A 216218-nucleotide genomic window follows, 5' to 3' on the forward strand; every position below is an offset into this window, starting at 1 on the left:
TCTAGCATGCAGAGATACTGGGTTCCATTTGTAATACCAAAATAAAAATAAATAGGGGAAAAAAAAAACAAAAACCAGAATATGGTACAAAGGTAAGAGCATGCTGACCAAGAAAAGGACAGTCTGCCCTGCACCTCTCCCCAGGAGACCTGGTCCACGTGGAGAAGGGCCTCAAGGACACACTTCCTCACTCTGTCCCGCTCCCCATCCTTATTTCCAACACTTGGGGCTCTGAACCACTATTATCTGTTTTGTACTTACCTGGAGCTTAGCCCGAGTCATTTTATAGTAGAATTCATCTGGATTTTTCTCAAGAGCCTTCTTCCGGAGAGCTCTGAGGAAGTCTTGCTTTTTATGATAGTCACTTAAAAAAAAAAAAAAAAAAAAAAAAGGAGAGATTCATTACAAAAGAAGGAAAAAAAGAAAAACTATCTCCACAGATAAACTACATGCATTTAAAAGTTCATAACCTGGCCGGGCTGTGGTGGCGCATGCCTTAGATCCCAGCACTCAGGGAGGCACTGACAGGCAGATCTCTCTGAGTTCGAGGCCAGCCTGGTCTACCAAGTGAGTTCCACGAAGTTATAGAGAAACCCTGTCTCAAAAAAAAAGTTCATAACCTGGAGGCACGTCTGCTACCTCAACATTTAGGGGGCTGAGGCAGAAGAATCACAAATTCAAAATCAATCTAACTTGAAGTGAGAGCTTCTTTCAAAAAAACAAACAAAATCCCTCAAAGCAAATAAACCAATGAGAACCACAAAAACCAATGTTTAAGAAACCAGAATGTTCCATGGTCCACTGTCACCCATCAGGCTCCCTGTAAGACTCACAATCTTGAGTCCTCTGTTCCAATCATACCTAAAAGGAACTGTCTCCTTTACACATCTTAGTGCCACTTCAACCAGTACAAAAGGACACCAAGGAAAGCACAACTTGAAACTCCTTAGGAAGGCTGTAGTCCGAGCTTCAGCACCAAAGTCTCGCCATGACTTAGACACCGTTCGCTGCCATCCATACGGCAGAGCAGAAGAGGAATGACTTCTGCAGCCGTGCCATGTGGTTCTGGATCCAGACTCCACTACTTCTGGTTAAGTAACCCTGGGGAAGATGGATAACCATTCTAATCCTAATTTTACATATCAAATGAGTCTAACAGTAACCTACCCCAAAGGTTGTTGAAAAAAAAAATACACACACACACAAACTCTATATCCTAGAACACTGCCTGACCCAATCACAGCACTCAGGGCTGGGGCTATAGCTCACTGGTAGAGAGCTTTCTTTCCAATGCATTAGACCCTAGGTTCAAATCCCATTTTCCACAACACCACAAAAAGAAACCAATCACAGCACTCAGTTCTTAGAATTAGCTTCGAAAGCTCTAGTATGGCCAGCATGATGGCACTTGCCTTTAATCTAGGCACTCAGATCTCTGAGTTCTAGGCACATAGTGAATTTCAGGACAACCAGAGCTACACAGTGGACCCTGTCTCAAAACAAAACAACAACAACAAAAAAAAAAGAAAAATAGCAAAAAGCTCTGGTACTAGCCAGAGCCAGGCACCATATGTAGAACTGAAACACAGCACTCAAGAAGCACAGGGAAGAGACCTTGAGTTTGAGGCCAGCCTAGACTACACAGGGAGACTGTCACAAAAATAAAATGAATGAATAAGCAAATGAGAGAAAGAGAGAGAAGGAAAGCTAGCCAGCTTCCAGAGGTCCCAGGTCCAATTCCCAGAACAGACATGGCAGCTAACAACTGTCTATAACTCCAGTTCCAAAGGGATCTGATGCCCTCTTCTGGACTCCACAGGCACATATCAGGAGGCAGAGACAGGTAGAGAGCCGTAAATTTGAGGTTAGCCTGGTCTACACAGTGAGTTTCAGGCCAGCCAGGGCTATATAGTGAGACTTTATCTCCAAAAATAAAATAAAATAATTTTTTTTTTTTAAATTAAAATCTAGGACCTACAGAAATCCATTTAATCATCACCTCCTGCCACACCAAGAGTATAAGAACCTCAACTGACTTGTATGATAACAAGCAATTAAAAGCATTTTGCAAATGAAGTGCTAAAGAAAAGAATAGACATAATTGTTTTATAAAATGTTTTCAGAGTTCATCATCACCCACTCTCAGGCTCATGAATCCATCTTTTACATCTCTTCATTCCACACCACATATCATGATGATGTAAGAGACTCAACAAACGGAATTTTAGATTGTATCTTTCACTTCAAGGGAGCAAAAAGATTCAGCATTTGGTTCAAACACCAAGGCGGCGGCAAAGCAACGCCCCTATGAAAAAAAACACCTGGAAGGGCATACTAAAAAAACTTACAGTGCAAGTGCTTTTAAGTAAGTAATGCTGTATCTGAACAAAGGAAAGCTTGAGGGTCACAGGAAAATATCTAACAGGCTGCCAGAGCTTTGGGTATTTTATCAATGGCAGGAAATCATTCCCGTTAGACACTTGGGCACTTCAGCTGTAGTATGGCGATGTTGTAAGCTTTCTTGGCAGTACCTCTACCAGAAATACTGGACTCACTTTGCACGAAGTTTGTAGTCTTTCTTCTTCTCCAGCAACCCCAGCCGTTTTCGAAAGCCAGGCTAGAAGACAAAGGAAAGGAGGCACTTAGTTCTCTTGGGGAATGCATGCTCAGAGCTACATGACACCTGACAGGGACAAGACTGGAGGAGGCAGTAAATCTGTGTCCTTGGAGCCAGCCACTATCCTGTTCCTCCCTCCTGCCCCTCACTAAGCCCTGCCCTGGGATGAGAGGGCTCGTCCAGCAGCCAGACAGGTCACAAGCACCACCATAACAGGTTTCTTGGCCTATTAAGGACAGAGAGAGGCAACAATGACTCGGCACTAAGCAAGCAGCTGCCAGTTGTACTAAAATTACTACCAACTTAATCCAAGGGCTTATAAAATACTATGAAGGGAAAACATGGTCACAGGAGGCAACTGTGGTGAGGGAGCTAAATTTAGAGTTTCAGACAGGTTCAATCCATGCTTTACCTCTTAACAATCTGTGACCTTGGGCAAATAAATCACTTCACTTCTCTGAGCTGCCATTTCCTAATATAAAATAAAGACAGTAAGACTTGGTAAGACGGTACTTGCCTGCAATCCTGACACTTGGGAGGCTGAGACAGGAGAATTGCAAAGGCTACATAGCAAGACCAGAAACAATTAAAAAGGAAGGAAGGGAGGGAGGGAGGGAGGGAGGGAGGGAGGGAGGGAGGGAGGGAGGGAGGAAGGAAGGAAGGAAGGAAGGAAGGAAGGAAGGAAGGAAGGAAGGAAGGAAGGAAGGAAGGAAGGAAGGAAGGAAGGAAGGAAGGAAGGAAGGAAGGGAAAACAGTAGAGACAAAACCAAGTACAATGAGAAAGGTTTTTTTGGTTTTTTGTTTTGTTTTGTTTATTATGTACACAGTGTTGTTTGCATGTATCCCTGAATGCCAGAAGAGGGAGCCAGATCTCATTACAGATGGCTGTGAGCCACCATGTGGGTGCTGGGAATTGAACTCAGGACCTCTGGAAGAACAGCCAGTGCTCTTAACCTGAGCCATCTCTCCAGGCCCATAATGAGAAAGTATTATCTCTGATATTCACTTCTATAGCATTTGAGGTTCAGTGACCACATCTTTTTTTTTTTAAGATTTATTTATTTATTATGTATACAGAAGAGGGTATCAGATCTCATTACAGATGGTTGTGAGCCACCATGTGGGTGCTGGGAATTGAACTCAGGACCTCTGGAAGAGCAGTCGGTGCTCTTAACCTCTGAGCCATCTCTCCAGCCCCCAGTGACCACATCTTGATATATCCTTCTATATGCGACCATTACTTTGAGTGCTTAATGTCAGGTTAAACTGGTACATGTCTATAATGCAAACCTTGAAAAATGGAAACATGATCAGGAGTTCAAGGACAGTCTAAGCTACATGAGAACTTGTGTACATTATGTGTGTGTCTATGTTAGATGCTTTTCTGACTTTTTGCTATGGAGAATAGCTTTTGAGACAGGGTCAATTCATAATCATTCTGCCTATTTGAACTCCTGATCATCCTGCCTGCACCTGCAGAGTGCTGGAATTAGAGGTATATGCCACCATGCCTGGCTTTTATTAAGTGCTGAGGATTAAACCCAGAACCTTTAGCTGCTAGGCAGTAAGTATTCTACCAACTGAGCTACACCCCCAGCTCTACGGACATCTTAACATCTCACAATGTATGTACCTACTCTGTCCCAAAGCAACGTGTTATGCTTGTTACATACTCCTAGTTCATCTTTATGACCATTACAAAGAAGTAAAGCATATTCCAGAAGGGAAATGACATTTAGAGAATGTATTTAAGAATGCAGAACCAAGGCAAGCTTGTTTGCCTAGCATACAAAAATCCCTAGGTTTAATCTATAACACTACATAAACCAGGTGTGGTGGCATACACCTGTAACCCTTGCACAAAGACCATAGGCAGAGTGATCACAAGTTCAAGGTCATCCTCAGCTGCATATACATGAGATATTTACTCTCCAGGAATGTGGCCAGTCTATGCTATTTCAGAATCCACTATCCTCTCTGCTCGGAATGTTTGTTTGGCTTCAGTTTTAGAAGCAGGTTATCATGCAGCTCTGGTTGACTTCAAACTCATGACTTCCTGCCTCAGCCTCCCAAAAGCTTTGATGATAGATATGTTCCCACCATGTGCTTGACTTTTACTTATTTATTTACTTATTTTTGAGACAGGGTCCCATTCTATAGCCCAGGTTGGCCTGGAACTCACTATGTTACTCAAGGTAGGGTTTGTAATCCTCCTGGCCTTAGCCTGCCAAGTGCCAAGATAATAGATTTGCCAGTCTACCCACCCCTCTGAATAACCTTGACTTCTGAGGCTGCACATTTATGTCTCTACTGAACTTGGGATAATAATTTGGATGGGATTCCTACAGTCACCTTTATCATCTCTTAATCTTTCAAGGGATAACATGACCCAATGAGTAAAATAACAACCCAAGGATGGCAAGATGGTTCAGAAGACAAATGCCTGCCACTGCACCTAAGTTTGATTCCCTAGGGCTAACGTGACGGAAGGAGAGAACTGACCTCCCACAAGTTGTCCTCTGAGCTCCATAACGACTCCCTGGCATGGTTGCCCAACACTCATACACCCACACCCATACCCATACAAACCAATAAGTAATTGTAATTTTTTTAAAAAAACGTTAAACTGTGTGTGGTGGCACAAGCCCTCAGAGTACCCTCAGACAAGAGGCAGGGATCTCTTTGAGTTAAGGCCAGCCTAGTCTACACAGAGTTCTAGGCCAGCCAAGGCTGTGAAACACTGTCTCAAAACAGACTTTCCTAATTATTTTAAAAATTATTTTTATGAGCAGTGGTGGTATACTCCTTTAATCCCAGAAGATTAACTGGGAGGCAGAGTTTCAGGATAGCCTGATCTACAAAACCAGTTCCAGGACAGCCAGGTCTACCTAAGAGAAACCCTGTCTCAAGAGAGAGAGATGTTTAGTCAAAAAATGGGCCTGGCAAATGGATGGAACTAGAAAATATCATCCTGAGTGAGGTAACCCAAACCCAGAAGGACAAACAGGGTATGTACTCACTCATAAGTGGATACTAGATATAAAGCAAAAAAAACAATCAGATTGCAACCCACAGAACCAGGGAGGCTACCTAGCAGGGGGGACCCTAGGATGACTGTGGCTTAGAATAAGTTTTGGTTTTACTCAATCACTGGGCAAGCCTCAATGAAACATTTCACTATTAGGATAAGAATTTGTACTGTATCAAGCTGATAATAGAAAAAAATAAATAAATAAAAATGAGGGGAGAAAAAAAAAAAAAAAACAGGCCTGAGCAATGGCTCATTGGTTAAGAGCACCAGCTGTTCTTCCAGAGGACCTGGGTTCAATTCCTAGCATCCACATGGCAGCTCACAACTGTCTGTGACTCTAGTTCCAGGGGATCTGACACCCTAAAACATACATGCAGGTAAAACACCAATACACATAAAATAAAAAAAAATTTTTTTTAATGTTTAGACTTGTTTTATGTCTGTGTTTCATCTGCACATATGTATGTGTACAACATGCATGCCTGGTGCCCTCAGAGGTCAGACCAAAACATCAAGTCCCCTAAAACTGAAGTTATAGATGGCTGTAAGCTACCAAGTGAGTGCTGGGAACCAAACCTGGGTCCTCTGCAAGAGCAGTACGTGCTCTTACCCGCTGAGCCATCTCTCCAGCGCCCATGATAGCTTTTATTTTTAATACAGCAAAGGGAGATGAACGAACATGGGTATTACAGAGGAAAAGAGACATTACATGTGAAGCAGTTTACACATTTACCTCCTCCACACAATCATCAAGAGCTCCCACTGCATCAGGACAAAGAAAAATACAAGGTCCCAAATTCAGACGTGATTCGGGCATCGCCTTGAAATCCCTTTCTTCTATGGTAACCCAAGTCAACTATTTGCAACTGTGACTTTAGATGTGAAATTCGATCTCTTTAAGCACCAGGTTCCTAATTTGTAAAATGAAATAGCATCTACCTATTAAGGACACTGTGGGATTAGGAGACATTTCTTTTATAGCATGCAGAGCTATTTCTAGGATGCTCAAAAAGTGACCATTTTAAGCAAGATGTACTGTAATCCCAGTCTCAAGGACGATGAAGCAGAAGGATCACAAATTGAATCTGAGGTAAGTCTATGCTAAATAGGGAGATCTTATTTAAAAAAAAAAAAACAAAAAAAAACAAAAACAAAAACTCACATTTGATAGCTTTGCCTTCAAAAGCAAACCGACTTCCAAGTCCAAAACGTTTCAACACAATGTTCTATATACCTCAACCATCCCCAAACATGTTGCACACTTGACATTTTAAATGTCTTTTATTATTATTATTTTGTTGTGTGTGTATGACTGCTTTACTTTCAGACATGTCTGTGTACCACTAGTGCGCCTGGTGCCCAAGGAGGCCAAAAGGGAGCCTCAAATGCCCTTGAACTGGAGTTACAGATGGTTGTGAGCTGACATGTTCGTGCCAGGAACTGAACCTGGATCCTCTAAAAAAGCAGCAAGTGCTCTTAACCACTGAGCCATCTCTCCAGCCCCCACATCTGGTATTTTTAATGTGCCACCTCTTACAAAGTTGACTCTATATTCTTTTTTTTTAAGTTTTATTTTTTTTCAAGATTTATTTTTATGTGCATTGGTGTTTTGCCTGCATGTATATTTCTATGAGGGTGCCAGATCCCCTGGAACTGGAATTACAGACAGCTATGAGCTGCCGTGTGGGTGCTGGGGATTGAACCTGGGTGGTCAAGAAGAGCAGCCAGTGCTCTTAACCGCTGAGCCATCTCCCCAGCCCTATCTCTATATTCTTGAAACATCTAAGATGATTTCCGGCTTTGCCATATGACAGTTCTAGCTACATCTCTCCGGGCAAAGTACCTGACCCATCTGAGCCTTCACTTCCTCGAGGAAATGTGAGGAAATAATAACCTGCTTCCAAACAGCTGCTCTGAGCTAAACAGCAGTGAGAGTCATACATTTACACTCCACCAAGTTCTGGCTACTGTTAGTTTTAGATAGGTCTGGATATAGTCTTAAAAACAAGATGTTAAAATACACTACTGTGGGGTTGGTAATATGAGTCGGTGGGTAAAGGCATTTGTCGCCAAGTCCAATGACTTGAGTTTGAACGTGGAGACGACTGCTCTAAGTTGTTCTCTGACCTCCACAAAGCTGTAGCACCAGTACACACACAGTTAAGTAAAATAATTTTTAATGCATGTATGACAGTGCTTCCACTGAGCATATACCCTAACAAGTGCTATTAAGCAGCAAGAGTCAACTGTGCTTAAGAAGACTCAGTACTATCTCTTCTCATCCTTTCAGCCATGATGAACTACATAAGGATTTTAAAACATAAAAAAGAGCCAGGCGGTGGTGGCGCACACCTTTAATCCCAGCACTCAGGAGGCAGAGCCAGGTGGATCTCTGTGAGTTCGAGGCCAGCCTGGTCTCCAAAGTGAGTTCCAGGAAAGGCACAAAGCTACAAAGAGAAACCCTGTCTCGAAAAATCAAAAAAAAAAAAAAAAAAACCATAAAAAAGAGAGAGGGGGAGGCTTTAGTTCTACAGCACCAGTCAGCTGCACAGTTTCAGAGATCCTGTCCTTCCCCTTGCTTCAGCATCTGTACAACCGCTATCTCTAGAGGCCTTGTTTTGTTTATATGGGGGTTCTGTTTGTTGTTACTGTGGTTTAATTTTGTGTGTATACATGATATATGTGTATGTGGAGATACATGCCACTGCATATATAGAGGTCAGAGGACAACTTCTTAAGAGTCCATTCTTAGCCGGGTGGTGGTGGTGGTGGTGGTGGTGGTGGTGGTGGTGGTGGTGGTGGTGGTGGTACGAGCCTTTAATCCCAGCACTCGGGAGGTAGAGGCAGGCGCAGATCTCAGTGAGTTCGAGGCCAGCCTGGTCTACAGAGAAAGTTCCAGGACAGGCTCCAAAGCTACAGAGAAACTCTGTCTCAAAAAAACAAAACAAAACAAAACAAAACCAAAGAGTCCATTCTCAAAAAAGAAGCCTAGAAGTTGAAAGAGCAAAAATTAGTACATGAGAGGGTTTGGAGGGCAGAAAGGGAAGGGAGAAATGCTGTGATTAAGTTATATTCTCAAAAATACAAAGTTTCAAAAAAAAGGAGTCCATTCTTCCCTTCTACCTTTATGGAGTTCTGAGGCTCTTTCTCGGGTCACTAGGCTCGTGCAGCATTTACTGGCTGGGCCATTTTACCAGCCAGTAAAATGTTTTGTTTTGTTGAGATTCTGTTTCACATAGCCCAGAGTGTCCTAAAACTTAATGGATTATCCTAAATTCTTGATCCTCTTGCCAAAAAAAAAAAAAGGAAGAAAGAAAAAAATATTTGAAGTGTTAAAGAGATAGCTTAACAGTTAAAAACACATTCTTCTCTTCCAGAAGATCCAAGCTAATTTCCCAGCACCCATATCAGGCATGTTGCAACTACCTGTAACCCCAGCTCCAGGAGGAGCTCCCACGGGCATATGCACTCATGTGCACACACCCATCCACAGACGCACATATACACACATAAGTTAACTTTTTGATTAAAAAAAATTTAAAGCTGGGAGGTAGTGGTGCACATCTTTGAATCCTAGTACTTGGCAGAGGCAGGTGGATCTCTGTGAGTTCAAGGTCAGCCTGGTCTACAGGGCAAGTTCCAGGATAGCCAGAGCTGTTACACAGAGAAACCCTGTCTCAAAAACCATAAATAAATGAATGAATGAAGTATAACTGTGTGTGTCTATGTGTATGAGCATGTGAGTGCAGAGCCTGTGGAAGCCAGGAGGGAGTGTGGGATTTCCTGGAGCTGGAGTTACAGGTATTTGTGAGTCTACCAGGTGGGTGCTGGGATTTGAACTCTGATACAGCAGCCAAGTGCTCTTAATGGCTAAGCTCTCTCTCCAGGTGTTAAAGGCTTGTTTGAACCAGTGATTTCTGAGAATAATAAAGTGGATAATGTGAGTCTGGATGTATCTTTATTTCTATCACATACCCCCACAGCCACACATTCTCCTTAGAAACTCCACAATTATTTATCCTAAGTAAAATTTAATGGGGGACTCCCTCCCTCCCTCCTTCCTTTCTTCCTACCGAGGACTAAATCTTGCTAGGCAAACAGTTCACCACTGTGCTGTTTATGAATGTTTAGAATTTTTTCTGGATTTTTATTTTGAGACAGATCTAAGCTGCCCAGCCAGGCCCTGAATTTGTGATCCTTCTGTCTTGGCCTCCTGAGTAGCTGCAATTACAGACCTGGGCTGTCAGGTCCCCATAGAGTTTATAAATGGTCAAGTCACTCTCCGGAAGGGAGAAGCAAAGTACCACGATTTCAGGGTGAGGCATGTGACAGATCTACATGAACCACAAATCCCACGCCAAAAGTTGGAGCCACTTTAGGAACACCGATCCTCGGTCACAACTCCCGCATGCGTCGGATGCGGGGCGCCTACTGCTGCTGGTCACGGGGCGCGTCTGACACTCCCCGCCTCACTCGATTACCCACCGAACCGCCTACCGTAGAGAATGACCATCCCCTAACCGGGTCCCCAGGTGTCCCCGACAAGGCACGCTGGGGTCGGGCCCCACGTGTCGAGTGTTTACAGAAGGCAGATGCGCCGGGCAGTATCCCGACGCTGGGATAGCAAGGGGGCAGGGGCCCCCGGCCGTCGTTCATGGGGCCTGCGCGGGCCTACCTGGCTCCGTTCTCGATGTTCCCGCTGCCGGGACTTGGCTGCCTTGCGAAAAGCCGCCGCCATGCCTCCTGGGGTCTAGAAAGCGCTCGGCAAACTCCACGGCCGATACCACAGCACCGGAGCAGCAGCGTACGCCAAGACCACCGGAAGCAGGCCCAGCCGCTTGAGGCTTGCACACTGGGCAGCCTATCAGAAGCCTACTTTAACGGAAATACAGCCCCGCTCAAGCAACCCGGACAGGAGGCTTCTGGGAGATGTAGTTTTCTAGACAGGGTCTCGTGATTTCCTCCCCAGTTCTCTTTTCCGCCCGAGAGTGTCCACAGGTCCAGAGACCTAGACTTCACTCGTGCCCGCAAGTTGGCATCTGGGAACACGTGGCTGGCACTGCCCTCTGGCTGAGCTCAGTTTGCCTGTGCGCATGCGCAGTCACCTGCGACTTGGCTGGGGTTAAAATCCTAAATAGAGCAGGGCATGGTGGCTCACGCCTTTAATCCCAGCACTCTGGAGGCAAAAGTTGGCGAGTTTTTGTGAGTTCAAGGCTCGCCTGGTCTTACATAGTGATTGCTAGGCCAGCTAAGACTGCATGGTGAAATGAAACCCCGTCTCAAAAAAAAAAAAACGGGTGATGGTAGCACAGGCCTTTAATCCCAGCACTCAGGAGGCAGAGGCAGGTGGATCTCTGTGAGTTCCAGGCCAGCCTAAAGAACTAGGTCTAAAGAACTAGTTCCAGGACAGCCAATGCTGCACAAAGAAAACCTGTCTCAAAAAAAAAAAAAAAAAAGAAAAAGATAAAGAAAAAAGAAGAAAGAAAAAGAAAAGACGCAAACAAAAACTAGAAATAGTATGAGTTTTACAATAAAAGAACACTTTAAAACTTCCTTTGGCTCTACCACTGACTACTAGCTGTATGACTTTGAGCAGGTTTCTTGACTTTAACAAGCATCATTTTTCTCACCCATAAAGCGAAGATAATAATAGCACGCTGGTCTTGCTCATAGTTGTGTCAAGGGCACTGAGTTGCAGAATTGTATCTATAAGCATCGCAGAGAAGAATCGTCTAATAGCAATAAAGTTCTGAGTCCTTCACAACCATCAAAGAAATGGCTAGCTGGCTGACTTAGTGTAAGGTAGTATAATGCGATGGATAGAGCCGTGAACTGTGGTGGGAGTGTTCTGATCCCACCCCTGCTCTTAACCAAGGAAAGGTAGTTGTGCTGAGGTTTGGTATCTGCATCTAGTTGTAAAATAATAAAATAATATTATACCCACAGGATTGTGAGACTTAAGTGACATAATATATTTAAAATGCTTAGTGCTTTGTTTACTTGTTAGCAGGTTCACAATAAGATTGTTTTGTCTCTGTTTTCTGGTTTTACTAGGTTTGGCTTAGTCTGATTTGGTTTGGTGTTTTTGAGGCAGGGTCTGGCTGCCCTGAAACCCACTTAGACCAAGCCGGTCTCGGACTCACAGTGATTCTCTTGCATCTGCAGTGCTTGGGTTACATGTATGCACCAACATGCCGAGCTATCAGTGTTATTTTTAAATCACTAAAGCTACCTCTAAGTAGCCCATTAGAGAGAGTCAGACCCAGCACAGCAAGAAGCGGCATTTGGGGTTGTTTGCTCTGCCTCTCTCCTTCTCTCCCCCTCTCTCTCATTCTTATTTTCTTTATCTGTTGGCATTTGGATTCTTTTCCACTATGTGAGGCTAATCTTCAACGAATCTTTTTTTGTTTTGTTTTGTTTTGTTTTGTTTGTTTTTTGAGACAAGATCTCACTATGTAGCTCTGGCTGTCACAGAACTCACTAGGTAGACCAGGATGGCCTCAAACTCCCAGAGATCCTCCTGCCGAGTGCTGGGATTAAAAGCATTGCACCCTTATGCAGGCTTTTTAACTGCATCCATTTTACATGACACTGACCACCTCTCCAAGCTGAAGAACGCCCTGGAAACCCTCTTCAGAGAGTCCGGGGGCAAGTGAACTATGACAAAGGTCACAGTATGAAAAGTTTTTTCCTGTCTCTACACACTTGATCTTTGCCCAGTTAGGTCGACATGCATTAGGAAAATTCCATTTTGCTTGTCGTCCTGGAAAAACAAGCTACTTCATGATCTGGGACCACCTTTCCAGCCTCATCTCAAGAAGCTGAGCTATCTCAGACAATGACCAGATGGCTGCTGTATCCACTCCTGCCTTGTCCCCTGAAGAAGCACTAGTGACCAGCAGCAACTGGGGAAGCCATTGCTGTACCCTGGAGGTGGGGGACTCTAGAGTTAGTCCCAGATTGGCATTGCACAACGACCACCTTTTAGTTTGGCATTTAGAGCCACATTATCAAAATCTTTGTAAAGGGAGAGCAATAACTGGTTCACATGGGGTTTTTTAAAGACTAGAAAAGAGACTCTATCTACCATACACATGGCTCCTACACACAGCAGTTAATCATGTTCTCTCTCGGCTTGCCTGCCTGTTCTCTGTCAAAGCCTCTCATTTTAGCCTCTATGACACATAGAGGTTGACCAGGATGGCCTCAAACTCCCAGAGATCCTCCTGCCGAGGTGCTGGAATTAAAAGCATCCATTTTACATGACACTGACTTGCGAGCACAAAGCAAGTTTCTCGATTTGAGAGTGTTTGTTAAGCTTGTGGCCTGCTCTGGACACTGCAGTGTCAAGAGTGAGCAATATACCCAAGGAAGAAAGGGTATTTTCTTAGTTGAAGGAAGGAGATCTTGTGGTTAGAGGCACTGGAGTGATTCAGCACCCAGAGGAAGTCATGAACGGCTCGGCAGAAGTGACCAGAGCCTTCTTTTGAAAGGTCTTGCAAGGCAAGAAGACAAGATGGGTCTCTGTGAGCTTGAGATAGGAAAGTGTGTGTAGGCATGCCCTGGGTGGGGAAGGAACAAATATCCCACTTAACCTTAGCCGGTGGCCAAGCACTCTGCTTCCAGCTCTGGCTCAGATGCACCTGTTTCCCAAGAAGGGGGAGAGGACAGATGGGTGACAGGGACAGAGAGTCCATGAGGCTGATCCCTGAACTCCCTGGGGCACGTCTTCCTGGGCCAATGGAAAGAAAGTGAGAGGGAAATATGAGCCACTGGAAATGAGGAGGAGAAAGGACACAGCCCCCTATCCTGGGTAGTGTCTCCCTCCCCTCCCTCCTCCCCTCGCCCCCCCCCCCCCGCCCCCGAGGCTGGCCAGAGCCAAAGATTTCCTAACTTTCCCTGACCTTTAGACTCCAAGTCCTAACAGCAAAACCTTAATACTTGACCTTGAAAAGGGAGGAGAGGAGGGTTCTCCACCTACTGAAGACTTACCGCATGGTCTCATCACTCCTCAACAATGGTATCTTCGAGAAAGAGACTGCCTGTCAGAGGTTCACTGACTGCCCAGGTGACGGTTAGGATCAGTTTGGGCATGAAAAGCGTTGACATTTGACAGTCTGGGTTTCAATCCTGACTTTGCCATTCTTGGTAGTTACTTGATGTATTTGTGTTCCCCTTCACCTTCCTCTACCTCTCCCCTCTTTCTCCACCGGGTCTTACTACGGAGCTGAGGCTGGCTGTATAGACCGGACTGGCCTCGAACTCACAGACAGCTGCCTGTCTCTGCTTCTTGAGTGCTAGGATTAAAGGGGTACGCCACCACAGGCCCAGCCTCCATTACCCCATCTTTGTTTTGTTGTTGCTGCTGCTACAGGTTAACGGATTTTAATGGAACAAATAAGTATATAATAAAATTTCATTTCAAGAATATGGAGTCCTTTATGAATTTGCATGCCATCCCTGCACAAGGACCATGATAATCTCTGTATCATTCCAATTTTAGTATCTGTGCTGCCAAAATGAGCACCATTTTCTCACCTTTGAGAAGAGGATTAGACGGTATATCTAGGACTGGTGAGACAGCTCAGCAGGAGTGGGGGTGGGGTGGGGGGGAGCACTTGCTGTGTGAATCTGGTGGCCTGAGTTCAATCCCCTAAACCTACACTGGCAGGGTCTAACCGACCGTAGGGCCAGCAAGATGACTCAGTCAGGAAAAGTACTTGCCACCAAGCCTGACTATTCCCAGGAACCACAAGATAAGAAGAAAGAACTCCTTCCCACAAGTTGTCCCTCACTTCCTACATGCATGTTCATGTCCATGTACACACACACACACACCAAATTTTTTTAAAGATTTATTTATTTATTATGTATACAGAAGAGGGAGCCAGATCTCATTACAGATGGTTGTGAGCCACCATGTGAATGCTGGGAATTGAACTCAGGACCTCTGGAAGAACAGTTGGTGCTCTTAACCTCTGAGCCATCTCTCCAGCCTCCCCAATTTTTTTTTTGTTTGTTTTTTTGTTTTTCGAGACAGGGTTTCTCTGTGTAGCTTTTGCACCTTTCCTGGAACTCACTCTGTAGACCAGGCTGGCCTCAAACTCACAGAGATCCACCTGCTTCTGCCTCCCAAGTGCTGGGATTAAAGGCATGTGCCACCACCACCCGGCCCCAATTTTTCATAACTTATTTATTTTACTTATTTTTTGTTTTGTTTATTTATTTACTTTGTTTTTTGTTTTCCGAGACAGAGTTTCTATGTGTAACAGCCCTGGCTGCCCTGGAACTCACTCTGTAGACTAGGCTGGCCTCAAACTCAGAGATCCCACTGTCTCTGTCTCAGAGCGCTGGGATTAAAGGCGTGTGCCACCGCTGCTGCCGCCACCACCACACCGCTACTTAATTTTATTTATATGTATATATTTGTGTTTGCATGAGTGAACGTCACCAGTGCTGGTGTCTGAGGAGGCCAGAAGGGGTCGTCAGATTCCCAGGAGTTACAAGCTGCTATGACAGCACATAGATGCTGGGAACTGAGCTCAGGTCCTCTGGAAGAGCAGTGTACTAGCTGATTGACGACCGATGTGGATGAGCCCAGCTCAGTGTGGGCAGTGCCACCCCTGGACTAGTGGTATTAGGTGCTATAAGAAGCCAAGCTGAACTGGGCGGTGGTGGCACTCGCTTTTAATCCCAGCACTTGGGAAGCAGAGCCAGGCAGATCTGTGAGTTCGAGGTCAGCCTGGTCTACAATGCGAGATCCAGGACAGGCACCAAAAACTACCCAGAGAAATTCTGTCTCAAAAAAAAAAAAAAAAAGAGAGAGAGAGAAACAGGCCAATAGGCAGCACATTCCTCCATGGTTTCTGCTTCAGTTTTTACCTCCAGTTTCCTGCCCTGACTTCCATGGGTGATGCTGTAATGTGGAAGTGCAAGCTGAAATTAACCCTTTCCTTCCCAACTCGCTTTTGGTCATGGTGTTGGAAAGCTAACAGCAAGCAAACTTAGCCACTAAGCCATCTAAGAGAACTGACTCCAGAGGGTTATCCTTTGACCTCCACGTAGCACTAGCACACACATGTAAGCCCACATAGGCAAACACATATATATGCACACCACACACATATATGTACTATATGCATATATATGTTTATATGGATAATTACATGCATTCATATATTACATGCATGCATGTTTAGGGAACAGTGCAAAGCGGAGCTCACAGAGTCTTGGCTCTTGATAAAGCCCTTCAGTAGCACTTCAAGCCACAAGGAAAGAACAAAGATTCTAAGATAAAGCACCTTGACTGCGTATTCCTAACTCTCCCTGTTCTGCCTGCACACCAGAAGAGGGCACCAGATCTCATTACAGATAGTTGTGAGCCACCATGTGGTTGCTGGGAATTGAACTCGGGATCTCTAGGAGGAGCAGCCAGTGCTCTTAACCTCTGAGCCATCTCAGAGCCAGCCCAACGCTCCCCTTTCTGAAGGCTCCTGTCCTAGTTAGGGTTTCCATTGCCAGCACCTTGGGGAGGAAGGGGTTTATTTGACTTACACTTCTATCATAGTCCATCACTGAAGGAAGTCAGGACAGAAATTCAAACAAGGCAGGAACCTGGAGGCAGGATCTGATGCAGAGGCCACAGAAGGGTGCTGCTTACTGGTTTGCTCAACCTGCTTTTTTTTTTTTTCTTTTTCTTTTTTTTTTTTTTTTTTTTTTTACTTATTTAGAGCTTTATTGGGGGAGGAGGAGCCGACGGGAGGAAGGAGTGGAGAGGAGAGGGGACCCAACCTGCTTTCTTATAGAACCCAGGACTACCAGCCCAGGGATAGCACCACCCACAATGGGCTAGGTCCTCCCCCATAAAATGTCCAAGCTAGCATGGTGGTGCAGGCCTTTAATCCCAGAGGCAGAGGCAGGTGGATCTCTGTGAGCTTGAGGTCAGCCTGGTCTATAAAGCGAGTTCCAGGACAGCCAGAGCTGTTACACAGAGAAACCCTGTCTTGAAAAAACTAAACCAAGAAGAAGATGAAGGAGAAGGAGAAGAAGAAAAGAAGGAAGAAAGGAAGGAAGGAAAAAAATACCCTACAGCTTTCCTACAGCCTGATCTTACGGAGGCATTTTTCTCATTTGAGGTTACCTCCTTTCAGATGACTCTAGCTTGTGTCAAGTTGAAACTAGCCAGCATAACTCCCATTATTGCCATCACCTCATCCCAGAACAGACCCCCTCTTGCTATTTACTCTAACAAGGAATAGTCTTGCTGTATCCCTCCAGAGGAAGGGCCCACCCTCAGACTGTTCATTCACCTAGTGGACTCCTGATAACAGGTGCTTGGCAGGGACGCGGCAGGGGGATCCAAACTGAAGCGGTGTGTGTATGTCATTCACTCATCAGTTATTTATTGCCTGCCAAGCACTGGAGTAGATACCGAGAATACAGTAGTCAACAAAAATGACCCAACCTCTGCCCTCCATGCGCTTGCAATTTAAGAATCAACAACATAATAAGCAACCATTTAATTTTGAAAGGCAACCTGGCCCGGAGGCTGTCTTAGGACCTAGGAACCAGACACATGCTACAGAAGGGGAGGGTCCTCACCAGCCTTGGAGGGGGTGGTCGGGGTCTTAATCTCTGCAGTGCAAACTTGGCTGGATGCAGCCTTGGATCAGGGGAGCCTCTCTGGGCATCCGAATCACCATGGATACAAAGGTTATTTCCAGCTTCAGTTTGTTGTCCCTTGTTTTGCAAACAGCACAACCGAGCCTCCCCCCCCCCAGCACCCCCACCTCTGCCCTCTAGATCTAGGCTATTTATTCCTAGTGACAAGCCTGAGGATCCCAGGGGGGGTGGCCTCAAGGACCTGGATGGGCCTTGTGTCCCTGGCAGGCTCTAGTCCGCCCTTCCCGGCACAGGATAGAAGCTGGAGGGTCAGAAACTGCAGAAGTCCCCTTCCCTCTCCTTCACCACCCCTGCCTGCAGCAACAGAATCACTCACATTCTTCACACCCCTCCCAAGAAACCCAAAGCTCATGGGGCCAAGGATCGGGGTCTCCCTGAGCCTGAAAGGTCAAAACTATTCCTGGGGCACTGGAGAAACCTCAGTGCCAGGGTACAGCTGAGGGTGGGGGGGTTGCTGCCTGGGCTTTCGCCACTCAGTTATAGAATAAAGCCCTTTGAAATTGAGGAGGATAAAGGCTCTTTCTCTTTAGCCCAAGTTTCTAGAAAATACCTTGATCTCCGCTGGTAAGGCTATGCCAGCAGACTCAAACCACCCCCTCCCGCAGGCTGGATTACGGCCTCCTTCACAAGCTAAGGTTTAGAGTAACATCTAGGGATGAGCTAGGAAGAGAAGATGAGGGGGTTTGGTCCCCAGATGGACCCTGGTCCTGCACCCCTGGCCTGGGATCGCTTCCAGCAGTTCCCCTGAGTCCGAAGGGGCATGGGGGCCGGGGGCGGGCCAGGCTGCAGGGGACGAGTAAGGCGGGGCCGAGAAGGTCGGAGCGCCAGGTTCGGCTGGGCCGGGCTCGCGGCAGGCAGGAGGGGGGCGGGGTCTGGCCCCCGCGGGCGGGTTGGGGGCCCGGGGGCGGGGTCCGGGCGGGGCGGGCCGGCGCACTTCCTCGGAGGCTTAGGGCCGCGCGCCCACTCGCCCACACAGTCTGTCGCGGCGGCAGGCTACCTCTCCGCGGCTCCCTCGGTCCGCTCGGCCTGGCCCGCAGGTAGGAGCCGCCGGGCGATCGGCTCCCGGCCCCACCCACGCCCGCGCGCACCCGGCTCCCGCGCCCTCTTCGAGGTGAGCGTCCCCCGCCCCGTCTTCCAGCCCCAGTGCCTGCGCTGCGCTCGGCCGGGGTCGCTGCCGGGGGCCCCTGCCACTGTCCCCTGCTGGGACACCCCCAAGCACCCCGAGCTCCGGACCACGCGCGCAAGCACGGACCTTACGGCTCCGCGCCCCGGTGCCGGGAGGGAACCGCCAGAGTTGCAGGGGGAGGGGACCAAGTTTGAACTAGAAAAGCTGGAGAGATCAGGAGGGTTGGAGAAACTGAGTCTCTTAGGAAGCCTGGTAGAACAGACAAGGACGCGCGCGCCAGGAGGCTACAGGAACCATTCAAACTAGTGCAGAGAATGGACCGACAAAGTTCTCGAGGCACTGCGGGGACCCGGGCTCTGTAGAGCGTTTTAAGAAGCCACTGTATGACCCCAGGGAACTCATTGCTAGCGCCCTTCCCAGGGCCTTGGAGGGCCCTGAGGCTGAAGCTTGTTAGACTGGTGCTAAATCTGCCTCCCTGAGGCCTAAGGAGACTTTGAGAGTCTGAGACGCTGAGAGACCAAGACTTGGCTGCAGAGGAATAGATATCCCCAGAGTGGGGGTCCCCCTGGGACACAGCTCCAGAGATACAGGACACCCCCACCCAAACACAAAGACAGCAGCCCAAGGCTGCTGAGAAGTGCGGAGTGGAAGCTAGAGTTCGCGGAAGAAGAGACTCCTAGGTGCACTCACTGACAGCTAGCTGCCTCAGGCCTGAAAAGGTGGAGGCAGAGCTTGGGGGAAATTGACTCTCCGCCAACCCATCCCCCAGGAGGCCAAGGACCTGAGGCTGTGAAGCTGAGCTCAAGAAAGAGCCCCATGTACACACACACAGCCACTAAGACAGCGCCAATTTATTTTTAAACTCAAATCTTGGACGCTCTGCTGCAGCCCTGGGGGACTCGGGGGTGAATGAAATGTTCCTCTCCTGCCCTCCGAGCAGCTGCTGGATCTGCTCCCTACCCCCCTTTTCCCTAAACTGCTTTGACTTCCAGGCCCTGTGGGGAGGAGGGGCGGAGAGTTTGGGGGTGGGGGGACTAGTTTCTCCCCTTTGTCGAGGGAGAAGGGTCTGCTCTGATTCCAACTCACAGCTGCAGGGTCTGGCCAGGGTCCTCCTGGACTGCGGGGGGGGGGGGGGGGGGGGCGCAGTGCAAAAGGGTTGAGCCCTTGGCATGGGTGATTGGAAAGACCTCTGGTGTCTTCCAATGGCAGGGTTGGCAGCTGAGGTGGAGGAGGGCCAGCTCTAGTGATCTCCTGTCCGTGTGTGTCCCTTGTGTACACACACACACACACACACACACACACACACACGCATCACCCTTAAAGGCTGCCTGCCCCCTCCACCATTACCAGAGCATTTCTAGGCAGAGTTACTCACTGGAGGGTAGGACACTTCTGCTATCCTGGGCAGCCCTGGCCATGCCCCGAGCCTGCCCTTGGTGTCTTGTGCTGAGCTCTAAAGAGAGATAGATATTCCGTCCTGCCTGCCTCTCGTGAGCTGCGATGCGGTGGTGGTATGTGTATTTTGTGAATGACAAGGTGTCATACAAGTGTGTACACCATCTAAGATCTTTAGGGTTTCTCTCCCCAGCTACTGTGGGCCCCAATGATCCCCTCAGCGAGAGCAGAGGCTCAGCCTTCACTGAGACTCTCTTAAGTCACGTCCCAGGCCAACCCCTGCCTCAGGTCTTCCTGAGACCCACTGTCTGTCTCCAGTAGGAGTGAGGGCCTTGTAGTAAAAAATACACCTGGCTACCATTTACCTGGGACTTACCATCTGCCAGATGCTTTACAGGGATTAGCATCACATTTATGCCTGACAGCAGTCCCGGAAGAGGGAGGTGATGTTATCTCATTTAACTAGATGGACTCAGGGCAGGAAAAGTATGTACCCAAGGTCACAGGATCCCAAGTCAGGTTTATGTTTCATGACTCAAGCAGGCGTCTATACACTGAACACCACACAGAAAGGAGTTAGTTCCGCCACTCAGCTCCAGGAAGTTCACTGGTGTGCGTGTGCGTGTGTGTGTGTGCATGTGTGTGTGTGTGTGTGTGTGTGTGGTGTAGAGATGTGTGCGTTGATGGGGAAAGCAGATGAGGGTCATCTGGGAGATCGGCTGTCCCCGCTGAACCCTGCCTGCCACCAGCCAGGAAGGAGTAGAGACTGGCTCCCTGCTCATCCTTCTAGTCCTCCAGCCTTGTGAGGGAATGGAGAGAGACTGAGGAGAAACAGGGATAGGGAGAGACAGGTGGGCCTTGGTGGTGTCCTTCGCTTTGTCCTCCTTAGAACCATAGATTAAGGGATTGGGGGATTCTGGGAAGGAAGCAGAAGGCACGCCCATACCCTATTTGGGGTGCCTCATCTCAGCACGGTGACTGGCTCTGAGGGGGTGGATCCAGGGCTAGCCTGGGCCTGGGAAGGTAGCTGCTGCTGCTGCTGCTGCTGTGGCTGGCCAAACCCAGAAGGAAGGAAAGGACCTAGGGCACTTCCCAGTGAGCACATGGCCACAGGCCACCTGTGTGGCCGTCTGATGTCCAGTGGCTAGCAGCCCAGGCAATCCTCAGATGCTGGGCCAGAGGAAACCAGGGTCTGAATGACAGGGAGGGCCGTGAGGAGGAGGGGGCTCTCTCCACCCTTCAGCATAACCTCTACCCTGAGGACTCTCCAGCTTTGGTGGCCTTGTGTCCTGCTTTGGGTGTGAACCCGGGTGTTCTCCCACTCTGTGGAAGGGAAAGTTCAAATTCATAAGCCCCAAAGAGGCAGGCCCTCCAGGTTTGAGACATCTGTTGCTGCCTGAAGTCTGCCCTCTAAGGCAGACCAAGGTGTTCTGTGAGAATGTCCTGCTGTGCTTGCCGAGGAAGGCTGTTCCTTCATCTTAAGCCAGTGCAGCTATGGAGAAGGGGGTTGGAAAGTTCCTTTGTGCGCCCCTTTAACTTCCTGCAGTCTCCTTTGCAACAATGACACCATCCCCTTCCTGTGGGTCCGAGGGGATCTTCTTCTTCACTACCCAGCCCTTTGAGAGCATGCCTCACAGTGGAGGAGGGTGGAGCTGGGGAACTCTGACTTCAGCGCCCGGAGACTGGCATTGGCCAGCAGAAAAGACAGGGAACCCCACTTCCCTGCCCCCCTATTCTTCTTGCTCCTGTTCCAGAGGCAGCTGTGTGGGTGACCTCATCCCACAAACATGCTTTGTTCCTGAGAAAATGGAAAGTGTCTGAGGTTTGGTGGGGGGCTGGGTGTCTGCAGCAAAGCTCTCTGGGCCCCCCCTTCTCTTACCCTCCATCAGGAAGGAGCCTGACTGGGGCTCCAGGGGCTCCTGTTTTCTCACCTTTCACGTCTGTCTCTGGCCTTACACCCTGGGGAATCAGGAAAGGTAGGCAGAGGCCGTCTGTCCAGATGCAGGGGAGGTACATATGCAGAGCTACCAGTAGAGACACCTGACCGAGGTGGTAGGGGGCACACAGTCCCCTCTCTGTCTCCACTTCCCTGCTGCCCCCCAGGCATGCCGGGTTTCCCCTTTTTTCTCCCTCTAGCTGGTAAAAAGCTGACATCTGGCCCTCTGCGCTGCCACAGCTGCAGCAGATGTTGCAGCCAAGACTGCCCAGGCTGGTGTGACGGGACTCAGCAGAGGTGGCAGGGGATGAGGCCAGGGTCCAGCTGGGAAGTCCGACCATGTCCAGCTTGCAGGATTTCCTTCCTGCCTGAACCTAGGCTGAGCAACCTAGTGCTTGCTTGGCTGATTCTCCTGGGAGGGGAGGCCCAACTCCACACACCGCCATTCATCAGTCAAGCATCTCTCTCGCATTCCACTATTTCCTGCATCGGTGGAGAGTTGTGTGGGGCGGGCGAGCACACAGAACAGCCCCATTCTACCCGTAGCTCCCCAGATCAGAACTCTAGATAAATGTCCCTGTAGCTAAACTCCTATGGTCCCATCCCAGGAGTCGGAAGGTGAGAGTTCTGTCTATATACAGTAGGGTTGGTGGCCCCCTGTCCTGGCCTTTGGCACCCTAGGGACAGTACAGAGAGTGGAAGCAAACCTCAGGCTGGGGCAGGAAATGAGTCACTGACCCAGGAAAAGCCCCCTCCCCCCAGATCAGCCAGGGCCTAGATAAGAAAACAACTTCTGCTTCCTGATTTTTTCTGACCCCTTCCTATCCTCACAGTTAAATATAGAAATAAACACCCAAGATTCACGCATGCACTGAACCTGAGACTGGTGGGTTCCCTGAGCGGGCCTGTTCCCACCTGCTGTGATCTGGCACCTTCCGCGCCTCCTCTCTTCTTTGAATGCAAAGAGCTCTTGTCCAGGGCCATGCTAGGGCCCTTCTAGGTGAACTCCGCCCCATCTTGTGTTCCTGACAGGGCTTACTCAGCATCACCGCCATGAGCGAGGCCTTTGACTGTGCCAAATGCAGTGAGTCCTTGTACGGCCGCAAATACATCCAGACAGACAGTGGCCCCTACTGCGTCCCCTGCTATGACAACACCTTCGCCAACACCTGTGCCGAGTGCCAGCAGCTCATCGGGCATGACTCAAGGGTAAGGACCAGACCAGAAGGGTGAGAGTAAGTGCGGGCGGGTGGGAGGGGCCAAGGACAAATCCCCCCAAGCCCCTGCTTTGTCTCCCCAAAGGAGCTGTTCTATGAGGATCGCCACTTCCACGAGGGCTGCTTCCGCTGCTGCCGCTGCCAACGCTCCCTGGCTGATGAACCCTTCACCTGCCAGGACAGCGAGCTGCTCTGTAACGAGTGCTACTGCACAGCCTTCTCTTCACAGTGCTCCGCCTGTGGGGAGACTGTCATGCCTGGTATGTCCCAGGGCCTCATCCTGGGTTCGGGAACTGCCATCCGAGCAGGGTCTTTGCGTCTGCCCGGCTCATACTCCCATGAGGTTTGGTGTGGGTAGAGGTCTAGACACACTGCATGTTCCTGGAACATGCATGGATCTGTTGTACATGTACGCTCCTGAGAGCTTAATGCACACAGGGATTGGCGCACCCAGCTCTCCACACAGAAGCTTGGCGGGTACCAAAACTGACAAGCTGAAGAAGGCGTAGTGTGTATTAGACCAACAGGCCTAGTGAACACCTAAGGACTTACATGTGTAGCAGTTGATGTACTTGACACACACACAGGCCTTAGCTGCATGTTTGGTACATGTGAGAGCTAAGGATATACTGAGATCCTCAGGGTTGCTGCATTGAAGTTTTGTGTGCAGAGATCGATTGTAGGCTTAAAATGTATGTTGTCCTGCATGCCTAATAGGTATGTGAGGACTTAGCATGTGTGGAGAGTGATAGACCTAGAAGATGCAAAGGCTTAGCCTGTACTGAACCTGTCATTCCTAGGGCATTGGGCTTTGTGTAGGCAGAGTTGCCTGGTTAATGGGATCTTGCCTGAATGTTAAACTGGTATTTCTGGACAGGTAGTGGTGGCACACGCCTTTTATCTCAGCACTCGGGAGGCAGAGGCAGGTGGATCTCTGTGAGTTCAAGGCCAGCCTGGTCTACAGAGCGAGATCCAGGACAGTCAGAGCTACACAGAGAAACCCTGTCTGGGGGGCAGGGGAACGACAAAAAAAAAACAGAAAAACAAAAAAATAACCAAACAAAAAACCCTGTTATTTCTGATATATAATGACTTATTTAGCATATACTGAAACAACCTGTATTTTACACAGAGGCTTGATTATGTTAAGACAGTCCTGTGTGAGGCATGGAAGGTTTAACATGTGTGCTGAGCATGTGCTGAACTGTCACGTCCAGTTTGGGGGAAGAGGTTGGCATATGTAACATGTATGGCGGGAGTCTTACCTCATGTGCATGGATACAGCTCTATTGGGTTGTAGAAGCAGTGGAGACAGCTTGGGGAGTGGAATTGACAGAGTGACCCTCAGGAACTTGGGACAAAGACTCTAAGTGGGATTCCTGTTTCCCACAGGGTCCCGGAAGCTGGAGTATGGAGGCCAGACATGGCATGAGCATTGCTTTCTGTGCAGTGGGTGCGAGCAGCCTCTAGGTTCCCGCTCCTTCGTGCCCGACAAGGGCGCTCACTACTGCGTGCCTTGCTATGAGAACAAGTTTGCTCCTCGGTGTGCCCGCTGCAGCAAGGTGGGGGCTGGGCCTCTGAATTTAGGGTAAGACCTGTTGTGGGTGGGGATACTCACTCCCCTCCCTGCTGATGGGTGATGCCCCCACAGACGCTGACCCAGGGTGGAGTAACCTATCGAGATCAACCCTGGCACCGAGAGTGCCTGGTCTGCACTGGGTGCCAGACGCCCCTTGCGGGGCAGCAGTTCACGTCTCGGGATGATGATCCCTACTGCGTGGCCTGTTTCGGGGAACTCTTTGCACCCAAGTGCAGCAGCTGCAAGCGCCCCATCACGGGGGGGAGCGGTGGCGAGACTGCAGGTAAGAGCATGGCTGTGATAACTGGGTGACGCTGAGGGGCAGCGGTGCCACCAGATCTGCAGCACTAACCTCCACCTCTCCTCCAGGACTCGGTGGAGGCAAGTACGTGTCCTTCGAAGACCGGCACTGGCACCACGGCTGCTTCTCCTGTGCCCGCTGCTCCACCTCCCTGGTGGGCCAGGGCTTCGTACCAGACGGAGACCAAGTTCTGTGCCAGGGCTGCAGCCAAGCAGGGCCCTGAGCCAAGGCTCCTGACTCTCCCCTTTCCCAAACTAAGGGTTCGGGACTATGGCTCCTTTTCTGAACCACTTCTGGGACCCAGCCCCTCCTTAGAATGGGCTTCCACCTGCCCCTGCACAGTGTGGAACACCCATGACTTAAACTCTCTCTCCAAGTCTGGACTGCAGAAGTGGGTCCCTCCCCTCTATACTTTTTTGGGTTCCCAGATCTAGCTCCTTCCCCCAGATCAAGGCCCTAGACACCCCAGCCCCCCAAACCTGGACCTAGGCCTCCTTAAATCTAGACTTCTTGGGTAGATTTTTAGGTTTCCTATGGGTGCCTGAGAAGTCCTCAAAGATAGATTGTACCCCAGTTTGACCTCATCCCCATCCCACCCCTGTCTCTGGGCTGAACCTGTCTGGATCGCAGATTAGGGGCTCCCTGGTTAGAGGGTCATAAGGTACAGGGTGCTGTCCCCCCTATGAGTACCATTTTATTCTTGCTCCATGTTGCCCAGAGGTAGGAAGCAGGAGTGGCTCACCCTACTCCCGGATTCTGCAATAAAACAGTGTGAGGGAGCACAGGCCCCGTGTATTTGTCAGGAGGGTGAAAGAAGGTTCCTTGGCTGAGTCAGGCTTTTGTAAACCTAGTGGGCGGGCCGCGGGGTGGGGATTCTCACCCCAGGAAGAGGATCCCCTTTGGCAGCCACACTAGTCCCTCTCTAGCTTGGCCGGCCTCCCCACTGCTGGTGGAGGGCTTTCTCCCCTGGGAGGGAGAGAGGGAGGGGTTGGGAGAAGCGCCAAACAGAGCCGGATGGCAGTGGGTTTCTTGGTCTGGTACCCATCTTCCCCCACCCCAACAACCCTGCCCCAACTCGACATACAAGCACGTAGTTCTGATCCCCAGTTGGGCCCAGACCCTCAACCCCCTTCCCCCTCTACCCAAGGATTAGTGGGGCCGGCTCAGGATCTGCTCACGGCCGGCCGCACGTTTTTTTGCCAAAAAAGGCAAGGATGCAGCTGCACGCGCCGGGGAACATCTGGATCCGATTCCCAGCATGAATGGGTCATGGCCCCGCCTCTCGTGATTCACTGGCGGGGGCGGGAGTGAGCCTGAGGGGCTGTCCCCCGAAGTGGGGCGATGGGGTGGAGCACTCTCCTGCTGGATGCCCGAGTCTGGGGTTGGCCCCCGGCCGCTGTCTCCGCGGTCGGACTGTGGCGGCAGGTACGCGCCCCGGTGGCTACCGCGGCCTCTGGAGGCGGGAGGGCGGGGCGGAGGGGGCTGCCAAGAGGAAACAGTGAGAGTGTAGTATCTCAAGAAATACTCCCTAACCCTGGGCTGCCCTTACTGCGGTTTCTCGGAGGTGCAGACTCCCGGGTCATCTGCCTGATAGTCACTTGGAAGATCAAGATTAGTGCTTTATACTGGCAGCGGCTGGGCTTTACTGGGTGAGGAGGTTCGCAGTGCATAGCCCAGGCTGAGTCTGCCTCAGCCATCAGAGAGGTCGGATGGCAAGTGTGAGCCAATCTGCAGTAGTTGGCCTTTTTTTTTTTTTTTTTTTTTCCTTTGATGCAAGAGTTTCTCTGTGCAGCTCTGCAGACCAGGCTCGCCTTCTGCTCCAGAGTGTTGGAATTAAAGGAGTGTGCCACCACCGCCCGGTTTGTAGTTGGCCTTTTTTATTATATTTTGTAACTTTTAAAAATTTGCTGGCCGTGGCACAGTGTAGAGGTCAGAGGACAACTAACTTATGGGAGTCAGTTCTCTCCACCACGTGGGGCCCTGGTGAAGGAACTTAAGGTTCAGATGGCTTGAAGACCAGCACCTTTCAGTGGAATCATGGCAGCATCCCCCGAGCCATATTGGCAGCCCACATTTTCAACAAACTTTTATGAATGCCCAACGTATGTGCTTATAACAGTTGTAGGTTTACTTTTTTTTTTTTTCCATTCTCTCTCCCACCAATCACTGTCTTACACACTTGCCTTCTCGGCTTCCTGCACTCCCAATTCTTGCTACAAGTTCAATAAACACTTGTTGAGGCAGAGCAGGCTAGTCGCAGGAAACAGCTGGGGAAAGGCCCAGCGGCCTCAAAACATAGGCTGGTTTGGGGAAGCACAAGTGATTCATTATGGAGCTACCAAAATGGCAGGCGGAGCTGGGGTGGTCAAAAGTCAGGTGCCAACTTAAACAGACCTCCCCCTGCTGGTGAGCAGCACTTGGAAATGTTGAAGTGGGGGCATTCAAGGGTCAGTGTGAGAAAGATCATTCTGGCTGTGTCTGAATAATGGATTAGCGGAGTAAAATGAGCAGGCTGCTCAGAACGCCGGTGCTGTGGGCCAGGAGCGATCATGAGATGTGTAGCAGCGGGAAGGGAAAGGTGGGGCCTGGTGACTGGTTTGGAGGCGTGGCTTCCTTAGGGTCCCTGCTCATCCCTGAGCAAGAGAGTCAGCTGTAAACGGTTTCATTTATCTCAGTATGAACACTTTTCAGAGTCAACATCTCAAGCTTAATTTATTTTGAAACTAACATAGTAACTACCTGCTTGGCACATGCCTATAATCCCAGTACTTGGGAGGTAGAGGCAGGAGTTCAGAATAACCTTTGGCTACGTAGTGAATTTGTGGCTAGCCAAGACAATAAACAAACAAACAAATAAAAATGCATGTGTATTAAAGAAAAAGGAAGAGAGATGCTGTATCTTGAGTATAAATAAAGAAATTTTTCAAGGGTTTGGGGGATTTATTTTTTAATGATAAAGCACCTTCTTATAAAGCATAAGGCCCTAGGTTCCACAGGAATACACGTATGTATGTACACACAGAAGTCAGAATAGGGCATTGGGTGTCCTCTTTCTCTACCTGTTCCTTTGAGGCAGTGTCTCTCCCTCAGTCTAGAGTTATGTTTTCTTAGGTAACCTAGAATCTAGCAAGCCCCAGTCATCCTCCTGTTTTTGCTGCTTTTGGAGCTGTGGTTTCAGGACTGTGCTGGGATGCCTCAGTTATTAAGTAGGTAATAGGAACTCCAGTAGTTTGGTTTTTTGGCTTTTCGAGACAAGGTTTCTCTGTGGAGTTCTGGCTGTCCTGGAACTAGCTCTGTAGACCAGGCTAGCCTTGAGCTCAGAGATCTACCTGCCTCTGCGAGCAGGTTTATTTTTATTTCATATGTATAGGTACAAATACACATGTACACAACATGCATGCAGTGCTCATAGAAGCCAGAAGAGGGCATCGATCCTCAAACTGGAGTCTTACAGTTATTAGCTGCCATAAGGGTGCTGGGAATAGGATGTAGGTCCCCTAGAAGAGCAACTAATACTCTTAAGTGCTGATGGATCTCTCCAGCCCCCCAGATTTTTTTTTAAAGATTTATTTATTTATTATGTATACAGCATGTATGACTGCAGGCCAGAAGAGGGCACCAGGTCTGATTACAGATGGTTGTGAGCAACCATGTGGTTGCTGGGAATTGAACTCAGGACCTCTGGAAGAGCAGTCAGTGCTCTTAACCTCTGAGCCATCTCTCCAGCCCCCCCCCCCACCCAGATATTTTTAAACAGGAGATTTATTGAGGTAATTCAGACACCATTCACTTTAAGTGCTACAGCTCATTTCAATTTTAGCAAAGTTGGTAGAGTTGTACAACTATTGCCGCCCCCAAAAGGATTCCTTCTGTCCATTCTAAGTCACTTCTTATCCCAAGCAACCACTCTCTCGTCTTCCCTTAGTCTCCATGAATTTGCCAATCCCAGCATTTCATCTGAGCACTCTTTCTGGCTTTTTTGTTGTTTTTGCTTTGTTTCTGGTTTTCCAAGACAGGGTTTCCCTGTGTAGCCCTGGCTGTCCTGGAACTTGCTCTGTAGACCAGGCTGGCTGTGATCTGTCTGGTATTTGTTTATTGTTTTGAGATACTCTCTCACCACATCGTGCAGGCTGAGCTTGCTCCCTTCCTGCCTCAGTCTCCTAAGTGCTAGGATCACAAGTATGAGCTGCTCTGCATGGCTCCAACCCTGTAGCAGGAATCTTAAAAGTTCTTATTAATAAAATCAAACCCGAGGCCAGCTATTGGGGTCAATGCTGGTAGATCAGGGAGACAGAACAAGCCACAGCTATCTCACCTTGCCAATTCCTCAGCTGGTCCTGTTTCCTCAGACTGGAAGCTTCTGTGTCCTCATCCCAATGGCTCTCAGCTGAACTGCTGCTTAAAAGCCTGAATGCTTAACCAGCCACATGCTTAACCAGCCAAATGCTTCTAGTTTCTGGTCCTCACGCCTTATATACCTTTCTACTTTCTACCATCACTCCCTAGGATTAAAGGCTTGCTTTCTAAGATTAAAGGCATGTGTCACCATGCCTGGCTGTTTCCAACGTGGCCTTGAACTCAGAGATCCCAGGTGGATTTCTTCCTCTGGAATGCTAGGATTAAAGGCGTGTGCTATCACTGCCTAACTAGTGGCTTTTCTGTTCTCTGACCCCAGATAAGTTTATTAAGGCACACAATATTTTGGGGAACACAATACCACCACACAACTCTGTTCCTAGTGCATGCTAGACAAACTCTTTATACTGACTCACATCTCAAGTCTTGATGTGTTTGTGTTTGTTTCCTGAGACAGGGTTTCTCTATGTAGCCCTGACTGTCCTGGAACTCACTTTGTGGACCAGGCTGGCCTAGAACTCACAGAGATCTGCCTGTTTCTGCCTCCAGAGTGTTGTTAATCTTTTCCACTTATTCCTCTTCCTCCTGCTTTTAAGAAAGGCAGCCTAGACCTCATTTCTAAGCCATTATTGTGGCCAGGTGTTGTGGCTCATACCTGTAATCCCAACACATGGGAGGTAGAGGAATTAAGGACACAGAGAATCAGCCGGCCTGTGCTGAATAGCAAGCATTTCATTGCTTGACTAGACCACATTTCACTCAAAGAGTCCCCTGCTGATAAACAAAGGCTGTTTCCACATTAGAGTTTTGTTAAGAACAAAACCACTGCCATTCTCACCATACTGACAGACAATAAAGTCCAAAACATCACCAGAGGTCACACCCCGAAAGCTAGAAATTCCAGTTCCTCTTTCCTTTCTGTATCCTTCAACTTCTCGGTCCATACTAGTGTGTCCTTGCCGGCTAGGCTGACCACAGCAAGTCCAAGCAGCCAGTTGCCTCTCACCCTCAGCCTCCGGGATTTTTTATTTACTTATTTATCGGTTTTTCGAGACAGGGCTTCTCTGTGTAGTTTTGGTGCCTGTCCTGGATCTCGCCCTGTAGACCAGGCTGGCCTCGAACTCACAGAGATCCACCTGGCTCTGCCTCCCGAGTGCTGGGAGTAAAGATGTGCGCCACCACTGCCCAGGATTTTTGCCTCCAGAATTTTTGCTGGCATCCTAGAGGGATCTTCAGGAGCTGAGCATCGCTTCCCCACACCCCCGGCCAGCAGGGAGCAGTGTTGCCGGGAGCCGCGACGCGCTCGCCTTGTGGTGGTGTTCAATTTTTTTGAGTTCCCCCGATGCACTTCCGGGACTCAAGGAACTTTGGTGCAGCCGGATACAGCACGTTGAGACGGAGACGCAGGCGCGCAAGGCGGCAGGGGCTGCTTCCGGCCGTGTTGGTGGTCTGAATTGAAGCGCCGCGGCTAGGGGAACATGGAAACAATTCTGGAGCAGCAACGGCGCTATCATGAGGAGAAGGAACGGCTCATGGATGTCATGGCCAAAGAGATGCTCACTAAGAAGTCCACGGTGAGTGGGCCGTGGTCGGGGCCGCCCCAGGAGGAGGGCCTCGGTCCCGTGCCGAGCCCCTGAGCGCTTTCTTCGGCCTCAGACCCTCCCCGCGCCCCATCTTCGCCTTCCTCCTAGGCTGCCTCGGCGCTCTGGCCTCGGTAAACATCCTCCGAGGGCCCAGCAGCCCCTCTGCTCTAGCCCCTGAAACCTAAACCGATAAGCTCGTCCTTCGGGTGGCCTTTCCAGCCCCAGAACTCAAACTAACAGCGTCTGTTTGCCCTTCTCCAGCTGCGGGACCAGATCAATTCCGATCACCGCACTCGGGCCATGCAAGATGTGAGTGCCCCGCTGTCTTCTTCCCTTTAGCTCGGGCTGGGCGGGAAAAGTGCTGGCAGGGGAAGGTGCGGAGGCTCAGCCTAAGTTCTGCCCGTGGGTAAGTCCTGAACCGTCTCGGGTTCTGAAGACATATATGTCCTACCTCTGCCTCCAAGTGCTGGCATTAAATGTGTATGCCACCACTCCCCGCTCAGGCTGTCACTTAAAAGTAGAGGGATTTTCAAGACCTTCTATCTCCTGCAGTTTCCCTGGGCTTTGCCAAGAAAGCCTTTGTTGTTTCCTTAGGCCTGTTGTACAGATTGCTTCCTTCTGATGGATTTGTGTTTGCCTTTCAGAGGTACATGGAGGTCAGTGGGAACCTGAGGGATTTATATGATGATAAAGATGGGTAAGTGACAGTCACATCCCCCCCGCCCCCTGCAGTTAGAGCTTCTGACTCCTCATGGTGAGAGGATTGGCTTTGTGCTTTATCCTCTTTGGATTTGTCATTATTTTGCAGACTGCGAAAGGAGGAACTCAATGCTATTTCAGGACCCAACGAGTTTGCTGAATTCTATAATAGACTCAAGCAGATAAAGGAATTTCATCGGAAGCACCCAAATGAGGTATGGCCTCCCAAAGTATTTTCCCCAAACCTATCCCAGAATAAGGAAAGATGCAAGGAAAGTGGCCGTATGCCCTTCACTTATCTCTCTAAAAAAGAACTTGCCACTGAACTGCAATGAACATAGTTAGCTGACATCCTTCCTGACGTCTCTCAGCCAGTGGGGAACACAATGAAGGCATGAGGGCCTGCTTTTTTCTGCCCAGTGAGAGATGGGTAATTTTTGCTCCAGAGTTCTTTATTGGTTTGACCCAAATTTTGTCTGCATCATAGTCTGGACTCTCCCTCCCTACCCAAACTTATTTTCTCCTTCTTATCTTTCACAAAAATTTCTCCTACCCAATACATTGTGCTTTTAATTCTACCTTACAATCTTCTACCAGCACAATGGTACACTGCTCACTTCCAGAGTTAAGGAACACCTTCAGGATTCATGTCCAACTTCCTCATCAAATATCTTCTCTAGACTACCTCCTCCAATGTAGTCCTTCCTTAGGAGGCGATGTTTTGTGACAGTGAGTATCTCCCCTAGCAAAGCAAGTTCAGAATAGTAGTAAGGTCCTCTGAACACTCAGGGCAACTCAGGTATCAGAAATCTAGCTCTGTACATGCCTGAGACACTGACAGACCCGCCCGCACCTTCTTCCCTCAGATCTGTGTGCCAATGTCAGTGGAATTTGAGGAGCTCCTGAAGGCTCGAGAGAACCCAAGCGAAGAGGCACAAAGTAAGTATGGTTTAATGTTTTTCTGGGAAATACGAAGCCATTCTGTGCTATACAGATAGCTAGCTAGATAGCTAAAGCTTTTGTTTTGTTTTGTGTTGTCTGTATGGGTGTTGTGCCTGCATGATATTTATACCCCATGAATACACCTGAGGGGGCAGGAGAGGAAGTTGTATCCACTAGGACTGGAGGTACAGATGGTTTTGAGCTACCATGTAGGTCCTGGGAATCAAACCTGGGTCCTCTGCAGGAGCAGCCAGTGCTCTTAATTGCTGACCCATCTTTCTAGCCCCTGAAACCTGTCTCTTAAAAGAAATAAAGACTGGTTGTGTTTGTATATATGTTTAATTCCAGCTTTTAGAAGGTAGAGGCAAAGAGTTCTCTTGAGTTCAAGGCCAGACTGATCTACAAAGCAAGTTCCAGGCGAGTCAAGACTCATGAGACCCCATCTCAAACAAATAATAAATAAATAAATAAATAAATAAATAAATAAATGTCTTATATGCCTGTTACAATTTAAATCAAAAAAGATAAAGATGAGTATCTTTGGGGTTTTTTGTTATTTTTCTTTCTTTTTTTTTTTTTTAACTTTCTTTTTTCTTAACCTTTGAGTCTTCTGTCTAGCCCTTTCTCTTTTTCTTTATTTGTTTGTTTTTTGAGACAGGGTTTCTCCTTGTAGTCCTGGCTATCCTAGAACCCACTATAGATCAGATCAGCCTCTAACTCAAAGATTCTCCTGCCTCTGTCCTCCCTAGTGCTGGAATTACACGAGTGCCCACCATTGCCTAGCATTTTTATTTGTTTGTCTGAGTGTGTGTGTGTGTGTGTGTGTGTGTGTGTGTGTGTGTGTGTGTGTGGTTGAGACAGGGTCTTTCTACATAGTGATAGCTGTTTTGGAACTCACTCTGTAGACCAGGCTGGTCTTGCTCCCACGTCTAGCTGACCTTGAACTCATGATCCACCTGCCTTAACCTTCTGAGTGCTAATATTACAGCAAAGCATTGGGTGATGTGGAGCTTAGATTTGTGCACAGAGATTAGCTCAGTTGGTAGAATATTGCTGACTATCCCTGAGAATCTGAGCTGTGTAAATCAGCATGGTGACACATGCCTATAATCCTAGCACTTAGGTGGAGGAAGGCAGATCAGGAGTCTGAGGCCAGTTTAGGCTTATAAGAAACCCTATTTTAACCCCTGCCCCAGAATACCTGAGAAATTGATAACTGGGTTTTCAGATTGGTATCTGGGCTATATTGACATCCTCATGATCTAAGCTCAAAATTAAAGCCTAGATCTGTTCATTTGATGAGAGTAAGGAGGATATTGGAGTGAAGGGCTGACTTATGGAACTTCAAGCAGGTAGTGCATTTGAAAGATCAACTTCAGGGATGGAGAGATGGCTCAGAGGTTAAGAGCACTGGCTGCTCTTCCAAAGGACCCAGATTCAACTCCCAGCAACTACATGGTGGCTCACAACCATCTATAATGAGATCCAGTGCCCTCTTTTGACATGCAGGCATCTATGTAGGCAGAACACTGTATACATAATAAATGAATAAAGTCTTAAAAAAAAAAAAAAAAAAAAAGAGGGCTGGAGAGATGGCTCATAGGTTAAGAGCACTGGCTGTTCTTCCAGAAGTCCTGAGTTCAATTCCCAGCAACCACATGGTGGCTCACAACCATCTATAATAAGATCTGATGCCCTCTTCTGTCATCCAAACATATGCCCAGACTGTATACACAATAAATAAATTTAAATTTTTTTTTTTTTTTTAAAGAGCAAGTTTAGGAAAGTGGTCTTATATCAAAATCATTGACATGTGTGATTTCTTCAGACTTGGTGGAGTTCACAGATGAAGAGGGATATGGTCGCTACCTTGATCTCCATGACTGCTACCTTAAGTACATTAACCTGAAGGCGTCTGAGGTAAGACCTGGAGAGAGGAGAAAGATTTTCATTCTAGGAATTAAGTCAAGATATCTAAGTAAAGCACATACAGTGTCCCCCATGTAACTTGTATTGATAATGAAATGACACATGCCTACAGTTACAGCAAGCCCTCTATTTTCTTTATTAATAATTTTCATTTATTCATGCATAGAAATACTTTTTTGTTTGTTTGTTTGTTTTTGTTTTTTGAGACAGGGTTTGTCTGTGTAGTTTTGGTGCCTGTCCTGGCTCTCACTCTGTAGACCAGACTGGCCTTGAACTCACAGATTTGCCTGGCTCTGCCTCCCGGTTGCTGGGATTAAAGGCGTGTGCACCACCACTGCCTAGCTTAGGAATACTTTGTAAAAAAGAAACTATCTGAGAGAGGGACTCTAGTCCTGGGTGTCCTCCTCTATTGCTCGCCACACTTTTGGTTTTGTTTTTCAAGACAGAGTTTCTCTGTGTATCCCTGGTTGTCCTGGAACTCACTCTGTAGACGAGGATGGCCTTGAACTCTGAGATCCACCTGCCTCTGCCTCCCAAGTGTGGGGACTAAAGGCGTGTGCCACCATGCCCAGCAAGTTTTTAAACCCATAAATACTTTGAATGCTCTCGTGTTAGGTGCACAGTATGAGGCATGTGAGAGATACAACACTGTCTCTGTCAGGAAGGAAAGGACTAGTTAATGTCTTTTGGTGAGGCAAGTGTTTATTTATTGTTTGTTCGGTGATGAGGCTTAAATTGGCAGTTTCAAAAAGGTCACAAGGAAGTTTAATGGTAGGTCCATAGGTGGGGCATGGTGGTGTCCCTTTAACTCCAGCACTCAGGAGTCAGAGGCAGAAGGATCTCTGTGAGACCTTGTCTTTATGGGGAAATGTCTCCAAGTTCAGCCACTAACCTGTAGGCTCTGCCAGCAGGATACCTTGTTTTCTTCTGCACCTCCATGTTTGGTTCAAAGATCTTTAGTAAGTGGTGGCATGAATTAACACAGGACACCTTTCAGGACCTTACTTTAGAATGGCAAAATGTTTAGACAGGAGCCTGGCCCACCCTAAACATCCACCATGTGTGTTGTTTGGATTTGGGTTTGTTAACTTGATCTTGTAGAGTTAATGTCATGTCCAGCAATCTTCTACTCACTTCACTGGAATCAACAGTCTTAGGGATTGAGAGACAGGAAAGAAAACACTAAGCAAAGCCTTGATACTTGGTTAGAGAACACTCAATTTGACCTTTTAAAAACAAAATATTTCGTGTGTATGCACATGTGTACAGTGGCCTTCAAGTATGGAAGTCACAGGATAACTTGAGGGAGTTAGTTCTTTTCTTCCATTGTGGGTCCCTGAAGTAGAACTCAGGTCTTTATTACACTTGGAACGAGCACCTTTCTCCTCTGAGCCATCTCTCCGGCCCTTGACCTTACTTTTTGAAGATTAACTGACTTGTCATCCCGACCTTTCATTTCTGTTTTCAGAAGCTGGATTACATCACATACCTGTCCATCTTTGACCAGTTATTTGACATTCCTAAAGAAAGAAAGAACGCAGAGTATAAGAGGTAGGCATTCACAGTTTCCAGGCCTTTTCTGGAATTTAGTAGAGTTTCATGGGAAGGTTTGAGGTCAAAATTCTGGCTTTTGTTGCCTCAATGCTATACATGAATGATTTCTTGGTTTATTGGAAGATACCAACTGTTAGGTTTTAAAATATTTGTGATGCTGGCATAATGCTGTGTGCCATTAATTCTAGCACTCCAGGAGGCAGAAGCAGGTGGATCACTGTGAATTTGTGGCCAGCCTGGTCTACATAGTGAGTTCTAAGCCAACCAGGGATGCATAGTGAGACCCTGTCTCGAGAAATAAAAAAAAAAAAAAAAAAAAAAGTGTGATATTCTGATTGTAGACAAAGGTATCTATCTTAGTTAGAGTTTCCATTGCTGTGAAGAAACACCATGACCACAGTAACTCTTATAAAGGAAAACGTTTAATTGGGTGGCCTTCAGTTCAGAGGTTCAGTGCATTGTCATCATGGTGGGACATAGTGGTGCTTAGTCAGACATGGTGCTGGAAAAATAGCTGACAGTCCTACATAGTGATCCAGAGGCAGCAGGAAGTGAACTGAAACACTGGGTGTGGCTTGAACATATATGAGACTTTCAAGACCACCTCCACAGTGACACAGTTCCTCCACATCTATTAATTGTGCTACTCCCTGTGAGCTTATGGAAGCCAATTGCATTCAAACCACCACAGTATCTATGGGAACATCTGTGATCTCATCCATACCTTCCTTAATTTTGTGTAATATAGAAAGACCTCTGAGGTTTTTGGAGTTTAATGGGGAAAATTTTCAGCACTGGCTATGTGCTTAGATCTGGTATTAAATGGAAAGTAATATTAATTAATCACATTTCGCCTTAGTTGTTCCCAAGCTTGCTATTTCTAATATTCTGTTTATCTGAGTTCTTTTATCTGTGAGTTAATTAAGAATGAGTATTTGATGTCATATCTTAAGGATAAAAGGAGGTAGGAAAGGTCATGATGTGAAAAAAAATTAAGCTCATTTAAAAATTTTTTTTTAAAAAAGTGAGCTGGACAGTAGTGGCACATGCCTTTAATCCCAGCACTTGGGAGGCAGAGGTAGGCAGATCTCATAGGCCAGCCTGGTTGAGTTCCAGGAAAGCCAGGGCTACACAGAGAAAGCCTGTCTTGACAAACCAAGAAAAAGAAAAAAATGATGTATAGTTTGCAGGGCATAGCAGTATGTCACAGATAGAAGCTGTGATTGCTTTCTCTGTTGCATGTTCTGCAGATACCTGGAAATGCTGCTGGAGTACCTCCAGGATTACACAGATAGAGTGAAGCCCCTTCAGGATCAGAATGAGCTCTTTGGGAAGATTCAGACTGACTTTGAGAAGAAGTGGGATAATGGTACCTTTCCTGGATGGCCGGTGAGCTTCAGTGGGGTTCATGCCAGGGAAAGAAACTTATGTAGTGAGTCTTTTTCTGTCTTTCGAGCCAGCTCCCAAATAATGACATAGAAACTTCTTATTAATTATGAAAACTCGGCCTATAGCTTAGGATTGTTCCCAATTAGACTTATAACTTAAACTAACCCATTTATATTAATCTATGTTCTAGCATGTGGTGTGACCTCTCTTCCATTTTGCACCTCCTGTTTCCTCTCCATGTCTCATGCACACCTAGATTCCTCTTCATCTTCCTTTCTCTTCCCAGAAATCCCACCTATACCTCCTGCATAGCTATTGGTCATTCAGCTTTTTATTTCACCAATCACAGTAATATACCTTCACACAGTGTGCGAATATCCCACAACATTTCCCCCTTTTTGTCTAAATAAAAAAGAAAAGTTTTATCTCTAACATAAAACTATATACAGTAAGAATAATTATCGACTAAGAATTACATTCACGCCAGGCGGTGGTGGCGCACGCCTTTAATCCCAACACTCGGGAGGCAGAGGCAGGCAGATCTCTGTGAGTTCTAGGCCAGCCTGGTCTCCAAAGCGAGTTCCAGGAAAGTCGCAAAGCTACACAGAGAAACCCTGTCTTGAAAAACAAAAAAACAAAAAAAAAAAAAAAGAATTACATTCACAATGTTTAGTCCATTGTATTTGGCAAATTTGGAGAAAGTACTATATTATCTATCCTATCTATCTGAGTGAATCCAAACTTTTATACCTAAACCATTTTCTATCGTAACTTGTATTACGATCCTAAAAATATCTTTTTAGACCTAAAAACATGTTAGATAAATAACTTAGGCTTTTATGTTCCTTAACCTTATATGTAAGTATTTTTTTCTGAATTTGGTAACAAGAAAAGCTGTATACTATCTAGTCTTCAAATCCTATCAGAGACCCAAGAAGGATATAATATTACCTGAGTATGCAGGAAATAGTTGTTGGTTTTAGTTTGAAAGAAGATTTAATAATCTGCCTTTTATCCTGTCATTTCTTTGTCTCCCATTCTTTTCAGAATGAGATCTCTGAATCTAATTACCTTTGCTCAACTTTTTCCTGATCATTACCAATAACAACTTGTAACCAGCCCCCCAAAACAATGACAAACATCCATTATACATTGAATGACCACAAACCATCCATTCCACATCTTGGGAATGTGTGTGTCGTGTTCTCTAGCCTGCTTTCTGTTGTCTGGGGGCAGTGGCATCTTTAAGGGCTCATGAGAAAATTGGGATAATGGTCAAGTCCTGGGAGAGATAGCTATATTCTTTGTTTAGCCTCTGTTGATGGGAAAGAGTAGAGCTTATATGAAGTCTTAGCTGGATAGTCTGTGAAGCTGGACATCTCAGCAGCTTTGAAGTTCTGGATTCAGAATTTTAAAGAAACAGCAACAGAGGCATTTTGAGAGGCTGGATCACCTGGGCTACTTGTCTTCATTACTTTTTGGCTCTTTTTTTCTTTCTGAAAACACAAACTCTTAAAGGTAACATATATCTGTATTAACATAAATATGAAATGTGGAGTGTGCACAAGTCAGTTAAAGATGATTTCTTGTTTTATGTTTGAGCAGGTAAAAGGCATCTGTCGATTTTATAAGTTTTTTTGGACTATATAACCAAACCTCTATCCATGCCATATTAAAGAATGGCATGTAATAATAAATCATAAGGACTCTGTAGCCAACAAGATTTATCACATCTCATCCAGTCTCAGCTGTTTCCATATTAGAGGGATCAGCATACACATCACATGTCCTGTAGTATTTTTTGGTTTCTTTTTTCATGTCTGTAGCCAAGATTTTCAAGAGCTCTCAATTTTGAAGAGAACCATAACTTTTTGTCTTCTGTGGAAACAAAGGCATAACCTTTTCCCAACAGAATATATTTTTTTTACTTCCATTCTAAAGTGAAGACATTCTTAAAATACATAGGTTGGTTTACTTTAGCAGTTTTCATAATTCAGTGTCTCTTAACAGCTGTTGTTTTTTTGTATATTAGCATTTGAAAAATTTAAAGTCAGCAAAACACCATACAGGATCCAGACTCCCTGTGTATTTTCCATCTTTACGTGGCTTATTCTTTTTATATTACTTCATTCTTTCTTTAAAGATTTTACTTTTTCCCCCCCAGAGCTGAGGACCGAACCCAGGGCCTTGTGCTTGCTAGGCAAGTGCTCTACCACTGAGCTAAATCTCCAGCCCTTTATTATTTTTAAACTTTTTTGTTTTGTTTTTTGTTCTTTCTTTCTTTCTTTTCTTTTCTTTTTTCTTTTCTTTTTTTTTTTTTTTTTGGTTTTTTGAGACAGGGTTTCTCTGTGTAACTTTGGTGCCTATCCTGAATCTCATTCTGTAGACCAGCCTGGCCTCAAACTCCCAGAGATCTGCCTGGCGCTGCCTCCCAAGTGCTGAGATTAAAGGTGTGTGCCACCACTGCCTGGCTTAAACTTTTTTTTTTTTTATAAATGACTGTCTATACTTCTTTTCTTTCTTTGGTGTCTAAGCACATTTTTAAACAAACTGTACCTTTTTAGAAGTTTGTTTGTGTCTGGACCTGGCTTTACTAAGCGCCTGCAGTGTTCATTCACTCATTCACCACGTGGGACAAATTTTAAACTGCCATGTCAGCCACCTTGCAGCTCAGCGCAGGTGCTGGCAGCTGGCTCTAGCCCGCAGGCAGCAGCTTGGTAGCTGAGCCTCTGTGTGCTGAGCATTGACCCACCTGAGAGACTCCAGGACTAGAAAGCCAAGTCTGGCTTTTTGTCCAGAACTTTTCTTAGCTTTCTCAGGCCCTATGTTTGGATATTCTAGCCCTACATTGGGCGTCATTTTCTGTCCTGCCAGCCAGCTCCCAAATAAAGATACAGAGAATTCTTAATTAATTATCAAAGATCGGCTTATAGCTTAGGCTTGTTCCTAACTAGCTCTTATAACTCAAATTAACCCATTTATATTAATCTACGTTCTATCATGTGACATTACCTCTCCCATCTTATACCTCCTGTTTCCTCTCCCTATCTACTGCACACCTAGATTCTTCCCTTCCTTTCTCTCCCTGAAAATCCCACCTATACCTCCTGCCTAGCTATTGGTTGTTCAACTTTTAATTACACCAATCACAGCAATACACCTTCACACAGTGTACAAATATCCCACAAGAACTTATTGTTTCAGTCTTGAGTCCCTGCTTCAGGACATTGGATGCCAGTCCCTCAAGATCAGCTCTACCCTGAGACAAGACTTTCTTTGTACACTTTGAACAAAATTTGTCAGGACCATTGTCTGGGCCCAGGGGTTTTTTATTTGATATTTGTTTATTTGGTTTTTTTCCCCCAAAGACAGGGATTCTCTGTGTAGCATTGGAACCTGTCCTGGAACTCACTTTTTAAGTTAGGCTGGCCTCAAACTCACAGAGATCTGCCTTCTTCAGTCTTCCCAGTGCTGGGATTAAAGGCATGGGTCACCACTGCCCAGCTTGAGCCCAGATTTTTTTTTTTAAATAATAATTTATTTAAATTTATTTTATGTGCCTTGATGTAAAGGTGTCAGATCCCCTGGAACTGTAATTACAGACAGTTGTGAGCTGCCATGTGGGTGCTGGAAATTGAACCCAGGTCCTCTGAAGGAATAGCCAGTGCTCTTAACTGCTGAACCATCTCTCCAGCCCTGAGCCCAGGATTTTTAACAACCATATTGGACTGCTCTGTGGCTCCTGCTGACCAAATCTGATCAATTTGTATGATTAGAATATGTGTGTGTGTGTGTGTGTGTGTGTGTGTGTGTGTGTGTGTGTGTGTGTGTTTACTTCTATTGATAAACTTGAACTTTCAGGAAGAAAAGTAGCCATTTGATTTTTTTTGCTTCATTTCTGTATGAATTGACCATTATTTGTAAATGTGATTAAAGAAAGGGACCAGCCAGTCCTGGGAATTTAGATGGCTTCCTTACTTCATTCATCTTATTAACCTGGATCTTAAACTTCCTGTTCCTGCCAGAAAGAGACAAGCAGTGCCCTGACCCATGCTGGAGCCCATCTTGACCTCTCTGCATTCTCCTCCTGGGAGGTATGTTTCGGGACAATTGACAATACTGGCCTTGCTTGGCCATCTTTTTGTTGTTGATAAATTTATTGTGTAGGAGTAGTTATGTGTACCCACACATGTGCCACAGCAGGCATGTGGAGATGATGAGTGGTAGGAGTTGGCTCTCTCCTTCCACTGTGTGACTCCTGGGCCTCACTCAGATCGTCACTTGACAGCAAGCATTCTTTTCTTGTTGAGCCGTCTCACCAGCCCTGGCCATTCTTTGGAGGAACCACTTGCTCTCCTCTATTCAGTGTCTTAGACTTGCAATCATACCATTTCCTGAGGACAGGCATGTACAGTGAAAGGAAAGACCAGAAGGAGGAAACCTTTTAACTTCTCTAAAAACTAAATTTCAGACAAGTGTGATATGATGATGCTACAGTATCTTGAGAGTTAGAGGGTTGCTGAAGCAGGAGAATTGCTGTGAGTGTGAAGCTAGCGTTAGATAAGACCCTGTCTCAAAACACAAAGGCAGTAATTCTAAAACATAACAGGGAGCTGGAGACAGCTCAGTTGGTGGAGTATGCGGTCAGTATGTGTGAGGTCCTGAGTTCAGTTCCCTGAGTTCTCTGCAAAAATACTGGTAGGGACGATGCTACCATAGAGAGCCAGGGGTGCTGCCCTCCCAGTGTGGCTGCGTCAAGACATGGCAGTAGGTGGTCTATAGAGACCGAAAGCTAGGTTGACTGTAGAATGTAGTCTTGCCTGGGGAAAAAACTAATCATGTTATTTTGTAACTGATTTATGTTTTGTAGGAGTTAGCATCCCTGGGTCTGGACAGGTTGAAATCTGCACTGTTAGCTTTAGGCCTGAAATGTGGCGGGTAAGAACCTGGTTTTTCTATCAAACTTCCTAGTTATTGTGTGTTTACTGTGTGGCTCCGATTTTGTTGTTTTCTGTTGCTCCACACTGCAAAAATCATCTTGTGCATCACACTTTTAACCTCAGCGCTCAGGAGGCAGAGGCAGGCAGGCTCTGAGTCTCATACCAGCCTGCTGTGCATAAGTTCACCCTAAAATCCAGTGTACCTCCTGCCTCCCTAGGACCCTAGAAGAGCGAGCTCAGAGGCTATTCAGCACCAAAGGAAAGTCCCTGGAGTCACTCGACACCTCTCTGTTTGCCAAAAATCCCAAGTCAAAGGGTACAAAAAGGTGAGTAGCTGGGGCGCGCCTCTGTCCTGACTCAACTCTTTCCCATAGAGGCAGCTTCCTGTCTTTCCTTCTGCTTTGCTCTTTCCCTCTAGGACAGGGTCTCCTGTAACTCAGGTTGGCTGCAAACTTGCTAAGTTTCTGGGCATGACCTTAAACTGCCTCTTTGGCCTTGATTTTGATTTTTCAAGACAGGTTTCTCTGTGTAGCTCTGGCTGTCCTGAAACTCGTTTTGTAGACCAGGCTGGCCTTGAACTCAGAGAGATCCGCCTGCTTCTGCCTCCCAATCACTGCTGTTAAAAGCATGCGCCACCATGGCCTAGCTTTTACTTTACCTTTGCTAAAGACAATTGGCCATATACCTACACAGGGTATTGGGTTTTTTAATGTTTTTATTTATTTATTTATTTATTCTAAATTGTCATGAGAAGCCTGAAAAGTAGTTGTTACTCTGATTTTTTTTTTTTTTTCGGGGACTTGGGAAAGTTGCAAAATGTGCCCTTTCTTGCAGTTGCTAAGCAGCAGAGTTAGGACTTTGTGTCGTGTACTTGCTTGCAGGGCTTCCTGTCGACTGTGTTCCATTGTGAGTTACAGTGGTCTGGCTTGAAATGGTCTTAACTGCTTTATAGGCACGGTCAAGAAGAAACTCCCAGGTTGTAAGCAGAGAGGTTATTCTGCATGGTGTTGCTCATGCACCTGAGAGATTCTAGTGCATCACAGAGTCGGTGTTCCTGACAGGAGTAAAGCTTTAGGGACAAAAGAACCCTTAACTGATACAGCTTGTTTCTTTTTCTCAGAGACACTGAGAGGAACAAAGATATTGCTTTCCTGGAAGCTCAGATCTATGAATATGTGGAGATTCTTGGGGTGAGTAACATAGTCTTCTAGGAGCTGTGGTACTGCTCAGTGTGGGAATTGGATAGGAAGGACTTTTTTTTTCAAGTTCAAATAAGGAGGAAGCTGGGCAGTAAATTCATCTCAAAATGTGGTTCTCTTGAAGTCCCTGGCCTTTCAATAGGTTCCTGTTCTGTTGTTAGGTGATATTCCCAAGGCTGCCCAATTCCCACAAGGCCAAACATAGACAACAGACCCCTCTTTCAGCCGGATCAAGAATAATGCAGCTCTTTGCTGAGGTTCAGCATAGACCAGGGTGCGACCCAAGAAGCAGGCACTCGAAAGGCAAGACAAAGGCGACTCAGGCAGCCCTTGGGGTGTGATTTATTGTGATGCAGCGTTTTGCCAGTGTTGAGATTGTGAAGCCTAGCAAGGCTAGAGGAGGGCTGGTACCAGGGTAGCTGTGATCATTCTCCTTGCATCACCTCTCCAGGAGTGCTAGGGTGAGCAGGAGGTGGAAAAGGGGTGACTCGCCCAAGATAACTCGTTCCCACATCTGCCCTTTGCCATGGATATGATTCTGCTTTATTTTTAGCCCCCACCCACACAGCTGGGGAAGTAGTCCCCCATTGCTTCTCTCACTCTGGGTCATGGGACGTTTGTCATCACTTCGCCATTTATTTATGGCTGCTGTTTTTTAAGCATGATACTGAATTTTTTCATATGAAGTGAATATGTTATGGTCCTTCAATAACTCACATTGGGGTCAAGAGAAACGAGTAACTGGGGGAAACAGAACCAAAGAGGGAAACTCATTGTGAGTCGAAAGTGGCCATCTCGGGCAGGGCGGTCACCACAGTAGACAGACTGGCTCGGGAACTTTTCACCAGCAGTGTGACGGTCTGCAGCCTCCGATGAGAATCAAGGCATGCACACTAAAACTTTGGACTTTCCTTTAGGACCAGGTGTGACCTGCGAGATGGTTCTGAGGAGAAGGCAAGACAAAAGTCTCCCCTTTTGTCTATTCACTTTTAAAACTTACTCCGTGTGTGTGTGTGTGTGTGTGTGTGTGTGTGTGTGTGTGTGTGTGTGTGCGCGCGCGCGCGCGCGCGCGCGTACAGTCTCACATGTGGAGGTCAAAAACAAATACTTCAGGCTCCAGGCTAGTATGCCCGGTCTCCACCTCCCGAGGTGCTGTAGAGTGCTGAGATTGCAGATGTGGCTTTTTACATGGGTTCTGAGACTTGAACTCTGGTCATCAGGCTACCTGGCAAGTACTTTTGTTTTGTTTTGTTTTGTTTTGTTTTGTTTTGTTTTGTTTTGTTTTGTTTTGTTTTGTTGAGACAAGGTTTCTCTGTGTAGTTTTGGTACCTGTCCTGGATCTCGCTCTGTAGGCCAGGCTGGCCTTAAACTCACAAAAATCCACTTGGCTCTGCCTCCTGATGGTAGGATTAAAGGCATGTGCCACCACTGCCCGTCTTGGCAAGTACTTTTTAACCAGCTGAGCCATCTTGCCAACTTTACCTTTGGCAGTAAGGTGTCAGCAAGAGTTAGAGGAAATGTCCCTTTGTGTCCTGCACTAATCTCTGACTTCGCTCTTTGTTTATCCCACCTTAGGAACAGCGACAGCTCACTCATGAAAATGTGCAGCGCAAGCAAGCCAGGACAGGAGAAGAGCGAGAGGAGGAGGAGGAAGAGCAGATCAGCGAGAGCGAAAGCGAAGACGAAGAGAATGAGATCATTTACAACCCCAAAAACCTGCCTCTGGGCTGGGACGGCAAAGTAAGCCTCCAGGGACCTCTCCTGCTCCCACTGTGGAAGCGCACAAGAGCTTAGTGATCTAATGTTGTCTAATGCTTGGTGTCTTTTAGCCCATCCCCTACTGGCTGTATAAGCTCCATGGCCTGAACATCAACTATAACTGTGAGATTTGTGGAAACTACACCTACCGAGGGCCAAAGGCCTTCCAGCGGCACTTCGCTGTAAGACGTTCAGAGCTTTTCTCTTGGGAACTGAGCAGGAACAACCCTTTAGAGAAGAGGATGGTAGCAGCCTGTGGGGGCCTCTAGTGTCCAGAGCTGAACGGAATCAGAGAGGCCCATGCTTGTGGCTGTGGGCCATCCTAGCCTGTCCCTCGAGTCATGCTACCGCTCTGCTGTGGAGCTTCGTTTTGGCTTTCTTTCCCATTCTCATTGTTGTACTTTTCTCGTGCTTTTCTGTAGTATCTTGGGCCATCTCTGGCTTTTTGGTCTTCTCTACATTGCTATTAAAAGGGGCTGGGCAGGTTTTGTTGTTGTTGTGTTTTAGATTTTAAATGGGCCTTTGCCTCTTTGCAGAAAAAAATAAATAAATTGAGGCCCTGATATTTACCAGCCTGTTCTTGACACAGATTGTGTCCTGACTGCTACCTCATTAAGTGGGCTCACCCTTGTTGCATCTGTCCTCCATTTTTAGAGGACATTTTACACAGTGGAAAAGTGAATTACATGCGCTCCCCTTTCAGACATGTTACTAGCTGCCCCTGGGTCTTTTCCTCTGGGCCCCTGATGGGTTGTAATTTTTTTCCTAGTACCACCTCAGATGATTGGGGCTGGTGTCCAGGATAAAGCCTATGGTGGCTCTCTGTCTAAGAGCTAAAGTTGTGATTTCATCATCTTCTGTCTGCTCAGCAGTTTGGTCCTGGACCTCCAGAGGCACCAGCCTGTCCTCAGGGCCCTGCAGGTGGGAGGGTTGCTGGGTCGTAGCAGCTCCTCCATTGCACGGAGTACTGAATCTGGGTTGTACTTTCCTGACACCACGGACTCTAGAGTCTGAGGTCTGGGAGCCCGAGACAGTGCAGCCCTGATGCCACTGTCAGCCTGTGTCGGTCACAGGCAGCTGCCTTCTGCTGGGGTAGAAGAAGTGGGTGCTGTCCCAGCTGTCCCTGCTTCACGTTGTCCCTTTGCTTCTCTTCAGGAATGGCGTCATGCTCATGGCATGAGGTGCTTGGGCATCCCAAACACTGCCCACTTTGCAAATGTGACACAGATTGAAGATGCCGTCTCCTGTGAGTAAGCTCTCTGACTCTTCCCTGGCCAGACCAAGTGGCCCCTCCTACAGCTGTCCCTGTACCCTGCTGTCTCCAGGCCCAAGGGCAGAGGTTGTGGCTGTAGAAAGCTAAGGCACACATATAATTACTGCATTTTTTTAGGGGAGTGAGCTGCTCGGCACTACTGATTATATCTCCCTTGAAATGAATCCTATGCTGAGGTTAGAACAGGGCTTTCAGCCTGAGTGTGAACTTTCCTTTGTGAAGATCTGAGTGTAGGTTCTGTGTTTATGCTTCTGAGTTGATTTTAATGTGTTAGGAACCACTGATCCAGAAGAAGGAAACAGAAATGGCTTGGTAAGCTTACTTCTGAGGCAGATACAACAGAACGCAGCAGCAAAGCACTTATTGGAGGAAAAGCCAGCGGAATATATGTCGGGTGCCTCACTTGCCTAGTGGTCTCTGCTGCTAAGACCTTACTGGCAGAGTCCTTTGCTTTCTCATTCATCTCTTCTCTGCTGTGTCTCACTTCATGCTAGCTAGACAGTTGGGTTTTTTTATTGTTGGGTTTGGTTTGGTTTGGTAGACGGGGTATCACCATGTATCCCTGGCTGTCTTGGAACTCATTCTGTAGATCAGGCTAGCCTCAAACTCAGACATCTGCCTGCCTCTGCCTCCTGATTGCTGTGAGTAATGATGTATTACCACACCCAGCTTCAGGGGGTTATATATGGGTGCATGCATGTATATGAAGGCTATAGGTTCCTTGATCACTCTCTACCTTATTTTTATTATTCTTTTAAATTAAAAAAAAAATGTGTATGTGTTTATGTGCTTGTGCTTGCTTATGTGACTTTTTGTGCACTGTGTATGTGCAGGATCCAACGGAGCAGAAGAGGGCATCAGACAGTTGTGAGCTGCCATGTGGGTGTTGGGAATTGAACTCAGGTCCTTTGGAGGAGCAGCCAGTGCTCTTAACCACTGGGCCATTTCTCTAGCCATCCACCTTAGTTATTTTGTTTGATTGATTGTTTTTTTGAAATAAGCCCTGTTCTCAAATTTGCAGCCCATAGATTGAGCTAGGCTAGCTGGCCAGTGAGCTCCAGAGAGCTGCCCTGCCCTTCGGCATTAGGGCTTTGGACCCTGAGCCGCCACACCTGGCTCTCACAGGGGCACTGAAGATCTAAACTTGGGTCTTCGTGTTTGCATGGTAGGCTTTACCTTCGGAGCCATCTCCCCAGCTCTTGGTTTTGTTTTGGGGATGGGATCTGACTCTAGCTCAGACTGCCCTGAGACTTACTTGGAAGTGGTGGTAATCCTCCTGCCTCAACCTCCTATGTGCCAGGATTACAGGCATGAGCTACCATACCTAGCCCAATTAACTTCCTGTTTTATTTTTTCCCTTTTGCTTTGTTGGTAGGAAATTGAGGCATAATTCATAGAATGAATCATAATTCTACAGTTTGAATGCTTATAAAAAATTTTTCTGAGCCCAGTGTTAGTAGTGGTATGTATCTTTAATCCCAGCACTTGGGAGGCAGAGACAGAGGCCAGCCTAGTCTACAGAGCAATTTTCAGGACATCAGGGCTATACAGAGAGACCCTGACTTGATAAACAAAACAAACAAAAAATTTCTTTTCTTACATTTATTTACCATGTACCTATGTTTGTATGTGCTCACGGGTGTGCATGGCACTGCATGTGCAGATCTCCTTTCACCATGTGTTCTAGGGATCAGACTCAGGTCATCACTCATGGGCAGTTATTCATGTTTGAAGATGTAAACATGCATGCACACCACATAATCAAGCAAAAAAAAATGTGGCAGCAGATGTTGACTGATTGTTAAGGCAGTCGGTGTGGGTAGTAATGTGGGTTATAGTTTGGTTTGCTTTCTGTTTCGTGGTAAACATGACTGAAACAACTTGGGAAGGAAAGGGCTTATTTGGCTTACACGTCCACATCACAGCCCGTCTCTGAGGGAAGTCAGGGTAGGAACTCGAGACGGGAACCAGAGCAGAGGCCATGGAGGAACACTGCTTACTTGTTTTCCATGGCTTTTGCTCAGCCTGCTTTCTTCAAACTTACAGGACCACCTACCTGCCCAGGGGTGGCAGCACCCAGTGAGCTGAGCCATCCCTTGTCAGTCATTAATGAAGAAAATGCGCTATAAACAATATGACAGGGGCCTTTTCTTACTTGATGTTCCCACCTTCCAGATAACTGTAGCTTGTCAAGTTGTCAGGTTTTGTCAGGTTGACATAAACCAGGACAGGGGCCGGATGTGGTGATGCACTCCTTTAATCCCAGCACTCAGGAGGTAGACGCAGGATCTCTGAGTTCCAGGCCAGCCTGGTCTAGAGAGTGAGCTTGAGAACAGCCAGGAGCACAGAGACACAATGTCAAAAAAAAAATAGAGGGCCGGGCAGTGGTGGCGCACACCTTTAATCCCAGCACTTGGGAGGCAGAGGCAGGTGGATCTCTGTGAGTTCGAGGCCAGCCTGGACTACCAAGTGAGTTCCAGGAAAAGGTGCAAAGCTACACAGAGAAACCCTGTCTCACAAAACAAAAAAAAAAAAAATAGAGAAAGCCTAACCAGGATATGTATTAAGTCCTCTCTGCCATGATCATTGTTATTTTATTCCATAATTCCTATAGACTACATTAACTTCTTCTTTTGAAAGTATTTCTTTTCTTTTTATTGTTAAAATTGTTTTTTGAGGCAGGGTTGCTCATTTAGCACAGACTGGCCTCAATCTCACTATGTAGCCAAGGCTAGCCTTAAACTGCCTGATCCTCCTCCTTCCTCTGTCTCCCAAATGTTAAGATTACAAATGTGTGCCTACATGCCTGGTTTTTCATTCTCTGTTCTAAATTTAAAGTCCTGATTCACCTTTTACAGCAAAGTGAGATGGTGGTAAACTTCACAATAAAAGTTTGGCTGGGCGGTGTTGGCGCACGCCTTTAATCCCAGCACTCGGGAGGCAGAGGCAGGTGGATCTCTGTGAGTTTGAGGCCAGCTTGGTCTACAGAGTGAGATCCAGGACAGGCTCCAAAGCTACAGAGAGAAACCCTGTCTCTGGGGGCGGGGGGCGGGGGTGGTGGTGGTGGGGAGTTTGATATATAGGTAGCTCTAAATCAGAATTCCATCTGGAGGCAGCTAGTCATTGGGGGAGGGGCTGCTGGGAGCAGGGCAGTACGAGTGATGTGACCCTGCACCCAGTGGACTGTGAGTCCTCATGGCTGCTTTTCTCTCATCCTGCAGTGTGGGCCAAGCTGAAACTGCAGAAGGCTTCAGAACGATGGCAGCCTGACACGGAGGTGGGTGAAAATGTGGAGTGTTAGGTGTGGCGTCAGGTGACAGCCCCCTCACCCTGCAGAGGGGAGGGAGAGGAGGCTTACTGCAGGAGCGGGTGTGACGGGACAGTGTCTCAAGTGACTACACAAGCCTGTGTCGGAGTCTTTGTCAGAGGCAGTTGTGTTCTTCCACTGAGGGTGACGTGAACAAGAGCGCCCGGTCTCTCGTGCTGCCCTGGGGATTTCTAGAGTATGAAGTCCCTCACCTGTTAGGTGGCTCACGAAAGCATCTAGTCAGAGGAAGTCCTCTCTGTAGTGGGGAAGTGTCCTTGTTGGTCTTGACAGGTCTCAGAAAAGTGCTTTGAAGGTGTGGTGTTAACATCTGGTCCTGTGGAGACTGGCGGTAGTCTCCTTCAGTCTGTGTTGGTATTTCAGCATCAAGAGCCTTTCCATCTGTAATGTAGACCTTAAGCATTAAGCCTGTTTGGCCTCCCTGTCAACTCCTGCAGTGGCCAGTGAGCAGAAACCAGGCTCCTTGAGAATCATTTCACACTGCTGTGTTTGGTCAGCCTTTCCCTACCAGGCTTCCTTGCCTCAAACACAGGGTTTGACTATGTAGGGTTAAGGGTGGGCCACAACTGGAGAGTGGCTCTGGTTCCCGTGTGGAACTCTGGATGAGAAAGCTGTGTTAGGGGAATGTTGGTGTCTAGGTAGCAGGGTTTGCTGTGGAACTCACTGTGTAGCTAACAGAGCCCTTCCTTCCTTCCTTCCTTCCTTCCTTCCCAGGAGGAATATGAAGATTCCAGTGGCAATGTTGTGAACAAGAAGACGTACGAGGATCTGAAAAGACAAGGACTGCTCTAGTGGTTGGCCGTGCCCAGGCTTCCCTGAGATCTGCTTTTTCTATTTTTCCCGACCAAATGCTCTTAAAGACTTTTTGCTATGTAGTCTTGAGTCTAGTGTGCATCTTGTAGAAACAAGACATGCTGGCAGATGGCAGACTTGAGATGTGTTTATCTTTGTTTATATTAAAAAGATCTGGGAAAAGAAAACCAGCCCTTGATCTGGATGTGTTATTTCTGAAACCCAGGTTTATGATGTAATCCTTTTGTTCATACTTCTGCCTCGTTCTCACCAACTTCAGGGGAGCCTTAGGTTTAGGAGACAGTTCTTTTTTTGTTTGTTTGTTTTGTTTTTGTTTTTGGAGACAGGGTTTCTCTATGTAGCTTTGCGCCTTTCCTGGAACTCACTTGGTAGCCCAAGCTGGCCTCGAACTCACAGAGATCCGCCTGGCCCTGCCTCCCTAGTGCTGGGATGAAAGGCGTGCGCCACCACCGCCTGGCCAGGAGACAGTTCTTACTGCCTGTTGTATCACATGAGGTAATTCTGTGTGTGTATGTGTCTCCTCTATAGCCCAGGCTGGCCTTGAACTCCCACCAGTCTCCTGCCTCAGCCTCGCTGTGCTGAGAATATATGTCTTTGCCAGCACACCAGGCATGTGTCAAGACGTTGAGACCTTTCTCCTTATCATCTGCCCCTTCATTACCACTCCCCCGAGGAGCATCATGCCAGGATAAACTCTGCCATCAGTTGAGTCAACCATCAGAGTACGGATGGGAGAAGACTGCAGGGTGAGCTAGGCCCGAGGGCCGAGAGTGGCCTCAAGGCTTGCCTGTTTGACCTAAAGAAGTTAGCTGTGGTTGGCCTTGGGGGCAGTAACCTGTAATTCCAGCCCCAGGAGACAGGCAGGTGTGTGAGTCCAAAGCCAGCCAGGGTGACAGAGTGAGACACTGCCTAAAAAACAATGAGCTGGAGCCAGGCATAGTAGCACAGGTCTGTACCTGGAGCTTCCAGGCAGCTCAGGCAAGAGGATGGCAGCCGGAAGAAGGAACTGCTCTGGCTTCTGAATCTGGTGCTCCCAATTTCAGAAAGGACTAGGAAGTTCTACCTGTGAGCACAGTCATTGAAGGCTGAAGAGAATTCCCCAGAGGCCTGAGCAGGTTTGTTTTTCAGGCATTACTTGTGAAGAACCCCAGCTCGTTGCAGGATATTTGTTTGCATTGACACTCTGAGACTGCCAATAGCAACTGGCTGACCTGAGTTAGCCATAGAGGGTTTGGAGGACCCAGGATACATATAGAGAGACACGGGAAGTAGTAGGGAAAGTTGTGGAAAGATTCACAGGCCCTTTGGATCAGGGGAAGGAGAGAAAAGAGGGGCTCACTGTTCACTTCTCTGTGGCTTCTCTGATCAGTCGGGTTTTTACCCCAATATCTGACTTCCGAGTTATATTTAATAATAGAACAGTATAAGTAAACTTCATCTGGCATCCAGCACATGGCACTAGATCCTGTGGAGGGAAAGCTGCGGACACTGCTCAGGCGGCTCCACCCCACCCCCACCCCTGGGGGGGGTTCTCCTGTGTTTCCCATGTCCACTTTGGCTCCGTCCCTATCCCCACAGGTTTCAGGCATTCCCCAGGCCCCCTCCCTGGTCCACCACCACGCGCCAGCTGGGCCACCTGCTCGGGCTTCTGCTGCTACCACCACCATACACCTCAGCCCAGCCCATGCAGCCAAGTGGCAACCTGCTGTGACCCCAGCATCCACCATGCTAGCCTGGCTGCCTGGGCACCATGCCACTGCACCAAGTACCACAGCTGCAGGTCCCCCCACCCAAAAAAAAATATGCAGCTCTGCTGTTAGTCACTGCTGTGGACAAACTCAAAAGTCATCAGATTTGGTGAGACACCTGGGAATTCTTAAGGAAGGAATTAGGTTTTATGCAAAAAAAAAAAATCTTTCCCACGTCAAGAATGGGGAATACTACAATGCAGGGAGTTAGGACTCTGTATGGTTGGTTACACAATAGATGGTTTGAAATTGGAAAAAATAAAGTAACCAACATAGCCAGGATTGACATAATGTTGATTATAAGTATTACCAGTTTGGTAATTCATGTTTTATCCTTAAAATAGTGGTTTGATATCTGTGCCAAATATGAAAAACTGATAAGATACAATCCCTAGAAAAACCTACCAATGAAACTGAGAAGAGTCTTCACACAGAGACAGAAATTTAGATCAGAACCTACCACACCATGACATGTTGAAACTAAAGAGGAGCAGCCCAAGGTTATCAGAAAGCCAACCTTAGTTTATCCAGTTACCATACAAGAATGATCACCAGTTATGACCACCATGGAAATACCCATACAAATTAAGACTGATAATGCTCCAGCATATGTCTCTAGTAAAACAAGTTTTTTGCACATTACAACATAAAGCATATTACAGATATACCACACAATCTTAAAGGACAAGCAGTTATAGAAAGACCTAAGCACACTTTAAAAGATATGCTTAATAAACAGAAAGGGGTAATAAAGACCTCCAGAGATAGATTACACAAGACTTTAACTTTAATGTTTCTAAATGCTAATTTAGAAAGGAATGGCAGCTGCAGAGAGACATTGGATAGTAGAAAAAAATGCTGAATAAAATCAGCGTATATACTTTCAAGATGTGTTGACCTTAGAATAGAAACCAGGATATGTGTTACGTTGGGGAGGAGGTTTTGCTTTTGTTTCCATGGGAGAAAAAAAGCTATGGAAACCATCAAAATTGATAAAGATTAGATTCAAACAAGAGAGATTAAATCAATCTCTTGATTAGGAGAGGCAATAGTTCATCAAACAGTGTGGCCATTCAATCTAAACTAACTTATAAGATTAACAAATGCTTTTCATTAGATCAGATATAACTTGCCAAAAAAGGGAACTTCCCAAAGTTAGGGTTGGGGCAGGGTTTTGTTTTTGTCTTTCCAGGAGAATGAGGGCATCCAGCTAAGGAATCTGAAGACCACTGGACAAATGAGACATCTGAAGAAAAAGAACAAATCATCCAGAGAAAATGTCCCAAGAAAAAGAGTAAATTGGCCTGTTAGTATATCACATTTCCAACAGGATAGAACTTCATAAATGCAAATGTTTGTTTCTGCTGTTCTCTACACACATATAAAGCAAATGGTCTTTTTGTAGCCCCAGTTCAATTAAAAATTAAAGCTGGCTTTGGAGTTGGAGTGTGGCTATCTCCTTCTCTAAACCCAAGCATGCCTTTTTTTTTTTTTTTTCTTCGAGACAGGGTTTCCCTGTGTAGCTTTGCGCCTTTTCTGAAACTCACTTGGTAGCCCAGGCTGGCCTGGAACTCACAGAAATTTGCCTGGCTCTGCTTCCCAAAATTAAGGGACTATTCTATTGCCACTAATCTCATAATCCTTTGGTTTTGACTCTTTCAGACTTTTCTTAAGGTATAAATGTTATCTCAAAATGTATAAGATTATTATATATATTTAAACTTTCTGTTGTGATATTAATGGTCATTTAGAGTACTAACTAATTCTAGAAATAGCTAGAATTCATACAGCTTCCTATATATGATTTCAGGCTTGAATCTGAAGCAGGTAGCTAGGAACTAAGTTTGTGTACCCCAGATGTACTTAACAAATTGTGGTCCATTAACCTTTTGGAGCTCTCATGCTTATGACATTTAAAATGTTTAAGTTGCCGGGCGGTGGTGGCGCACGCCTTTAATCCCAGCACTCGGGAGGCAGAGCCAGGCGGATCTCTGTGAGTTCGAGGCCAGCCTGGGCTACCAAGTGAGCTCCAGGAAAGGCGCAAAGCTACGCAGAGAAACCCTGTCTCGAAAAACCAAAAAAAAAAAAAAAAAAAAAAAAAAAAAAAATGTTTAAGTTTTCTGCAGTAAACCATGACAATGACCTTTGAGGTCTCCAAGAAGATGATGGGACCCTGCAATGACAAGTCCACTTAGACTGCAATAATGCCATTAAGCTGACAAACACCACCCAAAAGTCAGCTTCAGACTACAAATTGCTCAGGACAACTTCAAAATTGTTAGCTAAGATGGTCTATCCTCATAGACTACTACAGCCAGGACTTCAAATAAGCCCTGCACTTTCCCATCACACCAAGACGAGACAACAGCTAGCTCTCCCAGGACTTGACCATTACCTCAGTTTTCTCAGGGTCTCCTAAAGATGCCATCACCCCCAGACAACAGGAAGTAATTTTAAGAACATGACACCCATATTCCCAAGAGATGGGATGGGTGGTTTTTGTCCTGTCAATGGCTTATGGATGTTTATCATCATTTAGGGGGATTGCTTGCAAGTTGTTATTGGTCATGGTCAGGGAGAAAACTAAGCAAAAAAGACTAGATTCAGGGATCTTGTTCTGAAAAGGGAAAAAGGGAATATAGGAATGATAGGGGGGAAAAGGGTAGATTATTGAATCTGCTTTTAAACAACAAACAAAAGCAACTACTAGTCTCAAATATTTTACATTGGTATGAATTATTTTTTTGGTTTTTCGAGACAGAGTTTCTCTGTGTAGCTTTGGAGCCTGTCCTGGAACTCACTCTGTAGCCCAGGGTAGCCTGGAACTCACAGAGATCCACCTGCCTCTGCCTCCCAAGTGCTAAGGTATTTTTTTTTAAAGATTTATTTATTATGTATACAGCATGTATGACTACAGGCCAGAAGAGGGCGCTAGATCCCATTACAGATGGTTGTGAGCCACCATGTGGTTGCTGGGAATTGAACTCAGGACCTCTGGAAGAGCAGTCAGTGCTCTTAACCTCTGAACCATCTCTCCAGCCCAGGTATTTTTGTATATTGATACAAACTTAAGGTTATTTTTGTCACACTTTATATATGTTTTTACTTTTGTTTAAAGTATTGTACCTATGTGGCTCATTTAAAAATGCAATGTAAAGTTGTAGTCCCTAAAAGTTATTACAAACTATTTAGGATAATTAAGAAATACAAGTTAGTAGTCATCTATAACAATCAAACTTATAGTTATGTTAAGTATGTTTTCAGAGACACATTTTAAATAGATAGATGGTCTTCAAACACTTCAAAGACCTATAGAATATAACATTTAAAATGTTTTAATAACACAAGACTTTTCAAGACAGACACATCTGCTCCTGGCAGCACCAATTCACTTCAAAAAAAGGATGATGGGCATCGAAGAACCTCTTTGCTTTCATTGTGGCAAAGTTAGTCACTGGGCAAGAAACTGTCTTTGCCTCAACTGCTGACAGTATGGTGTCCAAATTGGACAAGCAGGACACAAAAGAAGGTGACTGCCAAACTTTGCCAAAACAAGGTAGGACAATCCTTCAAAATTCCTGCTTCACAAAAAAGTCTGTCAGATATTCTAGGCCTGTAAGCCAAAGATGGATGCCCCAATGTTGCAGATAAACCTTGGAATGACTGTCCAGATAACCAACTGTCGCTGTCATTTCTATAGTTTTGGAAGTTGTTTGCTCTGTACTTCCTGTTTACTTGGGTAATATTATATTCTTCTCGGGTCTCTGATGGGTTTGAAAACTAGATAGTTATAGTTACAGTTTTCCTTGTTACCAAATTCAGAAAAGAAACTCACAAAAGAGATGTAAAGTGTATAAGGTTGAGAGACATAAAAACTGTCTATCTTAGAAAATGTTTTAAGGCCTAAAAAGATATTTTTAGGATGGTAATACAAGTTATGATAGAAAGCGGTTTAGGTATAAAACTTTGGACTCATCTAGATAGGCTAGATAATAGAGTATTTTCTCCAAAGTTGCCAAATACAAATGGACTGGATATTGTAAATGTAATTTTTTTAAAAATTTATTTATTATATGTACAGTATTCTATCTGCATGTATGCCTGCATGCCAGAAGAGGGCACCAGATCTCATTAGATGGTTGTGAGTCACCATGTAGTTGCTGGGAATTGAACTCAGGACCTCTCTGAGTTCAATTGACCTCTGAGCTATCTCTCCAGCCCATAAATTTAATTCTTTCCTGACAATTGTTCTTATTGTATATAGGTTTACTGTGCTAGAGTTGAAACCTTTCTTTTTTATTTAGACAAAAAGGAGAGAATGTTGTGGGATGTTTGTTTGCACTGACACTCCAAGACTGATAGTAAAGTTTAATCTTGAATCAGGGAGCGGAGTCAGCAACTGGGTGATCAGAATTAGTGATGGAGGTTTTGGCTGACCCATGATATATATAGAGAGACACAGGGAGTAGGGAGGGATTTAGAAAGGTTTGTGGGCCCTTTGGATTGGGGAGATGGAGAGAGAGAAAAGGTCACTGGTTGCTTTTTTGCCACTTCTCTGATCAATCAGGTTTTTACCCTGATATCTGACTCCCAAGTTTTATTTAGTAATGGAACAATATAAACAAATGCTTCACAAGCTGTGGCTGGCCATCTTCCTCCATATACCTGTGTCCTGACATGCCCATGGTCACAAAGGTCTCACCACCCCTACTGAGCATTACATTACTCTGGTCAACCCATTCCTTGTGCGACATGTCGTGCCTTGGTTCTGCCAGTTCTTAAAGGCCAGATGAGCCGCCTCCCCGGGGCTTGTGCAGCAGTGGGTTCGGAGCCTATAGTCACATCTAATTGAGTCAATTAGGAACTGATTACTGAAAACTAGGCCAAGGTGAAAGGAGACATTGCCAAGTGGGGAGAGAGTGAAGCAAAGCTTTGGAATGGAACATGGAGGAAGCCCTCTGGCTGAAACAGTATCCATACTGGGCTGTCAAGGAATGCTCCACTGCTCTCTAGCTGTCACATCCCTCAGAGTAGGTACCTGAGACTCCAGCATTCGTTATGGTATGGAGGGGAGGTGGTGTCAGAGCCTGAAGAGTCCCATTAACTGTGCCAAAAAAGACCTTGCCAGGAACCTGGGCTCACCTGTTGCAGCAAAGTCTACTTTTACTTTTCATTGTTTATATTTCACACATTCAATTTTTTTTGGACAGGATTTCTCTGTATAACATCCCTAGCTGTCCTGGAACTTGCTCTGTAGACCAGGCTGGCCTCATAGAGATCTGCCTGCCTCTGCCTCCTGAGTGTTGGGATTAAAGGGGTGCACCGTCAGGCCTAGTACATTCAATTATTATTTTTTACTAAAATGTAACTATTGTATGACCCAGCTATACACTCCTGAGTAGATACCCAGAGGACTCTTAAGTCAGCACACCACAGAGGTTACTTGTACATCCATGTTTTTTGCTAAGATAGGGAATCAATCTGGATGTCTGGTAAAAGACAATAGAGAGAATGTATTCTGAATGCACAGTGGAATTTTATTCAGCTGTAAAAGAACAAAATGACATTCAGTGGCCAATAAGATGGTTCAGGAGTTAAAGGCAAGCTTGAGCTGGGTGTAGTGGCGCACGCCTTTAATCCCAGCACTTGGAGGCAGAGGCAGGTAGATCTCTGAATTTGAGGTCAGTGTGTCCAAATAGAGAATCCAGGACAGCCAGAGCTACACAGTGAGACCCTATCTCCCCACCCCACCCTCCACCCCCGCAAAAAAAGCTAGACTCAAAGTTTGCATGTTTTTTCTCATGCAGAATATAGATTTAAATATGTGTGTGCATATATATATATTTAAATATATATATTCATACATACATATATATATATATATGGAAGTAGGGGATTGTGAGGGAGGAAGAAGTATGAAAGTAAAAGGGATTTTTGAAGGCAAAGAAGGGCAGGAATGGAGGAGACTAGTGGAGAAGGACAGAGTGTGAGCATTGGTTTAGAGTGCTTGTTGCTCTTGCAGAGGACCTGGGTTCAAATCCCAGCACCTACACGGTGGCTCACAACCATCCATAACTCCAGTTCTAGGACATCCAAAGCTGCCTTCTGGTACAGAGTGAGTTCTAGGACAGCCAGGGCTACACAGAGAAACCCTATTTAAAAAAAAAATGTATGTAGTTGGCATTTTCTTTGGGCCTGCTCCCAAATAAAGACACAGAGACTTATTAATTATGAATGTTTAGCCTTCACTTAGGCTTGTCCCACCAGCTCTTTTAACTTAATTTAACCTGTTTCTAATAATCTATGTTTTGCCTCAGGGTTTTTTACCTTTCTTTCATTCAGTATGTCCTATTTTCCTGCTTCCTCTGGGTCTGTCTGTCTGACCCCTGGTGTCTCCCTCATGTCCCTTTTTCTTTCTTCCCCCAGCCTAAATTCCTCTTCCTCCTTACTCTCCCTTCCCAGAATTCCCACCCATACTTCCTCCCTCGATATTGACCATTCAGCTTTGTTTGTTTGTTTTTGTTTTTTGAGACAGTTTCTCTGTAGCTTTGGAGCCTGTCCTGGAACTCGCTCTCTAGACCAGGCTGGCCTCAAACTCACTGAGCTCCTTCTGCCTCTGCCTCCCAAGTGCTGCGATTAAAGGTGTGCGCCATCACTGCCCAGCCGGCCACTCAGCTTTTTATTAGACCAATCAAGTGCCTTAGACAGGCAAGGTAAACAGCCACATATCTTTAGCTATTTAAACAAATGCAACACATCTTTGCATAGTTAAACATTTTGCAACAAGTATATATGTATGAAACTCTGTTAACCAAAATTCTTTCTGGGTAGCCTTGACTGTCCTACAACTCACTCTGTAGACCTGGCTGGCCTGGAACTCAAAGAGATCTTTCTGCCTCTGCCTCTGCCTCCCCAGTTCTGGGATTAAAGGCATGTGCCATCACCAGCCCAGCTTCCAAAATTCTTTTTAAAAATTAGTGTCGTCTGTGTGCCAGGCACAATTAGATTTGCAGAGCTTGAATTACATGGAGGTGGGATAGAAAGAGCAGAAGCCCCAGGTAAGGAAGCTCAGATGCAATCTCCACAGAGAGGTGGGGAATAACCTGTATGGCTGATTCTTTTTACCCCAGGAGACACACAGCTGTTAGCTAAGGCCAGGCAGAAACAGCAGGAGTCCTGGGAGGTGTCCCCCTGAAGTCTGGACTTAATGGAATCTGCTGTAGAAATAGAGAATTTCAACTGAGCTCCTTGATCAAGTTGGGCCTTCTGCATGCTAGGTGATCGCTCTACCTTTAAGCTGCATCTCTAACCTAGACAGATTTCTTAAGATTCCCCCCCCCCCCCCCCGTTTCTCTTCATTTTTCTTGTACTTGCTGTGATAACTAACTCTTCCTCATCCCTTAGATGCCATCATCAGTGTATGAGCTCTGAGAGGATCCTGACTAACCTTTATGCTCTCTTCTGAGAGTCCTCCCCAGCTGTTGGGTTTCCAGTGGAGTCGAATAAGACACCTTCCCATTCCAGTAGGACCCTGGGATACTGGTCCTCCGATCTTTCAGCGTTCACCCCAGTACCTGGCTCCAGGTTTGTTTTTATTATTAAGGCCTTTTAAGGTTCGTGCTACACACCTTCCCATTCCAGTGGGACCCTGGGATACTGCCAGATCTGCCAGAACTGCCAGCTGACTTTATTTTCTCCCGACTGCAGTGTAGACATCCGCTGCACTTCCTGATTTTGCATGTGGCTTCTGTGGGTCCCCAGGGACGGCCACATCAGACAGATTCCCTAAACTGACAAATGGTTGGAGGGAAGGAAGGGCCCCGGGCAGCTTCCAGTGGCCGCATTTGAGCCTCTCCGACTCATGCTTAGATACTCAATGCCCTCTGCATCTTCAGGTGCAGGTAGGTCTTCCGCTGGGATGGGACAGGCACAGGGAATGCTAAGAATATCCCCTCCATCCATGGAAAAATGCACAGGTTGGTAGGAAGCTCTATGGACACTCCAGGGGATTACCAGGTTGTCACTGACCATGTCTGATTCTCCTAGGAATCCACCCACACTCCTGAGCTGTCCCTCCAGCCATGCCTGTTCAAACCAGAGAGGCAGGAAAGGACTTTATCTGGAATTCTGGGTCCTTCTATTCAAAATCCAGACTTTAAATCCTTACAGTATGGGACCATCTTCTGGGCTTTTCTTTTCACAGGAACCAAAGGCCCTGGGTAGAACACTGGACCCTTGACCCCTTTAGTCTTTGAAGTCTGATGTCTCCTTGGAGAGATACTTACCACATAATAACTCTCATTTTTTTTAAAGATTTATTTATTTATTTTGTATATAGCATGTATGACAGCAGGCCAGAAGAGGACACCAGATCTCATTACAGATGGTTGTGAGCCACCATGTGGTTGCTGGGAATTGAACTCAGGACCTCTGGAAGAGCAGTCAGTGCTCTTAACCTCTGAGCCATCTCTCCAGCCCCCAATAACTCTCATTTTTTGAGACAGGGTCTCATGTAACTAAGGCTGGCCTTGAACCCCTAACCCTTCTGACTCTACCTCCGAAGTGCTGAAATTACAAATGTGCGTCACCACTCTCGGCTACAAACTGTTCATCGAGTGGCAGAAGAAAAGAACGGTGTGTGTGTGTGTAGGGGTGCTGCGGGGTGAGGGGTGACCGTGAAGAGAGGAACCACCACTAACCACGCTTCCTCTTAGCACTGTTTACATCCCAAGCATGGCCTCATCCATGCAGTAAGCAGAGGGGCCTCAGTGAGGCTCTATGCCATCATCCTGGAAGATGTCCGCAGCAGACAGATCTGAGTGCTTGACAGAGGCAGTAACCATGACTGGGGAATAGAACCCTTGTTGGTTCTGGGAGTGGCGGGCACTAGGCTATGCCCAGCTTTGCAGGCTTGGGCTTAATAAGAATAGTGTTCCCATACCTGTCTCGAGCAGTTTTCTATCCTACAAGAAGATGCCAAGCGCCCGTTTAACAGACCCTTCCAGGTCAGATCCCACAGAGGCCGGGATCCCTGAACTGAGGATCAGAGATAGCTCTGCCCTTGGCTCACTGGGATCTGTCTACCTTAGTGAGGGGGAAGAGTCTCCATCTCCAAAACTCTCGAATCTTGGGATAGAGCCTTCTGAGCCCCTTTGTGACCCAGAGTTCCCCTGGCCTGTGCTCTATTCCCCAACTCTGCCATCCTTCCCACAGCTTCGGGTGTTGGAGGTAAATGAGGCCAGATCAGAGGCACCCGACATGTACTTCATGTCCCTGCACCTGCTCCAATGCTGTCTCTCCCAGGCTTAAGATGTTGCTGTTGCCATGCCAACATATATTCTCCAAGGGATTGATGCTAGAATGCCGGTCCTTTTATGCTTGTTTCATACTGTCCCTCTGACAGTATGACTTCCAAGGAGGAAAGAGACTTCCTGGGACCTCTTATTCCCTGTAGGTAGTCTTGCCTGCCCCCCAGCCTCAGTCCATTTGTCTATGTAATGCAATTACAGGAATCTTTGCAGCCTCCCCTGGGCTGCTCAGGGCTGGTCCTCCACTCTTCCATTCAAGATGTCTGTGGCCAGTGGTTGCCACAGGGCTACTTTGCTCAAAGGTGTGTGTCCTCAGCTCTGAGATCCTATCCTTTCCTGGACCAATCCTAGCCTCGGGCTTGTTGCTGATCCAGATATTCCTGCTTCTCTGTTCCTGCACACCTCTTCCATTTAACACCCCCCCCACAACCTTTCCTTGACCTGTGACCTTTGATCTGGTGACTTCCTGCTGTGTCATCCTCTTCTCTTCCTCCAGGCAGTTCTGCTGCTGGTCTTCTGGGAGCCTAGACTCTGACAAGAGGTCAGCTGACCTCTGCTCCTCCAGTCCAGATACGCAGCATGTGTAGGACACAGGCCTTTCCCGACTGATGCCCTCCACTTGAAATGGGGCCACAGCACTCAAACCCATCTGCCATAGCTTCCCCTGCTTTGGAGCCATGTCCTCCCAGGGGGTGACGTTTTCCCACCGAGCAGCAGAAGGCCAGTCTGGGGACAACACTGCAAGGTAGGAGGCAGGGCATGATGGGACCCAGAAGGGACACCACTCTAAGATGAAGGAGAGGAGGGGGCCCTTGGAAGGGCTGGGGACAGAGATTCAGAAGTGGGAGGGAGAAGAGTCCCTTTTATGATGCTGGGAGGAGCTGAGAGAGGGCCTAAGACTGGCAATAGCCACACGCTCCTGCGTGTGCCTGCCCTTTCTCACTCAGCTGGTTCAACTTAATGCTTCCCACTACACGGCCCGGTGCAGCTCCAGTGGCAGGGTGAGAGAGGAAATGGGTCCCAGCTCTTCCCTGCTGTCGACGGACTCGGTGTCCAGTCCTGGCCCCTGCAATACTGCAGTGTTAGAGTGCAGGGTCACCCTGCCTAGTGCTCAATACGTCTTCAGTCTCTGGGGGGAGCCCCACCCTTGACACCCTGCAGCTCCTGCCCCCAACTCTGACTTCCATTGCCACTGACCCACCCTGCCCTTTGATAGATCTTCAAATCTCAGCTCAGTTTTCACCAGTCCCCTAATCTCCATCAACGTCCTGGCCTTTAAATCCTTCTGGCTGGCCCCTGCCTTTGAGGTCTTCATCAGCTCCCCCAAAGCTGGGTTTCTTACTCTCTCCCAGGCTGCCTTTGCTAACATGTTCCTCCCTTAGCCCAGCCCAGTCCTCTTCCCTCTCGCCTGCAAGCTCCAAAGGGACGTGGAGAGACCACCTGTCCTTTCCAGGGTGGTAGCTGAGAGAGGTGCTGGGTTGTGAGCTGCCTGTACATCCTGGAGGGGCGAGGTAGGGCTACGGCTTTGCAAAGGTGCTCGCCTCCCACCCTAGGGTGTCACAACACTTCCCCAGGCAGAGTGCTCTGTTTATACAAACGGGGCCTCTGAGTATCCCAGAGGACAAGCAGCTCCTCATGCCACCCGAGCGATCACCACCGCGTCCACTCCCCAGAGAGACTGAGTATCTTGCACTCAGCTGACTGCTGGAGTGGAGGAGGTCATGGCACAGGCACAGCCAGGCTCCCACCTCACCTCTCTGTCCAGCATTAGCCCTTCAAACCTCTCATCATTTTCTTCCAGGAAAAAACCTGTACCTCCATTTCCTGCCAAGGGGATGCCTGCTTCAAAGAGCAGGACACTCCAGCCATGCGTCCCAAGAGCTTGAACTTCTGTGAGGTGGGTCTTCAATGCTTCCAGAATGAAGTAACTGTCTTCTCACAGAACTGTAGGCCTGGAGTAGCTCAACAGTGGAGTCTAAAGGGAGCTATATTTGTGGAGAGCCAGCCTGTCTGGAGTTGAGCAAGCTTGACCCTCTCGGCTTTACATAACGCAGGGCATCAGGTGGAATTTTCCAAGGCTCTAGAATGGGGCCCCTTGTTTCTGACCTACTGGTTTTCTGGGAACTGACCACCTGACCTCATGGGGAAGCTCAGCTCAGTTCTAGTTTCATTGAGGCGTCTTGCCTTCATGAGCTGGGGGAAGGGCAAGGGTAACATGAATGGTTATTTTGTCTCCCCCAGCCCCCGGAACTGAGGACTGAACCCAGGGTCAAGCACCCTACCACTGGGCTAAATCCCCAACCCCTAACGTGAATGGTCCTGTCTGTTCTTGTGGCTCAAATGGTCCAGCTCAGGCTGCAGCCAGGCTTACATGGTGGATGCACCCAGGTGTGAGGAAGCAGAGACTGGGCCCTGCTACCTGGAGTGCTGTCAGCCTAGGCCTCAGGCAGCTGCCTCCAGCTGGATGGGACTTTTCACTTCAACAAGGCCACTCCAGGAGTCACCAGGAGCCCCCTGCCCTGATTGTTGCTACATGGCTGCTCCTCCACATTCTCTGCTCCTGTCCCCAGTGCACAATTTGAGTTCAGCAGAATCAGAGAGCAGCGTTTGAGAAGACTATGTGGGCCCTGCAAGCCTCCACATCTCCCTGTTCCAAATCCTGGAACTGTATCTTTAGTGAGCAAGACTTGTCAAGCACCTAATATTGCCCTCTGGCTTTCATATGCATGCACATACAAGTGCCTGTGCACTCCTTTTTTAAAAATTTATTTTTATTTTATGTGCACTGGTGTTTTGCCTGCATGTATGTCTGTGTGAGGATGCCAGTCCAGGCTCTTTGCTTCCCACTCACAGGCCTGAACATGGGCCCTCCAAGGTGGCAGGTCCTTATCCCTGATCCCAAAGAGAAGCCTGAGCTTTACTGGAGAGGGATACACCTACATGACCCACATACCATGGGAAGACCCCCAAATCCTGCAGGGAGAGTTCCTTCATCTAAGAAACTGCTTAGCCCCATCTCATTTCCCCAGACCCTCCAACCATCAGCATTAAGGGGGTTCCCTGTTTTCCTTTATCAACCTTCACCCCCTTGATCTCTGACCAGTTCCCTTTCCCCCATGTGACTTTGAAACTGTAGTCCAATAAACTTGAACTCCAGTTGTTCTGTGGACATTTCTAGGAAGAGACAACCAGGAAGATATACCCGTTTCTGGAAGGGGGTTTGCACATTCGGGTTGAACTGGTTATCAGAATGCAATTCAGAACAAAAAGGAGAGTGGTAAGTTAGAAGTGGGGGTCAGCAAGATGGTTTAGTAGACAAGAGCGTGTGCTAAGCCTGAGGACCTGAATTTGATCCTTCACATGGTGGAAAGAACCAACTCTCAGCCAGGTGGTGGTGGCGCACGCCTTTAATCCCAGCACTTGGGAGGCAAAGGGCAGGTGGATCTCTGTGAGTTCGAGGCCAGCCTGGGCTACCAAGTGAGTCCCAGGAAAGGCGCAAAGCTACACAGAGAAACCTTGTCTCAAAAAACCAAAAAAAAAAAAAAAAAGAACCACCTCTCACAAGTTGTTCTCTGACCTCCACAAACAACACACATGGTGCGGTGTGTGTGTGTGTGTGTGTGTGTGTGTGTGTGTGTGTGTGTGTGTATACAGACAGTAAATATGTGTAAAAAATAAAAAAATTATTTTTAAAAATTACAACGGACACCCATTGTAATACCAGAAACCTGAAACAGGAGAATTAAGAGTTTGAGGCAAACTCTAGACCAGCCTGGACTAAATAGTGAGGCCCTGTCTCAAAACAACAGCGGCGAAAAGTCACAGTGGCCATTCCTTCTCCAGCACTAGCCCACCTGCTGCTGTTCCTTTCCTATGGGGCAAAGTCGAAATGCAATGTATTCAGTAAGCTAATTTATTGAGTAATTCATTCAGTGCGTATGTTCTGGGCTGGAGAGGTGGCTCAGTGGTAGAGTATTTAATGCCTGGTTCCCAGGTTCCACCCTCAGTACTGCTCAAAATAAATAAATGAAATTCTCAGAGCTGCTATGCCAGAGCAGCAAGGGCAAGACTCAGCCTGGTCCTCAGGGAACATCCAGCTTACTGAAATAGCCAACAGTTGAGACAAAACCATTCTAGAATCTTCCATCTGAGCTAGTTTCTTTTGTCCTCTGTCTTGAGCTATAATTTTTGTTTGTTTGTTTGTTTGTTTGTTTGTTGGCTGTTTTATCTTTTGAGACAGGGTTTCTCTATGTAGCTCTGGCTGTCCTGGAACTTGCTCTGTAGACCAGGCTGGCCTCGAACTCAGAGATCCATTTGCCTCTGCCTCCTGAGTGCTGGAATTAAAGGTGTGCACCACCACTGCCTAGCATTGAGCTATATTCTTAACCTAAATGAGAACAATGAAGCCCAGAGGAGAATGGTCCCGTAGAAGCCAATAGAATGTGGGAAAGGGGCCTGAGAACAAAACCTTGCTAGGGCTATCTAAAGACCTGGGTGACGGGCAGGTATGAGATGGCTCTGTAGTTAAGGGCACTTACTGCTCTTCCGGAGGACCAGGTACAATTCCCTACACACACATCAGGTGGCTCACAACCTCCTGTAACCAGCTCTGAGGATCTGAAGATCTCTGGACTCCTTGGGCGCCTGCACACACACACACACACACACACACACACACACACACACACACACGGTGTACACAAACTCGTGCAAGCACACACACATACACATAAATTAAAAAATAACTGAACAAATCTTAAAAAAAAAATAATAAAGAGCCAAGAGGGCTACATCCTCCTTCACCCTAGGAATAGTGTCCTCCACATCGCCCGGTGATAGTCATCACCGCCACACACTTCATGTTCTGTCGGTGGACAGAAGAGCTAGATGGGCCTGAAGGACACTTGGCAGTCCCCAGCTGGGAAATGACACAGGAGTTGTACTCAGACTTTCCTCTGAGCCCCCTGCACTTGTTGGCCGCAGACTCTGTTAAACAGCTTCACTTCTGTGTCTGCTTGTTTCTCCGTCTGGAGACAGGAAAAGGTGGTGTTTCATAATCTTATCCCATTAAGCCAAGGCAGGGTAGTTATTTGGAAGAGTTTCGGGAGAGTATTAAAACACGTGAAGAGCTGAGGATGGAATTAACTCGAAAATAAAAGCTAAAACATTCTTTCCGTTAGGGTAACGTGACCATCTTCCTTCCGCCTAGGGCAGAAGCCCAGGCCCTTTGATTTGGTGGGCTGAGAAAGGCGTTCCTCAGACAGCCTTTCCAGAACTGGGACACTAGAGTATGCTAAGACGCCAGACTCGAGATTCTAGAGCCTCATAGGGGCGGGGAGACCTACCCACTTGCCCATGATTGACTTGGGCATGCTGGGACTTGCAGGCTGGCTTACCATCTTGTGACGCCAGGGCCGCTGGGAAATGTAGTCCTTGGCCTGGTCCGGGACATCGGTGTCCCGTGGGCCCAGCGGTGACAGCTCGGGAGGTAGGCAGCAATGACAAGGGTCCGAAATAGGTGTAGAGTTGGAGGGGGCTTGCAAACTGGCTGCTGGGGCTCCTATCCTGTGGGTGCCAGAATGGACACCCCCGGCCTGCAGCTGATGCAACGGGGCCTGCCGGGTGGGGCGGGGGCAAGGAGCAATGGGACACTTTTCCATGCTCCAAGGAAAAAAGGAGCGGGACTGGGTTATTTCTCCAGTACAAGACCCTCCTAGCTGAGAATAAGGAGAAGTCTGTCTCCCATCCCTAGGTGGACATGCTACCAATCTTAACCAGGGAAGCGCCAGATGGACCACAACTGCTCCCTGAAGAGGGAGTCAGAGCTATGTTCAGAAGCAAGGGGGGCAGCAATTATACTGGACGCCACTGGGAACATCTGGTTTCCCTCCCGAAGGGAGATCCAGCCAGGGGCAAAGGAGCGGAAACCCATTCCCTGGAAACGTAGAGAGGCCCATTGTAGGAAAGAGGGGAGGACCCGGAGGAGAAGCAGGATGATTAGGCCCGCTCTTTTCCCTCTAAAAGACCCCTCCTTCCATCCCCACAGCCCCCTGAAGCAGCTCTATTACAGCATGGGAGGTTCCCACCTGCCCTACACCAGACTTTGACGGCTCATTATGGACCAGTCTGTGGCGATTCAGGAGACGCTGGCTGAGGGGGAATACTGCACCATCATATCCTTCCCAGCTCATGCCCACCTTGGCCTTGGGAAGTGGGATGGAGGGTGTGGAAATTTCTCTCCTCTTTCTCTCTAAGCCATGTGGTAATAGGTAAACCAGTATTTACTAAGAATTCACTTGGCTCTGGTTTCTCTACTAGGTGCTTTAAATATTCAGATATTCTCCCAACAAGCTGCGAAGTTGGGGACTATTATACCCATTTTGCAGATGAGGAAACCTCAGAGAGGTGAAGTAATTGGCCTGAGGTCACACAGTGAGCGGGGAGGGAGAAAGGCCACAGTGGTGGAGTGGGTCGGATGGGGAGGCTTGTTCTTGGCTTTCAGTTTCCCTTCACTCGGAGCAGCAGGCTGTACAAGGTGTGCTATGTACGGGAGACAGCAGGCAGAGCCGCCTGCTGGGGCTGGTGCGGTACCGGCTGGAAAATGACGCTCAGGAGCATGCGTAAGTGGGGCTCAGACTACCTGTGTGGGTCAAGGGTTGTTCTTCGCTATCCTCCAACTTGACTCTAGTCATCCCGTCTGAGTCTCCTAGAATCATTAACATAATGATAGTATTCTTGGAACACCATGTGCTAAGCCCTTTATAATCAGCAAGATGTGACATGGAAGCTTCTAGAGAATAGGCAGTTAGTTATCACACCCGGCTAGATTTTGAGCTTGTGTGAGTGCCTGAGTTCAGATCCAGACGCTGTGATTCTAAGCAAAATGTTCTTCATAGCTTCATTGATCCTGAGTAAAGATTAGAAGGCTGAACTGGAAATGGGAGCTGGCACCAGTGATCCCAGCACTCAGGAAGCTGAGGCAGGACTGTCACAAGTTCCAGGCCATCCTGAGCTAACAGAGTGAGAGCCTGTCTCAAAAAGAGAGGAGACAGGGCTGAAGAGATTGTTGAGTGGTTAGAATGTGTACTGCTCTTGCAGAGGATCCGAATCTGGTTCCCAGTACCCACACCCACATCCAGTGGATCACAACCCCTATGACTCCAATCCAGCGGATCTGAACCCTCTTCTGGACTCTGTGGGCACTTGCACTTACCAGTGTGCATGCACACACACACACACACACACACACACACACACACAGACAGACACACAGAGACAGAGAGACAGAGACAGAGTTAAAAAATAAAATAAATGTTTAAAGAGAGAGAGCTGGAGATGGGTTCAGTTATTGAAGTGCGTACCACACAAGCATGAGGACTTGAATTTGGATCTCCAGAACCCATACCAAAAGCTGGGGTGTGGGGTGTGAGAGATGGTTAAGTGGTTAAGAACACTTGTTTTTTTTGTGGGTTTTTTTTTTTTTTTTTTTTTTTTTGGTTTTTCGAGACAGGGTTTCTCTGTGTAGTTTTGTGCCTTTCCTGGAACTCACTTGGTAGGCCAGGCTGGCCTCAAAATCAGGGATAGCTCAGCCTTTAAAGGCTAGGCTCACAACCAAAAATATAAGAACACTTGGTTTTTGTAGAGGGCCTAAATTTGGTTCGCAGCACCTACATCGGGCAGCTCACAGCTACCTGTAACTCAAGCTCCAGGGGTTCAGATGCCCTCTTCTGGTCTCCATGGGCATCTGCACACTTGAGGCATGCACACACACACACACACACACACACACACACACACACACACACACACACACCTATTCATAACTGAAAATAAATCTTAAAGAAATTAGGGGAGGTAGAGAGACGGGCGGATCCCTGAAGCTCATTGGCTAGCTAGTCTAGCTGAATCACGAATTTCAGGTTCACTGAGAGACTCTGTCTCAAAAATAAGAATGTAGGGGCTGGAGAGATGGCTTAGAGGTTAAGAGCATGTGTTGCTCTCACAGAGAACCTTGGTTTGATTCCCTAGCACCTACATGGTGACTCACAACCATCAATAACTCCAGTTCCAGAGACTCTGACACCCTCTTCTGACCTCTGCCAACACCAGGCAGGCATGCAGACATATGATAATACATACACACACGGAGGCAAAACACCCATACACATAAAATAAAAAAAATAAATCTAAAAAGCAATTTTAAAAAGTGGAGAGTGATTGAGGAAAGACCTCTGAGGGTCACCCTGTGGACTCCACATGTATATGCATACAAATATGACCACACATGTCTATGTGTGTACACACCCACACTAACAAGCACATATGCCACACACAATAAAAATTTAAAAATGAAAAAAGAGAGCGATTAATGGCTGGGAGTGGCGGTGCAGGATTTAATCCTAGCACTTGGGAGGCAGAGGCTGACAGATCTCTGTGAATTTGAGGCCAGCCTGGTTTACATAATGAGTTCCAAGACAGCCAGAGCTATGTAGAGAGAGCCTGTCTTGAAAAAAAAAAAAAGTGTTCATTCAGTGTTGCCTGGCAACACTGCACAGTCCAGAGCAGAGGGAGGAAATAATACCTGCAAAGGTCTCGTAGCTTGTAAGTGAACCTCAGGGTCTCAGAGCCAGAGGGAGGGGCCTTTAGACAGCTTGGTAGATGGGGAAACTGAAGAACAGGGCGATGAAGGGGCTTTGTAAGGACACGCTATTCCTGTCACTCACGTGCTAGATGGCACCAAATTGGTTTTTCTTCCAACTATGGGGAGTTATGCTTTGATGACCTCATCCATAAATTACAGCTTTCCTGGGCACCGTGGACGGAAAAGGCTTGAGGCATGAGTGTGGCTAGGGCACTGCCAGCCAAGCACTAGGGACCTAGGCTGCCAATAAAAGGACTGGTATTGGCACAAGATGCCCCAAGACCAAGGTCTCAGCACAGAGGAGATGTATTTGCCCCAGAGGGGCAAAGAGCAGGGAATAAGAGACAAAGACAGAAGACAGAGGATGAGGGAGAAGAGGACAGGAACAAGGGAGAGGGGGAAGGGGTATTTGCCCCAGAGGGACAAAGGACTGCCTCTGGGTAGAGAGGAGACAGATGTGGACCATAGGCAAATGGCAGTTTATAAAGGAAAGAAGGAGACCCCATATTAGGATGAAGTGTTTAATTTTGATTGGGCATGTTAGTCAAAATGGGGCTTTTGATTGTTGATAGCTGGACGTTGGTGGTCAGCCTCGGGGGAGGAAGTGGCTAAATAAGAGAATAGACAAAAAGTGGGGAGGGGGCTGGACAGATGGCTCAGCAGTTAAGAGCACTGGCTGCTCATCCGAGAGGTCCTGAGTTCAATTCCCAGCAACCACATGGTGGCTCACAACTATCCGTAATAAGATCTGGTGCCCTCTTCTGGTCTGCAGGCATGCATATAGGCAGAACACTGTATACATACATACAAATAAATAAATAAATAAATAAATCTTGAGAGAGAGAGGAGAGAGAGAGAGAGAGAGAGAGAGAGAGAGAGAGAGAGAGAGAGAGAGCATGGTGGCTAGCTTTCAGAATGTAATCTAAGGGCTTAGCAAGGCAGAGGGGATGAGGGAAGGGCAAGGCCTGCCAGAGCCCCTTCAGCTACAAGCGCGCCAACGTTGCAGGCTTTTCTTTGGACTGCCAGCTCCCGAATAATGACACGGAGACTTCTTATTTTAAGTATGAAAGCTTGGCCTTAGCTTAGGCTTGTTTCCAACTAGTTCTTAAAACTTAAGTTAACCTGTTTATATTAATCTACATTTTATCACGTGGCTTGTTACCTCTCCTCAGGACCATACATCCAACTTCTTTTGCATCTGGCTGGTGAATCTCCCACCTCAGATTCTTTCCCAGGGTTCCTATCTCTACCCGGAGATCCCACCTATCCTCTTCCTGCCTAGCTGTTGACCATTCAGCTCTTTATGAAACCAGCTTAGGCGGGTGAGGAAGAGACACATCTTTACATACACAAAGATTATCCCAGCACTCCAAGTGTACCCTCTTCTGCTTTCTGCCCTCAGCCTCTTCCTGTATACACACCGGAGGATGGCCATCACAGGAGACGATGTATCTCTGGACCAGATAGTGCCACTCTCAAGAGATTTTATGCTGGAAGAAGGTGCTAGTCGGGCTGGGTGGTATGAATTACTCTCCTCTGCCCCCCCCCCCCCCCCCCCCCCCCCCCCGTCATCTCTGTCCTTACTGTAGGGGTGGGTGGGGATGGAGGATGATGTGAGACAGGGATGTGCAGTTGCTAAAGGCATTCTCATTTCCCTTCCTCAGTATCCCCAGATGGTGAACTCTACATCCTTGGTAAGTAGTCTTTTCAATCTGGGTTCCTGTTGGGGCAGAGGGACAGGATCTTAAGACAGAGAGAAAGGCGTGAATGAGAACATCCCTGGGTGGGTGTGTTGCTATGTGCCAGCATTCCTAGCATGTAGAAGGCTGAGGTGGGGGATTGCCTTGCCTGGACCATGAAGTGAGTTCTAGGCCTGCCAGAGCTATAGAACGAGACTGCGTTTCAAAATACAACAAACAAAAGAGAAAACTCTTGGGTTGGAGGGACGGCTTAGTGGAGAAAGATGCCTGCTGCCAAGCCTAACTACCTGAGTTTGAGCCCCGAACCCACACGGTAGAATGAGAGAAGCAGCTCCTGGAAGTTGTACGCTAGCTGTGTCACGTAGGCACACATGTGTACACACAAGCACACACATACACAAATAAAAAAATGTAATAAAAAAAGACTTTCCTGATACCCACACAATTGTAAATAAGACCCCGAAGAATCAGACCCTGCCCCCACTACCAGCTATTTTCCATCCCTCACCCCCTTGTCACGAAGTTAAGTCCTCCAGGTACTTTCCATCACCTCAGACATCACGGGCTGTCACAGCAGAGTTCTCTCTTCCTCCTCCTCCTCTTCTTCATTTTTGTTTTTCAAGACAGGGTTTCTCTGTGTAATAGCTCTGGTTGTCCTGGAATTCATTCTGTAGACCAGGCTGGCCTTGAACTCAGAAATCCACCTGCCTCTGCCTCCCAAGTGCTGGGATTAAAGGTGTGTGCACTACCACTGCCCAGTGAGTTCTCTCTTCTTAAAAAAATTATCACACAGGCAATGGTGGCACATGCCTTTAATCCCAGCACTCAGGAGGCAGAGGTAAGCAGATCTCTGAGTTTGAGGCCAGTCTGGGCTACAGAGTGAGTTCCAGAACAGCCAGGGATACACAGAGAAGCCTTGTATCTTCTGGAAAAAAAAAAACCAAACAAACCAAATTATAGACACTAACACTAAAATGACACAGATATTATCTTAATTGGAAAAAGCTTTTTTAAATGGCCACCATAAAAATGCCTCACTAGCTGGGCGATGGTGGCACAGGCCTTTAATACCAGCACTTGGGAGACAGAGGCAGGGGGATCTTTGTGAGTTCAAGGCCAGCCTGGTCTACAGATCAAGTTCCAGGACAGCCAGGGTTACACAGATAAACTCTCTCTTGAAAAACCAAAGGAAAAAAAATCACACTATCCAGTGTGTGTGTGTGTGTGTGTGTGTGTGTGTTGACCTGAATGGCATGGTGTCCGTGTGAAGGTCAAAGAACAACTTGGTCAGTCTTGGCAGCGAACACCTTTGCCTGCTGAGCCTTCATCTGTAATGGCCCCGGAGTCCCCTCTTCCTGTAAGCTTCACGCCTTTCAGCTTGGCCCTCTCCTACGCTCGATCTTTTCTCTTCACGTGTCATTGTTGCTGCCTGGCACCACTGCGGACCGATGGACAGGCACGCCAGTCCACTTCTGCATGCCCTTATCTCACAGGGCAGGGAGCACACAAGTCCGGAGAGCCTGTCCCTGTCAGTTCCATCTGGTACAGCGGTGGTGCGGCCGAGTGACATCCAGAGCTGACTCTCTCTCTCCACAACGTGGGGAGGATGCTTGTTTGTATGAGGAGGCACACAGGGTTCCTTTACTGTGCCGTCAGCCTAAGGCCGAAGGAGCATTGGGATGCCAGCTTTTCTGATTTGCCATTTTGCAGATGCCACTTTTTTTTTTTTTTTTTTTTTTAATTCCCAGACAAGGTTTCTCTTTGTAGCCCTAGCAGTCATAAAACTCGCTCTGCTGGAAAAACCAAAAAAAAAAAAAAAACAACTCGCTCTGTAGACCAGGCCTTGAACTCACAGAGATCCACCTGCCTCTGCCTCCCAAGTGCTGGAATTGAAGGCGTGCCCCACCACCACTGGGCTGAGATTCCCCTCTTTAAAGCACATTTCAGTACTTAGCTCCTGTACTCAGCTCCTGGTCGCCTCATTTCTTGCCTCCTCTCTACAGGCTCTGATGTGACAGTACAACTGGACACAGCTGAGCTCAGGCTTGTATTCCAACTACCTTTTGGCTCACACACCAGACTGTTCCTCCAGGAAGTTGCCAGAGCCTGTCCAGGTAGGTAAGAGCCAGGTTTCCAGGGAAGGCTGTGGTGGCTGGAGGTACTGACCTACCCTCTCCATAGCTGACTTTCCAAACCCACTGGGTGCATACACCACAATTGCTGCGCCATCTCAAGGCTGCTGGCGTGGGGTCACAGTGTCCAGGGCTGCCAGCCAACTCTTGTATTGCTTTTCCTTTTTGAGACGGGGGTCTTGCTTCCAAGTCCTGGTCCTGCCTCAGCCCCCATCCTGAATGTTATGATTACAGGCGTGTGTCATCACACCTGGCCAGCATGTGTTTTGCTGTTTAGGGTTTCTGAACCTAAGCGTTAACTGGGCTGTGACTCTGAGGATATGGGGCTTCTTCCAAGTTAGCTGGGAGGCCCAAAGTCTCTATATCCAAAGCTACAACCAAGGGGAGTCTGTCAAATGTATTCTGCCCTTAAACCCTGCTCTGTTCCCAAATGCAGCTAAAAAAAAGTCTAGCTTTGGGCCAGCGGAGAGAAGTTAGTGGCCATTTGACAGAATTTGTTTAGATGGGAGGTCAGCCAGGCAAGCGGAAGACAGTTTGTACACAGAGCAGAGGCCCGGTGACAGAATATGCAAATTCATGCTGCCAGGTGCTGGGGCTCAGGGGCTCACCCAGTGCCATTACCATTGGGGAGGAGTTCCTCTAAAGCTACCATCTTGTCTCTGCAGGGGTGTGCGGAGGCTTTGTCTCCTGTTAGAACTGCCTCTGGGGCTTGCCCTGGCTCCAAGCATCTCACTAGATGTGTCCGGAAGGGGACTGGCTTTGGAGGCAAATTGGCTGTGGGGTAAAAGGAAATCAGGTCAAGAATTATGGAGCCTTGAGTGGTTAAGGAGTTTAAGTGTTATTCTATACGCAGGGAAACTTGACCTCTAAATCGTAAAATAATAAAGATAATTCATTTATGAATGTTAGTAGTGGTTGTAGGCAGGGGTAATAATAATAATTCAGGTTGGGGGCTGGAGAGCTAGCTCAGAGGTTAAGAGCATTGGCTGCTCTTCCAGAGGTCCTGAGTTCAATTCCCAGCAACCACATGGTGGCTCACAACCATCTATAATAAAATCTGGTGCCTTCTTCTGACGGGTAGGCAAACATGCAGGACATAATAAATAAATAAATCTTTAAAAAAAATAATTCAGGTTGGACATCCCTAACATGGAAATCCAAACTGGAAATCCCCCAAAATCTGAATTTTTTTGTTTGTTTGCTTTGTTTTTTTGAGACAGGGTTTCTCTGTGTAGCCTTGGCTGTCCTGGACTGCTCTGTAGACCAGGCTAGCCTCGAACTCACAGAGATCTACCTGCCTCTGCCTCCTGAGTACTGGTGTGCACCACTATGACTGGCCCAAACTTTTTTTTTTTTTTTTAAAGAAAGGATCTTATGTAGCCTAGGCTGTCTCAAACCTGCTGTACAGCTGAGGATGACATTGAACCCTGATTCTTCTGCCTCTACCTCTCAGATGCTAAGTGTATAGGCCCAAACTTACTTAGTTTTCTTTAGGTGGGGTCTCACATAGACCAGCTTTGAACACACTGTGTAACCAAGGATGACCTTGAACTCCTGATCCTCATATCTCTACCTCTCGAGTGCTAGGGTTACAGGTGCCTGGGTTCATAGTGCTGGGGATCAAAACCGGCCTTGTGCAGGCTACAGTAGTACTCTCCTGAAATTCAGTTCCATCCATTTCATTGTTACTTTGTTGTTGTTGTTTTTTTCCCAAGAGACAATGTTTCTCTGTGTAACAGCCCTAGCTGTTCTGGAAGTTGTTCCATAGACCAGGCTGGCCTTAAACTCAGAGATCCACCTGCCTCTGCTGGCTGAGTGTTGGGACTAAAGGCATGGGCCACTAAAAATCCAGAATTTTTAGATTGCCAACATTGTACTACAAATGGAAAATACTACATCATGAAATTCTGTTTTTAGCCAAAATTATTAAATATTGAATATAATCACCTCAATCTATGTGTGTAAGGTATACATGAGGTATGCATGAATTTTGCATTTAGACTTTGATTCACTTTCTTTCTTTCTTTCTTTTTTTTGTTTTTCTTTGTTTTTTGAGACAGGGTTTCTCTGTGTAGCTTTGCGCCTTTCCTGGGACTCACTTGGTAGCCCAGGCTGGCCTCGAACTCACAGAGATCCGCCTGGCTCTGCCTCCTGAGTGCTGGGATTAAAGGCGTGCGCCACCACCGCCCGGCCTTGGATTCCCTTTCTAAGGGTATCAGCATGTCCCAAATAGCCCAGCATCTGAATTCTGCTATAGAGGTTTCTTTCTTTCTTTCTTTCTTTCTTTCTTTCTTTCTTTCTTTCTTTCTTTCTTTCTTTCTTTCTTTCTTTTTTAGATTTATTTATTATGTATACAGCAGGTATGACTGCAGGCCAGAAGTGGGAACCAGATCTCATTACAGATGGTTGTGAGCCACCATGTGGTTGCTGGGAATTGAACTCAGGACCTCTGGAAGAGCAGTCAGTGCTCTCAACCTCTGAGCCATCTCTCCAGCCCCAGCATCTGAATTCTGAATCCCTTCTTGTCCCAGGGAAGTGGAGTAAGAGAAAGTCAATCTGTTAAGGCAAAAAGCAGGGCTCTGCAGTTACACAGCCCTTGAGTCTGACCAGTCCTTCACTGTGTGCAAGCTCTAAATCCTCCTTCCTCCAACTCTTCCTCCTTCTCCTCCTTCTTCTCCTCCTTCTCTTCCTCTCCTTCTCCTTCCTTCCCTCCCTCCCTCTATCCTTCCTTCATTCCTCTTTCACTTCCTCTTTGGGGGAGGTTTGAAACAGAGTGGCTCTCTATAGACCAGGTTGGCATCAAAGTCACAGAGATATTCCTGCCTCTGACTCCCCAGTTTTGGGATTAAAAATGTGTGCTACCACTCCAGGCTTGTTTTTGTAGTCTACTGTATCTTTCTCGGGGGGGGGGGGGGGATAAAAAGAAATAACATCTGTGAAAATGGCTAGTACACAGTCCCCTCTCTATACATGTCTAAAGTTTTTTAAGACAGGGTTTCTCTGTGTAACAGCCCTGGCTGTCTTGGAACTCATTCTGTAGACCAGGCTGGCCTTGAACTCAAAGAGATCTTCCTGCTTCCACCTCCCAAGTGCTGGGATTACAGGCATGTGTCACCACCACCTGGCTTAGACTCTTTTCTAAAACAGTTAATCCTTATCATAACCTTACAAGGTTATGATCATATAGTACGGTATTATTATCAGCAAGTCTATTATATAGATGAAGGAACTCAGGCTTGCTTAGTGAGGGCAAGTGCCCTGACTGCCTATATGGCTAGCAAGGTAGTAAACAGTGAGTGCATCCTAGGTGAGACCAGGACTGGCTAGATGTCCCTGGATCCCGAGGCTGTGCTCCAGGGCTTCCTTGGCCTGTGCCTTCCTTTCCATGTAAAGTGTTCAGAGAAAAGCTTCCTGGAGGAGGTGATGTTGACTGCCAGACTGTAAGAAAGAACAAGCATTCCCCCCCCCCCCCCCCCCCCCCCCCCCCCCCCCCCCCCCCCCCGTCAGACAAAAGGAAGGGAAAGAGCAGTGGGACTCGGGGAGGAGCAATTGTGGGACTGAACTTGGACAGGTGTGGAGAGAGCTGAGCCAGGAGAAGCCAGCAAAGGGCAGCTCATGTAGAGTAACAAAGTCCAGAGGAGCTTGGACTCTGCCCTGTAGCTGGTGGAGAGGCCTTAGTTTCCAAACGTTCCCAGTAAGATTTGCAAGCTTGAGAAGCTCCTCTGGCAACAGGTATGGAAGGCAGCAGGAACCTGCAGCAGGGGAAGCAGTAGAAAAACAAGCAGGTATGTGCCACCATGGTTCAGGCATGAAGAAGAGGCTTAGGGCCAGGAGAGGGGGCTCAGCGGTTCAGAGCACTGGCTGCTCTGGCAGAGGCCCTGGGTATGATTCCCACTACCCACAAGGCAGCTTAAACTCCAGTTCTAGGGGACCTGACGCCCTCTTCTGGCTTCCTTGGGTACCAGCATTTGCATAGTACACATGTACAGATGCAGGCAAAACATTTATTCACATAAAATAAATTGATTTTTCAAAATGAGGCTTGGACCAGGGACATGGCCATGGGACTGGGGAAGAAAGAGAGAGAGAGAGAGAGAGTGAGGAAATCATTCAGATGAGATCAAAGGTACCTTGGGGCCATGAGTTTGGGTTGTGTTGACAACTTTATCCCAACTGATTAGAACAGTGCCCGTACTTAGACATGAAATAAATATTTGCTGAGTAGATGAAGAGAGTGTGGTATTATTACCTGTGGTCAGAGTCTGGGCTGCCTGTTTCCAGGTTCTTGGCCTCTTATCCAAAGAATTGAAATGAAAGGCTCACACAGATTTGCAAAAGAAGCAAGCTAACTTCAGCAAAGCAAAGGTGTAGTGGAAGTTACAGAGGAAGACACTGCCAAGACTGACAGGGCTGCCTAGTGAGGATGCTCAAGGGTCCTGGGCTACAGCCTAGTGTACGAAGGAATTTGCTACCAAGGGGTGTAGTTTGGTGGTCCTCTATTTTGATTGGTGGGTTGTCATACATTCATTTTTTTTTACTGTGTGTACCTCTCCCCATAATGCCTCTGATTTTAATCATATGCATTCCCAATTATTCATAGGCATAAGATGGTAAATAGAGAATTTTCTCTAAAAGCTTACTAAAGGACACAATTTTGCCTTACTGTTGATGCACCCAAAGTAAGTTAGGCTGGGTCAGGCCTTCTATTCGTCATACGCAGATCCATTGGGAAGAGGATGGAATAAAAAACTGTCTAAATTTGATTGCTACCAGAGGTGGAGAAACTAACACTGTTGTTCAGAGGTGGGAGTATGTGTAGTCCATACAGGTAGGAGGTTTAGGTGGTTCTGAGGTTGCTAGGTGCATTTTTCATAGAGGTGTGTGTGTGTGTGTGTGTGCATGGTATGTGCAAATGAAGGAATTAGGAAGCCAAATGAATTATTACAAGTGTGTGTGTGTGTGTGTGTGTGTGTGTGTGTGTGTGTGTGTGTGTCTGTGTGTGTGTGTATGAGAGAGACAGACAGTCAGAGACAGACACAGAGAGTGAGAGACTGATTTTTTTTTTTTTTTTTTGAGACAGGGTTTCCCTGTGTAGCTTTGGAACCTGTCCTGGATCTCACTCTGTAGCCGAGGCTGGCCTCAAACTCACAGAGATCCACCTGCCTCTGCCTCCCGAGTGCTGGAATTAAAGGTGTGCGCCTCCACCGACTGATTGATTAAGGATATGTTACTTTAGGCTTGGGTGTCTGCCCTGCAGATCTCTTACTCTCTTACTCGTTTTTTTCCTTGGGGGTCCACACCGTGGCTGGGGTAACCAGCAGGGAAGTTATGTACTAACTCTTGTTTCTCTGACCATTATGACAGTGCTTCCTTAGGAAGGAACCTGGGTGACAGGGACAGACCTTTGGCTGTCCACCAGCCAACACTTGAGCTTTACATATGAAGTGATTAGGGTCCAGGATGAGGCTCCAAGTGAAGGAACCAGGCTGTCCTCATTAATCCTCTCTGGGTAAGGCAGTGTCTTGGCCAAGAAACAATAGGTAAAGAAAGGAATGAGCTCATGTTAACTGAGTACCTACTGTAGGCTAGACATTTTTCTAGCTATCTAGCTAATGCAAAACAAACCATGATTATCTTTTTCCATCTGTGGAGCAATAGTAGTATGGAGTAGATGTCCCGTTTTATTGACGACCCAAATTTTAGGACAAAACCCCCAGGTCTGGTAACCCCAATAGTCTAGTCTTGCCCACTGACCCCAATTTTGCAATTAAAGAGACTAGTAATGGCCAGGTATGGTGGTACACACCTTTAATCCCAGCACTCAGGAGGCAGAAGCAGGTGGACCTCTGTGAGTTCAAGGCCAGCCTGGTTTACATAGCCAGTTCCAGGACAGCTAGAGCTGTATAGTGAGTCCCTGTTTCAGCAAAGTAAAACACATCTTAAAAATGCTTTTTTTAAAAGTCGTGTATAAGCTGACACAGAACATGTAAAAAACTTAATCTGGGACCATTCATGAGCTGAAGTAACAAGGCAGCTTTGGACACTAAAGCCCGCAGAATGCCACAATTTCAGTTCAGACCCCAGCTCGGCCACTTCCTGTATGTGAATGTGGGTGGCTCTTTCACTTCTTCAGGCATTCGTTTTATGGTCTGTTCGAAGGAAAGGGAGAGATAAACTTCCCTTATCTTATAATCTAGGGGTGTTGTGAGCGTCAGTTGAGGCTGGATAGGGGTTGGTACTAAGTACCACTGAAAATAATTTGAAAGCAGTGTCCGGCCATGCCACAGCCCAAGACTCGAGCTGAGGGCTCCTCAGTATGATGTCCTTGCAAACCCAATTCAGTTGGATCTGGCTCATGCAGTTCTACAAGTTGAGCAGGCAGGACAACAAGAAGGGTTTAGCAAGAAGGGTTGATGCCAGGGCTTGGGAGTGAGACCTGGGTTTGAGTCAGAGGCAACAGTTGCTCAGGAACTTCTGGAGAGGAGGGGTGCCAAAAGAGTTAGGAGTATCAGAAGGTTGCCTTGGTATTTCTGTAGACAAGATTTCACTATATTGCCCAGGCTGGCCTGGAATTCACAATCTTCCTGACTCAGCTTCCTAAGTGCTGAGATTACATGAGTGTAGTCTAGGATGGTCCTTAACTTCCGATCCTTCCACTACTATGTTCTGAGTTCTGGGATTACAGATATGTCCCCACCACCACCAGTTTTATGTGGTGCTGGGTATTGAACCCACAAGCAGCTTGGTGCATGCTAGACACGCAGTCTACCCAGCTACATCGCCAGACCCCCAGAGGGCTCCCCGCCCCTAAACAGGGTCTCTCTGTGTAGTTTTGGTGCCTGTCCTGGATCTCACTCTGTAGACCAGGCTGGCCTTGAACTCAGAGATCCGCCTGGCTCTGCCTCCCTAGTGCTGGGATTAAAGGCGTGCGCCACCGGCATCCGGCCAGAGAGCTTGTCTTAATAGCATATTTCATTACATATGATATACAGCTTACTTCTGGGTTATCAGAAGAGGCCAGGAAGTTGCAGGTGGAGGATGGAGGTAGTTAAGTCCCCCAACCCATTTTCTAGTGCAGGCATCCGGTTAAGTCTCCAGAATTTACCACTCACTTTGTGACCTTGCATCTAGCCTTTCTGAACTTAGTTGCCTCCTCTATAAAATTAGGATAATAGTTCCCTACCTAATAAAGTTTGTTGGATAATGACGCAGTGTTGCTTTGGCAGAGCACTTTCGTCTTCACTTCTATTAATTGTATTTGGATTTCAGATCCACGCTGGGCAAAGAGGAAAGCGGGCTTGCAGAGTCTCCACTACACACAGTCTTACAGAAGTGCAGCGGGCTTTTCAAACCCGTGCCTCACTCTGTGCTCCATTGTCCCTGCCACAGGTTTTGACCCTGAGACGCGGGATCCCGAGTTCCGGTGGCTGTCTAGACACAGGTGTGCAGGGGCAGATGTCCAGTCGCCGAAACCGCGCGAGTGGAACTCGGACCCGGGTACCCAGAGCGGGTTCACGCCCATTGGAGGAGGCAGGTATCAGTCTGGGAATGCACGGCGAGGATTGGAGGATGTCTTGCTTCAGGGGCCCTTGCTACATTCTGCTTTGGGGGGCGGAGCCACGGAGGAGTCAGAATTTCTATTGGCGGAGGAGGCGCAGGGGGGCGGGCCTGAGGGAGGACGGAGAGCGCGCGGCGGGCGGCGGGATGAAGCGCTTGAGGAAGCAGACTGGGAAATGTCGGCGGGCGGCGGCTCTCGGGAAGGCGACTGTGCAGGTCGGGCGGTCGCTGCGGAGCGGGGCTGAGGTGTCGGGTCTTCGGGAGGACTGGCGGGTCGGCCGATGGCTGTGTGGGGGCGAAGGTCAAGGTCTTGGCCGCCGGCGAGGCGGGGATGCTGAGGCTCCAGTTCTGCTGGGAAGTTACTCTCCGCCCGGCGTGGGGGCGACAGGCCGGTGATCCGCGGGTCCCCGGGAATCCTGAGGCCGAGGGGTTAGGGAAGTCCCGTTGGTGGCCGGGTGCGTGACCTCCGGGCTGCTTGTTACCTCTCTGGGCGTTTCAGTTTCTCCAGCCGAGGTAGTTCCTCCGTCCCGGCCTCGGGAGGGTGGCGAGTGTCTGTGGGGGTGTGCGCGACTGTGACAGAGCTGTCTCCGAAGGAGATGTGGTCCTTGCTGGCGCTCTCTGTGCTCCTCTGCCGCTGGGACAGAGTGGCCGGTGCACGGAGCTGGAGCGCAGGAGAGCCCTGGCTGCTGTGAGACTGGAGGCCCTCAGGGATGAGGTTACAGGTGAGCCCAGCTAGGCTTTTGCCATTTGTCCCTTGGTGGCTCATGTACGGCACAAAGGCTGATTGTTGAACACGATATTGTCCTTTGCAGAGGCAGAGAGAGGCTCGGGGCTGAGATTTGGGTCAGCCCTGTGATTTGGGGCTCTCTGGTGTTTGTTTTTCCCAAGGTGTTGTCCATGAAGCTGCAGGCTCCTGAGGGCTTTGGCGCAATCCCCAATGCCCATTTCTATCACTCCTGTCGGTCCTTTGCTAGCCATGAAAGTCTGTCAAGTAGCCTTGTCAAGTATGGGCCGGGACGTTTGCAATTACAAGGCTTGGAAAGTATGAAGAGTGGGGCGAGGTGACACGTTGGGCAAGTGTTTGTAAAACGAGAGGAAACTAGGCGGCAGAGGACTTCCTCAGTCCTTCCTTCCTCGAAACCACCACAAGATGCCCACGAAGCCCCTGATGGCACAGATAGTGTGCGTCTTTCTTGGGCTTATCTCAAAGTTCACTTGTGCAGCTGTCGATTCGGTTTCCATGACCTTCTGGTCTGTGGTACTGGGACCGGTGCGTGTTTAAGATTAACATCCTCTTCTGGTCCTTCACAAGAGGCTGCCAGAAACGCAGTTAAGTGGAGAACAGGCCCGGTGGCCGCACAAAGAGGTGGGTCCTGGCTTCTGCCCACATGCCGGAGCTGGGCTATTGGGAGTTCTTTGGGCTTCCAGGAGAGAGATACAGAGCATGAGAAAATCAGGCCAGCCAGCTCTGAAAAGAGTTATCTGCCTCAGGGTGAGAAATGTGCACCGGTGGCAGAAGCATTCATTTCTCTTCACAAAGGGAAAAACCGGCCACGTGATGGAGAGGACTTACTGTCAAGATTTTGCTTTGACTTTTAATTCAGAAGATTCATCCCCATCAGAATACCCGACAGTATGTGAGATTGCGTGAGTAGCTGCTAGGTTGCTGCTGTTGAAATTGGAAAGAATGGTACCCAACCAAGCCTGCATTTATTTCTGTTTGGGCCGTCTCTGATTCCAGAGTTGCTCTGGCCCTGAACAGAGAGTTGCTTCTTTTAAGAGATGGCAGGAACCCTTTGGGCCATCTCGGGATGCACCAGTAGATTCAGCTTCAGTGGAAACAAGTAGTGGATTTTGATTCTTCCCATCTGTAGACCATCAAAATACCCACTTCCCCAAAACCTGGGGAACTAACCCAAGGCGAAAGGCTGCCTCCCGGTGCTGTTTGCAGCCAGGTGTGGTAGCAGATGCCTGGGATCCCAGCTCTTGACAGGTGGAAGCAGGACTAGGAGTTTAGAGTCGTCTTAGGTATACCGGTGAGCTCAAGGCCAGTGGTCAGATGGGCTCCCTGGAATGAGACACCATCCTACTATTAAAACAACAACAAAACCAGCTATACTTTAGGAGCTGACGTTCTGATGGAGAAAGGTCTAGTGTATACAAAGAGCTGGGTGGGCAAAGGGTCAACCTAGCAGCAGGATGGTCCTTGTAGGGTAAACAAGGGCACCTTGGAGGTCTAGGTGTTTGGGGGACAAAGCGGATCTAATTTTCATCCCATCCCTTGGCCTTGTTAGAGGAAGACCTCACTTTAGTGCTCCCCCACTCCAAACTCCTTTCTTTGATTTGTCTCAGCTGAATTCGAGTGCCAAGTTGAGGCTGGGGGGATTGTTCAGTGAGTAAAAGTGCTCACCTTGCAAGTGCAAGGACCTGAGTTCATATCCCTGGGTCCCGTGTAGAGCCAGGTACCATATCGTGGGCATCTGTAATTCCAGGGTTCCTGTAGTGAGATGGGGAGGTGGAGACAGGAGACTTTCTGGGAGCTCCAAGGCCACCGACCCTACTGTATTCATGGATGAAGGAGGGACTTTGTCCCAAACAAGGTGGAAGGTGAGGATTGCATATACACATGCAAACTTACCACGCAGAGATTTAAACAAGAGAGTTCCAGGGCGACTTGGTGGGGCTGTAGCAGGAAAAAGAGATGGAGCTAGTTTCTGATTAGGTCTGTGTCTTCAGCATGTCACAGATGTCTAGGTGCTGGGCTGTGGCATGGAATCACAGTGGCCAATGCTCTTGGTTTCCAGAGCATTATGGTCTTGTTTTGACTTTAGACTGGTCCCTCTTTCTTCAGACAGTAGCTGTTCTGCTTCATTGCTTATTTTATTGCTCTTAACTTTGGGATGCTCTTTCCTTCCTTAATAAGAAGAGTGTGGCTTGGGAGAAATGCCTCGTTATTGCTCTCTGGCAACCAAGGGCCTCTTAATTCATACAGCTCCACTGGGGATACCGTATGGGGCTCAGTACCATCTGAGTCATTTTGTAAAAAGTTCACTAGCATTTCAGTCTGGGTTCGTGGCAGAGACGTGGACTTGTATTCTGGAGGATTCAGAGCTATACATGGGAAAGCTGAAGTCCCGGGGGGTAATTCAACAAGAACAGGAGCTGGGGTCCAGCAAAATGGCACATGAGGTAAAGGCACTTGCCGCCAAGCCTGATGACCTGAGTTTGACCCCTGGAATTTCTACGGTAGAAGGAGAGAACTGACCCCCACGAATTGCCCTCTGCCTGCCACACCTGCACCATGGCACTCATGTGCCCATTCACATCACACACCTGTACCCACACACAAATTCATAACAAATAAAGGAACAGGTGTAATTTTAAAAACCAACAAAGTGGTAATAACCAATTTTGGTGTTTTGAAGCAAGTTCTTTTCTTCTAGCTGATTCAAATGAAGTTAGGCAGCTTTGTAGTAGGGGTGTGTGTGTGTGTGTGTGTGTGTGTGTGTGTGTGTGTGTGTGTTTGGAGGCCATAGTTCACCTCAGTTGTTTCCCAAGAGCCATCCATTCATCTCGTTTTTGGAGACAGGGTCTCTCCTTGATCTGGAGTTCTGATTAGCCTAGGCTGGCTGGTTAAAAAGTCCCAAGAATCCTCCTGTCTCTGCCTCCCCAGTCCTGGGATTACCGGTGAAGCCATCGCGCCTGGCTGCTGGGGGTCAAACTTGGGGGTCCCTATGCTTCTACAGCAGACACCTACTGGCCGAGCTCTCGCTCTAGCTCTGTAACCAAATTCTCACTGAAGTGTGTTATGAATATTTTCCCCTGGACCCAGGAAGCAAAGCACTAAACTCTGCCTGGCCTGTGAAAGGAAGTGACTGCTATTTATATCTCAGGGTAGCGTAAAGGGTAACCTAGATTACCAGAGTCAGAGCCAGAGAGAGTGGTAAGAAAAATAGCCTGTGGGCTGCTTTTCTGTCTCTTTCATCTGGCTTTGTCTGTATTAATAAGTAAAACCTGTGTGACCAATATATCCTTTCATTGTGGAGCAGATGAATTTGCCTTTGTTTATCTTTGAGGTGGAAATACTGCCCGTCGTGTCCGCTGCATAGGAAGTTCTTCAGGCTCCTAAGCAAATTGATTTATTTTGAGTCACTTGTTTCTTTAAACAAAACGGTACTCACCTTTCTTCCTTTTGTTGTTTCTGTCTCCATTTTTCTTCCTTGTCCCATTCAACCTCTTGTTTCTACAACAGGCAACCCTCCTTAATAACTCTTTGCTTAAGAAAATAGTTGGGGGGCTGGAGGGATGGCTCAGTGGTTGGGAGCACTGGCTGCTCTTCCAGAGGACCCGGGTTCAACTCCTAGCACCCACATGGCAGCTCAAGGCTGTCTGTGACTCCAGTTCCACGGGACCCTACACCCATGGCAGAAACACTAATGCACATAAAATAAAAATAAATTAAAAAAAAAAAAGAAAATAGTTGGTTTTGGAACTCTGCAATGTCTTGTCTGGAACAAGAGAGGTGACCCACTCAATTAGGAGTAGATCTTTACAGACATCCTCAGGGCCTGACAGTTCAGGAAGAGGGAAGCATCAATATTTACTAGAGGAAGGACAGTGTTGAGGCAGAGAAACTGATGTGTGTGTGTTGTTGTTGTTGTTGCTTCAAACACACAGTAACAACAACAAAAACACAAAGAAGAAAAATAACTGAGTGGTGGTGGCGCATACCTTTAATCCCAGCACTTAGGAGGCAGAGGCAGGTGGATCTCTGTGAGTTCGCAGCCAGAGTGGTCTACAGAGAGAGTTCCAGGATAGTCAGGGCTGTTACACAGAGAAACCCTGTCTTAAAACAACAACAACAAAAATCCCAATAAGAACAAAAATAGCTGGGCATGGTAGCACATGCCTGTAATCTCAGCACTAGGGAGGCTACATAGATCCTAGCTTGCCAGTATGTGCAAGGTCCTGAATCCTCAGTACTAGAAAAAAGAGTGAAAAATACTTTTCATAATTTGGTAGACTTTACACATGATCCATATATGAACTGAAGCTAGCATATGTAACAGGGAAGAGGCTTTCATTCTTGGTATTTTGATAAGGATTTAAGCAAAGTATGTGTCCCAATGTCCTGGATATTTTAAAAATGAAAAACTGTTGCTTCTTGGTACAACACTAGTAACCTGTCTTAATTGTCCTTTTCTTTCTTTTTCCTTTGTGTGTGTGCGTGCGTGCGTGCGTGCGTGCGTGCGTGCGGTGTGTGCCTGTGTGTATACGTGTGTGTGGGTTTACAGATGCCTTTGTAGGTGGAAGAGGGAGTGAGGTGCCCTCCTCCATCGCTTTCTGCCTCATTCCCTGAGTCAAGAGCTCTCAGTGACCCTGGCGCTTCACTGTTTTCCTCTGGGCTGGTGGCCATTGAGTCCCAGCCGTCTTCTTGTGCCCACAGACCCTTCTTGCCAATGCTGGGCTTACAGCACACACAGCCATGCTCTGTATGTCTTTTTCTGGGGTGTGAGGATCTGAACTCAGGTCCTCACGTTTGTCCCTGGTTTGTCCAGTGAGTGCTCTTACCTACCGAGCCGTTTCCTTCCCAGCCCAGTGACTGCCAATCTTACATCTGTAAACTTGCTTCCTGGAAGGAGGAATGCTTCCTTACTTGGGTCCTTTTGCTTGGGAAACAGATACTGCATATGCCTATCCACAAGAGCTTAGACCCCGGCGGTGTCTTGAGCCTATCCAGGAGTGGTTTCTTCTAGTGAGAACTGTACATCCTTTCTGCCGTAGCCTTCCAAGTCCTGGATTGCAAGTGAGGTAGTGAACTGCTGACTCAGCTAAGTTTCTGTCCACTCCTCTCTCTCCTTCCTTTTTTTTTTGAAACAGAGCTTCCTATAGCCCAGGCTAGCCTTGAGCTCCTGAAGTAGCATAGGCTGGCTTTGAACTCATGGCAAATTTGCCTCGGCTTCCAGCATGCTGGGCTACTATGTCCCGTATCCTGTGGTCACTCTTGATTCTGCTCTCTCACATCTGTTAAGCAAATTTTGTCTTTTTTTTGAGTGCAGCACTGCCTCTGTCTACTCACATGTCAGAATCCCCACAGTGCAAGAGCATTCCTTTTTTTCCCCCTGTTTTTTGAGACAACATTTCTCAGTGTAGCCCTGGCTGTCCTGGAATTCTCTCCACAGACCAGGCTGGCCTACAACTCAGAGATCCGCCTGCCTCTGCCTCCTGAGTGGTGTGCGCCACCGCCCTGTGTTCGTTTGGGTTCATTCTTTTTTTTTTTTTGGTTTTTCGAGACAGGGTTTCTCTGTGTAACTTTGCGCCTTTCCTGGGACTCACCTGGTAGCCCAGGCTGGCCTCGAACTCACAGAGATCCGCCTGCCTCTGCCTCTCGAGTGCTGGGATTATTAAAGGCGTGTGCCACCACCCCCTGACTTTGAGTTCATTCTTACCTAGACAATTGAAGTGCCCCTTATTAGTCTTCCCCTACCTACTTCCTTCCTTCTTTTCTCCCTCCCTCCCTCCCTCCCTCCCTCTCTCTCTCTCTCTTTCTTTCTGTTCTGGGCATCAAGCCTCTAGTACCTTGCTCATGCTAGACAGTTGTTCTCCCACTGAGCCACACCCCCAGCCCCCAAGCCCTTCTACCTGTACTTAAATTTCTCTCTCCTTCCGGGATCTCCTTAAAGCACACTTTGCATCACATCCCACTCTGTGTCTGAGAATATTGCTCCACACCGCAGTGCCTATGGAATAAAGTTCAGGTCCCTTTGTGTGGCATTCAGGTCCTACTCAGCTTCACCACAGCTGGCCTCTCTAGTCTCATCCGCACCATGACTCAACCTTTATTCACCTCAAATGTTGTTTATTGTTTTTTGGTAAAGTCCTGTACTTTTTCACCTCTTCATTGACTTGACATTTTTTTTTTTTTTTGAGACAGGGTCTTCACTATGTAGCTCTGGCTGTCCTTGAAGTTACAGAGATCCACCTGCCTCTTTTACCTCCCAGTGCTTCGATTAAAGGCATGTTTTACCATGACCAGCTAAGCTGCAATTTTTGTTTGTTTGTTTTTCAAGACAGGGTTTCTCTGTGTAGCCTCAGCTGTCCTGGAACTCACTCTGTAGACCAGGCAGGCCTCGAACTCAGAGATCCTCCTGCCTCTGTCTCCCGAGTGCTGGGATTAAAGGTGTGTGCCAACACAACTTGGTGTGAGGTTGCATTTTTGAAAAATTTATGTGCGCGCGCGCGCGCGCGCGCGCGCGCACACACACACACACGCGCGCGCGCACACACACACACACACACACACACACACACACACACACACACACACGTGGGGCAAGTCTGGAGGTCAGAGGACAATTTGGTTCTCTCCTTCCACCATTCAGATCCTGGGATTAGACTCAGATCAGCAGGCCCAGCAACAAGAGCCATCTCTCCAGCCCTGGCTCCGTTTTTATAAACTTGAACTTGCCGGTCTTGGCATTTTGCATCAGTAGGTGCTCAAAAGAAAGGCTCTGTGAGCCAGCCAGGTGTGGCTTGTGCCTGTGATTGTAGCACTCGGGAAGTGGAGGCAGGAAGAAGTCCACCTGGGCTACTGGAGGCCACTTCTCAAAGGGGGAACAATCCGCCTTTGGTTGAGCGGAGGAAAGTGTACAAATTGTAGTCTTCACAGGCAGCATGCGCCCCCGCCTTCTGTGAACCGCTCTGCGCCTCCTTCCCCGCTTCCTGGCTTGTTCTTCCCACTTCTCTTTCAGCTTTATCACCAGACCACAGACAGTTCACAGAAGCCTGCTGAAGAGAGCTGGGAGGCACAGTCAAGCCACCTCTAATAGTCCATCACCACTGACCTGCTCTTGTCAAGGGGTTGTACCGGAGTTTCTCTTTAAAAGCTTGGCTGGTTGTTTTTTGTTCTTCTTTACCTAATTAAATTTGTACAGGGTACAAACCAGGTTTTGAATTCGAGACTCAGGGTGCAAAATGTGGTTTTTAGACTTGAGTCCCGACTCCCCAGGGGGTCCCTGACTTCTTCAACATTTTAATCTTGATTTCCTTGTGTCCATCTCCCAAGTGCTGAGATTACTGGCATGTACCACCAGACCTGGTTTTGTGGTACTTTTTTTTAAGGACACAAGATACTGGTAAATGTTAACAGAGTGGACAAGCCAAATGATTGAAGCATAGTTATTTGACTTAGGACAGCATAGGAGGACTTGCAGGAAGGCTGGGTGCAGACCTGGGCACCTACCCTGCCTGAGGAAAGCTATAAACACCTAAGCCGCTCATGGTGGCAACACCTTTAATCCCAGCACTGGGGGTAGAGGCAGGGGGATCTCTGTGAGTTTGAGACTAGCCTGGTCTACCCTGGAGTTCTAAGACAGCCAGGTGATACATAGATCCTGACTCAAAAAAGACAAAACAAAACCCAAACAAACAAACAAAGCCCATAACTGTTTGGATTGGTGGCCAGGCTCAAAGGTAACAAAGGGTTCTTCCCACTCTTTGTAATGTGAGGTGCCCTACTTATAAAGTCCACTCAAGAACTCTTTGCCTGTGTGCTGGGTACTATGTGAACACTTAGTTTTCCACTGTGTAAGAGTAAGACTCAAAGCCTGGCATGGTGGCAGAAGAATTGGGAGTTCAGGGCCAACCTGCACCTAGAAATAATCACATTAAGTGGAATTATGTCATTCTGAGGCAAACAAATGTTGGGGGCTGGGGCATAGCTCAGTACTTAAAGAGCTTGCCGCATGAGCACAAGTTGGATCTCGGGCACCCACATAGATCTGGGTTGCTGGTATGCCCTTGTAATTCCAGTGCTGGGGAGACAGAGGCAGAGGATCCCGGGGGCTCACTAGCCAATCTGGCCTAATCCACAGGCTCCAGGTCATTGAGAGACCCTATCTCAAAAAGCACACACATGAGCGTCATACACACATGAAGTATTACATGGTTTTTTTCCTCGTTTGTGCTTCCTAGGTTTACATGGAGCTATAAAATCGTATGTGTATAGATGATCTGCAAGTAGCCGTGAAACCATCTAGGGGAAGGGAAGAGGATGAATGGGGAGGGAGGGGGAGGAAGGAGGGGAGTGGGCATTGGGGTGTGTGTGCTCAAAGTGCATCCTATCCTTTCCTGGAGATGGCCTTATGTAACCCAGAATAATATAATAAAATAATTAATCAAAAAATGTCCTCTTATCCTCTAAAGAAGAAGAAAAAAGGGAGGTTCAAGGTTTGTGTGGCGTTCAAAGTCTTAACATTTGGCTCAGAATGTGTCACAGTTCTTATTTGCAGTTGTAATTTATTAAGCAAGTGCCGTGATCTATGGACCCTAATAATATGCTGTAAAAGTTCTAGGAGACAGGTGTGGTGTGCATACCTGTGAGGTGGAGGCTGGAGACTCAGGAGTTCAAGGCCATCCTCAGCTATGTAGTGAGTTCTTGAGTTTGAGGCCAGTCTCCCATCCACCATGAGCCCCCATCTCACACAACAAGAAGAAGAATTTTGGGAGTATGTCAAGTCTTGTTTTTGTTTCTTTTTAATCAACATGACAAAATCTCAGAGGAAAATAACTTCAAGTGGGCCAGGAGATGGCTCAGTGTTAAGAGTACTTGCTGCTCTTGTAGAGGACCTGAGTTCAGTTCCCAGCACTCATGTTGGCAGTTCACAACCAGCCATAACTCCTGTTCCAGGGGACTCAATGCATTCTTCTGGCCACTGAGGATGCTCACACACATGCACCTACACACACACACACACACACACACACACACACACACACACACACACACGGATTTATCTTGGCTCATGGTTTCAGAGATTTCAGTTCACAGTCATCTGTCTCCATTGCTTTTTTTTTTTTTTTTAAAGATGTATGTAACAGATATGGGTGCTTTGCGTGTCTGCCTACACACCAGAAAAGGGCAGCAGATCCTGTTATTGTGAGCTACCATGTGGGCGTTGGGAATTGAACTCAGGACCCCTGGAAGAACAGTCATCGCTCCAGTCCCCTCCCCACTTTTTCTCCCCTCCCTTTGTTCTTTTTCCATAATTCTATTTGCTTTAGACTTCTGGTAAAGCAAAAGCATCTCACTGGAAGAACATGGTCAAAGAAAGCTGCTCACTCCCTGGCATCCAGGGAGCAGCGGAGGGGGTGAATGGAGAGATGGAAAGGGCCTGGGGCAATATGCACCCTATGCCAGAAGAGGGTGTCTGATCTGTTGGAGATAGAGTTGTAGGTGGTTGTGAGCTGCATCTTTACCTTGAGCCTCTACAAGAGCCTGATGTAGGTGAGTAAACTGAGGTCCTCTGCAAGAGCAGCAAGGACTCTTGACCACTGAGCCATCTCCAGCCCGTAAGGCATATAGTCCAATACTTTATTGTGACAGGACATCCGTCAAGCAGTGTGGGGGTTAGTAGTAATGGAGCAGGGGGAAAAGAGCAGAGCCAAACTTCTGCTGTGTACCAGACATTGTGCTCTTTATTTTGAGACAGGGTCTTACTCTGTACCTTTTCTGGTCTGGGGCACACTGTGACTCCAGGGCTGGCTTTGAAGAGTCCTCCTGCCACAGCCTCCTATGTACTGTGGTTACAGGTATGAGGCATCATGGCTGTGCATTTGCTGATCATTCGGCTTCTTTGTAAATATGGTCACTCTAGTACCATTTTGCAAATGAGGAAACAAATTTAGTGCTTGAGGTTTTATATGATGTAATGGAAGGAGCCAGGAAAATATCCAGCTGTTTTTATTTCAAAACCTAAGGTTTTCCCTGAACTCCTGTCTCTAAAAGTGCCGAACAAGGCCCTCTGAACTTACAGAGACACCTATTGAAGACTCTGGGGGTGAGCAGGGCTTCGTGAAAGGGGAGGCAGGAATTGAGGCTGGGTTCTACAGGCGAGGTGGCCAGAAAGTAGGAGAGGCTTCGTGGAGGAAGTAGGAGTCAGGGGGCGTGGGTGGGAACCTGTCCTGGTAGATTGAGATGTCTGGAGGTGAATTAATGAGGGAGAGTAAAGCCAATATGCAAAGGGCTTTGGGTGCCAGTTGAACCAGTTTTGGCCTTAACCTGCAGGCATCGTCTAACCCTGAAAGTTTTGGAACAGAAAGATGAAATCAGAGTTTCATGTGGCCAAGACCAGAGACTCCATTGGGCAAGGAGAAATGGGAGGACCTCTTAGGCTCTGTGGCAGCAAATGAGGAGGTGATAGCCTGGCTGCAGAGCAGCAGCTGTGAGAATGAAGAGACACTTGGCCGACCCCCTCGGGAGGCCCCACAAGAAGGGCGAGAGGATGGCAGGATTGCAGAGCTGAGGTCAGAGCGGCTGCCGACTGCAGGGAGAGCTCAGGGAGAGCGCAGAGAGTGGGACCACAGTTTGACCTGGGACCCACCCAAGTGTAGAGCATCCTGTGGGGACTCTAAAGAGACAGGAGGGCTGAGCCAGATGGCCGCTGCTGACAGTGAACCCTGATGTCTGGCCGCCCCCAGAGGAGGGACCAGGCCCAAATCTGCGCCGCTACCAGCTGTATGTGCTGGTAACTTATATAAAGTGAAATTTATAACTGAGTTTCTCACTTGCTGTAGTCACATTTTAGGTGTTTAGTGTAGTTAATGGCCACACGATTGGACAGGGCATCTATAGTATAAAACACCCTGTCCTCAAAAGTTTTTTTTTTTTTTTGTACCCTGAGACAGGGTCTTACTATATAGCCCTGGCTAGACTGGAGCTCACTATGTAGACCTGGCTGGCCTTAAACTCAAAGATCTAGCCGCCTTTGCTTCCCAAGTCCTAGGATTAAAGGTATATATCAGCATGTTCAATTTGTTTCTGTTTTTTTTTTTTTTTTTTTTAATATTAATTTATGTGTGTGGGGGAGGTCAGTGAGCCTGTAGAGGTCAGAGGACAACATTATGGAGTCAGTTCTCTCCTTCTACCTGTATATGGGTCCCAGGGATTGAACTCAGGTCACCAGGCTTGTATGGTGAGTGCTTTACCCATCTGAGCCATCTGACAAGCCCAGAATAGGGTATTTTGATTCGGGTTTAAGCTTACATGAATTTACTTTCCTATGAAAGCCCAGACTCCACATGAGTGGTAGGCCTGGCATCAAGTGTTTGAAACAGGCCTCGAGGCCTCATCTGTCATCGTCATTTTGTAGTTTTGGGCCTTCTCCAGGCCTCATTTGACGTCTGGAGCACCTGGGCTACTGAGTGAAGGATGGCTTCAAGTTAACCATGGAAAAAGACATAACCGTAGGAGGAAGACGCGGTTGATTTTCTCCAGCCGAGGAAACAGATAGCTTGTTCTAGGTCACACACAGTCAGAGGCAGTTGAACCTAAGTTTCTGACTCTAAAGCCTGTGTCTTTATGTAAGAAGAAAACCACAGATTAGGGCTGGAGATGTGGCGCAATCCCTGGGGCGCTTGCCTCCTGTGCACGAAGCCGGAGGTTTGACCCACAGCCCTGTATCAACTCACTGGCCATAGTGGCACACACCTGTAGCCACAGCTCTCAGTAGGCGAAGGCAAGATGATCAGAAGTTCAAAGTCATTCTCTTCTACGTAGTGGGTTTATGACTAGCCTAGACTACATGAGGCCCACTGCAAAAATAAAACCAAAACAAAATGAGAAAGAAAGCAGAAATAAGCAAAAGAGAAACATCAGCACAGTGAAATGACCATTATTAGATATTTGCTGTGTACCCCTTCCAGATTTTCTTTCTTGTTTTTTTTTTTTTTTTTTTTTGGTTTTCTTTTTTAAATTAATTTAGTAATTATTTTATGTGAATTGGTGTTTTGCCTATATAAGGGTGCTTCTTTTTTTTTTAAGATTTATGTAATTTTTTTTAATGTACATTGGGGTTTTGTCTGCATGTATGTTTGTGTGAGGATGTCAGATCCCCTGAAACTGGGGTTATAGACAGTTGTGAGCTGCCACGTGGGTGCTGGGAATTGAACCTGGGTCCTTTGGAAGAACGGCCAACCACTGAGTCATCTCTTCAGCCCCCAGATTTTCTTTACGTTTATAGATCTTTATTTTCTGATACTTTAAACAATTCCTGGCTGGCTGTGATGATGCACATCTTTAATCCCAGCACTCGCTCAGGAGGTAGAGGCAGGTAGATATGTAAGTTTGAGGCTAGCCTGGTCTATTTGCTGAGCTCCAGACCAGACAGGGCTACATAGAGAAACCCTGTCTCAGAAAACAATAATAACAACAAACCGGAAAAACTCTGAAGCTGCATAATGTATAAAGACAAATTTTAAAAATGGGCTATGAGTTTGAAAGAGAGAAGGAAAAGGTTATGTGGGAAGGTTTGGAGAGAGGAAAGTGATGGGGGAAATGGTATAATTATATTTTTTAGTTAAAATTATTTTTAGAAGACGTTTCTTCTTACAGTTTTGGAGGCTAAAGGTCCAAGTTTGTTCACAGTGTGTGGTAGTGTGTGTAGAAGAGGCCACACCGTGAAGCCAGAAGGATTTAAGGACCAAGGTTTTTTTGTTTTGTTTTTTCCCCCTGAGGTGGGGTTTCTCTGTGCAGCCCTGGCTGTCCTGGAACTCTCTTTGTAGATCAGACTGTCCTTGAACTCACAGAGATCCCCCCAATCCTGCCCCCCCCCAACCCCCAGTGCTGGGATTAAAGGCATGTGCCACCACTGCCTGGAGGGTTGTTCTTTCTGTAAGGACTTGTTATTGAGGTGACTAACTGGTGTCCCACAGGAACAACCTTAATCCCTCTTGAGACTAGCATCACCTCTTGAGACCAGATCACCTCAGAGCCTCAGCTTCTAGAAGTTCCACTACCAGGCCGGGCGGTGGTGGCGCATGCCTTTAATCCCAGCACTCGGGAGGCAGAGGCAGGAGGATCTGTGTGAGTTTGAGGCCAGCCTGGTCTCCAAAGCGAGTTCCAGGAAAGGTGCAAAGCTATGCAGAGAAACCCTGTCTGGAAAAAAACAAAAAAAACAAAAAAAAAAAGAAGAAGTTCCACTACCACTCAGCTTTGCTAAATGAAGGCTAACCTTCCAGAGAAGCCTTGTGGACAAGCTACATCCTAACATAGCGATATGCACATGTTGTGTGCAGATGGGTGTTGGTTATGCCGTGTATGTGAACATGGATTCAGAGTCCTTTCTAGCACATGGTGATACAGCCGGCCACACTCATCACCGTTATCGTCAGTGTTTCCTCAGCGCTTCTAACTCCCCAAAGCTTTGAGGGCTGTAAAGAAGTCTTGTTTGGCTCCAGCTGGATTTGGCAGTGAAACTTCCTTTTACCGATATGAGTCTATTTATAGACTTTATTTACCCAAGTGTTGCTATTCATAAGTTGTACTGCGTCTCAGCTTCTACTGGGATTTTTATCGCAATGGTGTGGGTAATGTCCTATCATCCTAGAGTGCCCCAAATTCTGAGTTCCAATATACGCTGGCCTTGGAGGTTTTGAAGCCAGGTTCTGTGGGTCTGTGTTTGACTATACTGATATTTGGGCTAAGAAGAAGCTCTAAAAGGCAACATTATCTGTTAAGCCTGGCTTGTGTGAGAAGATGTTGATTTTTTCTTTCTTTCCTTTTTTTTTTTTTTAAAGATTTATTTATTTATTATGTATACAGCATGTATGACCAGAAGAGGGCACCAGATCTCACTACAGATGGTTGTGAGCCACCATGTGGTTGCTGAGAATTGAACTCAGGACCTCTGGAAGAGCAGTCGGTGCTCTTAACCTCTAAGCCATTTCTCCAGCCCGATTTTTTTTTTCTTTTAAGATGTGAATTCAGAGTCAGAATTTAAAAAAAAGAAAAAAAAACATTCTATACTTCTCCACACCCAGATCAAGCTGCATGCAGTTGTTAGGACTGACCAATTTAGGCAGGCTGTCAATGGGAAATGACTCGGAGTGTAGGCATGACAGGTAGTCATCAGGAATGCATTCAGAGATCACCCCTGAGAAATGGCCCCAATGAGGAGAAGACTGAGACTGCTTTGTTCAGTATTCATTATCAGCTGCCAAGTATGCAGCAGCACTTGTTGTGGCAAGCCAGGGATGGCAGGAAAAGAATCCCGGGTCCTCTCCCGAGATGCCTGTGGTCCGGCTGGCAAGGCGAGACATCTAAGCCCCCTGAGCCAGGGAGGGCTCTGCTGGGATGCAAGCGCCGCGAGCTGGGTGTGCTGGGATCCCAGACACTGGAAGGCAGGGGCAGCAGGTTTGGTAAGTGTGAGGCCAGCCTGGGCTGTACAGCAAGTCCCTGTCTCAGAAGACATAGGGATGCTGGAGGGGTGCCCCAAGTTCAGTTCCTGGCACCCACAGACAGCTCATTACCACCTATAACTCTGGCTCCTGGGGATTGATGCCCTCTTCTGGGCTCCTCAGGCACCTGTACTCACATGTACATATTCTCATTCTCTCTCTCTCTCTCTCTCTCTCTCTCTCTCTCTCTCTCTCTCTCTCTCTCTCTCTCTCTCACACACACACACACACACACACACACACACACACACACATATTGGGGAAAATTATAAAGGCCACTCCACGTAGTTAAAAGAAAGATTTATTTAGTGGATGACTTACAAATGAAGGAATAAATAGGTTGTGGGGGTCTGGGGAAGGTGTATCGCAATCCAGCGGTGTTCTCTGGAGCTCTGCACAGTCAACCTCCACCGTCCAGGGTCCAGGCACAGAGAGCGCACACAGAGAGAGCGCTTGCCCATCCAGCTCTCGGGTTTCCAGCTCCTCCCCTCGCCCCACCTCGTAGGCGTGACAGTTGCCAGAGTCTCAATGGGGGTTGGAACTTCCAGATCCAAGCTGGAATGGCTACCCACTACACACACACACACACACACACACACACACACACACACACACACACACCTGAAAATAAAATAAATCTTGGGGCTAGAGAGATGGCTCAGCCATTAAGAGTACTGGCTATGGAGGACTTGGCTTCATCTCCCAGCAGCCATGATATCTCCAGTCATTTGTACCACAGTTCTAGGGGACCTGATGCCCCTTTTGGCCTCGGCAGGCACCAGGCATACATACGGTACTGGCAAACACTCATATATATAAAATAATTTTTAAAAATTAAAGGAGGAAATCTTTAAGTTTGGGTGTGGTGGCACATGCCTTTAGTCTCAGCACTTGGGAGGTAGAGGCAGGTAGATCTTTGGGAGTTCAAGGCCGGCCTACTAAACATTGTGCACTTTTGCACAGTCAGGGCTTCATAGAAAGACCCTGCCTTGAAAATAAATAAATAGTGGATAAATAAATAAATAAAATGTACATCTTAAAAAAACCCTCAAAGTTAGGCTGCAGAGGTGGCTTAGCAGATAAAGGCGCTTGTTGCCATGCCTGACGACCTGAGTGCAGTCCCTGAGACCCAAGCGACAGAGGAGATAACCAACTCTCAAAAGTCATCCTCTGACCTGCACACACACACACACACACACACACACACACACACACACATACATATACACACATACACATACATACACACACATACATACACACACATACATACACACACATACATACACACACATACATACATACACACACATGCATACACACACACATACACATACATACACACATACATACACACACATACACATACATACACACACGTACATACACACACATACATACACACATACATACATACACATATACACACATACATACACACACACATACACACACGTACATACACATACGTACACACATGCATACACACACATACACACATGTACATACACACACACACACACACACACACACACACACGGAGGAAGACTGTAAGAACTAATTAACAAGAATGCTGACAAGCCAGCTCAGCAGATACTGTGCAAGTGCAGGAACCTGAATTTTATCCCCAGGACCCACAGAAGGTGGGAGGAAAGAACCATCTCCACAGAGTTGTCCTCTGACTTCCTCCCAGTAATAAAGGGGAAAGAAAAGACCTAAGGGAGGGGTGTGTGGAGGAGGAGAAGTAAGTGGAATAAGAGGGTAGAAGGAGAGGACCAGACGTGGTTTTATGGAGGTGATGGTTCTGAGTTGGGCAGTGGAGCTGAAGGGTGGGTGTGGCTTACCCAATGTGGTGGAATTGGTGGGGGTGTGGCTTACCTGATGTGATGGAATTGGCAGGTGGGTGTGGCTTATCTGATGTTGATGGAATTGGCGGGTGGGTGTGGCTTACCTGATGTGATGGAATTGGCAGGTGGGTGTGGCTTATCTGATGTTGATGGAATTGGCGGGTGGGTGTGGCTTACCTGATGTGATGGAATTGGCAGGTGGGTGTGGCTTATCTGATGTTGATGGAATTGGCGGGTGGGTGTGGCTTACCCGATGTTGATGGAATTGGCGGGTGGGCGTGGCTTACCTGATGTTGATGGAATTGGCGGGTGGGCTTAGATATACACAGGGTCAGGGGTATGGCAAAAAGGTAAATAGTGGATTGAGGTCTTGGAGAGGCAGTCTGGGTTGTTTATAGAGGATTTTGCATGTGCTTAATACGCAGATGTTCAGGTTTTATTTCAAAGATGACCAAGTTGTTGAGGGACTTTACACATAAATGACCTGCTGAGAATGATGCTTTCTTCCGACTGTCGATTCAATGGGTTGGAGGTGGTGAATGCAAGTGTGAGCTTTGCAGAAATCAAGGCTGAAGCTAAGGCATGGCCAGGGGATGAAGAAGAGGGTTAATATAAAAATCTTCAAGGGAGCCTGATGCTGCGCATGCTTTTAATCCTAACACTCCAGAGGCAGAGGCTGGTGGACCTCTGAATTTGGGGTCAGCCCGGTCTACATAGGAAGTTCCAGGACAGCCAGGATTACATAGTAAGCTCCTATTTCTAAATAAATAAGTCAATAAGGATAATATTCCTAGACCTGGTAACTTACCACAAGAAGGAAGGAAAAATCTTGTCACCTTTTGGACTGGGTGACAAAGGATTGGAGGGCTGAGGCTGGGGAGGGGCAGAGGGGAAGTGGGGAAGCTGTGGCCAGAGAGGAAGAGTGGTGTTGTGGAGCGGTAAGTGCAGTTGACAACCAGCGTCCATGCCAGGTCCTGGGGAGAAAAGGTTCCGAGTACTGCTCACGGCTGGAAATCCCCCAAACGGTGCTTTATCGTCAGCATGAGGATGCTCTGTCCCACGGAGAGGCGGTGCAAGGTGGAGCCGTGCAAGGCAGCTTCCACAGCACACTACCCCCACCTCAGGGCAGAGCACACTAAGGGGCCTTGGGGTGCACAGACATCGTAGTCACAGCTCCTTAGGCTGAGAAGCTCCGGTACCCCTGCCTGTAACAGAGCTCCATCCTGACATTTTCCAGCTGGCCATGTGAATGTCCCTATGTTATAGGTCAAGAAAGGAAGACCCAGAGGAGGAAGTGACCTGTCATTTACACAGGAAGTTGGTGGTGGAGCAGGCCTTCCACTTCAGTTCCCTGGTGCTTTCGTTCCTGCTCCCCACCAGCTCAGGGAGCAGCCCGGGGGGAGCCAGCCCTGCCTCCCAACGTGTATCTTTTAGCGGGAGTGGCACCCGGTGTCTGGTATAAAGGAGTGATTACAAATCTTTTGTCGTTTTTATGAGAGCATCTCGGGTAGCATAGACTGACCTTGAACTTCTGCCAGTGTGCACCATCATGCAGTTTCATGAAGTGCTGTGGTGGGACCTGAGTACAAGCCATCGGCCGAGCTATATGACGCCTGATGGTGTGTGAGTAGGATGACTTGATATCAAATGATGGTAGTACTAATAGGGAAACCTTTTTAAGTTGATTTAGGGTGTGTGTGTGGCTGTGGTATATATGTGTGTGCACACACATTTGCATATGGAAGCCAGAGGTCAAGATAGGGTGCCTCTATCAATTGCTATTTTACTTTTATTTCTTTTCACTTATTTATTTAGGTTTTTTGAGATAGGGTCTCACTATGTGGCTCTGGTTATTCTGGAACTCACTCTGTAGTCCAGGCTGGCCTTGAGCTTACAGAGATATGCATGCCTCTGCCTCCAGAGTGCTGGAATTAAAGGTGTGCGCCACCACCGTCCAGCATCCAGCTCTCTTATTTTTAAAATTTTGTTTATTATTAGTGTGTGTGTGCACATGTGTGCACACCCTGGCATGTGTGTGGATGTCAGAATGACTTTGTGGAGTTAGTTCTCTCCTTCCATCTTCACTTGGGAGCAGGGATAGAACTCAGGAACATTTTCCAGCTGCAAGCAGAACCATCTCACTGGCCCCCTCTGCCCCTTCTTTGAAATAGGGTCTCACTAAGCCTGGAGCTCATCAGTTGCACTAACTGGTGGTGATGAACTCTAACTCTAGGAATCCGCCTGTCTTTGTCTCCCATCCACTCCCCATCTCGTGTTAAGGTTTCAGAGGAGTGTACCCCAGTGCCGAACTTGTGTGTGTGCTGGGGTCTGAACTCAGGTCCCTATGCTTGCTTGGCTGTCCTTTACTGACTGAGCCATTCGCCAGTGCCAAGAGGAAAGTCTTTTAGATGTCAGATGTGCTTCCCGAGCTTTCCTGAAGCCCCCGGGACTAAGTGTTGACACAGGGACATGGTGGGAGTGCACGATTTTCGATGAGAACCCAGGTCTGTAAACACCAGGTGACTTGCAGCTCAGGGGAGTTGGCAGTTTCAACAGGAGATGGTGCTGTGTTCCTTGTGATGCGATTCTTCTCGTGGCTGTGGTGGTTTTGTGATTAAGAACAAGTAGGGTGAGTAAGCATCCCCTTATCAAAATGTTGGGGCCTGAAGGGTTGGGGGGGTGGAATTGGGTTTTTTTGTTGTTGTTTTTAGAATTGCTTATACATAATAAGATTTCTCTTGGAGATGCTGCCCATGTGTAAACATGACATTTATACATAGCTCATACATAAACCAAAGGTACATGTTTGTGTGTGAGTGTGTGTACATGCTTGTGTTTGAGTGCAGGTACATGCATGAAATCATGTTTCGTGGTGTGGAATTTTCAATTTGTGAGCATCGGGCTGGGACTCAAAAAAATTGAAACTGATGGGGTGGTGGTGGCGGCGGCGTATGCCTTTAGTCCCAGCACTCGGGACACAGAAGTAGGCAGATCTCTGTGAGTTCAAGGACAGCCTGATCTACAGAGTGAGTTCCAGGATGGCCGGGACTGTTCCACAGAAAAACCCTGTCTCGAAAAACCAACAACAAAAAAATTTTTTTTAAACTGGGCATGGTGGCACAGGCTTGCAATCCCAGGACCTGGGAAGCTGATGATGGGAAATTGCTGGAAGTTTAAGGTCAGCCTGAGCTAAATAGCAAGATTCTGTCCCAAAAGACAAAAAGGGAGGGGGATGAAGGGGAGATGGCTCAGAGGTCAAATGCTTGCTACTCTTGCAGAGGGCAGAGTTTGGTTCTTGGCCTCAGTGTTGGGTGCACATTGGACCCAATGCTCTCTTCTGGCCTTCATGGACACCCACACTCAGGTACACATACTCTAACATAGATCCACATGTAAACATGATTAAAAGTAAGATTAGCCTTTAATCCAAGCATGTGTGTATGTATGAGTGTGTGTGTGTGTGTGTGTGTGTGTGTGTGTGTGTGTGTGTGTGTATTTTGTTCCTGGGGAATTGAACCTAGGGCCTCATATATGCTAGGCAAGGGCCCTACCACCAAGTTATATATCCTCAGCCCTTTTATCTATTTTTTCTTTGTTTTGTTTTGTTTTAAACAGGAACTTATTCTGTAGCTCACGTTAACCTTGAATTCAGGATAATCCTCCCTCTTCATTCTCCAGATGCCGTAATTTTGAGTGTATGCCACCACTCATAGCTAGAACTGCTGGGTAATTTTTGTTGATGTGTTTGGTTTTTGAGACAAGGTCTCTCTATTATGTAGCTCTAGCTGTCCTGGGATTTACTATGTAGACCAGGCTGGCCTGGGATTCACTCTGTAGACCAGGCTGGCCTGGAACTCACTGGTGAGTATTTTTTTGACGTGAAAAGACAGGGCTCAGTGGGTGATGATGCTTACCTCCAAGCCTGACCACCCGAGTTTCATCCGGGACCCGCATGGTAGAAGGAGAAACCAACTCCTTCAAGTTGTTTCTGACCTCCACAAGCATCTGGGTCCCCCCAATAAATAAATATGTGTTTTGACAGTAGGGTGCTACGAACTGAGGAGATTTAGGAGCTTCTAGAGTACAGATAAAGGGATATGCGGAGAGTGGGGGGTTCCCACAGAGTGTCAGTGTGAGCTTCTAACATCTGGATGGCTGAGGAATGAGAGCAATGTGGGTGTCAGGAGGAAGTGAATCCCAGACAGAGGGACCAACAAGAGGAAAGCCCCTGCTATGGCAATGAACTTGACATGTTCTGGGAACAGTGAGGAAGGAAACAGGGCCGGGTCAGAATGTGTGGGGTCCCAGAGGCATCAGAGACTCAGGGCAGGGCCTTCTGCGGGTGGCTTTTATTTTCAGTGTGATGGGAAGCAGTTTGAAAATTGTAAGCAGAGAACTGACGTCATCGAATACTCTTGTGCACTTTAAGGTTTGCTGTGGCTGCCCTGTGGAAAACTAACAATAGGCCTTACGTAAGGAGGCACACACAGGAAGCCGCTGCTGTAGTCTTGAGGAGAGAACTGACATGGTTTCGAAGGCAGAACTCGCTTGGCTTCAGTTGCCAATGAATTGAGTGTACATGTGAGTGTGGAAAAGGCAGAGTCAAGATAAGGCCTTGGGGTGTTTGTTTGCTTGTTTTAGGTCAGTTCTCTCCAAGTAGCTCGCTCTCGCTGCTCTCCTTGAGCAGCAGTGGTCTCCCAAGTGCTGAGCTTATAGGTGTGTCCCACCCTGCTAGTGGGAGCCCTAATTTCTCTTGTTTTCCTGTTTTGTCAAGACACAGTTTTGCTGTAGCCTAGGCTGCTCTCAAACTCGAGGCCGGCCTTCCTCGGGTCCCCCAGTGCTGGGATCACAGGCATGTGCTGCCGAGCCCAGGGAGAGTGAGCTTTATGCCCTGACGGGCTGGTTGAGTGCTGGGGCCGTTTTTAACTGGAATGTGAAGGTGAGACCAGGATGTGAGTGTAGGAACTGGAAATCAGGTGGAAGGTGGAGAGCAGAAATGCAAAGCTAAGAATTTGTTTAGTTGTTGGTTTATTTGCATGCCATGAGGCAAGTTTTATTTTCATTAATCCTACAGTGTTCCGTAGTATCCCAGGGCAAACTGGAGCAGTCTGACTGGGCTCCTGAGACCCACAGGTCAATGGATCATGCAGAGTCCCTGGGTTCACAGTGTACTTTATTATTTGTGGCTTTTCCTCCAGGGTTTTCAGATGATGTAGATGGAGACTCTTAAGGTATTGAGAAAACTTCACTCTGCTTTTCCTGCTCAGTAGTCTCCTTGGTGGGGGGACATTCTCCCACATGTTTTATTTTTCTATTTTAATCTGTCTTTGAGGCAGGGTCTCTTTACATAGCCACAGCTCTGGCTGTCCTGGAACTTACTGTATTGACCTGGCAGGCCTTGAACTCACAGAGATTTGCCTGCCTCTTTTTGTTTGTTTGTTTTTGTTTTCGAGACAGGGTTTCTCTGTGTAGCTATGGTTGTCCTGGAACTCACTCTCTAAACCAGGCTGGCCTGGAACTCAGAGATCCTCCTGCCTCTGCCTCCTGAGTGCTGAGATCAAAGGTGTGTGCCACCACCACCGCCTGCTTGTTGACATGTTCTTTTTGTTCCTAGCACTTGGGAGGCAGAGGCAAGTGGATCTTGATGAGTTTGAGGCCATTTGGAGGACAGTTAGGGGGAGTGAGTTCTCTCTTTCATCACGTGAGTCCTGGGGATTAAACTTGGTGTCAAGCACTCAATACCCACTGAGTCTCCTCACTGGATGATGTGTCTCCATTTTCTTATCGAGCTCTTAGCAAAGCCGACAGTCCCCATGTTCCTAAAGTGGTCCAGGAGCCTCACTCCTCGTTTGCTCTGCTGTGCTCATTTGCATTTATGTGGCAAGAGACCCCTGTGGAGGGGCTGGAGGGAAGGCCCAGAGGTTAAAGCACTGGCTGCTCTTGCAGAGGACCCAGGTTCAGTTCCCAGCACCCACGTGGTGCCTCACAACCATCTGTAACTCTGGTTCCAGGAGATTCTATGCTATCTTCTGACCTCCTTGGGCATCAAGCACACAGGTGGTGCACATACATACATGTAGGCAATAAAACAATCTGAGGGGGGGGGTTAAATCCTGAGACTAGGGCTGGGGAGATGTCTCAGTAGGTAAAAGTGTGCAGAATCTCCAGCACTCACATTGAAAAGAAATAAAAAATGAAACCCTGGGCCAATGTGGTTAGGGTCCGAGGAAGAGAACAGAGAGGGAAGAGATGCCTTGCTTAGGGCATGGGTGTTAGAGGGGGGACCTCCCAAGGACTAGTTCCCAAAGGAAGCAGTGACATCCATCAGGACTTACTTCAAGGAGGTGGAAGTGGACACAGCTGCAGACTGAGCCACAGGCTTGTCCGTTACCGTGAGCAGCGGGTAATGGGAGATTAGAGACAAGGCTGGACCACAGAGGGCTGAAACAAGGCTGGACTGCAGAAGGTTGAAAAGACAAGAGCAGAGGCTGGATAGAGATGAGCCTTCCACAGGGTTTTCATCTCAGCTCCCACTGCTAACTTTTACATTTTAGAACTTTACTTTGTTTTCTTTCCCATGGGGTTTCTCTGTAGTCCAGGCTGTCCTGAAACTCAGAGATCCTCCTGCCTCTGCCTCCTGAGTGCTGCGATCAAAGTATGAGCGACCACGTTTGTCAGAACAGCTTTATTTTTCTTTGAAAACAGTGCGGAGACTTCCTAACCTTACTGACACCAGCCCCCTGTGCCACCATCCTGCACTAGTGACGGCACATTTGTTTGGGGTTCTTGTCTCTTTGTTTGTTTGTTTTGTTTTTCAAGGCAAGGTTTCTTTGTGTAGCTCTGGCTGTCAAGGAACTCCTACAGACCAGTCTGACCTTGAACTTAGAGATCTGTCTGCCTCTGCCTCCCAAGTGCTGGGACTAAAGGTGTGTACTACCACCACCTCAAATTGGCACATTTGTTTACAAGTATTAAACAGGTGTTGATAGATATTATTTGTTTTTGTTTGTTTGTTTGTTTTGTTTTTATTTTTTTTCAAGACAGGGTTTCTCTGTGTAGCTTTGGAGCCTGTCCTGGAACTTGCTTTGTAGACCAGGTTGGCCTTGAACTCACAGAGATCCCTCTGGCTCTGCTTCCCAAGTGCTGGGATTAAAGGCATGTGCTACCACTGCCTGGCATTGACAGTTATTATTAACCAAAGTCCATACTCAGATTTTCTTGGATTTTTACCTCATGACTTTCACTGCCCTTAGTCCCATTCAGGACCCCCTGACATTGAACTGTCATGTGTCCCCTTAGTTTCCTCTGATGTGTGACAGTTTCTCAGTCTTGCTTTGTTTTTGATGACTTTGACAGCTCTTAAGAGCACTCCCTTTCTCCTTAGCCTAGGCCCCTGTCGAGGGAGGGAACAGTCAAGGGTATAGGTGATCAACGTGACTTATCACAGCTGAACCTTGTCCACCTGGCTGAGGAAGTGCCTGGCACATTTCTGCCCACAAAGCTTTGATTCTCCTCCTTTGCATGCTTCATCATTTGGAAGGAAGTCACTCTGCACACCCTGAGGAGGATGGAGTTAGCTTCCTCTCAGAAGCGGGAGCTGCTATGTGAGTTATTTGGAATTCTCCTGGGGAAAGTTATGTCTTCTCGTTTGTTTTATCATCCCAGTGGTTATTTATTATTTATTTACATATTTTTAGCACTCTCCTACTTTCTAGCGCTGTTGGGTATTTCAGGTCCATTTTGTGTATTTCCTTTCTCAGCCCCCAAATAACCAGACTTCTCAGGAGCCTCGTATTGGAAAATAGTGTTAGAAGCTAAGGTCTCACATCAAGTGTGCTTGTATGTTCTTGTTTCTCAGATGACAGCAAAGAAATAGGTGTATGTGGAGTGGGTGGCAGTTTTTTTTCTTTTTGTTTTATTTTTTTAATTTTGTGCATTGGTGTTTTGCCTGCATTTATGTCTGTATAAGAGTGTCAAATCACTTTGAGCTGGATTACAGACAGTTGTAAGCGGCCATGTGGGTGTTGGGAATTGAACCCGGGTCCTCTGGAAGAGCAGCTACCGCTGCTCTTAACCACTGAGCCATCTCTCCAGTCCCTTTTTCTTTTTCTTTGAGAAAGGTTCTCACGTATCCTAGACTCACTGTGTAGTTGAGGGTGAGTTTGAACTTCTGACCCTCTAGCCTCCACTCAGGATTGTTTTAAATTACCATCTGCAGCGTATATGGTGCTGGGGATTGAACCCAGGGCTCCATGCATGCTAGACAAGCACTCTCCTAACTGAGCTACATCACCGACCCCATGGGAATATTCTTTTCTTTATTTAAATGTCAATCATGTGTCTATGTGTGTATGTGTGAGTATATGGCATGTTTGTAGGTGCCCTGGGAGGCCAGCAGCATAGCTGGAATTGGTGTTACAGGTGGTTGTGTGTGCCTAGCATGTGTGTAGAGGTCAGCAATTTGTAGGAATGGCTTCTCTCCTCTTATCATGTGGATTCTAGGGCCTGAACTCCGTTGTCAGGCTGGGCAGCAGGTACCTTTACCCACTGAGCCATCTCACTGGTCCAGGCCCTATATCTTGTTTGTTTTGAGTGAGACAAGGTCCTGATACGTAGATGATCGGCCTTTAACTTGCAATCCTACTACATCAGTGTCCCCAGGCATGTGTCACTATGCCTGGCTGGTCCATTCAGTTGTTTGGGTGGCAGAGTGTCCCAGGTTTTTCATGCTTGCAGAGCAAGTGTTGTGTAGCTGGTCTTTCTTCGGCCCACCATCTCCCGAGTAATGACACAGAGACTTTTTATTAATTATGAAAGCTTGGCCTTAGCTTAGGCTTGTTCCCAACCCGCTCTCAAAACTTAAATTAACCCATGTGTATTAATCCATGTTCTGCTATGTGGCTTGTTACCTCTTCTATATGTCTGACTTCCTCTGAGTCTCACTGGTGAATCCCTACCTCTGATTCTCTGCCCCCGCCCCCCAAGTTCCTCTCTTTTCCCAAAAGTCCCACCTGTCCTCTCCTGTTAGCTATTGGCCATTCAGCTCTTTATTAAACCAATCAGAAGGTACCCTGACAGAGGCACATCTTCATAGTGTACCAAAAGGTTACCTACAACACTGTTGTTACACACTGAGTCACCTGCCCAGTCCCTCCATCTTAGTTTTTTATTTGCTTGTTTGTTTAACACAAGATTTCACTATATTGCCTTGTCAGGCCTGGAACTCTCTAGATAGACTAGGCTGGCCTTGAACTCACCAAGATTCACCTGCCACTGCCTCCTGAATGCTAGGATTAAAGTTGTGCACTACTATGCCCAGCCAATTTTCTTTCTTGTCAAAGATTTATCCTTGTATTTTTAATTGTGCACAGTTGTGTATGTTGAGTATGGACACATACAGGTGAGTGTCCTTGCTCTCTGAGGCCAGAGACATAGGACCTCCTGGAGCTGGAGTTACAGTTACAGCTGGGATTGTGAACCACCTTGGTGGGTGCTGGGAACTCAAGTCTGGTCCTATGCTAGAACAGTATGTACTTTTAACTGCTGAGCCATCTCTTCAACCCCTAATTTTTCTTTTCTTTCTTTATTTTTTTGGTTTGTTTGGTTGGCTTTTTTTGTTTTTTGAGACAGGGTTTCTCTGGGTAGCCCTGGCTGTCCTGGCACTCACTCTGTAGACCAGGCTGGCCTCAAGATCAGAGATCTGCCTGCCTCTGTCTCCCGAGTGCTGGGATTAAAGGTGTGTGCCACTACCACCTGGCTAATTTTTCTTTTTACATTTATCTTGCTGTAACGAGTCCCTTCCAAATATTTCTTCATACCCTATGGTTTTTGAAGCTGTTTGTTAATGATGAGCAGCACTTATCATTTCAGAGCACTTTGACCTTTTCCAGCCATAGATCTCAGATCCTTGTCTTTCTCCTATTTGGAGCTTCAGTCTTACCAGCAAAACACACTAGGATCACAGTCTTCTACCTTTTAATGTGTTGTGTGGTTATTAAATCGTTTGCACACTCGTCAGCCCATTTGATCTCTATAGTAAACCAGCACAGAAGGCAGGACAGGACTGATTACTGAGATCAAGAGAGGTTGGATGGCTGGGTGGTGGTGGTGGCGGCGTGTACCTTTAATCCCAGCACTTGCGAGGCAAAGGCAGGCAGATCTCTGTGAGTTCGAGGCCAGCCTGGTCTACAGAGCGAGTTCCAGGACAGCCAGAGCTATACAGAAACCCTGTCTTGAAAAGCAGACAACAAGAAGAAAACAAAACACATAAAAAAGAGAGGTTAGATGGCTTGTCAGAGTCAGCAGATAATAAAAGACCGTCTGTCGCCCCAGCATTTAGATGTATGAGGCAGGAGGAGTGCCATGAGTGTGAGGACAAGCTTCATTGTAATACCTTGTCTCAAAACAAATAAGCAAGCGTTGTTGGGCACGCCTGTAGACTGCATGTCTGTAGTCCTAGTATTTGGGAGGTAGAAGCAGGAGGATCAGGAGTTCAAAGCCAGCCTTGGCATGTAGTGAGTTTGAGGCCAGCCTGAGATCATAAGATCCCATCTCAAAAAAAAAAACAGGTGGATATTTCTGTCCTGCCAGCCTGCTCCCAAATAAATGCACAGAGACTTATTATTTATGAAAGCGTGGCTGATAGCTTAGGCTTGTTTCTAACTAGCTCTTATAACTTAACCCATTTCTGTTCATCTATGTGTTGCCATGTGACTTGTGGCTTTTACCTCTTTTCTTGTCTATTTCTTCTTGTCCACTGGAACCCTTCTTCCCAGGGTTCTCCCTGGCTGGCTGCCTCACCTGTACCTCCTGCCTAGCTAGTGGGCGGTTAGATTTTTATTAAACCAATCAGAAGGCGCCTTGTTTGTTAAAGACACATCATCACAGTGTAGAAAAGATTATTCCACAACAAACGACAAGAAAAAGGAGTGCTGGGGAGACGCTTCCACCGCTAAATTGCTGTACTGGAGCAAGGACCTGAGTTCAATCCTCAGAACCCATTTAACAGCTGGGTCAGGTGGTGTGCTCTTGTATCCCAGGACTGGGGAGGCAGAGACAAGCGGATCTGTGGCACTTGCTGGCCAGCCAGCCTAGCTCAGTGTGTGTGTGTGTGTGTGTGTGTGTTGGGGGGGTGGGGCTCCAGGCCTGAGAAAAAAAATGTGCCAGTTAAGGAAGACTTGTTGTCTTTTGGCTCCCCCCCCACCCCCCAAACAGTTAAAAAAAAAAAAGAGAGAGAGAGAAACCAAAAAGAAGAAAATGAAGTCCTTGGCAAAATAGATTTCTGAGTTTCGTGTTACTTTTTCTGTAACTTCCATTCCTGGAAAGGGGATGGAGTGACTAGAACAGCTTTATCTTCATCAGCAAAGCCATCAGGGTGAGCTACCTTTCCGTCTCTGTCCATGGCCTGTGCGACTGCACCCGTGGGCCAGCGTGGCCTTTGCAGTTTCCCAGCAGGGTGTAGACTGCCAGTGATTCCGCCGCTACCATCTGAGAAGCTGTGGTCTGTGCACTCAAGCACACGTGTATGCTTTAATTCCTTCTCCTCCTCAGGTGGCTCTAACCCGGACAGCTCGAGACCAAATGGGAGAGGCCTGCTTATGGACCAGAGCTCTGGGGCCAGGTGTCTGGAGAAACCAGAAAACTCCCTCACAAGGTAACACCCCTCCCTTCGTTTGTGTCTCTTACGTGTGAGACTGTATTCACCAGAGAATCACCCCCACTGTGTATAACGTAAGTTGTTCCAAGTAGCTGAAGCCTGAGAAATGTTCCTAATGTGCGTGACCCAGCTCTCTCACTGTGTGCGCCAGGCTGCATCCTCTTACAGGGACTGTTGTTACATCAGAGTCCCGTACTGTACTGTTTTAGAGCTAAGGAGACTCAGGTGATAGGAAATTACGTTAGTGGGTGGAGAGATGCTCAGCAGTTAAGAGCATTGGCTGAGTTTACGGAGAACCCAGGTTTGATTCACAGCAACTGCATGGCTCCAGGGATCTGATGCTCTCTTCTGGGAGTCGTGCTCATCTGTACATAACCTTGTGGAGACACACACATACTTAAAAATAATAAAACAAATCTTAAAAAAAAGAGATGCCAAGTGGTGGTGGCGCACACCTTTAATCCCAGCATTCAGGCAGAGGCAGGTGGATCTCTGTGAGTTTCAGGAGAGCCAGGGCAACACAGAGAAACCCTGTCTGGAAAAACCATTAAAAAAGAGAAGAGGCCGGGCGGTGGTGGTGCACGCCTTTAATCCCAGCACTCGGGAGGCAGAGGCAGGTGGATCTCTGTGAGTTCGAGGCCAGCCTGGTCTACAGAGCGAGATCCAGGGAAGGCACAAAACTACACAGAGAAACCCTGTCTCGAAAAACAAAAAAAACAAAAACAACAACAATAACAACAACAAAAAAAAAAAAGAGAGAGAGAGAGAGAGAAGAAGAAGAAAAAAGAGGAGAGAGAGTTCATAGGTTGGGTAGAGAAGATGGCTCAGGAGATAAAGCCTTGTCTCACTAACTTGAGGACCTGAGTTCAGATTCCTAGAATCTGTGTTAATTTTTTTTTTTTTTTTTTTTAAATACAGCACTCAAACTTGAACTTGTGAGCACTCTAAATCTCCTGTAGAGAGATACTTCGGCAGTTTAGAGCACTTTCTGTGCAATTGTAAGAGCCAGAGTCCAGACCCGAACACCTGAGTAACAAACAAACCACTGTTCAGTGAACACATGTTTGTAATCCAGGTCCCAGGACAGGAGGATGAGGCATGGAAACAGGAGGGGCATTGGGACTCGCTGACTTCCACCCTAGCTTAGCAAACAGGAGCCCCAGATTCAGGGAGAAAGGTTCCAGCCTGCCTGAAGGACCAGACAATGATGGAGGAGGAGATCCAGCGCCCTCTTCTGGCCAGTGTGTGCATACAAACAAATGGATGATTTTAAAAAATTGTAGCCTGCCTGGCAAAGGTGGCACACTCCTTTAACCCCAGCACTAGGGAGGCAGAGGCAGGTGGATATCTGTGAGTTCGAGGCCAGCCTGGTCTACAGAGCGAGATCCAGGCCATTACTCTACACAGCAAAATTCTGTTTTTTAAAAAAAAACAAGCCGGGCGGTGGTGGCGCACGCCTTTAATCCCAGCACTTGGGAGGCAGAGCCAGGCGGATCTCTGTGAGTTCAAGGCCAGCCTGGGCTACCAAGTGAGTTCCAGGAAAGGCGCAAAGCTACACAGAGAAACCCTGTCTCGAAAAACCAAAAAAAAAAAAAAAAAAAACAAGCAAAAATACAAGAAACTGAAGATGTTTGATCCCCCCCCCCCCATATTCTTTTTATACTTTTCTGACTTGGAAAACACGTATTTTTTCTTCACCCCTCTCTCATTATACACATTATATTTAGTGTGTTTTCTAGTGCTTCCCACTGATGATAAGTGGAATCACATGGGCAAGATAAAATACTTACCTTTTGGTCAATATTTTAGTCACACCTTAAGCAACAATGAGCAGTCACCAAATTTGAATGCATTCGGGAATCCATCATTCTCAAACCATTTTGGTATCTATGTTATATATTCTTCTTATTATATTTTTTGAAACAGGGTTTCTCTATGTAGCCCTGGCTATCCTGGAACTCCCTTTGTAGACCAGGCTGGCCTTGAACTCACAGAGATCTGCCTGCCTTTGCCTCTTGAGTGCTGGGATTAAAGGTGAGCGCCACCAAACCTGGCTTTAAAATTTTTTTAAGGATTTATTTTATGTAAATGAGTGTTTTGCCTGTGTGTATGTGTAGCACATGTATCTGATGCCCTCAGGTCAGAAGAGAGCACCAATGTCTGGAACTGGAGTTACGGATGGGTGGGAGCCACCAACCGAACTTGGTTTCTCCTCAAGAGCAACTCTGAACCACTGAGCCCTCTCCCCCGTCATATCCCCACCCTTATTTTTCTTGAGACAGGGTCTCCTTATGTAGCTCTGGCTAGTCTAGAGCTTGATGTATAGATGAGGATGGAACTCCGAGGTCTGCCTGCTCTGGCTTCCTAGCGCTGAGATTAACGTGTATCAACCACCAAGCTGCACACTCTTAATCTAACCTTGACTGATACATAAGCAACAGTGGTGCTACAATACCCATGTGGTGTCTTAGTGACCGAGTGCCGTGACCACAGCAGCTGCTAGAAAAGAAAGCATTTAATTGAGGCTTGCTTACAGGTTCACAGGTTTAGTCCACTATCATCATGGTGGGGAGCATGGAGCTGGAGCAGTAGCTGAGAGTTACATCCTGATCCAGCAGCAGCATGAAGAGAGCCTGGGCCAGCCTGGGCTTTTGAAATCTCAAAGCCCACCTCCAGTGTTAACTTCCTCCAACAGGACCACACCTACTCCAACAAAGCCACATCTCCTAATCCTTCTAATCCTTCTATATAGTGCCATTCCCTGGTATCTAAACATCAAGTATATGAGCCTCTTGGGGCCATTCTTATTCAAACAGCCACACATGTCATTTAGTCAGTGTTGGGAACGTCTTCAAGAGCCTTATCTACTTTAACTTGGACTCCTTTATTCTTCTGTGATAAGGTGCTAATGTGTGAGAATATCTAGCTTTATATTTATTTTCCATACCAGACTTAAAATATGACTAAAATGCTTTTATTTTTCCAGACAGAGTAAATCTAAGCCTGATATTACTGACATGGTTCGCTCCTCCACAATCACGGTATCAGACAAGGCTCACATTTTATCCATGCAGAAGTTTGGGCTGAGAGACACAATTGTGAAATCACATCTCTTGCAGAAGGAAGAGGATTATACCTACATCCAGAACTTCAGGTAGTTAACCAGGTTCTCCACAGTTTATTTCTCTTGTGACAGAGTGTCACAGTGTAGTCCTGGCCGGCCTGGAACTTGTCATGTAGACCAGGGTGGCTTCAAACTCACAGAGGCTGCCTACCTCTGCTTATGGAATGCTGGGATTTAAGGTGTGTGTTAATGGTTTTTCAAGGCAAAATGACCATTCTGCTCTCTAGAATTTAAGCATCTGCCACACATACTGTGGATTTGGAAGCAAATTATTCTGTTTGGTATTTTTCCTTTTCAAAAAGAATCATTGTGTTTACTTTTTTTCCCCTATGTTATCCAGCTTGGAACTTAAAGGATCAAGTCATCCTCCTGCCTCAGCTGTACAAATGCTGGGTTACAGATACGTGCTGCTGTGCCCACTCTAGTTGCTCTTCGTGGGCAGGTGTCTGAACATGCTGTGTGTGCTCTGGGCAGGCTCTGTGGGTGATGGGCTGAAGTGATTGGCACAGCGTGCAGGTGGCTGCAGAGTATTGACAGGGATAAACGAGCACAGAACAAAGAGCAGTATCCCGAGTCTCAGCACCTGCCTGAGGTTTTCTATTCCCATGCTCACTCCTGGCCTTTGAAGAAAATCATTGAAAATGAAATTCGTTGATGTTCAGTAATCCTGTTAGCTGACCTCACTGAACATTAAGTGAATTAAGCTTTCAGAGTTCTGCTGGAGCTTTAAACATCACTGCACTGGGACTGTAAGGTAAAATAACATTGTTTCTAGGCATATGGTGAATACATACCCTCTGACCATTGCCGCCACTTGCTTGCTGAAAGGAATTACTAAGCACTTACCATCTTTTTCCTTTCAGTAGTACCCACAGGGCAGCGTCATTTTGTGGCTTATGACTCCCAATGGCTATTTAAGGGAAGGAGGAATGTTCAGAGCAGGCTGGCCTGCGTGCTTATTTATTTATTTGTTTGTTTATTTATTTATTTGAGATAGTAGCTGTTGTGGCTGTAAACTCAGTCTGCAGCCCAACCTGGTCTCGAACTCACTGCAGTCCTTCCTCACTGTTTCAAGTGCTGGGATTATGAGCATGTGCTACCACACCTGGTTCAGAGGAGATCTATATTGTTTGCAGTTATCACAAAGGCAGGCTGCTAGCCACCCATTGGTGCCATAATTATCAGTCTAGGTTAAATAGGACATTTCTTATGTGTTTTCTTTTCTTTTTTTTTTTTTTTATACTTTATTTTTTTGAGACAGGGTTTCTCTATATATTCTTGGCTGTCCTAGAACTAGCCTTGTAGACCAGGCTGACCTAGAACTCACAGAAATCCACCTGCCTCTGCCTACCGAGTGCTGGGATTAAAGATGTGTGCCACTACCACCCAACCTTTTCTTATGTCTTAAAATACCATTCCACAGAGACTGAACTCCAGACTTACTGTTTCCAGATCACTGATTGAGTCTCTTTGGTGACAGGTTTTTTGTGGGTACTTACAATGTGAATGGACAGTCCCCCAAAGAGTGCCTCCGGCCCTGGCTGAGCCACAGCACCCAGGCCCCAGATGTGTACTGTGTAGGGTGAGTGCTCCTCTTCTCTTGTTACCAGTTCTTTTATATATATATAATTTAGTGTTATGTGCATTGGTGTAAAGGTGTCAGGTCCCCTGAAACGGAGTCACAGACAGTTGTGAGCTGCCATGTGGGTGCTGAGAATTGAACCCCGGGTCCTCTGGAAGAGCAGCCAGTGCTCCTAATCTCCTAACCCCTAAACCATCTCTCCAACCCCTTGTTACCAGTTCTTAAGAATAGAGAGCCACACTGAAGGAATGGGGACATGACTTGAGCTGAGTCTTCATAGCAGCGAAGGAATGGAAACATGAGCTGAGCTCAGGGACAGCTGCTTCTCTGTTTGATGTTCTTCCTGATAAGCAGAGGTCTGGCCACGTACTGTGCTTGGTATTTAAATGCTAGTATTAATTTAGTATAACCTTCTGTTAAAAATTGGTGTGTCATTACTTGACATTCAACGCATTTTTGGTCACAAAGCAAAAAATATTTTTGCCAGAAAAGGAAGGTTCCCTAAAGTCTCATCAGTTAGTTGATTTTGTGTATGTGTGCATGGAGTGTGTGTGCATGCTTGGGTATGGGGACCAGAGGACAATCTGTCATTCCTCAGGGGTGTGTGTGTGTGTAAGACAGACAGACAGACAGATAGACAGGATCTCTCTCTAGTTTGGGGGGTTCATTCGGGTTAGACTGGCTCACCAGAAAGCCCCACGAGTCTGCCTGTTTCTGCCTCTCAGCACTGGATGTGGATCACCATGCTTGGCCTTCATTTTCTTTGTTTTTTGTTTTTATTTTTGAGACAGGGTCTCACTATGTAACTTTGGCTGGCCTAGAAGTTTGCTATGTAGACCAGGTTGGCCTTGAACTCACAAAGATCTGCATGCTTCTGCCTTCCTTTGGAGTATTGATAGTAGTGGTGTGAGCTACCATGCCTGGCCCTCTGTTTGGCTTTTTTAACATGGATTCTGGGGATTCAGGTCCTCGTGCTTGCAGGGCAAACACTTTACTGACCGAGTCTTCATCCTCGCACCTTGTTTTTGAGCTTTGAGAGAGGATTTGACTACGTAGCGCTGGCTGGTTTAGAACTTGCTGTGTGGACCAGGCTGACCTCACACTTGTAGCAACCCTCCTGCCTCTGCTATATAAGTGCTGGCTTTATAGGTGTGCACCATCACACCTGGCTTGGTTTTATTTTGTTTTGCTTTTGCAATGCAGTGGATTGAATCCAGGGCATTAAAATGTGCGAGGCAAGTGCTTTCCTACTGAGCCCCACACTCAGCTCAAGCATTAATGTCTCCACACTCTCCTCTCGTCACAGTCCAGGGTACAGTTAGTGGGAGGGCCAGTTAAAGAAGCCCGAACGATGTATTGGAAAGAGCTAGAACTTGGGGTTTCTATAGACCAAACAAAACAAAACCAAAAAATAGATCTGAATTGGAACTCCAATTTGAAACTTAATCCTTACTGACCTAACGATTCTAGATGTAAAACTGGGGGGCAGGAGGTGCCTCCAGCCAGTTCAGTGGCTAGGTTGTCGAGAGGAAGTGAACTCATGTTCAGAGGAGCACCTGGGAAGTCTGTTTGTTTTTAGCCCCTCCGGAGGGCCCCACAGTTCAGCTGGAAAGCTGGGCCCGGAGCACCCGAGCAGACTTGGGGTGTATTCCTGCATGTGGTCTTTCTCTCTGGTTCACTCTTGCCTCTCCACATAGGTTCCAGGAGCTTGATCTGAGTAAAGAAGCCTTTTTCTTTCATGACACCCCAAAGGAGGAAGAGTGGTTTAAGGCGGTGTCAGAGAGCCTTCACCCAGGTGCCAAATACGCAAAGGTGAGCGAGGAGCCCGGCGGGTGGGCGGGGACTTTGTCACTTTTTGGTGACCCTTCGGCAGAAGCCATTCCTAGGCAGCCTCAGATTCCTCCAGAGGGCCTGTCTGAGTGGAAAGGTGCAGAGTGCCGGCGCCTGTAAGTGGTTTAGGGTTCCATGTAGCATGCTCAGTGAGCGGGACAGACCACCTTGTGTCCTGGCCTGGAGGAGGAGGTATGTTAGTACTTCAGCTAGCTCCCAGGACAGACCACCTTGTGTCCTGGCCTGGAGGAGGAGGAGGAGGTGTGTTAGTACTTCAGCTAACTCCCGGGACAGACCACCTTGTGTCCTGGTCTGGAGGAGGAGGTGTGTTAGTATTTCAGCTAGCTCCCACACCACATTTCCCTCGGGACATTCTGGTTTCCAGCTTCTGTCTGCGGCAGCCGACACTTGAGAATTGGGCTCTGTGTTCCAGGTGAAGCTCATCCGGCTGGTTGGGATTATGTTGCTGTTGTACGTCAAACAGGAGCACGCAGCGTATATCTCAGAAGTGGAAGCCGAGACCGTGGGGACAGGAATCATGGGGAGGATGGTGAGTCCCTGGTAATGTTTTGCACATTGAGGACCTTGACCCCTAAGGTTTTGACTCGGCCTCTCAGGGTGCAGGAACCATACAAACCCACCTGAGATGCTGCTCCTGCAGGACGAGCTGTACCCACAAACAGGGCTGGACTGAGGTTTAGAAATCCAGCCGGTGCATTTCTCCATCCTGGTAGTAGTCAGGGCTGGAGCCCTGTTGACATGCCTATAGTATAGTACGGTACAGAACCTGTTTGGGCCGCCTAGGGAAACAGAGGCCTGTAGGTTTGCAGTTTCCTCTTCTTGAGGCTCCTGGAGTCCTGCCCTTAGATTCCCCGGCAAGAGCCGAGTTGGACATGTGGCTGGCACACCAGTGATACAGAGGCGGACACTGGCCCCAGCTTTCTGTAAACAGCCAGTCACTTTGCTTGGGGGTTTGTGTTCTTATCTGTAAGATATAGACAGTAGCTCCGTAAGGCCCTGCTGAAGACACAAAACAGGTGGAAGTCTGAAGGTTTCAATGGCTGAAGAGGTCCTTTCCCTAGGGTAACAAAGGAGGGGTGGCGATCCGCTTCCAGCTGCACAACACGAGCATCTGCGTTGTGAATTCCCACTTGGCAGCCCACACAGAGGAGTACGAGAGGCGGAACCAAGACTACAAAGACATCTGTTCCCGGATGCAGTTCTCCCAGGTGGACCCGAGCCTCCCCCCTCTCACCATTAGCAAGCACGAGTGAGTCGTCCGAGTTTCTCCCTCCTCAGTTGCCTCGTGTAACTGCTAGGCTCTGGGTCCTTCATTGTGCTGGGGAGGGGAATGCTGGAGGCTGGGTATCTGCCCGCTCTTCATTGTCTCTTGGAAATTCTTGGCTTTCTATCTTACCATCCGGAAGACCCCTAGAACCTTGTCAAGCATCCCTTGTCCCTGGAGAGGCATGGGGTTTATCTAGAAGTCTGTCTTGATTGCGCGCAGGAGCAAAGCAGCCAGAGAGCTTGCGTCCCACGCAGTTTGGAGTACGGTTTTAGGTTCCCACATCCGCTCTCCCAGAGCATGTGCAGTCGAGAGTTGGACCTGTGCTTGTTGCCCGCGCTTGCTCATTCCTTGATTCTGCTTGTCAAAACCATAGTTGCAACTGCACAGAGCATATTGTGCTAGTTTTTGGTCATTCTCTGGATTTCATTTATCTCTAAAACTCGCTGTTTTGTCTGATTTCAAAGCCTTGGAATTTCAGACTTTATGGTCACAACTGAGATTTATGGATCCTCTTTTAGAAAAGGAGGAAGCTGCTGAGGTCCTGTCCGAGGCAGTGGAGCTGTCTCTGGCTTGTTGGTTTTCTGGAAGCTGACTGGATGGCTGTTCTTCTCCAGGGTCCCTTGAAGGGAGCGTGTCTCTTCCTCTGTGAGGCTGCAGCTGGCATGGCCTTTGCCTGCTTTTAGCCTGAGCATGCATTTGTTGGGGGAGGGGGCATGCTGCGAGGCGGATTATTTAGTGACAGGGATGTTGACTTCATGGCATATCTGATGTCATCAGGGAGCAGCAGCAGGTGTAATGAACCGTGTGGCACCGCTCTTCCTGGGAGCGCAGAGTACGCCAGTGATGTGGTGGGCAAATTCAGGCCTTACTGTTGATGTGAGCTTTGTTTCAGACAGTTCTCCCTTGAAAAATGTCAAGAGTGTGTTTGTGGGCTAGAGTGTAACCCGGGTGCCTGGGTGACCGGCAGGATTTATACTTTTTTATTTTTTTCAAACCACTTCCTGCTGTTCAATAGACACTTTATCTTGCTTCTAGACATCCTTTTTTTGTTTTGTTTGTTTGTTTGTTTGTTTGAGTCAGGGTCCACTATAGGGCCAAGCTACTTTTTAACTGACTATGCTCCTGTATTAGCTGGTGAGGACTGGGATTACAGGCATGTGTCGTGACACCAGCAAACAGGCATTGCTTTTAGATCTGTCTCTTCAGCCTTACCTGAATAAAACCGTCAAGAGCTCCAGGCCGTTTGTGGTGAGCGTGGGTCAAGACAATTGATGTGTTAGTAAGTGGGTGAGGAGGAAGATTCCGTCACAGCCAGGTCTCTGTCCCACGCCGGGGCTTCTGTCTGATGCGCCCTGGACAGGAAGGGTTAAAGCCTCTCCTAAACCCTGCGCCTTTGTGCTCTGTCCTCACAGTGTGATCTTGTGGCTGGGGGATCTCAACTACAGAATAGAAGAGCTGGATGTGGAAAAGGTGAAACTGCTCATCGAAGAGAAGGCCTTTCAAACCCTGTATGCGTACGACCAGGTACAGATGGGCACCCTGTCTTCCTCAGGTAGCTGCTCCTCTGCTGTGGGAGCCCAGAGCCCAGTTTCTCCTTCCCCAGCTTGGGCGGCTTCCCTAAGGACCAGTGTTGTCCACTCGTGCCTGCATTCCATCTGCGTTCCTCTCTCTTGCCTCTGTCCTGGAAGCACGTGTGTCCCTTGGAGTAAGAACACGGTCTTTGTCATCCACTCAAGAGACCCGGGAGTTAGGGCCGAAGGGCTTTACGTGACTGTTTTTGTTTCTGCCTTCAGTAAGGAAACTGCTTGGTGTATTTGAGGTGACTTACTAATTCTCTTCAGTAATGAGTCCCCTGCTCCTGCCTCCTCCTCCTCCTCACCAGTTTTCTCCAGGGTGAGCGAACTTTCTAAGCTCTTCTCTTCACTCTGCTGGAGTCAGTGCTGCGGCCTGCGGTTTCCCAACATTCTTTGATGTAGCATGTCTTTCTGAGAGCCACAGCCTCTTCACAGGCTGCGGGAAGCCTGCGCCTGACTTTCTCTGCTGCTCTCCTCAGTGGACTTGAGACTTCTTAGGTGTTCAGAACTGTCCAGGATGCTGAAGCCCTCTTTCTTGTCCGCCTGAGCCCTCCTCTGCTTCTTGACAACCTTGCAATCACTAGGTCTGAATCCTTTGATTCTCCTTCTCTTTCCCAGCACACAATAGTTGAAGGAGAAGAATCTTAACTTTGCAGGCTCTCTTCATGAAATCATTTCTTTATTGACTCATGGAATAGGAATAGTTTTCTCATGAGTCCTTCCCCTTTGAGGTAGGGCTTGGGATGTGGATTGATTTCATGGTCTCCACCAATCCCAGGTTTGACCTTTTATTCTGAGGGCTTTTCTCTCCCACTCTTTTGTGTAGCTGAAAACCCAGGTGGCTGCCAAGAGCGTCTTTGAAGGCTTCACGGAGGGAGAGCTTACCTTCCAGCCCACTTACAAGTACGACACCGGCTCCGACGACTGGGATACCAGGTGGGTCGGTCAGAGCTCACCTCGGGGGTTAAGGAGCTAGAAACCCAGGAGTCCTGGGAAGCACTAGCCCTTGTGGACCCGAAGAGGATAAGGTCCTTGTGACTCTCCAGGTTTCCCACTCTGGCCAAACATTTCCTCTTGGTATCTGCTCTCTAATCCTACTGCCTTTTCATATTATTTCTTTCTGACTTAGGCATTGATCCGTCATGGGTCTTGACACTGAATGGCTTTTCTTTTCTTTTTCTGTTTGTTTGTTAGTTTGTTTTGAGACAAGGTTTCTCTGAATAGCCTCAGCTATCCTGGAACTTACTCTGTTCACCAGGCTGACCTCGAACTCACAAAGATCTGCCTGCCTCTGCCTCCCGAGTGCTGGGATTAAAGGTGTGTGCCACCACTACCCAGCTATCTTTTCCTTTTAAAAAGATGTATTTATTTTTATTTTATGTGTATGAGTGGTTTTGTCTATATATGTGTATGTGTACTGCATGCTGGCCTGTGCCTGCAGAAGCCAGAAGAGGGCACCAGATACCATGGAACTGGAGTTACAACTCCAGCTGGTTGTAAGCCACCATGGGGGTGCTAAGAACCAAACCCAGGTCTTCTACAAGAACCCCAAGTGCTCTTTCTTAACTGCCGAGTCATCTCTGCAGCCCACCAGTTGACTTTGAGCTGTGTTCAAGGTCATATGATGATTCCAGCTAAACTTGTGCTTGGTCTTAGCATACTAGTTAATATTTCTTTATAGTGCTCACTGTATGCCACAGACTCCTGAAAATATTTGATTTGTATATATCATTTTAACCTGTTAAGAACTTGTTGAAGGGGCTGGAGAGATGGCTCAGCAGTTAAGAGTACTGAATGCTCTTCCAGAGGACCTGGGTTCAATTCCCAGCACCCACATGACAGCTCATACCTGTCTATAACTCCAGTTTCAGGGGACCCACACCCATGGCAAAAACACCAATGCACATAAAAAATAAAAAAATATATATGTATTTAAAAAAAAAAAAAAAAGAACCTGTTGAGGTAGATATGGTTTATGAGACTGGGAACTGAGGTAGTCCAACAGCCTCCCAAACCTGCAAGTGGTAGAAACAGGATTTGAACTTGGGCAGCAGAAAGTCACAGCCTGTGCCTTTAACCACTTTATTTTTTGGAGCTGAGGACCGAACCCAGGGCCTCGTGCTTGCTAGGCAAGCGCTCTACCACTGAGCTAAATCCCCAACCCAGTAAAGCAAATCTTTTTTTTTTTTTTCAAGACAGAGTTTATCTGTAGCTTTGTGCCTTTCCTGGAACTCATTTTGTAGCCCAGGCTGGCCTCGAACTCACAGAGATCCGCCTGGCTCTGCCTCCCGAGTGCTGGGATTAAAGGAGTGTGCCACCACTGGCCCAGCGTAACCACTCTCTTTGAAGGACTATAAAGTGCTTGTTCTCCTGTTGCTTTTTCACTTTCTCTCCATCCGCACACGATGCTATAGAGCAGGGACTTAGCTGGAACAGTTTTCTGCTGGCACTTTCATAGTTGCTGTAGACGATACCCACAGGGACACCTTGTTCCTCCATGGGCCTAATCATCCGCCATCCTCGATCCCCTGGCTGCATGGACACAGAGGCTCTGCCTCATTGCTCCTGCCTGAGCCATGGCACACACTAAGCAGTGGGTCCAGCTGTTTCTGTGAGCCCACCGGCATGGACTTTGTATTTCAGTGAGAAGTGTCGTGCTCCTGCCTGGTGTGACCGAGTCCTCTGGAAAGGAAAGAACATCTCTCAGCTGAGTTACCAGAGCCACATGGCCTTGAAGACCAGTGACCACAAGCCTGTCAGCTCAGTGTTTGACATCGGGGTAGGTGGGCAGCTTGTTTTTATACCAGGGTTGCTCTTTGTCCTTCCGACCTCCTGCTCTCAGCCTTGAGTGTGAGGAAGCTCTTTTTAAATTTTGTTTAAGGTCCTGGAGAGATGGCTCAGATACTAAAGGCCTTTGCAGCTCTTCGAGAGGATCCAAATTTAGTTCCTAGCACTCATGTTGAGCTGCTCGGGACCACCTGAGCAGGTGGATCCGGTTCCAGGGGATCCAGTCGCCTCTGCAGGCATTGCATGCATGTGGTACACAGACATACATGCAGGCAAAACACTGTCTTAGTCAGGGTTACTATTGCTGTGATGAAACACCATGACTAAAGCAACTAGAACGGAAAGGGTTTATTTGGCTTATGTTCATCACGGAAGGAAGTCAGGACAGGAACTCAAGCAGGGCAGGAACCTGGAGGCAGGAGCTGATGCAGAGGCCATGGAGGAATGCTGCTTGCTGGCTTGTTCCTCATGGCTTACTCAGCCTGCTTTCTAATAGAACCCAGAACCACCAGCTCAGGTGTCCCCACCCCCAATGGGCTGGCACTCCCCCATCAATCACTAGTTAAGAAAATGTCCTACAGGCTTGCCTGCAACTCCATCTTATGGAGGCATTTTCTTAATTGAGGTTCCTTCCTCTCAGATGACATTAGCTTGTGTCAAGTTGACATAAAACTAGCCAGCACACACCCATATACACAAAATAAAAATAAATACATTTTTTAAAACCTACAGTTAATTTTTTTAGGCGTAAAGTTAGTTACTACTTGCTTTTATATATATATTAAATACGTCCACATACGTGGACTTTCCCTTTTGCATCTTGGACTTTGTTTATGCATTTGCAGCTGAGTGTGTCAGTATTCTGCATACAACACACAGATTCCTCTCCCCCTTTTTTTTCCTTAAAAAGAGCTCACATTATACGCATTCTGAGACCATCTTTTGCCTTCATTGAAAATGTTTTAGGGCTGGGAAATGTAGCTCAGTTGGTATAGAACTTGCCTAGTTTGCATGAGGTGCTGTATTCAATTCCCAGAACTACACAAACCAGATACAGCAACACAGACTTGTAAGCCCAGCACACAGAAGGCGGAGATGGGAAGATCAGGGGTCCAAGGTCATCCTTGGCTACACGGGACAGTCGAGACTGTTCTTCCCCCACTAATACTCCAAAAGAGAGTTTGCGCATGTGCATGCGTACTACAGTGCTCCTGGGAAGGTCAGGGACCTATGGGAGTCCATCATGTGGATTCCAGGTATCAAACTCAGGTCCTTAGGCATGGAGGTAAGCTCTTGTATCTATTGAGCCATCTTGTAGGCCTGCTCCTTATTAGTTTTAAAGGCCAAAAACTTTTCTGTAGCAGAGATGAACCACAATGTATTGATGATTTGTTTGCAAAATATCTTCATTGCATGTGGTGCTGTGGTGACTGTCCTTCATGTGTATTCCTTTTATGTCTGTGTGAGCATTTCTGTAGACTGAAATTCTCTCTCTTTTGTTTTGTTTTTTGAGACAGGGTTTCTCCATGTAACCCTGACCTGGAACTCCCTCTGTAGACCAGGCTAACCTCAAACTCACAGATCCACCTGCCTCTGCCTCCCCAGTGCTGGGATTAAAGGTGTGTGCCACCACTGCCGGCGGCTTAGAATAAAATTCTTAGTGGTGACATTAGTAGTTCAAGGAGAATTATATCTTAGCAGGGTGCTGGTGCATGTAGTTTTGAGCTATTCAGAGAGCTGTGATAGGATTGCTTGAGCCCAGGGGTTTGAGATAAGTTTAGGAAACATAGCAAGATTCTGTGTGTGTGTGTGTGTGTGTGTGTGTGTGTGTGTGTGTGTGTGTGTGTGTGTGTATTTTAAATTTATTAGTTTATGAGAGGGGGTGCAGTAATGTATGTGAAGGGACACAGTAAACAAACTACCTGCAGGACTTCTTCATTATTTTAATGTGAATAAGAGAGAGAAAATAATCCGGAGGCATCTGGAGTAATCCAGAGCAGAGAGAAAGTAGACAGAATGGCCTGGGCTAGGGAAGTGGGAGAGAGAAATGGAGATAGTGAGATCAGAAGGACAGAGAATACAGCACAGAGAGCAAGAGGATAGCCAGAGCTAGATATGGTGGGGAAGAGAGACAGACAGACAGACAGACAGACAGACAGACAAGACGGGGGAATAGTAGAGAACAGTGGGCTACATAGGAAGTAACTGGGGGAGGGAAAGGCCAACAGACTATTGTGGGTTTTGGAACACGTAACCGGTACTTGTGACACTGAGGGGGTCTGGAGGCCAGTGTGGGTTTTGATGTGCTGAGAGGCTCCACAGACAGCCATGTGTCCCTTCTGCCAGAGGTAAGGGAAATGACTCCTTTTGGTAGATGGGAACTGGTTTCACAAGTTCTTGAGGAGTGCTTTTATCTGACCACCAGAAATCCTCTATAGTCCAGCTTTGAGCTCATTTCTAGATGTATGGACTGCCTAAGACCTAACCGTCAGTGCCTACTCATTTATTAGTGTCTACTCCCAACAACTCTTATTATTTAAAAAAAAAAAAAGACTTATTTATTTTTGTGACAGGGGCTCACTACGTAGATCAGGCTGGCCTGATACTCAGAGATTTGGATTAAAAGTATATACCACCATGCCAGGAAAAATTTATTTTTATTTTATGTGTATGCATGTTTTGCCTGCATACATGGATATGCACTGCCTGCATGCTTGATGCTTCCAGAGACCAGGAGAGGGCATGAATCCTCTGGAACTAGAGTTATAGATGGTCGTGAGGCACCATATGGGTGAGGAAAGCCGGGTCCTCTTTAAGAGCAGCCTCTGCTCTTAACTGCTGAGCCATCTCTCCAGCCCCAGTTCTTAACATTTTATGTTTCCACTAACTACATATGAGCTTATTTTCCCGGAACTTTGCCAATATTTTTTCAAATTTTATTTTATTTTTAGTTAATGTATATTGGTGTTTTGTCTGCATGTGTATCTGTGTGAGGGTGTCAGATTCCCTGGAACTGGAGTTATAGACAGGTTTGAGCTGCCATGTGGGTTCTGGGAATTGAACTTGGGTCCTCTGGAAGAGTAGCTGGTGCTGTTAACCACTGAGCCATCTCTCCAGCCCCGCCAATAATTTTTTGAAATTTTCAGGAAGTGACAGAGAAACCCTGTCTTGAAAAACTAATAATAATAATAATAATAATAATAATAATAATAATAATAACCCAATTAATGACAGACTCAGAAGGACCCCCAAGCTATTGTAAGGCCCTCTGATTCCTGATCAGCAGGAGGACACTGAAATGTGAAATGTCCTGGCTGCTCCTCCTGTTGGAAGGTTTCTCTGTGTAGCTTTGGCGCCTTTCCTGGATCTCGCTCTGTAGCCCAGGCTGGCCTCAAACTCACAGAGATCCGCCTGCCTCTGCCTCCCGAGTGCTGGGATTAAAGGCTTGCGCCACCACCGCCCTGCGGGTTATTTGTCAATGAACTAAATCTACATCGCTGTCACTTCCTGAAATGCTAGCAGCTGCTGTTTCCTGATGCCCCAACCTTCAACACCAAGAAAGAAGCGTGGGCAGAAGGCTCCGCACTCAGTCTTTACTGTTTCCCTCCCAGGTGAGGGTTGTGAATGAAGAACTCTACCGAAAGACGCTGGAGGAAATTGTCCGCTCCCTGGATAAGATGGAAAATGCCAACATTCCTTCTGTGTCACTCTCCAAACGGGAGGTAGGAAAGACCCAGACCCATTAGGAATATTAGCATCAGGGTTGGGGAGTTGGCTCAGTTGGTAGGACCTGAATTAAGCCCCAGAACCCATATTGGGATGGTGTAGTCGGAAGGTTTCTCTGGTCCTGCCCAGCCCGCAGTCCCACAGCTGCTTGTAAAATAATTACTCAGAGGCTTCTATTAATTACCATTTGCATGGCATATAGCAGGCTTCTTGCTAGCTAGCTCTTATAACTTAAATTAACCCATTTCTATTAATCTGTGTTTTTGCCACATGTTCCATGGCTTATCGGTCTGCTGGCATATTGTTCCTTGGGCAGCAGGCTAGGGTCTCTCTGCCTCTCCTTTCTCTTCCTGTCTATCTGCTTGGATTTCTGCCTGCCTCTAAGTTGCCTTGCCATAGGCCAACGCAGCTTTATTTATCAACCAATCAGAGCAACACATATTCACAGCATAAAGAAAGATATCCCGCAGCAGGGTGGTGGTGGGCACTGGGCATTGTGTTGGGTGTGGTGGCATGGTCCTTTATTCTCAGAATTTGGGAGGCAGAGGCAGATGGATCTCTGAATTCAGGCTAGTCTGGTCTATAGCAAATTCCAGGAATTCTAGGCCAGCCAGGGCTACCTAGTGAGACTGTCTGAAAAACAAATGGAGTTCAAGGGAAGATACTTAAGCTGGAGATGTCTAGCCCCTTGGCAGAGTGAGCTTGACCTTCAGGTTCAGGGGCCAACTTGAGCATGGTGTTTTGGAAGAACAAAGACGGAAGCTTTGTTCACTTTAGGAAACTTACTTATAAAAACATCTTGGGCTTTGGCTTGCATAGGCCAGTGGTCTTAAGCAGCAACTGTGTCCTCTCAGCTAAATACATTTCATAGAGATGGTTGTTCATTTTCTTCCCGAGACCAGTCGTTTTTCCAGTCGGGTGGGTGGCAGCTGGAGCACAGAACGCTGGCTCTGACTGTCCCTTGTCTGTCCCCAGTTCTGTTTTGAGAATGTGAAGTACATGCAGTTGCAAACCGAGTCCTTCACGATCCATAATGGCCAAGTGCCCTGTCAATTTGAGTTCATCAACAAGCCTGGTGAAGACTCCTACTGTAAGCAGTGGCTGACTGCCAAACCCAGCAAAGGCTTCCTCCTGCCAGGTAACTCGGCTCTTCCTAGGCTCTGCCTTCTATGCCCTGCCTGGCCTTTTCATTTTCCTACATAGGCTTTTTTGCTTCTGAATGCCTTATTCCTAGCCAGAAACTTTTCTTGTTTTGCTTTGTCTTGTTTTGTTTTTGTTTTGAGATAGAGTCTCTCCATTATGTAGCCATGGCTGTCCTGGAACTCACTGTGTGGCCTCACAAGGTGGCCTCACAGAGATCTGCCGGCCTCTGCTGGGTCTAAGCTTTTTTCCCCAAACTCCTGTAGCCGAACTCAGCCATATATAAAACGTAAAGTGCTGAGGAGCGTGTGTTCTGTTTCAAGAACATTTTAGTCACAGAGTTGTGGGATTATGGCAGGTACTGCTACTTTCGGGGCCATCTCCACTGCCTGTCTTATTGTAATCAGTGCCCAGGTATCTGGAGGAAAAAAAATAAGAAGGGTAGGAAAGGACATGACTGTTCCTAGGTATGATGGAGCAGAAAGTTTATTATAAATAAAAGGGAGAGCGTATGTAGAGGTAGTGACATCTGGGAGAATCCAGAGTGGACATGACCAGACTGAGCTGGACCATGTGGGGAGAGGGGGAGGAAAGGGAAGAGAGGGGAACCAGGTACATCAGCCAGGAGGCCAGAGGCACAAAAGAGGTAGGGAACCAGAATGTCTGGATTACATAGGGAAGAGCCTCTGGGGGAAGGGCAGCCCAGCCCCTGGGCTGGAGAGTTCAGGGTAGAGGGTGGGGTATACCAGCTATCCCCTGTAACAGGTAGGGACTGAGGGATGCTGGGAGAATCTGGTGGTCAGGTTCGCTTTGGTATCTTAAATAGGCACCTCAGCCATTTGTCCCAGGGTCTACAACTTAACAGTATCTAGATTAATGGGTAGTAATCTAGAAATGGTAACAAGCCCCCATAATGTAACATCCCCATTCTGCAGCTGGAAGCCAGGGTGGGGGATGGGGTGGGGGGGGTGGGGGTGGGGGGGTGGCGGCTTTAATTCCAGCACTCGGGAGGCAGAGGCAGGCAGATCTCTGTGAGTTCGAGGTCAGCCTGGTCTACAGAGTGAGATCCAGGAAAGGCGCAAAGCTACACAGAGAAACCCTGTCTTGAAAAAACAAAACAAAAAAAAAAATCTGCAGCTAGAGAATTCAGAGTGTTTCCTGGCTAGTTCCCAGGTGATAACCTCCCTGGATCTTCGAAGGGGTACGTGTTTTCATCTTACCTGGTCCAGGGCTGGTCCTGTGATCCATGCCTTCTTCCCAGATTGTTCTCCTAGTTTAGGGTCTGCTACTTGAGTTTCTAGGCATCTGTCTCCGGCTTGCCTGTGTTGTCTGCGCATTTCCAGGCTGGACTGTGCACAGTGTGTGCTTCCATGGTGCGAGCTCACAGGTCCTTGCCGATGGATACCTTCTGTTTCCTTTCCTAGCCTTTCGGCCTTCCTCTCTTCCCTCCTGCCTTTTCCTCTTTCTCTCGATTGCTCCCTCTCTGATGTTGCTTTTAAACTTTTTCTGTAGATTCTCACGTTGAGATTGAATTGGAGCTCTTTGTAAACAAGGCTACCGCCACAAAACTCAACTCCGGCGAAGACAAAATTGAAGACATTCTGGTTTTGCACTTGGTCCGGGGAAAGGATTACTTTTTGTCTGTGTCTGGGAACTACCTGCCCAGCTGTTTCGGGTCTCCCCTTCATACATTGTGCTACATGAGGGAGCCAATCTTAGACCTACCACTGGATACTGTTAGCAAGCTGGTGAGTAACAGACCCTGACGAAACATCCAGTAGTCATCAGCTCAGGGCAGACACTATGTTTCTGTATCCACCTCCCAGGATGTAAGGTTTTTGCAGCCTCCTAGAGCTTGCTTAGTATCAGTGTAACAAGCCCCTCCCACCCCCAAAATGACAGTGAGTTGTCTCTCATGACTCTTGCTTTTTTCTGCTGGTCCAAGGCTCTCATTAGTGCTAATGGAATCAGGCCGCAACTGTGTTGGCCACCATGTTGAAGGTAGCCTCTCTTGCCTGCCTCAGTCTTGGTTGCCCTCTGGCCTCTGCACACAGCCCTCAGCTCTCAGGAAGTGAGCTCAAGCTTCTGCAGGCAGAGGCAAGAACAAGGGAAAAGCTCAGGCCTTCCATGGCATGGCTGGTGAAGCCCAGAGCCCCACTTCTGCCTTGCTGTGTGGTTTGGAGCAAGTTGTGAAGCCAGCCCAGATCCCAGCATAGAAAGACTCCCTCCACCTCCTGCTGTGGAGAGCTGCAGAAGATGGCCACGCTCAGCCCAGGTCCCAGCATAGAGAGACTCCACCTCCTGCTGTGGACAGCTGCAGAAGATGGCCACGCTCTCCAGCCTTGATTTCACTTCTGTGCATGTGTTAGAGCAGCAAGCGGCGGTAACAAAACTCCATAGACGGCGCTTTATGAAGAAAAGAAGTGTTGTATTCACAGTTTGAGAGGCTGGAATATACAGTAAAGATCACCGATGACTTGTTTGATGAGGGCCCTCTTGGTTCCTAGATGGCCGTCTCGGTGTCCTCATATGTCAGGAGCGGGAGACTCTTGGTTTTCTTACTGCACCCCAATCCCATTTGTGACCACACAGCCCTCATGACCAACTACCTCCCAAAGGCCCCACTTCCAGATACCGTCACATTGGTGACTGAGATTCGTTATGGTAATCTGGGTAGGATGGAGGAGACACATGGCATAAACATTCAGTGTCTAGCAAGCAGTGCAGTACAGAAACTTAGCCATGACTGCCATCTGGGGGCTGAGAGATTGCTCAGTTGATGAAGTGCTTTCCATGTCAGTATGAGAACTTGAGTTCAGTTCCCCAGAACCCACATAAAAGGTACATGTCCGCCAGGAGGTGGTGGCACACCCCTTTAATCCCAGCACTCAGGAGGCAGAGGCAGGTGGATCTGTGTGAGTTCGAGGCCAGCTTGGTCTACAGAGTGAGTTCCAGGACAGCCCGGGCTACACAGAGAAACCCTGTCTTGAAAAAAACCAAAAGAAAAAAAAAAAAAGGGACATGTCTGTGATCCCAGCTCTGGGAGATGGAGACAGGTGACCCTGGGAACCCATTGGCTAGGCGTTCTAGACTAATTGGAAAGTTCCAGGTTCAGTGAGAGATCCCTGTCTCAAAGAACAAGTGGAAATCAACTAAAGAAGACACTCAGTGTTGACCTCTGGCCACCACCCCATGTGTTTGTACATCCATCCACACCCACACACAAACCAAACAGACAAATAAATAAATAATGACCATCTGGCAGGTTATCCTAGAATAAGTTTGCTAAGAAGCAACAGGCTCCTGTGGCGACCATCCTAACACAAGGGAACAAGTTTGGCACAGGTTTAGGTAATTTGTGCACTTTTTTCTTAGAACACATATTTTCAGTTAGGGGCTCTATTATTTGACGTAGATGAAAACAAACCCAGTGAAGGAAAGCGATTTGTCACAGGTCACATGGTCAGTGGCAGTGGCCCTGGAGCTTGGGCTCACCAAGTGTGTGCTCTTTCCTCACTGGATCACACAGCCTCTCTGGTTCTAACAGTGGGATGCTGGGAGAACTTGCTTCTGTGAAGTTAGGGCATATCCTACCCCATTCATTGAAACTGCTTGCTCAAAGCACTCTTCCCATCCTTAGAAACCACCTTTTGTCACCCAGGTGTACCACCTGATCTCCTTGTTTATTTTTATTTCTGGCCTCTGGAATGCCTGGTTTAGTGGCCTGGAAGAAGCTTCCCTTTGTAGTTTGCTGTCCCCACATCGTGCATTTTCTTGAAGTTCCACCTAGTCATGACTTGTCATGATTTTTCTTTCTTTGGAGACCTTGATGCCAATGCAGTCTGCAGATGAGAGGAACCAGTTGGAGAACCCCATGGAAATCCCCAAAGAACTCTGGATGATGGTCGATTACTTGTATAGAAATGCTCTCCAGCAGGTAGGTTGGAGTTAAGGCAGTCGGAGAGATCGATAACTTTTGTGTGGAAACCTTTTGTCCCAGGGAATCTGTGGAGAATTGTTCTGCCCCCAGGGAGGGAGTGCATGTTTAGTACTTGACCTTGGCTCCCCACTGGAAGGCAGAGCAGACTTGCCAGCTCTGTGTTTCTTCTTCTGGCCTCTCAGTCTCCCCAGAGACGGACTTCTGAATGCCACCTGGGAGGTCACTTTGATGTCTTTTGCAGGAGCTCTCACCTGCTTCTGGGAATGGGGGGGTGGGGGTGGGACTCCCTTGTTGACATTTCAGGCAGAGGACAGGGGAAACCCCCAGGTTGTGAATTGGGAGGGTTGATTTCTGGAGAGATTGAGTCAGGCTTTCTGGGATTCGTTGGTCAGTTTGATTGACTTGGCTATACATTTTGTGAGGTCCAGGCTCCAAAGCCAGGCGCGGAAGAGGGTCACAGGAGGCTGGTGACTGGAGGAGAATGTGAGGAATTATAGACAATTAAGATACATTTTATTCAGCACCGCACAGGCCACTAGTCAGGCTGACACTGACAGGCACCCGGGCACAGGCCATCACACAGGGCCCCACACAGGCTGGACAGAGGGAGGCACAGAGGCAGGCTGGGAAAGGCAAAGGCTCTTGCCTCTGACCTCAAAGCCATGTTTATAGAAATTTTCATCTTGCAGCAAAATCTATTCATATTCTCCTTTCCTCTCTCCCTGTCTCTTTCCCCTTACTCTTCTCCTCCCCCCTCCCTTCTCCTCCCCCCTCCCCCTCCCTCTCCCCTCTTCCTTGCCCTATACTCTAGTGCTGGGACTATACTAAGGCCTCATGCATATTAGTTAGGCAAGAGCTCTAACAACTGAACTGCATTCCAAGCTGTTTAGTTTTTGAGATAGTAGTTCACTGTATAGCCCAGGCTAATGGCAAACTCACAGCCCCAGACTAGTTTTGAGTTCATGATCCTCTTGCCTCAGCCTTCAGTATGCTGGGACTGGGACTCCATCATGTCTGGCTTTTTTTCATTTTCCCACTCACACTGGTGTTGCTGTATACCAAGTTGTGTTCTGTTTATCCCATTTCTTTATTTAACTCTCACAGCAACTTTTGGAGGACACAGATGCCCTGAAAGGTGAATAACTTACTCCCAAGCTGATTAACACACAACAGTGGGCTTTCTTTTTAAAAACTGGATTTTTAAATATACATATGTCATATGTATATGTATACATTATTATTATTATTATTATTATTATTTTGGCCATGCTATTGTTGGAACCCTGGGCCTTAGCCCTCTACCACTGAGCTCATTCCCTGGCCTCAGAATTCACTTTTATAAGAGGTCTGTCTCCTCTGTAGATCTTTCAAATGTAACTTGTAAGCAATATATGTAATATTTTTTATTATTAATAGTTACATTACGTTGAGTAGCTTTATGAAACAAATGAATCCAAAGTATCTTGAGACTAATGGAATGATGTTTACTGACATATTTTTTTTGCATAAGGTCTGAGGGGTCTTTTTGCCCCCCATCTCTTTGTTGTTGTTGTTGTTTGTTTTGGTTGAGGATCAAAGTAGCTTTCCAGTCTTACACATGGCATGTCTCTCATACATAACACTGCAGGACACATACTCTGTGTGACTTGTCTCTTACCCTGGATCTTGTCTTGTGTGGCGGGGCCTACCCACAGCTTTATAATGCATGCATGCCTAGTGACCTCCGGTGAAGCCATGCCTAACAGGGCCTGAAGATGAATTAGTCACATCAGCCTAAGTCACATTGTCCCCGGGGGTGATTGGGAGTTCTCAGTGCACAGCTGCAGTTTGCACTCTGGTGATATGGGTGGATAAGGCAGGAAATCACTGCCAGTTTTCTGGGGAAATAACTGTTTTGTGGCTTTCTTCCCTCTTGCAGGAAGATCTGTTTCAGCAGCCAGGCCTGAGGCCGGAATTTGAGCATATAAGGGACTGTTTGGACACTGGGATGATTGACAACCTCTGTATCCTTCAGAAGTATGTGTGTGTGTGTGTGAGTGAAAGAGGAACAAGCCTATCTCAAAGCCCGGAGTCTGAAACTGTGACCTCAGCTAACAGGCTCTACCTCATAAGACCCTGCTCAGAGAGGACATTACGGATTTAAGCAGTCAGGGTGGCCGGAACTGAGGAGAGCCTGACTCACCTGACAAACGGCATGGTGCCTTCGAGACTGGGCTGGCATCCTAGCACTGAGGAGAGCCTGACTGAGCAGGCAGCCCTTCTGGCACATACTTGTCCCTGGGCCTTCCCTATCCCTGGGCAGCATCACCTGTTCCTTAACAATGGGCCAAAGGCGCTAACAACCACTCCGTAGCCGAAGCCTTGCTGCTTTTCCTAGAGAGCCTGCCAGAGCCCGTCATCTGCTACAGCGCCTACCATAGCTGCTTGGAGTGCTCTGGCAATTACACAGGCAGCAGACAGGTGAGGGGAAGCACCGAGGAGCATCAGCGTGCATCGTGGCTAGCCCTGGGCAGGTGAAGCTGGCCAGAACAGTCGAACAGCCCCTCCAGTGCAGTGGCTTGGAAAATGAGTATCTTCCCTTCTCCTGCAGTGGCCTGGAAGATTACCATCTTTCTTTCTCAAGCCTGCTCTTCCTCTCATGTCCCTTTTGCTTTTAATAGCATCACCCTTAATTCCAGTGACTCAACCCCGAAACCTGAGTCATTTCTGATTCCTCCCTCTCCTCGCCTCCCACGTGCCCAGTCCCATTGATCTGTCACTTTTCTACTCTCCCATTGTCACTCTGCTTACGTGGTCCTGTGCTCTGTGTTAATGCGCTCCCTCTGTTCTCCATTTTGCATGCTACAGTTAGATCGTGAACTTAATGGTGCCATCCTATTGGACAAAGCCATACTTGCCTCTTTGTTCACTGTTAGTTAATGATCCCCCCCCCCGGGCCCCCCCCCCCCCCGCCCCCGCCTCTGTGAGACAGGGTCTCCTGTGACTCTGTCTGGCCTGGAATTCAGTGTGGTCCAGATTGACCTCATATTCACTATCCTTCTGCCTCAGCTTTCCAAGTGCTGGGCTCTTGGTGTGCATCACCACATCCAACTTATTGGTAGAATAATGTAGAATAGTTGCCAACAGCACAGGTTCCAGAACCTTCGCTCATATCCATTGAGTCTGAGTATCTTCTGGAACCTATCTTTTCCTCTAGCTCCCTGGTTGATTCTGCTGTGCAGATATGTGGGCTATTCACTGGATATTCACTGGATTCCTCCTGGATAACCCTTCCAGGCTTAGGGCCTGTGCAGCCAGGATATGCCTGCCAACATTGATGTTTCCTGTTATCCCTGCTTGTCATCTTGCTTTCTCTTGCCTTCTGTGCCCCCAATACCCCAGCCCTCACTGCTACACGTCTAATATTATCTTCTGTTCAAGACCCAACTAAAATGTATTAATTCCCTTAAGTTGTCTGAGAATATAGAAGTTCTCAGAATTAGAAGTCTGACCTCTAAATTCATGCAGGATTTGACCTTTGTGCGGGTTTGGCACTTATGCCAAGTGGTGAGTGATTCGCGCTGTGTACATTCTTACTCACGTTTGTAAGTCGTGTCCTCAGTTCCTGGAATATAGCAGGCAATTGGTCAAGTAACTGAGTGAGTGAAGCTGCAAACACCACCCCTCCCCTCTTTCAGGTCATTTCTACTCTCCCTACATTCCACAAAAATGTCTTCAACTACTTGATGGCGTTTTTGCAAGAGTTGCTGAAAAATTCAGCAAAAAATCATTTGGATGAAAATATTCTGGGTAAGTAGCCAAGTGTCTAGAGCAAGCCTCTCTACAGAGTCACTGAGCAAGGAGGTGGAATTAAAATGTAATTTCTTTTCTACATTCACTTCCTCTTTTCCTCCCTTTTCCCCACAAGCTCTGAGGAAAGTGTTTGCCTTTACTTTTTTTTTTTAAAAAAAAAACAACAGGGTTCTCTGTGTAGCAGCCCTGACTCTTTGGAACTCATACATGACCCGCCTGCCCCTGCCTCTGCCTCCCGAGGCTTTTTTAAATTTTTAAAAGACAGGGTCAAGTTATGTCTGTTGTCAGAGCTGGCCTCAAACTCACCATGTAGCTCATACTGGCCTTGGACTCAGGATGCTCTTGCCTTGGTCTCCTGAATGCTGCCTATGTGCCACCATACCCTATTCTGGACCAAGTTTATATGCAAATAGTTTGTTTGAGGCTGGAAGTATGACTTAGTGGTAGAACACTTGCCTAGCATGTGCAAGGCCCTGGAGCTCCCTGTTTTGGCTAGACTAGCTGGCTGGCAAGTCCCCAGGATCCACCTCTCTGCACATCCACATCACTGGGGTTACAGGTGTATGTCAGTGTGCCTGGCTTTTACGTGGGTGCTGGGGATCTGCACTCAGGTCTTCTCTGATGTCTGCATGGCAGGCACTTTACTCCCTGGGCCATCTCCCCAGCCCCTGTTTATTTTTTGAGGCAGAGTCCCACTGTATAGCTAAGGCTAGCCTGGAACTGAAGACTGGTGGGAATACAGACAGACATGTACCACCACACCTAGCTGTCTGTTTTTCTCTAAGAAGAAAATACCTGGGCATATTGGTGCACATCTTTAATCCCAAGACTCGGGAGGCAGAGGCAGGTGGATCTCTTGAGTTTGAGGCAGCCAGGGCCTGCCTTTAAAAAAAAAAAAATGTTGCTTTGGGGTAGCTCATCCTCCCTCCTAGCCACCCTAGTGTCCTTGTTGCTAAAGGTTTTCTGTTTCTGTCATGCCCAGCTAGTATATTTGGCAGCTTACTGCTCCGAAACCCAGCTCATCACCAAAAGCTTGACATGGCGGAGAAGAAGAAGGCCCAAGAGTTTATTCACCAGTTCCTCTGCAGCCCAGTCTGAACCTCAGTACTCCTGTTTTACCCAAGGCAGCCACAACCGTCAGCCCCACCTGTTCCAGCTCAAGAGCTGTCCGAACGTGCACTGAGGCCAGCTGGGAGCAAGAACGGCAGCTGTGTGTGTCTTGAGCCTAGAGCAGCCTGCCCGTACCCATGCCATTGGCTGGCACACCCTTGCTGACTTGTGAAGACATGGGGGGAAGCCACAATAATAGAACTGACGTTCAGTATTCAACTTCAGTTATTTAACACAAGTAGATCTCTATAAATTTATATTTAAAAAACTTTTTTTAAGTAACTGTACTTTGCCTTACTCAACCTGCCTCCAGGACATGTATGTATGTATGTCAGTGAGTTTCCTGCATCCCAGACTCATAATTAGATATTTGGACTAACTGAAGTCCTTGAAGGAGACTGAATTGGACAGCAGGAATTTGGTTAGATGTTCTGGATAAACAAGTTTTAGCCATTCCAGATGCTTCCACTGTCCAAACTGAGGACATGTATATACACAGGGCGACCCTGTCCCCATTCTGCTCAGCTCCAAGGCCTCTCAGTCGCCCCTAGAAGCACAGAAGAAAGGAGGCTGTGGTGAAACAAGTGGGATTTTGTAGGCCAGCCTGTCCTCCCAACTGTATATAATGCATCCCCTCTCATATGTGTAATATATTTTAATGATAAATGTATTTTTAACAGTCATGATTGTATGTTTTTTTCCTCTTATTTCTTTAGTTGTGTGTGTGTGTGTGTGTGTTGGTATATTCATGTGTGAATGCTAGTGTCAGGAGAGGCCAGAGATCCTTGTGAACCTGGAATTACAGGCGGCTGTGAGCCACCCAGTGTGGGTTCTGGGAATTGAACTCAGGTCTTCAAGAGCAGTAGGTGGCCTTAACTTTTGAGTCTTCTACCCTCATTCCCCTCTCTCAAAATATGGTAGTTCTTGAGAGCTGGGCCTTTGTGGCTTAAGCACAGAAGCAGCTGGTCAGGGGCCAAAAAGACATGTGTGGCAGTCTGGTGTGTGAGAGTCACTATTCAGTATTACCCAAGCAGAGGGTGGCACAGTAGTTTGGGCCTGAACCCTGATCTAGCATATAAGGGCATTGAACCAACCTAAACAGTCTAGAGAAGTCGCTCTTGAGGAAAATAAGCAGTGGCTTATGCGAGGCTCTAATAGTGATATTTACAGGACTAGAGTACAAGTACGCGCAAAATGGCTTATTTGGATTTGGAATACTGCTACCGGTACCTGGCTTCAAGGGTCTGTAGGAGTGGTAACAGCTGAAGCGGGGACGGGCCAGTAGGTGGCGCTGAGCCTCCCCAGCGCGAGGACCCTCCCTGGGACAGGAAAGTTGGGACTGCCAGCTCCGGCGGGCGGGCGGGGAGAACTGGAAGCGTTTGGAGCACTCTGCTCTGCTTTCGGGTCCCGGGGCCTCAGCCAGGTGAACTACGCTGCGTGACGAGGGCGCAGTGGAGGGAGAGGAGGGATGCTACGGGCCGGCCCGCGCGTCGGGGAAGCGGCAGCTGACTGCGTCCTTCCTTACTGCGCCCTTCCCGCTGCAGCTAAGGGCGCAGCCCGGGCTGAGGGCACCCCGGGTTCATGGCTAATGTTGCGTGCTCTCCCGCGCGGGAGATCGCCGCTCCCTACGGTCAGCTTCTCCGGGCCGCACAGCAGTTCCTGACGCCGATACCCTGCCCACGGCCCGCCCGCCGGCTGGAGGCGCGGTCTCAACCCCTGGACAGCAAGCGCCAATCAGAAACTGCAGCGGGCGCAGGGACCCGCCGGCCTCTCCTTCCTCCGGAAAGCGGAAGCGGAAGTGACGCCAGGGACAGGTGGGGGCAATCATGGTGCCGCTGGGGAGGGGAGAAGCTGCCGCTGCCGCCGTTGCCGGGAGCCGCGGAGGTAAAAGCAGAAGCTGGACTCGGCTGGGGCTGGGACTCCCCGGGGGGCGCGGGACTTGGGCTCCCTGCCGAAGCCGTTCCCGGTAGAGACTTCATGCCACTCACTGGAGGGACCCCACCCCTCCTCCGTTTCCATGGGGATGGGTATCCAGCCCCCCTTCTCTGTTTCCATGGAGACCCGGACCCTGCCCCTCTTCGCCCTGCTCGTAGCCCCCAGCCTGCCTCGGGGTTTTTCTATGTTAGCCCTGGACTGGGGGTGCTTTCCCGGTCAGGTTCCTTCTGCCAGTCTTTCAGGGGTGCGCGGTTCGCACTCCTCGGCCACACTCACACCTCCTGGTCTTGTTTGTTACGGAAAGTTGGTCTCCGCGTTGCCGCCGAAGGTGCCGGGGCAGCCCACCGGGAGCTCTCGGTATTCTTATCTCTCCTCTCAGATACAGAGAAACGTGCATTTCTAGGGTTGCGTAAGCAAAGGTTCGGGCTGGTTCCTCTCAGATTAGATCCCTTGACCTGTGTCTTGTAACTGCCTCGCCTTGTCACTCTGGCTTGTAAAGGCTCACTTGCTAACCCTGAGCAGAAGAGAAAGTGCAGAACCAGGCTGAAAGCCAAGTGATGTGCTGATTATTTTAAATTCTCCTTTTGTGTCTGCCAAGCCCACAATTGTAGAACCTGTGTGTTTTCGGGGGAAGGAAGAATCACCATTCCAGACCATGAAAGCTTCAAATTTGGTAATTTCCTCAACAGCCTGTATCTTCGAAAAAAAGACTTTATCTGCTTGTCTGCCCTTCATTTTGTTGATATTTCCTGAGTTCCTTGTGTCAGTACGCTGTGCTAGGGACAGCTTTTCAGAGCAGAAAGCCTAGTCACGCTGTACAGGCATACTCTCTGGTCCATGTCATGTTTTAGGATATAACTATTTAAAATGATTTGCATTAGCAATGCTTTATTGGGGATTAACCCCGCCACTCCATGTGTTCTGGAAACGACAGAAGGAAGCAATCCTGTTTCTACTGTTTGACAGGATCGTGCTTTACATGTAGTTTCTCTTTCACTCCTTATGAGACAGGAACTATCAGTCCCACTGTAGAAAGACAAGGCACAAACAGGTTGGCCAAGCGGTAAAGGGCAAGACCAGGATTTGTAGGTGATTATGTTCAAAGCATTGTTTCTGCACCATCAACTATGTGAGGCTGTGTACTGCCTCCCGGAGTGATTGAAGGGGAGGGTGTTTGAATGGGAGTGCCTCCCTTAAGGTTTATAGCCATTGTTCCTTGAGGCAGCGACCTGATTGCTCTTTTCTCCTCATCAGATGCATATCCATCTTTAAAGTGTGTGACAATAAATTACTTAGAAGGTTTTGTGAACTGCTAATTTTTGAAAAAAAGAAAAGATACATTGCTTTCCCTTAAGAGTGACTGATTTTGCCAAATTTCAAATATTTCCAAGGAAGGTGATTCTTTTGTTTGTTTGTTTGTTTGTTTGTTTTGGTTTGCTTTTTTTTCCCCTGTTGAGATTCTCTCTGTGCATTCCTGGCTCACCACCATGCCTAGCCTGGATTGCTGTCTTTTTTGTTTGTTTTGAGACAGGGTTTTACCATGTGAGTGTGTGTGGTTGGCCTAGAACTCAATGTGAAGACCATGCTGGCCTTGAACTCACAGAGGTCTGCCTGCCTCTGCCTCCCAAGGTCTGGTGCTAAAGCTTTGGTTTGCTTTGTAGAACAAGGGAGAAGATCCCTGAGGGGGCTAGGAGGTGGTTGAGTCTCGTGCTGTGTATGCTCTAACTCTGGTGTTGTCTGTTGCAGAAAGGCCATTGCTTTTCCATTTCTCACAATTGGGCTGAGCACAACTGAACCATGGGGGAACACAGTCCAGACGACAATATCATCTTCTTTAAGGGAGAGGAAGATGACCTAACCCCGGATGACAAGATGCTCAGGTTTGTGGATGACAACGGACTGGTGCCTTCCTCATCTGGAACTGTTTATGATAGGACCACTGTTCTTATAGAACAGGACCCAGGCACTTTGGAGGACGAAGATGACGATGGACAGTGTGGAGAACACTTGCCTTTTCTCGTGGAAGGTGAAGAGGGCTTCCTGATAGACCAGGAAGCAATGTCCCAGGGTTATGTACAACACATTATCTCACCCGATCAGATTCATTTGACTATAAACCCCGGTTCCACGCCCATGCCAAGAAACATCGAAGGTGCGACCCTTACTCTGCAGTCGGAATGTCCAGAAACAAAGCGGAAAGAAGTAAGTAAAGCAGCTGCTGAGGGCCCAGTGTGGCTGTGGGGCGGCCCTTACGCAGTGGCAGCGGCAGCCGAGGGCCCAGTGTGGCTGTGGGGCGGCCCGTATGCAGCGGCAGCGGCAGCGTGCTGCTGGCAGCTTTAACTGGGGTTAAAGGAGCTCCTGGGCCTAGAGCCTGCGGTAGCCTCGCCTGTCTGCAACGCATCTGCTTCCTGTTTTGTTGTGACTGCTTTCTAGAACTGTTGGATTGTATGGTCCATTGTAATTGAGGAGTACTGCATTGTAATATCTCAGATTTTCCTCTCCAAATCATAAATAAAGTAGAAGTTTCACCAAAGTGAATTCATGTTTATACTGCGAAAGTAACAGCGTGGCTCCTCTGACAGCAGAGTGACTAGATTTGTGTGGAATAACGAGAACTGGCTATAAATGATTTGTTTTGTTTTGTTTTTTGGAGATGCCTGTGGGAGTGTGCTTTATTAATTTAGTGAATATTTAATGGATAGTAACTGGTAGTTTTTATAATTCAGGCAAGAGACCACAAATGAGACCAGGTCATCCAAAAGTTGTCACATTTATATTCAGATAACGAGGATGAAGTAATGCCTTTCAGGCTATCGTGGAAACTGTAACGCATTTTTCAAATTGTAGTGGTGAATTTGAATGAAGTAAATGGTACGGCTTAACTCACTTAGTGAGTGGTGAGCACTATCAGGAACTAGTGCAAGTTCATTTGAAAACACACAACAGGTCACTGCCCGTTCCTGTGCTGAGGGCTCAATGTCAGGTACCGCCAAGCAGAAATGGCTTCATTTCTTGAAATATTTTCCTTTTTGATGTAGTGAGTGTTTGAAATGACATACATAAGTACAAATGACTTATTCGTGACACTTGGCTTTTCCTTTAAGGGTGGAACGCCTGCCTAGCATACATGAGGGCCTGGTCTCTAGTACTGCAAATAAACGAATGAATAAATAAAAATAAATGAATGGGTATCTTAGAGCTGCAAATACCTTAGCGAGACCATCCTTCCCTACCTCCCCGTGGACACAGTCATCTTTGCAGCATCTCTGACATCTGTTCTTTGGTCTGTGCTTGCACACTTCTAGCATAGCTCAGGCCGGTACGTTTGCTGGCCTGCTCTGATTGCTGGGACGGAAGCTTTGGCTTGTATAGGAAGGACTAAAGTCTGTCGTCGTGTAGTGCTGTTCCCAGCCTCCAGTTCTGTATTCCTAATAACTTCTTCCATGGGGCAGCCTGCACATTTTTAAAGGTCCTGTCATGTTCTTTGGTACAAGCTAGCCACCTACACTCAAATATCTTTCTGATGGCATTTTCCCCTAGTCTGTCATCAATCTGGTATCCTTTAATTGAAGGAATTCCAGTTTTCCAAAGTTCTTTTAAAATCCAGAGTTGAGCATAATCTCACAGGAGTGAGTCAGCTGTGCCAGGCGAGTGGCTCTTATCGGTCTCTTCATCTGGACACTGGACTACAGTGACTGTGTCATCTGGGTTTTGTCAGCGACCTCTCACTGTTGGCTTGTACTTGGAAACCTCTAGAATAGTGGTTCTCGACCAGAGGTTGTTTTGCCCCCCAGGAGACGTTGGTCATCACACTGGGGAAGTGCTAACTGGAATCTTGTAGGTAGGGGCTAATGATGCTGTTAGATACTTTATAATGTACAGGACAGCCTTTGGCAACAAATAATTACCCAGATGTGTTCAGGGCTTGGATGGAAGAGCCCTGTTCTGCATTATCATGGGTGCAGCTGTCAAGTTTTGTGCTGGTGAAGGTAGACATGCTTAGAAGCCTTTGGAGTGTCTCCATACTGAAATTTTCTTGTTGGTTTCAACCCAGTATGTGAGCTTGTATAGGGGTTCATGTGCCTTCAATAGACTCTATTATTTGTTCTTGCTGGTGTTCTTTTTGAGATGTCTCATGTAACCCAAGCTGGCCTCCAACTTGCTATGTAGTTTCGGTTGACCTTGAACTCCAGATCTCTTGCCTTCCCCTTTCCAGTGCTAAGATGACAGGTGTGTACCTGGCCTCACCAACATTTGTCAAGCAAGGTGCTGTAACTGCAGATGGCGATTTGCAGCAGAGGTAGACATACCTGAGGGCAGTGGTGTGAGCGTTAGGGATGAAGTGGTCAGTGTGAAGGGTACCAGTGCTGTATTTGGGAACACAGGAACTTGCTCACCTGTGCGCTTAGGCCAGCCTTCAAGGTGGCCTTAAAAATGTGGTCAGTTTATGAGAAAAGCAGGGCATGAGTATTTCTGAGAGATGGGGACAGTGTAAACAAAGAGAGGGAGGTAGAAAGCAGAGGCCCCTTCCCCTCTTTAAGGAATGGCCAGCTATCCCCCTAAAACAGAGTTAGAGAGTGTTTGTGTGTTTTCTTTTTTGAAACCGAGTCTTGTTGTGCAGCTCAAGCTTTTCTCAAAGTGGTGATCCTCCTACCTCTCCAGGGCTGGGAGTACAGGCATATACCACACGTGGCCAGTACATTTTTCTGTAAAGGGCTAAACAGTAAATGTTCTTGTCCTTACAGACTATGTGGTCTCTGTTACAGCCAGTCAGCCCTTCAGTTGTAACACAAAATCAGTCATAGACAATGTGTAGGTGGGCTGGGGGTGGAGCTCAGTCACGATCACATGCCACAAGGCCCTGGGTTCAATTCCTGGCACCACAGGAAAGGAAAAAGATAACATGTAAACGAGCATGCTGGCCAGAATTGACTTTCTGGCAGTAGTGAGTGTGTCAGTCCTTGGACTAGAATCAGGGAGTAGGAAGGGATAGGGATAGACAGCAAAGATCCAAACCTAGACAGCAGTGATAGCTTGCTCAGGGTTTGTGCTGTGTTAGAAGCAGTGACAGACTTGTGGATTTGGGAGCCAGGAGTAATGTGACTAGAGGAGCATTTTAGAGCTGGGTATAGTGGTGCACACCTTTGATCCCAGCACTTGGGAGGCAGAGGCAGGTGGATCTCTATGAGTTTGAGGCCAGCCTGGTCTACATAGTTCTAGGACAGCTAGAACTATATAGTGAGATCCTGTCTCAAAAAAGCAAAGGAGGAACGTTTTAGAAGGGGTCTTCTGACAGCACCAGGTGACTAGGAGACAAAGAGAAGAAAGGATTTAATGGCCTGCTAGAAGACACTTGAGTTTCATGTAACTGATGAAGGAAGGAATCTAAGACCCAAGGAACTTCGTATGCTGTTGGAATTTGCATAATGAGCCCTGAGTTGAATGTGAGTCAAAGATTTTTAATCATGTCCATTGAAAAGATTTGTCTAAGCCAGGCGGTGATGATGCACGCCTTTAATCCCAGCAGTCAGGAGGCAGAGGCAGGCGGATCTCTGTGAGTTTGAGGCCAGCCTGGTCTACAGAGCGAGTTCCAGGACAGCCAGGGCTACACGGAGAAACCCTGTCTTGAAACCCGCCCTCTCCCTTCCCCCCAAACAAAGGAAAGGAAGAAAAGATTTGTCTAAGACTGGGCATAGTGGTCGCACACCTTTCATGTCAGCACTCAGGGGGCAGAGGCAAGTGGATCTCTGAGTTCAAGGCCAGCCTGGGCTACACAGTAAGATCCTTTCTCAAAACAAAAGATTTTTTTTTTTTCAATGTGTTGAGTTGCTGCTGGTTGATGAGTGGGTAAAGATTTTAGTAGTTGAGCGTCTATGATGATGGATAATTCAGTCATGTTCAGGCTGCGTGCTGAAGACAAAAGTGGCTAGCTCTGCCTTCTGCCCGCTACCTCCCACTCTAAATGGTGAGTCTGTTAACAAGAGTTGGGGCAAGAGGAAAGTTTGGTGGGGCAATGAGTAACTTTGGTTGGTGTGTACTGAACGTGTAGTCCTTGGGAGTAAGGAGCACAAGTTGAAACCCACCGGAAACGTGGGTCTGAGGTCAAGGAAATGACATGGGTGCTAGAACCTTTCGGGTGGCTTTATGGACACGAAAGAAGCTAGGGACTGGAGAGAGAAGGGGAGCCAGAGAAGAAGACAGGAGTCAAGAGAGGCTGGAATGTGCTGTTCTGAACTCTGGGTCAGGAAGGCTGACTTCCTGTGTGACCTGGAAGAGGGACCGAGGAGCTGGAGAAAACATCAGCCCTGTCTCTTGTTCAGCTGTTGCTCACAGTTTGAAAGGGCCGTCAGTTGAGCCCGGGGCACAGAGCGTATGAGTGGGGCAGAGGTAAGCTGGGATGAGAGAACAGGATGTGTGAAGTTGTGTTTTGTTTTGAAAATTTGAGACTGGGAAGAAAATTGAGGTAGCAGTAGCTCGGGGGCATTGAAACTTTTAAGCAAGTTTGAGCTGGGTGTGCAGAGTCGATGGATGGAGTTCCAGGCCAGCTAGGGGCTACATAGTGAGACCCTATTTCTAAATTAGTTAATTAAAGCCTCAAAAGTTTTGACGTAGCTTAGGACCTAGCTTTAGGCCACCCTCAGTTAATGATTACTGTATGAGTGTTCATGAGCAAATGTTTGAGAAATACTAAGTAAAATCAAACTACTTCAGAACTTATCAGGCAGGACCTTTGACTTGCTAATAACTTAAGAAAGAAAAAGAATCGGAATTTAATAAATGCTATGGGCTTATGCTAGAAACCATTTTGCAGGGATTAGTAGAGCACGTTTTTAGGAGATGCTGACCTAGGCAGAAGAGAAGATGGGAGGGGGGGTTATGCAAGCTGATGGTACCTGTCACTGTCCTGCTTTGTGCTCCTTAGCCGCTGCTGCTTGCAAGCCTGGCTCGCCCCATTCCTTTCTTCAGGCCGTTTAGTGGTGACCAGGATAGGGTCAAGGATGCTGTGGCATCTTTGTCCAGTGTCCTGGGGGTTTGACTCATTCTAGGCTCTTCCCTTCCTCTTCAGTTTCTCCCTCCATCCTATACACAAGGTTTATGTAGAAGATTCTATAAGCTAGACTCTTTTTTTTTTTTTTGAACTGGTTTTTAACTGCAGTCTAGGCTGGCCTCAGACTCACAGCAGTCTCTTGAGGTCCCAGGTTAGAAATGGGAGCCACTGCCCTGGTCTTACATTGGTATTAGGCTCAGTAAGGTTTGGAGCTTTGATGGAGATCAGGGAGAAGTAGCCGCAGCCCTAGTCTTCGGAGGTCAGACACTCAGGAGGCTTGCCTTCTAGAAGCACACTCTTTCCTCAGTCATTGATTGACAGTGATTTTATTTTGGCTTTCACATCCACTTAGTTGGCCTGAGGATGCCGGTGTTTACAGATGATAACAGCTGCATGATCTTTAACCACCCTTGTCCCGGGAACCTGTTTTAAACTTGGCTCTTTTTTTTTTTTCCTTCATTCTGCATGGCATTCACAGGTACTGCTCTTGAGAAATGGAATCTTTTGATAACTACTCAGTCTTCTTGGCTTCCTAAGCAGCTTAGTTTCTGAGTCAGATGTTAGCCTGATTTTCCTGTTTAGCCCTGATTGTACCTTTGTTTCCTTTGGTGTGCAGTTGGCTTACTGATTGCTTTATTATTATTATTATTTTTTCATCATGCTTGTCTTACGCAAAAACAAGCCAACCAGAACCTTGCCACACATACTGTCTCACCCGACCACAGGACCTACCTCTGGGCATCCTAACCCTTAATTCACATTTCAGGTTCTCATGCTAACTGTTCACTGCTCCCTCCCTGTGGACTGCAGCTTTGAGAGCACACTGTCCTTCCGCGTCTCTGTGCTCAAATGCTTTCCTCTCCAGGGTGCTGAGCGGTGGGTTCGTGTGGCCCGTGGTTCCCCAGACTTTTCTTGCATCTCTGTTCTTCCAGAGACCCTGCCAGGGAGTCTCCAGTTGCCTGCTCACCTCCTCTGTCAGCACCACAGTGGCGAACATAATGCCAACCTTCCCATCTTTATGCTAAATAGTTGGCAGATAAGAAGAAACCCAGGGCCCGTAAGCCAAAGATGTGTTCATGATGTCCTGAATATTCCAGACCATTGATTGGGAAAGAATGGCCTTTCTTGCAAGAAGCAGGTGCAGTGTTCTTTGCATTCTGCTCCTACTGTATTGCACAGTAATTGGATTACTCTCAGTGGCATTCTAAAAGGAGGGGGAAGTTCTTTCTCTTTCCTATTCCTCCTTTTTTAAAATTTTATTTTAGATTAAAAAACTTGTTGTTTTTTATTTTAATTAATTAATTAATTAATTTTTTGAGGCAGGGTCTCTGTGTAGTCCTGGCTGTCCTGGATCTCGCTATGTAGACCAGGTTGGCCTCCAACTCACAGAGATCCTCCTTGCCTCTGCCTCCCAGGTACTGGTATTGGGTGTGTGCCACCACACCTAGCTGAGTTTATTTAGCCTGACAGATTTTAAGTAATAAAGGGGTTAGAAGTGGGATGGCTTCTGCCTGTGGTGCCAGCACCTTGGGAGGCTAAAGCAGAAGCTTTGCCATGAGTTTGAGGCAAGGCTGGGCTACATGGTGCTTTCCTGGCCAGCCTGGGCTACAGTGAGCAATCCTGTCTCAAGAAAACCAAAGGGGCACAACGAAAGTAAGGGGGAATTTGACTCCAGTGTTCAGAGCCCTTTACAGTTTGTCCTTTGTTTTAGGAAGACTGATTCCCGACTGTTCCTCAGTGGGAATCCTCGGGGAGTGGAGCCATGCGCTCAGACACACCCACCTTCCACTCTGCCCACCGCGATTGCATTTCTTCACAGATCCCTGTTCCACTCCCACGGGATTGCCATTCAGAACTAGGACAGATGAGCCTGTCACTGCTTGAGAGTGTAGTGTTAAGGACTCGCCCCTTTCCCTCCGAGGTCTGGCTTCACTGACTTTTGTCAGGTATCAGAGAGCGATAGGGCAAAGCTGGGGGCTCCTCGTGGCTCCTCTGGGGTCCGGAGCAGAATGTGCTTTCCACGTGCCACCAGGGGAAGCTGCCTCGTCAGGTGTCTCCTCCGCGTCGGCATGTGTGGTCCCTGTCCCCGTCTTATCACTGAGGCCCTCTGGCCTGGCAGAGGAGCCTGGCTGGTTTCCTGCACACCCTGGGTTTTAAAGTTGGTACTGAAGGAACTCTGGGTCTTCAGTTGATATTTTCTATGGACTGTATTATGTATTTCTATGGACTGTATTAGGTTTTGCTGACATTTTGTTCTTGTAAGAGTGGGCGACAGTGCTTGAAATTTGGTACTCTCCCCTTATTTAAATCCAGCTTATTCCAAAAACTCTTCTTCGAAAGATGATTTCAACCTTGGTCTCCTCTTTTTGTTCTAGTGTATACTAGCTGTGCGGCCCTGACAAGCTGCTGCTCTCTGTCCTCTTTTGTAAAATGGAAATAAAAATCTCCCACTGCATTCTGTGAAGATGCAGTGAGATTTATGTAATATGAAGTGTACATCAGTATATGATGTCTCAGATGTCAGGCGCCAGGTCTGGTTCAGCCGTTGTTCAGTCACACGTTCTCTTGTTTTTTCTTTCTCACAGGCCCCTGTTCCAAAAGGTTCAGAGGTCATCTCTAGTTTTAGAGAGGTTAAAAATATCAAGGCTTCTTTGTTAGGAACTGGTTTGGGCAGCATGTTCTCTGTAAATTGTGGTTGGAGACAGAAGTGTTAGTGCGTGCTGAGGAGGCTGAGGCAGGCAGATCTGTAAATGTCAAGGCCAGTCTGGTGTACATAGTTCAAGGCTAGTTAGAGAGTGTCTTAAAAAGTTGGAGAAATATCGCCGGGCGGTGGTGGCGCACGCCTTTAATCCCAGCACTCGGGAGGCAGAGCCAGGCGGATCTCTGTGAGTTCGAGGCCAGCCTGGGCTACCAAGTGAGTTCCAGGAAAGGCGCAAAGCTACACAGAGAAACCCTGTCTCGAAAAACCAAAAAAAAAAAAAAAAAAAAAAGTTGGAGAAATGTGATTGGGTTCCAAGAGAGTCCACAGAAAACTTGGTCCCAGCTTACGTAGCTGAACTTTCCTATGAACATGACTGTAACTGGGATGGGTTGTTGTACATTGTTTGTTTGTTTTTTTTTGGAGGAGCTGGGATTGAACCCAGGGCCAGATGATGCCAGGCCAGTGTTTTACCACTGAGATATATCCAGTCATCTTTGTTTTTTTTTTTTTTTTTTTTTTTTTGTTTTTTTGAGACAGGGTTTCTCTGTGTAGCTTTGCGCCTTTCCTGGAACTCACTTGGTAGCCCAGGCTGGCCTCGAACTCACAAAGATCCGCCTGCCTCTGCCTCCCGAGTGCTGGGATTAAAGGCGTGCGCCACCACCGCCCGGCTTTGTTTGTTTTTTAATTTATTTATTTATATGAGTATTTTGCCTGCATGTATGTCTGTGCCCCACATGTGTGCCCTGTAACTGTAGAGACAGAAGACACTTGATCCCCTGCAACTGGAAGTACAGCTTGTTGAAAACCACTGTGTAGGTGCTGGGAATTGAACCTGGGTCTTCTGTAAGAGCAGTCAGTCCTCCTAACCACTTAACCACCTCTCTAGCTCCTCTTTTTAAAAAAACTTTTAATTTGAAATAGGTTCTCCCTAAGCTGTTCAGGGTGGCTTTGAACTCAGTCTGTAGTGTAGGGAACATGGTACTGGGATTCCCTTTCCATATCTTTCTGGGTAGCTGAGATCATAGACCTGAGCCACCAGACCACGCTTTTAACTGTGTTATAAAATGAGGACATTTGTGGTCCCCAAGCAGAGGTTGGTGAACACCAATCCTTGTCACTGGTAAATCTCTTGTCTTCGTTCTCAGCATCTCGTAACTTCCTTGGTACTAGGCCTTTGAAAAATTACTTCCTTGGTGTGTTGTTCGAATATTAGATGATCTTTTAATTAAAAAAAAAACAAAACCAGAGTCAGATTATCAGGGTGAAAGCTGAGATCAGAGAAGCAGAGCAGCCAGCCACTAGTTCTTACCTCTACGAAATTCTCAGTCTAAAGAGAGTGAGTTCCTCTTTCCTCATGCCTTATGTACCTTTCTCTGCCCAGACGTCACTTTCTGGGATTAAAGTCATGTGTGCTTCCCAGTACTGGGATTAAAGATGTGTGCCACTGCTGCCTGGCTCTGTTTCCAGGGTGGCCTTGAACTCACAGAAATCCAACCGGATCTCTGCCTCCCGAGTGATAGGACTAAGGGTGTGTGTCACGCTGTCTGGCCTCCATGTCTGATCTAGTGGCTGGCTCTGTCCTCTGACCCTCAGGTGAGTTTATTGGGGTTCACAATTTATCTCCACAATGGTGGAGATATGGGGCACCAACATCCTACAGCTACAAGTGAAAGCTTTAATATGATCTGGTATTTTGCCTTTTTAACCATCATAGAATAGACACTGTTAGCCCTATTTTACAGATGAAAAAGTTAAGGCATAGAAACATCTAGCTGTCACAATCCCAGTGCCAGGAGGACCCTAAAGGTTCTCTGGCTGTAGAGTCCGAGAGCTCCAGATTCAGTGAGAGACCCTGTCTCAGAAAATGATGTGGAGGCCTGGTGTGGTGGCCCATGCCTTTAGTCGGAGCACTTAGGAGGCAGAAGCAGGTAAATCTTGGTGAGTTTGAGGCCAGCCTGGGATGCATAGCGAGACCTTGTCTATAAATAAATAAGGTAGAGCAAGATAGAAGACCATACCTGATGTCAACCTCTGTCTTGTGCATGCTGACACACACAAGTGCACACACCCTCATACACACCTCCACGAGCACACACGCCTGCAAATAGAAACATCCAGTTCTCAAGTGGAGAATTTGAGACTTGAACTGAGGATTGTCTGGATGCCAAAGTTAATGCTTTTTATGATAACGTACCAGTTTACAAAGGTCGTAGTCAAGACACAGGCCTGTTGGCTGCTAACAGGACTGAGAAATGAAAGGACAAGTGGGTGTCCTTAGTTCCCAATGGGTAGAGGGGTGAGGTGTGGACACAGCTCTGGAGAGTGATGGAGGCGTGAATTCAGCTCTGCTAGGCATTGAAGAAATGGCACCGGTTCAGAGCACTTAGATTTGTGATTCAAGCGTTTGGATTATATTTGAATAGAAGAAACCAGTGCTAGTATGGGGAGCAGTGTGGGTATGGGGGAAGGGGACAGGAAGTCACTCGTGACGGCGAAGAAAGGGCAGAGTTCAAATCTCCCCCAGGGTTTTGCTTGTTTTTTTTTTTTTTTTTTTTTTTTTTTGTTGTTGTCTTTTTGCTTTTCAGTTTTTGAGACAGTCTTGCTGTGTATAGCCGTTGGTAGCCTGTAACTTGCTATCTAGTTCAGTCTAGCTTCAAAGTTGGGCAGTCCTCCTCCTTCTGCCTCTGCCTGCCGAGTGCTGGGATCAAAGGCTCGCACCGGCACACTCGGTCTGGAAAGTGAGTTCTGTAGCTGAAACAGCAGCCAGTCGTTTATTTATGAGTGTTGGTCTGCTCTGGGCTCAGAACCAGGGACTCCCTTTCTTTATTGCGGTGTGTAGAGTTGAGTTCTCTCCATCTCCCTTTTTCTTCCAACAGAAGCCCAGTCTTTTTTTTTCTTTTTCTTTTTCTAACTTTGAAGAATTTTGTCTCCTGAAATTCTGCCGCTTCCTTATTCTGCTCATGCTTCTCTCCTGCACCTGTTGTTCTCTGCTTCTGTCGCCTGAGTGCTGTGATCATCTTTGCTAAATGTTCCTGGTTTAGAACCGTTCAGAACATTCTGTAAACCTCTGAGCCTCATACCTTCTGGACAGTCACACCATCACACTCCATGTTTAGTGAACTCACCCGGGTGTCTCTTTAGCAACTGTCTGAGGCCATGTGGGAAAATTAAAGTCAGGCATAGACGTCTTAAGGTTCTTTGAAAAACAAGTTTTCTTGATGTCCAGTGGAGTCTCCAGTGACAATATGTTCCTCTCACAAGATACTGTCATTCATTTTGACAAGCAGGCTACTTATGTGTGACCCTTCCCTGAAGTCTCGGGGTTCATCTGGTATGTGTCTACTTTGTAGATAAGCTCGCCTTAGCCTGGGTCTTAAGTCCTCTGTATATTGCCTTAGTGTGCTCAGTGTCTGTTCTCGGTGTTGCGTCTCGGATGGTGTTCTTGCCTGGCCTTTCTAGTCCTCCTTTTGTTTGAACTTCTTGGGAGCAAGATTGTTGTTCTTGACACTAAGCACAGTATAATTCTAGAACACAGTTCTTCAAATCTACAAATGCTGAATTTTAGTCTTATTTAAAGGTACATGATGTTGTAATATCTCTTCTTTGTAGCATGGCACACTTCATTTTTTTCAGTTTCCTGTTCTGATCCTGTTTGAGGTGGTTCGGGTTTCCCTTTTTGTGAAATTTGTTGCTATTTTAAAATAATTCTGAAAGATACTAGACAATGATGGCCACTTACTGTCTCCAGATGAAATGAGATCATTTATTCAGTTTATTATTGAGAGAAAAGGCATCTAGTATACACCACCACTTATTTTACTTTTTTTTTTTCTTGAGGCAGGGTTTCTCTGTGTAGCCCTGGCTATCCTGGAACTCGCTCTGTAGCCCAGGCTGGCCTCAAACTCACAGATCCGCCTGCCTCTGCCTCCCAAGAGCTGGGATTAAAGGTGTACACCACCACTGGCTGAGCTAGGGTCTTTATGATGTATATGTAGCCCAGCCTGGACTTGATCTTGGGTCAGCCCTCCTGAGTGCCACCATAACCAATTTCTGTCCTGTCGTTCAGTACCTTTCCTGATCTCAGTGTTTTCCTACCTTTCTGTCCTGGGTCTCTCTCCCTTTCTACTCTGCCAAGTTTTTCTGGAAGCATCATTGGCTGACTGCTCATGTTCTGGCCACTGCCCCATAGTTTAACGCTGGTGCTGGTCTTATCATTCAGTGGTCTTTGCTACATTTGACCCGGCTGACATCCTGCTCAAAACTTCCCTTCCCACCTGATAGTCTTGGGGTTTGTTGTTGTTTGTATGTGTATGTGTGGGGGGTATGCTGTACAGGTATATTCACATATGTTAGTGCATGTGTGTGTACATGGAAGCTGAATTGATGTCCAGGGTCTTCCTGATCACTCTCCACTTTATATACTGAGGCAGTATTTCTTGCTGAACCTGGAACTCACCAATTCCAGCTTGTCTAGCTAGCTGTCGTGCCCTGGCAGTCCTGTCTCGGTCTCCAGAGTCCCGAGAGTATGGTGGCCCTCATGGCCGAGAGGCTTTTATGTGGGTTTTATCATTAAGTCTTGCCGGGTCTGTTTCATTCACAATATAAGTGGAGTGAGTGGCACTTCTGCACAAGTCTAGTCTCTGAAGTTGTTGTCAGTGAGCAAGAGAGCGCTAGCCCTGCTCTCATGCAGTTTACAGTTCAGATGAGAAGCAGCCGTTCATTCAGTTCAGTGAGGGTTTACTTAGTGCCTGTTTTCCAGGTCCTGCTTGCCTTGCAACTAAAGGTGATAATGGAAATTGTCTAATTATATAATTGGTTAATCTTAATTATATATCTTGCACTTTAAGGAAAAGGTGGTGTCTCTCCACTGGGGATTATTTTGGAAACACAGCTTTTTCTCAGGCATCCGTGGATACTCGGGCTTCTTATGTAAAGGATCGCAGTGTTTGCATGTAGCCTGTGTACATTCTCCTGTATACTTTAAATATTGAAGAGATTTATTTGCGTGTAGGCACATGTGGAGGTCAGAGGACAACTTCTCTCCAATCCGCCGTCACATGCGTCCCAAGGATTGATCTCACCAGCGAGCATCTTCATTCACTGAGCTGTCTGGCCGCTGTGGCCTCCTCCTGTATACTTTAAATTAGCTTAGCCTACTTATGACACGTTTAATACCGAGGAGATGCTCTAGAAACTGTTGTTTAGGGAATGATAGGTGCTTCTGCACATGTGCAGCCCAGGCACTGTGTTTTTGTTTTTTATTCTGAACATTTTCAGTCTGTAATTGGTTGAATCCATGAATGCAGATCCCTAGATTCCCAGGGCTGGTGGCCCGGGAAGCTGTGAGAGCCTGTCACATCCAGAACTGGGGCTAAGGGCCAGTCAGGGAGAGGCCTTGAGGAAGAAACATCCAATAGCGGAAGGAGTTGGCCAAGTACAAGAATTGAGATGGGAGCAGGCTAGGGAGTGAGAGGCCATTGCCTGCCCACTTACAAAGTCACTTACAAAGTTGTCAGTTGCCATGGCAACTCAAGAATGAAGTTCTGTTCTTCTCTCTCACCTCTGTGATGGGCCTTAGGCTGCAGACAGGATCCTCCCTCGTTCCTACCCTTCCGTGATAGTTTTGACATGAGAGGATGACTAGTGTAAGTGAGTGTCAGCTGGATGGTAGTTCCATAGTCCTGGCATTTAGAGAAGGTCACTGTTGGGTAGACATGGAGGATCACGGGGGACCTTGGAGGGATGGAGACTTGAATTAAGGGAAAAAAGAGGCTCAGGAGAGCAAAGAAAGGAACTAGACATTTCCAGGAAAGGGAGAAAAGAGCACAGGAAAGGGGCGGGGACTGAGAGTCACTGAGGATAGTGTGCTGTGCCTTAGACCTAGGCTGACCCTTCTGCTTGCCTGGTTCCTGAGTCACACAGCAGAAAGTGTCGAAAGGCCCTGGGAATACCCTTGACTGTCCTGCCTAGACTCGGGGACTTTCCAGTGGGAGGCCTTGTGGAGCACCGAGACATCGTCTGAGGGATTCAGTTCAGGGCAGGCAGTGCACAGCCTGTGTGGCAGTGGAAGGATAGGGTAGCCCATTAGTAGGTGACTGAGTGCTTGTGCAAGGTCGTAGAAGCTGGAGAGAAGAGGGGCGGGGTAGGAGGGAGTCAGTGTCCCTCCTTCCCTATTGAGCAAACTGGCTGACAGGCCGAATCCCCTTTAACCCTAAACCTAATGGTTGGTTTTCTAGCTCTAGAGTACCAGTTCAAAACATGTAGGTCACACAACCAACCCTTTCCAAAGGGTCACCTAAGACTGTTGGAAACCACAGATGTTTACATTATGATTCATAACAGTAGCAAAATTACAATTATGAAGTAGCAATAAAAATAATTTTGTGGTTGGGGTCACCACAGCATGAGGAACTGTATTAAAGGGTCGCTAATGTTGTCTTTTATTTTTTATTTTTTAAGTTTTTAGTTTTGTATGTGTATTTGGAAGGCAGAGTCTTCAGAGTCCATGAGTGTTGGGAACTGAGCTCAGGTCCTCTGCAAGAGCAGTGTGTACTCTTACCCATGGAGCATCTTCTCAGCTCCTGACAGTGGTTTCCATTTGTTGTTTTTGTGAGGCTTGAACCCAGAACCTCAAGCATGCCAGACAAACACTAACTGAGCCACAACTCTGGCCTCAGTTTTTGTTTTTCTCTTCTTTTCTTTTCCTTTCTTTTCTTTTTTATTTATTTATTTATTTATTTATTTATTTATTTACTTATTTATTTTCCCCGTATGTAAAAGCAAAGAGCCTCTATTTCAAGCTCCTGGGCTCGGTCCCTCTGTCTGTCTGACACAGTGGTGAGAGCAGACTGCCCTGAGCCCAGGCAGGGTGGGAATTTTATCATAGCAGAGGTTGGGGTGAGGGGATTTCCAGGGTTCAGGACCCTGCTTGGCTGACAATTGTCTAGGGGTATCTGTAAAACAAAAAATAGGTGTGTGCTAGACTCAGGGACATCTGGCCACCTCATCTAATTGTTGGAATGTTTGGGATGTCAGGTACTTCCTCACCTCTGGGTGGATCCCTGGGTGTATCAGTTTAAGGCTTTTCCTGCATCTGGGTGTTGCCTGCCAGAAATCCTGTCACAGAAGCTGTGTCTAGGCCCCTAAACCTGTCATGGCTGCTGTGTGGTCAGGCTATGTTGGGGCCCCTTCACATTCCCCTCTTCACAAGTACCAATGATAGGACTCAATTATGAGTCCTACCTGTCCTAAGAACCATTAGCTAACAGATTTTTCTAGGGCAGTGACATCTGTATCTATTGCCATTTTTAAGGCTCTGTAGTTCTGATCTTTTTTTTTTTGTTTTTTTTTTGTTTTTTTTTTTTTGGTTTTTCGAGACAGGGTTTCTCTGTATAGCTTTGCGCCTTTCCTGGAACTCACTTGGTAGCCCAGGCTGGCCTCGAACTCACAGAGATCCGCCTGGCTCTGCCTCCCGAGTGCTGGGATTAAAGGCGTGCGCCACCACCGCCCGGCTCCTGTAGTTCTGATCTTTGAGTACAACCAGATTATGATCTTATACAATACCTCTTTGGTTCTGCATTTTTGGGCCCCTTCACAGCCCCATTTTTGTTTTTGTTTTTAACACTGTTTTAGCAATATCTTGATTCTCGATATACTTGAAGAATCTGTAGAGCTTGGAGCTGTAAAGAACTTAGGAACACTCTTCGCCCGTGGATGGGGGGTGGTCTTCATCCCAGTCCACAGAATCCTCATCTGCCAGCATAGCAGTGTGGCACTCTGGCTCCCCTTTCTTGGCACAGCCCACTATGATAGGCAGAATCAGTTCCTCGAGGTAGTGGGCACCATCATTGGACAGCTCGTCCTTTTACTTTATTTTTAAAGTAAAGCTCTCAGGTAGCCCAGTCTTTCCTCAGATTTTCTGTAAAGCTAAGGATAACTGAATGACCTTGAATTTATTATTTTATTTTTGAGGCAGAATCTCACTGTATAGCTCTGACTGGCCTGGAAAACTCTATGTGAACCAGAATGACACCAAGCTCACAGAAACCGATCTGTCTCTACCTCCCAAGCCCTGGGATCAAGGATCAAGGCCACCACACCTGGCCAACCCTGAACTTTTGATCCTGCATGCTAAGGTTGCTGGCACACCTATGTCCTGTTGGGAGCAGCACCCAGGGCTGTGGAGCACGTGTTGGGAAAGCACCCTGCCCCTCAGCTGTGCCTGTCCCAGTTCTCCTGGCTCTAGTGTTCTTTCCAGATCAAGATGATAGCTCAGAATGCATGAACAGTATATGAAATTCAAACTGCAGTGTCCATAAATGGTTTTGAAACATGGCAGTGTTCAGTTGTCCGTGGCTACTCTTAACGTGCAGGGCAAGGGCTGTGTAGTAACAGACCGTCAAGTTCAGCATAGGTTTTCTTTGATACTTGACAGAAACTGTCCGCCCTGCTTACACCCATCCTTGGCCCAGCCACCCTTTCTGAAGAAACACTTTCTGAAAGTGCTGCTCTCTCCTCCCTGAGGCTCTGGCCCTCCACTCAGGCTTTACTTTGTCATCTCTGTGCCAATCAAACCCAAGGTTCCCACCATGTGTTCCTTTTTTTTTTTTTTTTTTTTTTTTAAAAAAAACCAGAACAGGGTTTCTCTGTGTAGTCCTAGCTGTCCTGGAATTTGCTTTATAGACCAGGCTGGCCTTGAACTCAGATATCCACCTACCTCTGCCTCTCAAATGCTGGGATTAAAGTTGTGCTCCACCAGATACCTCCCACCATGTTTTAAGCAAGCACTCTATCACTAACTGTACCCCAACTCCATGGGGCTTTTAAAGACTGTCTTTCTCTTGTGTGTGCTCCTTTTGAGGCCTTCATTCACTTTCCTCCAGAATTTTCCTTTTGTTGGGACGTAGGGGTTGTAATAATAGCTCAGACATTAAGACAGAGCCTTGTAATGCAGCCTTGGCTGGCCTCAAACTCACAGAATCCCCCTGCTTCAGCCTCCCGGGTGCTAGGATCACAGGTATGCACCACCATCCTAGCTCTTCTAGGACTTTCTCCCCTCTAGAAATAAGCCCTCAGCTCAGCCCCGAAGTACTGGTCCTGCGCTGCTCACTCTACTTCACTACCATCCAGACTCCCACCCCGGCACTGTAGGGTCTTGCTGAATCCTCGTGTGTGTGTGTGTGTGTGTGTGTGTGTGTGTGTGTGTGTGTGTGTGTGTGCGTGCGTGGTGGAGGGTCTGGTGGTTTTCCCTGGCCCTTACTTTGTTTACTCTGACGTTTGTCATTTTAGTCTTTTTTTTTTTCCCCATGAGACCCTTTTTTCTTTTAGCTGCTGTGACTTCCCTTGCTCTAGCTTTTCTCCACTGGCCAACCAAGTCTTTTCACTGGTTAGTATGGTAGCGGTAAATGCTGCCTGCTCTCCCCCATCTATCCTTTGTTCTGTGGTATGAGCTATTTTATAGGATACTTTATGTGTCAGTTGCTGTATTAAAATACCTTACACAAATTATTCCTAATCCTTTTATTATTGTTGTTGCTTTTTTTGTTTGTTTGTTTGTTTTGTTTTGTTTTTGAGACAGGGTTTCCTCTGTATACCGGTTGGCCATGAATTTACAGAGATCTATCTGCTTCCACCTCCTGAGTTCTGGGGTTAAAGGTGTGTGCCACCACCACCCCAAATTTTTTTTCTTAATCCTTAAACAACTTTTATTTTATTTATTTTTAAAGGTTTATGCCAAGCAATGGTGGCCATGACTTTAATCCCAGCATTGGGAGGCAGAGGTAGGCAGAGGCAAGGACAGCCAGGGCTACTCACAGAGAAACCCTGTCTTGAAAAACATATGTGTATATATGATTTTTAGTTACATGTGTGTTTATGACTGTGTGTGTGTATGTTTGCAGGGCAAGTGTATGTGCCCATGGAGGCATAGATGACAGATCCCCCTGTGGCTGGAGTCATAGGCAGTTGTGAGCTGCCTGATGGGGATTCAGAGAACTCAGGTCCTCTATAAGCAGTGCATGCTCTTAACTGCTGAGCCAGCTCTCCATCTACCTACAAAAGCTTTTAAAAAGATAGACTTAGGGCTTGGGTTGTAGCTCAGTTGGTCAAGTGCTTGCCACCATACACAAAGCCCAGGGTTCAGTCCCCAGCACCGTATACAGATCTGGTATGCTGACACATGCATGCAAGCTCTCTGGAGGAAATGGTGGGGAATCAGAAGTTTAAGGGCTACAAGTTTGCCGTCAGCTTGTGCTTGATGAGACCCTGTCCCAGGGTGGAGACGTGAGATCCGGGCGGCTGTTTGCCCTACTGATACGGTGTTCCATGTCCTCTGTCAGGTAAAGCGGTACCAGTGCACCTTTGAGGGATGCCCCCGCACCTACAGCACAGCAGGCAACCTCCGCACCCACCAGAAGACTCACCGAGGAGAGTACACCTTCGTCTGTAACCAGGAGGGCTGTGGCAAGGCCTTCCTCACCTCCTACAGCCTCAGGATCCATGTGCGAGTGCACACAAAGGAGAAGCCATTTGAGTGTGATGTGCAGGGCTGTGAGAAGGCATTCAACACACTGTACAGGTCAGCCTCCCCATGGCTCTGCCAGCCTCCTGACGCTGAGCTTGGGACCACAGAACGCTTTCTCCTTGCATATGACAGCTTTGGGGACTTGGGAGAGCATAGCTGTACTCACCTATTTAAAATGCATTATCAGAACCTACTACTTAAAAATAGATGTACCACGGGCTGGGGAAATGTTGGCACACCTGTGTGTAGGTTTGCATCTCAAAGAGTGAGAGCATGGCCTTGGGATTTTAGTAGTTGGCATAGAGTAGTCTTCCCATTGGCACAAGGCTAAGTTGGCACAAAGCCTTGGAGACAACTTTCTTCTATCCTGAGAGGTGGGGAGTTGGCCACTTGATGTCTATTTCTTTTTCCATGTTTGTGTCAGGAGACGTACACAGATCTTCAGTATTAGGCATAAAATAACAAAATAATAGACCATACCATTCTGAAAGTGCCTGATCTTATTTGATCCTAGAAGCCAAGCAGGGTTGGTCCTGGTTAGTACTTGGTGGGGGAAGTAATAATGGCTGACACTGATGCGTGCACTGTGCAAGGCACAATTCTAAGTGCTGGTCCCCAGAAGAGTAAACAGAAGTACAGAGCAGTTCTGCAGGGTCCCTGGCTAGCAGTTCAGGGCCAGGACTTGAGCCCAAAGGGGTCTGTCTCTGAGGAATCAGTGCCCACACCCCTGTGCCATTGCATCTCTGCATTTCCCTTTGGGTGAGTTTCAGCTGCTAATGTGCTCTGGTGTAGCCTTCTGGTGCGCTGGCCCCAGAGGGGGTCAGGCTGGCACTGGGGGGCTCTGTGTGTGGTACCTTCTGCGTGGGACATTTCTCCGGGACATTTTGCAGGTTGAAAGCACATCAGAGGCTTCACACAGGGAAAACGTTTAACTGTGAATCTCAAGGCTGCAGCAAGTACTTCACCACACTCAGTGACCTGCGGAAGCACATTCGAACCCATACAGGAGAAAAGCCATTTCGGTAGGCCTTGCTGTTTTCTGTTTTCACTGACCAGTCTCAGCGGGCATCTCGATAGGAAGTTTTCAGAGTAGGAAGAAAGCTCCCTTACCCGTTTCCTTCCTCAGTGGTGTTAGCTTCCCACAGGGTGACCACCTTCCGTGGGTCGGGGGAGGGCAAGCGGGCTCAAAAGCATCTTTCCCTGGGTGATGGCCGGCCACTCTGCCTCCTTTATTCCTGCATTATTTGAAAGCTGTTTATATGGTAGATACTTTTCTCTGTACTAGGGAAGTACTGAGATCCTTAGTCAAGGGCGGGGGATGTAGCCTGGGCTACAGATAAGACCCTGTGTCAACACCCCTTCCCCGAAACAAAACTAAACATCCTTAGTTGAGTGGGATGGAGGAACAGAGTTGTAGGCAGTGTCTGAATCAGCCAAAGTGGCTTGAGCGTGGAGAAGGGAGACCTACCTAAGAAAGGAGACTTAAATTGTTTCTGAGCATGCTCATGAGGGAAGGTGAGAGGAAGAGGCTTAGCTTAGTGTGGTCTGCATGCTCTACTCTGTTACGTATTTGCTGTTGCTTTTAATAGCTCATGTTTGTATACATACAGAACCACATGCTTTTTATGTGGATACATCAAAATCCTATTTTTAAAATATATTTTTATTTCTAAGTATGTGTATCTGTGTGAGTACATGTCATGTGTGTGCTGGTACTCATGGAGGCTAGAGGAGAGTGTCAGATCCCCTGGAGCTGGAACTAAATTTGGGTCTTCTATGAGGACAGTAAAGGCTCTTGACTCCTGAGCCGTCTCCCCAGCCTCCTCATCCACAGTAGAAAAGTCTGTAAGCGTGAGGCGGCTTGTACCATCCTCTTTTTCCTCTGATTGCATGTAACACGTGGCATAGTTCCAGGCCTTCAGTAAGTGTTCAGAAGCAGCCTCAGATGACTATATGACTTTTCATAAGGTATTCAGTTTGTAAAGATCCCCATAACTGTGATTTAAGTCTTGTTGGGGATTTCCCATAAACACTGTCCGTGAATTCTGACAGGGGCTACTGCTTAAAGTTATGGCATCAAATATGCCACCCTTCCTTTTCAAGTCATTCATCCTCCTTAGCCCACTGGGAGGCAGTTGAAAAGTCTTCAGGACCAGCTGGCTCTCAGATACCAATGAAATGAAATGAGGTTTTAAATTACAGATACATTCCTGAGTCTCAGCCCCTTTAAAAACAGGAGGTTAAAGTCCAGTTGGTTATTCTGCAGAGGCTTATCCACCTCCACCAGGTTGCTGGGGGGACTCCTGTTTTTATATAGGTACATGCATTTATTTTTGTGATGATTAAAACAGTTTTGTCTTGAATATTAGAGGAGACCTAGATATATACAATGATGATTGTATGTGATTAAAGATCAAAAGGCTTTAAAGAAACTTTCTGTTTAAATAAATAAGATGTTTAGATATATAAAAAAATCTATTTGGTCATATATGTAAATAATAAGTTCTTGCTATGTAACAACTAAAGCAATGTGAAGAACTACACAGACCCTGCCTTTGAGAAAGCAGATTAAAAAATATGCACACATCTGGCATGGAGGCATGCACCTTTAATCTCAGCACTGGGGATGGAGAGGCAGGGAGCTCTCTGTGAGCTCCAAACCAGCCAGGGCTACATAGTGAGACCCTGCCTCAGACAAACACCCTCGCCCCAATGCACACAGATATGAAATAAGATTGGAAATGAGAGATGCCATAAAGGAAGCATGTGATGAATGCCTTAGTAATCCTGAGGAGGTGAAGGTTATTCCTGGCTTTGATTATCAAGAGAGTATGTGGGGACTAGAAGTATAGCTCACCTAGCATTCATGATGCCCTGGTCCTAAGCTTTCACACTGCATAAGCTGGTATAGTGGTGCATGCCTGTAATCCTAGCTACAGAGTTCAAAGTTCAAAGCCAGCCTGTGATTCATGAGACCTTGTCTGAGACGGGGAGGGGGTCAGCTAAGTACTGAGGATTGTGGCTAGTTCTCAACTACAGCCACACCAGTGCTTTGCATTTGGTTTGTGTTTTTATGCTGTATTTCCAGCTCCATGCATACCACTTTCTTTTTTTTTTTTCCCCCATTTTGAAACAAGGTTCGCTCTGTAGGCCAAGCTATCTGTGAATTTGTGAGCCTCCTCCTGCCTCGGCCTCTTGGGTGCTATGATTGCAGATGTATGTCTGTAGGCCCAACTCTCTTTACCACCCTTGATATGCATAATAATTCAGTGGCCATAGATTTTCCACAGACTGTCACTGTCAGCACAGTTCTGTCCAGCAATTAGCCAGGTTTTTATTGCTAGGATGCTAAACACTTGCCTTACCTACAGGACTCTCGGCTCCTGATGATTCCAGATGTGCCTCCTTTTCCTTCCCTTTTTGTTACATTTATTTATTATTTATTTATTCATTCATTCATTCATTCATTCATTCATTCATTCATTCATTTAGTGGTCTGTGTGTGTGTGTGTGTGTGTGTGTGTGTCTGTGTGTGTGTGTGTCTGTGTGTTTGTATATCACAGTACACATGTGGCAGTCAGAGGACGACTTGATAGAGTTATTTCTGCCCTATTATGTGGGCTCCAGGGATCCGAACCCAGAACATCAGGCTTGGTGGCAAGCCCCTCTACCTGGCCTAGCCGTCTTGCGAACCCACCTCCGATTTTTTTTTTTTTTTCCCAAGTCCTCTCATTCCCGCCTCTAAAACCACTGTGACTGATCAGATCCTAGCGTTCCAAACATTTGCTCTGGTGTGCACGCACGAGCTCTTCAGGATCGAGTTCTCTTGTTGAATGACTTGTCTGTCTCTGTGTAAACAACCTGTTTAGATGTGACCACGATGGCTGTGGGAAAGCGTTTGCAGCAAGCCACCACCTCAAAACTCACGTCCGGACGCACACTGGTGAGTTGAGGCTGGCTGCCATTCTTTTCCTTCTTTCTTTTGTTCTTTCTGTTTTTTTGGGGGGGTTGGGTGGGGGTTGGGGTCCAGAGTTATTGCTGTTTTTTGAGACAGGGTCTCTCCATGTAGCCCTGGCTGTCCTGTGGAACTGCCTCAGTAGACCAGGTTAGCCTAGAACTAGAGATCCACTTGCCTCTGCCTCATCAGTGCCCAGGTTAAAGGTCACCGACATAGCCTGGCATGCTCTCCATTTTTCCTTTAAGCCTTCAGCAGACCTATCCAGGTTTCTCTTGAGACCTGTAGAACTAGGAAGAGAGCGAGCACAGTCAGCGTGGCCTTCGCATGCAGTGCCTGTTTTCTTTCATGAAGGATCTAAGGACAGAGTTAAAAACTCAGCCTTAAGCCATGAAACCAGAAATAACCCTTCGGAAGAGCTGTGAGGTGGCCGCCGCCGCTGCTGCCCTCGTCGGCACTGGGTTTCAAGACTGAGAAAGGCTGCTCAGTTGGCTCAGTTTTGAAGAGCTCTGGCGCAGACCCTCCCTGTGTTGTTAGAAGGGAGAGCTTTGCCTCATGGTGAAACTAACACGTCTTCTGCATTCCTGCAGGCGAAAGACCCTTCTTCTGCCCCAGTAACGGCTGTGAGAAGACATTTAGCACTCAGTACAGTCTCAAAAGTCACATGAAAGGTCACGATAACAAAGGAACGGCCTACAGTGCACTTCCACAACACAATGGATCAGAGGTATGCTCTTGTCTGTCGCTCTATGCTGGGCCTGCAGGGCAGCGGTTGTTTACAGCTGTTGAGTCCTCGGTTACCCAGAGGGGAAAAGATGGGTCGGGATCTGTGTGCCTCTGCCATGGGATGGTGGGAGCCGGAAATGTCACCAGCCTCCCAGTTCATCTGCTTAGCCCTGCTGTGTTGCCATCCAGCAGGCGTGGGGGAGAAGGTGCCATTGACTGGCTTTCCAGAGTCTAGGCAGTCTCTCTTTTACCAGTCCCCATGTGTGTTCATGTATGTAAGGGTACATACTGGGCAATACGGCCCTCGTGTGTACCTGCTGGAGATCAGAGGATGTCCTTAAATGTTGCTCCTCAGCTGCTGTCTCGCTCTCCTTTTATCCTTTTGAGATAGGGCCTCACATTGGCATGGAACTCGCTAAGTAGACTAGGCTGACCATCCAGAGAGCTTCGGGATCTTGTCTCATGTCTTCCCAGTGTATGGATTACAAGTGTGTTCCACACCCCAGCTTTAAAAAACAAAACAAAACAAAACAAAAACCCCATAGGTTTAGAGTCTTGAAGTCTATGGACTGAGCTGTCATTCCAGCCCAGTGGTTTGGAGCTCTGTTTTGTTTTGAGACAAAAATCTCACCCAACCCACAGTAATTCTCCTATCTCAGTCTTTCATATGCTAGTATTATGGGCATGGGGCCTCTCGCCTGGCGTGGAACTCTTAAGATAGTGTCATTGTCCCATTCGTGAGTGCGGTAGGTGATAAGTGTCCTGCCTTTGGAATGGAAACTAATGTTGCCTCACACATCTGTCAACATCAGAGAGCCAGGCTTAGTCTAGAGGGTTCCCTTGCCCCTTTGATTGTCTGAAGAATAAAAGGTTTGAGAGTGCCTGCCTGAGAACACTGAGCTGCAGGGGAGGCCTCTGTGAGTTTTAGGAGATTTGGTCTGTTGTTCTTTTTACTTTATGTGGATGGGTGTTTACCTCCATGAACTTGTGTATATACACCACCTGTGTGCCTGGTACTCTTGGAGGCTGGAAGAGGGCATTGGATCCCCTGGAACTGGAGGTACAGCTGGTTGAGAGCCACTGTGTCGGGGCTGGGAACTGAACCTGGGTCCTCTGCAAGAGCAGCGAGTGCTCTTAACCACCGAGCCAGCTCTCTCTCAAACTCTGAGCTCCCTCATTTGTTATTCTTTTTTTTTTTTTTTTTAGTTTTTTGACACAGGGTTTCTCTGGGGTAGCCCTGTAGCCCTGGCTGTCCTGGAACTCACTCTATAGACCAGGCTGGCCTTGAACTCAGAGATCCACCTGCCTCTGCCTCCTGAGTGCTGGGATTAAAGGTGTGCACCACCACCGCCCAGCTTCATTTGTTATTCTTGTAAGTCTGTCCATCTTGCTCCCCTACAGCTCCATTTTAGAGAGATCTTGGGATGTTTGTGCTCCCCCCCCCTTTTTTTTTTTTACATTTTGTTAATTGTGTGCACTCGAGTGCACAGTCATGGAAGTTGGTTCTCCCCTTCCACCGTGTGGGTCACAAGGATTGAGCTCAGGTCCTCAGCCTTGGCACAGAAGCCTTTGCCTACTGAGCCATCTTGCCAGCCCTCTTGCTCCTTCTAGTTTGGTAGGAATCGGTGACCTAAATCTGTTAATCCGAGAAAGAGAGTCCTACCGTTATCTTACTGTCTTGTGGGTGAAGAACGGAAGCTGGGAGAGGAGTCTGTGCGCTCTGCCTTGAGACTGTATCTGGTCTGGATTCACGCCGTTGAGTCCGCTTCTGGTTTTGTCTGAGTCTTTGCTGTGTGAGTGATTAGTGGTTTTTAGCACCTTTTCTCCTCCCTCCCCAGACTGCGCCTCATCTGCTCTGGCCTGGCCTCTCCTGCTTTTAGCCCTCCAGCCTGGATCTCTCCTCAGCTCCAGGCTGACTTAGTCATTGGTCCCCTTCGGAGTAATGAAATTCAGAAAGTATGAAATAAGGTTTATACTTGTGGAGAGACAGCACACTCAGAAGTCTGTGGTTTCTAGTTTTTACATAAGGATCTTTTGTAAAGCCCTCTCGGTGCTGGTTCAAGACTCAGTGGGTAAAGGTGATTGCCCCAAGCCCGATGGCCTGTGTTTGATCCCTGGACCATGGTGAATGCAGAGGACCAACTCCTGCAAGTTGTTCTCTGACCTCCACGTGTGTGCTGTGGCGCCACCGACACACACAATAGACAGTGAAAGGACTCTGAGCTCGGTAATAATATGATAACTAATATTTGTTGAATGTTAATGCGTGCCCGAGTCTGTTCCCGGTGCTGCCTCATCACGACCTCGGATTGTCACCATTCGCACACTACTGAGTAAGAATCTTGGAGGGCCGGCCGCAGTGACGCACGCCTTTAATGCCAGCACTTGGGAGGCGGAGGCAGGCGGATCTCTGTGAGCTCGAGGCCAGCCTGGTCTACAGAATGAGTTCCAGGACGGCCAGGGCTACACAGAGAAACCCTGTCTCGAAAACAAAACAAAACAAGACCAAACCCCAAAACCAAAGAGCCTTGGAGCAAGGAGAAATTAAATAGCAGCTTGTCATGAGTGTGACTCCAGAGCCAGTGTGACTCCAGAGCCAGCCTCTTAAGGCCTGCATTGTTAGAGACGAGGTGACATCAGTTGTGAGGAGGATGGCCTCTGGTGCTCAGCATCCCCAGTTGTAACCATTCTTCTGTCACTAACCGCATAGCCTTAGGCAGATCTCTGCTGGGCACCTCAGGTTCTTCACCTGCTAAAACCAGGCAGAACCAGCTCTCCCTAGGCCATATCAGGATCAGTTCCTTGTTTTATAGCTGTGCAAACAACACTGAGTGTAATAACCAGGGTTCTCTAGAGAGAGTAACAAAAAAAATGAATCTCTCTCTTTCTCTCACTCTTCCTACACACACACACACACACACACACACACACACACACACACACACACACACACACACACAATCCTGAAGAAGTAGGCTCTATGCCAGTGAAGAAATGGACTTGGTAGCCGGGGCAGGAGGAAGCGGACAAAAGAGAGTTTCGTCTCCCTTGTCCTTTATGTAGGCTTCCAGCAGAGGGTGTGGCCCAGATTCGTGGTGGATCTTCCCATCCCGAAAGATCAGTGGTGCCAGGCCTGAGCCACCTTTCCAGCTCCGCTACAGCCCTCCCTTTATCACAGTTACTCGTTTGTGGTGACCCCCCAACCATAAAATGATTTTTGTTACAACTTCATAACTGTAACTTTGCTATTGTTGTGAATTGTAATGTAAATATCTGTGTTTTCCAATGGCCCCTGTGAAAGGATTGGTTCACCCCACAAAGAGGTTGAGAGCCACTGATCTAGATTAAAGGTGGGTCTTCCCACCTCAAAGATCCTGATTAGAAGTGGATCTTCCCACTTCAAATGATCCAAGTTATACCAGAAAACAAAACAAAAATCCCTCACAGGTATGTCCATCCCTTTTTGAGGGGTTTTAGTTAATTCCAGATGTAGTCAAGTTGACAAACAGAAGAGCCATCACACTGAGTCTTGGGTGTGCCAGGGTTCAGTCTTGTAAGGGCGAATCTCTGCATCCCTCTGTTCAGCAGAAGGATGACTCCTGGTCTGAGGCTTCAGGGGCCATCTGCAGTGCCCTGAGCTTAACACTAACAGTGCCAGCCTGGGCCTGTCCAGCCTCCCGCTGACATCTTCACCCAGATAATACTGATCTTCTCCAACCTGACCAGTCCAAACCTGCTTCTCACAGCATTCATGCATTAGCACAGGCAGCTAAGTTTCTCTAGTGGTGGAGGGCCAAGCAAGTCTTGGGGACCCTTCCTTTTCAACTTACATCCCATAGCCCCTAACAGTCGGTCATCTCTACCAGGAGAGTATGTCTAGAGTCTGGCCGGGTGTGATGGGTATGCCTGTAATCCCAGCGTTTAGGGGTTAAAAGCGGGAGGATCAAGAGTTCAGAGCCTGACTGGGCTCTGTGAGACAGAACAGAAACCCTGTCTAGAATCCGATCATTTTCCTGGTATCTTCAGTCTGCTTGCGGTGTGTTCCGGGATTGCCTGGGTTGTGGGGTTACCTGCCCAGTACCCCTGTGTATTAAGCCGGGCTCCACAGGCTATGATGGGCCTCCATCAGCCAGAGCCCTTTCTGTCTGAACAATAATACAGACAAGGTCTGTTTGTATAACTGCTCGGCGCCTTCTGTCGTTAGAGGAGAGGTCACAATCCTGTCAGTAACCCTCAAGGCCTGGTCACTTCTGACATCATCCACTTCCTGTCCTCTCCTTCCATCATGTCACCCTCTTTGTGGTAAACCAAGAGAAGCCTACTCTTCCCTCCAGGTGTTTAAACTTGCTGCGCGCTCTGCCGGACACGCATGCTCCACGCCTGCTTTAGTTTCTACTCAGATACCTTTTATATGAAAGGCTTTCCCTAACCATCTAAAACAAGAGTAATTCCTATGCTGATGGGCTGACTCAGTGGGTAAAGGTGATTGCTGCCAAGCCTGCCAGCCTGAGTTCAGCTCCCGCAACCCCACTTGATGGAAGTAGAGAACCAGTTTTCTGAAACTTGTCCTCTGTGCTGCAGATGCCCCTCAAGCTGAGACCAGAAGGCCAGAGCATAAAGCATAAAAGCTGTTTCTTGTTTTCCACAGAGCACTCATCTCCTGTGCTGTGGTTTTTTGTTTTGTTTTGTTTGTTTTAGGTCTCACTAGAATGGAAGCCAGATCGGTGCGGAGACTGTCTTGTTTATCAGTGTTCCTGGCCTGAGACGGTGCGCAACGCTCAGTTGGTGCAGCACTCTTGTGCTTTGGCCATTGTTAAAGACAATAGGTGTTGCTAGGGCCCAAGCTGTGGCTCAGCAGTCAAGAACAGAAGTTAAAAAGGTCCTTTTGCAGAGGACCCAGGTTCAATTCCCAGCGCCTAAATGGCAGCTCACAATACTAGTTCCAAGGGATCTGGAGCTCTCTTCTTTCTGGCCTCTGACGGCACCCAGGACTTACATACATACAAACAAAATACTCTGAAACATAAAAAGAAATAAATCTTTTTTGAAAAGAAAAAGAAAGATTGCTTGAACATAAGCCAGCAACACCAAGACAAGTGATCTGATTCCCTAAGACAGCTGCTGAGTAACTGGTGTGAGTAGGACTGTGGCTGTATGGGAGATAGGGATAGGATGGCCTGCGATGGCATCATACGCCTCAGTGGTATGCAGTCTGAGACTCAGGGTGGTTTATTTCTGTGATTTAGTTTTGACTCATCGTTGACCATGGATACCTGGAACTGAAAGGCAGGCTGTGGAGAGGTGAGGGTCGTCTGTATGTGTTGAATGTATACATGGGTGGGAGTGTCTGACCCACTTGAATATAAGCAGGATCCCACGATGGTGTAAGGATTGTGGTTCATGTTCAGGAATCCAGAGTTCAGAATTGCCTGAGTAGCAGGATTTGAGTAGTTAACTCGCAGCACCGTTCTGAGGAGGAACCTGGGGAGCCCGAATGGAGACCCCTAATGGGAGGAGGAAGGAGAATTGACTGCTCAGTCAGAAGCACACGCTTGTCTTCTGTTCATTACATATATATATCTCGGGGCATACCACGCCCTTGTCATAGGGTCAGCTCCCTCGTTTTTCAAATAAGAGTATTAGATAATACTTCTCCAGTTTACTTGAATAGCAAATGAGTAATGTGAAATCACTTTATAAATGATGAGAGAAATTATACAAATATTAGTAATTTCATGCTTTTTTTTTTTTTTTTTTTTTTTTGCAACTTGAGTCAAAAGATAATTTAAAAACTATTAGCCACTGGCTAGAGAGATGGCTCAGAGTTTAGAGCACTGACTGCTCTTTCAGAGGACCTGGGTTCAATTCCTAGCACCCACATGGAGGTTCACTTCAGTGTGTAGCTCAAGTCTCAAGCGATCCAAAGCTCCCTTTGGGCCTCCTTGAACACCAAGCACACACATAGTACACAGGCATGCATGCAGGCAAAACACACATAAAATTAAGTTAAACTAGACTTCAAACAACTCCTAACCACTCTAAGAAACAATTGAGCACGGTGTCTCATACCTGCAATCCCAGCCCTTGGGAGGTGGAGGCAGGATGGTCGGTCATAAGTTCAAGGTCGTCTTTGGCTGTGTAGAGAATTGGAAGCCATGCTGGGTTCTGTGACACCCTGCCTCAGAAGAACTGGAGGTGGAGCAGAGATGTTCGTTCTGATGGGAGTATGGAAGGGTGTGGGTGTCAGTGTGTTTTTGTTTTCTTTTTAATGAGCTATCTACTTAGCCCCTGCTTTGGATGTGTCTGACCTTTCGTAAGTGACACGTAGAGACATTTGGAACCTTCAGGACTTGGTGATCGAGTATGTTAGTATGTAATGTACCACTCTAATTTTCATTTATTGTATTTTTTGCTTAATTGCAATTTTTTCTTTCACAGGATACAAATCACTCACTTTATCTGAGTGAGTTGGGCCTTCTGTCCACGGATTCTGAACTGCAAGAAAATTCCAGTACCGTAAGTATTCCTGAGGAGGGTGCTGGAGGAAGGCTAGTCTGAGCTCCCCGAGATGTAATTGTGTGCAGTCGCTGACGTGGAGGATTCTTTTTCTACTCTGGGAATGCCTTTGGCCTGGATCATTCTTTTTTTTTTTTTGGTTTTTCGCGACAGGGTTTCTCTGTGTAGCTTTGCGCCTTTCCTGGGACTCACTTGGTAGCCCAGGCTGGCCTCGAACTCACAGAGATCCACCGGTCTCTGCCTCCCGAGTGCTGGGATTAAAGGCGTGCGCCACCACCGCCCGGCGTAGATCATTCATTTGATGGTCTTTTGGTCCCAAAAGATTTCTTGTTTACTAATTTAGGCAACTATTCATTGAGTAATGTTGCAGCCGCCATGTGCAGCCCACGGTGCGACCAGGAAGGTGTGGCTTGGCCTCCAGGAACTTGAAGTCTAGTTAGATGTGCCAGAGTTTCAGAGTTCCTGGACTTGTCTCAACCCTGCGTCTCACCTGTTTCCTTCTCCCAGTTCACCTTAGTGGGCATTTGAAGGGCCTTGCCAGGCAGGCCTCCGCTCAAGGAAGAGCCCACTCTGTCTTCTCGTCACTGTGCTTTTCACTGTGTGCCGACAGACCACTCACTGCATGGAGTCTGAGCTCATGCAGTCCATCTGTTGTCCTGTTTTCTCTACGCCAGTTTCGGCGTTGGTGCTCAGGCTAGTTTTCTGTCATTCTTCATACTAAATAATGTAATTGGATGTGTTTAAACATAGACTGAACGACTTAGAAATGTTGTGGGAAAATGCTTCCTTTTCTCAATTGTCTTGTATTTTGAGACAGGCTCATTCATTGTAGTCCATGCTGGTCTCAAGCTCAGGACAGTCCAGGCAGGCTGATTCTTCAGCCGTCCAGATGCTGGGACTACCGGTGTGAGCCACCATACAGAACTGGAAAACCTTTTCTAAAAGTGTGCGAGTTAACAGAGTCAAGAGGTAGCACCTATGAGGATGTAGGTTCTCACCTGAGTGTGACTGTAAGTCACACTGATAGTTGACTGAGTGTCACTGATAGGAGACTGAGGCAGGAGGACCACTGGAGCCTAGCAGTTTGAGAATCATTCTGAGTATCAATGAGACCTGTCCCTAAACAAGAAGAAAATAGTAAAGTGTGTGCTCTTGGGCTCTCCTTATAACCACAGAATCAGCATTGCTGAGAGTGATATTAAAAAGTGTGTTTGGGGGCTGGGGATTTAAGCAAGCACAATGCCCTGAATTCCTCCTCACTTTACACACGGGCATGTGTGTGTGTGTGCGCGTGCGTGCGTGCGTGCGTGCGTGCGTGCGTGCGCGCACAAGTTCATAAATGCATGTTGTGCTGGGGACTTTAATGTAGGGCCTAATGCATGCTGCATGCTAGGCAAATATTCTACCCCTGAACTAATTCCTCAACCCAGATAGAAAATTTTCATAGCTAACATTGGCTCATGGGCATAAATGAATATGTTTATGCAAATAGGAAGTCTCAGTGGAGAAATAGAAACTATTTAAAAACAAAACCGGGTGTGGTGGGACATGCCTCTACTCCTAGTGCTTGGGAAGCTGAGGCAGGAAGATTGCCAGTAATTGGTGGTCAGCCTGTATTACATAAGTGAGACCTTTTCCCAATAAATAGAGTAAACCAAGCTAAGCTTGATATATGGACATTAAAGTGAGCACCTGTCATCCTAACACCTGTAAGGTACAGGCAGCAGGGTTGTAGCTTCAAGGAGCTATGCTACCAAAAAAAAAAAAAAAAAAAAAAAAAAACCAGAACATTTAGAACTGAAAATTAAGTCAGATAATTCAAAACCAGGGTCTGTCCCGATCGTTCAGTGGAGGAAGCACGGGCCAGCCAGGCCTGGTGAGTTAAGCCCAGTCACCGGCGTCTCCAGAGGCCTAGGGACTGGCTTCACTGAGCTGTTCTCTGCTCTCCATGCTGTGTCATGCTCCTGTGCACTTGAATGAATGCAAAGAAACCACGTGAAGAGATTCTTAGATTAGACTTCACAATGAAGAAAGAGGAGAGAATCACTTGTTATGTTGGAGATAGCTTCATCTCGAGAACAAAGGTGGAAACACTGAGTATTCCATATGATTGTTGTTCATATCACAGAACAAATTTTCTAAAGTTTATACTCAAGATGTCTAGGATGCCTTCTGAGTTACCCAGCCGAAGACTTTCTGGGTACAGTGTTCCTTTACCACTTATTTATCAGTCCATGTATGTGCACAAATGTTGCACTTGCGTGTATGAATACATGCCACAGCACACATCCAGAGGTCAGGCGACAACTTTTAGGTCCTGGGGATTGAACCAAGGACATCAGACTTGCAAGGGCAGTCTTTACACACAGAGCCATTTGGAAGCCCAACATTTAACTGTAGTACATAGCTGAGAAGTCCATGCTGGCCAGGACTGTGACATAAGATTTGGAAGCTTTGGAGAGCTCCGAGGCCACCAGGAAAGACACCTGATAAATGAGAACCGTATGAAGTTTGTGAAAAGTGAAGCCATTTCCATCACGGTTACTTGTGTCGAGAGAGAGTCTGTCTATGCTCCTGGCACCCAGTGGTTAGCCCAGATTTGGAAAGAGTTTTTTTTAGTCTTTCAAACCAAGGTCACAGTTCCTTAAAGCAGTCAGGCTAATGTGATGTTTCTTAACAATTGGGACTTGGTAGAATCAAGTGGTAAATTTGTATGAGATTGTCATCTTAAGGGTGTCTGTGTATAGGTGTCCTAGAAATGAACTTGGTTTGCTCCAACCTTTTGAGAAGGGGCTGGATCTTCCAGGGAATGGCCTCTGGGCCTTTGGTTGCTGAGCTCTGAGGTCATCTGGACCTCGACAGATCCTGCTGTTTTTCCTGCTCTGACCCAGAGCTCAGCCCGTCCTGACCTCTACTTTGGAGAGTCGAATTCTGCAACCAGGGGTTTTTGCTCTGAAGCCTGGTGGGGGCTTCAGCATCTACCCTGTAGCTGAGCAGTGGTGGTGCACACCTTTATCCCAGCCCTTGGGAGGCAGAGGCAAATGGATTTCTGTGAGTTCAAGGCCAGCCTAGTCTACAAAGTGAGTTCCAGGACAGACAGAGTTATTATATAGAGAAATCCTGTCTCAAAAAGCCAAAAAAAAGAAAAGAGAAATTAGTTGTAGCCCTGTGTGGTGTTGCACACCTGTAATCCCAGCCCTTGGGAGGCAGAGGCAGAACTGCTACAAGTCTGAGGTTGATTTACACAGTGGCCAGCTAGGGCTGCACAAGGAAGGCCTCTCTAGAGTCACATTGCTTCCTTTTCTCTTTTGTATGTGTGGTGTGTGCACATGTGTGTACAGATGAGGTCAAAGGAGGATGGCAGGCACCTTGCTCTGGAACTAGGGCTGGTGGGATTCTCTTGTCTTGGCCTCCTACAGCTCTGGGATTATATGTGCTCAAGCAACAATGCTAGCCTGCCTCCTTCCTTTCTTCCTCCTTCCTTCCTTCCTTCCTTCCTTCCTTCCTTCCTTCCTTCCTTCCTTCCTTCCTTCCTTCCTTCCTCCCTCCCTCCCTCCCTCCCTCCCTCCTTCCCTTCCTGCCCCCTTCCCTCCCTCCCTCCCTCCCTTCCTCCCCCCTTCCTCCCCCTCTCTCTCACTCTCTCCCTCCCTTCCTCCTCTTTACTTTTTTTTCTCTCTCTCCCTCTCCCCCCCCCTCTGTGTATGTGTGTGTGGAGAGAGAGAGAGAGAGAGAGAGAGAGAGAGAGAGAGAGAGAGAGAGAGAGAAGAGAGAGAGAGAGAGAGAGAGAGAGAGAGAGAGAGAGAGAGAGAGAGAGAGATTTAGAGAGAGAGAGATTGACTTTTCAGGACACAATGCAGAATCTGAAAGTCCCAGCCTTGGCCTTAGTCCTAACACAGCTGGGTAGGGAGCTGGAGCTGCTGCTGCTGCAGAGGCTGCCGCCATTCTCCCTCATACAGCTAGTCGGTGACTGCACTTCCCCCTTACTTCTTTTTGGTTGGTTGGTTGGTTTTGTTTTGGCTTTGAACTCACAGAGATCCCCCTGTCTCTCTTCCCATGTGCTGGGATTAAAGGCCTGCACCACCCCCCTGGCTCCCTCTTGGTTCTCGCAGCAGATGGAATCAGAGTAGGGTGATTGCCTCTGAAGCAGTTCCGTAACTGAGGACCCCCACCCTGGGGGACAGCCCCAGTCACACGTCCTGCCCAGCAGCAAGGCAGCCCTTGAGCTCTCTGTCCCACGAGCAGAGTTGTTGCAGAGTGCCTGGAAGATGATAAGCTGGCAGCTGGGACAGAGTCCCACCCAAAGATAGGTTTTACTTTGATTTATAGTACAGTGTCTTCTTTTGAAATAGGATCTGGCTGTATAGTCAGTCAATGCTGGCCTCAAACTCACAGCAGTCCTCCTGTCTCTGTCTGGAATTATAAGCATGAGCCATAAAACCCTTCTTATACAGAGTACACACCCTCCCTCTCCCCTCCCCCCCCCTCCCCTCCCTCCACATGTTATTGAAAACACTGTGCACAAGTCAGCATAGCCTCAGATGTTGGTCCTCACCTTCCCTGTTCCTTGGAGGCTGCAGAGTCTCTGCTGTTTTTCCCTCAGGCTCACTGGGCTCTCAGCTGGGCATTCTGTCTCCCATTTCTTTGGCTGTGGAGTGCTGGGACCGCATAGGCTCACGCTGCTCTGTCTAGCTTTTCTGTGTCTTCTGGGTATTCAAACTCAGGTCTTCACACTTGTGTGGCAAACACCTTTACCCTTTATCCCCTGACCCATCCCCAAGGTCCCTCTTTGTCTTGCTCCTTCCCAATTTTCCCCCTCATTTTTAAATTTGTTCTTTTGAGACAATACCTTACCCTGGAGTCCAGGCCAGCTTTAACATACTGCTCATCCTCAGTCTCCAGGACCCTGCGGTTTTAGGCAAGAGACACCATGGATTGCTTTTATTTGCAGTTCACATAAAACCTGTATTCTAACCCTGACTTAAACTTTGGAGGTCCCTGGCTTGCACTGTTCCAGGATTTACTGGTCTAGATGACTCAGGTGCATCTGCTCCAGGATGTCAGAGCATTCCGGTCCTGCCCTGCTGCCACCCTGCTTTCCTGGACTTTTGTGGGCCTTTGTCATGTAGAACTCTGAAATGGAAGTGGACAGTGGGCAGAATTGTAGCTTCCTTTCGTTTTGTTAAATCTTGTCTGTATGGGCAAGGTATGTGCAGGTACCCACGGAGGCCAGAAGCACAGATTCCTCTGGAGTTTGAGTTCCAGGTGGTTGTGAGACATGGGTACTGGGAACTGAGCTCTGCAAGAGCAATGTGTCCTTAACCACTGAATCATCTCTGCAGCGCCACCTTTTAGTTTTTAAATGCCTTTGACCTCTGCCATTTTGTTAAGTATAAGGCTTTCTCTGTTTTTTGTCACTGAGGTTCTTAGGTTGGTTTGATTTCTTACTGTGGCACATGTTAGAATGTCATAGATACTATGTAATGACCTTGAAAGATTATGTCACTACTACAGAAACGGGGCAAACTGCAGGGAATTGTTTCAGTCTGTGTTCTATTGCTGATAACAAATACCACATACGAAGTTTTACAGAAAAGATATTTACTTTGACTCATGTTCTGGAAGCCCAAAGTTGATGGGTGGATGTGTGTGTGTGTTCCTGTGTGTGCAGGTGTACAGTCATTATGAGCTGAGTGTGTGTGTTCCTGTGTGTGCAGGTGTACAGTCATTATGAGCTGAGTGTGTGTTCCTGTGTGTGCAGGTGTACAGTCATTATGAGCTGAGTGTGTGTGTTCCTGTGTGTGCAGGTGTACAGCCGTGATGGGCTGGGTGTGTGTGTATTCCTGTGTGTGCAGGTGTACAGTTGTGATGGGCAGGGTGTGTGTGTGTGCAGGTGTACACTTGTGATGGGCAGGGTGTGTGTGTGTGTGCAGGTGTACACTTGTGATGGGCAGGGTGTGTGTGTGTATTCCTGTGTGTGCAGGTGTACACTTGTGATGGGCAGGGTGTGTGTGTGCAGGTGTACAGTCATGCTCATGCTGGTGGAGGCCAGAGGTCATCGTCAGGTGTCTTCCTCTGTCACTCTCCACTTTAGTTTTGGGGACAAGGTCTCTTACTGAACCTGGAGCTCACCACTGTGGCTGGATTGGCTGGTCAGCAGGCTCCGGAATCATCCTGACTCTGCCTGCCCAGTGCTGGGGTCACAGACATGCACCACTGTATCTGCCTTTTGTTATTGTCATGCTTATATTGATTCATTTATTTTGTGGGGGTGTGGGTGCTAGGCATCCATTGACAAACACATCACAGACTGAGCCCTTAACCCACCTCCATTATTTGGGGGACAGGAGTCTCCACATGTAGCCCAGGCTAGCCTTGAACTTGGGCTGGCCTTGGACTCTTGTATACTGGGACGGCAGGTGTGTGCCACATCTGGCTTTAGTGGTGGCCTTTTTGGCAGGAAGGTTCAGTGTGTATGCCCTGGTCTCTTTCTTTTTTTTAGACCGGCTATCCTGGATCTCACTGTGTAGACCAGCCTAGTGTGGAACTGACGAAGACCCACCCATCTCTGCTTCCCAATTGCTTAGATAAAGGCTTGTGCTGCCAGGCCTGGCCTTTTCCCTTTTTTTGAAGCCAGTAGCACTGAGTGTTAGACCTCACTCCAGTGACCTTACCTGATCCCAACTCCCTAAGCTTTATGGGAATTAAGCCCTAGCATGAGTTTCTTTCTCTTTTTAAAAAAGGAATCATTTTGGCTCAATTAACGTGAGTTTCCATGAGGCATATTATAGCAGTAATATTCAGACTATGATCTCATTTGTATGTAGGATTTGGTTTTTTTAAACAGGGTTTAGAAGATTTAGATTTATTTTTATGTACATGAGTGTTTTGCTTGCACACTGCATGACTGTTGCCCATGGAAGCTGGAAAAGGGTGTTGAAACTCCTTGAACTAGAGTTACAGATGATTGTTAGCACCATATGAGTCCAGGGTACGCCCCACCCCCAAGCCCCATCCCATCCCCAAGCCCCCTGTACTTAAACATGCTAGAGTAAACATTTCAGGCTTTGTGGAACCCATAGTGTGTCCCAGCTCCTTGCCTCTGCTGATGTATTGTGAAAACAGTCTCCCTGTGTGAGTGCCTGCATTCCAGTGAAACTTTACAAAAACTGGTCATTGACTTGCAGGTCAGAGCTGCTGATTCCTCGTGGCTCAGTGTCAGGGAAACACGTGTCCTGTGAGGAGGTGGAGCTGAATGTTGGCCGTGATGGTCCACACCTGTGATCCTGGTGCTCAAGGACCATGGCAGTAGACAGTACCACTTGAGCAATTTAGTGAGACCCTGTCTCAGAACAAAAAAATATGAGTACTGGGGATGTAGCTCGGGAGTGGAGGAATGCTTGCCTGAGGTGTGCAGGGCCCTGTGTTCAGTCTCCAGTACCTACAAAAGGGAGAAAGGAACAGGAATCTCATCAAAAGGTCATTCTAGGTGCCCTGCTTTGTTTATGTTAGTCAAGGGGAAGACTTTCTCAGGATGACAAATCTCACCTTTCTCCCCATCAGGCACAGGACCAGGACCTCAGCACAATTTCACCAGCAATCATCTTTGAATCCATATTCCAGAATTCAGATGACCCTGCAATTCAAGATGATCCTCTGCAGACAGGTATGTTTTCACTGTTCAGTCCATCTTTCCCCAACTCCCTTGGATGCATAGGGAAGGTCTCCTTTGCAAACTCTTGTTGGATTTAAAAGAACAGCAGGAGCTGTGGACGTTTTTCCTTCCTTGTGCTGCTCCGTTCATGAATGGGTGGGACCCACAAATGAGGCTTCTGACGTGTAGGTAACACTGCCAGAGTGGAATGCCTGTCAGTACAGCTTTCCGCTGCCAGATGTCTTCTGACGAGTCACGCCAGAAAGCTTGCCTCTTCTCTTTGCAGAAGCAGCACAGGATACTTTTGTGCTAGTTCATTTCCTTTAGTACTCGTCTTTATAAAGTGTGCTTGATCAGGAAGCCAGGCCAGCTAGCAGTGAAGTGATTGGCCCATAAAGACTGTTTTTGCGGTGCCCATGAAGCTCGGGATGTGGATACACGTTTCTTCTTCTTTGCCTTGCCAGCTGCCTTGATTGAGAGTTTGAACGGTGATGCAGAGTCAGTCAGTGATGTTCCACCACCTGCAGGGAATGCGGCGTCTTTATCCCTTCCGCTCGTGCTGCAGCCTGGCATCTCTGAGCCTCCCCAGCCCTTGCTCCCAGCCTCAGCTCCGTCCGCTCCTCCACCGGCCCCCTCCCTAGGACCTGGCTCCCAGGCAGCTGCGTTTGGCAGCCCCCCTGCCCTCTTACAACCTCCAGAAGTGCCTGTTCCCCACAGCACACAGTTTGCTGCTAATCATCAAGAGTTCCTGCCGCACCCCCAGGCGCCACCCCAGACCATCGTACCAGGACTTTCTGTTGTTGCTGGGGCTCCTGCATCAGCAGCAGCAGTGGCATCGGGCGTGGCAGCACCAGCCCCACCACAAAGTACTACTGAGCCCCTGCCTGCTATGGTCCAGACTCTGCCCCTGGGTGCCAACTCTGTCCTAACTAATAATCCCACCATAACCATCACCCCAACTCCCAACACGGCCATCCTGCAGTCCAGCCTAGTCATGGGAGAGCAGAACTTACAGTGGTTATTGAACGGTGCCACCAGTTCACCCCAAAACCAGGACCCAATTGTAAGTATTACTCGGAATCACACTGGGGGGTGCGGTGTCTACAGAGGACATGTCCCTTCCCTCCTTCCTTTCTTCTTTCTAGTGGTAATGGGGATTGAACCTTCCCACGTGCTAGACAGTGCTCTACCACGGAGTGCAGCAGCCTTCGGTCTGTTGTTTCACAGGGGAAGTGGCTAGCTTGTCTACCTTGAAACCTGAATCCATGTAGCTGTTTCTCCCAGTAAAGTGTTGCAGATCCAGGGGAGTGGATTGGTATCTAAGTTAAAGACGAAGACAAACAACACACCTGAACGAACATTTCTTCTAAAGCTAATCACATCGTCTAGTGCCACACAGACACTCCCAGCCTGTGGCCTATGGGCTGGCTGCATGTGTCCCAGGATGGCAGTGGTTTGGCTCAGCATTGGCAGACCACATCATCAACTTGTATGTAACATCCAAAGGTTGGACTCTCTCTGCAAGAGAGCAGTCAACAGACCCCAGAGGCCCAGGAATGTGTCAGGGAAGCGGATCTGTTCACTTTCTTCTTTTCTTTTTGCAGTGCAAGGGGTCAGACCCGTTGCCATACACATGCTGGGCTAATAGTCCACCACTGAGCACGTCCCAGGCCAGAGGACTTTTCTAAGAATGCATTTGGTCTTGACTCTGGAAACCGCTTGGCTGCCGTGTTGGTGTATTTTGAGAGCCTAGTATTTGCCAGATTCTATGCTGGAGGATACAGAGAAATGAAAAGCATGATTTATTTTAAGATGTACATTCAAGGAAAGAGACTAAAATATTAATATTACCAATGGGCAAAGAGCCCAATATTACCAGCAGTGAAGCAAAACAAAGTAAAGAAGCCCTTTCGTAGAGCTCTTACGTGAATGGGGTGACTGTGCACTCTTTTTTTGTTGTTGTTTGTTTTTTGTTTTTTAGGTTTTTCTTGTTTTGTTTTGTTTTCAAGACAGGGTTTCTCTGTGTAGTTTTGGTGCCTGTCCTGGATCTCACTCTATAGACCAGGCTGGCCTCGAACTCACAGAGATCCACCTGCCTCTGCCCCCGAGTGCTGGGAGTAAAGGCGAGCACCACCACCACCCGGCTTGACTGTGCACTCTTTTAGGATGTTTACTTATTGTTGAGAGGGCACACATGTGCACGGCATGTGTGTGGAAGTCAGAGGCCAATTTGTGGGAGACATTTCTTGGTGGCAGGTGTCTCTACCTACTAAGTTTTTTTGTATTTTTTGTTTGTATGTGTGTTTTTAGATCGGGTCTCTACAGCCCTGGTTGTCCAGAATCTCATTAAACGCAGAGATCCACCTGCCTCTGCCTCCCGAGTGCTGGGATTGCAGGCCTGCGCCACCACACCAGGCTCCGCTATCTTGCCAGCTCTCTCTTAGTTTTTTTTTTCCAGTTTTATTTTTAATTTTTGTATATGAATGTGTTGTCTGTATGTCTGTCCACCATGTGCTAGCCTGGTGCCCTCAGAAGCCATAGAGTGACCGGTCCATCCAAGGCAAAATGGAGTCTTGAAAACAGGCACTCAGAGGCGCGCACCGGCACACAGATCAAGTGGGCCTTGAGCCATGACTAGGGACTGGGTGGAAAGTAGCAGGGACTCCAGAGGGAGATTTGTGCCGGCTGTAAACAAACTGGAAAGACAGTGTAGAAATGGCCTGGCAGCCACCTGTGAGTGAGATGGTCAGTCCTTGGAATGGCCTTTGCAGTATTCTCTTCCAGTCTGCCTGCCTAGAGTCTGTTGTTCCTGAATCTGCCCTTGCGGAGCTGTTAAAACAAATGCCATTCTTTCCCTGGGAATCATTTACATAGATTTACATGTGGTCTCTTACCTGTAATCCCTTTGCTCAGGTGTCGGGCTAGAGAACTAAGTTTAAGGCCAGCCTGGGCTATAAAGCCAGATCCTGTATCTACACACACACACACACACACACACACACACACACACACACACACACCCATAAAAAGGAAAGAAAAAAGGGGTGGTGGGGGAAGACCGGACACTCCTGTCTCCCATCTTTTCTCTTTTATCCCTGTGTCAGGGACTAAACCTATACAAGTGCTCTCCCGCTGAACTCATTCCTCAGCTGTCTATCACTCGTTTCATTTTATAGTTCTGTCTGTATCTTAGCCAGAAACCAAAATTCTTCCGAGACTCATACTGAAGCACACTTTGTTGTGTTTTAAATTAGAATTAAAATTGAGAGGCAGAGGCAGGCAGATCTCTGTGAGTTCGAGGCCAGCCTGGGCTACCAAGTGAGTTCCAGGAAAGGCGCAAAGCTACACAGAGAAACCCTGTCTCGAAAAACCAAAAAGTCCCTTTAAGATAAGAACAGTTTTTGTGCTCTTATGTATATGGATATTTTGCTTGCATGTATGTCTGTGTACCACATGTGTGCAGTGCCTGTGGAGGCCAAAAGAGGGCACTGGATCCCCTGGAACTAGAGATAGAGACTGCCAGGTAGATGCCTCTTTGTGCTACTGTGTAGATGCTGGGAATTGAACTCTGGTCCTCTGGAAGAGCAACCAGTTACTCTCAGATGCTGAGCCGTCTCTCCAACTCCCAGAAACCCTTTAATGTAATAGGAAGTAAAGTGAGATTCTAGTACAGGTTTTTGTTGTTGTTTTTTTCCTCCGAGACATGGTTTCTCTGTGTAGCTTTGTGCCTTTCCTGGATCTCGCTCAGTAGACCAGGCTGGCCTCGAACTCACAGAGATCCGCCTGGCTCTGCCTCCCGGGTGCTGGGATTAAAGGTGTGTGCCACCACCGCCGCCCCGGCTCTAGTACAGGTTTTTTGCTTGTTTTAGTTTTTGAGACGGTATCTTACATTAGGTCTGGTCTCAAACTCACTATGCAGCCAAGGCTGGCCTTGAACTCCTGACCTTCTAGCCTGAGTGCTGTGTGCCTCTGCACAATGTATGGTCTTCATAGGAACAATACAAAGGCTGATGTGTCCTGACTCTGTTCTCATGTACCACCTCATTCATCTTGAGAGGCCTGTGGGCGGCCCTCCAGTTATCATCTCAGCCTTAATAGGAAACTGAGGCTCTAATGACTTAAGTCACTTGGCTACAGTGTCAGCATGAGAGGTGGAAGCAGGTGGATCACAAGTTCATGGCCAGCCTGGGCTACATAGTTAGAGCTTGTTTCATAAGACAAAACAAAAACAAATGAAAAAGTCCATTCACTTGCCTGACAGGTGACCGAGCCTGGACATAAATCTGGTGTAGCCAAATCCAAGACCCAGAGCAGGACTCTCCTGAGCCCTCGGAGTACTGCATGCTCAGGATAGATAGATAGCCTTAGCCTGCCCTGGGGGGTCAGTCTAGACCCTGAGGGGTCAAAAGGAACTTTGCAGCTCTCACAGAATTGGGATGGACAAAGCTAGCCCAGGACTCCCTCTAAGAAGGCCGTCGCTTGAGAAAAGCAACCTCGGAGGGGTCTTTGGACAAATACAATCCACTGGACAGGCAGCTGGGAGACAGCCAAGTAACGGGGACAAAGCTAGCTATAATGTCAGCATGGAATGTCAAACAGTGCAGTGACCTCATATCAGCGCCCAAACAAAACACCCTTCAGTACAGAAATGCCGGAACACTGAGGGTTTTCTATCTTCTTGGGTGACCACGACAACCGGGGAGGCTTTGGAGCCTTGGATGGCTGCCGCACTGGGGTGGCCGTCAGTGTGACCATTGTGTTGTGTTGTTGTTTCCCTTAGCAGCAAGCATCGAAAGTCGAGCAGGTCTATTTCACCACTGCAGTCCCAGTGGCCAGTAGCACAGGTACGTAATTCCACGTCAGCTTTCAAAGAAAGTCCTCCGGCTCTCTGTCCTTGCTTCAGGTTCTAGGGGTTTTTAAAATCCTGAGACAGCCTCAGTGAAGTTGACCTTCCACTGTTTACTGAGGAGCCTGTGTTCTCGTGGCGACCAGAAGCTGGTGTGCTGCTGCTGCTGCTGCTGCTGCTGCTGCTGCTGCTGCTGCTGCTGGTGAAAATGCAGCTCCATTCTTTACCTGTCTAAGTGCTTCCCCTTGACGGAGCTTGGACGCGGAACCAGGGGAAACCAGGTTAAATCACAGTTAATGCTAAAGAGGGCAGTTGTTAATTCACGGGGCTCTTTTCTAATTACAGTAAGCAGCAGCAGCAGCAGCATCTGGGTCAGAGACTCGCGGAGCTGAAAGGTCCTTTCATTGGAGTGCAGTTTTCTTTTTCTTTTTTCTTCTTTTGCTGGTATTAAGGCTTGAACCCAGAAGCTCATGCATGTTAGTCAAACTTCCTACCACTGAGCTATATCCCCTAGCCAGACCTTTCATTTGAAACTTTTTCTTTTTATGTATTAAACCGAGAACTAGGCATGGGGGTGCGTGCCTGTGCTGCCGGCACTGTGGGCTAAGGCAGGAGTGAGAGAATTCAGCTCCGGGTTATCCTGGGCTCTGTAGTGAATTCTAGGCCAGGCTGGTAAAAATCCTGCAGTGGCAGGCTGACTGAAATAATTAAGTGGGTGAAATAAAGGTAAATGGAAGGAGAGAGAAAAACTGGGACCTAGCCAGGCAGTGGTGGCACATGTCTTTAATCCCAGCACTCGAGAGGCAGAGGCAGTTAGATCTCTGTGAGTTCCAAGACAGCCTGTTCTACACAGAGAAAATGTTTCAAGAAAAAAAAACAAATAAAAAAAGTGGGGCCCAAGGAGACTCATTGACTCCCCTAAGATTGTACATGAACCTGTAAGAGAGCTCTGACCGCCTCGTTCCCACCCTGTGTCCTCTCGCCAGCCTTCAGCTCTGTTGTACACAGAACCTGGCTAAATCCAGACCATATGTGTACATGATGCACATGAACGTGATATGAATGTGTGCACATACCAGGCTGGCTGTGTCAGAGACCAGCCGACATCTCCCATAGGTCAGACAGGGTCCCAAGGAGCTGGGGGTCCTTAGAAAGCAGGTCCTGGGCAGTGTGGAGAGGGTGCAGAAGCCAGCAGCAGTGCCGTGTGCACTTGCCTGCTGCTGAGGCTGGCGGCCACTGGGTGTAGGGAACACTACCTGGGCCAGGAAGAGGGCAGAGAGAGTCAGCTGGACCTTGAAAGAGGAGAGTAGTTCTTCCAAAGAGCAGCACTATCTGAAGACGGGAAGAAAGGCATTCGCCGTGGCCTGCACAGATGGGCAGCAGAGACGGACAGGGTGCATCTAGAGTGTGTGGGTGGCTCTTCTAAGAAGGGAGGGATGGGGGACACCTGGCAGGCCTTTTCCCTGAGACGGAACCTGGGCAGTGTAAGCATGGCATCCTTCCCACCTATCCCGCCTGGCTCCTCAGCAGTCGTTTCTCCCTCGTCCCTGCTCCCATGGCAATCTGAAGAGCAGTCTCTCTCGCCTCCTCTCTCACAGGGAGCTCTGTCCAGCAGATCGGCCTCAGTGTTCCTGTCATCATCATCAAACAAGAGGAGGCCTGCCAGTGCCAGTGCGCTTGCCGGGACTCTGCGAAGGAGCGGGCGGCCAGCCGGAGGAAAGGCTGTGCCTCCCCACCCCCTCCAGAGCTGAACCCCCAGCCTCCTGACGGGCCCAGCCTTCAGTTACCGCCCTAGACTTCTCCCTCCCCCCGGCCCCCTCATCCTCCTCCACCGGACCCTCTTCCTGTGAGCAAAGCAGACAGGCTGAGGCTCCTCAGACCCTCTGAAATGCTAAGTGCCATGGATGTGTCAAAGTTCCTGTCCTTTCAGAGCCTGGACACCCGTCCAATCCAGTTCACAGTGAAGCGCCACTGCAGGGGTAGAGAAGACGCGCCTGGCCGGCAGCGTCGCCAGGGGAAGGGCCTGTGCGCGCCCCTCCAGGAACAGGGTGAGCAGGAAGTATCGGGTGTGAGGCTGCCGTCATGGGGTCAGAAATTGGAAGGATGAAGAAATCTGCCATCTGAAAGCCTCACCTTTCAGACATATTTTCTTTACTCATATCCCAGGAACATCCATTTTAAGGAACTGATCTTTGGAGGAAAACAAAAAAAAAAAAAGAAAAAAAAAAGCTAAGTTATAAGTGAACTGTCTGGCTGCACTGTATGTCACTTTTGCTTATTGTTATGTGAACTTGGAAATTAAGGTTACTGGTATGCATAAAAGTTCTAAATGAAAGGGTGTGGTTTCCATCAATTTGGTACTGCCCATCATTTGCACTGGGGTCATTGTGGATTGGGCAGGAGAGTTCAGTGTGCTGGTGTTGCTCCTCCGGCTTTTTTAATCTGAGGCGACACACCTGTCTGGAGGGCCAGACCACCGCCTCCGTGGAAGCGGTAGTGGCAAGGGCAGGTGTGAGGTGTGAGCTAGACAGGGGGATTGTTTGGTTGTTGGCGCTTTGTTTCTGTGGAGCTTGGAGTAGTAGGTGCAGAGGGGCCTGCCCCGTGTCCTGCTCAGTCCACACGGGCAGCTGCCAGCCCCCTGGCCATAGTGATGAGTGGGTGTGCAGGGCCCGGAGGCAGTTGTTGATAGCTCTGTCAATAATGTGCTAGAGCTGGCTCTAGCAAGGCCCCAGTCTTTGCCTTCCTGGCTCTTTCCATTGCTCGGTGCTTCCAGTCAGGGCTGGAAGCTTGGAGCACATCTGTCCTGAGGAAGCGCCTATTTTATCCTGAAGTGAACAGGCCAGTGGCTTCTGGCCAGTGGCTGCCAGGGTCTGGCTGCCATTGCTGGTGTTTTCTTCTCAGAGCAGGAGGGCTGCTTCTCCAGAGCAGGTACAGATCTAAGGGAGTTGGACGAAGCGGCCGGTGGTGCCCAGTTCTAGCCAGGCTTTTGGTTATTCCCTCCCATCTCCATCCCTCACATCTCTAGATTTTGCATATAGCCTCGTACAGTGCAAACAAGGATGTGATTTCTAAACAAAAAGGAATAAAAAACTAAAACGATGATCTTCTACTCAGGGTAAAACAAAAAATTCCCCTTCCACCAAAAAGCCTGAAGCTTGCAGTCAGTTACCTCATTTGGAATGTTTCATTAAGTTGTGTTATAGGATTTTTTTATTAGTGTATAGAATTATATCCATCTGCCTGCCTTTGGTTCCAGGTTACTGCCTCTTCAGATGTAAGTACAATCCATAGGAGAATGGGAGTTGCTGTCCTTCGGCTGTCTAATGTGGCCATTGGTGCTTGGGAAGCTCAGTGGCTAGCTGGGCCCAGGGTCTGAAGGAGGCCTCTGTCTCCTGCAAGGAGCAAGGGCCGGTGTCCAAACAAGACAAGAGAGCTGCAGGGATCACCCTCCGGCTGCCTGGGCCTTCCCTCAGAGCCAGCCAGGATGGTGCCCTTTTAGAAGGCTCTTGTCTAAAGGCAAGATATTTAGGGACAGTTGACCAAGAGAGTCATGGCAGCAGTAATGGGAGAAATGGGTACAGCTGACTTCCCGTTCCAGGAGTTGACTGAGAGTGTGAATTTCTTACTGATACTCTACATGCCCTCTTCCCAAACGGCTGGTAGGTTTGGGTACCGTAGGCCTCGGCAGAAATCCGTAAGCTAGGAAGAGTCCTTTGTTAGCACAGTGGTTAGACCTCCTTGGGGAACCAGCTGCTTGGGTGCAGGTTGGCTTCGGCCGTCTCTAGGTCTTGCACCCACAGGAAGCTTTGCACTCAGGCCCTTGCTGTTTTCTTTCTAACCTCTGAGGGGAGCAGTGAATGGTACCCTAAGGTGATGGCTGGGGTTCTGGTTCGCTGGGAGCTGACATAGGAAACAGGAGCCATGGGGGGATGTGTGAAAGGTCTGAATGGCTTAAATATGGCTTCCTGGTGAGTTAGGGCTGTGCTCTTAATGGTCCCTTCCTGGGTCATTGGCTTTTCACTCCTCCACAGTTGAGGGGTGTAGAAGAAGCATTTAAGCAGTGTTGAGGCTGACGTGTTTCCAGTTGAAGGAGTTAAGTATTTGTCTTTGTGTGACTGTAGAACACAAGACTCAGCTCTAACTAGCTTTCGGAAATTGAGGAATGTGTTTAAAATCAGGAGTTGTGCGGGGCCGGGTGTGCTCCACAGGGTAGACAGGCTTTCCTTCCATGCTGTTCCAGCTCTCCCTCATCCTCCTGCAAGCCCAGCCTCTAATGCCAAGGACCTCAGAGAAGAGGGAGCCCCCTGGCTAAACCAGAGCCAGAAAGACCTTCCTGGAGAGTGGTTTCTCAGGGGAATGAACTTAGGGTAAGATTAAGAAGGGAGACTTCTGGCAGGTGGATTTAAGCCTTTTCTGCCTCCCAGGGCATCCTTCACCATTGTGACCCTGTAGACCACACTTGGGCCACCACTGGCACTTCTCCAGGTTAGCCCCTTCCAAGAGGCTGGTTCACGACAAGACTGGAGAGTGGAGCTGGTGGTCCTGGAGGTGGCCAGGCAATCTTGGTCCCACCAAGCTGCCTTATAAATGTGGCCCTTCCCAGACAGGAGGGCAAGGCTGAAGGAAGGGGGCTCAGTCTCCTTGCCAGGGTCTGGCCAAGCTCATGGGCAGCACCAGTTTGGTGACTGGAGTGGTGTCGTTCACTGACTCCGACTCTAGTTTAGAAGATCATGGTGCAATGCCAAGGAGAGGCCTTAGCGGTGTGGGGACCTCTCTAGGTAGAGGCAAGGGGGCTTCTCTACATGGGAAAAGGTAGTTTTCCAAGCCAGGGCAGTGGACTGATGGGTAATGGAGGTAGATGAGGTTTTCCTGAGGCTTTGTATGATGCTGAATGTGTCCAGAGGGACAAAATTGCAGAACCTCATATTGGTATATTAAAGAAATAATAAAATAAAAAGCACTTTAGGTTACTTTATCTTTAACCCAATTGCTGCAATTTCTGTTGTGTGTGTATATATATATACATATATATACTTTCCACAAAGTTTTATTTTTTGCTCAGAATAAAGTTGAGGTGTGAAAAGAAAAGCACTTACTTCGGTGCAATATATGTGTAGCTTGACAGTCGCTATCCCATGTGGCCCTGGCCCGGCCTGGTTTTCTGCTCCCTCAGCCCGGTGCTGAAGCTGTCCCTAGGGAAACACTATCGTGCATCTCAGCAGCTGCTCATCTATGCAACCTTCCCTGTGTCCCGGGCGCCCCCTCAGGCCCTCCGAGGAGCTGCTGCAGCCGTTTTCTTCTGCCTGTTGAGTCCCCTTCTGCCACTTCTCTGTCCCCCTGCTTTCCCCTCTTCACCATGACAAAATGATTCCCGGAAGGGACAGGCTGTTCCAGGTAAAAACCTGGCACCTTCTAGACTTTCATATTTGTAATCCCATCCATTGATGGTAACGGCTTCTCCAGTGTCGCTGAAACTATTGATTTGTAGAACTGCACCACGATTGCTCATTTTACAGCTTTTTTTTTTTTTCTTTTAACACCCCAAATCAGAAATACGTTGGAAAAAAGGAGTGGGCAATACAAACCATTTCTGTACTGCCCTCTGCACGTCCTATGTTGGTTCAAAGCAGACTGCCGGGCCTCACCAAATCCAGTAATAAAGACGCTAATAACCTCCCTCATGGGCTCCCACCTAATCTTAAAACTCAGCTGCAGACTAGAGGCATTTTAAATACACTTCAGTCAGAGCAAGATTTCCACAGATGCAGTTTGCAAGTGGTTCCGCTGCGACATAGATGGGAAACTGTCCATCTCTTATTTGAGGTGGAAGAGGTTTGGCCACAAAGCCAGATGATTCATATTTCTGATTGGTCAATCTGTTTGGCCTGTTTCTGGCATATTCTTGGAGCAAAGATAAAAAGGTCTCATCTCTTATGCCCCTGCTCGTAGGGAGGATGATCTTTAGTCTGGGCATTTCTCACTGTTATTCCTGGTGGCAAGAGGGCATCTCAGTCTGCACTAAAAATGCAAGTTATTGGATCTGTCAAGGTATATTACAGTTCAAGCTTTTTCTAGAAGTGGGATTTAAAAACCATGCACTGCTCCCTTGGTGGTGGCCTACTGGGCCAAAAATAAGTGATCATGTCATGTCACTTTCTCAACTCAATGCAGTTTCTAATTTTTTTTTTTTACAGGAAATTTTTTTGTAACACTTTTTTCCACCAAAACCTAGGTGTTTTTGCAATATCCTTATTGCCCTCGTGGTGCCAAGTCAGGGCTTGTCTGCCCTGGCCTCTGTGTTCTCAGGCCTCCCGAGGGCTGTTGGACTCAACAGTCTGCGTCTTCTGTTGTGCTTTGGAGAGAATGTCACTGAGGTTGGAGTTCTAGGCAACTGTTCCCTTTTCCTGTGAACTTACCCCTAGTTCCAGTTGGGGAGGGTAGCTGGACACAGGCTTTTCTGGCTACCTGGCTCAGACCTAGCCAGAAAAGGCCACAAATTCTCTTTTCTAACACACACTAATCATTGGCCAGTGGTCTTGGTGACAAGTTTTTAAGTCCCAAATACTTTTATTTGGATTATGTAAAAGTATCAAATTTATTTTAAATGTAAAACATGGGAACAACGGACTTCCACTGAGCGATATGAAAACGTTACAGGTTCAGTACTTCCAAAGGAAGAAACTTCCAAACCCAAAAAAGAATACGAATTTGTATTTTTGAAGAATGTGAAATAATGGTGTTTGCTTAATTGCTCATTTTGTATAAACTTAATATTGTACTTTAAAATATCTGCTATGAAGTGAAAATTTAACTTTTTGGAATTGAAAAAGCAATATTAAATACTAATGAAATCTTAATTAAATGCTTATTTAAATCTGGTAGTGCCTGTGCATTACTTCCCATCCTTGTTCCTGGTTGACATTCTCTCCCGATTCCCCACTCCCCAGCCATCAAGTCTTGGAGGGGGGACAGAAAGGAAAGGTCCATCACCAGTTGTCTACAGGTTTCCTTTTAATCAAGACTCTGCTGAAGTGTTTTGTGGGGCTGATAGCCCCCAAAGCATGAAATGAACAAGTAATACCACCTGGAACCCCCAAAGCAGGCCAGACCACTCTGGCCAGCACTGCTGGCCTGCCCGAATCCGAGTACTCAAGACTGGGTATTCGTTGGCTACATTTCCAAACACAGTACTGCCTTCAGCCAGGACGATGTGGGAGTGAACCCAGCTGCTTGCAAAGTTGCCATCCCAGGCTGAGGGCCAAGTACCAGCAACTGCCAGTGAAGACTGGCCCCTTTAGTGAGGGGAGTTGGTCAGAGTCCAGCCACTGGCCCTGGAAAGGGACAGAAGTCAGGGTGCCCGGCTAGGAAATGGTCAAGGCTCCGCAGCTCCATCGCCAGCATCCTTTGGAAGGCCACCTCTGGCAGATACAGCGGGCTGGGGCGGCGCTCCGGACTTGGCTGAACCGTTCTAGTTGGAACAGAAAGGGGGGGTGGAGGGGGATGAGTCTGGGAGGAAAGGCCTTAGTTAGGCCCTGCAAGGTTAAGTCCACTTGGCATCTCGACAATACCGTACTTTTTCAAAACCTCCCCCAGATCAAAGGAGGTTACGTGTAGAGCGGTGGGGGGTGCTCTTCCACCCCCCTTCTGGGGCGGGGGCGAGTTTGGCCAGTGTAGTCAGTGGGCACACCCCACCTCCCCAGGCCCAGCCCGGAGTGGGCACTGACCCCGCCACCAGCCGGCTCCGGACGCCGGCGGCCAAGCTGCCGCAGCATCTCCTCGCAGGCGGCGATGGTGTCCAGGAGCTGCCGCTGCCGCTGCTCCACGGCGTCCAGCAGCTGCTGGGCGCGCTCATCCCGGGGCGGCTGCGGGGGTGGCCTCCCGCCGAGCCCCAGCCCCGCCTTCCCACGGTCCACGCCGGCAGCCTCCCTGCCCGGGAGAGAGATGGCGTCAGGGCCGGCGCTGGGCGACGCGAGGTCGCGGCCCCAGCCCCCCGCCCCGCGGGCCCGCTCTCACCCCCGTGACCAGCCTGCGCCCGGGCCCCACTCCATCGCCGCCCGACCACCACCCCCCTGCCGGCCGCCCCCGCCCCGGCGCCGCGCGAAGGCTCCGCTAAGCTGCGCCCCGCCCCGTCCCCACCGGTCTCCTTCAAGTCGCCTGGGGGTCGCGGTCCCTTTAAGCTGCCCGGCGCGGAGGCGGGGCCGAGCCTCGGGGGCCGGAAGCTGGTCGCGTGCGTCACTTCCTCCCGGAAGCGGGTCTGGGCGGATGTCTACTGCGCGTCCGTGTGCGGGGCTGAGGGCCGCGGTGGCGGCCGGCATGGGGCTGAGCGACGGGCCGGCGGGCTCTGGCCGCAGCTGCCTCCTCCTGCGCCCGCCCGCGCCCGCTCCGGCAGTCCCGGGGGCCCGGATGTTGCGGCTCCCGGGGAGCGGGGCCGTGCAGGCCGCAAGCCCCGAGCGCTCCGGTTGGACCGAGGCGCTGCGGGCCGCCGTGGCCGAGCTGCGCGCCGGCGCCGTGGTGGCGGTCCCGACCGACACGCTGTATGGTCTGGCCTGCTCGGCGAGCTGCTCGGCGGCCCTGGGCTGCGTGTATCGCCTCAAGGGCCGCAGCGAGGCCAAGCCGCTGGCCGTGTGCCTGGGCCGCGTGGCCGACGTCTACAGGTGAGGCCGCCCCGACCCGGCCCCGCTGGGGGCGGCACCGCGGGAGGGGTTTCCGGTGACAGGCTTGGGAGACTGAGGCGCCGAGGGCGGGAGGGGCTTGTCCTGGCTCACCGAGGAATCCGGAACTGGAAATATGTCGGGAGCGCTTAACGCGTGCCAGGCTCCCCGATCGACAGTGCCACTCATTGGTCGCAGCGCCGAATTAGGCCAGCGTGGCACTGTTCTCTGGGTGCCGTGGTGATGTGCGGCGGGGAAGCCCGCGGGAAGAAGGCATCACAGTGACGATTTAGAAACTAGAGAGTCTTCCAGATGATAAAACGGTTGGAGGTTGTGTTGTCCCAACCTGTGGTGATTGTCTCCAAGACAGGAGTGTAGACTTGAAGCCCGGGGTCCTTCTCTGGAGTCCTGCCTTGTGCCCGAGCTCCGAGGAAGAGGAGGTTGGGAGTACACCCAAAGGACCCCTTTCATGCTTCTGCCTGCAGTCCAGGAAAGGTCCACCAGGGTGATAGGGCTTGGATTTGTGCTCTTTTGCCTCCAGGTACTGCCAGGTGAGCGTACCCAAGGAGCTCCTGGAGGACCTGTTGCCAGGACCAGTGACCCTGGTGATGCAGCGCTCCGAGGAGCTCAACAAAGACCTGAACCCCTTTACTCCTGTGAGTCACTCGGCTTTCCCTGTGGTCTGAATCAGACTTCTTCAGCCCTTGAAACCTTCCTCCCATTCATTCCCTCTTCCTCTTCCTTCACAGCTTGTTGGCATCCGGATCCCCAACCATGCCTTCATGCAGGACTTGGCCCAAATGTTTGGGGGACCACTTGCACTCACCAGTGCCAATCTCAGCTCCCAGGCCAGCTCCCTGAGTGTTGAGGTGAGAATTGGCCCCAGCAGGCTAAACTACTGTTTCCTCAGAACCAGTAAGGCTGACGCTGCCCTGGAATTGCCTGGCAGAAATTTGGGCCTTTGGTTCAGCAGTGAGAATGCTACCTATTTGGCATGGTTTAGAGGAGGGCATCCAAGTGAAGGAGTCTTGAAGGGGGCAGGTGGGGCATACTTGTAATGCCAGCACTAGGAGGCCAAGACAAGAAAATCTGGGGTTTGTGTGTGTGTTTGTTTTTTCAAGACCGGTTTCTCTGTGTAGCCCTGGCTGTTCTGGGACTCACTCTGTAGACCAGGTTGATTTCGAACTCAGAAATCTGCATTTTATGTGCATTGGTGTTTTACCTGCATGAATGTCTATATGAGGGTGTCAGATTAGAACTGGAGTTACAGACAGTTGTGAGCTGCCTTGTGGGTGCTGGGAATTGAACCTTGGTCCTCTGGAACAGCAACCAGTTCTCTTAACTGCTGAGCCATCTCTCCAGCCCCCAGAAACTTTTTTTTTTTTTAAGTGTTGGAATGTTTTATCTTGAGAGGCCAGGGAAGAACAGGTGTATTCTTTGTATATATAGTAATAAATTAAAGAGATGCTGGGGGGGGGGAGGGAGGTGGCTCACACCTTTAATCCCAGCACTTCGGGGGCAGAGGCAGGCAATCTCTTGTGAGTTCGAGGCCAGCCTGGTCTACAGAGCGAGTTCTAGAACTTCTTAGAACGACCCTGTCTTTTAAAAAAAGAAAGAAAGAAAGGATTATAGGAAGTAAAGACAGTCTTGTTAGGGAGTAGCTGTAGCTGTCAGAGACTTGATAACAGTGCTGAGAACTTGGGACACTAAAACATTAGTTCACTTCTCTGTCACAAAGCCATTAAGTGACAGTCCCAACTTTTTGCCAGTTCTTTTTTATGTGTGTGTGGCAGGGACTGGGGGGTGGGAAGTTGAGACAGGGTCTTAACTATGTAGCCCTGGAACTCCTTATATAGAACAGACTGGCTTTGAACTGCTTCTGCTTCCTGAGTGCTGGACTTAAAGGCTCAGGGCAGGGTCTTAATACTGTAACTCAAGGTGCTCTTGAACTCAGGATCTTCAGGCCTCCCCATTTTTGGATCTATAACAGTACACCTGGCCTCACCCATTTTTTTTTTTTTTTTTTTTTTTTTTTTTGGTTTTTCGAGACAGGGTTTCTCTGTGTAGCTTTGACACCCAATTTTTGACTCCTGACCTTATTGTCTTATCTCTGCTTGCCAGATAGGCCTGAGATAAAATCATCATAATCCTGTCTTGGCTATGTGGTTTAGAACAAATGAGCATAAAGAAACTTTACTCTCTGTTGTTATATTTAAATTAGGTACAGTTAAGTGAGGGGGCCTTGGAAATGTAGTGCCTGCTTTATTTGCTCTTGGTAGCTGTACCAGTATGGAGCAGGGTGGGGGTGTTAGCAGAGGAGAGGGGTAAGTTCTTACCTTGTTAACAACCCTGGGCCAGCACAGTCATTGTTTTATTGGTAACCGGTATTTATGATTCCCCTGTCACCAAGACCCTGGCTTAAATGCACTGGAGACTCTTCACTGAGGACAGAAAGACTAGCTCATTGAACAGTACAACCCAAGGACTGAGTACTGCGGGGGGGGGGGGGGGTGTTTGCCAAGTCCACCCTCTTGACTTCCATTGAGGTCTAGGATCTGGCTGCTAGAGCTGGAAAGACTCTTAGTCACCTCTGCTGGCCCTCTCCCTTTAGGAACTTAGATGAAGCAGTTTCATGCATCACATAGATATGATAGAAAGTCCAGGGTTAAAGCCCATCTCTGGGCTCATACCCAATGTGCCACCTAGGCCTCCACAGCCCCTGTAGTATTAGGATTTCCTTTTGGTACATTAAGGTTTTCTTTCTGACAGATGTAACTTGGAGTGCCTACCTAAGCCGGCTGCAGACTGGGTGTTAATTGTTCCTTTGACACAGCTGAGCATAACTAAGAGGTTTCTCTTCTGCTTAGAGGAAATGCCTGGATTTAAATGTGAGCCATGTGTGCAGGGTAACAATATGGCCATACCCTTCTTTTCCCTTTTTTCAGGAGTTCCAAGACCTCTGGCCTCACTTGTCCTTGGTCATTGATGGCGGGCCAATTGGGGATAGTCAGAGCCCTGAGTGCCGCCTCGGCTCTACTGTGGTTGACTTATCTGAGCCTGGAAAGTTTGCCATTATTCGCCCGGGCTGGTAAGGTTCTTTTCTGTGCCACTGGGATATGTGAAGGAGGTTGGAGAAACGGAAGCTTTGATGGGCAGAGTTCATTCCCATCTTGCCTTGGTTGGGGGCACTGAGAGCCACCACATGGAGGTGGGCAGTGGGCTGGGACTAAATTTGCTGAGATGGCTGATTTTTAGGATTCATGAAGTTTGATGAACAGAGCATGGGATAGTAATCATTAGTGGGCAGACTGTAACTGCCTTCTGTGTCTTCCTCAGTGCCCTGGAAACCACTACAGCCATCCTCCAACAGAAATATGGGCTGCTTCCTTCGCAGGGGTCCTGTTCATGAAACTTGGGGGGACCCAAGGACCATGCTGGATACTATGTGTCTGCTAACTGGTTGGCAAGGCCTCATTGGCAGAGGCTCCTGGAGCTACACCGGTAGCCTGGCTTTTTAGGGAACATCTCTCTGAACACTGTAGGCCAGAAGCTGCAGGTTGAGCCTTGTAGAATCATATATCAACCAAAAATTGAACGAAGGTATGCTCTAAGAATTTAGAGCAGCCTTATTATTTTAAGGCCTCACTTTTTAAGTTGACAGTAAATTGAGTGTAGAACTAGACTGTACTAAGAGTTGTTTCTGGAGACAGTGGCACTTCGTGTCAGGCCAGCTAGAAGCACTAATGCAGTCTAGAAGTCTCAGGACCAATGCAGGAAAGTCAAGGAGCCCAAGACAGCTTTCCTGGGTACCAGAGAGGGGTCATTTTAGGGAAATTACCCTAGGGGGTCCCACGTGAAATAATACTGGAAAAGAAAATCTTGACTGTTTTCGGCCAGTGACTTTCTTATTTATTTATTGATAAAATAAATCATATAGTTCTTTGTGTAATCTATTTAGCTTCACTGTTTCCTCAGAAGCCTTTTCTCTTTGTTCATAGGTGTGCCAAGTAGTCTACATAATTATTTTTGAGTATTTAAGCTGTATTTTTCTTTATTATTAAAAAATGCTGCTGCAAACAGTTGTCAATGGTTTATTTTTCTTTTGAGCTATTTCCTTAGGGTAGGATTTTAGGTCAAGGTGTATATGTGCATTATGGCTGTTGATGTAGATTAGCCTTCAGAAGATCTTAGTTAAGTCTCTTTGAGGATGTCTGTTCCTTCCTGTTGGCCTTGCTGCATCCAAGCTCTGTGTGCAGGAGATGAAATTAGCGCTGCTTAGATCCAGCCCTCCCAACTAAGCTACAGGCTGGGTGGCCAGCCCTGCTTATCTGTCAGGCAGGGTTTAGTCGGTCAGTGGGCTGGTTGTCCTTGAAATGACTTGTATTCCACCTCATCCTCCCCCACTTGCTACCATTTTCCAGAGTCGTGGCTCAGCCTTAGCCTGTAAACCAGTAGTGGTTTCGGTGAACATTTTCAAGTGTGTTTTGAGAATCTTGCTGAAAAATGTTCCATTGGTCTTACTTTAACAAGGATCCTTGCAATTAGCATTAGTTTGTTTATAAATAAGTCCTGGCTTGTTAAGGTCCCTCTAGAAATCTTACATAAACTCGTCATTTAAGCAAACCCATCTCTATTGTGCTAAAAGTAGCCAGCCCAGCCATACACTAATTTGTCACAGACTGACCTAGAGGTCAGCAGTTATGAGGGCCGCAAGAGGAATATGTACTGGCAAATACTTCTATTTAATACAAATCACAGTAGCCCTGAAAATGGCCCTAGTGGGTGGCCTCCCCAGCCTAGACAGCTGAAGGGAGAGTGACCTAGTCCTCTCTGCAGCTCTGTTCATCTGGGAAAGGCTCTGGACCACAGTGGTATTTTCTTGGAGGAAAATAGCTGAACACCAGGCCTGGGTGTAGCTGCAAAGAAGGGCAGAACAGCCAAGGTGCCAGCTCCATGGCTACACCAAAGCAAGATCCTGTAAGCTTCAGGAAGGGGACCTTGATCAGATGCCCCAGTACCCAACAGTAAGTAAGGTGCTTAGTATGAGTGTGGATGCACAGTTTCCTGATAATGGGGCAGGAATCTCCTGGAAGGACCTTAAACAAAGTCCCCTTGTAGAAGTGCCGAATACGGTCCCCTGTATTCAGCAAGATGTGGGAAGGTGCCTGAGGATTTGTAGGCTGTCCAAAGGAAGTAAGGTGCATGCTAGCTCAGAACCCTGAGACCCTTTTAAGCACAGTGGCTGGCAACTCCACTATATAGCCTGCCGCAGCTGCAAGCTAAAGGATGTGGAGCTGCCCTGAGCCGTGTGCAGCCTCCTGCCAGCCGCCTCCATCAAGCCTTGCTTCATCACCCCAGCCCACCAGTCCAAGGGCCAGGCTCTGTTCTACATGAGTTAGTTGGCCCACCCACAAGCACCCAGTTGCTACTTGGGACTAGTGTGTGTCTATATCCTCAGCTGAACCAGCTTGGTGACCTAATGAGGTTTGAGTACTGCCCCTCACATCAGCCACTGCTCCTTTTCCTTGACGAAGTGCTCTGCCCAGCGGCGGGTCAGCTCTAGATACAGGCCGGGCTGGTGAGGCAGGTAGTCCAAATAGAGGCGGGTTGGCGTCTTCTTGGGAACAGCCTTCTCGATCTGCGTGCCCTCATGCCACTCATTGAAAGAGGTGATGGAGACGATCTCAGGCCTCACAGTCAGGGCCGCCTGCAGGGCTGTCTCATAGTACTTGCCGTTGACCCTGTTCCGAGTATTGTGGTTGTTCCAGGGCCGGATGCTGGTGTCAATGTACCCAGGCCCCACACTAGGGATGAACATCAGGTTGTTGGTATCACAGAAGTTCTTCACAGCTTTCCAGTTCTGATGGGAGGAGCCAAAGGAGAAGCCATTGGAGGCAAAGTAGGTGTACATTCCATCGAATCCTGCTGCAAGGATATCATGGGTGTGGCCCTCCTCCACCAGCAGTGCTATAAAGACCCCGTCATAGGGAGTGTTGCGGATCGAGTGGGGCCCGTTTTGTGTCAGGAGGTGGGCCCAGGCCTCAGGGGATGTCAGATATGAGTCGTAGACATAAAAGAGTGGGAGGCTCTTGCCCATGCTGTTCTTATAACGGTAAAATGCACCATGGGAGCCATACCTAAGGAGCAGGAGGGAGAGGCTTGAGTTGGTTGTGAGAAGCCAGCACAGTCGAAAGATCAGCCATGGGGGAGATCTTTTTTTCTGTGCTCACAGTCTAGGATTCAGCAGGTTACTTGTTGAACTTACACCTTCAAGTATTAACCTGCCTCCATTCCCAGCCCTCGTTGACCTGTCATCCATCTCTAAGCCTCTTCTCCCAAGCCAGGCCACCACATCTTCGTCTGGATTGGGGCAGCAATCTCCTAATTGGTGCCTTGCTATAGAATCTGATCTGACCACTCCTTACTGTGACCTGTAAGGATGCCCCTGTGTGATCTGAACTTACCTATTTTCATTCCTGCCACTACTCACCAGACTCCATTCCCTAACTGACCTTTCTACCAACCTTTATGTGACCTTGCCCCATCTTAGGACATTCCATCTGCCAATTCTCTCTGCCTAGAATCTTCTCCTTTTCTTCAGATCTTTGCAGAACTAACTTACCATTATTATTTTACTATTTGAGACAGGGTCTCACTATGTGGCCTGGAGCTCAGTAAGTAGACCCTATTAGCCTTGAGCTGACTTATTTTAAAAAAAAACAGTGTGGAGACAGGGATGCATGATGGATCTGGGAGGAGCTAGGGAGAAGAGTAGGAAGAGTGAATATGATATTTAAAATTACTTTTAAATATACTTTTTAAAAGAACTATTGTGCTGGAGAGTTCTGTTCCCAGCACTTTCATTAGGCAACTTGTAACATGCCTGTAACTCCAGCTTCCTCTTGTGGCCTCTGGGTACATACAGACACACACATACATATAAATAAAATACCTTGTTGGGGATTGAATCCAGGGCCTCAGACATGATGGTGCATGCATGTGGCCTCAGCACTTGAGATGCTAAGGACAGAAGACTAGGAAGGAGTTCAGGGTAGCTTCCTAAGAGCTCAAGGCCAGCCTAAACTACATGAGACCCTGCCTCAAAAACAACAGAATTCTAGGCTCACTCATTCCTTTTAGCTTAACAACCATATTCATATCTCAGTTCTGGGAACTGTGGCGTCCACAATCAAAGTGCCTAACAAGTTTGGTTCTTGGTGAGGGCTCTCTCAGCTGACAGGTGGCCACTAACTCGCTTTATGCACACATGGAAAGCAAGAGTCAGCCTCTAGATGTCAGCACACAGGACAAGTCCTCTCAGAGAAGCACATATCACCACCATTCTAAAGTAATTCCGTGAGAGCTGGGACATAAGATACCTGCTCATGCTCAAGCTTCCCATACAAAGGACCCTGGGTTTGATCTCCAGAACCATAAAAAGGAAAAACAAAAACTTCTTGGGCACATCCTTAACACAAAACTTCACTTTGCTTTTTATTGGTTTTTTCATACTATAGATTGCTGTGGTTTCTCACTTGTTGGTTCGGGAGCTCTGCTGCACCACCAACCATTAGACTATAAGTATGAAGTAGAAACTTTGCTAAAGATAATAGCTGTATGCGTCGGCACTGAACAGTTTTTCAGTGACTGCAAGTATGTATGAGCCATTATCTCTCCATTTCTTAAGTAACATAGGTTAGGTTGGAGACACTTGATCAAGACTCAGGGCCCCAGAACTGAACCTGAAACTCAGTTCCCAGGACCCTCAACAGCTGCTGGGAATTCATATATTCCACCCTGTCTTGCCTGACCTGGCCCTCCGTCCCTTCTATCCCTACTTCCATCTAGAGTCCCATCTTACGTGTCAATGATGTACTTGATGTTGTCATGGACAGTGATGTCATCCCGGCCCTTGTAAGGTTGGATATGGAAGGCCACCTGTCAAACAGAGGAGTTGCAGATCAGGTGACTATTCAAGAGAAGCACAACACAGAGAACTTAATGCCCCCAGCCATGGCTTGTAGGGAGGGGCCGAGTTCGAGAAAGCCTGGCAAGGATGGGCACAAGGAAGGCTGCCACTGCCCTTCAGGTCAAAATGAAGGGTGAAAGTTTGTCTGTGTCCCACAACAGGGCATCCAAGAATCATTCTGGGGTCACCGCAGGATGGTGCTCAGTTTTCTACCTCGGTCAGCTCCAATCATGAACACCATGAGTCATGTGCCTATTCTCTGCCAATGGAAAATGTGCCACCATCTGTTAAACCTGCCAGCGGTGACCTCGGGAAGGCAAGGGGGATTCTCTGTCATTTTTCTTCTTTTACCGGATGTAGGAACTGACTTCCTCTATTGAGGTGTTTGAGAAGAACGGCCACACACATAGCCTTCCACTCCGAAGGGGAACCTGCTTGCGGAGGCCTAGCACAGTCCTCCACTACAGAGTGCAGTCTAGAATTCCGTCTGCAGGTTCATTTGGTTCTTGCCTGCCCAGGATCCAGGACCAAGTGTCTCCAACCTAACCTATGTTACTTAAGAAATGGAGAGATGATGGCTCATCAGTTAAGAGCACTGGCTACTCTTCCAAAGGACCTGGGTTCCCGGCACCCATGTCGCGTGACTCATAACTAACTCCATGGGGATCCAATGCCCCTGGCCTCCGCAGGCATCTGCACACACCTGTGCATATCCACACACAGATACAAAACTTTAAAAATACAAGTAAATATAAAAAAAGATATTTGTAGTCTTCCATTTGTCCCCTATTTAGTTTTCTCAAAATTAAAAATGGTAACAGTGCAGCCTGCTAGACCCTCTCCCAATACCACACTTACATTCCTGTCAGCCTCAGCCACCCAGCACTAACTGGATGGCAGAGAAGGGGCATTCTCCAGAATGAGCACTTGTGTGACCTTTTGAACTCACCTGGATGTTGTACTGATGGGCAGTGTCCAGAATGGCAGGGACCAGATCATCTGAGGGCTCCCCGTTATCATCAGCCATGCCAGGTGGGTACCAGGAAAGAACCAAGACTCCTAAACAATACAGAAGCCCCTTCAGTGGTACACAGTGTGCCCCGTCCCGCTCCCCCCCCCCCCATCAGCAGGTATTTTCTTCTCAGAAATCATCTCCACCTGCATGATTCCTGAAAACCCTGAGCCAGGATTCTGCTAGGTCTTGGGGACAGACCTGGGGCCCAGAGCTTAGCTGGCCTTGGAGCTGTCCACGACAGCAGTGCTGAAGTTCTGCAGCCAAGGGAACCCGCTGAGGAGTGAGCGCATCATCGGGTAGCAAAAGAAAGGCTTAAAGGGTGGCCGTGCCCACTCACCTGGAAGCCACAATCCTACCTCTTGGGTCCTACCTGAAGAAAAGCCTTGTGAAGAAGTCCTAGCGTCGTGCTTCCCATGGGAGAGAGCACTTGCCTTGACTGACTGCCCGTCTAGAAAGCAAGCCTGGACAGACTGGCCCGCACCCCTTATCTTTGTGTGTCCTAGTCCCTCCTTATCCGTTCATTCATTCATTCATTCATTCATTTTTTATTTTGGAGATACCGGCCCACTCTGTAACCCTGGCTGGCTTCAAACTGGGAATCTTTCTGCCTCACCCTCCCAAGTGCTAGGATTATGGCATTCGACACTAAGCCTGGATCTGGACCTTGCAGCTAGCTCTCCCTCAACCCATCTTGAGGTATAACAAGATGTATCATTAAAAGCTAGCAGAATTCAGTGACAAAAATCTAAGCTGGGTGAGCCTCCCCATGCCAGCAGAATGCAGGAGGTTCTCCAGCAACCCCGGCTGGGCACTTGATGAAAGCTCCCGCCCTTGTCATGTGTGTGCCCACCCTCAAGCCTGCTAGATCAGCCATACAGCTGCTGCACTCCCCTGCACCTGCTGGGAAAGCAGAGGCCTCCCTCGGCTCTCCTTTGAACCCCAGGCTTGAGGGACCAGGATCCCCGCTCTCCTGAAACCTGGAAGGGCAACATACTTAAAGCTGCTCTTCTTACTTCCAACCCTGTGGAAGATCCCTAGGGTTGTTGGGGGTAAGACAGGCCCAGAAGGTACAGTGGAAATTAGAAGGAAGGGGCAGTGGTGTGCAGTAGGCCCCGGGATAAGAGTGAGAGGTCAGGCTGGCCGGGAGAGTGGGACCAGGGCCCCTGTGGAGGGACATCAAGAGCTGAGGTTCAGGAAGGAAGGGTGAGGCTGGGGGACAGTCCGGCTAGGGGGACTCACCGATGGCGGCTTCTTTGAGCTGGGTCATGTGCTCTCGTAGCACATCGGGGTCCCGTGAGCTGTAGGGCCCCAGCTCCGGGTAGAAGCTGGAGCCCAAGTCGTCTGGAGGGCTGTGGCGGCCACGCGGGTAGCTGGCCGAGATCTTGGGGTCCCAGTGCGGCACCATGACGTGGTCCCAGTGAATGTAGTGGCCCTCGCGCCGCGGACTGCCGTACCATGAGTAATAAAAGGCGTGCAGGTCGGAGTAGACGCGCAGGCTCTGCCGGGGCGCGGGATCGGCCTCGGCTGGGCCCAGCGAGGCGCGGGGGGCGGCTGTGCGCGGCGGGGGCGGCGGCGGAGGGGCGGCGGGGGCGGCCGGGGCGCGGGCGGGCGCGGGATTCCCTTCCGGACGCCGCTCGAAGGGCGCTAGCTCCGGGCCCGGGCCCAGTGCGGGCAGTCCGTCCGGGGCCTTGAGCGTGCGCAGCCCCATCAGCGTGCCGAAGGCGAAGAGCAGCACCAGGAAGAGGGCGATGCAGGCGCGGCGTCGCCGCCGGGCCATGGCTTTCCCCCGGTGCCGGCTGCCGCGCTACCGGCCCCGGAGCCGCGCCATCCCGCCCGCCCGCGCGTCCCAGGCCACGGCCCGCAAGCGCCGCGCGCCCAGGGCGGCTCCGCGCCTGTTCCCCGCAGTGCGGGCGGGCCCGGCACACACAAGATGCAGTGGCGCCGACCAAATGAGAGCGAGTGGAGGGGGGGACCAGGCAGAGGAGTGCGAACCCAGCCTGGCGCCAGTGCAGAGTCCCGGGGCGAGTGCACTTGGGGTCCGGGTGGGTTGCAGGACCGGACCTTTCCGGAGAGTGGGAACCGAGGGTCTTTCGGCCTCTTACCGAACCTTCCTTCCACTGAGCTCTATCACCATCACCCCAGTTCGCTCCAGATGCCCAGTACGGAAGAGAGAGAGGCGTTGTGGTCCACCCTGCAAACTCTAGCTGGAGCCAGGAACCTAGTGGAGGGCCACAGTTTGCACTGGGGCCAGACTTGGCTCCAGGGCCAGACTTGGCTCTCCTGGGCTCCCTGCGCAGTAGTACTGACTTGTCTTGGCCATCTATGCACGGTCCCCCATTCCTCCTCAACTCTGCTTCCAGTAGGCAGGCAGCATCCCGGCCCCCCACAGCTCCCCCCCCCCCCCCGCCCCACCCCGCACTGAGATTGTAGCCAGGGCCTTACACTCAGGCTTGGCAACAGTTCCTCTTGGCTACTCTGTATTTTGAGACTAAGTTCCGCAGGCTGACCTTGGACTCGGTCTGTAGCCCAAGCAGACCTTGAGTTTGAACCATAGATCCTTCTTTCTACCTCAGCCTCCCAGTGCTGAGGTGGCAGGTGTGAGCCAGTACTCTTGGGTTGTTTATTGTTTTCTAAAACGAAATCTCAGAGTAGCTGAGGCTGGCCTGAAATCTTTTATATGGCCCTGGCTAGTCTTGAACTCAGGATATTTTTGCCTTTGGCTCCAGACTGCTGGTATTACAGGCATGCATCACCATGCCTGGCTTTTCAGAAGGTTTCGGCAGAACTCCTATCACGTCTCACTAACATAAGTTGATCACGTTCACGTTGAAGCCAGTCCATTGCCAAGACCAATCAGAAATGTGAACAAAATCCAAAGGACTTGAGAAAATGGCCTTGGGTGTCTGTGGTGTCACCCTTACCTTTGCAGAGCTGGAGTTCTTAAGAGGACCAGCAGGGCAGGTAGATTTACCTTCTCTTACCGTGGGGAAGGTAGGAACAAGCCAACCTTCTGACCCAGGAGTCCAAGTCAACAGCAGAGGCAGAGGTGGCCGACACACTGCGAATATACATAAATAATCAGCTGGAAGTCTGGGTCTAGGTCACCCAACCCAAAGAAAGTTGGTGGTCAGAAGTTCATCTCTAGGCAGAAAGAAGTCCAAATAACTCCCACGGAGGAGAAGAAAAGCCTTCAAGAAAAGGCTTATACGGTCTGACATCACATTGAGGTCCTGGGAGGAAGCCCGTATTTACTGAAAGCCTGCTCCCACCACGGTGAAACAGGAGTTATCAAAGCAGTCCCTTGCTTTCAGATAGCAAGGGAATCTGAAAACAAGAATAGGCGATTGAGGTGGTTCAGTGGGTAGAGGTGCTTGCTGCCAAGCCTGATGATCTGGGTTCGAATTCAGGGACCCACATGATGGAAGGAGCGGACTGAGTTCCACAGGTATCCTTGACTCCACATTCATGTCACTGTGCATGCACACCCCACCCCCATGACACACACGTAAGTAAATAAATGTAATTTTTAAAAATCTAGCAAACAGAAGAGAGTCCATGAAAGGACATGGATGCACTGTTGCTTACAGATGAAATACTGGCTAGATGTGGTTGTATGCAGCTGTGGTCCCAGCACACAGGAGGCTGAGACAGGAAGTTTGAGTTTCAGGCCAGCCTGAGATGCCCAGTAAGAGCAAGTTTTAAACATCAAAACAAACCAAACAATAAAATATTAGTGTCGATAGTAGTGGTTCTTTTTTTTCTTTCTTTCCTTTTGTTTTGTAATAAATTATAAATACTTTATCCACTTATCAAAGTTCATCAAAGAACTTCCAAAATATTCCATCTTCTTCATTCTTCAGGGATTATTCATTCACAAAGTAGGCCACCCTGTCATATCTTAAACCCCAGGGCTCTCCTGCATTCCTTGTGGGCCTCGATGAGGTGTCCACAGTGTTCTTCTCCTTTCTCAATGATTCACACATCGAGTGCCTTCTTGGTCTCCGGGCAGGCACAGCAAGGCTTCAGCAGCTTCTCCTGAGCCTCAGGCAGGGCAGGGCTGGCCACAGCGGCCAGACCCGGCATCTTTCCAACCGAAAGCAGCAACGAGCGCACACGCACAAAGATCCCAAGCAGCGGCCACCCAGAGCTGCCTGCACCCACTTCCATAGTCAGGCTAAAGAGATAGCAGTGGTTCTTAACCTGTGTGTTTCAACCCCTTTGAGGATTGCACATCAGATATTTACATTACGATTCATAACAGTGGCCAAAATTACAGTTATGAAGTAGTAATGAAATAATTTTATGGTTGGGGGTCACCACAACATGAAGAACTGTATTAAAGGGTCTCAGGGTTAGGAAGGTTGAGAACCACTGGTCTACAGGCTGGAGAGATGGTCAGTTAGGAGCACTACTTGCTCTTCCAGAGGACCCTGGTTTACATGACAGCTCACAACTGTCTGTATCTCCAGTTCTAAGAGATACAACTTCTTCTTCTGGTCTTCTCAGACACCAAGCATGTACGTGGTGCTCAGACACACATACAGGCAAAACTATACACATACATTTTTTGAAAATATAGTATGATACCTCAAAGATTATTTTGTTTGTTTTGTTTTGTTTTTTTTGAGACAGGGTTTCTCTGTGTAACAGCCCTGGCTGTCCTGGAACTCTCTCTGTAGATCAGGCTGGCCCGGAAGTCACAGAGATCCACCTGCCTCTGCCTCCCAAGTGCTGTAATTAAAGGCATTCGTCACCACGCCCAGCTGCCTCAAAGATTTTATATTTTTTAAAACAAGAACAGGTTACTATATAAATGAGGAAAAATGTTTATCAGACTGTAAGAAGTATCTCTTGGAAACTGAAAACAACAGAACCCAATTAAAAAAATGTAAAGATCTATTTTTTTTTTTTTTTTTTTTTTTTGGTTTTTCGAGACAGGGTTTCTCTGTGTAGCTTTGCGCCTTTCCTGGAACTCGCTTTGGAGACCAGGCTGGCCTCGAACTCACAGATATCCGCCTGCCTCTGCCTCCCGAGTGCTGGGATTAAAGGCGTGCGCCACCACCGCCCGGCTATTTATTTTTATTTTATGTGTCTTGCCTGCATATTATGTGCATGCAGTGCTCAACAAGCCCAGAAGAGGGCGTTGGATCCCCTAGAACTGGAGTTGGATTCTTTTTCTACATTATGTTACAGTATCGATTCCATAATGCTAAAAATTACAGACAGGGCTTGTAAGATAGTAAAAGCTCTTGCTGCCAATTCTAAAGACCTGACTTCAATCCCTAGAACCCACTGTGGAAAGAGAGAAACAACTCCCAAAGCTCTCCTATTACCTCCACATGCATGGGCATGCTTGTGACAGACAGACAGACACACACACACACACACACACACTTTTTTTTTTTTTGGTTTGTTTATTTAACATAATTTCTTTATTGATTCTTTGGGGATTTCACATCATGTACCCCAGTTCTGCTTACCTCCTAGTCCCCCTATATCTGCCCCTCACCACTGCAGAGTCCCCCCAAGAAATTTTTTCTTAAAAATTTTAATTCAAACCAAACAAAAGAAGCAAGCAAGCAAACCAACAAAAAACAACAACAGCCAAAAAAAAAAAAAAAAAAAAAACCCTCTTTGCTCCTCCATCTTTCCCGCCTCTCCAGCGCCTCTTCATTCATCCTAGTGGCATTGGGAACTGCCTTGTGTCCCACAGCTTGTCCACTCAGCTTTACTTGTAGGTGTTCATTGTAGTGAGTCATTGGTCTGGTTCAAGGCCTCTGGTTTCTGGTAAACCATCATCACTGGATCCTCACCAAAACTCCTCTCAAATATCCCCCCCACCCCCCAGGCCACCCCAGTCACGGAGATCCTACAGGTATCGTTCCACAGGACCAGTTCCTACGCGAGCTCCAGCAGATCCTAGATGGGTTAGATGTTAGCCCGGGCCAACCCAAGGCCTCGCTGTGAGCCTGGGTGATTGCTGAACTGGTCAGTCCTGGTCACTGGGGCCTCCCGTCAGGCGAGAGGCGGAGCTGGCTCAGCATGGCCCTCCGATTTCATCACACATGGTTCCTATGGCCCCCTGCCAACACACACACCTTAAAATAAAAGTTGAAAAAAGACGTTATAGGGCCAGGAGAGATGGCTCAACCGTTAAGATCACTTGCTGCTCTTGCACAGGACCTGAGTTGGGTTTCCAGGATCTCCATGATGCCTCACAACCGTCCATCCCTAACTCTAGTGTCAGTGGATCTGACACACTCTTCTGCACTCCACGAGCACAAACATGATGTACACACATAAATACAGACAAAACATTCACAGACATAAATAAATCTAAAAGAAATTATTTTTTCGATTGCAGATCACCCTGGCTAAAAGGTCATGAAGACCAGCTGTAGCCTTGTATTGATGCTGGTCATACTGGGCCCACATTCTCTTATTTCCATGCAGCTTCTCAGCAAGGTTTGCAGAGAACCGGACAAAACCTGACCACAATGGGGGGGGGGCTTCCCCTCCTCCAATCTGGTTCTTCTTTCCCTACAATTCACAAGGGCTGACCCACTGCTTCTGTCCTCTCCCGCTAGGATTTCTTTAGCTGCTGACCCTAGATCAACATCTAAAACAAACCTAGAGTGGGAGATGTAGCTCTGTGGTTAGAGTGTTTGCCTTGTACACACAAAGGCCCTGAGTTTGATCCCCAGCACTGAAAAAAAAAAAAAAAAAAAAAAAAAAAAAAAAAAAACAGACATGGGTAGTACTTGCGTGTAATCTCACTATTATGCCAGGACTCGGGAGCTGGAGGCTGAAGGGTCAGAAGTTCTAGGTCATCTGTTGCAACATTTCAAATTTGAAGCCAACCTGGACACAAAGACCTTGTCTCTTGGGATAGGGTCTCACTTTGTAGCCCTAGCTGACCTGGAACTCACTATGTAGATCAGGCTGGCCTTGAACTCAAAGAGATCCACCTGCCTATGTCTCCTGGGTGATGAAATTAAAGGCTTGTACCACCATACTGGCATTAAAATAGGTCTGTTTGTTTGTTTGTTTGTTTGTTTGTAAGATGTACACTTGTATTAAACTGGTCTCAAGTGTGTACTGGCAAGCCCCGGCTGCCTCAACATCTCAGCCTACTCCCAGGGAGACCAAAGCCACCATACATCAAATTGAGGGGACGAACAAAAGGAGGGCCAGAATGGTTGGCCATTCAAAAATAAAATAAAAAGTATTAAGGTGGAAGATTTGGGGAGGTTGTTTTGTTTTGTTGTCATTTGGTTTTTTTTGAGATAAGACAAGGTTTCTCTGTGTGACAGTGATGGCTGTCCTGGAACTCACTTTGTAGAACAGGCTGGCCTTGAACTCACAGAGATCTGCCTGCCTCTCCCTCACTGCCTGGCTCTTTAATTGCTTCTTAAACATACTATGTTAACTCTACCTTTAAATCTATACTTCCTGTTCACATTTCATCCATGCTTCAAGCCATCTTCCGTCCATGGTCTCCATCTGAATCTCACCTCCAAGGATGCTTGCTGATATCTTTGTCTCTTCTTTATTTTATAGAGGACAAAACAAAGACTTGGGCCCTTGATGCTGGGCCCTAATGACTCCCTTGGGGGAGGGGGTGAGAAGGTGTGGAGTCAATGATACAGACCCCAGGAGTCAGGTGAAAGACAAACAGCAGACTCCTTTATTTAGTAACAGGGAAAAGCCTTATTTTTTTTTTAAATCTTTCTTTTTTTAAATTTATTTATTATGTATTCAGAGGGCACCAGATCGAATTATAGATGGTTGTGAGCCACCATGTGGTTGCTGGGAATTGAACTCAGGACCTCTGGAAGAGTAGCCAGTGCTCTTAACCTCTGAGCCATCTCTCCAGCTCCAGGGAAAGCCTTATATACCCTCTTCCCAGCATCCAGGTTGTATACTGATCTAGTGACATTGCGTGGTTGTCCCTCATTGGCTGGGCACGATCAGGAGCTCTGACAGTACCTGTTGCTAGGCCCTCAGTTAGACTCCACATGATCAGTAACTCTGGACAGCACCTGTTGCTAGGCCCTCAGGCAGACTCCAGGTTGACTCATAAGGAAGTACATTATGTGCATGCCTTGGCAACTGGTTTGAGCCAATTTCCTCGACCCTGTGGGCCTGTCCTACTGCAGACCCTCAGGAAGAGGCTGAGCTGAGCTGGAGTAATATCTGCCCTGACTCTTCACATAAGTGTCTCCTGTCCCTGGATGTGTCCCATAGAAACACTAACAGAGCTGCTCTTGACTGGCTTCAGATGTGATCTCATCCTCTCCTACCCTGAGGTTTACAGAGCAGTGTTGGGATAGAAAGGCTCCACTTAGTTCAGAACCATGCTCAGAAAGTGTGAACAGACACAGAAGAGGCAGCCCAGAGCGGTTGGCCCTAGGGAATGAGACTCGGGAATGGAAGAGGAAGATGGGGGATTACATCTTTATTACAGGACCTGCAGTATGGTTTGACTTTTAATACAATGTACAATATTTGATGAAAAATGAGAGTGAATTTAAACAAACTGAACAGTGAATCTTCTAAGATTGTGGATGTAGCAGAAAGGAATATAGGAAAATCGATGTCTCATAGGTTTACGGTAAGGTTTACACAGAATAAGTCTGTTCATACATGTTTGTATTGGGTCAGACTCAAGAATTATTTTTACATTCGTGTGTGTGTGTGTGTGTGTGTGTGTGTGTGTGTGTGTGTACACCTGTACCATGAAGTACATGTAGAAGTCAGAGGATAATTGTGAGAGTCAGTTCTCACCTTCCACGTGGGACTTGGGGATTGAACTCAGGTTGTCAGTGTGATACCTCAGTAAAACCCCCCACTCTATCCCCTACAGACAAAGAGAAGCTTAAACCAGGATTCCTAAGTGTAGATAAGAACTTAGACCCCTTTTCCCCAGGTGGCTGTATCTGCTACAGGGACTTTGGAAAACACAGTCAGGATATTCGACCAAAAGACTAAAAAGGGAGGCGGGTTAAAATAAATTATATGGTCTGTGCCTTTAAGAACTAGCCTCACTTTGAAACCTGGGACTTATGCAGGGACGCTTGGCTCAATCTGGGAGGAGGGGACTGGACCTGCCTGGACTGAGTCTATCAGATTGATCCCAGTCCTCAGGGGAGACCTTGATCTGGAGGAGGTGGGAATAGGGGGTGGGCTGGGGGGAAGGGGAGGGGAGCAGGAAGGGAGAGAACAAGGGAATCTGTGGCTATTATGTAGAACTGAATAGTATTGTAAAATAAAAAATAAAATAAAATAAAAAAAGAACTAGCCTCACAAAGAAAGGGGAGCCTCCTTCCAACCTCCCTGCTGTGAGTGAGAGATTTGGAAGAGCCTCCCTGGAGGCTTGTAAACTTAGAAAACACCTTACTTTTGCATTCTGTATCTAAAGTCTCCAGTGGCGGCTTTGGGGATGTGATCTAGGCACAACAAGACCCTCACTCTATTGTCTCAAAAAGGGGGCCTTAGACAAAGATATCTCAATATAGATAGACCCAGGCCAGCTTCAAGTCCCCAGAAATGATGGTGTCAGCCCCAGGAACAAAAGAACAGAGTCAGGATGTCTAATGGTAACCAATTAACCACGAGATGCCCCTCTTTGGAGATAACATGACCAGACCCCGGAGAGGACTTGTAAAACTCCTGACAGGGCAAACAGACAAGCTAGAATAAGATAAAGTCCAGGCCCGGGAAAAACTGGACCAATCAAGGATGGACCCGTACTAGCCCCCTCCCCTCTAAGAAATTTTATGGTTTTGCCTATAAAAACTAACTTCCCCAAGAAAGAGTAACTCTTCTCTGCCTCACTTGAGATGAGTTCCCTGTCATGACTTGTAACAGATAAACCTTGCTTTTACATTCTGGTATGCTCGTCCTTGGTGGTCTCTCTGGGGGTTACGATCTGGGCACAACAGTCAGGCTTGGTGGCAAGTGCCTTTATGTGCTGAGATTTCTGGCTTTGGGGAGCAAGGTCACCATGTAGTCCGAGCTGGCCTTGAACTCACATTACTCCTGCCTCTGCCTCCTGAATTCCTATCATGGGCACATATCACCATGCAAAGCTGGCTATTTGGAAGGAATTGGAGTACTGAAGTCCCACTTTTGAAGTCAATGAACATCTGTGCATTTTTTTTTAATTTACACTGCCAGGATTTGAAGCCAGAGCCTCATACATGCTGGCAAGTGCCCTGTTGTGGAATATGATTTTAATTGGGCAAAGATATATTACATTTATTTATGCTGTGAAATATTACTTTAACTGTATAAAGGTGTGTTACATTTGTTTCTGCTGCCTTTGTTTACTGGTGTAAGAATGTGTTACATTTGTTTATGCTACATTTGTTTAATTATGAGAAGATGGGTTGTCTGTCTAAAGCACCTGGTTGGTCTAATAAAAAGCTGAATGGCCAATAGCTAGGCAGGAGAGGGATAGGTGGGGCTGCTGGGCAGAGGGAATAAGTAGGGGGAGAAATCTAGGGGAGAGAAGAAGAGGGAGAAAAAGAGGAACATGCCCAGGGCCAGGCAGCCAGGCAGCCGCCAGACAGACACGGAAGAAGCAGGAAAAGTAGGACATACAGAAAGAAAGGTAAAAAGCCCTGAGGCAAAAGGTAGATAAAGAGAAACAGGTTAATTTAAGTTAAAAGAGCTAGCCAGACAAGAGCCTAAGCTAGGCAGAGCATTCAAAACTAATATGAAGTCTCCCTGTCATGATTTGGGAGCTGGTTGGTGGCTCCAAAGAAAAAGCCTGGTACAGAACTAAAAAAGCAAGCTTCGGATCTCCATGGAGATCACAGATAATGGCACAGGGTAGTGCAGCTACTTAGGCAGACCAACGACTCTGAACAAGGCCAATGACCCTCTTTGCAGCTGTCCTGTGTGATACACTGGGATGAAGGGGAAGATGTGATTGGGCACTAACTGGTTAGTGCCCATGCTTGTACCAAGTGATCCATCTTGGTTACTGATCTCAGATGGGTGACCTAAAAATTAGGGGCTGGAGATGTAGACTGTGCTTAGCATGCTTGAGGGGCCCTAGGTTTCATCCCAGGATGGGGATGGGGTGGGAGGGAGAGGGAGACAGACTATCTCACCATCCTCAGCAACTTCCAGACCACTCCCAAACCATCCCTGCCTACTGGGCTATCCAGTTCCTTCTTCTAAAATATTTTATTTTTATTACAGGGTGTGGTGGCACCCACCTTGAATCCCAGCACTTGGGAGACAGAGGCGGGTGGATCTCTGTGAGTTACAGGCCAGCCTGGTCTACACAGTGAGTTCCGGGACAGCCAAGGCTATGTAGAGAGACACTGGTCTGGATATTTCTGTCTGTGATAGACAGACCTGAGTGAACACCGTCGCTCCCATTCCCTGATGTTCCTGACAGTCTGTAGTCCCTTTCCTTGAGCATGGACAGGATCTGTGACAGGCTTCTAGCCAGTAGAATCTGGCTGTGATGAGGAATGTTGGAGACATAATTAGGTTCTTAAATCAGGTCAGTCCAAGTTAATTAAGATAGAGATGGTCCTGACTTAATAAAAAAAAAATCCCGAAAAGAGACTAGAAAGGGAGTCTATGGTAGGCTTGATGAAATAAGAATTCTCAGCTAGGCGTGGTGGCACATCCCTGCAAGCCCAACATTTTCGAGGTGGAGGCAGGAGGATCAGGAGTTCAAGGTCATCCTTGGTTACATAATGAGATTCAGTTAAAGAAATGAAAGAGAAAAGAAGGCAAGCAGGCAGGCAGGAAAGAAGGAAGGAAGAAAGAATGGATAGATGGATGATTGGATAGATGGATGGATGGGAGAAAGGATGGATGGATGGAAGGAAGGAAGGAGCAGCTTCGTTGGGATTCTTGCTAGCAGGAACTTGCAGGTATCTGCACACAGTCTGAAGGAACTTGGAAGCGAGTTAAGTTCTGAAGGTGAGTTCCCATACAAGAATGCAACCCAGGGAGCTGGAGATGATGCAGTGGTTAAGAGCACATATTGCTTTTGCAAAGGTCCAATTCTATTCCCAGCACCCACATCAGGCAGCTCACAGCTGCCTGTAACTCTAGCTTTCTAGGGGATCTAACACCCTTTTGTTCTCCACACTTATATGAAGATATATACACATACACACTAATAATAATAATAATAATATTAATAATAATAATAACTAGTAATGATAAATAATAATAATAATAATAATAATAATAATAATAAAAGATGGGTCAGGGTAGAGTACAGTGGTAAAATACTTGCTCAGCATGTACAAGGCCTTGCTGAGATGAAAAAAGAGAGAGAGGAGAGAGGTAGGAAAGGAGAAAGGAAGGGAGAAGAGAGAGAGGGAGACATAGGAAAAGGCAAAAGAAAAAAGAGAAAGAAGCAGTATATATGTAATGACACAGACGTGTTCTCCCGACGTTCCAGAGGCTGACAGGAGGATCTTGCGTTCAAGGCTGGTCTAAGCTACATAGAGATCCTGATTCAACAAACTATAAAAGGAACCAAAGGGGAAAGGGAGCTGGAGATGTATGTGGCTCAGTTGGTAGAATGCTTGCCCGGAGTTCAGGAAGCCCTTGGTTCAATCTCCATACTGCATAAATTGAACTTAGTGGCACAGGCCTGTAACTCCAGAGCTGCGGCCGCAGGAATATATCATAAGAACTCAGCTGGTTATGGCAAAGTCACTACCTGGAGGGATCAAGGATTTCCTCCAGAGGATGCCAAATTCCAAGGAGCCTTTGGTGTTACTTGGCTTGTTATATGTCAGCTGTCTTCTGTTATGAAAATCATGTGTGCCTTCATAGTTTTCCCAATTGACTTTTCCCTAAGAAGGGCTAACAGTGTGGACTGATCACTCTCTGGACATACACATTCCAGGTATTTGGAGAACAGCCTCGGGAAAGGCTTTCTCTGGAATCAGATATCTCCCCTAGCCACTCACTCTCAAGGACTAACAGTAATAACAAGTCTCCTGATTTAAGATAAATTCCACAAGGAGACACCGCCTAGGTCAGGTGGACCTTAAGTAATAGCTTTACACAATTTAGCTCGGACCCTCCTTTCTTACATCCTTACTAACTTTATAAACCTCTAACTCCTTATCTAATCACTTCTAGGAATATTTAGATAACTTTCTGCGCTGACAGCTATGCTCAGCCAGAACCCCAGTTCAAGCCTCCCTGTAATTATCATCATTGGCAGCATCCGGCCAGGTCCATCCCCAGATGGAGGAAAGTACCTTATCAGAGTTACCTCTGTACTCTCTAATAACAGATTTAAGCATCCAGGCTACCTGTTTGAGAAGCCCTGACAGATGTGCCAATTAAGCCTTACTTCCTCTTTTCCCAAACCTTACGTCCAGTTCCAGATCTCCCTTTAATTATCACCAGAGGCATCTAGCTGTGCACAGGTTGCCTAACGACTGAGCACACTTTCCCCCACCCTGCAGAAAAAACAGCAGATAGCTCGGACAGATAGGAGCCACAGGAAAAAAGAAGGCAGTTTTACTTTCTCCCATTGACCTAGCAACTTAGGGACTCTTAACATTTTCTACCAATCACGTTTAAGACTATAGTTGAGCACATAAGATCCCTCTTCTTAGATATTAACCAAATTTAGCCTTTAGTTAATTCATTTCCCCATTGGTCACTTCTCTTTGGGGTTGCAAATGATAATTAATGGTTATTTTGTCTCTCTTTGATTCTTTTTTTTTTTTTTTTGGTTTTTCAAGACAGGGTTTCTCTGTGTAGCTTTGCGCCTTTTCCTGGGACTCACTTGGTAGCCCAGGCTGGCCTCGAACTCACAGAGATCCGCCTGGCTCTGCCTCCCGAGTGCTGGGATTAAAGGCGTGTGCCACCACCGCCCGGCTCTCTTTGATTCTTATCACCCCTCAGTTTGACCCTGGAAGCCTGGCTTTACCTGCTAAGGGATGACTGCTTGTAAGTGTATATATACCAGGGACCTCCAGGGCACTAGGGGACGGAGAAGAGTAAAGAGAATGGAGGAACTAGATGGGTTAGAACTTGAGAGGAACAAACTGAGAAGGAGAGATGGGAGAGGAGATGATATAGGAAAGAACTAGATGGATGAGAGAGAACCTAGAAGGGGCAGAACTAGATGAAGGAATTAAGATAGAACCTAGAGGGGACCGCAGATAAATGCAGGGAGAAATCAGGCAAGAAAAGAGCTAAATATGAGAGCAGAATATAAGCTTGTAACTGATACAGAATAATAAAGTATATGGAATAAGGAGTTTTGTGTACATAGATTCATTTCTTTATATCAAAGATTAATTATCAGCTGGTTGTAGATTCTTCCCAGACCCTGGGAGGGGACTCTGGAGGGCCTGGGCCCCCATAGTCCTCGATACCCCCGGACTTGGAAGATGGAGGCAGGAGGACCGATGGGCCTCTACTACAGTAAGGGCAGAGCAGTTCAAGCTGCTGGCTTTGTGGTCCTGTGATACACAATACTAGAAAAGTAGTTGCCTTTGCTGTCCCGTCACTAAACCTGAGGTTTTTAGTTGGGACTGCTCAGGTCTGGTCTTAGCTCGGCCATGATTTTCTTGGACTTCACTGTCATCCTGCACACTATTTTATCTCATGTAGCCCAGTCTGGCCTCAAACTTTCTACGTAGCAGAGACGATCTTGATTGATGCCCCAATTCTCCTGCCTCCACCTCTGCAGTGCTGAGATTACAAAACCACAGCTACACCCAAGACTTCCCTGTAGGCAGACTTTTCTCTCCCCAAATAACCACACAGAGACTTACTATTAATTATAAATGCTTGCTGATACTACAGCTTGGTTTTAGTTAGCTCTTATAACTTAATCAATTTATATTAATCTATGTGCTGCCCCAGGCTCGTTTACCTCATGTAATCCTGTTAGCTCTGGGCCTCATGGCGTCTCCTCCGATTCCACCCTTCTCCCCAGCATTCTCTCTGCTCAGAAAATCCTGCCTAGCCATTGGCCAATCAGCTTTTTATTAACCAATTAGAGTAATACATATTTATAATGTACAAAGATTGTTCCACAACACTTCCCAGGTTGCTTTCTTTTTAAGAATATATTTCCAAAAAAAAAAAAAAGACACATTTTGCCGGGTGGTGGTGGCAGATGCCTTTAATCCCAGCACTCGGGAGGCAGAGCCAGGCAGATCTCTGTGAGTTTGAGGCCAGCCTGGTCTACAGAGTGAGTTCCAGGACAGGCACCAAAACTGCACAGAGAAACCCTGTCTCAAAAAAAAAAAAAGAATATATTTTCTTTCTTACATATTATGTGTGCGATCCTCCTGCCTCCACCTCTGGAGTGCTGAGATGACAAGACCCAACTTCCCATAGTTCTTTTTTTAAAGAATATATTTACTTTTATTTTACATATATGAGTGTTTTCTTGCATGTATGTATGTGTACCGTGTGTGTGGTGCCCAGAGAAGCCAGAAGAGGGCATCTGATCCCCTGGGACAGGAATTAAGGACAGTTGTGAGCCATCATATGTGTGCTGGGAACTAAATCCAGGTCCTCTGCAAAAACAAGTGCTCTTAACCACTGAGTCATCTCAGCTCCCCCTACCCAGATATTATTTAAAGATTTACTATTTTTTAAGTGTGTGTGTGTGTGTGTGTGTGTGTGTGTGTGTGTGTGTGTGTGTGTGTTTGTATGAATGTGTGTCATGTGTGCAGTGGCTACAGAGGCCAGAAGAGGGCATCAGATCCCTGGAAGCTGAAGTTATCGGTGTTATGAAAAGCCTGCTGTGAATACTGGAAACTGATCTCAGGTCCTGTGGAAAGGCATCAAGTGCTGTGGGGCCATCTCTCTGGGCCAGTCTGTTATTTTATACTGAAACTCTCTCTCAACACATTAACTCTCAAATCAGCTAGGCATTGTTTGCTGCTTTAGACTCGTCTATTCCACTGAACTTAGACATTTGGTTTTCCAGTTGTAGGATTTAAATTGTATTCGTTTTTTTTTTTCTTTCATTACGAGGGACGAAGCCTCAAGTGACAATTATCACACCAGAGCTCCACCACTGAGTTCTGCCCCTAAGCCATACCTTCCTTTTTATTATTTTAGTTTTTCTCTTGGTGCATTTCTTTTTGGGTGTGGTGCAGAGGAAGCTTTCCTTTATTGAATGTGGTTTGGTGACTGGTTGCCACTGTACTGCCCCAGTACAGAATCTTGATGTTCGACACAGATGCACTCCATTCTGTGACATCTCTCTTCTGCCTGAGCCAATGTCAGCTCAGGATGTTTCCTGTTTCATCCAGCTGACAAATGCTCACAGCTAGTGTTCCCGTGCCACCCTTC

The 216218-nt window shown here is 47.6% G+C and overlaps 7 protein-coding genes, 1 non-coding gene and 1 pseudogene across 19 annotated transcripts in view; 5 read left to right on the plus strand and 4 right to left on the minus strand.

Annotated features, from left to right (window-relative positions):
- Utp11 (UTP11 small subunit processome component) overlaps nt 1-10504 on the minus strand; it is a 15392-nt gene extending 4888 nt beyond the window's left edge. The window contains exons 1-3 of the mRNA XM_006980048.4: nt 10324-10504; nt 2556-2617; nt 262-364 (exon numbers count right to left, since the gene is read on the minus strand). Of these exons, the coding sequence (XP_006980110.1) occupies nt 262-364; nt 2556-2617; nt 10324-10386 (228 nt within the window). The 5' untranslated portion in view covers nt 10387-10504. The remainder of the gene's footprint in view (nt 1-261; nt 365-2555; nt 2618-10323) is intronic.
- Nucleotides 10505-14071: 3567 nt separating this feature from the next.
- Nucleotides 14072-14175, minus strand: LOC121827700 (U6 spliceosomal RNA). Its single transcript, XR_006070015.1, has one exon. It is a non-coding gene; the product is annotated as a U6 spliceosomal RNA (small nuclear RNA).
- Nucleotides 14176-18252: 4077 nt separating this feature from the next.
- On the plus strand, nt 18253-25668 carry Fhl3 (four and a half LIM domains 3). Of its 2 annotated transcripts, none has more exons than XM_006980047.4 (6): nt 18253-18441; nt 22820-22996; nt 23090-23264; nt 24397-24566; nt 24656-24866; nt 24953-25668. In XM_006980047.4, the coding sequence occupies exons 2-6, from the start codon at nt 22841-22843 to the stop codon at nt 25105-25107; spliced, it is 867 nt and encodes a 288-aa protein (XP_006980109.1). In that variant the 5' UTR covers nt 18253-18441; nt 22820-22840; the 3' UTR covers nt 25108-25668. The 2 variants fall into 2 exon arrangements, with proteins under 2 accessions (XP_006980109.1, XP_076421150.1); XM_076565035.1 differs by lacking the exon at nt 18253-18441 and adding an exon at nt 19836-19967 and having other exon boundaries at nt 24953-25275.
- A 4761-nt stretch (nt 25669-30429) lies between these two features.
- Nucleotides 30430-50814, plus strand: Sf3a3 (splicing factor 3a subunit 3). The gene is made up of 17 exons (XM_006980049.4): nt 30430-30814; nt 31085-31132; nt 31468-31520; nt 31632-31737; nt 32389-32461; nt 34293-34384; nt 35862-35944; nt 37198-37336; nt 41362-41430; nt 42207-42274; nt 42495-42602; nt 43397-43466; nt 45051-45215; nt 45305-45415; nt 46389-46479; nt 49728-49783; nt 50546-50814. The coding sequence occupies exons 1-17, from the start codon at nt 30719-30721 to the stop codon at nt 50621-50623; spliced, it is 1506 nt and encodes a 501-aa protein (XP_006980111.1). The 5' UTR covers nt 30430-30718; the 3' UTR covers nt 50624-50814.
- A 16264-nt stretch (nt 50815-67078) lies between these two features.
- On the plus strand, nt 67079-137043 carry Inpp5b (inositol polyphosphate-5-phosphatase B). Of its 11 annotated transcripts, none has more exons than XM_076565036.1 (24): nt 67079-67188; nt 67747-67873; nt 68226-68320; nt 71744-71841; nt 72006-72035; nt 74045-74155; nt 81563-81946; nt 110362-110464; nt 113454-113621; nt 115072-115173; nt 116871-116985; nt 117437-117553; nt 118086-118273; nt 119704-119815; nt 120692-120801; nt 122509-122644; nt 126264-126374; nt 127354-127516; nt 129031-129266; nt 131342-131455; nt 133377-133461; nt 133791-133918; nt 135136-135247; nt 136233-137043. In XM_076565036.1, the coding sequence occupies exons 2-24, from the start codon at nt 67817-67819 to the stop codon at nt 136346-136348; spliced, it is 2991 nt and encodes a 996-aa protein (XP_076421151.1). In that variant the 5' UTR covers nt 67079-67188; nt 67747-67816; the 3' UTR covers nt 136349-137043. The 11 variants fall into 11 exon arrangements, with proteins under 11 accessions (XP_076421151.1, XP_076421155.1, XP_076421154.1 ...); XM_076565040.1 differs by having other exon boundaries at nt 81563-81703; XM_076565039.1 differs by having other exon boundaries at nt 67088-67188; nt 67771-67873.
- Nucleotides 137044-138125: 1082 nt separating this feature from the next.
- Nucleotides 138126-184595, plus strand: Mtf1 (metal regulatory transcription factor 1). Its single transcript, XM_076565047.1, is given in 13 exon segments — nt 138126-138244; nt 140042-140497; nt 158382-158620; nt 159457-159588; nt 162436-162509; nt 163112-163248; nt 169686-169763; nt 177324-177426; nt 177879-178477; nt 182195-182258; nt 183859-184050; nt 184053-184137; nt 184139-184595. Coding segments are annotated over 12 exon segments (2337 nt in total). The 5' UTR covers nt 138126-138244; nt 140042-140092; the 3' UTR covers nt 184368-184595.
- A 5804-nt stretch (nt 184596-190399) lies between these two features.
- On the plus strand, nt 190400-194988 carry Yrdc (yrdC N6-threonylcarbamoyltransferase domain containing). Its single transcript, XM_006980081.4, has 5 exons — nt 190400-190914; nt 191453-191567; nt 191661-191780; nt 193857-193999; nt 194248-194988. Exons 1-5 carry the CDS (start codon nt 190523-190525, stop codon nt 194318-194320), a joined length of 843 nt encoding a protein of 280 aa, XP_006980143.3. The 5' UTR covers nt 190400-190522; the 3' UTR covers nt 194321-194988.
- Maneal (mannosidase endo-alpha like) lies at nt 194987-201768 on the minus strand. Its single transcript, XM_076565048.1, has 4 exons — nt 201135-201768; nt 199830-199939; nt 198773-198849; nt 194987-197048 (listed from the first exon to the last, which is right to left on the minus strand). Exons 1-4 carry the CDS (start codon nt 201670-201672, stop codon nt 196412-196414), a joined length of 1362 nt encoding a protein of 453 aa, XP_076421163.1. The 5' UTR covers nt 201673-201768; the 3' UTR covers nt 194987-196411.
- A 1876-nt stretch (nt 201769-203644) lies between these two features.
- LOC143271694 (cytochrome c oxidase copper chaperone pseudogene) lies at nt 203645-203978 on the minus strand (annotated as a pseudogene).
- Between the last annotated feature and the right edge of the window lie 12240 nt (nt 203979-216218).

Source organism: Peromyscus maniculatus, chromosome 2 (genome assembly GCF_049852395.1).
Source record: "Peromyscus maniculatus bairdii isolate BWxNUB_F1_BW_parent chromosome 2, HU_Pman_BW_mat_3.1, whole genome shotgun sequence".
Taxonomy (NCBI): domain Eukaryota; kingdom Metazoa; phylum Chordata; class Mammalia; order Rodentia; family Cricetidae; genus Peromyscus; species Peromyscus maniculatus.

Coding starts and splice junctions, on each gene's coding strand:
- Fhl3 (XM_006980047.4), top strand. CDS start 22,841: ATGAGCGAGGCCTTTGACTGTGCCAAATGCAGTGAGTCCTTGTACGGC. Junction 22,997..23,089: donor TCATCGGGCATGACTCAAGG/GTAAGGACCAGA, acceptor GTCTCCCCAAAG/GAGCTGTTCTATGAGGATCG. Junction 24,567..24,655: donor GGTGTGCCCGCTGCAGCAAG/GTGGGGGCTGGG, acceptor ATGCCCCCACAG/ACGCTGACCCAGGGTGGAGT.
- Sf3a3 (XM_006980049.4), top strand. CDS start 30,719: ATGGAAACAATTCTGGAGCAGCAACGGCGCTATCATGAGGAGAAGGAA. Junction 34,385..35,861: donor TTAACCTGAAGGCGTCTGAG/GTAAGACCTGGA, acceptor TTCTGTTTTCAG/AAGCTGGATTACATCACATA. Junction 43,467..45,050: donor AATATGTGGAGATTCTTGGG/GTGAGTAACATA, acceptor ATCCCACCTTAG/GAACAGCGACAGCTCACTCA.
- Inpp5b (XM_076565036.1), top strand. CDS start 67,817: ATGGACCAGTCTGTGGCGATTCAGGAGACGCTGGCTGAGGGGGAATAC. Junction 72,036..74,044: donor TGGTGAACTCTACATCCTTG/GTAAGTAGTCTT, acceptor TCCTCTCTACAG/GCTCTGATGTGACAGTACAA. Junction 122,645..126,263: donor GCTCAGTGTTTGACATCGGG/GTAGGTGGGCAG, acceptor TTTCCCTCCCAG/GTGAGGGTTGTGAATGAAGA.
- Yrdc (XM_006980081.4), top strand. CDS start 190,523: ATGTCTACTGCGCGTCCGTGTGCGGGGCTGAGGGCCGCGGTGGCGGCC. Junction 190,915..191,452: donor CGCGTGGCCGACGTCTACAG/GTGAGGCCGCCC, acceptor TTTTGCCTCCAG/GTACTGCCAGGTGAGCGTAC. Junction 191,568..191,660: donor ACCTGAACCCCTTTACTCCT/GTGAGTCACTCG, acceptor CTTCCTTCACAG/CTTGTTGGCATCCGGATCCC.
- Maneal (XM_076565048.1), bottom strand. CDS start 201,672: ATGGCCCGGCGGCGACGCCGCGCCTGCATCGCCCTCTTCCTGGTGCTG. Junction 198,850..199,829: donor CCCATCAGTACAACATCCAG/GTGAGTTCAAAA, acceptor TCTGTTTGACAG/GTGGCCTTCCATATCCAACC. Junction 197,049..198,772: donor ATCAAGTACATCATTGACAC/GTAAGATGGGAC, acceptor CCTGCTCCTTAG/GTATGGCTCCCATGGTGCAT.